The sequence below is a fragment of the Stenella coeruleoalba genome (genome assembly GCF_951394435.1).
Source record: "Stenella coeruleoalba genome assembly, chromosome: 8".
Classification (NCBI taxonomy): Eukaryota; Metazoa; Chordata; class Mammalia; order Artiodactyla; family Delphinidae; genus Stenella; species Stenella coeruleoalba.
The window spans coordinates 16339352-16627709 of NC_137154.1; the positions used below are offsets into that span (position 1 = coordinate 16339352).

The 288358-nt window shown below is 39.7% G+C and overlaps 2 protein-coding genes across 4 annotated transcripts; both read right to left on the reverse strand.

Annotated features, from left to right (window-relative positions):
- Window positions 1-17644: 17644 nt before the first annotated feature.
- TTC17 (tetratricopeptide repeat domain 17) lies at window positions 17645-171814 on the reverse strand. 2 transcript variants are annotated; one of them, XM_079929425.1, is made up of 25 exons: window positions 171560-171814; window positions 144708-144797; window positions 133259-133428; window positions 132025-132136; window positions 131660-131791; window positions 121888-121997; window positions 121166-121310; window positions 120576-120715; window positions 118974-119134; window positions 117160-117272; window positions 112931-113077; window positions 111466-111581; window positions 111144-111309; window positions 109899-109976; window positions 109537-109761; window positions 102210-102396; window positions 78561-78731; window positions 64684-64943; window positions 64049-64202; window positions 59515-59635; window positions 57455-57614; window positions 56452-56535; window positions 22225-22344; window positions 20861-21004; window positions 17645-19258 (listed from the first exon to the last, which is right to left on the reverse strand). In XM_079929425.1, exons 1-25 carry the CDS (start codon window positions 171716-171718, stop codon window positions 19127-19129), a joined length of 3597 nt encoding a protein of 1198 aa, XP_079785551.1. In that variant the 5' UTR covers window positions 171719-171814; the 3' UTR covers window positions 17645-19126. The 2 variants fall into 2 exon arrangements, with proteins under 2 accessions (XP_079785551.1, XP_079785552.1); XM_079929426.1 differs by lacking the exon at window positions 78561-78731.
- An 8068-nt stretch (window positions 171815-179882) lies between these two features.
- On the reverse strand, window positions 179883-216985 carry API5 (apoptosis inhibitor 5). 2 transcript variants are annotated; one of them, XM_079930090.1, is made up of 14 exons: window positions 216771-216985; window positions 202579-202740; window positions 201391-201484; window positions 200829-200894; window positions 200165-200316; window positions 198727-198933; window positions 197687-197791; window positions 196481-196570; window positions 191852-192033; window positions 190475-190568; window positions 189591-189647; window positions 187171-187247; window positions 186510-186646; window positions 179883-182021 (listed from the first exon to the last, which is right to left on the reverse strand). In XM_079930090.1, the coding sequence occupies exons 1-14, from the start codon at window positions 216837-216839 to the stop codon at window positions 181999-182001; spliced, it is 1515 nt and encodes a 504-aa protein (XP_079786216.1). In that variant the 5' UTR covers window positions 216840-216985; the 3' UTR covers window positions 179883-181998. The 2 variants fall into 2 exon arrangements, with proteins under 2 accessions (XP_079786216.1, XP_079786215.1); XM_079930089.1 differs by having other exon boundaries at window positions 179883-182026.
- Between the last annotated feature and the right edge of the window lie 71373 nt (window positions 216986-288358).

Sequence of the window (288358 nt, forward strand, 5' to 3'; positions counted from 1 at the left end):
CAAGACACTAAGATACCCTGCCATTAACTTCCTTGTAATGGCTTCATTTTTAGTCAATAATCAATCTACGTATTGTGCCCAGGGTAGTCAAGATACTGTCAGTGGTGGGGAGAATGTAATCTCTTCTTCACTTAAAAGCAGCGATATTAGAGCCAGCCGGAGCTGAGATTAAATCCTGTCTCTGACACTTAATATTTCGGGCACTTTGGGCCATTTACCTCTTGGAGTAAGAGTTCTCCTTCTGTAAAGTGGTTTTAATAATATTGAAGTGGCCCTGAGTCAGCCCCAGGGAATGTTGTTGAATGAATGAGATAGAGCGAGTGAATGAGTGAATGGATACGGACCACAGCCACCAGCGCAGCCTGGGCGCCAGGACACAGCCTAGCTCCTCTCCTACAGCCCAGGCCCCGCCTGCCGGTGAAACTTCAGAATGGGTGGGAGAAAGCCTCAGCTCCAAGCTGTGCTTCACTGAGCAAAAATACAGCACACTGGGTGAAAAGCAGAGAGCTAGCAGAGTCTCTCCCGCAGTGGACCCTGAGGCCTATGCTGGGCCAGCAGCAGGGGCCCTTGGCAGGTGACCCAAGGACAGACAAACCACTCCCTAGACTGCTGAATGTCCGAAGGCCCCAGCCCCTCCCCTCCCCCCAGGGATGTGGGCAATGTGTTGTTGGCATGGTGACCAGTCAGCCTGTCTCCCCCTCCTCTGCATCCTGCTGTGACAAAGAGGCCCTGAGGGGTAGAATGGGGCCCTGCGGGCTCCACTGGCTCAAGAACGGTAGGGAAAGCCAGGTCCAGGAGCTAGGGGGGCCTGCCTGCTGCCCTCCGGAGGCAGGAACAATGGAGCCGTTGCCCTGGCAACCAGGGGAGGCCTCTCCCTGGGCCTCCAGGCTGAGTCTGGGAGGAGGTGTCCTAAGAAAGGGAGGCTGGGAAGAGGGTGGGTGTGCCTGTTCTCAGAGCTGCCTGTCCCCCAAGGAAGGGCGGCAGGGGCTTCTTTCCAGAGAAGATGATCAGAGTCTCTGTGGACCCATTCTGCAGAGCCTCAGAGGGAGACAGGTGCGAGCAGTTTCCACCACACCAAGGCTGAGCGGGCCACGGACGCGTCACTGCAGTATCTCCTGAGCACCTTTCCCTAATGCCCACCTCTCCTCCTCTGAGGCCTCCTGAGGGCTGGTTTAGGGCAGGGACTGTGCAGTCAGGACAAGACGCTGATGGCCTGAGAGGCCCTCTAACCTTGGGGCTGTACTGCAAACTCTGGGATGTGTGTGATGCTGTGGGTGCAGGTGGGGCTTGGGGAGCTGGGCCACGTTCTCCGAGCCTGAGGGCAGACCCTTGCTGTGAAAGGCCCCAGGGCTTCGTAAAGGCATCAGCTTCTGGAGCGAGACATCCCAGCTCCAGATCTGGGCTCCAGCAGCACTTCACTGGCTGCGTGACCCAGAGGAGGTGATTTCGTCTGAGTCTCAGTTTCCCTAGCTGTAAAGCGGCACTGGTTAGCATGTGCATATAGAATAGAGGAGATGGCTCCTGGGACGGACGTATGGGGTCACAGGGTGGCTCAGCGGGGATTAGCTTCCTTCCCTCCCCGGCCATGTGCTTCTCCCTCCAGGCACCTGTGGCTCGGAACCCTGGGGGTATCACCGGCTCTCCACAGACTGCTGAGTACCCCATCGACAAATGCACCCCCATTCTCCCTGAAAGGCTCCCCTATTCTTGTTACCCTCCTGAGGGTCCCAGGCAGGATGTACCTCTATCATGGTAACCAGGCTTGTCTTTGAGACGGGCTGGTGTCGGGTGTCCTTTGCTTGTCTGAATGTTCTCATTTTCCCCTTTGAGCTTGGGTTGCTTCTGCCATAAAGAAAAGAAAAATTTAAGAGAGGAGGAACCTTATAAAAGGTCTGAGAGCTCAGAGGCATTGGAAGTGGCTGTGTCCATTGCACCCACCTGGGTAGAAGCAGGTCACTGGGGGAGAATCTATCTCAGCCGGTGGCCACCTGCACCCCATGCTCTGTCCTCGCCTGCAGTCAGCACCTAACGCTACCCGGAGCCTGCGTGGGCGTCGGGGGATGAATGTGGGAGTCACGATCCCAGCCAGACGCCTGTCCTTTCAGGACAAATGTCTCCCTCTTGTGGCCACTAGGCCTCATGGCAGGCGTTTCCCGCCCCCGTGCCCTTGGCTGCTCAGAGCACCCTGACAGGTGCCTGAAGGGAGGGGCACCGAGGACACTGAAGCTGGCCTGGCCTGGCCCTTGAGCTCCCAAAGTAAAGCTCATTCCCAGCCTGGACCCCCTGAACCCCTGAGTCTAATTGGAGCAGCAAGGCCCTTTCCTGCTTCTTCCCAAGCAAGAACCTTGTGGAGGCTGAAACAGCCATTCTGAGAAGGCTCACCACGCTCAGACTGCACTGCCGACCTGACAGGCGCTGAGGGGACAAGCTGGCTGCAGGGACCTCGCCCACAAAGATGATCTCAGAGTGAAGAAGGGCGTACCAGTAGTTCACATACTACTTCTGGAGAATCTGTTATGTCCTGGGCCTGGCCTGGGCTCACTGTGAGGTGGGTGGGTAGAAACTAAGAAACGAAGGAGACCGTACTTGTTGCTCTCTGGTGCCTTCACACTAGTTAGTGTGTTCATTCCAAACAGAAGTTCTCACCTGGGATCCTTGGGTTGGCTTCAGGGGGTCCGTGGGCCCCCTGAAATTATATGCATGAAATGGGCGTTTTTCTGGAGAGAAGGTCTGGAGCTTTCGTCAGATTCTCAAAGGATTTAAAAGCATCAGAACCACAGCTAAAGTAAATGAGATGAAAGCTTCTCATCCCATGGTGTATGTGGGCCCCTTCAATATAGTCACCTTGGGAGGAGGCTGACTGCTCAGATGACCGTTTTCTTTTCCACCTGGGGCTCCTGTGGGCTATCCTCAGGGATAGCTTTGAAACGATGGAAAAATCTCAGGCTCATTTCTTCTTGATCACTTCTTTTTTTCCCCCCAGAATGACCCAGATTGATCACCCACCTTTGTCACCAGCTTTGGATCTAAATGACTGTCAGCTGTTTCCAAAAATTCCATCCACCTTAACAAGGCAAAGATTTGTCACCCTCAGGAGTATTCAAGCGAACATGACAGCATTACTGCGGGAGTTCCTGAAACTTCCTTCAGAACTCAGGGTGGGGAAAGAGTATAGAAAAGTATAGTCTTTTGAGGTGACTGATTTGAATGCTCTGTCAGTAAAAAGACAGCCATGTGACGCTGTAACGATGAATTGTAAGCATAAGAGATTAACCAGCAATAACCAGAAAATGAGATAAAGGGTGAAAATAATGTGTAGAGGAAGACAGAGAAGGGAGGGGTCGTGGTGGCCAGGAATGTCCCGTCATTCACTCAGCGTTCAAGGGATGTTTATGGACATCCACTCTGGAACCTAGGTGAATAAGACAGGAGCACCCAGTGTAATAGAGGAGACAGACACACAAAGAACCCGCCAGAGAACCATGTGGGGTGTGTTATAACAGAAGGATAACTGCGGAAGTGACACCCCAAAAGCTCACCCCAAGTGGCACTAAGTTCACCCCCAAAGTGACACATCCTTCCAAGGCTGTGTATCGAACAGAGCACAAAGCAAATATTCTGTTTATCTGGCCCCCTGAAGGCAAAACTTGGAAGAAGACTGTGGTAGGTTGTGTTATGGCCTCAATTCTTCACTCCTTGTATCCGTGTGACTTTGAGGGCAAGTTATAATTCCCTGCCCATGGACAGTGGATATTAGCAGACATGACACAAGCAGGGTATTTAAATGTGCTTGCATGACTGGGTTTGTTCTCTGGTGCTTCTGCCATTGCCATGAGAATATTCTGGGCTAGCTCGCTGGTCCCAGGAAGAGGATGAGAGACGTGTGGAGCAGAGTTGCCCCAATGAAGGTGCCCAGCCAAGCCCAGCCTAGAGAACTACCCGCAAACCAACCTCTAGATACAGAAGTGACCCCAGTGAAGTCAGCAGACCCCTGAGCCCCATTTGAGCCCAGCCTTGATCAGCCTACTCTTAGTCAACCCAAAGACAGATAAGGTATGATAATAAGTAACTGTTGTTTCAGGCCACTGGGTTAGGGGTGGTTTGTTATGCAGTGATAGCTGACTGATACAAAGGCCCCTTTATCAGAGATTTCTGTAGATTTCCCCTTGCCTAGTTTCCCCTTTCCCCCAGTCCCTGGCAGCCTCTATCTTCCTTTCTGCCTCTATGAATCAAACTATTCTAGGTATCTCACATAGGCGGACTCATATGATATTTTTCCTTTTGTGTCTGGCTTATTTCGCTTAGCATAACAACTTCAAGATTCATCCATGTTGTAGCAGGTATCAGAGTTCCATTCCTTTTTTTTTTTTGGGATAATTATATATATATATATATATATACACACATATATATATTTTTTTTTTGTGGTACGTGGACCTCTCACTGTTGTGGCCTCTCCCGTTGCGGAGCACAGGCTCCGGATGCGCAGGCTCGGCGTCCATGGCTCATGGACGCAGCCGCTCTATGGCATGTGGGATCTTCCCAGACCGGGGCACGAACCCTTGTCCCCTGCATCAGCAGGCGGACTCTCAACCACCGTGCCACCAGGGAAGCCCCAATAATATATATATTTTTAATTGAAGTATAGTTGATTTACAATGTCATGTTAGTTTCAGGTGTACAGCACAGTGATTCAGTTATATATAAATATATTTATTCTTTTTCAAATTGTTTTCCCGTATAGGTTATTACAAAATATTGAGTGTGGTTCCCTGTGCTATACAGTAGGTCCTTGTTGGTTATCTATTTTATATATAGTAGTGTGTATATTTTAATCCCAAACTCCTAATTTATCCCTCCTCCTCCCCCTTTGTTGACCATAAGTTTATTTTCTATTTTCATTCCTTTTTTAAGGTTGAGTAATATTCCATTCTTTGTGTGTACTATATTTTATCATCCATTCATTTTTCAATGGACACCTGGGTTGTTTGCACCTCTTGGCTATTGTGAATAGTGCTGCTATGAACATGGATGTACAGCTGCTGCTTTGAATTCTTTTGGAAATTTAGTTCTAGAAGTGGAATTGCTGGATCGAATGGTAATTCTCTGTTTAGTTTTTGAAGCTCTGACCCACCTCATTGCAGATGAGGCCATCAGAGGTTAAAGGCTGGCATTGAGAAGCATCCCATCAGCACTTTCCCATTGCTAGTCCCACTCCCGTCCGTTATGGGGCACGAGCTTTCCCGGTGCCCAGATGCCCTTTAAAAAGAGAGACAAGAGGAGGGGAATATGATGACACCCTGAATTACTGAGTATTTTTGTTAAAACTGCAGTCAAACTCTGAACTGCACAGTGATTGAGATAATATTTAAATTTATCTGAAAAACGCCTACTAAATTGGACCAACTGGGAGCACATTAGAACAGGGCCTTGAGAGCAAAGATGAATTCAATTAAAAGTTCAGCTGTGGGAAATCAAGTTGATTTTTCCTTTTGACATCAGGGTTGAAATGTACAAATTTAAAACTCGGCTACAGACACAGTGAAGATCATCGTAGCTGGTGGTTAGTGCCATAGATACCAAGGAGCTGGACAAGGTACTGGGGTGGAGAGGACAGAGGGGCCTGTTTTAAATCACATCATGGCCACAGGGAGTGCTTGGAGGAGGAGGTGACACTTGGGCTGAACATTGATGGACAAGTCCACCCGGCGGAGGACAGCCATTGTGAGAGGGTTCCAGTCAGGAGGAAGTGCATGGAGGCCTGGAGGTAGGAAATAGCTCTGTATGTTTGAGAAACAAAAGAAATTCCAGAGCGAATACAGCGTAATGATTAAGGAGAGAGCGTGACCTTTCATTCTTGATCATAACCCCCCACTCCTTCAAATTCTTTAACGATGCCTCATATGTTCCAAGGTCAAGTTTAAATTCTGTAGCCCTGAGCTCAGGCGCCTCGTAGATCTGGCTTCTCTGGCCTCCCCTTCCATCACTGCAGTGCGTCCACCTCCCATCAGCCACGTTCTTTTCTCCACTCGGCCTTTCCTTCTGCCTGGGACACCGGCCTCCCTCTTCTCTACCCGTCTAATTCCCTTCCTGTGTTTAAAAAACCCAGCTCCTGCCACCTCCTCCAAGAACCTTCCCCAGTCGAGGGGATCACCCCCTCCTTTGCGCCTCCACTGTTGTGTGATGATTGTTTGTGTGCCTTTCTGTCTAAGTGACTGCGTGATCCTCGGGGGCAGGAACCCAGTCTAATTATTCATGTTTGTGTTCCCTGGGTTTACCTGGTAGGCACCTGTATCTACGCTGATGTCTCCCAAACGTTTTCTGCATCCCGGTCCTCTCTCTTGGGCTTTACACCCGTACATCTACCTGCCTACTAGGTAAGTTCATGCAATTGGCCTCGAGCAGTGGCTCTGGGCCCACAGGTGTACCTCAGAACCCCCTGGAGCCAGTTCATACTGCCTGGGGGTGACAACTGCTGCATCTCTTCCCAGCTCTGTGTGGAGTGATGTCAGACAGGTGGCTTGAAATCGGCCATGGTGGGATTATTTCCACCGTTAGAATTGGCGAGTACTAAAATCAGGAATTCCTTCTCCCCAGGAGGGAGTTGTTAAACATTTCTCAGTCACCACTACTTGGAGGGCTAGAGGGTTTATTAAAGCCCAGATTGCTGGGCCCACCCGCCGAGTCCCTGATTTAGTAGGTCTGGGGTAGGGCCTGAGAAATTGCATTTCTAAAAGTTCCAGGGATGCTGAGGCTACTGGTCTCAGAGAATCAGAGGCCTACAGGCACCTCAGAGTCATGTCCAAAACAAAAGTCATCATCTTTCCCTCAAACCCACGCCTCCTGTGTTGTTTGTAGGGAATGGCAGCAGTACCACTGAGTTTCCTCAGCCAGGAACCTGGGATCATCTCCCTGGGCTTCCGGGGCTCAGTTATCACCAGGTCCCGGCAACCCTCCTTCATCAGCTCTCCTCTGACCCTTCACCTTCCGCCTGGGGCCTGGGCCCTGCCTGATTCACACCCCGTCTCTCCTTGTCTGTTCCCACACCAGTCTCCAGGGTGGGCACCCTGCTTCCATCCTCATCCGCTCTGTCCTTTCTCCACATCACCTTCAGCGTGATGAGATGTCAATCCCATCACATGATTCCCAGCGTGAAAGGTGTCAATGGTTCCCCATTCACGTCTTCAGGAGCGCTTCTGTCTGGAGTCTTCCTCCCTCCCTCGGCCTTCAGCACTCACCTTAACTCCCCCCACCCCATCCAGGCTGGGCGGCTGTCTCTCCCCAGGGAATCCCTGCCCCGTCTCCGGGCCCCATCACAGTGCTGTTCACGCCACCATCTCCCAATTGCCTCTTCACCCACCGGCTTCACCCGTGTCACTGCAAGCTTACGAGGAAGGAACTGAATTTATCAAATCTCTTTTCCTCTGTGCTTACTGCTGAGTCTGGCACACGGTAGGCCCTGGTCTCGGCTTGCCTTGCGGGAAGGAGACTCTGAGAATTTTAGTGCAAGCCGTTTATTTGGGAAGTGATCTGAGGAAGCACCAGTAGGGAGTGAGGGGCAGGATGGGGTGTCGGAAAGCCAGTAAAAGGCGTCTCTTCAGGCCAGTTGCCCCTGGGGACCCCACTGAAGCTCAGTCCTCTGGGGATTCTGGGAGCAAGTGTAGAAAAGGCCTCAGAGTCATCTTACTCAAGGGGTATCTATCCACCAACACCCCATCTGTTGGGGCATTAACTCTCCAGCACTGCCTGCCCGTGCAAGGGCCAAATGGCTCCCATAGCCAGGACAGTCCCCAGGCAGTAGCTGTGGGCACGTTGAAGCAGTGCTGAGGGCATATGGGCGGATACCGACAGCCCCGGCACAGTGCTCACTGTTTGGTACATAGACGTGAAGAAGAGAGCATCCCAGCCTCCCGGGGAGAGGTAACAGCATGTTCAAAGGCACTGAGGCCTGAAGGAGCCTAAACCATCCCAGCTTAAGGAGAAATAATTATTTCCCAAGAAGAAAGGAGGGGGGAGCTGGATGAAGATGGTCAAAAGGTACAAACTTCCAGCTTTAAGATAAGAATGTACTGAGGATGTAACGTACCACACAGTGGCTATAGCTAGCACTGCCGTATGGTGCATCTGAAACTTGTTGAGAGAGTAGATCCTAAGAGGTCTCATCACAGGAAAAAACACGCTTTTTCTTTTTGTATCTATATGAGGTGATGGATATTCACTAAACTTATTGTGGTAATTAACTCACAATATATGTAAGTCAAGTTGTTAAGCTGTACACTTTAGACATATAGTGCTGTATGCCAATTGTATCTCGATAAAACTGGAAAGGGATAAAAGAAGGAGGTGAGGAGGGGTCTGTGTTAAGGGACCCACTCTGGGGCCTTCTGAGTGGACGTTCTCTGGGGGTGATGCAGACTTGGCTGGTGTCTGGGTGTTACACACTTGGGGTGGGCTGGAGCTCACCGGCTGGGGCAGCGCTCCCCCTGGGACTCTGCTGATGGAGATGTTTCGTATCTGTGCTGTCCAATACAGAAGACCCATGTGGCTGCTGAGCATTTGAAAATGCGGCTGGTGCAACCGAGGCATTGCATCTTTAATTTGATCCCATGGTGATGAATTTAAATGTCAGTGTCAGTGGGCGGGTTGGTTACTGGCTACCGTCGTGGACAGTGCAGGTCCTCCACCACCCTGTTGCCTCTCCATCCTCTGCAGCTAGGACTCCGAGCTGCCCTGATCAAGAGCATCCCTGCGCCTGGAGTGCCACGTGGTCCCCCCTTCGTTTGGTCCTCAGATCCTCAGCCTTGTGTCCGGCTGCCACCTGCAGGATTCGGAGAGCAATGGGCAGGAGCTGGCCTGGTCCCTTATCCCTGGGTCCCCTGATTTTCACTAGCCTCACCCCAAGGCATGTGACTATAGAGAGAAGGCTTGGTGAGAATGACTCTGGACACATTCTCAGAACTCTTGGAGAGGCCTTAGTGGAGAAGCTCCAGGTTCCCGTCTGCCATCTTTATGAAGTTAGCATGTGGTAAGGGTCTGGCTGGGCCTTACTTTCACTACTGGTCTGGGCTTGTTTTCAAATTATAAAAGGTACCTCCCTAATGCAGCTGGGCATTTTCAGAGAGGGTGGGCTTTCCGTGATAGGCCCTTGCAGAGATTTTGGGGTTGGAGGGCATGGAGGAGGTGAACTCTAGACAAAATGGGAGTCTGCTCTGAAGCCAGCGTGTCTGCATGCCCTTTCTATTTCATCCTGTATGAAGGATAAAATTCATGTCTTTCTGTAGCAATGCCTCTCACACAGGGATTCGTGTGCCCCAGGGGAAGGTTCCAGGTTTCTTGGAGGTAAGGTCATATGTAGTGTAGAGCTGGCCTCTCCAAACGTCCAGCCATGTTGGCCTATGGAACACACAGACTGGAATCCTGCACCTCCAACTCCAGCACATACAAAGGCACGATATGATATTTTAGAATATTGAGCAAACTCAAAATCAAGAAATTACCAGGTGTCGATGATGGAGTGGGAACTGGCACTGAGAATTCCTACAGGCCTGAAGAACTGTGGTCTTGGGTCTGCTGCAGGGACAGGGATAAGCCCTCATGGACAGTTGATTGATGGAACTGGGCTCTGTCTAAGGCCAGGAGCAGGGACAAGACCCAGCTCAGACAGCCCCTGCCCACCAGGTAAAACTATTAGGACCTTGAGCCTCCTACCTGTGGGAAGGTGGGGTCCTAACTCACACTCTCCATACAGTGTGGAAACCCCAACTTCAGAAGCTAACAAACGTGTTGACCTTATGGGGTTTCCAGTAGAGGCCACTTCAAAAACTTCTGCGGAGGGAGGCGTCTTCAATCCCAGGTACTTGTGGGATTACCTCGAATGTTAACTCCTGCTAAATAAGGACAAAAAATATAAAATATATGAGGAAGTCTAGCATCACTCACTCGTTCATCCATCCATCCATCCATTCATTCAGCAGTTTCCTCTGGACACCTACTCTGTACCAGGGGCTAGAGACACATCAGGGTACAAAACAGAGACAAGGGCTTCCCTGGTGGCGCAGTGGTTGGGAGTCCGCCTGCCGATGTAGGGGACATGGGTTCGTGCCCCGGTCCGGGAAGATCCCACGTGCCGCGAAGTGGCTAGGCCCATGAGCCATGGCCGCTGAGCCTGCGTGTCCGGAGCCTGTGCTCCGCAACGGGAGAGGCCACAACAGTGAGAGGCCCACGTACAGAAAAAAAAAAAAAAAAAAACAGAGACAAATCTTGCATCGTTAGGACATATGTGTGGGAGTGACAGACAACAAATAACTTACACAGTAGACTCAATAATGGTAAGAGTTACTGGGAAAAGTAAAGCAGGAAAGGGGATTAGGAAATCGTGGAGGTAGATGTCACAATTTAAAATATCACGATTAGAGGAGCCTCCCAGGGAAGGTGCTGAGCCAAGTGGATATTTGGGGGAATTCAAGGTATGAAATTTCCATCACCCCGAAAGACTCCCTCACTCTGCCCCTTCGTAGTCAAACACCACCCTTAACCCTTAACTGTTAATCTGTTCTCCCTATGGTTTTTCCTTTTCCATAATGTCATGTAAACGGAATTATACAGTCTATAGCTTTTTGAATCTGACTGCTTTCATTTACCATAGTGAACTTGAAATTCATCCGTGTTGTTGCATGAATCTGTCGTCTGTTACTCTTTTTTTTCAAGTTTTTATTTTATATTGGAGTATAGTTGATTTACAATGTGTGTTAGTTTCAGGTGTACAGCAAAGCGATTCAGTTATATGTATACATGTATCAATTCTTTTTCAGATTCTTTTCCCATAAAGGTTATTATAGAATATTGAGTAGAGTTTCCTGTGCAATACAGTATGTCCTTGTTGACTATCTATTTTATATACAGTAGTTTGAAACTGCTAATCCCAACCTCCTAATTTATCCTCCCCCGACCTTTCCTCTTTGGTAACCATAGTTTGTTTTCTATGTCCGTGAGTCTGTTTCTGTTTTGTAAATATGTTCATTTATATCTTTTTTTTTTAGATTCCACATATAAGTGATTATCATATGATATTTGTCTTTCTCTATCCAACTTACTTCACTTAGTATGGTAATCTCTAGGTCCATCCATGTTGCTGTAAATGGCATTATTTCATTCTTTTTTTTACGGCTGAGTAATATTCTGTTGTATAAATATACCATATCTTCTTTGTTCATTCATGTGTCGATGGGCATTTAGGTTGCTTCCATGTCTTGGCTATTGTAAATAGTGCTGCGGTGAACATTGGGGTGCATGTATCTTTTGGAATTGTGGATTTCTCTGGATATACGCCCTGGAGTGGGATTGCTGGATCATATGGAAACTAGTGTTTTAAGGAACCTCCATACTGTTCTCCATAGTGGCTGTACCAATTTACATTCCCATAATCCATTACTCTTTATTGCTGAGTAGTATTTCATCATTTACTCACCTGTTGGAGGACATTGGGATGTTTCTAGCTTTTGGAGATTATAAGTAAAGCTGCAATAGACATTCACATATTGATTTTTGTGTGCAGATAGGTTTTAATTTCTCTTGTGAAAATAATTCAGCCGTTGTTTTCCTGTTGTAAATGTATGTGTTGAGTTCTTGCTATGTTCCAAGATTATTCTAAAAGTTTCCCACTGGATAAAACTCATTGGAGCCTCACATCAACCCCACAGTGTAGGAGCTGTTATTCTGATTTTAAGAATGGGAAAACCATAACTGAGATTAAGTAACTTGCCCAAGACGACAGCAGGGAAGCGTTGGAGTTGAGATCTGAGCCCAAGTAGCCTCGTTCTAGAGCCAGCACTCCCAAACACCATGCTATGTACATCCATTATCCCATTTAATCCTCCCAGCTACAAAATGAGATAGATGATGTTATCCCCATTTTACAGATAAGAGAACCAAGGCTCACAGGTGAAGCAACCGGTTCATAATCACACATATGTGGTGGAGTTCAGATTCAAACCAAGCTCAGATTTACCTAAATTAATGCACCAAGTGAGTGCTCTTAGCTGCTCTCCTACACTTCTTCCACATACAAATTATTTCTAGTAAGTACTTCATTCTTAACTGTTCTCTAGTTGCTTTCAGGTGTGTTGATCTTGTCTCTTCCATATGTGTTCTCCTTTGTGTGTCACATGTCTGTGCCTCCTAGCACTGAATGCAGCACCCAGTATGTAGTAAATACTTAGTAAATGCTGAATGAATGACAAAACAGTGCAATTGATGTGTTCCTCTCTTTCCTGCTGTTGGAGTTTGGAGGGCTTTCCACCCATATCTCATGGCTTTTTAGGAAACCAATCTGAGGGAAACAAAATATCTTGCTTCTCTGCAATGGAACTTGCAACACACACACACACACACACACACACACACACACACACACACACACACGCCTCAGACTCCCTAGTCTCAATCTGGCTACTAGGCTGATAGAGGAAACCCAGTCTATTTCACTGCCCAAGAACCCTGCACCACTAGTTAAGGAGAATGGGGCCAGTCTGGTGGGGCCAGCTTTGTGTGGATAATTCCCCTTTCCTGGATCCAGCGACTCTACTCAAGTCTATGCCTGTTGTTATCTTTCAAGCAGTGGATGAGCCAGCAGCAGGGGAGACTGGCTTCTAACTTCAGCTTTTGTGGTTCTCCTAACGGTCAGATCTAATCCCATGTTTTCCTTTTCTGTGGAGATGCAAACAGGCAAGTCCAGCTTTACCGACGAACATTTAATTCAGCACCTATTGATGTTCAACACTGTAAACGAGACATTATACATGGCTTCTTCCCTCAAGGAGTCACAGTCTAGTTAGAGATAAGACTGAGAGAATTAGGGGACACAAAGTCTACTCCTGAATGTTGAAGACCCAGAAACAGAGGTTTCTGATGGATTCACTGTCCGAGTCCCCTAGGGTGGTGTAGCCTCTTCCAGGTGTACAAACCTTGGTTTGGACACTCCAAGCAGAGGCCCCCTGCCTGTCTTTCCATACTTTTCTTCTGCAACTCATTTTATATTCCACAAACATGTACTGAATACTTCCTATGTGCCAGGCACCGTGCTGGCCACTGCAGGTGATCCCATATGGTGGGAGGATAGAGTGCGGGTGGGGAAGGTGGTGAGAGATGAGGCAAGGTCCAGATCGTGAAAGTCATCATAAGCAGAGCCACGAACTTTGGGCTTTTTCCTGGTGGAAATGGAGAGCCACTCCCCAGCTTGCACTTGAAGCTACAACTTAGTGTTTCCCACATGCACAAAACTTCCCCATTTCCATGTCTGGGATTATGCTGCTGCCACTACCTGGATGCCAACTCCTCCCACTTCTCCCCCTTTTTTTCACTTAATTCCACTGGTTTTCAGAGGCATTGTCCATGTGTCACAGGATGCCACGTACCTACAGCACCTGTGATAACCCCTTTGGTGACACTCATCGCCTGTAGGGAAATGAGCTGACCATGTTTCTTTTTAAAAAAATTGAAGTAGGGGCTTCCCTGGTGGCGCAGTGGTTGAGAGTCTGCCTGCTGATGCAGGGGACACGCGTTCGTGCCCCGGTCCGGGAAGATCCCACATGCCGCGGAGTGGCTGGGCCCATGAGCCACGGCCACTGAGCCTGCGCATCCGGCACCTGTGCTCCACGACAGAAGAGGCCACAACAGTGAGAGGCCCGCGTATCGCAAAAAAAAAAAAAAAAAAAAAAAAATTGAAGTAGAGTTGATTTACAATGTATTATTTCTGGCATACAGCAGAGTGATATATACATACATATATGTATTCTTTTTCAGGTTCTTTTCCATTATAGGTATTATAAGATATTGAATATAGTTCCCTGTGCTACACAGTAGGACGTTGTTGTTTATCTGTTTTAAAAATAGTGGTTCATATCTGCTAATCCCAAGCTCCTAATTTATCCCTCCCCTCCTCTTTCCCCTTTGGTTACCATAAGTTTGTTTTCTATGTCTGTGAGTCTGTTTCTGTTTTGTAAATAAGTTCATTTGTGTCACTTTTTAGATTCCACATATAAGAGATATGATATTCGTCTGACTTCACTTAGTATGGTAATCTCTAGGTCCATCCATGTTGTTGCAAATGGCATTATTTCATTCTTTTTTATGGCTGAGTAATATTCCATTGTATATATGTACCACATCTTCTTTATCCATTCATCTGTCAATGGACATTTAGGCTACTCCATGTCTTGGCTACTGTAAATAGTGCTGCAATGAACATTGGGGTGCATGTATCTTTTTGAATTATGGTTTTCTCCAGATATATGCCCAGCAGTGGGATTGCTGGATCACATGGTAACTCTAGTTTTAGTTTTTTAAGGAACCTCCATACTATTTTCCATAGTGGCTGCACCAATTTACATTCCCACCAACAGTGTAGGAGGGTTCCCTTTTCTCCACACCCTCTCCTTTATCATTTGTAAACTTTTTAATGATGGCCATTCTGACCAGTGTAAGGTGATACCCCATTGTAGTTTTGATTTGCATTTCTCTAATAATTAGTGATTTTGAGCAACGTTTCACGTGCCTATTGGCCCTCTGTATGTCTTCTTTGGAGAAATGTCTATTTAGGTCTTCTGCCATTTTTTGATTTTTAAATTTTTTTTGAGTTCTATGAGCTGATTGTATATCTTGGATATTAAGCCCTTGTTGATTGCATCATTTGCAAATACTTTCTCCCAGTCCCTAGGTTGTCTTTTTGTTTTGTTTATGGTTTCCTTTGCTGTGCAAAAGCTTATAAGTTTGAGTAAGTCCCATTTATTTTTGCTTTTATTTCTGTTGCCTTGGGCGACTGACGTAAGAAAACATTGCTACAATTTATGTCAGAGAATGTTTTGCCTATGTTCTCTTCTAGTTTCATGGTGTCATGTCTTATATTTAAGTATTTAAGCCATTTTGTGTTCTTTTTGTGCATATGGTGTGAGGGTGTGTTCTATCTTTGTTGATTTACGTGTAGCTAGCTGTCCAGCTTTCCCAACACCATTTGCTAAAGAGACTACCCTTTCTCCTTTCTCCATTGTGTATTCTTGCCTCCTTTGTCGAAGATTAATTGACCATAGGTGTGTGGGTTTATTTCTGGGCTCTCTACTCTGTTCCATTGATCCATATGTCTGTTTTTGTGCCAATACCATACTGTTTTGATTGCTGTAGCTTTGTAGTATTGTCTGAAGTTTGGAAAGGTTATGTCTCCAGCTTTGTTCTTTTTTCTTAGGATTGCTACGGCAATTCTCGGTCTGCTGACCACGTATCTTGTCTCCAATCAGATGCTTAGCTCCACGTCTAATAAATGTCTATATCCCCTGCTCTTTCAACATATGGACCTGGTGCAAAACAGTTGCTTGATTAAAAAAAAAAAGTTACTGAACTATTGAATTAATAATGGTGGACAGACCCAGCAATACCCTAAAGCTATAGAAGCATCAGGGAGAAGAGACTGGAAATTGAAAGAGAGAGGGAAGACTAAATCAGGGACAGCTCCAGAGGACATGTGAAGCTGTTCTCACTTAATCTACAGAGGTACAGTCTGGTCTCTCAGCTCTGCCCAAGTCACCCATTGCTCCTGATCCATGTAAAACACTTTGAACAGGGACAGGCACACACCATGCAACCGATAGATGTTAGTTCTTCTTATTAGCAGAGGTCTTCAATCCTGCCACCAACTCTTTTCCCAGTTCTAGAAATAAATCAAGAGTTGTATTCTGTTTCTGGACCCTGATTCAAAAGCTTGACTGCTTAAGAAAGTGAGTTCTAGCCTGGAAAGTGAGGAGTTTGCCCTATGAGAGCATTTAATACAAATATTTGAGGAAAAGTTTGTCCTTCTGTTTTTGCTTTGGTGGATTTCTTTCATTCTATCTTACAAGTCACTAACTCTCTCTTCAGCTGTGTCTAGTCTGTTTAACCTATCCATTGAGATTTTTATTTCAACAATATTTTTCACTTGTAGGAGTCCTATGTGGTTCTTTTTCACATCTACCTGCTTGTGTTTCTTTCTTTCTTTTGGCTGCCTTGGGTCTTCATTGTTGCGCGTGGGCTTTCTCTAGTTGCGGCGAGTGGGGGCTACTCTTTGTTGTGGTGCGTGGACTTCTCATTGCAGTGGCTTCTCTTGTTGTGGAGCACGGGCTCTAGGCATGCAGGCTTCAGTAGTTGCAGCACGTGGGCTCAGTAGTTGCAGCATGCAGGCCCTAGAGCATGCGGGCTTCAGTAGTTGTGTCTCGTAGGCTCTAGAGTACAGGCTCAATAGTTGGGGCGCACGGGCTTAGTTGCTCAGCGGCATGTGGGATCTTCCTGGACCAGGGATTGAACCCGTGTCCCCTGCACTGGCAGGTGGATTCTTAACCACTGTGGCCCCAGGGAAGTCCCTAACCTGCTCATGTTCCATAATCTCTGTTATGTGGATGATAGTCTTTTAACTACTTGAACATTTTCAGCATTCTTACTTTTCAAATTGCTCTATTAGTTCTTGTACATTAGGAATGAATTCTGTTGTTGGGCATGTGAACTCTTTGACCCCATAACACTGGAATTCCCCAGTTCTGTCTTTAAATCTGTGCTCTTGTCTATATTCTCTCATGTCCTTAGTGATCTCATCCAGTCTCATGGGTTCAAATACTATCCCCATGCCTGTGACATCCAAATTTATATCTCCAGCATAGATATCCTCTATTAACCCTAATTTATCCAACTGTCTACCAAATATCTTCACATAGTCTGTACAAAACTGAATTCCTTAATCTTCCCCACAAAACTCTTATCTAACTTTGGTCTTCCCATCTGAGTTAATAGCAACTCCCTCCTAATTGCTCAGGTCAAAAAATCTTGTAATCTTGACTCCTGTTAGAACAGGTCAGATCATGTTATTTCTCTGCTTAAAACCAGTGACTTGCAGTGACATATAAAGCCCCACAACAAAAATAAACAAAACAAACACCCAAAAAGCTACACAATCTGGTTCACCTCTCTGGCTTCATCTCCTATTATTCTTCCTCTTGCTTACACCTCTTCAGCCAAAGTGGCCTCCTGTGTTTTGTAACTTTCAGTATGCTTCTGCCTTAGGGCATCTACCTTTGCTGTTCCATAATGCCATGTAAATAGAACCATATAGTACATAGCCTTTGGAGTCTGACTTCTGGGGGAAAAGGAAAAGCTATAGAAAGAACAGATCAGAGGTGGCCAAGGGTTAAGGGTGGTGTTTGACTACAAAGGGGCAGAGTGAGGGAGTCTTTTGGGGGTGATGAAAGTTTTGTACCTTGATTGTTGTGGTGGCTGTAAGACTATGCATTTGTCAACATTCACAGAACTGTACACTGAAGAATGAATTTCACTGTATGTAAATTTAAAAAAAAGCAAAACAAAATCACAAACAACGGTTGCAAGTTTCAGGAAAAACTAAATGCAACATTGTGGAGAGGTTGGGGAAGCAGGAAATACAATCAGACACACACAGGATTCTCAGTGAAAAGAGGTTCACTTTATCCAGCAATGAATGAGCTGCTTCTCAAAATACATCTATCTGATATGAAACTGTTTGAAATTAGCTGGACTCTAGCTGAATAAAAGACAGAAGGAGAGTTGACAGGCATGTCTGATTGCTCACCTGCTTCTAAGAAATTACAGTCTCTGCTAGAACCAAATGCTCCAGGTTTAGTGACCCAGTATTTGAGATGATTGGTGTCTGATAATGTTCTAGGAAACCCTGTGTTCAGTGGAGTCCTGTCCCAAAGGGAATGCTCAGTTTCACACTGGTACAACTCTCCCCAAAGTTCCACGAAGCTTACTTCGACGAACTTTAGGATCAGGGCTCACCGGAGGGCTGCCTTTGTGGTTTAGATTATTCTTCCTTTCCCAGGAAGGTCAGTTATCAACTCTGAACATCTGCTGACTGTGCATCTTTCCTGGTCAAATGTATTGTGTTAATGAAGTTCATCAACCATAAAACCTAGTGATGGATTGTTTCTCCCCACACCTTGCTGTGGTGGAAAGAAAGAAAGATAAAGACAACCTAGGACTGGAGAAAATCTGACCCAGAGTTAGAGTTAGGCTTCAGAGCTGTCCAAATGAGCCTGGTTCCATAAAGAAGAACCACACCACAGACCTATTCTCATAAACAACTTTTATTTTTGTCCTCAGTATGTGCCCTTGAAGACTCCCAAATGCCTGGAGTTTCTGACTCTCCTTGGACCAGAGGCATAAGCATTGTACGGAACACTCAACCTTGGCTCACCACTCTCCTGAGGGGCTAAGTCTGAAGGCCTCAGAGAGAGGGAGCTGACACTCATGCCTCATTCCAAGATGGGTAACACAGTGAACAAAGAATTAGTAAAACATAGACTCAGTCTGTAGAGGGCTTCAAATATACATATTCTATATATATAAACCTGTTATATAGGAGTTCAACTTATTGGTTTCCTTGTGATTTGTAATTAAAGTACAAATGATATCGATGTTGTACACTGCTGATTTCCCCTTCTCAGCCCCCCTCCCTCCCCAACATAAATAACATCACAAAGGTCAGGTGATCCTAAGAGTTTTTGTTGTAAATATTTTGTTTTTAAAATCATTTCCCCTTCCTCCCCCGCAAACTACCTGTGAGAGTTTGGATCAGAGCAGCATGGAACGGACAAGGCTGGGGGCAGCATGGAGATCTAGTGGGGAGAGCGTGGAACATTGCTTCTCACTGACTGGCACCAGATGGGCTTCTGCATTTCCACTGACAACAGAGGCTACGACGGGAAGCAGAGAATGTGCGATGCGGTTTCGCCCTCCTCCGAATCGGAGGAGGTTGGCTGGACCACTGAGAAAAGCCCTAAAGGCATCGAGGTTTTGGAGACAGAGCACAGCTCCAGAAATGTCTTGGCTCAGTATTTACACAATATCTTTAGGCTGCATTTTCCTTTTAAGAAATTTATGTTTCAGGTTGGCTGGGGGAAAGAAGGAACTTAAAAACCAAAACAAACCAATTCCCACATATGTAAAAGTCCTGTTATATGTCTTACTCAGTTACTGTCATACACATCATTAGAAGTAGATACTGACAATGATTGGTTTCTTATTCCTTTTCTGAAGAGCATGAGAAAAGAGAGACAGGAGAGAAGGGAGGAGTGAGCTAAGGAGAGCGCCGGCCCTTCTTCAGGATTAAGTGACACTGGATGGTCTGGATTCGGTTCTTGGCCGGGACAAACTCGGGCTGCAGCTTCAGTGTAGATTCGTACCACACCAGTGCCTTTTCAAACTCTTCCTGTGAGGGGCAGAGGGACAAAAGTGAGAGGGGTACTACCACCAGACTAAATATATATGGTGACTTCTTTTTCTGTGAAAAGCACATCTGTGGTAGTGACAGTCCTGCAGTATTTTCTCAGCGGATCTAAATCTCTGAGGAAAACTCTAAGGTCTGGAGGAAACAACTACCTCCATCCCCAAGGTATGAAATAACAAAGAAAATTACGGCAGAGCCCAAGAACCAGAGGGAAAGGGGATATCAAGTTTATAGAGGTTTGGCCCAACAATAGGAGTAACTGTGGTGGCAACAGTAAGAACCAACATTACTGAGTACCTGCTGTGTGCCAGGCACAGTGCTAGGTGCTTTATGGAATCCCTTCCTTTAATCCTCACAGAAACCTCTAGAACTATGTCTGGCAAAAGCTTATTGTGCATCTGTCTGAATTTTCTACTGTTAACTGGAAAGATGGAAGTCATGTCAGGTATCTCAATTAGACTTGGAAATTCTGAAACAGTTTCTTCTTCTCCCTAACACTTGAAAATACGAACACGGTTTGGAAATGATCACTGCCATAGTGAAGGCGTTAATCTTTTACTTAGACTAATACTCTCAAAGAAGAGCGCAAATCTACTGCTTAAATGGCTCCTTCTGGCCAAACGAGAGGCAGAATTCCTCATTCACAGCAGCAAATTTTGCATTTACTGGGGATGAAAATAGATTCTTCAATTTTAAGAAGCAGAGAGGGAAATCTGCACATTCAGCAAGACCTACCTGGCCAAAATTATATTTCCTGCCTTTGAAGTCACGGGTAACAACACATAAAACTTAGAGCCTGAAGCTGCTCATTCTATTAACCTTTACTGAGAGTACCGTGGGAAGAGCCCCATGTGGGACCCCAAGCTTTGGATGAAAGTGCATGGCACAATTCCTGTTAAATTCGGCTATGACAGATTCTGGGGGACCCCTGGGACTTTAAGTTCTGAAATCGGTCCTCGTTCTGAACAAGATGGCTTTGCCATTTTATCTGTAAGTGGTATCCCATGAAACTAGTGGCATTCCATCATTCATCAAAGCTTTGGTGAGCACCTACTATATGCCAAACCCTGTGAAGTGCTAGGAACAGGGAGATGAAGAGGAGTCTCTTTCTAAGGAGCTCCTGGTCTAGGGGGAGAGACTAATACTTGAAACAAAAATTATAAAACAAGGTGAAAGTACAAGAGAAATCTGCACAGGGCATCATGAGTGCAACCGTAGCGACCTAGCCCAACCTTGCAGTAAGAAAGCACGAGAGTGTGTCCGTCCACGTGGAGGGTTAGGTAAGGTTTTCTGGAACAGGTGACGTCTCTAGAAAACTGCAGGTAAATCTGACTCTATTACTGTTAAAAACTTAAGGTGCGGAACTACATAGTTGCAAATACGTGGATGAATTTCCTGTATTGCTTTAAAAACTCACAAACCCCTTACCTATAAAATATACCTTTGGTGGAGAGCTAACAATTTTAGACGCAAAACTTACAGGAAACTGGAGGACACTGACACAGTCAAAGAGGGTTTGAAATCAAAGATGTGCCCGAGAGAAGGTGGCAGAGCTGGTGTGCTCCGCTCACAGGCCAACCTCACCATCGCCACGTAGACGTTGCCCAGTGTGAAGTGGTTCACAGCAAAGTGTGGCGCGATCTCCACTGCCATGGTGGCCACGATGACGGCGTCGTTCCAGAGCTTGGCGTTGTGCAGGATGTTGGCTAGGCTAATGAGGGGCACGTCCTGTGGGAGGAAGGAGAAGGCGAGAAGGGGAGAGCTTTCATTCTCGGCTCTGGTGATCGTAAGTAATGTGGTCAGCGTTTCCTGGTGAATGGCAGGGTCGTGCAACTCAGCGCGGGAGGCTGCTGTTTGCTACGGGTCTGTGATAGGGAAGGAGCACGCACCAGCCTATCCATGCAGTACTTCTTTCACTGAGTGAGACTTGCCTCAACAAACAAACAAACATGTCAGCTGCGTAAAAACCTGCTGAGTGCGGTTGTTGGCTTCCATCCTGGTGCAAGCTCCTAGTTGCGCTGCAGCTTGGTAAGGGAAGTCGGTGGCCCGATGCTCTGCACAGCCCACGCTCTGGGACATGCCGTCACAGAGCCAACGGGTTTTCTGCAAGGACCGCCGCACTGCCTGAGGCAGGGGCTGGCAAGCTGTGGCCCACAGGCCAGTCCAGCCTGCTGCCTGCTTTTGTAACTTTTTATTGGACCACACCATTCCCATTCCCTTAGGTATTTCTGTGGCTGTTTTCACGCTATCATGGCAGAACTGAGTGGCTGCAACAGAGCCTGTCTGGCCTCAGACCCTAAATTTGTACCACCTGGCCCTTTACAGAAAAAGTTCCCTGACCCCCTGATCCAGAGTCTTCGCCCTTCCCTATCGCCTAGCAGTACAGAGCACAGAATGATGGGTTGATCAAGTAGCAGTATTATTATCACAAATATTTATTAATATCACAAATATTTATTCCCTTTAAATGTGTTACCTGAGCAACTGCTATCTATATTGCATTGTTCTGCATCACTGGGTTCTTCTATAGGAGATACAGAAGAAACAGAAGAAATGACCCATCTTTGTCCTTGCTGGACACCCACAGAGTGCATGTCATTAATAGGGTCACAGAGGTTTAAGAATTTGCCTAAGATCACAAACCCAGTGAGAGGCAGAGCTGCATTTAGAACTCGGCAATGCCTGCGCCTGATAGAATGTTTTACGGTGATCTTGAAGCCCCTCCCTGACGTTCCATCTTGCTGAGGTAGGGAAGGCACAACAGTGGGTGTAATTCACAGGCTTGTGGTGGCACAAGTGGGGTCATAAGTTTTTCCGTCCTATCTTAGCCTTTTGCCATTTTCTTATAGGCTGAGCATGAGGAAGGTTGTTGAAACCTTAGAAATAAACCACTGTGGGCAAAGGAAAGGACTGAGGGATGGAAATTCACACCTCTGAGTTCCACTCACCTTCATCTGGTGTGGAGCATAGTGCAGGGCTTGGCGTAGGCAGTCAATCGCCTTCTTTCCTTGGCCTTTCACTCTCCAGTAGAGGGCTGCCATGCTGGAAAGGACCCAGGACGTCTGGTTCTACAAAGGAATGGTCAGCTAAGGCTGATGCTTCTTAAGTAACACACTAATTTACCACCAAGATTAAGAACAGTAACACAAGTAACACAAGTTAATGACCAATTAACTGAGTACTTACCTGGTCCCGGCGGTCTGCTATACACTCATGTTCATCCTCTTATTAATCCTAATAGCAACCCTATAAGCTTGATTCTACTATTACAGTCTTTGTATAGATGAGAAAACTATGATCCAGAGAGGTTAAATATCTTGTCCAAATCCACTCAATTACTAAGTAGCAGAACTATATTTCATGCCCATGTTCTTTTATATTTAAATTTACTTAGCTTTTTGAACAGGTAATTCATTCACGTTTCAAAAACCAGAAATTATATAGTTATACAATGAAAAACGTCCCTGCCATCCTTGTCACTATTATATACAAGTAAACACTATTTTTAGTTTCTTATGTGACCTTCTAGGATTTCTTTATGCTTTATCTAAGCAAATACGAATACAGACTTATCTCTCCTGCTTTATAAGCCTATTACTTATATAAGAGATAACATTCATCTGCACCTTGCTTTTTTCACTAAACAGTACACCTTAGAGATCTTTCTACATCAGTGTGTAGAAAGCCTCTTCATTCCTTTGTTATCAGCTGCATAGTATTTCATTGTTTGGAAGTACCATTATTTATTTAAGTAGGTCCTTATTAATGAATATTCCTCTCTCCTCCAATTCTTCACTATTAAAAACAATGCTGCAAACATGACTTTGTATAGGTGTAATTTTGTGTCTGTGCAGCGCATCTGTAGGATACATTTCCAGTGTGGACATGCTATATCAAGGGGATACACGTTAGTTTGATAGAAATCATCACACTGCCTTCCATAGGACTGTAGCAATTTAATATCCCACCAGAAATATACATATGTCCCTGTTTCTTTATTGCCTCACCAAGGAGTCTGTTATTAAACTCTGGGATCTTTGATAGGTGAAAATGCGGTTTAAATCTACATTTCCCTTCTTATGAATGGAGCTGACCATCCTTTCATGTTTGACAGCCTTCTGATTTCTTTTCTGTGAATGACCTGTTCTTATACTGTTAATTTTTCTGTGAGGTCTTTAGCTTATCTATATGAGAAAGCTCTTTAGGTATAAGGGAGATTAGTCCCTTGCCTGTATATGAATTACAGATACATTCCCCCAGGCTTCTCAAGTCTGCCTTTGGACTTATGGTGCTTTGTGTGATATAAAGGTTTTAATTTCTGCGTAGTTCAGTTCATTAATCTATTTCTGATGGCTTCTGGATTTTCAGTTAGGAAGGTCTTGTTTACTCCAAGGCTATTAAGAATTTTTACCATGTTTTTTTCCCCAGAACATTTGTAGTTTCATTTTTCACATTTTAACCTTTGATCCACTTAAAATTTAACTTGCTGTAAAGATACGGCTCCAATTTAATTTTTCTCCAGATGGCTACTAAGTTGTCTCGATAATAGTTAATGAGTTAATTCCTCTCTCCCCCACTGTGATGCTACCTTTATCATATACAAAACTTTAGTACTTAATTTAAGTCGAATATTGGGTTAATTTAGGTTTAATTTTGCATTTTCCTGTCTATTTCATTCTGATGGGTGGTCTCTAACTCCCAGCCATTACAGATGAGGCAATCAGAAAACTTACCCTGCTTCCTATCTTCTTTCTGTCTTCCAATCTATTTTTTGGGTAATTTTATCATTTTTCATTGTCAGGGCACATAGCATTTATATTCTGTTCTATCATCCAGTTTCCTGCCTTTGTTTTTGTATTGGTTCTACAGTTAAATATAGTCCTTGATCACTGACATTACTTTTGTGCGGCTTCCCTAGTCACCTCCTGGTTGGCTGAAGTTTATCTTCTAGTACTTTTCTTAAGAAGGGCTGATGGGAAAATTATTCTGAGATTGTTGTTATGGGCTGAACTGTGTCTCCCCAAATTCATATGTTGAAGTCTCAAATCTCTAGTTCCTCAGAATGTAACTATTTAGAAATAAAGTATTTAAAGAGCTGATTAAGTTAAAATGAGGCCATTATTGTGGGGCCCTAATTTAATATAACTGGATTTATATGAAGGATTTACAGAAGAGGAAGAGATACATCAGGGTCATGTGTGCAGAGGGATGACGGCGAGAGGTGCCAACAGGGTGGCCAACTGCAAACCTAGGAGAGAGGCCTCAGAGGAAAACAACCCTGCCGGCACCTGGATCCCCGACTTGTAGCCTCCAGAACTGTGAGAAAATAAATTTCTCTTGTTTAAGCCACGCCGTCTATAGTATTTTGTTATGGCACCCCTAGCAAACAAGTACAATCATGTAAGTTCAAAACTTTCTGTCTCTAGCCTTTATGCCTGAAGCACAGCTGGCTGGATATAAAACCATGGCTCATTCTTTCTTTCCTTGAACAATTTGCTGGTATTGCTCCATTGCCTCTTGGTTTGAATGGGGGCTGCACAGAAATCTGAAGCTAGCCTGATGTGTTCCTCCTTCTTTATGACTTGATTCTTCTGACTGGCTTCCCACAAGGATCCTTTTTTTAAGAAAATAAAATTACCTTTCTTTAATGCCAATATCTGACACATACTGAAGAACATATTTATATATATACACATACAACAAATATGTAATTATATAAAATATACATGTATGCTGTAAAGCATAAAATAATGAATATTCCAGAAACTGCTACCCTACTAAAGAATGAACCTGCTTCTCCTGTATGTTCTTGACACTATGCCAGCCTCTTGTCTTTTCTCCAGAGGCACACGCTATCCCAAGTGTTGTGTTTATTATTCCATTGCTTTTTTTTTTTTTTTTTTTTGCGGTACGCGGGCCTCTCACTGTTGTGGCCTCTCCCACTGCGGAGCACAGGCTCCGGACACGCAGGCTCAGTGGCCATGGCTCACGGGCCCAGCCGCTCCGCAGCATGTGGGATCCTCCCGGACCGAGGCACGAACCCGCATCCCCTGCATCGGCAGGCGGACTCTCAACCACTGTGCCACCAGGGAAGCCCTCCGTTGCTCTTTTTAAACACCGTTCTATCACTTACACACACATATTTGCTCCAACAATACAATACTTAGTTTACTTCTTCCTGTGCATTATAAACATGGTGTAAGCAGTCTTCTGGGACTTGGTGTTTTTATTCGGCCCTCTAAGATTCATCCATGTTGCTATATGTCGTTTCAGTTCATTAAATTTCCTTGCTGCACAATTAAATGTCCATTAAGTGAATATACTATAACATATTTATACATTTTCTGTAAATGGGAGGGTTTGAGTTATTTCTTGTTTTTAAGTTAGCTTCCCGTTGCCAATAGATGTACAAAGAGGTTCTCTAGTCTAGATACCTAGGAGTGGAACTGCTGGGTCAGAGGATGCGCAAATGTCCAACATAACAAGAGAAAGCCAAATTGCTTCCTAAAGGTGTTATGACAGTTTCAGTGCTATCAGAAATGTTTAAATGTGCCTCTTGCTCTATATCCTTTCTAACTCTTGTTATTATCAGTGGGGATAAAACAGCATCTTACTGTAGCCTTTATTTGCATTTCCTGATTATTAGTGAGATTGAGAATTGTTTCTTGTGTTTATTGGTCATACATATCTTTTTTCTGTGAAATGTCTGTTAATATCTTTTATACATTTTTCTATTTTATTATTTATCTTTCTCATCACTTTATTTACATGCTCTGCATATTAATCCTTGTAGGTTAAATGTGTTAAATGAATTTTCTCTCACTCTGGCTACTTTCACTTAAAAAATGTCTTTAATTAAAAACTTTTAACCTTTAATATAGTTGAACTTAATAACGTTCTCTTCTCTAGCTTATGCTTGTATATCTTCTTTACGAAATCTTTTTGTACTTCAAGGCCAGAGAGATCATCTCCCACAGTTTATTTTAATTTTTAAAGTTTTGTTTTTGATACTTGAGTCCTTAATTCAGGACTTCCTTAATGGAGTTCATTTTTTGTGTATGATGTGAGGTGAGGATTGAAATTAACTAATTGCCCCAGCAAGCTTTCTGAATAGTCCCCCGTCTCCCCATTGATCTTCCACAGCTCTGTGTACACTAGAGACTTTCTGGGCTTCCTATTTAGTCCCCCTCATTACTTTTGCTTATTCCTTGAGCAAATGGCATAATGTCTTATAATTTTTCATAAAAGTAAGGCAGTTCTCACAACCTATTCTTCTTTTCAAGAGTGTTATGTCTGTTCTTTACCCTTCCATATTAATGTAAAGATCTGCTTTTTAAGTGCCATTAAAAAAAAAACCCTGTTGTTATTTTGATTACAATAGGATTGACTCTATAAATCTAATTGGGGAAAACTGACATGTTTATGGTGTGTTTCTTATCCATGAACATTACATATCTTTGTTTATTTAGGTCTTTTAAAATGTCTTTCAATAAAGTTTTATCACTTTCTGCACCTAAGTCTCACAACTTTTTTGTTAGATTTAGTACTGGGAACTTTATATTTTTGTAACAAAGTAAATACATGTTAAAAATTATGTTTTCTAATATTTACTGCTGCTGTATAGAAATGTAACTTATTTTTATTTATTGACTTTACAGGCAGCCACCTTGATAGAAACATTGTTTTATTTCTAAATATTTGTCTGTAGATTCTTTCAGGTTTGCTATGTAGATAATCACATCATTTCTGAATAACATTTTTTTTCTTCCTAATACTTATGCCATTACTTTCTTTTTCTTGATTTACTATACTTGTTAGGACTTTTAGTACAATGCTGAAAAGAAGTGGTAGTGGTGGGCATTCTTTTTCCTGATTTCAAAGAATTATTTTAAATATTTCCCCCATTAACAATTATCTTTGATGAAGATGTTTTGTTGATTCTTCTCATCAGATTAAGGAAATACTTTTCTATTCTTAATTTGCATTAGGTTTATATCATGAATGTACTGAATTTTATCAGATGCAATCTACTAAAATGATTTCATAATTTTTTTCCTTTAATTTGGCTGATGGAATTTAAGATTTCCCTAAAGTTAGACTGTTTACATTTGTATTTCTGGGATAAACCCAACTGGTCAAGGTGCATCTTTTATATATATATATATATATATATATATACACATATATATATATATATATATATATATATAAGATATAAAAAATTCAAAATTACAGCTGTAGATTTCAACATACCTCTCAATAATTGATAGAAGTAGACAAAAAAATTGGTAAATATGAAGAATATATAGAGAGTAGAGTATTATCAACCAACTTGACTTAAATGACGTTTCTAGAACAGTCTAACAACAGCAGAAGATGCATTCTTTTATGGTGCTTATGGAACATTTATCAAGACAGATCATATTCTGGGGCATAAAACAAGTCTGAATAAGTTTAAAATAATTCAAATCATACAAAGTATACTGATTTACCACAGTGTAATTAAATTAGAAATCAATTAAAGCAAGACATCTGGAAAATACCCAATAGTTTGAAACCACATAACACACTTCTAAATAATTTATGCGTCAAAGAGGAGATTAGAAGGAAAATTATAAGTCATTTTAAACTGAATGAAAATGAAAATATGACAAATAAAACATGTGATATGCAGCTGACACAGAATTTAGAGGGAACTTTTAGCACTAAACCCCTACATTAGAAAAGCAAGGGATCAAATTAGTAACCTAAACTTCCATACTGAGAAACTAAAAACAAAACAAACAAAAAACTTGTCAAATTAAATCCTAAGCAAGCAGAATACAGGAGGTAACAAAGATAAGGGCAGATACCAATGAAAGAGAAAATAGGAAAACAATAGAGAAAAATCCATGGATCCAAAAACTCATTCTTTGGGAAGCTCAATAAAAACTGATAAACTTTTATTAGTCAATGTGACCGGGGGGGGGGGGGGGGGGGGGGGGAGGGGGAAGATACAAAGTCCCAAGATAAGAATTGAGAAGGTACATTACTACAAATCCTACAGATATTAATGGAATGATAAGGAACTATTATGAACAACTTTATGCCAATAAATTCAATGACTTAGATAAACTAGACAAATTAAAGACACAACTAACAAAGGTCACTCAAGAAGAAAGGGCTTCCCTGGTGGTGCAGTGGTTGAGAGTTCGCCTGCCGATGCAGGGGACACGGGTTTGTGCCCCGGTCCGGGAAGATCCCACATGCCACGGAGCGGCTGGGCCCGTGAGCCATGGCCGCTGAGCCTGTGAGTCCGGAGCCTGCGCTCCGCAACAGGAGAGGCCACAACAGTGAGACGCCCGCGTACCGCAAAAAAAAAAAAAAAAAGAAGAAGAAGAAAGACAATTTGAATACTCTCATTAAAGAAATTGAGTTTATAGTTAAAAATCTCTCACAAAGAAAACTCCCTGTTCAGATGGCCTCTAAGGTGAATTTTCTATCAAACATTTAAGGAAGATATAATACCAATCCTCTACAATCTTTTCCAGAAAAATAAGGGTAGGGAACACTTCCCAACACATTACACACAGTCATTATTATCCTGATACCAAAACTAGACAAAATATTACAAGAAAATCAGACTAATATACTTATGAACATAAATTCAGACTGAATGGCTTATCAGCGGTAGAGAAAGGTGTGTGTGTTGGTTTGTCAATTTCTCATTAAATCAATCATTTTCTGCTTTATATATTTTGAGGTTATTTTTATAGCATATGTATAAGGTTAGAAGCAGTATATATTGGTGAATTAAAGCTTTATCATTATGTGCTCATTCTCTCTGACCCTAATAATTTTTTCTGCTTTGAAATATATATTTCCAGGTAATTAATATAACTATAGCTACTTCCTTTTGATAGTATATTCCTTTTTGATTAGTATTTTCCCATTAACATTTCTACTATGCTTTAGGTATGACTTAAAAACATGTAGCTCCTTTAAAAAGTTTCCAATTTGACATTATTGTGACTGTTATATTACAGATTTGTTTAAAGACTGTTTATCATATTTCTTGGTTTCTTTTTATCCTGATTCTTGAATACATTATTTCCTCTTTTTTTTTTTTGTGCCATTTCTTGGATTGATTTCTTTTTTCTTTTTTGGATTGCTTTTTTTTTTTGGTCCTCCTGTTCTTACTTCATTATTTTACCCTCCGAGGTTTGGGAGTTGCACATTTTTTTTAAAGGTTACCCTTAAATCTCTACTTAATATTTAACTTAACAAAGTCCAAGTAATATATTAACTCACTCCTCCTGAACATTAAAAGAGCATTTGAATACCTTAACTATGATCATCGCACTCTCAAATGTACATTTCTCCAGTATTTCGGTTTAGCCACTCCTGAGACTGAACCAGAAAAAGATAGAAAACATAAACAGACCAATCTCAAGCACTGAAATTAAGACTGTGATTAAAACTCTTCCAACAAACAAAAGCCTAGGACCAGATGTCTTCACAGGCAAATTCTATCAAACACTTAGAGAAGAGCTAACACCTATCCTTCTCAAACTCTTTCAAAATATAGCAGAGGGAGGAACACTCCCAAACTCATTCTACGAGGCCACCATCACCCTGATACCAAAAGCAGACAAAGATATCACAAAGAAAGAAAACTACAGGCCAATATCACTGATGAACACAGATGGAAAAATCCTCAACAAAATACTAGCAAACAGAATCCAGCAGCACATTAAAAGGATCATACACCATGATCAAGTGGGATTCATCCCAGGGATGCAAGGATTCTTCAATGTATGCAAATCAATCAATGTGATACACCATATTAACAAACTGAAGAATAAAAACCATATGATCATCTCAATAGATGCAGAAAAAGCTTTTGACAAAATTCAACACCCATTTATGATAAAAACTCTCCAGAATGTAGGCATAGAGGGAACTTACCTCAACATAATAAAGCCCATATATGACAAGCCCACAGCCAACAAGGTTCTCAATGGTGAAAAACGGAAACCATTTCCTCTAAGATCAGGAAAAACACAAGGTTGTCCACTCTCACCACTATTATTCAACACAATTTTGGAAGTTTTAGCCACAGCAATGAGAGAAGAAAAAGAAATAAAAGGAATCCAAATTGGAAAAGAAGTAAAAGTGTCACTGTTTGCAGATGACATGATACTATACATAGAGAATCCTAAAGATGCTACCAGAAAACTACTAGAGATAATCAATGAATTTGGTAAAGTAGCAGGATAGAAAATTAACGCACAGAAATCTCTTGCATTCCTATACTCTAATGATGAAAAATCTGAAAGAGAAATTAAGGAAACACTCCCATTTACCACTGCAGCAAGAAGAATAAAATACCTAGGAATAAACCTACCTAAGGAGACAAAAGACCTGTATGCAGAAAACTGTAAGACACTGATGAAAGAAATTAAAGATGATACAAACAGATGGAGAGATATACCATGTTCTTGGATTGGAAGAATCAACACTGTGAAAATGACTCTACTACCCAAAGCAATCTACAGATTCAGTGCAATCCTATCAAACTTTCAATGGCATTTTTCCCAGAACTAAAACAACAAATTTCACAATTGTAAGGAAACACTAAAGACCCTGAATAACCAAAGCAATCTTGAGAAAGAAAAACGGAGCTGGAGGAATCAGGCTCCTGGACTTCAGACTATACTACAAAGCTACAGTAGTCAAGACAGTATGGTACTGGCACAAAACCAGAAATATAGATAAATGGAACAGTACAGAAAGCCCAGAGATAATCTCACGCACATATGGTCACCTTATATTAGATAAAGGAGGCAAGAATATACAATGGAGAAAAGACAGCCTCTTCAATAAGTGGTGCTGGGAAAACCGGACAGCTACATGTAAAAAAATGAAATTAGAACACTTCCTAACACCACACACAAAAATAAACTCAAAATGGATTGAAGACCTAAATGTAAGGCCAGACACTAGAGGAAAACATAGGCAGAACACTCTGTGACATACATCACAGCAAGATCTTTTTTGACGCACCTCCTAGAGAAATGGAAATAAGAACAAAAATAAACAAATGGGACCTAATGAAGCTTAAAAGCTTTTGCACAGAAAAGGAAACCATAAGACAAAAAGACAACCCTCAGAATGGGAGAAAATATTTGCAAATGAAGTAACAAAGGATTAATCTCCAAAATTTACAAGCAGCTCATACAGTTCAATATCAAACAGAAAAACAACCCAATCCAAAAGTGGGCAGAAGACCTAAACAGACATTTCTCCAAAGAAGATATACAGATTGACAACAAGCAAATGAAAGGATGCTCAACATCACTAATCATTAGAGAAATGCAAGTCAAAACTACAATGAGGCATCATCTCACACCAGTCAGAATGGCCATCATCAAAAAACCTACAAACAATAATGCTGAAGAGGATGTGGAGAAAAGAGAATCCTCTTGCACTGTTGGTTGGAATGTAAATTGATACAGCCACTATGGAGAACAGTATGGAGGTTCCTTAAGAACTAAAAATAGAACTACCATACGACCCAGCAATCCCACTACTGGGCATATACCCTGAGAAAACCATAATTCAAGAAGAGTCATGTACCACAATGTTCATTGCAGCTCTATTTACAACAGCCAGGACATGGAAGCAACCTAAGTGTCCATCGACAGATGAATGGATAAAGAAGATGTGGCACATATATACAATGGAATATAACTCAGGCATAAAAGGAAACGAAATTGAGTTATGTGTAGTGAGGTGGATGGACCTAGAGTCTTTCATACAGAGTGAAGTAAGTCAGAAAGAGAAAAACAAATACCGTATGCTAACACATATATATGGAATCTAAAAAAAATAAAAGGTTCTGAAGAACCTAGGGACAGGACAGGAATAAAGCCACAGACATATAGAACGGACTGGAGGACACGGGGAGGGGGAAGTGTAAGCTGGGACAAAGTGAGAAAGTGGCATGGACATATATACACTACCAAATGTAAAATAGATAGCTAGTGGGAAGCAGCCACATAGCACAGGGAGATCAGCTCGGTGCTTTGTGACCACCTAGGGGGGTGGGATAGGGAGGGTGGGAGGGAGACGCAAGAGGGAAGAGATATGGGGATATATGTATATGTATAGCTGATACACTTTGTTATAAAGCAGAGACTAACACACCATTGTAAAGCAATTATACTCCAATGAAGATGTTAAAAAAATAAAACATTAACAATAAATAAATTTAAAAAACCCACAAATTGTTTTCTACAGACAGTGTTTGTTTGGGTTTGTATACCTGTATAATTTTATTTGCTTAGTGAATCTTCCTTTGTCTCAGACAATCCTTCTCTAGCTGTCATATAGAAAAGTTCCTTTAGGATGGGGCTCTTGGTAAACTTTTTCCAGTTCTTTAAGTGCCTTTATTCTTCCCTCCTTGTAGGGTGCAGAATTCTAGTGGGCCCAGTATACTTCCAAAACTGTCATCTGGCTTAGATAGCTGCTATGAAAAACAGGCTGTCATTTGAGTCATCTCTTCTCTATAGGTGATCTGTCCTTTCTGTCCCCATGAGGGCAGAGATCTAGGTCTAAAGTTTTCTTCACTGATTGATGCCAAGCACCTGAAAAGTATTTGGCACAATACTTTGCTACATATTTGTTGAATGAATGAATAAATGAATGAAAGGCTGCTGTCATATTTCTTAAGCTATTTTCTCTCAGATGCAAATTCAAAATTCTATAATCTGCTTTGTGATACTGTGGCTGGAACTCTGCAAACCACATTTCTCCTTTGCTAGCTGGCTTCTTGTTAGGTTCTGCAAACATATGTGCTAGGGGATTGGAAGGTAAGAGGGAAAGGGACTTTTTCTGCCCATTTGCATGCTGCTCCTGTCACTGTCATTGTGGCAACAGCACTTTGTGGGCAGCACTCTGGTCTCCAGCTTCTTCCAGCACTCCCAGACCCAGCAGCCAGCCCATGCTCCCTCCTCAGAAGCAGGAAGTCTAGCTCGCTCAGAGCTCTCGCCTGTGGACTCTAGATTTTGAAAATCTCAAATGCTTACCTTCTCATTCCCTACAATTAATATCTCTGGTTTACCTGTTTCCTTTTTCTTTTTCAGCCCTCCACCACAAGGTACTGTCATGCCTCAGAGATACTGCGGTTTCAGTTACAGACTACCACAATAAAGGGAATATTGCAATAAAGCGAGTCACACCAACTTTTTGGTTTCCCAGTGCATATAAAAGTTATGTTTACACGATACTGTAGTCTGTCAAGTGTGCAACAGCATTATGTCTAAAAAACAATGTACATATCTTAATTAAAAATACTTTCTTGCTAAAAAATGCTAACAATCACCTGAGTCTTCAGTGAGTGGCAGTAGTAACGTCAAAGATCACTGGCTACAGAATCACCGTAACACAAATGATAATAATGAAAAAGTTCGAAATATTGTGAGAATTACCAAAATGTGACACAAAGAGACGAAGTGGGCAAATACTACTGGAAAAATGGCGCCAACAGACGTGCTCAAGACAGGGTTGCTGCAAGCCTTCAATGTGCAAAAAATGCAGCATCTGCCAAGCGCAATAAGGCGAAGCACAATAAACTAGGTACGCCTGTACTCGGTTCTCTAAATTCAGTGTGCTCTTCTGAAATACCTAGTGTTGTTTCTGTTTTCCTGACAGTACCTTGACTGAAACAGATGCTTTTAAGATGTTTTGTCTTTGTTACAATGTATCTTGGCGTGGATTTCTTTTTATTTACCCAGCTTGGGATACATGGTACTTCCTGAATCTGTTGATTCCTTTACCTCCTTGTCTCTATAATACTCCAGGTAATTTTTTACACAAAGCTTGCAATTCACTAATTATTTAACTGTGTCTGAATCTATCTAACTCATCCACGGGGTATCTGACTTAATTACTTAAAGAAATATATTTTTAGTTTAAGACATATCAATTAAAAAAATTTACCTACTCATTTTCTATGTCATTTCTTTGCTCACTTTTGTGATTACATCTCTGAGGTATTTTATAATGAAAAATTTCAAATACATATACAAATAAAGGGAACAGTATAATGAACTCCATGTGCTCATCACCTAGATTCAACATTTATCAACAACTCATGGCCAATCCTATTTCATCTAAACCCTCATCCATGCTAATCTGAAGCAAATCCCAGACTCTATATAATTTCACAAGTAAGTTTTTCAGTGTTACCTCTAAAAGATACAACCTCATGTTTAAAAGATAAACTTGAAAAACTTTGGCCTAAAATATTGAAAATTATTCTCTAATACCATCAAGTATTCATCTGGTGTCCCTATTTCCCCCAACTGTCTTATAAAACTTTGCTTTCCTTTTACAGTTTTCATCATAATCTAACTAAAGTTCATACATTGCAAATGGCTAATGTATTCCTTAAGTCTCTTTTGATCTCTAGAGTCCGCCACCTAATTTTTAAAATTTATTTCTGTACTAGAAATACAGGGTATTTATCCTGTAGTTTCACACTGACTGGACTCTGCTTACTGCATCCTCATGGAACCATCTGACATGTTCCTCTGTCCCCTGTATTTCCCGTAAGTTGGTAGTTAGGGGCTTGACTGGATTCAGGATTGACTTTTTTGGGGAGGAGTGGGGGCAAAACTATTTCATAGGTGGTAGTGAGAACTTCCAAGAGTACACACATACTGTCTCTCTATTTGTGATGGTAGCAGCCAGTGGTAATCACTGCCATAACTTAATTAGGGGCTGCAATGATCATTCCTAGTTTATTAGTTGGAATACTCCTATAAAGAGACTTTTCTCATCAATTATTTATTTATCCTAAAGTACTGTTCATTTAGAAAGGAAGGATACATGTTTATTACCATCTTCGTCTTTCCTAGAAGGATCTAGAAGGTCATTTTTAAAAATTGTAGTATAGAGGTCAACCTTTCAACCCTTTACTCTGTGGTAAACTGCACAAAGGTTTTGGCAAGGATATATGAGATCAAGATCCATTCCATATGGGAACAGAGTCAAGGAAAGACACTCGAATTAAATAAATAAATCAAGCCTAAAGCCTGGAAAGGAGGCAGAGTCAAGACGGCGGACTAGGAGGATGAGGAATTTGTGTCTCCGCACAACTAGGGCACCTACCAGGCACTGGTGGGGGACCATGGACACCTAAAGGGACGGGAGGAACCCCCAGCGACCGGGTAGAAAGTGGGGTGTGGGGGAGGGAGGGGGGAGAAGAACTGGAGGCGGGACAGGACTGGCGCCCCTGAGGGGTGGCTGGGGGAGGGAAAGTGATCCTACACCCGAAGGGGGAAACTGGGGGACAACTGGGAGGACAGAGAACCAGAAGGGAGAGCGGCCAGGTTTCCCCTGCCCACGTGGGCACCCGGGAGCCTGCTGAGATCCGGGCCTGATCCTCTGCCCACCGAGGCCCCCTCCAGCCATGCGGGTCCTGAGGGAGTGGGAGGGAGGGAAGGGGGAGCAAAAGTAAAGGCTGGATCTATGGGTCCGGCCTCCCTGAGGGGCGGCTGGGGTAGGGGAGGACTTCCTACACCCAGCGGGACCCACCCACGGTTAGGGGTCCAGTGGGGATGGGGGAGACCCTGGGGGAGACGGCGGGGGGCAGGGCAGAGAGAAATGGAGAGGAACGCAGCCAGCACTTTCCCTGTCCACTTAAACACCAGAGAGCCTACTGGGCTCTGGGGCCTAATCCTCTGCCCTTGGAGTCTCCCTCCTGCCACACAGAGCCCAAGCCCCACCCCTACACCCAGGGCCCTACCTCTATAGTGGGAGACCACCTCCAACCGTGCTGGGCGAAAACCCCACCCATACACCCTCACCCAGGGACTTACCTCCAAACTCTGGAACTCCATACTCCAGAGGCACCCCTTTGGACGTGCTGCCTCTCTGCTTCTGGGCAGGTCCTAAGCAGAGGCTCCGCCCCACACTTGAATGTCGACTCCCCCCCCCCCCCCCCACACTTAGGGCCTGCCCCCAAGGCCTTTTCTGCCTGCGAGGGTCCTGAACCAGGTGCGGGTCCTGAACCAGGCCCTGTTCCATGCTCAAACATCACCTGCACCCCCACCCCCCTGCATAGGTCTCGCCCCACCCTAAACCTGGCCTCTGCGTAAGTCCACCTCCACCTAAACTCTCGCCACCACAGACAAGGCTTTTCTGTTTTCCTCTTGGGGTTCTGTTTTACCTTGGTGTTGAGTGGCAGGACAAATTTAAAATGATGAAAGGGAAAAAGCTACAATCAAGATTACTCTACCCTACAAGGATATCATTCAGATTCGATGGAGAAATCAAAAGCTTTACAGACAAGCAAAAGCTACAAGAATTCAACACCACCAGACCAGCTTTACAACAAATGCAAAAGGAACTTCTCTAAGTGGGAAACACAAGAAAAAGACCCATAAAAACAAACTCAATTAAGAAAATGATAATAGGAACATACATATCAATAATCACCTTGAAGGTAAATAGATTAAATGCTCCAACCAAAAGACAAAGACTGGCTGAATGGATACAAAAACAAGACCCATATATATGCTGTCTATAAGAAACCCACTTCAGATCTAGGGACATATACAGACTGAAAGTGAGGGGATGGAAATAAATATTCCGTGCAAATGGAAATCACAAGAAAGCTGGAGTAGCAATTCTCATATTAGATAAAATAGACTTTAAAATAAAGACAGTTACAAAAGAAAAGGAAGGACACTACATAATGATCAAGGGATCAATCCAAGAAGAAAACATAACTATCATAAATATTTATGCACCCAACATAGGAGCACCTCAATACATAAGACAAATGCTAACAGCTATGAAAGGAGAAATCAACAGTAACACAATAATAGTGGGGGACTTTAACAGCCCACTTACACCAATAGATAATCCAGAGACAAAATAAATAAGGAAACATAAGCTTTAAATGACACAATAGACCAAATCAACTTAATTGATATTTTTAGGACATTCCACCCCAAAGCAGAAGAATACACTTTCTTCTCAAGTGCACATGGAACATTCTCCAGAACAGATCACATCTTGGGTCACAAATCAAGCCTTGGAGGACTTCTCTGGTGGCACAGTGGTTAAGAATCTGCCTGCCAATGCAGGGGACACGGGTTCCAGCCCTGGTCCAGGAAGATCCCACATGCTGCAGAGCAACTAAGCCCGTGCACCACAACTACTGAGCCTGTGATCTTGAGCCTGAGAGTCACAACTACTGAACCTGCATGCCACAATTACTGAAGCCCACGTGCCTAGAGACCCATGCTCTGCAACAACAGAAGCCACTGCAGTGAGAAGCCCGCGCACCGCAACAAAGAGTAGCCCCTGCTCGCTGCAACTAGAGAAAGCCCACGCACAGCAACAAAGACCCAACGCAGCCAAAAATAAATATAAATAAAATAATAAATGTATATAAAAAAACAAATCAAGCCTTGGAAAATTTAAGAAAACTGAAATCGTATCAAGCATCTTCTGACCACAATGCTATGAGATTAGAAATCAGTTACAGGAAAAAACAGTAAAAAACACAAACACATGGAGGCTAAACAGTGCACTGCTAAATAACCAAGAGATCACTGAAGAAATCAAAGAGGAAATAAAAAAATACCTAGAAACAAATGACAACGAAAATACCAGGATCCAAAACCTGTGGGATGCAGCAAATCAGTTCTAAGAGGGAAGTTTATAGCAATACAATCCTACCTCAAGAAACAAGACAAACCTCAAATAAACAATCTAACCTTACACTTAAACTAGAAAAAGAAGAAGAAAGAAAACCCAAAGTTAGTAGAAGGAAAGAAATCATAAAGATCAGAGCAGAAATAAATGAAATAGAAACAAAGAAAGATGTTAAAAAAAAGATGTTAAAAATCTTCCAAAAAATAAAAGTCCAGGACCAGATGGCTTCACAGGCGAATTCTATCAAACATTTAGAGAAGAGTTAACATCTATCCTTCTTAAACTCCTCCAAAATTGGAGAGGGAGGAACACACCCAAACTTGTTCTACGAGGCCACCATCACCCTGACACTAAACCGGACAAAGATATCACAAAAAAAGAAAATTATAGACCAATATCACTAATGAACATAGATGTAAAAATCTTCAGCAAAATACTAGCAAACAGAATCCAACAATGCATTAAAAGGATCATACACCATGATCAAGTGGGATTTATCCCAGGGATGCTGGGATTCTTCAATATACGTAAAACAATCAATGTGATACACCATATTAACAAACTGAAAAATAAAAAACATATGATCATCTCAATAGGTGCGGAAAAAGCTTTTGACAAAATTCAACACCCATTTATGATAAAAACTCTCCAGAAAGTGGGCACCGAGGGAAACTACCTCAACATAATAAAAGCCATATATGACCAACCCACAGCAAACACCACTCTCAATGGTGAAAAACTGAATGCATTTCCTCTAAGATCAGGAACAAGATAAGGATGTCCGCTCTCGTCACTATTACTCAACAGAGTATTGGAAGTCCTAGCCACATCAATCAGAGAAGAAAAAGAAATAAAAGGAATACAAATTGGGAAAGAAGAAGTAAAAGTGTCACTGTTTGCAGATGACATGATACTATACATAGAGAATCCTAAAGATGCCACCAGAAAACTACTGGAACTAATCAACGAATTTGGTAAGGTTGCAGGATACAAAATTAATGCACTGAAATCTCTTGCATTCCTATACACTAACAACGAAAGATCAGAAAGAGAAGTTAAGGAAACAATCCCATTTACCATCACAACAAAAAGAATAAAATACCTAGGAATAAACCTACCTAAAGAGGCAAAAGACCTGTACTCAGAAAACTATAAAACACTGATGAAATAAATCAAAGATAACATAAACAGATGGAGAGATATACCATGCTCCTGGATTAGAAGAATCAATATTGTGTAAATGACTATACTACCCAAAGCAATCTACAGGTTCAATGCAATCCCTATCTAATTACCAATGGCATTTTTCACAGAACTAGAACAAGAAATTTTACAATTTGTATGGAGACAGAAAAGACCCCAAATAGCCAATCTTAGGAAATGAAAACAGAGCTGGAGGAATCATGCTCCCTGATTTCAGACTATACTACAAAGCTACAGTTATCAAGGCAGTATGGCACTGGCACAAAAATAGAAATGTAGATCAATGGAACAGGATAAAAAGTCCAGAGATAAACCCACGCACATATGGTCACCTTATCTTTAACAAAGGAGGCAAAAATATACAACAGAGAAAAGATAGTCTCTTCAATAAGTGGTGCTGGGAAAACTGGAGAGCTACATGTAAAAGAATGAAATTAGAACACACCCTACCACCATATACAAAAATGAAGTAAATGGATTAAAGATCTAAATGTAAGGTCAGACACCATAAAACTCTTAGAGGAAAACACAGGCAGAACACTCTATGACATACATTACAGCAAGATCCTTTTTGACCCACCTCCTAGAGTAACGGAAATAAAAAACAAAAATAAACAAATGGGACTTAATGAAACTTAAAAGCTTTTGCACAGCAAAGGAACCCATAAATAAGATGAAAAGACAACCCTCAGAATGGGAGAAAATATTTGCAAACAAAGCAAATGACAAAGGATTAATCTCCAAAATATACAAGCAGCTCATGCAATTCAATACCACAAAAACAAACAACCCAATCCAAAAAGGGGCGCAAGACCTAAATAGACATTTCTCCAAAGAAGATATACAGATGGCCAACAAATACATGAAAGGATGCTCAACATCACTAATCATTAGAGAAATGCAAGTCAAAACTACAATGAGGCATCATCTCACACCAGTCAGAGTGGTCATCATCAAAAAATCTACAAACAATAATGCTGGAGAGGGTGTGGAGAAAAGAGAATCCTCTTGCACTGTTGGTGGGAATGTCAATTGATACAGCCACTATGGAGAACAGTATGGAGGTTCCTTAAAAAACTAAAAATAGAACTATCATACGACCCAGCAATCCCACTACTGGGCATATACCCTGAGAGAACCGTAATTCAAAAAGAGTCATGTACCACAATGTTCATTGCAGCACCATTTACAATAGCCAGGACATGGAAGCAACCTAAATGTCCATCAACAGATGAATGGATAAAGAAGATGTGGCACATATATACAATGGAATATTACTCAGCCATAGAAAGGAACGAAATTGAGTTATGTGTAGTGAGGTGGATGGACCTAGAATCTGTCATACAGAGTAAAGTAAGTTAGAAAGAGAAAAACAAATACTGTATGCTAATGCATACATATAGATTTTAAAAAGCGGTACTGATGAACCTAGTGGCAGGGCAGGAATAAAGACGCAGACGTAGAGAATGGACTTGAGGGCATGCTGGGGAAGGGGAAGCTGGGATGAAGTGAGAGTGTAGCACTGACATATATACACTACCAAATGTAAAATGGATGGCTAGTGGGAAGCTGCTGCAGAGCACAGGGAGATCAGTTCAGTGCTTTGTGATGAGCTACAGGGATGGGATAGGGAGGGTGGGAGGGAGGCGATATAGGGATATATGTATATGTATAGCTGATTCACTCTGTTGTACAGTAGAAACTAACACAACTTTGTAAAGCATTTATACTCCAATAAAGATGTGAATAAAAAACACTACAGAAAAAAGCTGACAGCTTTTAATAGAGCTGTTATGGTCATATTCCATGGGTTTCCTCATGGTTCAACTTGCTGCAATGTAGTAAAAATCAGTTAAGACATAAAATTAAAGCATTATTTCCCAGAAAAAGAAAAAAAAATTGAAGTACAGTTGATTTACAATGTTATATTAGTTTCAGATATACAACATAGTGATTAGATGTTTTTACACATCACACTCTATTTAAAGTTATTGGGGGACTTCCCTGGTGGTGCAGTGGTTAAGAATTCGCCTGCCAATGCAGGGGACATGGGTTTGAGCCCTGGTCCAGGAAGATGCCACAGAGCAACTAAGCCCGTGCGCCACAACTACTGAGGCTGAGCTCCAGAGCCCACGAGCCACAACTACTGAGCTCGTGTGCCACAACTACTGAAGCCTGCGTGCCTAGAGCCTGTGCTCCGTAACGAGAAGCCACCAGTGAGAAGCCTGCGCACTGCAATGAAGAGCAGCTCTCACTTGCCGCAACTAGAGAAAGCCCGCACAGCAACGAAGACCCAACACAGCCATAAATAAATAAATAAACAAACATAAAAAGAAATAGTTATTCAGTTGTGGCCAAAATATTTGTTCAGTTTTTTCCGTAAGATGGCTTTAGCAGCACTTAGTTGCCTTTAACCTCATTCGAAACAATTTTGTTAGATTGTATTGTGACAGCTGTCATATCAGCGTGCATTTTTAAAAAAACTTATCAAAATTGGTGAATTTTTGTGTAGCCATTTTAATACTGAAGATGGAAGAAAAAGCAACATTTTTGGCCTATTATGCTTTTTTAAAAATAAATTTATTTATTTATTTACTTATTTATTTTTGGCTGCGTTGTGTCTTTGTTGCTGCGTGTGGGCTTTTCTCTAGTTGTGGCAAGCAGGGGCTACTCTTCCTTGCGATGCGTGGGCTTCTCATTGCGGTGGCTTCTCTTGTTGTGCGGCACGGGCCCTAGTGTGCATGGGCTTCAGTAGTTGTGGCACGCGGGCTCTGCAGTGGTGGCTCGCAGGCCCTAGAGCGCAGGCTCAGTAGTTGTGGCGCACAGGCTTAGTTGCACCACGGCATGTGGGATCTTCCCAGACCAGGGTTCGAACCCGTGTCCCCTGCATTGGCAGGTGGATTCTTAACCACTGCACCACCAGGAAAGTCCCAATTATGCTTTATTATTTCCAGAAAGGTAAAAATGCAACTGAAATGCAAAAAAAGATTTGTGCAGTGTACGGAGAAGGTGCCGTGACTGATTGAACATGTCAAAAGTGGTTTGCGAAGTTTTGTGCTGGAGATTTTTCGCTGGACGATGCTCCACTGTTGTGTAGACCAGTTGAAGTTATAGCAATCAAATTGAGACATTAATTGAGAAAAATCAAAGTTATCATAGAGGAGATAGCCGACATACTCAAAATATCCAAATCAAGTGCTGAAAATCATTTGCACCAGCTTGGTTATTTAATCGCTTTGATGTTTGGGTTCCACGTAAGTTAAGCGCAAAAAACCTTCTTGACCATGCAATTCTCTACTTAAACGTAACAAAAACATTCTGTTTTTAAAACAAATTGTGACGGGCGATGAAAAGTGGATACTGTACAATAATGTAGAATGGAAGAGATCGTGGGGCAAATGAAATGTACCACCACCAACCACACCAAAGGCTGGTCTTCATCCAAAGAAGGTGATGTTGTGTATATGGTGGGATGGGAAGGGAGTCCTTTATTATGAGCTCCTTCCGGAAAACCATATGATTAATTCCAACAAGTACTGATCCCAACTAGACCAACTGAAAGCAGCACCTGATGAAAAGCGACCAAAATTAGTCAACAGAAAATGCATAATCTCCCATCAGGATACCGCAAGACCGTATGTTTCCTTGATGACCAGGCAAAAACTGTTACAGCTTGGCTGGGAAGTTCTGATTCATCCACTGTATTCACCAGACATTGCACATTTGGACTCCCATTTATTTTGGTCTTTACAAAATTCTCTTAGTGGAAGAAATTTCAATTCCCTGGAAGACTGTAAAAGGCACCTGGAACAGTTCTTTGCCCAAAAAGATGAAAAGTTTTGGGAAGATGGAATTATGAAGTTGCCTGAAAAATGGCAGAAGGTAGTGGAACAAAAGGGTGAATATGTTGTTCAACAAAGTTCTTGGTGAAAATGAAAAATGTGTCTTTTATTTTTACTTAAAAAACAAAGGAACTTTTTGGCCAACCCAATATTATAAAATATTGGCTATATTCCTTGTGCTGTACATTAAAATGTCGTATCTTATTTATTTTATACCTAGTAGTTTGTACCTCTTAATCCCCTTCCTCGTGCTGCCCCTCTGCCCACCCCTCACCTCCCTGGTAACCACTAGTTGGTTCTTTGTATCTATGCAACTGCTTCTGTTTTGTTATATTCATTCACTTATTTTTTTAGATTCCACATATAAGTGAAAACATGCAGTATTTGTCTTTCTCTGATTTATGACACTAAGTATAATACCCTCCAAGTCCATCCATGTTGTTGCAAATGGCAAAATTTCATTCTTTTTTATGACTGAGTAATATTCCATCGTGTGTGTGTGTGTGTGTGTGTGTGTGTGTGTGTGTGTGTGTCTTCTTTAACCATTCATCTGTTGATAGACACTTAGGTTGCTTCCATATCTTGAATTAGTGTTTCCATTTTCTTTGGATATATACCCAGGAGTAGAATTGCTGGATCATATGGTAGTTCTATTTCTAATTTTTTGAGGAACCTCTATAATGTTTTCTATGACAGCTGTGCCAATTTACATTCCCACCAACAGTGAACTAGGGTTTCCCCTTTCTCCACATCCTTGCCAACACTTATTTGTTAACTTTTTGTAGAGAGCCAGGTGTGAGGTGATAGCTCATTGTGGTTCTGATTTGCATTTCCCTGATGATTAATGATGTTGAGCATCTTTACATATGCCTGTTGGCCATTTGTATGTCTTCTTTGGAAAAATGCCTATTCAGATCTTCTGCCCATTTTTAAATAAGGTTATTTGTTTTTCTAATATTGAGTTGAATGAGCTTTTTATAAATTTTGGATATTAACCCCTTATCAGACATATCATTTGCAAATACATTTTCCCATTCAGTAGGTTGCCTTTTTGTTTTGTTGACGGTTTCCTTTGTTGTGCAAAAGTTTTAAAGTTTATTTAGGCCTCATTTGTTTAGTTTTGCTTTTGTTTTCCTTGCCTGAGAAGACAGATCCAAAAATATATTGCTAAGAATTATGTCATAGAATATACTGCCTGTGTTTTCTTCTAGGAGTTTTATGGTTTCCAATTTTCCATTTAGATCTTTAATCCATTGAGTTATTTTTATATATGATGTGATAATATGTTCTAATTTCATTCTTTTCATGTAGCTGTCCAGTTTTCCCAACACCACTTACTGAAGAGACTGTCTTTTCTCCATTGTATATATCTGCCTCCTTTGTCATAAATTGACAATATGTGTGTGGGTTTATTTCCAGGCTCTCTATTCTATTCCATTGATCTATGTGTCTGTTTTTGTGCCAGTACCATACTGTTTTGATGACTATAGCTTTGTAGTATAGTCTGAAGTCAGGGAACATGATCCCTCCAGCTTTGCTCTTTTTTCTCAAGATTGCTTTGGCAATTTGGGGTCTTTTGTGGTTCCATACAAAATTTAGAACTATTTGTTCTAATTCTGTGAAAAATGTCATCGATATTTTGATAAGGGTTACACTAAATCTCTAGATTGCTTTAAGTAGTATAGACATTTTAACAATATTAATTCTTCCAAACCATGAACATGGGATATCTTTCCATTTATTTGTATCATCTTCAATTTTGTTCATCAGCATCTTACAGTTTTCAGAGTATAGGTCTTTCATTTCCTTGGTTAAAATTATTAAGTATTTTATTATTTTTGATGCAACTGTTTCCTTGCTTCCTCTTTCTGATAGTTACTAGTGTATAGAAAAGCAACAGATTTCTGTATATTAATCTTGTATCCTGCAAATTTACTGAATTCATTTGTTAGTTCTAATAGTTTTTTGGTGGAGACTTCAGGGTTTTCTAATGTAGTATCATGTCATCTGCACATAGTGACCATTTTACTTCATCCTTTCCAATTTGGATGCCTTTTCTGTTTCTTGTCTGATTGCTATGGCCAGGTCTCCTAATACTATGTTAAATAGAAATGGTGAGAGTGGACATCCTTGTCTTATTCCAATTTTAAATGAAAAGCTTTCAGTTTTTCACCACTGAGTATGATGTTAGCTGGGTTTGTCATAAATGGCCTTTATTATGTTGAGATCTGTTCCCTCTATACCAACTTTGTTGAGAATATTTATCATGAATGGGTGTTGAATTTTGTTAAATGCATTTTCTGCATCTATTGAGATGATTGTGTGATTTTTATCCTTTGTTTTATTAATGTGGTGTATCACATTGATTGATTTGCAGATACTGAACGATTCTTACATCTCTGGAATAAATCTCACTTGATCACAGTGTATGACCTTTTTGTATATTGTTGAATCTGACTTGCTAATATATATATATATATATATATATATATATATATATATTTTTTTTTTTAAATATTTATTTAGGCTGTGCCACATCTTTTTTTTTAAATTAACATCTTTATTGGAGTATAATTGCTTTACAATGGTGTGTTAGTTTCTGGACTTGCTAATATTTCATTGAGGTTCTTTGCATTTGTATTCATCACAGATATTAGCCTGTAATTTTCTTTTTCTTTGTAGTATCTTTGTCTGATTTGGGTATCAGGATAATGATGGTCCCACAGAATGAATTTGGGAGTACTGCCTTCTCTTCAAGTTTTTGTCATAGTTTGAGAGGGGTAAGTATTAACTTTTCTTTATATGTTTGGTAGAATTCCCCCATGAAGCCATCCGGTCCTGGACTTCTGTTCGTTGGGCGTTTTTTTTTATTATTGATTTAATTTTAATAAAAGTATCTTGTCTGTTCAGATTATCTATTTCTTCCTGATTCAGTCTTAGAAGATTGTATGTTTCTGGAAATTTATCCATTTCTTGTAGTTTGTCCAATTTGTTGGCATATAACTGTTCATGGTATTCTCTTATGACTGTATTTCTGTGATATGTTTTAATTTCTCCTCTTTCATTTCTTTTTTTAAAAAATATTTATTTATTTATTTGGCTGTGCCAGGTCTTTAGTTGTGGCATGCGGGATCTTTATTTACAGCATGCAGAATCTTTAGTTGCAGCATGCAAACTCTTAGTCACGGCATATGGGATCTAGTTCCCCGACCAGGGATCGCATCCAGGCCCCCTAAACTGGGAGTGTGGAGTCTTAGCCACTGGACCACCAGAGACGTCCCTTTCCTCTTTCATTTCTTATTTTATTTGGGTCCTCTCTCTTTCATTCTTAATGAGCCTGACTAAAGTCTTATCAATTCTGTTTATCTTTTCAAAAAACCAGCTCTTGGTTTCACTGATCTTTTCTACTGTTTTGTTTTGTCTTGTTTGGTCTCTATTTTACTTCCTTTCATATCTTTACTATTTCCTAACTTCTTCTAATTTTAAGCTTTATTTTTCTTTTTCTAATTCCTTTAGGGGGTAGGTTAGGTTATTTGAGATTTTTCTTGTTACTTGAGGTATGCCTGAATTGCTACCAACTTCCCTCTTAGAACTGTTTTTGCTGTGCCCTATAGATTTTGGGAAGTTTTCTGTTTTCATTTGTCTCAAGGTATTTTCTGATTTCGTCTTTGACTTTTTCATTGACGCATTGGTTTTTAAGCATCATGTTGTTTAGTCTCCACGTGTTTGTGTTCTTCCCATTTTTCTTTTGTAACTGATCTCTAGTTTCATACTGTTGTGGTCGGAAAAGATGCTTGATGTAATTTCTGTCCTCTTAAATTTATTGGGAGTTGTTTTGTGGCCTAGCATGTGATCTGTCTGAAAAGAATGTGTATTCTGCTGTTTTTGGATGGAACGTCCTGTAGACATCTATTAAGGCCAAGTGGTCTAACATGTCATTTAAGACCACTGTTTCCTTATTGATTTTCTGTCTGGATGATTTGTCCACTGATGTAACTGGGGTATTAAAGTCCCCTACTATTATTGTATTACTGTCAACCTTTAGGTCTTTTAATATTTGCTTTATATATTTAAGTGCTCCTGTATTAGGTGCATATATGTTTATTAATGCTATATCCTCTTCTTGTGTTGATCCTTTTATCATTATATAATGCCCTTCTTTGTCTTTTATTACAGACTTTGTTTTAAAGTGGAAAACAGTATCTAAAGATCACAATCTGGGTACTAAGGGTGCCTACTAATAGTGGGCTAGTCATAGATTCTAGTCTTTTCAGTAAAATAAAGCTAGGAGATGTGTAAATATATCAATAAAATAGTTCAAGAATTCTTACTAATACTTCCAATTCAAGACTAGAGATGTTTACTTATCATCATTCTCACATCTCTATGTCCTTTCACCCATACTCAAAATTCCAGTTTTCAACATCACCAACAAAATTACTCATTTATTTTGCAATACATACACCTACAATCTCAAAAGAATAACATCAATATTATTAATACAATAGTATTACTAAAAACAGTATAAGGTTTTCTTTTGTTCTTAGGGTAAATTCCATTAGGGATGTACAGCCAAATAACTGTGTTTTAAAGTCACTTGGAATTCTTCCTCTTGATGTGGTTATACTACCAATGGAATGCAAAGTTAGGCTCATTTAATTTTACTTTTAATTAGGAATTCTCTTATTTAAAAATTCTTTGTAATTATGCAAAATATTTATTTGGTTCCAAAGTCAAACAACAACAACAACAACAAAAAACCAATGTAGATTCAAGGAAATCTAGCTTCATTCCGTGCCTTTTCTATCCTATTTCTGTCTTCCTTCCATGGGACACCATTTAAATTTTTTTTTTCAAATTTAGTCTTTCATTTTAAAATATCTATTTCTCTCTACATATAATTCCCCTCCCCACAAGTTGCTATTTTAAAGAGATAAAGAGTAACCTAAGACATAATATTTTTCTACTGTTCTTTTTTTTATTTGCTATATCCTGGAGATTACTCCATATAAGTTTATAGAGATGGTCCTCATTCATTTTGACAGCTTCAGAAGTCTCCATTGTGTGGATGTTCACACACAATGAGCAGCCACATGGGACTTTTTATTCAATCAACCCCCTACTACTGGGCATTTGGATTGTTTTAGTTTACTATTACAAATCAGGCTATAATCAACAGCCTTATTCACAGGTATTTTTGTCAGGTAATTTTTTTTGCCATTGTATTTACAGGAAAGATTCCTAAAAGCAGGATTGCTGGCTGGATGGGTAAATGAATGTATAATTTTGCTAGATATTGTCAATTTTCTCTCCATAGAGATTATTCCATTTTGCATTTCTACCAGCAGTGTATGACACTGCCAGTTTTCCCATGGTCTCACCAAGGGTATCCTATTCTATCAAACTTCTAAATTTTTGCCAATGATATGGGCAGGAAATATCTCAGTGTAATTTTGTTCTTTTTTTTAGCTTTTTGAGGTAGAAGCACAGATCACTATGTTTCAGTCATTTTTCTTTTAAACTAACATATCCATTTAGGGCTATAAACTTCCCTCAAGCATTGCTTTAGGTGCATCCCATAAGTTTTGATATGCCAAATCTTTATTGTCATTCATTTCAAAATATTTTCTAATTTTGCTTTCTTCACTGAACCCTGAGTCATTCAGAGGTGTAGTATAATCTCATCAAAATCATTGGGAATTTTCTATCCTTTTTTTTCTGATTTTTTTTTTAGGTTAATTCCACCATCGTCAGAAAGTAAACTCTAAATTGCTTCAGTGGTTTAATATTTAATTGAGGTTTAATTTATGATTCAGCTTATGATCAATATGGTAAATGTTCCATATGCATTTTAAAAATAAGAATATCCTCACAGTTGAATGTGGCATTATATAAATATCAGTTATGTCAAGTTTATTAGTAAGATCTTCTATATCTTAATTTTTTGTCTGCTTAGTTCTATCACCTATTAAGAGGTATGTTAAAGTCTATTTTGGTTGTGGATTCATCTATTTCTCCTTTTACATGTCAATGTTTAATGCTTGTCTATATAATGTGAAACTATGGCATTGGTTCCATATAGATTTACAACTTTCAATATCCTGGTGGACTGACCACTTTATCATTATGAATTGTCTTTATCTGTAGTAATGCTTCTTGTTTTAAATTCCACATTGTCTGATATTAGTATAGTTACACCAGGTTCTTTTGATTAATGTTTGTATGATGTATCTTTTTTCCATCAGTTTAATTTCGACTGTTTTGTATCTTATATTAAGATGTGTTACTTTAAACAGCACATAATTGGGTTCAAGATTTTAACCTAGTCTGATAATGTTAGCACTCTAATTGGGGTACCTAGTCCTTTTATATTTATTGTGATTACTGATATATTGGGTTTATCACTATCATCTTACCATTTGTATTCTATTTCACCCACCTGTTTTATAATCCTTTGTCTTCCTTGCCTCCTTTATGAATTAATCAAATGTTTTTTATTATTCCATTTTCCCTTAATTATACTTTAACTGTTCTTTTAGTGGTTAGCCTAAAAGTATAACATGCATCTTTGAATTATTACAGACAAAAAATATAAATTATTAATTTTATTACTTTCCTGAAATGTTAAAGCCTAACACTTTGTCTATGTGTATTCCTGGGAAATTAATCTTATGTTAACTTTTCAGCTAAGTTGCCCTGGAAACATAATAAAGGTAGAATGTCACCCACATTACTAGGCAACATTGTTTATGGTAAAGATGACCTGACTGTAAACTGCTAGTGGACTGTGATGATCTGGTAGGAAGCCACAGCTCTGAGCTTTCCCCAGTGTGATGTTTCTTGTCCCTTGTTGGAACTCTTGGGCTCTAGGCCCATAGGACTGGTAAAGAGGCACTGGTTCTTACATGGAACTTGAGACTTCCAGGCCAGGGTGGTTCCCACACTCATCCATGTGGTCTTGATCCTTTATCCTTGAGCTATCAATTGGATGGTTGGAGCAGAGAACAGTCCCCAAGACTGCTGCCAGAGAGCTATGGGGACTCCTGGAGAAATACATGAAAAGCTTCCCTGCTGGCCTGCTGTATGTCCTGTTCTATATCCTCCTGAGTGAAGGCAAGAAAGGTGCCCTACTGAGGTGTGCAAGTATGAAATATCTATCGAGCTGGTCTTAAAACCACAAACAGTGGGCACTGCAGAGCAGCAGTAGCAATGAAACAGACTTTCATATCCTTGGTTCAATATGGCCAAGGCACCAGGACACAAAGGGAATGGAGAGGAAGATGCTGATAAGACTGAAGCCTCAGTGGGGGCCAACTTTCCCACAGTCTGATGGCAGAAGCTTGACACTGTGTGACAGGGGATAAAGCTCCCCCTTGTAGGAATGGATGAAAGCTGGAGACAAACTTATGCCGAGAGAAAATGCCCCACTGTCCATGAAATGGAGCTGACCAGAAACCTAGTTACAAATGGGCTTACTGGCAAGAATGATATTGCCTTAGTGTAGTTGATGCATTTGAGCCAAAGTAGGCATTGATGCCTGACAGGGGGCGGGGAGGAGACAAGCACATGAGCTTAAGACTCCATGTTTGTAACTAGGTCTGGATCAGAAAAGGAGGTGGAGCAGCTTGGTTCTGACCCAAGTTGGGTTGGCTGTAGATCTAACCAGCACAAAGTAGTGCCCACAAGCCACCACCTGAAGACCTGGGGAGACAAAAATGGGAGGACTATTTCTGCACTAGCCCACAAGGTCAAACAGGACAACGTGGCAACCGGGCATACAAACCAGCTGCGGGGTCAATGGTGGCAGCATGGTGTGCATCTGGGGCCAGAGGTGACAATGGTGGCAGCACAGTGTGCATCTGGGGCCAGAGGTGAGACCTCTGCAGAGGCTACCATGTGTGGAGAGTAACCTCAGCTGCAACCTGGGCAGCTTTCTGAGGGTTCTGATAGTGCATAATGATTTCACCCTAAAATGGAGTCTGACCAATGTCATCTGCTGACACTTAGTGATGATTATGGTAATGCAAACTAAAAACTCCCTAAAGAGACAACTACAGATGGGCTCTTCAAGAAATAATAAAGGATAACGACTGAGTATTTTAAAAGTTGGAGCAGAGTGGATACGGAGATCCTTTTCTTTTCTGAAAGGTAAATGGGAAGGGCTGCTTCTGCTTTGTTATCACTGCCGTTTTCTAAGTGTGGTCCTCAGATCAGCAGCATCGCTCAGCATCAGCAGTGAACTTACTAGAAATGCAAATTCTCAAGCCCGGCCCTAGACCTACTAAATCAGTAAGTCCTGTCATAGAAGCCTAGCAATCTGTTTTAACAAGTCCTCCAGGTGATTGTGGTGTACCCTAAAGTCTGAGAACTACTGTACTAAAGTTAATAACTCAAGGTCATGGAGGTCAGTCTGTGAGCCCACAATGGAAACTGATGTTGGATTACCTTCTAGCCCTATTTCCCTGAAGACCTAATAAAGGGGGAATGTTAGCTGTCACTAGGCAAGACAACTTACAGTAAAAATGGCTTGGTTGGTAAACTGTATCTGGACTGATAAGACTGGGAAAAAACTATAAACACCAGGTAGGAAGCTTGGAGCCTCTAAGTGCCATGGTTCTTGTAGCTAGCCATGTCCCTTTCTAGCACTCTATGCCCATGTGGCTATTACAAAAGATACTGGTTCTCATATGGAACTTGGAGCATCTAAGCCAGGGTAGTTCCCACACTTAATCATCTGATTTGTTCCCAAGCATGTGAACAGTCACTTGGCAGGAAAGAAGGGTGGGCAGAGAATGGTCCCTGGCCTAAGTGAGTGCTCTTTCTGGAGGTATATGACTGATGCTGCTGTGGTGTCCTAGCCCCTTATCCTTCTGGGTGAAGCCACTCTAAGTGAGGCCAATTACATGAGTGTGAAATGTCTAATTGGACCTGAGACCATCTACAGTGATCAGTGCAATTCCTTTCTGCCTTTTGTGTTGCTGTTGTCATGACCTGTAACCTCAGAAGACACTACTTATTATTTTGTACTGTCATACTCATTTACACATACTCTAATATTTTCTCTTTCTGTTGCTCTTCACTCTTTCTTGTATTTCTGAGTTTCTACCTGGAATAGTTTTCCTTCTGCCTGAAAAAATCCCTTTAGTGATTTTTAATGCAAGTCTGTTGATAACATATATCTTTCAGTTTCTTGTGGTCTAAAACCGTTATCTAAACTTCATTTTAAAAAAATCAAGGTATAATTTAAATACAGAGAAACGCTCAGACCTTAGGTATAACATTCCGTTTTGACTATTGCTTAAAGACACAGAAAACTTCCAACACTCCAGAAAGTCCTTTCAAGTTGCTTCCCAGTCAACCGCTTCCCCCCACAAAGCAATCACTGTTCTGATTTCTATCACCATAGGTTAGTTTTGCCTGTTCTAGAATTTCATATAGTTGAGATCATACACTATACACTTTGTGTCCAACGACTTTTATTAGCAATAATATTTTTGAGATTCATCAATATGGATATAGGGTCCTTCTTGCAGAATAGTATTCAGTGTATAAATATAACACTGTTTATCCCTTCTTCTACTGATGGGCATCTTACTGTTTCCAGATTTTTGGATGTTACGAATAAATCTGCTGTGAACATTTTTTTTTTTTTTTTTTTTGCTGTACACGGGCCTCTCAGTGTTGTGGCCTCTCCCGTTGCGGAGCACAGGCTCCGGACGCGCAGGCTCAGCAGCCATGGCTCACGGGCCCAGCCGCTCCGCGGCATGTGGGATCTTCCCGGATCGGGGCACGAACCCACATCCCCTGCATCGGCAGGCGGACTCTCAACCACTGTGCCACCAGGGAAGCCCCTACTGTGAACATTTTTTAACAAGTATTTTGTGGACATAGTTTTCATGTCTCTTTGATAAATACCTAGCAGTAAAATTACTGGGTCATATATGCTTAACTTTTTAATAGACTACCAGACTGTCTTCCAAAATGACTGTACCATTTTATACACTCGCCAGCAATGTATCAGAGTTCTGGTTTCTCCATATCATCTTGAACATCTGTATCATCAATCTTTTTCATTTTAGCCCTTCTAACTCTCATAATGTTCCTTGCTTCAAAGTTGTTTTTTTTTTTAAAAAGAGTGTAGCCATATCTGCCTTTTTTATTGTTTGCATGGTATATTATTTTCCATCTTTGTACTTTCAACCCTTCTGTATCCTAATATTTGAAGAATTTCTCTTATAAGCAGCATATAGTTGGATTTAAAAAAAATCCATTCTATACAAAATGCTTAAATTATAAATCTTTTTTGTAGTTAACTACTGATATACTGTATTCACTATTTTACTATTTGTGTTCTATTTTTATGTGACTCTACCTTTCTCGATTTTCTTTGGATTAATCAAATGTTTCACATTACTCCATTTTCTTTCCACTGAATTATATTGTAAAACCATTTTTAGTAGTTAGCCTAGAGCTTAAAACATACATTCTTACTTATTACAGTCCAATGCAAATTATTTCTTTTACTACTTGGCTGATACCAATTAAACCTTAGAACTTTTAAACTCCATTTATTTCCCTCCCATCGTTTATGTTACTGTTACCATGAATTTTAGGTATATATAAAGGTGAAGCTCCTCAGGGCAGTACAGTTATCATTTTGTACAATTAGTCTTCATTTATATTTTCTTTCCAGTGTTCTTCTTTCCCTCTGGCATGTCCATATTTCTATCTGGGATCGTTTTTCTGAAGAACTCCCTTTAATTTTTATTTCAGTGCAGGCCTACTGATGCCTAAGTCTCTGAATTTTATTGGTTTAAACACATCTTTACTTCACCTTAATTTTTGAACAGTATTTTTGCTGGTATAGAATTTTAGGCTTGCAGTTTTCTTCTTTAGTACTTTAAAGATGTCATTACATTGGCTTCTAGTTTCCATCATTTCCACTGAGAAGCTGTCAGTTTTATTGTTGCTCCTTTTAAAGGCACTGCGGTAGATAAAAGATAGGCCATAGTCTTTGCACTGTCAGCAGGCGGAGGATACTTCCCCTGCCCTGGGACTTTGCTTTGACAGATAGAAGGGGTGAAAGTGGTGCTGTTCCACCTCTGTGCATGGACTCTAAGCTTCTGCTTTCACCGTCTTGGAGCCCTGAGCCACCAGGTAAAAAGGTCCAGCTTCTCTGCTAGAGAGACTACTTGGAGAGAGACGATATCCAACTGTGTCCCACTATTCCAATTGCTCCAGCCTTCTTTGGCGGCCAGCCCCACTTAGGTCTCCCCATGTCTATAGTTGCATGAATGATTCCAAGTCAGATCAGAAGATGGTCCAGCTCAGGTTGTAGAATCTTGAGCAAATAATAGTTTTGTTTTAAGCCAGTAAATCCTGGCATGATTTATTAGGCAAAAAGATAACTGGAAATAGTATTTGGCATCAAGAATGGAGTGTGGCCGCAACAGAAACTTAAAGCATGTGACATAAGTCTGGGGAACGGGTTGAGGACACTTGACGAAGGAGCAGCAACGAGACCATTAATGAAGGTTGGAAGAGCACTGGGGATACTGCTACTGGACCCTGGAGAAGCGGCATTATAATCTATTGGCAGAACAAATAGAGAGGCTGTATCTTGGAATATAGGAAAATACCTAACAAAGCTGTGGATCTGGCCAGGAAGACCTCTAGGAAGAGCGCTAAAAGTGACAAATAGTTTTTAAAAAATCACCTATAATTTTTTTAGGTATTAAAAGAGAGAGGAGACCTAAACAAGGAACTATGCAGTTTTCAAGCAAAATTTAGAGAAAATGCTTCCAACCTGGGACTTGCAGGGTTAGAAAATGAAACTTTCTCAATTCCCAGCTTCTCTAGTCAGCACAAGGTTTTGACAAAAAGTCAAATCCAGGTGCTACCAGTAAAACTATGGCCTCAGGATTAAGATCAAATCAAAAGCACGGCAGTAAGACACTTTTTTACTACCACCTCAGAAAGATCTGAGTCTAGATTTAAGCCTCAGAGACTCTCCGTTAGACCAAAGGTGTCTAAGAATCTTAAAGGTATTGCCCTGGATTCATGTTCAAAGCAGACAGGGGCCTTCTTGAAGAGATCTGTGGGTGTGGCTTTTGTCTGATGGGATGGCTTATAATTTGAAAGTCCACAAAGTTTTTCCAAGAAGTTGTGCCAAGGATAGACACAGGCAGCAAGCTGAGTAAGCTATTCAGCTACAAATACAGGACACTCCTAAGGAAAAGGAAAGACAGCTCAGAGAGAAGAGCTGAAAGCTGAGAAACAGATTAGGAAACCAACCCCAGGGAACCAAAACAGGCCCTATTCAAGGAATATATCCTTGGGCTTCCCTGGTGGCGCAGTGGTTAAGAATCTGCCTGCCAATGCAGGGGACACAGGTTAGAGCCCTGGTCTGGGAAGATCCCACATGCCGCGGAGCTACTAAGCCCGTGTGCCATAACTACTGAGCCTGCGCTCTAGAGCCCGCGAGTCACAACTACTGAAGGCTGTGTGCCTAGAGCCCGTGTTCTGCAACAAGAGAAGTCACCACAATGAGAAGCCCGCGCACTGCAATGAAGAGTAGCCCCCGCTTGCCGCAACTAGAGAAAACCTCTCACAGCAACGAAGACCCAATGCAGCAATAAATAAATAAATTAATTAATTAATTAAAAAGGAATATATCTTACCCTGGAATTGGGGGAACCGGTGACATATGGCCAGATGAATTTCAGAATTCTCATGGAATAGTGATTGCCGAGTGCCTTCCACTTCCTCTCTTTTAAACTGATGCGATTATCCTATCCCTACCTACTAGAAGTGGAGTCGACCCTTTTAATCACTATTTTATGTTACCTCTTCAATATCATTATAATAATAAAGTGGAGAGATTCTTAACCATAAAATAGTTAAATTAAAATTTAAAAACTTCCTCTTTATACAAATATCACAGAGGCAGATGAACAGTCTTAGAGACTCTTAATTATATTTTCTGTAGGCTGTATGAAAATATAGTTTTGCAAATATTTTTAATGATTTCAAAGAAAAAAAGATATTTCAAGATGTGATTCCCACCCACCATCCAAAATACCAAATATTCTTTATCACCAAAAAAGGAACACCTGACTTATTTCCCATACCTAGATTCCATAGTTCACAGTGGCATTACCTGAATATATCCACGCTGGACTATAAAAGAGAAAACTGACCATGTAAAGTTTAAGCACAGAAGGTCAACAAAGCAGCAAAAAAGAATACTAACCAATTGATGGAAAAAGTAATGGAAAAGTGATTGAAACATTTCGCGTCATCCCTTCGGTACCAAGTATTAAGTAACTAACAGAACAGGTCAGAGCCACAGAGTGGCAAATAATCAGGAAAAGTTAGAAAGTGGGCAATAGTTTAGAGCTTTTCTACAGAGTGACTTACCTTTTCCAAAACTTTGGCAATTCGGGTGCCAATTTGTTCAAGTGACTGTTGTGGATATTGGTCTTTGCCAAGATTTTGCAATACCTGGTATAGGGAGAAAGATGGTAGATTAGAGGAATGAAAATGAGGTGAGGGCTGGTGACACTGCTGACGCTGAGTTGGGCACTGTACCACAGGTGCAGACTGCTTCTCTGGGGTACCTGCTGTGGTCCTGTTGGTAAAGCATTTTGTGGAAGATACACTGAAGGCCATTTTACCATCCCCTCAGCCTTCTCTCACTTAACAAAAATTATGGACATGTAAAACACATTCATTACAGTATTACAGAATATAGAGTAAGTAAAATAAAAAGCACTTGTAATCCTGTCACCCAGACACAACCACTGTTGATATCTCTTATGTATCTTTCAGATATTTTTCTACATACACATCTATTATTTCTCTCACAGACTGTATACCATGGGATCGCACTGTAAACTATTACCTACATTTTCACATAATATATTCTAAAAGTTTCTTCATGCCAATATGTATATTTCTACTACATCTTTCTTAATGGCTCCTATTGTATACTATCTCACATCTATACCAAAACTTATTTAACAAATCCTCTACTTATTTAACATGCCTCTACTGTGGCATGTTTTCCAGTTATTCTTCTGTGTATATGCTGGGTCTGTCCTCTTTCCCTTCCTTCTTAAGAATGTCAATAGGAGGATTAACTGCCCCAAATATTTCTCACGAAGAGATTCTGTCTGATGGCAAGCAGAATGCTACCCACCTCAAGGAATAAATCAGAATTAAAATTTCCTGGTCATAAAAAAAAGCATAAGCTCAGTCACAGGGCCTGAAAGAAATCAGGCTTTGCCTAAGCCACCTAGATGGCAGCCATCTGAAAACCGGCAAAAAAATACGGCCTGGCTGCTTGTGCTTTCTGCTATCAGTTGCATCATGACTGTGGGACTAAAAACCACGGAGAGGCTGAATGAAGCCGAGCACTCACCTCTGTTAACTGGCTCTCGCCCGTGTAATGGAGGCTGGCTCGGTTGGAAACCCCCTGCAAGTGGTCCAGGGTGTGCATGCTCGTGGGGAGATTGCCATTGCAAACAGGTTCCATAGCTGGCTGCTGTATTGGAGTGGCAAAGTCTATGTGTTCTGTGATGCTGAAAAATGGAGAGGACCACCTTAGCCGTGGAAAAACTGAGTGGGTGGGGAGAAAGAGTATTAATAATCAGCTGACCATAACTTCAACATATGCTTAGAAGTGTCTGGAACCACAGAATCTCACAATGGAAGAGACTTCAGAAGTTATTTAGCCTGATCTCTCATTTTACAGGCACAAGGACTCCAGTGCCTCGTAATGACCATCTGTTGAATGTATGAATAGACATCGTACCCTGGGTCAAAGCAGCAGTGTTGGGATCTGAGTCTTGAACTCAGTATTTTCTCAGTCTCCTCAAGCTGCCTCCTTTCTATGCACCGTGATGTCTGATTTCCTTACTGCTGCTTGGCCACCACTTTTTCTCACCGGGGAGGTTTTAAACCAGGTGGGTTTTCTTCTAGGACTTCTTCTTCCAGGGTACAGATGGTGATAAATACCCACAAGTGGTTCTTATCTTTTACTTTCCCTCTATGCACAGAAGTACACTTGTCCCCACAGAAAAGTTACCTAAAGTTTAGACAGTAAATGTTATACAGATCCAGCTAGTCACTGTATGTATAAGATATAAGTACTTCCCTTCATGGTTCCAAAGGGGTCATTTTCCTGCTATAGACAGGCTAAATGTTATACCCTATCATATATATGTCATATACACTGATGTGGCAAATTGGCACTACCAAATTTTGTTATAGCTACTTAAAAAGTTTAACACATATTATGCAAACATTCATTCATTCATTATTTATTCACAGCCTATTACATGTCAGATATCAGGGTTATAATAATTAACAAAACATACCCAGTTCCCACAGTTATGATGCTCACAGTCTTGTGATAGTCGGTTATTACAGGCGTGATGAATTGTAAAAGATAAAAATACAGTGCAATGTCAGTTTACTACAGGAGGGTATATATTTCCTCCATGCTGATGGAGGAAGGAGGTGGTTAATGAAGGACTTCCTGCGGAAGAGGTTTAAGTGGAGACCAGAAGGAGGAGTATGAATTAACCAGGAAGGGAGAAGGTGCTGAGAACACCAGCACAGGCAAAGGAGATACTACATGTGAAAGGAGGGAGGGGGGAGGGCAGAGCTGAAGATGGAAAGACACTCAGGGAGCAAATCATGAAGGGCTCTGTGGGCCACTGTGAACAGCGATATTTATAAGTTACTAGAGTATTTTAAGAATTATTTGACTTATATTTGAGGAATAATGCTGAGTACTGTGGACAGCATGGACTGAAGAGATGCAAGAATGAATAAACCAAGAGGACCAGCTAGGAGGCCACTGAATGAATCTAAGTGGAGATGACGGTACTCTGGTTTAAGGAGGCCGCAATGGGGATGAAGAAAAGCAGGTGGTTTTGAAAAATATTCAAAAGTTCTGGGAGTAGAGCAGTCTGACTAGGAGTGATTGTAAAATAAGAAGGCTTAGTGGTCAATCTTGGGGAACTCCAATGCTTAAAAGGTAGAAAAGGGGCCAACAAAAGAGACTGAGCATCCAGGCAGGAAAAAGCAGCTATAAGAGAGGCAACCTTGCTCGCCTGGGTCCCGGGAGGTGCTTGTAAATCTGGATTTGCTCTGGCTCCCTTTGTAAGCACACCATGTCAGGGAGGTTTTGTGCTTTGATTGAGAGAGAGCCAGTCTTTAATTCAAACTAAGTAAGTTAGCCGTGACTTCTAGATAGTTTAGAAAGTATGGGTGAAGGCACTGAGAAGGGGGCACATCGACTGTTTCAGTACAATGGGCTGAGTCCAACTGTGGTATCCTCTGAACCACCAACCCTAGAGAGGACGACTCTTCTAGTAGCTGTTGACAAAGAAGGGCAGCCATGAGGTCAGCTGGGGCCCAGTGGGGTCACTGGTCACAAATGCCATGAAGGAGGGAGAGGTTTAAGATACTCACTCAATGTTTTTTGAAGAAACTGCAAGCCAGGTACTCACGATGGCCGTCAGCTCTACCCAGCGGAGTTTGAGGCACTCGTCTGGGCTGGGCCATCCCAGACTCTGGTAGTCACGCTTTTTTCCTGGAAGGAAAGTATGTCATCAATCGACACGACTGCAAAGGAACAGAACATACAGTGTCTTATGCCCTGGTGATTACTTCATCCAGATTGGTGTATTGGAGGTGCCAGTCATTCTTCTAGTCTAGAATTTCTACCACCTAGAGAACTAACTAAAATCTTGTCATTCACAGCTATGGGAATAACAATCATCTTTGAGTAAAGCCTTGTTTTCAAAGACAGATGATGAAGTAAAAATAAATGTGCCCTTTATGGATTTAAGACTGAGATAAGGGTCAAAATACTGTTCAATGTTAACATTTTACCAACCTTAATTTTTACCTTTCTATTGCTTTCTATTCAAAATCAATACATTTTGATTTTATAGAGACAACTCTTAAGTCAGGAGAAACATATATCTCTAAAGCAGGGTTTCTTAAGCTGCTGCTACTGACGCTGTGAGAGCTGTCCTGCGCACTGGAGGATGTCTGGCAGCATCCCTGGCCTCTACCCAACAGATGTCAGCAGCACCCTCCCTGACATAGGACAACAAAAATGCCTCCAGATACTGTCAAATGTTCCCTGCGAGGGCGACGTCACTCCTGGTAGAGAACCCCTGCTGTAAAGAAAAGCAGTAGGTTAGAGAATAATGATGATAATGAAAGGTTATCATTTATTTCCAGAGCACTTACCATGTGTTCAGGTCCTGTGCTAAGGGCTTTATATCTGTATCCTCATGAGGCAGATTTTAATCCTCATTTCTCAGATGAGAAAACAGAGGCTCAGAGAAATCAACTGACTTGCCCAGGGTCACCTGCCTACTAGGTGGCAGAAATGGGATTCAGATCCAGGTCTGTTTGACTCTAACGTGCACATTCCCAATCATGCTATTTAAGGCTTTACTGGGCTTTGAAAGCTCTGTTTATGGTACCCTTCAAAGGTACTACCTTTTGGGTGTAGGCCCTTTACTTAAATCAAGTCCCCAAGAAAACAGCAGAATTAAGTCCTATCTAGGAAGGATTCTTCTGAAGAAATTCGACTGGAATGGACAGGAAGGAGAACGTTGGTTCTGTATAGCTCTTTTTATACTGTAGGAATTTACCAATGATAGAAAACTGTTTAAGACACAGGCAGGGCTTTAGATTTAGATTTTAATAGAATAGAAAAAAAACTGTTTGGAAGAGTTTCAAATGAACCCTGTTTAAATGAATAAGTTAAAGAGTTGAACCATAGGTTTCACAATAAGGATTATTTTTCTTTTATGTTTAAGGAATTCACTTGAAAAATGTTTATTGAGCATCTGTTATAAGAGACTGGGAAATGTGTTAAGACACTAGGGATACAGAGAGGAATAATAAAAGGGCCTGCCCTTGAGCTCACAGTCTACTGAGGAAGGTAAACAAACAAATTATTAGAACACAATAGGGTTAAGTGCTAGAGTGAAGGTACAGAACAGCTGCATAGAGGAGACAGCAACTAATGCTGCCTGAAGGTACCAAGGAAGAGACGGCATTGGAGTCTGAAGTGTAAACACGAGTGACATTTTACACCGCTGAGGTGGCAGAAGGGCATTCCAGGCAGAGGGAACAGCATGTGCAAAGACAAGGAGGTAAAACAAGAGCAGGGTTGGTTCAGAGAATGGTACTGAAGGGGAGAGAAAGGCTGGGCTGTAAACAGTCTTGTGCACCACACCAGAAAGTTTGGCCTTTGTGCTGCAGGCACTGGGGAGCCTTTGAGCGCACCACTCTCCACCTTGTTCACAAGGATATCATAAGACACTCTGTTAAATGCTTGGCTTTAATCTAGTTACGTTATGTCTATGACACTTTCCTGGCCTTCCAGTCTACTAGCCCTCACCAAAGTAGGAAATGAAATTAGTTAGGCATTATTAATTTTATTAATTCTTAGAAAATCTACAATGGCCCTTAATGATCCCTACTCTTCCCCCATGGGCTCACAAAGTACTGGTTTAATAATTTGCTTTAGAACTTTGTCAGAATTTATCACAAACTCCTTATCATTTGGTAGTGGACAGAATCCATACTTATTTGAAAATTGGGATACTGAACCTCTCCAGTCTTCTCTTGCTTTAGAACTTTTCACTTTAGTGACAGTGACACTTTAGTTCCATGATCTCATTTGCAAGTATATTCAGTGCCCTACCCAGGCCCACCTCCTTGAATCCATTCAAAATTGTCTAAGTGCTCTCCTATCATCTCAACCACCCTGAGCTTTAATTTTCACTTTTACAAGAAATTTTTAGTTTTTGTTTGTTAAAGTAATATAGGCTTATTACAAAATATTTAGAAAATGGAAAAGAATGTAGAAGAAAACAGAAAATCACCTGCAGCCCTATGAGCACCCAGAGATGATAATTTATGACATTTTAGTGTATTCTCTCCTACACTCGTTTCTATGTGCTTGTTTATTTTAGCATATTTCATCAAATCTAAGATGTCATCAACTGTAAGGTACACATTACTTTACATGATTTAAGAAAGAAAAATGTTGCCAATTATTAGTTAAGATACTGTCAATTGTAAGATGATCTCAATTTCAGAGATACTGAAATGTGAAAAAAAATGTAGTCAAAATATAGTATATTTACTATTTTACAAAAATTGAAGTATTCTCTATATATGCTATTCTATAAACTGTGTTTGTTCACCTACTAAATTATAAACATCTTGGCTGCACAGTACATGGCAAGAACATGCTGTCATTTATTTAGGCAACTATCATCATTTAGGCATTTTTCAAATTTTTATTATGATAAGCAGCACGATGATCAATCTCTGTACTTCTGTCTTTCACACTTGTAAGATAATTTATTTAGGGTAAATTACTAGAAGTAGAACTGTTGGCATTTTTAAAAATTTTCTGATACATCTAGTCAAACTATCCCAAAATTCACTTCATTAACTCTCACTGTGTATTACACAAATAATTTGACAAGCAAAACTGGCAGATCACATTTTATGTTTGCACTTCCTTGACTGCTAGTGAGGCTGAACATTTTATCACGTTTAGTGGCTGTGTGTGTGTGTGTGTGTGTGTGTGTGAGTGTGTATGTGGTGAATTGCCTATGTACTTTGTACATATTTTATTGAAATGCTGTATTTTTTTCTATCAATTTGTAGGCGTTCTTTAAATGATGTTTATATCCTTTGCTTATCATATATTCTGTAAATATATATAAACATTCTGCAAAAATACTGTTTCAATCCTTTGTCTTTCTATTTTGTAGTGTTTTCTGATGCCAGAATTATTTTTCTTTTTCTCTCTGCTTTAGAAAGTCCTTTTTCACCTTAAAAGTATATAAATATCCATTTGAATTTTCCTCTTTTATGTTTTTATTACATTTACTACTTAATCCATTGAAAGTTTCATTGCTATAATCATGTTCTATAGTTTGAATATCTTTTTCCTTGCTACTGCAGATGGACCTACTAGAGGAAGTGTTGCTTTCTTTCCATAACATGTTAGCACATGCTCTTTTTCTTCAACAGTAAAGCTACTTCATACTTTCAACTCTAGTCATGACAAAGTATCCTTTTTGGTGTCCTTAGTACTTTTCTCAAATCACAGATCATTCTGGGATTTAGCCAAGTTGACCTCATTCTTTACATTTTATTATGTGTCCTTTGCTTTCAGCTTTGGTAAATGCAACTTAAATAAGACACATTTTCATGAACTTACCTTGAATTTTCGAAGTCTAAGACAGTGAAAATATCCTTTTAAAAAAGGAGACTTCTTTTAAAAAAAGAAATTCTATCACCACTATTTCATTGTTGGAAAAGAAAGTCAACTGGACTCATGGCAATGGCCCGGAACCTGGAGTCCAAAGATAGACTTCGGGACAACTATGAACCCTGAAAGTACATGCCAAATTTTGATGTAAATGCATTTTTTTTTCCTGGGGAGTAGTTCCAAAGCATTTATCCAATACTTAAAGAGACATCTGACAAACAAAATGTTACTAAATAGTTAATACTTATCGAGTCCTATGTGCCCAGTTCATTTAAAGCACTTTACATGTATAAACTCATATAATACTCACAACCACCCTATAAGACAGATGCAATCATCGCCATTTTATAGATAAGGAAAATGAGGCACAGAGAACTAAATGGCAAAACTGGTGTGTGAAGCCAGGGAGTCTGTCTCAAACTTACAGTTTTACATATTAAACTAGACTGTTAGGAATTAATAGGATATTTAAGTTCAAGATGGTAAGATTGTAAGTCAAATGGCCAATGGTAAAAAAAAATCAAGTATATGTCAAACAAAACTTTTTATATCGATGACTGATTTCTTGCTCACTTGGTTCAATTACGTTCACATCTGATTTACTTCAAGCTGCAAACACACCCTTTGTGAGAACTGAGACAGTGAAATCTGAAAGAAGAAACTGGCATATTAAATATTCAAATTTACCTTGTGGCCCAGGAGATGCCACCTTTGGGCCAGTGATCTCCAGGTTTGCTTGGTTACGATGTACATTTTCTGCCTGATTCAATTCTACCTTTTTCCCAGGAGTTTTCTTATGATCTCCTTTGGGTTTCTTTACACGTTTGACTTGGAATGTGATCTGGGAAACGAAAACATGTTAGGGACAAATGAGACCAGTTATCACTTCTGTCCATGGCTGTGGGTATTGGTGGCTTTAAGAATAATCAGCCTTGTGCTAGGGTTAAGTTCTTTCCTTCAGTTTAATTCTTAAAGATCTAGATGAAAAATGTTTAGTGAAATAAATAAAATAACCTAGCCTTGAAGGGTATAGAGGAAACTGAAAAGTAAGATGTCTGAACTGGGCTGTTCCCAAGTCTGCAGGCTTTGAGTGTCGTTCCACACCCATCCCACTTCCTTTGCCTCCTGGAAGAGCCAGCGATACCTAAGTAACATGAAATGCTTCTGGCAGTACAATTCCCATGTGAAGGCTGACTGGAACGTGGAGTGAAGTAGAGCCACGCACCCAACAGAACCCTTACACTTTGCAAGCTAGAAGCACCTCCCATACCCGCAAAGACCTGGGCTACAATTTGATAAGAATTGAGTTAGCAAACACTTACCCACTCTGTTGCTTCATCATCTTCACTTCTGCAGTCTCCATAGCAAGAGCTTCTGGCCACTCCATCCTGGGGACCCTTCTTCAGTACTCGTATCCCCTGTAAGTCCAGACGCCGTCCTTTCATCTCTAGTGCTCCCCCAAAGCCTTCCAGAGGCCATGCCTGTTGAAATTCATCCACCAAAGCTAAAATCTCTTCTGACATTTTTGTTTCATCTGAATTCTCCATCTCATCAGAACCATTGCTTTCCTCAACCACTGTACCTGCAATTCAAGTGCCAGCATGTTATTAAAAATTACAATCATTCAAGTACTTGAGGGACTCCAACCATGCTTTCTGAGAAAAGTTCTGGCTCTGTTCAGAGGCACTTCTATAGTCCATCTTCATAAAAATACCATTCAACATCCTCAAAATTCATAATATAATATTATCTTTGTCATCTAGCTTTTGTAAAAAACCTGGCTGAGCACAATGGCAGCAGCTAGATGGCAGGAGGTCATAGATTATGTCACTAGTGAGCATGAAGATGGCCATTTTTTTAAAAATTATTTTTAAAATAAATTTATTTATTTGGGCTGTGTTGGGTCTTCATTGCTGCACACAGGCTTTCTCTAGTTGCAGCGAGCGGGGGCTACTCTTCGTTGTGGTGCGCGGGCTTCTCATTGAGGTGGCTTCCCTTGTTGCAGAGCACAGGCTCTAGGTGTGCGGCCTTCAGTAGTTGTGGCACATGGGCTCAGTAGTTGTGGCTCGTGGGCTCTAGAGCGCAGGCTCAGTAGTTGTGGCGCATGGGCTTAGCTGCTCCGCAGCATGTGGGGTCTTCCCGGACCAGGGCTCGCACCCGTGTCCCCTGCGTTGGCAGGCAGATTCTTAACCAATGCGCCACCAGGGAAGTCCTGAAGATGGTTATTTTATATGTGTATTTTTTGGGGAAAAAAACCCAACTTGCTCTAGACATGAGACAAAGATGGCAAAGATGAAGTTTATTATGAAATATTATTTACTTAATATATATATAGGATTCTTCAAGCTTTATTCAAATAGCATATGAAATATCATAGCTGTTCAGACCATACAGTCTGCCTCAACTGAACAATGATTTGTTTAGTGGAAAATTATCCTAATTCCACATGAAGGCTCCCATTTTCACTAATGGCTAATATAAGAAATAGCAATATACTAGTGTAATTTTTTTCTAAAATGGTTATCAAGATATTTATTACATTGCTCATGCTTCTTATATAAAGACTCTCATGGATGTTTCTCAGTGCAATGGCCTAGTAAAAATTCTCTCTTGAGAAGTCAATATGTTTCCATTATTATACACTGCAGGTTACACAACCTTACAAGCCCCTCTCTATGCCTACCTAGAAAGCTTAAGGCAAAATTAGTCTAAGTTTCTTAATAGAATGCCTTCCTTTCTTAAAAAAATTCTTTACTATTTAACTTTTGCTATTTTGAATTAATGGCTCAATCTTATATTGTGTGTTCTGTGAAAGTTATCTCCAATCCTTTTTGGAAGTGTACAGGGTATAAAAACAAACAACAAAATGGCATGCCTCCTCCTGTAATATGTACCCACTGGACAACCTGAGAGCTTGGGGTTGATTGTTCACAAAATGCCAGTCTACGTTATCCCAAAGTCTTCAACTGGGAATTCTGGCTCGTTCAGTGATTTAGAACACGGCATTAATAAGGCCAACGTCAGCAATCTCATAACCATATCACCAGACCTATAGCCATAGTGAGTAACCCATTTTAGAAATGCGTAGTTTTAGTTTCTGAGGAGGCTTGGGGTAAGAAAGATGGCTGATTACCATGGCTAAAAACAAAGCTTTGAGCCCCTCTCACAGAAGGTCTGCAGCGTCACCCTTAGCTCTCTGGTGGCATCTCTTATCTCCTATCCCACTTTCTATTCCAGAATGTGGGAAGGTCATTGCCAGGCTGAGAGTCCTGCAAGAAATCTCTTGTCATTCTTGAAAAAGCTATAGGGCTCTTCCGTTTGTTAACAGGTGACACAAAATGTACTGCTGCCCTTTCAAGTAAGTTTCTTTTAGGTTTTCTGAGCCAATCTGCTAGATTCTATTGCTTAACATTGTCATTAATGTTCTGAAACAAGAATAAAGTAAAATAGGGGTGTGTAAAGTCTTTTTCTTTAGGGTATTTAGATAAAAATGGTTGGTTACTTGCCAAAATTATGTGGCCAGTAGTATAAGTAGGCTGGACAAAGAGTTTTTATCTTTAGTTTCTATCTTGTTTGCTACTATATTCCAAATGTCCAACATTGCACCTGGCACACAGCAGGCACAAATAGCTGTAGAATCAATTAATGGGAACTCAGGAATACTTTGCTTTGTGAGATCCTTGAGGATCTGCTGTTCCTCTTTCTGCCCTGTCCTGCTGGAAATTCAAGACTTTTTAAACTCTAAAAAGTGTCATCTGTTAAAGTACTGTCAACCCAGATGAAAGGTAAGCAAACAGAAAGGCAGGCACCATGTTTTCAGCATAGTGTCTGGCATACTACGTGACTTACAAACGTCTCAGTAGCTAATCCTGGAAAGCAGCTGAAAAGGATTGCTACAGGGATCCCAAACAGGAACTTAATTAGAATTGCCTGGCAACTGAGCTGTCTCTAAGTACTCCTCATGTTATTTTAGCTTCTTCTCCTTCTTTCTCCTATGGCCATGGGGTTCCTTGCACCTGCTCCTGAGACAGAAGAGGATTTTTGATAGATTTGGCCATAGCCAAGAATACGGGTTTAAAGAAAAGTGGCTTTTGGTCAAAGGTAGACAGCAGGTAACTAATTCCCCAGTGTATAGTTAGAGCTGCATAGGGATGGTGTGTGTGGAAGCCTTATTTCCATTCAGTAACTACTACTATCTAGAAAGCATTCATGTTTTTTAGTTGCAGAGAGGTCCCAAAGGTTGATACTTCCCCGTGCCCTTACCATATGGTAACAGATATCATTATCAAGAAGTTCTTAGAGAAGCGGCCTTTCATTGATGAAAATCAGCATTCAATTGAGAGACTATGGAACTTGCTGCAGTCTGGTGCGGCTGGCAGCCATTCGGCCTTTTCCAAGGCTGCTGGGGTCGGGGTGATAGCAATTCTTAGAGAACACCACCAAATAAAGGTGAGGAATGGGGAGATCATAAAAGTGCTACGAGTGAGGAAACATAAACGAATCTTTATTTATTTAGACCCTATTACATGCCCATCTCCATGCTGGGAGCAAAAGGAATCTGGTCCCAAGGAGTTAAAGCTAATCAAGCTGGAGACACAAAACTATACATCAATACATTAAACAATGAGAGAACAATTACATTAGATTTTTTTTTTCTAAAGGAAAAACACAATTGAATGTGGTCACAAAATGCTTCTTACAGGAGAGTAGACTACCTGAGGCAGGATTCAGACAGAATAGAGGTTCAGGGAGGGCACTCCCCGAGTGATGAAACTAAAAAAGCAGGTATGTATATACTCACATACCCATATACACCCATATAGATACAGGCATAAGGAAGGTATATGTGAAGGCACTACTAATTTTAAATTAACTAGAACAAAAAACATATACAGAGTATATCAGCAAATAAGATATTTGGGGAAGGTGGGTGACACTGAGAGTATCTGGGAAAGTCAGGAAGAAGATTCATTGTAAAGGGAGCCTCTAGTATGTTAAGCAAAGAATAACAAGATGAGAGCCACAATATTTATAATGGTTAGATTAGTAAATCAGCTGGTGATTTAGGAGTTAGGGAGTGGAGGACAGAAGGAAGACAGAACACAGGACAATTATAAAGGTGCTTCAACAATCTCTATAGGAGTTATATAAAGAGAAGGTGACAGGCTGGGGGTAAATGGGAGATTTTAGAAAGGGAGGGAAAGAGGTATGAAGAAATTTCAATGAAGAAAAATTAAAAGAATTTGGTAATTATACGGATATAATGGCAAACAGAATAAATCCAAAGATGATGTCAAGATTTTTTTACTATGTGAAATTTTAGCATCTGTGAATATGAAAACATAATGTTATTTACAAAGATGATGGAACTGGTAGAGGACAATAGGATAGTGTTGGGATTTCAGAAGCTTATTCATTCATTCATTCATTTAAACACCTGTTGTTATGTGCTTAAGAATATGCTGAGGGCTCAGGATATAACGACCCATGGAGCTATGGTCTAGGCTAGAATGGATGGAGGAACATATCTCCAGACATTGTCCAATAAGCAGATGGAAATACAGAAGTCAGGTCTGGAGAAAGGTCCGGACTAGAGGGGGATCTCAGAAGATTTTAAGTTATACTTGAAGTAGGAAGAAAAAGTAAATATTAGACTGCTGCTTGCAGGGCAGATGCTATGATGAAAACTGGAAACAGAGAGACTGAGACCCATATCTTTATTTTTTCTTTATCTTCTTCAACATGTACCATTTTCAAACTGGAAAAAGGAGAATAAATATTGTGAAGTGAAGAGACTGAGCACTCGCAGTGAGGCTTGTATGAGTTCATGTTTTTTCACTTTGATGAATCTTATCTCAGGGTACTGGGAAAACTCACAGCTGAGTCTGTGAGGTAATCTGGCAAGAATCACAGGGACAAGGAGAAGTGTTGAGAGATGGAGAGAAGCGTATGTAGTTCTGATTAGAAAAAGAAAACAACAAACAAAAAACAGAAAGAAAAAAGAAAAAAAAAAAAAGGAAGAAAAAAAGAAGCCCAGGGCTTCCCTGGTGGCGCAGTGGTTGAGAGTCCGCCTGCCGATGCAGGGGACATGGGTTCGTGCCCCGGTCCGGGAAAATCCCACATGCCGCGGAGTGGCTGGGCCCGTGAGCCATGGCCACTGAGCCTGCGCGTCCAGAGCCTGTGCTCCGCAATGGGAGAGGCCACAACAGTGAGAGGCCCGCGTACTGCAAAAAAAAAAAAGAAGTCCACTATAACTTTGCAACATTCCAGACACACCTGGAAATTCATGGTCTGGGTACCACAGTTTAAGAGATTTTCAAAGTGGACCATATTCATAGAAAAGTGACTTGGTGAAAGTACTCAAAACCATGTTAAATGAAGAAGGACTGAAGAAATCAAGGGTGATCCCGTAGTAGGAAGAGTAGCTGATATACCGCGCGCATGTGTGTGCGCGCAGCGCGCGCGCGCGCACACACACACACACACACACACACACAATCAGACTTGAAAAATATTTTGCTAGAAAGATTAAAAAAAAAATTCCAGAGTGAGTACTTCAAGGATGCTGAAGGGACTAAAAACTATAATAAAGAGAAATTATTGAAGAAAGTGTGGACATTTAGCTAAAAGAAACAAAAACATGGCGGGTGGGTAGACAGGAACAATACTCATCTTCAAATATAAGGAAATGTGACATTAGTGAGAGGCAAGACTTTGTTAGCCTCAGAGGGCAGGACTAGAAACGAGAAGTCATATTTTAGCTCAATATTAGGAAAGACTTATGAATGGTCAGAACTGGAATGGGCTACCCAGGGAGAGCCTGAGCTGCCCATGCCTGGAGGAGAAGCAGAAGCCAGACTATGCTGGGAACACTACTGAGAGGGAGAGGACCCTCAGAAGGTGATTAAAAAAGGTGACTGTGTTTGATAAGAAGCAGTATTAATAATCTCGGAAGAGAGGTTTCAAAAAGAGTTTTAGGGAGTAGAGTCTGAAAAGATAAGTGCTACGTTCAAAATGAAATAGATCGAGAATAAACAGAGATAAAGGTCACACCTTCAAAGAAATGACCAGCAAGACAAAATCCTTCCTTCAAAGTTTGGACTCAAAACATCTCCTCCAGAAAGTCTTACATGATTAATATCCATTTACTATTAGACTGTGGTTTCTGAAGGCAAGCAGGCACATTCTACCTTTAAGGATACGTTCCTTTGTCTCACAAAATAGAAAGTATACTATGGAATTAGACAAAGTTGGTTTCAAATTAGGACTCCACCACCATAGGACCTTGGGCAATTCTGCCTGGAGTTCTAGTGCCTTCTCTGCAGCAACATGGATAGACGTGGAGGGCATTATGCTAAGTGAAATAAGTCAGACAGAAAAGGCAAATATTGTATATCAGTTATATATGGAATCTAAAAAATATAACGAACTAGTGAATATAACAAAAAAGAAGCAGACTCACAGATATAGAGAACATACTAGAGGTTACCAGTGGGGAGAGGGAAGGAGGGAGGGGCAATATAGGAGTAGGGGATTAAGAGGTACAAACTATTAAGTATAAAATAAGCTACAGGGATATATTGTACAACACGGAGAATGGCCAATATTTTATAACAACTATAAATGGAGGATAACCTTTAAGAATCACTATATCGTACATCTGTAACATATAACATTGTACAGCAACTATACTTCAATTTAAAAAAAGGCAATGATCTCTTCTTTGAAGTCAGAGTATAAACCTGTGGACTGAAGACGTAATGCATAAACAATGGCATAAAATTTCAAGCCAGTAATCAGAAGGCACAAAAGGCTTAGATTAAATTAGTCAGACTAAGGTAGGCAGGGAAATGATTCACTTCTGAGAAGAAAACAACAATCATGAGTTTTCATTTGCACCAGTGGTGCTCTTCCTTCTTTTATCTGGGTTAGGATAGTTAAGAGAAGACTGAGAATTTGGAGAAAATAACCTAGAAAAGCAAATAGGGAATTGTTCCTGTAATAACTCTTGAGCAAAAATGTCAGGGCCCCCTTTACTGACGTTCATTGAGCAGCTACTGTGTGTATGTATTTGTGAGGACTTTAGCTCACAAGCAGCCTCTAGGTCGGGAAGCAGCAGAGTCACACCTGTGTTTGCATTGATAGAAATGAACATTTCCTGAGTTCCATCTGTGTGCTAGTCCATCTCTGTACTGGTAGAAATGTTTCCCTAAGTTATTTCATTTAAATATTCAAGAGCACTCTGAGGCTTTTTTTTTTTTTTTGAGATAAGGAAGGCTCAGCTTGCCCAAGATTTAACAACTAAGTAGGTGGCGGAGCCAGGACATGATAACAATATCTCTGACTACAAAACCTACGCTCCACAGATCAGGTTTCTGGGGCAGAAATTCTGGAGTATATGATGAGCTATTAAAGCAGTGGTTTTTAAAATGTTAATCAGCTACACGATTTTCACCAATCCTTAGCAAAGTGAGAAGCAAAACAAGAACATATATCTAAAGTTATAATACACACACACAACTTATGTCCATCCAGATACACACTTGTTGGTGTAAAGTTGCCAACTGTCCATTTTTGAGAAAGACTGACCTTTATTCTAAGATTGCCTTTATACTTTTTTGATATTAAATTGTTGTTTTATAAAATAATGGTAATAGCAGATGCTGGTTTTCTTTAAAAATTACCTTACAAATTAAAAACTAAAGTTCTCATCTATCAAACCCCTATTTCTTTTTTTAAAAAATTTTACTTTATTTTTTTATACAGCAGGTTCTCATTAGTTATCCATTTTACACATATTAGTGTGTTTATGTCAATCCCAATCATCCACTTCATCACACCACCACAACCAACCCCCGCCAATTTCCCCTCTTAGTGTCCATACGTTTGTTCTCTACATCTGTGTCTCTATTTCTGCCCTGCAAACTGGTTCATCTGTACCATTTTTCTAGGTTCCACATATATACATTAGAGACGATATTTGTTTTTCTCTTTCTGACTTACTTCTTCACTCTGTATGACAGTCTCTAGATCCATCCATATCTCTGCAAATGACCCAATTTCGTTCCTTTTTGTGACTGAGTAATATTCCATTGTATATATGTACCACATCTTCTTTATCCATTCGTCTGTCAATGGGCATTCAGGTTGCTTCCATGACCTGGCTATTGAAAATAGTGCTGCAATGAACAATGTGGTGCATGTGTCTTTTTGAATTATGGTTTTCTCAGGGTATATGCCCAGTAGTGGGACTGCTGTGTCATATGGTAAATCTATTTTTAGTTTTTTAAGGGATCTCCACACTGTTCTACATAGTCGCTGTATCAATTTACATTTCCACCAACAGTGCAAGTGGGTTCCCTTTTCTTCACACCCTCTCCAGAATTTGTTGTTTGTAGATTTTCTGATGCCCATTCTAACTGGTGTGAGGTGATACCTCATTGTAGTTTTGATTTCTATTTCTCTAATAATTAGTGATGCTGAGCAGTTCTTCATGTGCTTCTCGGCCATCTGTACGTCTTCTTTGGAGAAACGTCTATTTACGTCTTCTGCCCATTTTTTGATTGGGTTGTTTGTTTTTTTAATATTGAGCTGCATGAGCTGTTTATATATTTTGGAGATTAATCCTTTGTCCGTTGCTTCATTTGCAAATATATTCTCCCATTCTGAGAGCTGTCTTTTTGTCTTGTTTGTAGTTTCCTTTGCTTTGCAAAAGCTTTTAAGTATCATTAGGTCCCATTTGTTTATTTTTATTTCCATTACTCTAGGAGGTGGATCAAAAAAGATCTTGCTGTGATTTATGTCAAAGCGTGTTCTTCCTATGTTTACCTCTAAGAGTTTTATAGTGTCCGGTCTTACATTTAGGTCTCTAATCCATTTTGAGTTTATTTTTGTGTATGGTGTTAGGGAGTGTTCTAATTTTATTCTTTTACATGCAGCTGTCCAGTTTTCCCAGAACCACTTATTGAGACTCTTTTCTCCACTGTATATCCTTGCCTCCTTTGTCATAGATTAGTTGATCATAGGTGCGTGGACTTATCTCTGGGCTTTCTATCCTGTTCCATTGATCTATATTTCTGCTTTTGTGCCAGTACCATATTGTCTTGATTACTTTAGTTTTGTAGTATATAGTCTGAAGTCCGGGAGTCTGATTCCTCCCACTCCAGTGTTCTCCCTCAAGACTGCTTTGGCTATTCGGGGTCTCTTGTGTCTCCCTCTAGTTCTGTAAAAAATGCCATTGGTAATTTGATAGGGATTGCATTGAATCTGTAGCTTGCTTTGGGTAGTATAGTCATTTTCACAATGTTGATTCTTCCAATCCAAGAACATGGTATATCTCTCCATCTGTTTGTATCATCTTTAATTTCTTTCATCAGTGTCTTATAGTTTTTTGCATACAGGTCTTTTGTCTCCCTAAGTAGGTTTATTCCTAGGTATTTTATACTTTCTGTTGCAATGGTAAATGGGAGTGTTTCCTTAATTTATGTTTCAGATTTTTCATCATTAGTGTATAGGAATGCAAGAGATTTCTGTGCATTAATTTTGTATCCTGCAACTTTACGAAATTCATTTATTAGCTCTAGTAGTTTTCTGGTAGCATCTTTAGGATTCTCTATGTATAGTATCATGTCATCTGCAAACAGTGACAATTTGTATTCCTCTTATTTCTGTTTCTTCTCTGATTGCCGTGGCTAGGACTTCCAAAACTATATTGAATAATAGTGGCGAGAGTGGACATCCTTGTCTTGTCCCTGATCTAGACGAAATGGTTTTACTTTTTCACCAATGAGAATGATGTTGCCTTTGGGTTTGTCATATATGGCCTTTATTATCTTGAGGTAGGTTCCCTTTATGCCCACTTTCTGGAGAGTTTTTATCATAAATGGGTGTTGAATTTTGTCTAAAGCCTTTTCTGCATCTATTGAGATGATCATATGGTTTTTATTCTTCAATTTGTTAATATGGTGTATCACATTGATTGATTTGCATATATTGAAGAATCCTTGCATCCCTGGAGTAAACCCCACCTGATCATGGTGTATGATCCTTTTAATGTGCTGTTGAATTTTGTTTGCTAGTATTTTGTTGAGTGATATTGGTCTGTAATTTTCTTTTTTTGTAGTATCTTTGTCTGGTTTTGGTATCAGGGTGATGGTGGCCTCATAGAATGAGTTTGGGAGTGTTCCTTCCTCTGCAATTTTTTGGAAGAGTTTGAGAAGGATGGGTGTTAGCTCTTCTCTAAATGTTTGATAGAATTCACCTGTGAAGCCATCTGGTCCTGGACTTTTGTTTGTTGGAAGATTTTTAATCACAGTTTCAATTTCATTACTTGTGACTGGTCTCTTCATATTTTCTATTTCTTCCTGTTTCAGTCTTGGAAAGTTATATCTTTCTAAGAATTTTTCCATTTCTTCCAGGTTGTCAATTTTATTGGCATAGAGCTGCTTGTAGCAGTAGTCTCTTAGGATGGTTTGTATTTCTGTGGTGTCTGTTGTAACTTCTCCTTTTTCTTTTCTAATTTTATTGATTTGAGTCCTCTCCCTGTTTCTTGATGAGTCTGGCTAATGGCTTATCAATTTTGTTTATCTTCTCAAAGAACCAGCTTTTAGTTTTATTGATCTTTGCTATTGTTTTCTTTGTTTCTATTTTATTTGTTTCTGCTCCGATCTTTATGATTTCTTTCCTTCTACTAGTTTTTGGTTTTGTTTGTTCTTCTTTCTCTAGTTCCTTTAGGTGTAAGGTTAGATTCTTTGAGATTTTTCTTGTTTCTTGAGGTAGGCTTGTATTGCTATAAACTTCCCTCTTAGAACTGCTTTTGCTGCATCCCATAGGTCAAACCCCTATTTCTGAGAACCACAGGCAAATGACACACAGTGTACGGAAGCTGAAGGCCTGAGGATGAGTTTTAGTTATACGTCACCTACTGAAGATGTGAGGCAAGGTACCTAACTACTCTGAGTCTCAATTTTCTCAGCTACAAGATGGGGTTAATATCTATTTCACAAGGTTAATACACAATTCATAACTTTGTAAGGTATAAAGTACCACAAAAGGTAGTGATTATCATAATAATTTACGGTTACTGGAGCGGGCTTAACTATTTGTATTTCTTTAAAATTTCCTACAAAAATAGAGTTTTTAAAAATTCTTTAATGTCTATGCTTGACTTTTATTATACCATACTCTTTATATTAAAAAACAGAGTCTTTCTGACTCCTAACCACATACCATGACTGTGGTCCCTGTGGACTTGTCAGTATCCCAGAATTTACACACAGTAAAAAAAAAAAAAAAAAGTTAGTAGCTAAGAGTAAAACTAGTAAGAGTCATCATTATACTATAATTAAATTAGCAATGTGAAAAGGAATGCACCCTAAGAGACAATTTGCATAATGTTGAAGGAACTTGGCAAACACCTAGCCCTAGCCAGGGCAACCATTCAGTGTTCCCAGTATGGGGATGGAATGGAACTACGTGGGAAACATGAAACTAAAGAAACTTAAACACTAGGTTATCTGCCTCAAGCAATGATGTATTTGGAAAATGAAGAGACAAAGAATAAGATTTTGGTTGGGTTTTATTCTGAATTGTCATAGGAAAAGACTCTAATATGGTAGCCATGAGTATTCCACTCATTAAGGAGTTGTATTGGAATAGGAAGTTTCTGTAAACTGAAAAAAATACCCCAGGACTTCCCTGGTGGTTCAGTGGTTAAGACTCCATGCTTCCACTGCAGGGGCCATGGGTCTGATCCCTGGTCGAGGAGCTAAGATCCCACATGCCCCGTGGCGTGGCCAAAAAAAAAAAAAAACCAAACCAAAAAACCCCAAAACCCCTTAACATTACTCAGTATCAGCATCCCTTATGATGTTCATTTGGTTGTGTGGGTACCTGATGTCAGTAAGAGACATGAGGCTGCCAGGCACTAGAGAGGAGTAGACCCACTGTGAATGAACAAAGTGGCCATCTGGTTTAAAAGTCAATTTCTTTTGAGTTGGTAAATGGAAAATTAATTTCCTTAAAGCCCAATGATTTCTGGTAGAACTGATGAAACTAATTCCCTAAACCTGCAAAAGTGAAGGTCACAACTTCCTCCTTTGAGGTCTAGCTTGCTTCTCTTAGACATTGTTTTTCATACACAATACCACTTAGAAGGAAACACAAAATTTTGTAATTGCTAAATATGTTAATCCAATCTACACAGGAGGGCAAAGGACACATTTCATTACTCTAACAAATATTTACTATACACAGGAATATAACGTTATAAAGGACACAATATATAAGAAGCTCACAGTCTGATGCAACATAAGACATACAAGCAATTAATATTGTATAAAATATGCCTTGACAAAAAGTAGGAACAAGACAGCAAATGGAGCAACTAAATGCTTGGCGACCTTTGTGAATGCTTCACAGAGGAGATGACATTTGAGCTGGATCTTGGAGATGCATGGGAGTTGTCTATAAAAAGCACAGAACATGCAGGGGTCCTTCTCAGCCTACGCAAAGACACGGAGGCTCAAAGCAGCATGGCACGTGAGGGAAATAGTGAAAGGTCTGTACTTCCGGCTATGCAGAGTACTAGTAGATGGTACAGTTCAGCTGGAGACAGAATCAAGGGCTAAATTGCCTCATATCCCACATTAAGACATTTGGACTCTTCCGATAGGTAACAGCTACTGAAAACTTCAAACGTAGGCAACTTACCAGATCAGGTCTGATTTCAGAAACAACTCTTTGGACACACAAGAAAGTGGTAACAGGGGTTGTTTCTGCTTTTTAAATTGTATACCAATTTCTATGTATTATCTCTCTTTTTCTCCCCTACACACATACACAACCCCTGCCTCTCTCGCACTCTCCATACATAGACTGAAGTAAAGGACTAGATATAGGGAAGCCAATCGTGAACCTACTACAACAGCCCTGGCAGAAATGAAGAAAGTCTAAATTCAGGCAGTGCCACAAAGAATAGATTAGATGAAGAGATGATATATTTAACAGGTCTTAGGGATTGATTGGACATAGTGATGACTGGATGAGTTGTGCCATTAACAGGTAGCAGGAATATAGGAACTAGAAACAGTTCAGGAAGTAGGGCAAAAGGAAGACAAGTTCAATTTTAGATATGTTAAGTTTGAAATGGCTGTGGCACGTCCAGATAAAGAGACCACTAAAAAGGTAGAAATAAGATCTGGAGTCACAAAGAATGTCTTAGCTGAAAATACAGATTTAGAGTCATTGGTATACTCCAAAGTATCTGAAACACCAAGAGATAACACATGGAGGACTAAGAAAAGAAGACCAAGGTTAAGATCCTGGGTAAAAAAAATAAAGGGCAAAGTAAAGAATAAGTGAATGAAATTGAAAAAAGATATTCTGAGGACAAGGAAAAGAACCAAGAACAAGTGATATCCCAGAAGCCAAGAGGAGAAGGAGAAAGCGAGGAGAAAGCGAGGAGTCGTGCACAGTTCCAAAGGCAGAAAAGAGGTTAAGCAGGATGAGTACTTAAAAGAAGTCACTGGGCTTCCCTGGTGGCGCAGTGGTTGAGAGTCCACCTGCCGATGCAGGGGACACGGGTTCGTGCCCCGGTCCGGGAAGATCCCACATGCCGGCTAGGCCCGTGAGCCATGGCTGCTGAGCCTGCGCATCTGGAGCCTGTGCTCCGCAATGGGAGAGGCCATGACAGTGAGAGGCCCGTGTACCGCAAACAAACAAACAAACAAAAAATAGAAGTCACTCATTTTGGCAATTATAAATTGATAATCTTAAAACTTTTTAGAACAGCATAGCTCAAAATGTGGTCATAAAATGGAATTTTAGGAAAGGGCCTGGTAGGCATGCCCGTTATTTCAAATCTTTAAATTTTATTGGGTTAGTATAAATACAACTTGCTTTTTTTTTCAATGACTTACTCAATAGACTAATGACATTAAGAAGAAAGACTAGTACATAAATAAAATTTGTTCTAGCAAATGAAGATGTTGAGGTGGAGAAAACAGAAAGAAGTGTGCAGAGCATTTTCACTTTATAGCTTGCCTTCTGCCTCCCAATCTTGAGGGTCACCTTCATGATCTACAATATAGTAAGTGACTGTTAAAAGAAAGAACAAACGCTTGAGAGTAGAGAAAGCCTAAGCTTCAAGTCTGAGAGTTGATTTTACTCCAGAAGCACAGCTCAGGTCAAATCAACTTACTTTCAAGTCTAAGGACATCTGAGTCCCTCCCTGAATTCTCAACAGAGAGCACAGGGTCTTCCTCTGTTCCTGTCTCAGAGGGCTCTTCTTCAGCAGCATCCAGTGACTGTGAGTTGTCAAAATATTTCTGTTTGTCATGGCTGTTGTCCAGGGTTTTCGCATGACAATTACCTCAATGACAAGAGACACAGATAGAGCACATTAGAAACCTCTCTTGTGTAGTCCCATAGCTCAAGGTCCCCAACTATCAAGAAGAGCAAAAAGGTGACTGTCGGTTTTTCTCCAGCAGAACATGCACAAATCAGTGAGGTGGAGTGCCCAAAGGCAGACCATAATTGTGATTCAAGATTTTGCACTGAAGTTCAAGTTTCACCTGTTAGGCTATTTTAAGTATTGGGGGAAAAAACTATAACAACAAAGTTCAAATCCCAAGATCTCCTTCCATTCATAATGAATGATTGTGAAACACTTCTCTGAAAGTCAGAAACATCATAAAAAAGTGGTTTTCCTTCTATTTGCCTTTTGAAGGTGAGAAATGACAGATTAGTACCTGAATAAGTCTGGAGATAGATGAATTATAGCTGAAAAATATACCATTCTTGCATCATGGTTTAAAATGAAAGATATACCAAAAGGTAAAGGATTATAAATTAAAAACCAAGGACTTAGAGGGGGATAGTGGAGGCAGAGAATCCACATTTAAGACTGTCAGATCACACAGGTGCCTATTTTTTTCTTTTGAAAAACAAGTTCTGATCATGTAATAAAGATTTACCTAAGCATAAAATGTCACATCTTGAATGTAATCATAGCACTCTGTGATACCTTCTGATACGTAGAGTGAGCATGACCTTTTGCTACAGTTTTGCCCAGGAGTTGAAAAGCTTCGACCTTATTAGGGATTGTATGTTAACAGGGATAAAGAGCCACTATCCAGCTCCACCTGATGGACATTCTCTGGGTAGGAGAATGTGTCACTAGGCTGTTGTGTATGCTGTAGTGGGAATCTGGCTGGCTGAACACGTCTCCTCATGTTCCACGTGCGTTGCTACTGAAGGTGCATGTTCAGTGGAAGCCTACATTCATATTATAGGACAATTCTTTGAGTAAGAGTGTAAAAGTAACTTTCCTCCTTTATCAGAACATCCAAACATTCTCTACAAGTTTTTTTTTATTTTTTAAGAGAATGTTGCCCCAAAGAGATGTATGTACCCAATCAGGCTGTCTCTGTGGCAATGGAAATACAAGAAGTCTCTTTCTGGATCTGATGACTCCCTTTCAGATTCCATAATTTTGGAAAGCATTTCTCAGGCCATTTTCCTTATTGTGCCAAGAAAACATAATGGACTCAAAACCTTTCCCAACTTCCTAGGTGAGAGAAAGGGGACTGCCTACTTAGGGATTCACTTCCCATTTTCCAGTTCTATACTACCACACATCTGAGGCTACCATTTTCCAGTTCTACACTATCACACATCTGAGGCTACCATTTTCAACAAGGCTATGTCAGAAGCTTTAGCTCTCAAGAAGCTTACAAGACAATGAACGCAAGACAACAAACAATAATGAGGTAGTCTACTGTGCCAAGTGCTTCAGAGAATAAGTTTTGAGTAGGTAGAACTTGAATTTTGAAGAATACGTAGGATTTAAAAACACAGAACTTCAAAAGGGGGAATTACAAGGAAGGGAATCAATATTTATTGAGTACTTCTGTATTTTTTCTTCCACTTACTCCTCAAAAACACCTTGTGTATATATGTCCATGCCTCTTTATCGCTTTGTCACCGTTTACCCTTCCCCCTCCCCATAGCCTCAAGTCCATTCTCTAGTAAGTCTGTGTCTTTATTCCTGTTTCACCCCTAGGTTTTTCATGACATTTTTTTTTCTTAAATTCCATATATATGTGTTAGCATACGGTACCAAACGTAAGGTAGATAGCTAGTGGGAAGCAGCCGCATAGCACAGGGAGACCAGCTCGGTGCTTGGTGACCGCCTGGAGGGGTGGGATAGGGAGGGTGGGAGGGAGGGAGATGCAAGCGGGAAGAGATATGGGAATATATGTATATATATAACTGATTCATTTTGTTGTGAAGCTGAAACTAACATACCATTGTAAAGCAATTATACTCCAATAAAGATGTTAAAAAAAAAACACCTTGTGAAATATTATTAATTTCACAGATAGGGAAACTGGTTATCAGTGAAACTAAGTAACTTGCCTATGGTCAAACAATAAGTAAGTGGTAGATCTGGGATTTGAATTAATTCTATTTTACCACAAAGCTTCTTGGCTTTCCCCTAGTCAATACTACCTCTTTAGCAGAAAAAGTAGAGAAGGTGGCATTCTAGGCAGGGAGGAATAATGTGCTGAGCAAAGCAATAGGAACAGGAATTCTCATTTGTGTTTGGGAGACAACGAGAAGTACGATTTGACAGAGACGGAAGGTGTGGAGTGTGTGGGCCCTGGAGGGCTAAGAAAAGAAGCCATGAACAATGGTAGTTGCTTTCTTTCTCCAGATTCTCCTGAGAGGACAGACAGAGGTTGCCGATTTGCCTCTAATTCTGTCTTCACCACCTAGTACGTGCAATTAAGTACGGGGAAACCAAGCATAAGAGCATTAAAATAACAGAGCAATGACAACAACTACTCTACACACCCGACCGACTAAAATTCACTATGAAGAACAGCATGCTTTTCAGAGGCAATTCTGAATTGGGAAATAAATAAGCATGACTATTAAAAGCAGAGAGGAAAAAAAGATGACAATGACACTGATAATTTTAAACATGTTTTCCTAGTGAATATCCTCTCTGCCTTCAGCTTTGGTGAATTTGCCTCTAAAGCATTTTTTATCTTGACACAGGTCAAGTAAAGCAAAAAGATAAACCTTTAACACTGGAACCCAGTGAAATTCTAGCTGTGTTTCCTGCAGTTGATTTCCTCCTCCAACCTTTGCCATCTCTTATTTTTCTCTCCCACCCTCTTTCTATTATAAAAATTTAATTGGTTTCATCTTTTAAAATGTCTGCAATATTTTAAAATGCTTCATAGGTAACTTATAAGATACAATGTGCATAAGATCTGGAAGCTAAAATTAGTCCTCTTGCATGACCTCAAGCCCAGACACCCTCTTGAAGCAAGCCTTCTGCATTCTAAGAATGTCTTGCCCTCCAACTCAGGAAATTGGGGCCAATACCTCTGAGGGAGAGGGCAGGAAAGGGGATCAGGGAGAACTGGGGGAATTAAAGGAAGCATAAGAAGTTTATGTTAGGATATTTCTTGGAAATAGACAGGGTCAAAATGATCATGTAAAAACTACATGCTTTAAAATGAGAACTATTAATATGAATTTTCTTAGGCTGACAGTTAAAAAGAGACTGGTTTAGCATTCTGGTGTGATTTCCATGATTATCTAGGCTAATCATAGAAAGTCATACTGCCTAATTTTTGAATTACTCCTTCCAGTTGCCTGAGGGAGAACTGAAGAATTTCAGAAAAAATAAGTTTCTATTCTTTGGACTATAGTACAGGTCCAGGGCTTCCCTGGTGGCGCAGTGGTTGAGAGTCCGCCTGCCGATGCAGGGGACACGGGTTCGCGCCCCGGCCCGGGAAGATCCCACATGCCGCGGAGCGGCTGGGCCCGTGAGCCATGGCCGCTGAGCCTGCACGTTGGAGCCTGTGCTCCGCAACGGGAGAGGCCACAACAGTGAGAGGCGCGCGTACCGCAAAAAAAAAAAAAAAAAGCACGTATAGTATAGGTCTACTCTAGCTCAAAGGGGAACTAAAAAAAAGTTGCCTATGTAGAAAAATATTGCTTGTCTTCCCAGCAAAGGCAGAGATGATGTTCTTATTAAAGAAACACAAGAAAATGGAGAAGGAACAATGGAAAGACACCTAAAAAGTAAAAAGTCATCTTCCGTGCATAAGGCTATTATTTTTTGTTAATGCAAAAATGAGGAGATTCTATGGCTTGGACTAACCTTGAGAGGTATGTTGTTGTTGTTGTTGTTGTTTTGGGAACTACATGATTTAAATGAACTGCTTTAGACAACAAGGTTCCAGGTGAAAATGGAAACACTTTTCTCTGCTTAATGCTCTATACTTGCTTGCAAAGCATTTAGCAATTCAAATCTTGGCAGTCTGATTTTTCTTAGAAGTAAGAGACTACAAGGCAAAACCAACTGAGCATGAAACTCCAAAGAGGGTATTTCTGATTCTGGAACTGCTATGAGATCTTAGACATATCAACATCCTTTTCTGTGGTTAGAGTATTGACTGCATAAGTCAATACTTATGCACCTCCCCTACAAGGGTGTTCTGGAAAACAACTAAATATTTAATACACCTTGTCAAAGCATAAGTCTCCTAAGGGAGAAAGGCACAATTATTCTGTGGCTAAACAGATTTTCAGAGTAAACTAAGTTCTCAGGAACTCCTACCATGACTAAGGTTAAAGAAATCTCCTATCTTCTCATATAAATCCTGTTTACAAAGGTCCTAGAAGAATATTTATTTTCTAACTGGAGTTGGGTAACCACTTACTTGTTAAAAAGAATTATTCTCTTCTTTTTTTAAGAATTCTTCTCTTCTGAATCTCATAAGTTGGTAGGAAATTCCTGGTTGGGTTAGGAATCCTTTAGGGTTAGTTATAAGAAAGGAATGCCACAAAATTGAGAGGACTCAGAACTTTGTAAGAGCCAAGCAACTAATTTCATATTTATTTCTCTAGTAGGATATGTATCTTTTAGGAAAAATAGTAATATAAATTGTGAAGTGAATAAAAGTGTATCTTTCAGTTGTGCACCATTGTTATGCAAGATTGCTTTAAATTATTACCAGGAAACTTTAACTGTGGGTGGCATGTGGGGCCTGGTACTACACAGAGAAATAGGTATACGTGAAGCAGTAAGAAACCTCACTGGGAAAAGATTCCTTTATGATTTCCACCTCCACGGGCTGTGACAAAGTCTTGTAGACCTGTTCTAAGAGGAGTTAAATTCTATCCTGGGTAACACTCTCTTCACACATGGTGGGGGAATGTGATTTGCCCAAGAGTTCAGAGGTGCATTGGTTTCTATAGACCTGTACTCCCGGCCTTCTCTTAGAGAAGAAAAAAGAGAACCACCAATAAATCTGGCCTCTTTGTCTTGCCACGTGGCCATCACTTAAGTGACTAAAGCACAGGGAGCGAAGTCAGCACCAGTTGAGACACAGACACCATGACATGGAGACTGTGGAAGACATGACTCCAGTGATGGAATTCAAGCTCTCCACAGCTGTAACTTCCTCCAGAAATGTGAAAGATCAGGCTAGATGTCTAAACAAGGGAATTTAAACATTTACTGGAAGTTTTACTAGGAAAGATTTTCCCATGTAGAAACAATATTGAGAAAGAAAGAAAATTAACTGCCATAGCTGCTGTTGAATATTTTGTTATTATTGTTATTGTTATTGTTAAATTTAAATCTCTTACTTCAGCCTAGGGAAATTTGTTTCAAGCAAGAATGTTGGGGAAACAAATCCAATAGAACCTCACACTTACTGATTTACCCATAAATGTCAGTTTTTCAATGAGGGTCAACAAGGACATTTGTAACCTTCATTAAAAACAGAGCAGACAGGAGAAAATACAGGCTATCTATTAGATGTGTCATCTTCTAGTGGACACAAATGAGATAATTCCTTTTCTATTCCCCCTCCTATTGTGCGGGAGCTGCAGACCTCAAAAGAAGATCTATATCTATATATGTATGTTGAGTGGGGGTCTGGTATAAAGCATTCTGGATAAACAGTGGGTGGGTATGAGTTAATTACCCTCTATTACTAGGTATTTTCAGTAGTTCAAACCTGAAATGCCATTAGCTAATTTGCAGTTTAAGTACATTCTATGGGCTAAATATTGGGAGGATGGTGTGGAATGCATAGTGGGCCATGGTATGAAGACGAAAAAAAGGATTGGTCCCTGCTCTCAATGAGCTAGAGAAGTCCTGTAGGAGTAGTGTCTTATACACAAGTAACTGTAATGGCAAGTCACAGGAGCTGAAGGAGAGGCGCAGGTGGCATGACTGGTTATGCATTACTTATAATTAAGGGATCAGTAAGGCATATAGCAGAAGTGGGCCTTGAAGGATGGGCAAGATTAGAATTTTTGTGTGGGGGGAGGGCAGGAGGGAGGGTTATGGGGAAGAGCTACTGAAAACAATATAAGCCGACACAAGGAACCAGGAAAGCAGGGTGTATGTGGTAAAGAAAACAAGTATTCCACAATAGCATCATCATATGTCATGGTTTGGTATAATTTCCATTGACTTTGCAAAAGACAGAATGATATTAAAGTCCTTATGTGGTCAGTGAGCTTAAATTAAGCATGTCTATTCACATCAACCACATATTCTTGCAGTGAGTTGGCTTCATTCAATTCTTAATACCTAAAATAAGCCTATAAACAGAGGGTTGGGATGAGGCAACAGGGGAGGGCTTAGATTTCCTAGCTACTCACAACCTCTGGAGTTTATATTTACCTCTCCTTTCTCTTGCTGCAAGTGATTGGTCACCTGCTGATGTCAAGGAAAAAAATCTGGTAGAAAAATCAATAGATTTAACTCTGCTCCCCCTCCTCAAACTATAAATGGAGGCCCAGAGATATGCATAATGGGGAAGGGACCTTCCATCAGAAGCATTTACTGCCATTAGGCTTGCGCTTTTTCCTAAATGCAATTTCCTAATGCAAGGCCAAGGCTAATAAAACGTCAAAGGCTACTTGGTCTTTTTTACTCCTCAGACTAAGTGGATTATAAGAACAGTATCTTTAAATGAGAACACAAGAGCCTAGTTATTCCATGATTTTTAAGGACTTGAGCCCAGTAATATCTCATAGGACTTAGACATGAGGACAAAGAGGGTTAGGCATTGTCCTTTACACTGGTTTGGGTAATAAGTATGATATTTAAACAAAGGTTAACAAAAAAGGCCACTGAAGTCCCTCTACCACAGAACGTTTTGAGCAAGGCCTTGTGGCTTTCAGTAAGAAAGTTCCCTAGCTGCCTGATATCAGACCCACTTTAGGGGTCTGGGATTAAGACAGGAACTTTGATTTGAGTATATCTACCTAAATCTAAGTACATATTATCAGTGCACTAAATCAAGTGAAAAGCATAGAAAAATAAATGATAGTATCATACTGTTTCCTTTTGCTTTATATCACCAAAGTTGCCTGGAGGCATTCACCTCAGTGGCCACTTTTCACGTAATAAATAACATGGTTTCTTGCTCTCTCCCAGTTTTTAACATTTATGGTACTTAGGCAGTGTACGGTGAGGGAGGTGGTGAATTGTTTTGTTCACGTTAGGTTTTCCTCTAGCTGTATTTCACATCATCAAGGGAAATTGGCTATATGACTACAGGTATACCAGGACTCAGAAGACTTGATCAACCCCACATACCCTATCAGCTGCTACTGACCTCTAGTTCCTTCTCCTGAAATTTGATATGCTTGTTTTATTATTTTTTAAAATAATTATCATTTTAGATATTTGTGATTTGACTGGGTTATTAAGTAATGCCTGACAGCTAAAGCAGTTTAAACTGCTTTCAGAGTGGCAAATTTTGAATGGCAAATTTAGATTTGTTGTTATATCAATAAAAATAAACTAAATGAGAAGAGAAATCCGAAGCTGTGTTCATTTCAACAGCTATGAAATATGATTTAAATTTCTCCTGTATTTTCAAGATCCTAACTAAATAAACTTTGGTGGTTAAGAAAAAGTAACAGACTACTGAGATTTTCTTGGTCAAAGATCACAATAGTTTAGTATGAAATAAATCCGACTATTGAAACAACCAACACTGAAAGAAAAAAGGGGGGGAACCCAAAACCAGCATATACACGGACACACAGATACATGCCAGGTATCCTCAGTCATATGTATTTTAAATCTCACCAATGCTCTTTTCTACTGATTATCAGGCTCAACTGCTTTATTTCCATCAGCCCATGGAACTGAGTTAAAAAAAAAAATCATTCAATGATTAAATTTGTGAAGGGGTTGAAATACTTGGTGCTCACTGTTTTTTGTTTTTCTTTAATAAATGTATTTATTTTACTTATTTATTTTTGGCTAAGTTGGGTCTTCATTGCTGCGTGCGGGCTTTTAGTTGCGGCGAGCAGGGGCTACTCTTTCGTTGAGGTGCGCGGGCTTCTCACCGCGGTGGCTTCTCTTGTTGCAGAGCATGGGCTCTAGGGGTGTGGGCTTCAGTAATTGTGGCACACGGGCTCAGTAGTTGTGGATCACTGGCTCTAGAGCGCAGGCTCAGTAGTTGTGGTGCATAGGCTTATTTGCTCTGGGGCATGTGGGATCGTCCTGGACCTGGGATCGAACCCGTGTCCCCTGCATTGGCAGGCGGATTCTTAACCACTGCACCACCAGGGAAGCCCCTATTTTTTTGGTTTGTTTTCTGTTTATTTTGGCTGCACCTTGCAGCTTGTGGGATTTTAGATCCCTGACCAGGGACTGAAGCTGGGCCCACGGCAGTGAAAGCACCGCGTTCTAACCACTGGACTGCCAGGGAACTGCTGGTACTCACTGTTTCAAACAAGAACTCCAAAACTGGGAATTCATTTCAACTAGTTGGTTTGCAGTGCACGTAAAGAATTTTCTGAGGCATAGGTCACTTAAAAAAGAGCCCACTCTAATGTAGCATGGATTTGTGTGTGTGTGTGTGTGTGTGTGTGTGTGTGAGAGAGAGAGAGAGAAAGAGACCGAGAGAGAGGGAGAGAGAGAGAGAGAGAGGGAGGGAGGGAGGGAGAGTTCTGCCAATTAGAATAATCTTTTTGAATGGGAAGGAGTCATGCAAATGCTTGCTATATGAGATAGCAAAGCTTAACATCACAAACTGAAATATCTCCAAAAACATCTGCAACAATGAATGGAAACTGAAGATGTAAAAAGATAGCATCCAATGAACTTGCCTAACTTACTACACACAAAGTATTTATAACTAGAAGTTAGCCCCCTTCAGTTCCTATCAGGAGACAGGTACTACTGCAGTGACAAACCATATTAAAAATATCTTGCTCAATAATTAGTGGGGGCTAGATAAAACAGACCCCATCTTGCTCATCCTTCATTTTTCTTGCTGGTGTGTACAATCACTGTGACCTCAGTGATGTGAATGCAGGAAACCACAGTAAGTTCCTGACACAGAATGGCGCCTATACACAAAGAAAGATGTCTCAGTATAACTTTCCAACCCTATCTGTAGGTAAGCGTTCACAAAATATGATTAACGATGCCTTCCAGTGGGTGTCCCCGCACTACATACAGAGCATAAAGGAAGCAGAACCATGATCTTAATTTACAAACTCAAAAGTGTAACTCACTTCTTACTGGAGACTCAAGATAGTAACCCTAACACTGGCAAAGACCATTCGCACACCTGAAGTGTTAAGCTCTGTAACTCAGATTATAAATTTGCAACTTCTTCTTTTTAAGGTAATGAACAAAAGAATTCCATAACTGAGTAACAAGCTGCAGTGCTAACCTCCTAGCTGACTTCAAGAAGTGCTACTCAAATATCTAGAGTGACTGCTTAGTTGCTGCCCTTGGACACAGTCCTCTTGGAACATCACAACCAAGCTGCAGTGACTCAGTTCCAAGAGTCCCAGAGACAGAATAAAACCACTTGCTCTGTGTGTATTACATGCTGGGCCTAATAAATGCCCTCCTTCTTCACTCAGCTGCCAAAGTTTTCTACTATTTTATTCCAAACACAAATTACTTTTTCATGTTTCTAATAAGTGAATTTTTTTGAAGTCTTCCTTATTTGTGTCCTATTATATATGATCTAAAGAATGATTCCTGGTATCATTAACTATTTGCTTTAAGGTTATTTTAGTTACACAGTGACAGGATGAAACAAAAGTTATATAGTTTAGAATCTATGCCAGTAACTCTAAAAGTAATTCAACTATACATAGAGAGCTCACTTTAATATTTCTATTTTCCTAAAATTTATTCTTGTTTTAGTATAGATATTTCCCCATTTCACACAAAATACTTTTGATAAAATGAGGTCACCAAATGATTTTCTAAACTGTTAAACCCAGAGCTTCCCACACTATTCATTCGTCCACTACTGTCGTGATTTTCCCATAGGTACCAGTACCATTATTTATGCAATGTTTTTCTTTAAATGGAGTCACTGTTTAATCTTACATTAATTTATGTTAAAAGGGAAAATCAGTACCACTTTTCATGAATTACAGGTTTGATGTGCTGGTTATTTATTTCTCCTAATGCCCATTAGAATAAGCCACAAATACTAAAATCAAAAAATGTTACTCTAAGTACCACCTAAAAGCTTGTGTGCCTCTGGTGATATTTGTACCCTACTTTAGGAACCAATATAGGACACGCTACTGTTGATTTCTTTTTCCTTCTCAAACTCTCTGTTCTTCTGACCTTCAAGACCCAGCTCCCTCTTGGTTCTCCCAATACCTCTCTTTACTCACTTTCACTGCCTCTGCTCCTTAAACGCTAGTATTTTCTAAGATTCCATTCTAGGACTTTTCTTCTCACCCTGAACAATCTGAGGGAACCAGTGGCATCTCTGTATGAACATGTCTATCACTGAACTTATTTTCCAGCCACACATGAAGGCATAGGTAATTTCTTTTCCATATTCCTTCTCTAAATTAATGACATTGACATGATCCAGTTATCAAAATTAGAAACCTCTCTATTCAATTCACCTTCTGAGTCCATTGTTTTCAGCCCTTCCTCTCTCATTGTATTTCTAACCTCCTCTGCCCCTCTTCACACTCATCTGACAACTGGCCTCTTACTTCACTGAGAAGTAATCAAAAGTCGCACCAACATACCTACATCTATACCTATAAATTGTACCTTCTCCTATTCAAGGACAACCTCTACACTACACTTGTGCCTTGGAGCCCATCCCCTTCTGTTTATTCAAGAGTTTTGCTTCTACAATTTTTTCTGCATCCTCAATTTCTTCCTCTTTACTGGATATTTCCTATAGGAACACACTGCAATACCTCTTATTTTTAGAACAATAAAGCCAAAACCAAATATCTTCGATCCCACATTCCCCCACAACTACAATCCCATTTTTCTGCTCCTCACTACAGCAAAACTCCTTGAAAGAGCTGCTGGCCATCTCCACTTCACCTACTTCACAAGCCATTTAATACAAACTTTTAGAAGACTGCCAACAACCTCCATGTTCAGAAATCCGATGCTTTAGTCTCTGTCCTCATCCAACTCAAGCTTAGGATATATCCACGTAGCATAAGAATAACGATATAACTGACCACTCCTTGGAACACTTTCTTCGCTTGGCTTCTGGGACAGAACACTTGCCTGGTTTCCCTACTGTCTTACTGGCTACTCCTGTAATGTTCTTCCTCTTCCCAATCACTAAATGTTGGTTGGAATGCCCTAGTAATTAATCGCTGACCTCTTTTCTTTTTATACTAATCACTGAGGTAAGTTCATCCAATTTTGTGATTTTAAAAGACAATTCGTATGTCCATGTTCACAAATTTTCATCTCTAGCCTGGGGCTCTTCCTTGACCATAATGACATTCATATATACCCAACTGCCTACCCAATACCATCACTTAAACATTTAGAAGGCAACTGAAACTTGTTTAAAACCAAACTTGTTTTTCTCCCTAAATCTGTTCCTTCCTCAGACTTTATCTCATTAAATAGCACCACTGGTTATTAAAAATCTCATTAAATAGCACCTAGTTGATTAGGTCCCATATTTAGGAGTCACCCTGACCCCTGCTTCTTTCATTTCCCATACTTCCTCTGGTAGTGTCTTATTGGTTCAAAAATATACCCCAAATATGATGATCACTTCTCACCTTCTCCCCTCTCACCCCACTGGTCCAAGGCAACATCATCCTTCACCTACATTTTTTTTGTGTGTGTGTGTGTGTTATGCGGGCCTCTCACTGTTGTGGCCTCTCCCGTTGCGGAGCACAGGCTCCGGACGCACAGGCCCAGCGGCCATGGCTCACGGGCCCAGCTGCTCCGCGGCATGTGGGATCTTCCCAGACCGGGGCACGAACCCGTGTCCCCTGCCTCGGCAGGCGGACTCTCAACCACTGCGCCACCAGGGAAGCCCCACCTACATTTTTGCAACAGCACCCTAACTGGTCTTCCTGCTTGTGCCATTACCTGACTACAATCTATCTTCAACAGAGCAGCCAGAAGAATCCCGTTAAAACGTAAATCAGATAATTTTCCTCTAATGCTCAAAACCTTCCAAATCATACATCTTTCTCTTAGAATAAAAGCCCAAATTATTAGAATGGTCTGTAAGGCAGTAAAGATGTGGTTCTACCCTCCTCCCGTTCGTCTCTGCTTTCATTTCCTCCAACACCACCAAACCACAGAAAAGCTCTCCTTGCATAAGCTTTTGCAACAACTATTTTCTCTGCCTGAAATGCTCTTATGCTGTATGCCTGCATGGTCCAACCCTTTACCTCCTTCAAATCTTTGCTCAAGTGTCACTTTCTCAATGGGGCCTCCCTTAACAATCCAATTTAAGTATCACACCAACCCTCCTGCTCTATTTATTTTTCCCCAGAGCACTTATTTGCTAACGTACTAAATAACTTCTTTCGTATGTTTATCATCTGCTCTGTTTCTCTTTACTAGAATGGAGCTCCGTAAGACTTGGAGTTTTTTGCTTGCTTGTTTGGTTTCTAGTTCCTAGAATAGTAGACATTAGTTGAATAAATGAATGAATAAATAAGCCATACTCAGGTCCCTTTGCTTGAAAGAAAACAAATACTCTATTGCTTTAGAAGGTTATATCCACTATCAAATTTCATTTTTCTTAAATATTATTTGGCCAGGTTAACAATCTATAATGACTGGAGGACAACTGTAGAAAGATCTTAAGCAGGGGCCAACAGGCTCATTCCTCAAAAGAAAACAATTTTTTTTGCATGCTGGACAAAAAATTCATGTTAAAAACCAAGAAGTATTTATATACATATTAAATGTCCTTCGGAGGCTGAAGTGTAAAACCACTGGTTAACAAAACCTGCCTAAATGTCTTAACTTCTTATGAAAACAAAAGGTAACCATTTTGCTCATGAAACCAAAATGCTGGGAATCCCAAAAGACAAATATTACCTACTGAGTGAATATTACAAGTACGGCTACCAGATCTTCTGTGTACAATCCAATGCATTACAGCAATCTAATGATGCAAAATACAGAAGAGAGCAAAGTGACACGCTAAACTGAAACGGACCATTTTAGATGTGCTTTTAGGGTTTATTATGACTGTCCCCCATAATATAGTTCAGAGGCATGTTTTATATAGGGATGTATGTATCTCTTTTGAGGGATGATATACGAAGTGCAGTGATTATGCTACTTTCATAAAATGACTCAAGAATCTACAAATATGAATTCTTTCCGTCTTGGCAGTGGAATAGTTTATGGCTTGAGAATAAAAGAATTACGCATGAGAGCCACACTGGCCTTACAAGACAGAGGACTCAGATTTCAGTCTCTGTGCTACCAATGACTGACTCTGTGACTTGAGTAAATCATAACTTTTGCTTCTAGATTCATAAAAAAGGCACTTTCTTATTCCTTCTCTCACCGTCATATAGATGCTTATCAAAGGATTGTTTGTTAACCAAATAATTAAAGCCCTTTAAGTAAAGAAGTATAAAAATTTATACATATTACATATAGAGAGGTACATCTAGCTTTGTTGCAGGATGCACCTGCACCTACAGGATTCTGAGCCTGTAAAAAGTTAACCAGTTTTCATTCTTCCAACAAAAATAAATGGAGGTAAGCTAACTAGTAGCATATTAAAAATGCTATAAAAACTGTGTCTTTCAGACTGTATTTTCTTTCTTTCTTTTTTTTTTGCGGTACGTGGGCCTCTCACTATTGTGGCCTCTCCCGCTGCGGAGCACAGGTTCCAGATGCGCAGGCTCAGCGGCCATGGCTCACGGGACCAGCCGCTCCGCAGCACGTGGGATCCTCCCAGACCAGGGCACAAACCCGCGTCCCCTGCATTGGCAGGCGGACTCTCAACCACTGCGCCACCAGGGAAGCCCTCTTTCTTTTTTTGTAAAGCAGATATCTTCACTAATTCTCATCAAGAATGTGATAAAGCAGGTCCTTAACTGCAGGTAGAATGTGTTGGATAGTCCACAGGAGGGCAGCAAAATGCAGGATTTCTTTTCCTTCAAAATCTGAACTCCATGTAAAATTGCTTTAAGCTACAAGTTATAAATCTACAGAAATTTGGGTGGAAGAACACAGACTAAAACCACAGGCAAGAAACAAGTTATAAAACGAGATAAGATTTAGGTAAATAGTACGTAGATGCTATAAATACAGAAACATTATAAAGACAACACAGGGGCTTCCCTGGTGGTGCAGTGGTTGAGAGTCCGCCTGCCGATGCAGGGGACACGGGTTCATGCTCCGGTCCGGGAGGATCCCACATGCCGCGGAGCAGCTGGGCCCGTGAGACATGGCCGCTGGGCCTGCGCGTCCGGAGCCTGTGCTCCGCAACGAGAGAGGCCACAGCAGTGAGAGGCCCGCGTACCGCAAAAAACAACAACAAAAACAAAAAACAAACAAAAAAAAGACAACACAGGATAATTCTTCTGCACATTGGAACAGATATTAAAGCTCATGTATGTGATTTGGAAATTCTATTTTTTTCTATGGTGGTGAAAGCTCTGAAATACACTTTATAGAGAAATGTATATAAAATTCTAACCATACCTAGTCATTAAAGTCTGAGTTCTGTATAACATTTATTCATAATTTCTAAAGACCTGGGCCAATAATTTTAAGTGGGTAGGTGTCTCAGCGGATTAAGAAAAGACCAGTGTTCAGCGATTGTGGGGCTGATGCTTAATTATACTCAGTTAATAACAATGCCATTGTTAGCAGCATACCTATACGCATGCAATGAAGTCTAACAAATATAACCTTCCGTTGGTCTTATCTTTTCTAATGTAAGAAAAGTAATACTGAGTGAAGAATACTAAAATTATGCATATCAGAGACATAATAATAGAACAATGTATATTGCTTAAGTAGTAGAAAGCATCTTTTTTAGATGTAACTTTTTAATTTTCAAATCAGTGAAACTGAAGAATGAAAGTATGTAGAAAATACTCTTAAGTAATAAACACTTGGAAAATCCACTATCATGAATATTACAGATTTAATATCCACGTTTTGCTTATTATAAATTATTTTCCATTTTTCATCATTAGAGAATATAATCATTATTGCTTCATGAAATCCCATTTTCTGTGACACCTTGTTATTTTCAATTTTTAAAAAGTTCTTTTTTAGTGTTGAGCACTCAAGAGACCTTACTTATACTCAAAAGCATTGTAAGTTTATTTAACAGGTTCCATTTTACTTTAAAAAAGGCCAAGTATGTTGTTATTGAAAAATGAGTTTGTTCAAGTGGCCAATTCAGTTCTATTTAAGTTGAATTGTAAAATAACAAGCCAATAAATGTGGACAAAAAGTATGTATTTAAAAACTGCCAAAATAAAATGTTTAATCAAAACTGGAAGCACTAGCTTCTCTTTCACAGTCAACTTGAGAGCTGGCAATTAAAAAATCTATTATGTTTTCCTTCCCAGCATCCTTGAAACTGTAATGCTGATATAAAAATACCTATAAAAGAAAAGAATTTATTAAGTACTATTCAAAGGAGAGAGAGAGATGATGATAAGCAGTTTCTATAAGAACAAATGCAACTAATAAATGGCAGTAAATAAGAGGATTATCTATATTAATCAAAGTTTGGGAAAACTGTCAGATAAATGATTCTGCACTAATTGACACGTTTTTAGCTATAAAGTCTTTCAAGTAAGAAAAGTTTGTGAGCATAATGATTATGTACTTCTAAGCTGAATGAATCAGTATTCAAAGCTAAATACATTACCTGTGCATATACTCCAAGAAACATAAACTAAAAAGCTGTGTGAAAAATTTCCAAGATTATATATGAAAAGCAATACTTACTGATGTTAAAAAACTACTGATAATTTTACCATTCAGTTCATACTATACAAGACATTACACTATATTACAGTTGCTATAAAAACAGTGTCTAATGTGGATCTTTAAAGAAAATAATTTAGGGAAGATTAACAACAGTGGTCAGAAAAGTTGTTTTTAAAATGTTTTCCAAGAGTATTTAACTATTTTTGATCTTGAAAAGCTCACCTGAAAAGCTTTTAAATTGGTAGCTTCTCAAACAGGCTTTCATAAGAGAATTTTTTAGGTTGGAAAAAGGGTGTATAACGGCAGCTTAAATCTTGTCCAAAAAAACCCAATTACAATATTAATTCCTTAAAATATCACTCAGCCATAAAAAAGGAACAAAATTGGGTCATTTGTAGAGATGTGGATGGACCTAGAGACTGTCATACAGAGTGAAGTAAGTCAGAAAGAGAAAAACAAATATCGCATATTAATGTATATATGGTGGAATCTGAAAAAATTGGTATAGACAATCTTATTTACAAAGCAGAAATAGAGACACAGACATAGAGAACAAATGTATGGATACCAAGGGGAAAAGGGGCACTGGGATGAACTGGGAGATTGGGACTGACATATATACACTATTGATACTGTGTACAAAATAGATAACTAATGAGAACCTACTGTATAGCATAGGGAACTCAACTCAATGCTCTGTGGTGACCTAAATGTGAAGGAAATCCAAAAAAGAAGGCACATATGTATATGTATAGCTCATTCACTTTGCTGTACAGCAGAAACTAACACAACACTGTAAAGCAATTATACTCCAATAAAAATTTAAAAAAGACCCTCTGGACACCAAAGGCTGGGGTGTGCTCCCTTGGTTGGCAATACTCCACGTGTACTGTCACACATCATAGCTGGGAGGAGGTAATGTTGTCCATGACTCCATGGGAAGAGGACAACCGGAGGTTCTGTATTTGTACCCCTCAAGGACTCTGCCTTGGCTGATTTTAACTAGTATCTTTTCCCTGTAATAAACTGTAACTATGAGTATTACAAAACAAATATGAATTCCTTGATTATTGGAAACAGAATCACAAGCCTTGCTTCTTGAAACCTTTCTAAAGTCATAATAAAAACTTTAGAAAGATATGTCAAACAAGATAACTTATGAAGCTTCTTTCAATATTGCAAAAATGAAAAAGTGAAGGGCAGACAGAATCATCTGAAGGTACAGAAATGCTAATCATTACTCAGAGGTTTTGTCTCCTTTTTCATCAACCGTTTAGTAGAGCTCAGAGATAACTGGAGTAAATGCAACTGTTAGGTTTTAAAATGTAAGAAGTTCATGGTTTTGACAGAGGCGTCTGCTTCTTTCAAGTTTCAGCTTTTCAAAGCTGGAACTCAGCAAAACAACCGTCAATAAATAGGATTATTGTGGAAACAAGTAATGCAAAAACACTGTTAAAGAAAAATTTAATACTGAAATTAGTTCAGTATTATCCATGAGTTTTTAAACCTAGAAAATGCATATATTTCCATTAAGGGTAACTATTTATTTAGGAGTTAGCAGACATTAGATTCTTTTCTAAACTAATTAATTACAATGTGAAAAGGGATAATGTTTTTTGTTTTTTTATACTGCAGGTTCTTATTAGTCATCAATTTTATACACATCAGTGTATACATGTCAATCCCAATCACCCAATTCAGCACACCACCATCACCACCCCACCACACTTTTCCCCCCTTGGTGTCCATATGTCTGTTCTCTACATCTATGTCTCAACTTCTGCCCTGCAAACTGGCTCATCTGTACCATTTGATACCTCAATGATACCTCATTATACCTCATTGTACCATTTGATACCTCATTGATACCTCAATGATACCTCATTATAGTTGTGATTTGCATTTCTCTAATAATTAGTGATGTTGAAGAGCTTTTCATGTGCTTCTTGGCCATCTGTCTTCTTTGGAGAAATGTCTACTTAGGTCTTCTGCCCATTTTTGGATTGGGTTGTTTGTTTCTTTAATATTGAGCTGCATGAGCTGTTTATATATTTTGGAGATTAATCCTTTATCTGTTGATTTGTTTGCAAATATTTTGTCCTATTCTGAGTGTTCTCTTTTCGTCTTGTTTAAAGTTTCCTTTGCTGTGCAAAAGCTCTGAAGTTTCATTAGGTCCCATTTGTTTATTTTTGTTTTTATTTCCATTACTCTAGGAGGTGGATCAAAAAGATCTTGCTGTGATTTATGTCAAGAGTGTTCTTCCTATGTTTCCTCTAAGAGTTTTATAGTGTCCGGTCTTACATTTAGGTCTCAAATCCATTTTGAGTTTATTTTTGTGTATGGTGTTAGGGAGTATTCTAATTTCATTCCTTTACATGTAGCTGTCCAGTTTTCCCAGCACCACTTACTGAAGAGACTGTCTTTTCTCCATTGTATATCTTCACTTCCTTTGTCATAGATTAGTTGACCATAGGTGCGTGGGTTTATCTCTGGGCTTTCTATCTTGTTCCATTGATCTATGTTTCTGTTTTTGTGCCAACACCATATTGTCTTGATTACTGTAGCTTTGTAGTATAGTCTGAAGTCAGGGAGTCTGATTTCTCCAGCTCCGTTTTTTCCCCTCAAGACTGCTTTGGCTTTTTGGGGTCTTTTGTGTCTCCATACAAATTTTAAGATGATTTGTTCTAGTTCCATAAAATATGCCACTGGTAATTTGATAGGGATTGCACTGAATCTGTAGATTGCTTTGGGTAGTAGAGTCATTTTCACAGTATTGATTCTTCCAATCCAAAAACATGGTATATCTCTCCATCTGTTGGTATCATCTTTAATTTCTTTCATCAGTGTCTTATAGTTTTCTGCATACAGGTCTTTTGTCTCCCTCGGTAGGTTTATTCCTAAGTATTTTATTCTTTTTGTTGCAATGGTAAATGGGAGTGTTTCCATAATTTCTTTTCAGATTTTCATCATTAGTGTATAGGAATGCAAGAGATTTCTGTGCATTAATTTTGTATCCTGCAACTTTACCAAATTCATTGATTAGCTCTAGTAGTTTTCTGGTGGCATTCTTAGGATTCTCTATGTATAGTATTATATCATCTGCAAACAGTGACACTTTTACTTCTTCTTTTCCAATTTGTATTCCTTTTATTTCTTTTTCTTCTCTGATTGCCGTGGCTAGGACTTTCAAAACTATGTTGAATAATAGTGGTGAGAGTGGACATCCTTGTCTCGTTCCTGATCTTAGAGGAAATGCTATCAGTTTTCATCATTGAGAACGATGTTTGCTGTGGGTTTGTCGTGTATGGCCTTTATTATGTTGAGGTAGGTCCCCTCTATGCCCACTTTCTGGAGAGTTTTTATCATAAATGGGTGTTGAATTTTGTCAAAAGCTTTTTCTGCATCTGTTGAATGATCATATGGTTTTTATTCTTCAATTTGTTAATATGGTGTATCACATTGATTGATTTGCATATATTGAAGAATCCTTGCTCCCTGGGATAAATCCCACTTGATCATGGTGTATGATCCTTTTAATGTGTTGTTGGATTTTGTTTGCTAGTATTTTGTTGAGGATTTTTGCCTCTATATTCATCAGTGATTTGGTCTGTAATTTCCTTTTTTTGTAGTATCTTTGTCTGGTTTTGGTATCAGGGTGATGGTAGCCTCATTGAATGAGTTTGGGAGTGTTCCTTCCTCTGCAGTTTTTTGTAAGAGTTTGAGAAGGATGGGTGTTAGGTCTTCTCTAAATGTTTGATAGAATTTACCTGTGAAGCCATCTGATCCTGAACTTTTGTTTCTTGGAAGATATTTAATCACAGTTTCAGTTTCAATGCTTGTGACTGGTCTGTTCATATTTTCTGTTTCTTCCTGGTTCAGTCTTGGAAGGTTGTGCTTTTCTAAGAATTTGTCCATTTCTTCCAGGTTGTCCATTTTATTGGCATAGAGTTGCTTGTATTAATCTCTCATGACTCTTTGTATTTCTGCAGTATCAGTTGTTACTTCTCCTTTTTCATATCTAATTCTATTGATCTGAGTCTTCTCCCTTCTTTTCTTGATGAGTCTGGCTAATGGTTTATCAATTTTGTTTATCTTCTCAAAGAACCAGCTTTTAGTTTTATTGTTCTTTGCTATTGTTTTCTTTGTTTCTATTTCATTTATTTCTGCTCTGATCTTTATGATTTCTTTCCTTGTGCTAACTTTGGGTTTTGTTTGTTCTTCTTCCTCTAGTTGCTTTAGGTGTAATGTTAGATTGTTTATTTGAGATTTTTCTTGTTTCTTGAGGTAGGCTTGTATTGCTATAAACTTCCCTCTTAGAACTGCTTTTGCTGTATCCCATAGGTTTTGGATTGTCATGTTTTCATTGTCATTTGTCTCTAGGTATTTTTAAATTTCCTCTTTGATTTCTTTAGTGATCTCTTGGTTATTTAGTAACATATTGTTTAGCTTCCATGTGTTTGTGTTTTTTACGTTTTTTTCCCTGTAATTCATTTCTAATCTCATAGCGTTATGGTCCGAAAAGATGCTTGATAAGATTTCAATATTCTTAAATTTACTGACGTTGGATTCTTTTCTAAGCTAATTAATTACAATGTAAAAAGGGCTAATGTTTTTTCATTAAAAAAAATTTTTTTTAAATGAGCTCTCTGAAAGAACCAAAAATGGTATTCCCTCTTCCCAAGTCAAATTATTTTCTTTTATAGTTATTGTATCAGATTCAATAATATTCTTGGGGACTTCCTTGGTGGCGCAGTGGTTAAGAGTCTGCCTGCCAATGCAGGGGACACGGGTTCTAGCCCTGGTCTGGGAAGATCCCACATGCCACAGAGCAACTAAGCATGCGAGCCACAACTACTGAAGCCCGCGTGCCTAGAGCCCGTGCTGTGCAACAAGAGAAGCCACCGTAATGAGAAGCCCACACTCTGCAACAAAGGGTAGCCCCCGCTCGCCGCAACTAGAGAAAGCCTGTGCACAGCAATGAAGACCCAATGCGGCCAAAAATTTAAAAATTATTAAAAAAAAAAAAAGAAGTGAGCAGGAAAAAAAAAATAGCAATTAAAAAAATATTCTTGGAATAACCTGGACTATCAGATACTACAATTTTGAGAAAGATCTGTTTCAAGTTAATAGTTCCCTGGGCTAGTTGAGATTATGTTCCAGGGGAAAAAGAGCTTAAGACAACTGAATTTCCTCTCTCAACATCAGTGAAATAAAATAACAATAAATTTCAAGGAACTAAAATACTAAGCAAAAGCATGTAAAACAAATACAAGAGAAAAGGCTTTTAGAAAAGGATCACTATATACATACAAAACCCTTCTTCCCAATAACAGAAAAGAAGAGAAGTGAGGGAGATGATAGTCAGTAAAGAAAATAAGAAATTCTATTAATATAAACAGCTCATTGAAAAAAAGTGAAATCCTGTTTATAAGGCTGTCCTTAGATATAACCTACAAAACTTTAAAGACCACAACATATTTTCTAGTATTATGTAAGAAGATAAAGATCCTTAACCTTTAGAGTCATATTCTGTATTCATTATGAATTTCTAATGGCTTACTTTTACATAACACCTACTCTGTGACAATAATCTCATTTAATCCTCCCAAAAAGTATATGAACTTTTACTGTCTTTCATTTTATAGATTAGGACACAAATTACTTTAATGGGAACAGAAAGATAGTAATGGCAAAGCCAGGGCTCAAACATGAATCTGTATGACTCTAGAACTAGCCACCCCACTATACTGCCTTGCTAAAAAAACACTGTTAGGCCTTCAGCATTCATGTACGAATTCTAGTTTAGATGCTGCTCAACAATGATCTACAACTGAGCTATAGAGTCTGAGAGATTTTTCGTTTCTTCACTAAAAAAAGGGCTCTGATATTTAAAATGACTTCCTGCCTTCCATTAAAATCCTAAGGCAGTCTGGTATAGTGAATCAGTTTGGGTGCCAAATCTAGTAATTACTGATGTCTTTTAGACAAGTCACTTAATGAAGTGTGTATCACTTTTTTTCTTCTTCTAAATACCTGAAGTGAAGGAGCTGAGCTAGTCTTCTGGTTGAATATTATAATCTAATTTGAACATTAAACACAGCATCTACTGTGTGCTCTACAAAAGCAAGGTACTGAGGATTCACATGTATATAAACTGAACCACTTATAATCCAAGTTAAACTCATTTTTTTTCTTCCAGTGAAGGTTAAATAATAATCAAATATCGTGGAACTACTATATTCAATATCCTATGATAAACCATAAATAAAAAAATATAAAAAAAGAATGTATTCCTTATATTCAATGTGCTCATACAATGTGTTCCTTTAAAAGCTAAAAATAAAATTACCATATGACCCAGCAATCCCACTACTGGGCATATACCCAGAGAAAACCATAATTCAAAAAGACACATGCACCCCAATGCTCACTGCAGCACTATTTACAATAGCCAGGTCATGGAAGCAACCTAAATGCCCATCAACAGATGAATGGATAAAGAAGATGTGGAATATATATAAAATGGAATATTACTCAGCCATAAAAAGGAACGAAATTGGGTCATTTGTAGAGACATGGATGGATCTAGAGACTGTCATACAGAGTGAAGTAAGTCAGAAAGAGAAAAACAAATATCGTATATTAACTCATATATGTGGCATCTAGAAAAATGGTACATATGAACCAGTTTGCAGGGCAGAAATTGAGCCACAGATGTAGAGAACAAACGTATGGACACCAAGGGGGGAAAGTGACAGGGGGTGGGGTGGGGGTGAGGATGTGATGAATTGGGTGATTGGGATTGACATGTATACACTGATGTGTATAAAATTGATGACTAACAAGACCCTGCTGTATAAAAAAATAAAAATTCAAAGAAAAAGAATGTATAAATATGTATAACTGAATCACTTTGCTGTACAGCAGAAATTAATACAATATTGTAAATCAACTATACGTCAATAAAAAAATATTGAAGAAAAAATATCATGGAACTCTTAGAAATTTACAATAGTTGAGACATTAACTCAAGTAGCTCTGACCCAGGTGGACACACTGCTGCACACGTGTGTATGTATACACATATGTACACATGCGTGGTGCCTGTGGGAGGAAGCGGAAGAATGCAAAGTAGATAGCCGCTTCACGTCGGACGACTGCCTGAAAGGTGCGGTGAAGGTCCACACCACCTCCACTCAAAGACAAGGGGCTGTACTTCGGTGAATGAGGATAGAAACACTGCTTCAAATCTCATTACACCGTTTGAATTTGTGGCAGAAAAAAAAGTCTTTTACCATAAATATCAGTTGTTGTAGAACATCAGAGATTTGGGGGAGAGAAAAAAATCTCACAGTTTATCAATCCCAGTCGAATATACTTTGATCAGCCTTTCTCAAACTAGGGTTCTGGGAGAGAATTAAGCCTAATGCTCCAAGGCATGTACACAGCAAGTTATTAATTAATTTCTTTCCTATGTATCTAGAATTACACTGGTTATGTAAAAACCTTGGAAAAATAAAATCATTTTCTGTGTTCTGTTGATCAAAACAGGAATCCTGATTGAACTCATTATTTTGCCAGCATTTAACAGCTGCTTACCACTGCAAACAGAAGAGGTGATGTTGTACAGAAAAGGATAAAACTGCATACAGCGAATCAACTTCAGGCTGTTTTCACACTCTGGGCATTTGGTAGTTAATTTCAAAGCCTGTCTAAAGGCCTCAAGTGCCCCACTGATATTCTTCAGAGCAAGGTAAGCATTTCCCAGGCTCAAAAAGGTCAGGGGCTGAAAAGAAAGAAAAAAAAAAATCAGAAAATGTTAATGAATTAATATTTTCTGAGAGTTACAAAACCTTTACAGTATATGTCTTTTGGCTTTTTTTAGGTTACCTCATAAAAGTTACCCCAACTGTCCATTTTATTTACATCAGCTAAACTGTTTAATATAAATTTATTTTTTACCTTTTTACTAAGATAAAAAATACATAAAGTATGTAACATGCACTAGTCTTAAGCGTACAGCTCAATGAGTTTTTATATACGTATATACCCCTGTAACCACCACTCATCTAAAGATACAAAACATTTGGAACATTTCTGGTGCCCCAAGAGGTTCCCCTGGGCAACCCAACCCCAACCCCAGAGGTAACCACTTGATGTGATGTTGTGACTATCACCATAGATCAGCTCTGCCTTGCCTGTTCTTGAACTCCATATAAATGAATCAAACAGCATGTTCTCTTACGTGTATAATATGTACCCTTTTGTACCTGCTTTCACTCAACACAACATCTAATATTCAAGAAACCAGATGTTTTTTGTGTACTATTTGTTCATTCTTCTTAAAAAAAATTGATGTGTAATGTTTCATCATGTGAATACACCACAATTTATTCATCCATTCTCCTACTGATAGGGAGTTTTTGGATTGTTTGCAGTTTTGGGTTACTATAAATAAAGCTACTATGAACAGTCATGTAAATGTCTTTTGATAGACATATGCACTCATTTTCCTTGGGTATACACTTAGTAGTGGTTCTTAAGGTAGGCATACATTTAGTTTTATGAGATACAACGAAACCATTTCCCATTGGACATACAGACTTGCACTCCTACCAACAACTGTGAGAATGCACTGACTTGTTATTGTCAGTTTTTTAAATTTAGCTGTTTTAGTGAGATGCTTAAGCGGCATCTCACTGTGATTTTAATGTGCATTTCCTTGATTAGTAATAATGTTGAATATTTTTTCATGTGCTTACTGGCCCTTTGGGTACCCTTATTGCTGAAGTGCTGCTGTTTTCCCCATTAAAAAAAAATTGGGTTGCCTTTTTCTTATTGATTTGAAGGAGTTCTTTATATATACACTAGACATGAGACCTTTGCTGGAAATATTTATTGCAAATATCTTCTCCAAGTCTGTTGTTTGCCTTTTTATTCTCTTAATGGTATCTTCTGATAAACAGAAATTCTTAATTTTAATGAAGTTCAGTTATATATTTTTTTCTTTTATAGTTAGTGCTTTTTGAAATCTTTGCCAGCTATGAGGTAACAAAGACTTCCTCCTATGTTTTCATCAAGAAGCTTTATTGTTTTATCTTTCACATTTTGGTACATGATCCACCTCAAATTAATCTTGTGTATGACATGGAGTAGGAGTCAGGGTTCATTTCTTTTTCCATAGGGGATATCCAAGTAGTCCATTACTACCTACTGAAAAACCAAAAGCTCCCACACACACTGAACTAGTGTGCCTTTGTCATAAATCAGGTGACCATATATGCAGGGGCCTATTTTTAATTTCTCTATTGTGTTCCATTGATATATTTGAGTATCTTTGTGCCAGTACCATACTGATTTAACTACAGTTAAGTCTTGAAATCTGGTAATATAAACCTTCCAACTCTGTTTTTTTCTTCCCCTCACACCCCAATTTTTGAGCTATTCTAGATCCATTTTTATGTAGATTTTTGACTCTCCTTATCAATTTACACACACATATACATGCAATTGCTGGGAGTCTGGGATCACATTGAATCTATAAATCAATCTGAAGAGAACTTACATCTTAACAATATTGAATCTTTCAATCCATGAACATGATGTATATCACCATTTATTTAGGTTTTCTTTCTCTTAGCAATGTTTTGTAATCATGATAGAAATCTTGTGCATCTTCCTTTAGATTTACTTCTAGATATCTGATTTTTTGGATGCTATTGTAAATAGTCTTAAAATTCTATTTTCCAATTGTTTGTTGAGACTTTGTTTTTATACGTAGCCCGAAGTATTCCGTTTAGGTCATTTTAGCAGAAATATACCTATGCTTAGTATTTGCTGCATACAAACCATTTATTCTACAAACCATCTATTTACTTTATCATTAAAAATATTTTAAAAGATCTAAGAATGTTTTATTCTCAAATTGCACAGTATATCCCCGTGAAAAACAATTATCCCCTATAATTTATCAGCTACTTGCTTTTGATTCAGGCTGTTAGGTCATCAGAAATATCTCACTATAACCAAACCAAGGTGTACAAAATATTCCAGATTAAAGAGGCCTAATCTAGGTAGCGCTCAGGTTACATTTAAAGTATTACTTAGTGGTTCACACTAAGATATACAATTAAATTCCATACATAGATTTCAAAAATGTCCTTATATTTTCCATAAGGAAATGAAGTATCGTAATTATCCTTACAACTAGAATGAAGGAAACGAAGTATCATGATTATCCCTATGACCAGAATGATAGTTGTGCAAATATCCTGTATTCAGACGAACTGGTTAGCATTTTGGAAAAAAAGAGTAATTTTCGTGAATTCATTCTGAAAATAATTACTGAGTGTTTACCATGTTTCAAATACTGTTTTTGACACTGGGGATACAGCAGAAAAAAAGATAAATCCTTGCCTTAGTGGATCTTATAGTCTCATGTCACACAATTGTGAGTAAAATGTGATGAAGGACAGCAGGGAAGAGACATAAATAGTACTAACCATAGGGAAGAGAGTGCCATTACAGAGTAGTAAGGGAAAGACTCCCTGAGAAGCTAGTATTTGTAAAAGATTTTAAGGAGATGAGGAGCAAGCTATGAAGAATCTTAGTGGGATGAAGCATTCCAAGCAGAGAGAATAGAAAATGCAAAGGTCCTGAGGAGGGAGCACAGCTAGCATGTTCAAGGAACTGCAAGGCGGCCAAGTGAGGCTAGAATAGAATGACCAAAGGAACGATCTCATGGAGATACGGTCAGAAAAGTAACAAGGTCATGTAGGACCTTCTACATCATTATAAATTCTTGTTTCTTACTGTGAGTTACATGGAGACTCACCGCAGAGATTTGAACAAATAACAACATCTGACATTGAAAAAAAAATTACTAACTTTGTTCCTTGTATTTTTTCAAAGTAGAAGGTAATTTTTCAACTCTGGCTATGGGATGGAGAGAATTTAGGTGAAAGGAGAGGGGAAGCGGCTCCCTTTAAGCAATACTCTACAGCTTCCTAAAGCTAAGGAACAGCATATAAGTTTAGCATATGTTGAGCACTACTGGCATTGTATTTATTCATAATGCAATTTCTTTCTTTCTTTTTTTTTTTGGCTGCGCTGCGTGGCACATGGGATCTTAGTTCCCTAACCAGGGATTGAACCCGTGCCCCTGCAGTGGAAGTGTGGAGTCTTAACCACTGGACCAACAGGGAAGTCCCTGACAACATCTGACTTTTAATAAGAATTTCACTGACTGCTGTACTGTGAATAGAGTGTAGGGTGACAAAGGCAGAAAGCCAAGAAGCTAGTTAGTAGGCTACTGAAATAATCTAGATAAAAGACAATGATGGTGTGGATAAGATAGCAGTGGACATGATGGTAAATAGTGAAATTCTGGGTATATTTTAAAAACAGAATCAGCGAGATTACTTAATAGATTGAATCTGCCCTAAGAGAAGGAGAAAGGTACGAAGGATGGCTCTAAGTTTTTGTCCTGAGATACTGGCTTTACTGTTTCCTGAAATGGGAAAGACTGAGAACAAATTAGAACAATATTAAGGAGCTTAGTTTTGGCCTGTAGTTTTAGACCGTGTTTTAGACATTCAAGTGGAGGTGTCATGTTAGCTGTTGGATAAAGGAGTCTGGAGTTCAGAGCAAAGGTGATAAGTGACTCAATAAGGAAAGTGTAATGTTCTTGAGATATGGTCCTGGAACAATCAGATATCCATTTGGATATGAACTTTGATGAATGAACTTTGATCCCTACCTCACACTGCAAAGAAAATTTAACTTGAAATGGATCATAGGCCTAAATGTGAAACCTGAAACTGTAAAACATCTAGAAGACAACATAGGAAAAGACCTTTGTATATCTGAGAGTCAACTATTTAAAGACAAACCAGAGAAAACAAAATAGAACTATTTTTTTTTCAGACTTCTTATGAGGACACCTTAAATCTAACAATAGAAATCAAAAGGGAAAAGATGGAAAATTAAGGTAAGTTTTAAAAGCTAAGATAAAAAGGCAAAGAGAGAAAATATTTTTAACATATGATAGATGGAGTTAAAGACTTTATTGTATAAAGAGTTCATGTAAAATTAAAAAAAAAACAAATTCTAACAAAATGAGCAAAATGCCTACATAAACTTTTACTTTAAAAATACAATAAAATAGGGGACTTTCCTGGTGGCACAGTTGTTAAGAATCCACCTGCCAATGCAGGGGACATGGGTTTGAGCCCTGGCCTGGGAAGATCCCACATGCCATGGAGCAACTAAGCCCGTGCACCACAACTACTGAGCCTGCGCTCCAGAGCCTGCGAGCCGCAACTACTGAGCCCACACGCTGCAACTACTGAAGCCCATGTGCCTAGAGCCTGTGCTCCGCAACAAGAGAAGCCACTACAATGAGAAGCCCGCGCACAGCAACGAAAACCCAACGCAGCCAGAAACACAAACAAACAAACAATAAACAATAAAACAGGGACTTCCCTGGTGGTCCAGTGGTTAAGGCTTTGAGCTCCCAATGCAGAAAGCCCGGGTTCAATCCCTGGTCAGGGAAATAGATCCTACATGCCGCAACTAAGAGCCTGCATGCCGCAACTACAGATCCCACATGCCCCACCTAAAAAGTAAAAAATAAAAAGATCCCGCACGCTGCAACTAAAAAAAAAAAGATCCCACATGCTGCGAAGATCCTGTGTGCCGCAACTAAGACCCGGCATAGCCAAATAAATAAACATTTTTAAAAAATACAATATCCTTAAAATAAGATTAAGAAATTTATGTTACAACAGAGAATGGAATTTTTTAAAGTAAATCTATTTTACAAACGTTAATACAGAAGCAGTGTGACTTGACTATAAAGGTGTGAACTCTAATGGCCACTCTCCCTGAGTTCAAATCCAAGCTCTATGACTTTCTGTAAACCCCTTTGGCATTCTTTTTCTATCAAATGGGTAAATCTTATCTCATAGGGTTGTTTTGAGGATTAAATGAGTTATTACATGTAAAGTGCTTAGTATGATGCCTGGCTCTAGTAAACAATCAATAAAAGTTAGCAGTTACTTCAACTGATTCTGGTGATAATACAAGCAAAATGAATATTTATAGATCTTGATTATGGCAATATATATTGGCCCAAATCTTTTTGTGGATTGTTTGGTATTTTGTATCAAAGCCATCAAAATATTCATTCTCTTACTGACTTAGTAATTTCACTGCTACTAGCAGTCTTTCCTAAGAAAATTATCTGGAAAACAGAAAAGGTCGTATCCAGAAAATCATTACTGATATTAGCAACCTAAACATCCAGCAACAGAGGAGTCAGTTCTAACATATCAATTCATCAAACCTTTATACAACCACTTAAATTGATGGCTATAAAAACTAGGTAGTAAAAATTTTTTTTTATATAAGTTTTAAAGATCACCAGTACAGTAAAGTTGCAACACTATGAAATATTTACATAGAAGGAAAGCTTATAAGGAAATATTTCCAAATGTTGACAGCTGGGGGTAGGGTCTGATTAAGGTGTATTTTGGGGTATCTACCCTGATTCACTGATTTGTATTTTTATTCTTGTTGCAGTACTACAGTATTTAGCTAAAATTTTAGTATAATTTTCAAATATGAAAAGGCAGGGCTTCCCCGGTGGCGCAGTGGTTGACAGTCCGCCTGCCGATGCAGGGGACCTGGGTTTGTGCCCCGGTCCGGGAAGATCCCACATGCCGCGGAGCAGCTACGCCCGTGAGCCATGGCCATTGAGCCTGCGCATCCGGAGCCTGTGCTCCACAACGGGAGAGGCCACAACAGTGAGAGGCCAGCGTACTGCAAAAAAAAAAATGAAAAGGCAGCTAATCTCTAAAGGAGCTTTTTTTTTTTTTTTTTTTCCAGAAGAAAACTGCCTAATTGCCTTGGCTGGTGGCAGAAAAAAGTGAACCATGAGAAGTATCAAGGGAATGCAGCTGTGCTGAACCTTCCATTTGGGTGTTCATTTTATCACATCTCATATAGACCATCTGTTCTACTATAGCCACACCTGGCACACAGTAAACATTTGATTAATATTTGATGTACTTCTCTGGCAACTTGGCCTGTTGTATAACAGTGATTATAAAGTTTTACTTAAAATCCAGTTGTGAATTGGTGTATTTCAAAGGAAACTCTTAACAGGCAACATTCTCTTCTAGTACCGAAAAAATCAGTTTCGGGACACCTCGAATAAACCTAGGCCATTCATGCACACTTCTTCTAAAAGTTTCTTTGCATATAAAACTCAGAAACATTTAGACGCTAAGTATAAAAGCAATTTAACTGTACATTTATTATAACTGCATTCATCAAACGTAAGATGTCATCAATTATAACATGCATCCTTATTTCAGAGATGTTAAAATATGAAAAAAAAAAGTAAGTGGTACTTTAGAAACAATGAAATAAAGTATTTAACTACAAAGCAGTGACACAACTCCATGGATTGCATATGGGAGGTTCAGGGCATGAATATCAACCTACTTATCTATCCTTATCAAAACAACCTTTAAACTGTGCTCTGGCTTGCTTGGTATAAAGGTATCTATAAATTAACGCTGTAAAACAGTATAACATTATGCAATGTGCACGCTGTAATGAGCAGGATAAAGTGAGAAGCAGATGTTTCAGACATAAAGATGTGGCAGTATATTTTTAGCAGCTATGTCATTCTTATGTAAATGTAAGTTTCTAAAAAATAACTGTATAATTTATAAACTTCATTCATTTAAAATAGATGAACACATCAAAAATAAAACAAAGCCGTCTTACAATATGCAAATTCTACTAAAAAATAAAACGAGTTTTTTTTTATGCCCTTTCTATAAAAATACATATTATACTCTGAATTTGAGTTATCACTACTTAGTATATATTGCTACAAAGAAACATAAAACCTCACCTCAGAGCTATTGATGGCCAAAGCTTGAAGCAGCAGTTTAGTGGCATCAAGATGAAGGCCATAGTGAATCAAAAGGTTGGCCAAGTTCACAAGAGGAACATCCTGGTATTGAAGCGGAGCCAAATTCAAAGCCCTCTGAAGACAAGCAATAGCAAAGGTGCTATTTCCTACTGCTCTCCAGTAGAGTCCAGCTTCATTGAGTATCAGCCAGACAGGAGCATTTGGCTGAAAAACCCCAAATACTTCAGTTAATACAAGAATACAGTACTCATTCTAAAAAGGATTTTTTAATACATGCATTTTAACTTTTAATTACAATTACTAAGCATTTAAATTTCAGATATCTGAGGTAGGCAACTCACCTTGTTAATAGCATGAAATAAGAAAGACCCAATTTCTTCTTCTGGGATAGTATAGTTATTAATACGGGAAAGCAAAATCTGAAAACATCAAAAGGAAGATTGAATCAATTGAAAATAACAGGGAAGACATTTGAAAAGAATTTCTATAGACAACAGTGTTGAGCTCCTCAGGAACAGCTAACTTGAAGAGATATTTATAATTATATACATAACATGCAGTCATTGACATTACAACAGGTGTTACCCTGCTCATGTATGCCTTAGTTTCCTTTAATTAAAAAAAGTTAAAAACATATACACCACATACATATTAAGGTGATCTATCATTCCCCCGTTCAAGTCAACCTAAGTGTCCAGAACCAAATGAGAAATTATTCAGAGAGCAAAGCATGCAACACCTGATGCAATGAAAATCTGCTACCCTTCCTAGCTGGAAAAGCACCAGATCCTCAATTAGTCTACTTTATATTCTTGCAGCATTTATATAACTGTGAGCAACTCTAAGTTAGGGATCATGGTCTATTTTTCTTTGTATTCCTAGCACTCCAAACTGTGCCTGGAACATAATGTTTTTTGCCTCAGTAAATGCTGAATGTAAGTAGTAACTGCTCATAGTTTTAAAATTAAGTTAAAAAAAGGTCATGGTGATGGTCTGTTTTCTCTGTAAAAAGTAAATTTTTTCATTTGTACCTACGGAATGGTAACTAATATAGGATTTATATTCAGTAATAAAACATTCCTAGTTATACATAGCTAATAGGAACTAAAGAAAACAGCGTAACAGAACATATTTATAATGTTTGCAAAATAGTTATCAAATTCATACAAATTCCTAAGGACCTCATATGAGCGCAAAACAGGGTTGATAAGGCCAAGGAAAGAGAATCTTCAAGCTTTCAATTTATACAAACTTCTGGAAGCTTGGAGAATGTAAAGCTAAACTGCAGTGGTCAGAATGGCCTCCACTAGGTAAACAGAGTTCTGTGTTACTCATCTTTGCAGCCCTCTTAGAGGAACACTGCTTGGGTGGTCTATGTATATAGCAACCCAGGGGAACACTTTACTGGCATTCCTTCAATAGCATGACTGACTTCTTAATTATTTCACCAAATCTTTAACTCTATGTTTCAGTTTCATAAACTTAAAGCTCAACAACTGCCTTCTATCAAATTTTTGCTCCACCTATGAGGCTTGCGAAGTCAACCAGAATGGACGGCAATAAACACCAGCCTAAGTGAGCCTTACTTTTCGTGCATGGTCATCTGGCATTTTGGCTTTCAGATCCATGCGGACCTCTAATTCTTTGACTAAGTAGGACAGAGTCTGGCTTTTTCTGATGTCAGTTATGGAACAGTCAGGGGTTTGGGCCTCTTCTTCTGAAGCATAATCATCACTGTTGAGTTCGTGGATCCTGGCACAAGAAAAAGGAACAAAATTCATATTTTCAAAGTTTGGGTGACTTCAAAATAAAGACTTAACCTTTCAAGTCCAAGGCTGGTGCTCTCAAAGAACCGCCAGATGATAATCATGCAGAATCAAGTGCTTTGCCAAATCCATCAGCACTTGCCTGAGTCCTTTGTTTTCCGGAGGCAGAAAATACGTTGGCAATTCCCCGCCAACAGGGACTCTAGGATAGCTTTCTGCACAATCTGCTCTTTTAGGCCACAGAATATGCTGTTTGTCCTAATAAAAAAGAAAATTTCTCATAAATTTCTTCAGATTCAATGCTTCAATATGCTAAATGAACTTTTAAAAGAACATAAATATACTAGGATAACCTAAAAACAGTTTAGTATTTTAAGATATAGACATTGTGGTAGACTCTATAATATTCCTTCTACTGCAGATTATTAGTCTAAGTCAGTAATTCTACCTGCTTTACCACAGACTGGTTCAGGGTTGGGCAGGCCTAACTCAGCTGAGCCAGTAAGACACAAGGAGAGGTCTGCCTGGGGCTTCCAAGAAAGAAAAGCCAGTCTTAGTCTCTTATGCCCCAAAGGAGCAAAAACCATGTTGCTCCAGCTACTGCTGGCTGTCGCCTCAGTACCATGAGGAAGACAGGCTTTAGGATGGAACCAATACAGTGGATGGCAAATTAAAGAAACGGAAAGGAATGGGTCACTGGGCCACTGAATCAACCAAAGCCAAAGTTTGCTCTATCTTTGGATTTCCCATAATATGAGGTGAATTTTCTTTCGTTTAAGTCAATTTGAGGTGGAGTTTGTGACTTTTACCTAGAAGCATACATGCACTTAAAAAACTGGAACAGAAAACTGTTTTTCCTTTAACTAAGACTTTTCTTTGCCAATGCTGAAGTTTAACAATTATTATTTTATTTGTAAAATTTCATCTTTCTAAATATAAATAACACGTACCAGAGGCTTACTAAACTTATAGCCTGAAGCTTTCAAACTTGGGAATTTATATTAGACATAATTAAATAATAAGTGGCCGTATTAATTTTGTTAGAATAAAAACACAATTAAATTCTGAAAATTTAATGTTGAATAAAAAATACATGGTTTCTGTCTTCATATGTTGGTATCCCCATTGGCTAACACACAATTATTTCTTAGGTAGGTTAGAAATACATATTTATTTACTTGTTTATTATCTGTATCTTCTGCTAGAATGTGAGCTCCAGCAGAGCAAGGAACTTGTGTACTATATTCATAGTATCAGCCTGGTATACAGTTGGAAGCTCAATAAAAGAATGCTGATTAAATAAGTGAAGTACATACAAGCACGCACTTAGGTCAAGTTTAGAAACTCATGAGGGTTGGTGATTATACTCAGAGCTTTGAACTGAAATCAGGGTGTCCATCTGCCCCACCTGACTGCCAAGAACTCAAGACAGACCCTGTGTCTTACCACCTAGCAGAATGCCTTCCATTTAATGTAAGCTTAACAAATGCTTGCTGAACTAAGCTGAACAGTGACTGGGGCCATATTAATCAGTGGGGTTGAGGGCCACTGCTTTAAGAAATCTTGTCTGTTAGAGAAAACTCCTTAATCATCCTCTACTAACTTACCCTATATGCATCAGAGTCCCTGCCCCAGATCCAGAGAACAGAATGGGCTATGGGAGAAGACTTGACCAAATCACTGATATCACTCTGATTTGCTTGAACATCAAAGTTCACAGACATCATACTGGAGGTTGATGAATCCTCACCAAACTAGAAAATGAAAAGAAAAGTTCAATCAAATTGAAAGCAGAAAAGGAGTTGTAAATAAGATTTAACTCAACCCAAAAATGTTAATGAATACTCAAAATTAGAAGAAAATCACAAAGTAGGTCAGTTAAAAGGCAATCAGATCTTTAATTTTCAGAACTATGCCCCAACAGTATTCTCTCACAGATAACGCACAGCTAGCAACTTTCAATCAACTATGCCATTGATGTGTGAGAAAACTAGTGTGGGTTGTTTTCCTGTCCCACTACTTCCTTTCTATGATTTAGTCTCTTATAAGTTTAGTGATTAGCTGATTTAGATGTTTGATTCATTATTCCTCTCCCCTACCTAGACTAAAATGATCACTATTCTATAAAATTAGTGTGCTTAAGGGTTCTTAAGCGTTTAATATAGCTATCATTTAGGCATTAAAAACCACTGGACAGTCAATTTCAAATATGTATAGCCTTCAATGGTGAAAAATTAAAACGATTTCCTCTAAGATGAGGAACAAGACAAGGTTTCCCACTCTCACCACTCTTATTCAACATAGTTTTGGAAGTTTTAGCCACAGCAATCACAGAAGAGAAAGAAATAAAAGGAATACAAATTGGAAAAGAAGTAAAACTGTCACTGTTTGCAGATGACATGATACTATACATACAGAATCCTAAAGATGCCACCAGAAAACTACTAGAGCTAATCAATGAATTTGGTAAAGTAGCAGGATACAAAATTAATGCACAGAAATCTCTTGCATTCCTATACACTAACAATGAAAAATCTGAGAGAGAAATTAAGGAGACACTCTCATTTACCATTACAACAAAAAAGAATAAAATACCTAGGAATAAATCTACCTAAGGAGACAAAAGACCTGTATGCAGAAAACTGTAAGACACTGATGAAAGAAATTAAAGACAATACAAACAGATGAAGAAATATACCATGTTCTTGGATTGGAAGAATCAACACTGTGAAAATGACTATACTACCCAAAGCAATCTACAGAGTAAATGCAATACCTATCCAACTACCAATGGCATTTTTCACAGAATTAGAACAGAAAATTTTACAATTTCTATGGAAACACAAAAGACCCAGAATAGCCAAAGAAATCTTAAGAAAGAAACACGGAGCTGGAGGAATCAGGCTCCCTGACTAGACCATAATACAAAGCTACAGTAATCAAGATAGTATGGTACTGGCCCCAAAACAGAACTATAGGTCATGGAACAGGATAGAAAGCCCAGAAATAAACCACACACATATCGTCACCTTATCTTTGATAAAGGAGGCAAGAATATACGATGGAGAAAAGACAGCCTCTTCAGTAAATGGTGCTGGAAAAACTGGACAGCTACATGTAAAAGAATGAAATTAGAACACTTCCTAACACATACACAAAAATAAACTCAAAATGGATTAAATATCTAAATGTAAGGCCAGACACTATAAAACTCTTAGAGGAAAACATAGGCAGAACACTCTGTGACATAAATCCTAGAAAGATCCTTTTTGACCCACCTCCTAGAGAAATGGAAATAAAAATGAAAATAAACAAATGGGACCTAATGGAACTTAAAAAGTTTTTGCACAGCAAAGGAAACCATAAACAAAATGAAAAGGCAACCCTCAGAATGGGAGAAAATATTTGCAAATGAAGCAAATGACAAAGGATTAATCTCCAAAATTTACAAGCAGCTCATGTACCTGAATATCAAAAAAACAAACAACCTAATCCAAAAATGGGTAGAAGACCTAAATAGACATTTCTCCAAAGAAGACATACAGATTGCCAACAAACACGTGAAAGGATGCTCCACATCACTAATCATTAGAGCAATGCAAATCAAAACCACAATGAGGTATCACTTCACACCAGTCAGAATGGCCATCATCAAAAATCTACAAACAATAAATGCTGGAGAGGGTATGGAGAAAAGGAAACCCTCTTGCACTGTTGGTGGGAATGTAAATTGGTACAGCCACTATGGAGAACAGTATGGAGGTTCCTTAGAAAACTAAAAATAGAACTACCATATGACCCAGCAATCCCACTACTGGGCATATACCCCGAGAAATCCATAATTCAAAAAGGGTCATGTACCACAATGTTCACTGCAGCACTACCTATAATAGCCAGGACATGGAAGCAACCTAAGTGTCTATCAACAGATGAATGGATAAAGAAGATGTGGCTCATATATTCAATGGAATATTACTCAGCCATAAAAAATGAAATTGATTTATTTGTAGTGAGGTAAATGGATTTAGAGTCTGTCATACAGCGTGAAGTAAGTCAGAAAGATAAAAACAAATACTGTATGCTAACACATATATATGGAATCTAAAAAAAAAAAAAAAAGGTTCTGATGAACCTAGGGGCAGGACAGGAATAAAGACGTAAACAAAGAGAATGGACTTGAGGACACGGGGTGGGGGGAAGGGTAAGCTGGGACAAAGTGAGAGAGTAGCACAGACATATATACACTACCAAATGTAAAACAGAGATAGCTAGTGGGAAGCAGCTGCATTGCACAGGAAGATCAGCTCAGTGCTTTGTGACCACCTGCGGGGGGGACAGGCAGGGTGGGAGGGAGATGTAAGAGGGAGGGGATATGGGGACATATGTATACATATAGCTGATTCACTTTGTTATACAGCAGAAACTAACACAACATTGTAAAGCAATTATACTCCAATAAAGATGTTAAAAAATATATATGTATAGCCTACCTCCAAACCAAGGTACAACAATATTTGATATTCTCACAAGATACCATATAGTTCCTGTGTATTTCTGAAACCTTGTTAGATAAGAGAATGGGACTAGGATGGGATGGAGTAGGAAAGAGATGAGAAAAAGGAATGAATATGATGAATTTGTAGCTCTATGCCTTTAATAACAGGAACAGATTCTTTCACTATATAGCAGTGATGAAATTTATGGATATATAATGTTGGAAGCTACACTCACACATGGCAGTCTTCCAAATGGTCTGTCTTGAGACCATTATGATATCTGAAAGTTACACTGGGTTTTGGTATATTTCATTTCTAAATATTCCCTTTTTCCCCTTAAAATGCTTGGATTTAAGCCAGGGAGCTAGAGTCCCAGAGGATGTAAGTCTGTTCTTCCTTTACTACTCTTGAAAACCAGACATGGGATATTGCTAGGAGCTGGCTCACAAAAATCATAGGAAGCTTTGGTCTCTATTACTACTTCTCCTCCTAAATGGCCTCTTAATTTTTATTTCTTACTCTTTCCCTATGTAATCTGGGTTTTTCTAAATTAAAGAGTTCTAATTTTCCATGGTTTGTCTTCCTATAGAAGTTTTCCTGATCTCTTATTTTAACTGCTTATTGCTAGAAATTTCTGTATCTATGATTAAGGAACATGATGGGTTTTCTATGGGATAGGATAAATGTTATTTTATTTCCAGTATCCTTTTGGATGAAAATTGGACTCTGATTGTGTTTACTGTCTATATCAGCATCAGTTACATGCTATCTGGTATCATTATATTTATGCATTATTTCTTCCCAACTAGATAGGCTAGGATTTTATGTATGTGTATGACTGTGTGTATATGTGTATGTACCTGTGTGGACATATACAGAGACAGAAAGAAAGAAAAAACATGCACACAGCAATGTGCTTAATAAACGTTTTTTTGTAGATGATCATTTTGATGACGTTTTTGGTTGAAGCAACATAACTGGACTGATGACTTCAGGAAAGAGCATGGCTACTCTTTCCCAAATTTTAAATTATAGGTCTTACTAAAGTAAATTAAAAGGGGAGGTTAAGGCTTTTATTGTAGCTCTCTTGGTAAAGAAGAAAAGAATTAAACACATATGAAAAGAAAATACAGCCAGTACTTTGGGAAACAAAAATGTCATTCATGGAGTAACTGAGTACTCTCTATAAAATATGACTTCATAAACATAACAGATACTCAACACCTTAAATGATGGTCACACATTTTAGAGATCAATTATATAAGGAATTAAGGGGGGGAGTGATATTACTCTTAGATATGTGCAAGTTTATAACAACTAGAAGAGACTAAGAAAAAGACCTGAACATAGTCCACATTTTCAAAGATATCACCACGATGGTAGCGCACAGGTTGGTCCCACTGGCAATGTAAACTATGCTGCTGGTTGACCAGACGGCATATCTGATGATTTCCTGGAATAAGAAAGGAAATTTAAATTGATGAAAAAGATCAGCAATGACAACATGATTTTCTTAGTCTAAGTCATGTACTATCAACCCTGTACTCTTCAGAGCCTGGCAGAGTACTTACAGAGGGGATACTTATCCAGGGGAAATCTCATTAACGGTTAATTAAATTAAATCATTCTAAAGAAGCCTGTTTCTCCACCTATAAAACAAATGGGCTCCACTAAATAATCACTGACGTTCCTTCTGGCAATTGCATTCTACGACTGTAAAATCTATTGATTAAATTGTTTTAAGACTTTGCCCATCTCTCTGGAGAGAATTTGCTTTATATACTTCATGACTCTTTTTCAAATATATAAATATATATATATAAGCGCTCTGGTTGCACTTCAGTACAGATTGAGCAGCAAATAATCCCAAGGACTGAACATACTCTTTACACTCAAAATAGCAAAGAAGGGCTTCCCTGGTGGCGCAGTGGTTGAGAGTCCACCTGCCGATGCACAGGATATGGGTTCGTGCCCTGGTCTGGGAAGATCCCAAATGCCGCGGAGCAGCTAGGCCCGTGACCCATGGCTGCTGAGCCTGCGCGTCTGGAGCCTGTGCTCCGCAACAGGAGAGGCCACAAGAGTGAGAGGTCCGCGTACCGCAAAAAAAAAAAAAAAAAAAAGCAAAGAAAACTTGTCAGGTGGATTGTAAAATGGACTGTAAACGTTCACAGCTAAGGGTCAAAGATCAAGAGGCTGTACAGACCAATATATTTACCAAGGGAGAAGGATGTAATATAAGGGATTCTATTCATTTATTCTTTGGTGTCAAGTTGTCGTATCTGCTCCCACAGGGTTTAATCAGAAATGAAACATTCTGAATACAATCAAATCACTGATATCCTGTCAACCCAAGTTCCTTTAGACCAGTGGTTCTACTTTGGGGTCAGAGACTGTAAAAGATTTAATAAGAGCTACATACCATTTTACCAGGAAAAAAAAATGTGCATATACACAATACTGTGTATAATTTTGGGGAGGATTTCAGAACCCCCGAAAGTATTCCATTGATTACTTTCCTATTTGAGACAAAGTCTAGTCTAAAATCTTACTTCTAAAATAAAACATTTGTTTTTAATGGGGCATAAAAAAGAGGAGAACATTTAGCCTTATTGCCACTGTTGGCTGAAAAGTGTGGATGTTTTGATTCGAGGGTGTGTCTAGCTTGCGTTAAATTGGTGTAGGGCCATGTTACAGTGTGTTTTCAGACTAGCAACAACAGGCATCAAATAGGAGCTTGTTAGAATAACAGAATCTCAGGCCCCAACCCAGACCCACTGAATCAGAATCTGCATTTTAACAAGATCTCCATTTTAACAAGAGATTGATACGCATACCAAAGTTAGAGAAGCATCAATGTAGGCCATAGAGGACAAACTGTTAAGACTCTTAGGATACAAAAGATTTGGTTTTTACTTTAAAATTTGGTTTTTAGTTTAAAAATTTGGTTTTTACTTTTTACTAAAAAAAAGTTAGAAGGATCAAACCAGCTCCTCAGGCCTGCTGGTATACCTGTAGTAACGATGTCATTTTAAGACTGAGAGAAGTCATAAGCACAATTTTATACTGCTTTATGGCTACATGAAAGTTATGAAAGTAAAGCACACTAGAAGTGAATTTCCTAACCTGTCTTCAATTACTTGGAATCAGTACTTACCTAATTGTGCCTCTTTTGCCATCTGTGTCTCATGGATGATATTTCTTAAGATTTGCTCTTCCTGAATCAGCTTATGTTTTTCTAGGATCTCTTGCTGTCTCAGGTAGTGGTCATGTTGCTTTTGATATTCTTTCAACTCATTCAGTGTTCGCTGGAGGGATCTTAACATTTTTTAATAACAGGAAAAAGTTACAGAGCTTTAAAATTATGGATTTTTAAACCCACTGAAATACATAGATTTTCTGGTTCTCAGCAAAAATTGCTAGATTTTGACTTTTAACATACAATCACTGTATCACAAGTTCAAGAACAATGGGGCTAAATAAATACGATTGTTTTATTAAAATTTGGGGGGAAAAAGATGGATGTGAAATTCTTCCCATAAACACAACAATTAATGACATTAAAAGGTGTATTAGACGCTTCAGGTGCCAGAAAAGATACATAGCAATAAATACTACTATAAAGCTTTATACATTTAACAAGTCTATTTCCCTCCACAAAGACTGTCAGTTCCATGGACATTCAAAGCCTTTCTAGAATCTTCCTTTTCACCTTTTCCTTTGATTCTACCTAAAGACAAGGTTAAGAGAAGAGGCCACAATGCCTTGCTCTTGCACTGTAGCTTCTTGGTTTACAGATTTTGGGAAAAAAACCACAGAAACTGCTTATAAAGGAATATTCCCTACCACCTGGTATCAATAAATCAGCTGCTTGATTATATTTAGTCACAAAAATCTTATTGCCTATTATACTGTTAACATATGGAGGTTTAATAGCTGCACAGATTGTATAAGAAGAGCATAATATTGGAAGAAACTCAGCCAGGGCAAGTTCTGACCAGGTATAACAAAGCCAGGTATAAACAAGCTGTCATTCTTTCCTTTTTACTACATTAGGCTTTTAAACAGATTGGAAAATAGGCAAAAGTTTAAAGAAATCCAAATCCCCACTTAATTCTATAATAATCAAAGTACACTCAAAACATTAAGGCTAATTCTATAAGAGATGAACAATTCACTTCTGAGTTATGTCAAGTTCCTTTACTGGCCCTATTATTTATAGAATTAAATACAGGATATTTTTTAAGTATACTACAAGGACCAAGTACAACAGAATTCCATTACTGTACAACTTACACAAATCTGATTAAAATGTGGGCCAAATAATCTCTCTCAACATCACTTAACCAACATAACAATAGCCCAACCTTAGAAGTCAAAGGAGAGAAAGCTCAAATGTAGCATGCGCAAGTGATTTTACTGACGGTGTATTCTATGGAAATAAAAATGTAATCAATAGAATTACTGCGCATCTGGCAGCACCCCCTCCTCCATCTGACTTCATACGAGTAATTGACTGTCAATATTGTTAAGATTTAGATGACAGCATTTACTGTAAATATTCTCTAGTTCCTGGAATCCTTTATACAACCACTGACTTGTGCTAAACCTCCTGACTGGAGAAAAAGGACAGGACTAGCATTAGTGAAAAGGTGTTTTTCTTAATTCTAATGAACAAATTAACACTGATATCACCCTACACAAGTCTAACCTAAGGTTCTACAGTGTTGGTGCTTCAGTAATTTTTTCTCCTAGTTACCTATGTTGAGCTTCCAGTTTCTGCTCGAGTTTTTGCTGACACAGGACAGCATGCTTCCTCTTTATAGCTTGCTCAAACCCAGGTTTAGCCTGTAAAGCATGGTCATAACAGAGCACTGAGTGGTTATACTCCCCAAGCATCTGAAGAGACAAAAACAAACACACACACATACACAAACAAAGGGGGGGAAATGGTTAGCCTGGTTGTATCCGTCCAAATCCCCTTATGATTTATGAGATCACACTAAATCTCATACAGTGAAGATTATTTCGATCAGTAGTCAAATCTCCATAACATGCAGCAATGCTATACAGGATGGTTCAATTGGAAGTACTGCTATTTTAAGAAGAGTATGCTAAAGGAAAATAATATTCGTATCAATTCGATTATTTTCTTTTTTGTGAAGAGGCTAAAACACTTATGATTCATTATCGCTATGAAGTTTTTTTCCCTTAATTTCTTCCTTTCTATCCCCTTGTTTGGACCAAAAGAAGGGAAAAGGGTATTTTTTATTGGAAAAAAAGAAAGAAAGAAAGAAAGAAAGAAAACAGCAACTGGATTGGTTCACGTAAAAAAAAAGTTGTATTTACTGCATATATATTTCCTAAAGTGTAATAGCTAGTGAAGAAGTCACTGTCGTCCAGAGCTGCGTGGACCACGACAGCAGCATCAGCAGAGAAGTGTGCTCTGTGCAGAACATTCGCCAAGTTGACCAGGGCAATGTCTTTATTGTGCCTAAAAGAGAAGGGAAGATGTAATTAGATGTCAGGAAAGAAGCATGTGCTCCACAATTGCCTATAACTGCCTGACAAGGGCAAATTACATTCAAAGTTATTGAGCTTAGGAAAATAACTTTGAGTTTACTTACAGATGGGGAAAATAATTTAAGAAAATCCTAATGTTTAATTTTACATAATTGACGGTGCTTACTCAATCTGATAACTACAAATTTTGCCACAAAAATAAGGTCTGGCAGAGATTTTATGCTTTTAAAATGTATTTAGGGCTTATATTTGCTTTGAGAATAATTTAATTTCTGATAGTTCCTCCAACCAATTTCCCTAGTTTCAAGTCTCAAGTGAATCAGAGGGCATCTACATTATATATTTTTCCTTAACAGAAATCAGAAGTATGTTATGCCATCATCACTTTGAACTCTTTGACATCTAACATTTTTGTGATGGGACTAATTGCAACAGGGATGGAGGAGAATGCAAGTACAACACAATGCTTCCTCTTCTTGTTTTTTATGTATTTTAACAGCCCTGAGTTACATGGAAAATCAGGAGGTCCAGAAGAGGAGGAATCCTACCTGGATGAGAAGTGAAGGGCTCGCATAGCACATTCCACTACTTGATACGGCTCATTCTTTATTCTCCAGTAAAATGAAGCCATGTTATATAGCACCCACGAGGAAGAGTTCTAGAAGTTAAACAAATAAAATGACAACCAAATGTAACTCAAGATAGTTTCTTCAACTCAGAATGTTCAAAATGAGCACCTTTACACTCTGTCTGATCTGAAACTGATGAAGAAAATCAAGACTCATTACAGTAGCGACAAAGCAGAGGACAAAGTACAAATAAACTATCCCTGTCAAGACAGCATTCTGATCATTAGTTGATCAGGTGTATTAAGGTGTGATCTAAACACAGGGACAGTCCAACCCCAGACTATCTTCCAAAGGGGAAATAAAGCCGAAAAATCCCACCAAGTGGTCACAACTTGGGCCCTGTTTCAGGACTTTAGAAGTCAGGATCTAACCTACTTAGAAATGCTAGTTGTTCTAACATGAAATTCCTGAAATTAACATATTGCAAAATTTCCTATTTATTTAACATCTGAATGAAGGTATGTATGTAAACAAATGAAAGGCTTATGCTTTTGTGAAAGGTAAACGTTTGTCATTTCCTCGTGTGTGTTCAGAAACTAACTCAGACCTTCACACTGCTAAAAAGTAAGTCTTTAGTATGTAGTAATAAGTGCATTATTTAGTCAAATTAAACAGAAGTTCAGACAGGTTTTCTCCTTTTGTGGCTTGCATTTTTTGTCCCCTAACATATACTAAATTTCAACCACACAGAGGTCATAAGACTAAACTGAATCATGTCAAAAACTCAATGTAAGTGTAAACCCAAGAAAGAAATATCAAATTCAGCATGGAAAAAAAGTCATAAAGTTTAAGATAAAATGGGAAAAACATATGACAGCCAACACTTAATGTGTAGCTACCTCATAAAAAATCTAAACAGAGAAACCAAAAACCAAAAGAACAAGGGCCAAAAACATGGACAATTCAAAAATATGAAACAATGACTACTTAGCAGGCGAAAAACTTAACAACAACAACAAAGGAAATAAAGAGCTACAAGTTTTCCTTTTAAAAATTAGCAAAGATTAGAAAGAATGCCAGTATTCACTATTGGCTACAGTGTATACTAACTTCAGATATTAAGTGTAGAAATATTGGGTTAGTACAGCATCGCTGGGGGACAATTTGACAATATGTATTTGAAAAGGCTTAAAAATGTGATTATCCTTTCATCCCAAAATTTCACTAAAAAAATTTATCCTATGAGAATAAAGTTTTAACTATAAAGATATGTAAAACTCCAAAAATATATAAAACAGCAATTATCTCTGACTTTTTAAATTATAATTTTTAATTTCCTTTTACATTTTTATATAGCTTTTTTTTTTTTTCAAGGACCAATTATTTTATTTTAAAAAGTTATCTTTAAGACTAAAACTAGTATGGGATTCTCTGATAGTGCAGTGGATAAGACGCTGAGGTCCCAACGCAGGGGGCCTGGGTTCGATCCCTGGTCAGGGAACTAGATCCCACATGCATGCCGCAACTAAAACTTTGTATGCCACAATTAAGGAGCCCTGGAGCCACAACTAAGAAGCCCTGGGGCCGCAACTAAGGAGCCCACCTGCTGCAACTAAGACTTGGCACAACCAAATAAATAAATATTAAGAAAAAAAGATTAAAACTAGTATAATTCTTTACTAAGCATCCTTAAGTATTCTATCTTCAAGGAAAAAATATGATTCTTGAGTGCTGCAATGAAAGACTTTAGCACTAAGTGTAGCTGGTTACAGAATACTATATTCTTTCACACTTGACTTATGACTTAGGCTTCAGTTGCCTTTTTAGTAGCCTTTTGAGAAAGTTTTCCTTTAAATCAACAAATGATTTTTAATCTCTTATTTTTAAACCTTATATTGTGAATTGGGACAAAAAGATCAATTAAAAAGTCTACATGATCTCCCTGCCAATGCAGGGGGCATGGGTTTGACCCATGGTCTGGGAAGATCCCACGTGCTTCAGAGCAACAAAGCCCGTGCACCACAACGACTGAGCATGCACTCTAGAGCCTGCAAGCTACAACTACTGAAGCCTGCGTGCCTAGAGCCTGTGTTCCACAACAAAGAGAAGCCACTGCAATAAGAAGCCCAGGCGCTGCATTGAAGAGTAGCTCCCACTCACTGCAACTAGAGAAAGCGCACGCGCAGCAACGAAGACCCAACGCAGCTAAAAATAAATAAATAACTTTACTTTTAAAAATACATATATAAAAATTAAAAATTCTACATGAACTACTAAAGCATCATGATAAGCAGAATACTCTACTCATCATAGTATATTCAAAGAGAAAAATAAATCTTTAAATAAAAATCTATAAGATTTCTTGCCCCTGGACCAGGGATCAAACCTGTGTCCCCTGCCTTAGCAGGTGGATTCTAAAGCACTGCACCACCAGGGAAGTCCCTAGATTAATTTAAAGAGAGGGCAGACAGCAGAAGCAAGAAGAACTACAATTCTGCAGCCTGCGGAAGGAAAACCACATTCATAGAAGGATAGACAGAATGAAAAGACAGAGGACTTTGTACCAGATGAAGGAATAAGATAAAACCATAGGAAAAAAACTAAATGAAGTGGAGATAGGCAACCTTCCAGAAAAAGAATTCAGAATAATGATAGTCAAGATGATCCAGGATCTCAAAAAAGAATGGAGGCAAAGATTGAGAAGATGCAAGAAATGTTTAACGAAGACTACAAGAATTAAAGAAGAAACACCTAGAAGAATTAAAGAACAAACAAACAGAAATGAACAATACAATAACTGAAATGAAAAATACACTAGAAGGAATCAATAGCAGAATAACTGAGGCAGAAGAATGGAGGAGTGACCTGGAAGATAGAATGGTGGAATTCACTGCTACGGAACAGAATAAAGAAAACAGAATGAAAAGAAATGAAGACACCCTAAGAGATCTTGGGGACAATATTAAACGCAACAACATTCGCATTATAGGGGTCTCAGAAGGAGAAGAGAGAAAGGACCGAGAAAATATCTGAAGAGATTATAGTTGAAAACTTCCCTAACATGGGAAAAGAAATAGACACCCAAGTCCAGGAAGCACAGAGAGCCCCAGACAGGTTAAACCCAAGAAGAAACACACCGGGACACACAGTAATCAAACTGACAAAATTTAAAGACAAAGAAAAATTATTGAAAGCCTCAAGGGAAAAATGACAAATAACATACAAAGGAACTCCCGTAAGGTTAACAGCTGATCTCTCAGGAGAAACTCTACAAGCCAGAAGGGAGTGGCATGACTTATTTAAAGTGATGAAAGGGAAGAACCTAAAACCAAGGTTACTCTCCCCAGCAAGGATCTCATTCAGATTCAACGGAGAAATCAAAAGCTCTACAGACAAGTAGAAGCTACGAGAATTCAACACCAACAAACCAGCTCAACAACAAACGCTAAAGGAACTTCTCTAAGTGGGAAACACAACAGAAGAAAAGGACATACAAAAACAAACCCATAACAATTAAGAAAATGGTAACAGGAACAAACATATTGATAATTACCTTAAACGTGAATGGATTAAATGCTCCAATCAAAAGACACAGGCTCACTAAACAGAAACAAAAACAAGACCCATATATATAATGTCTACAAGAGACCCATGTCAGACCTAGGGACACATACAGACTGAAAGTGAGGGGATAGAAATAGATATTCCATGCAAATGGAAATCAAAAGAAAGCTGGAGTAGCAATACTCATATCAGGTAAAATAGACTTTAAAAAAAAAGATTGTCACAAGAGACAAGGAAGGATACTACATAATGATCAAGGGATCAATCCAAGAAGAAGATATAACAATAACAAATATATATGCACCCAACATGGTAGCACCTCAATACATAAGGCAACTGCTAACAGCTATAAAAAAGTAACCCGACAGTAACACAATAATAGTGGGGGATTTTAAAACCTCACTTACACCAATGGACAGATCAACCAAACAAAAAATTAATAAGGAAACACAAGCTTTAAATGACACAATGGAACAGATAGATTTAATTGATATTTATAGGACTTTCCATCCAAAAACAGCAGATTACACTTTCTTCTCAAGTGCATATGGAACATTCTCCAGGATAGATCACATCTTGGGTCACAAATCAAGCCTTGGTAAATTGAAGAAAACTGAAATCATATCAAGCATCGTTTCTGACAACAACGCTATCAAATTAGAAATCAGTTACAGGGGAAAAAAACGTAAAAAACACAAACACATAGAAGCTAAACAATACATTACTAAATAACCAAGAGATCACTGAAGAAATCAAAGAGGAAACCAAAAAATACCTAAAGACAAATGACAATGAAACATGATGATCCAAAATCTACGGGATGCAGTAAAAGCAGTTCTAAGAGGGAAGTTTATAGCAATACAAGCCTACCTCAAGAAACAAGAAAAATCTCAAATAAAGAATCTAACCTTACACCCAAAGGAAATAGAGAAAGAAGAACAAACAAAACCAAAAGCTAGTAGAAGGAAAGAAATCATAAAGATCAGAACAGAAATAAATGAAATAGAAATAAAGCAAACAATAGCAAAGATCAATAAAACTAAAAGTTGGTTCTTTGAGAAGATAAACAAAATTGATAAGCCATTATCCAGACTCATCAAGAAAAATCGAGAGAGAACTCAAATCAATAAAATTAGAAATGAAAAAAGAGAAGTTACAACAGACACCACAGAAATACAAACCATCCTAAGAGACTACTACAAGCAACTCTATGCCAATAAAATGGACAACCTGGAAGAAATGGACAAATTCTTAGAAAGGTGTAACCTTCCAAGACTGAACCAGGAAGAAACAGAAAATATGAAGAGACCAGTCACAAGTAATGAAATTGAAACTGATTAAAAATCTTCCAACAAACAAAAATCCAGGACCAGATGGCTTCACAGTTGAATTCTATCAAACATTTAGAGAAGAACTAACAACCATCCTTCTCAAACTCTTCCAAAAAACTGCAGAGGAAGGAACACTCCCAAACTCATTCTATGAGGCCACCATCACCCTGATACCAAAACCAGACAAAGATACCACAAAAAAAGAAAATTACAGACCAATATCACTGATGAATATAGATGCAAAAATCCACAACAAAATACTAGCAAACAAAATCCAAGAACACAATAAAACGATCATACACCATGATAAAGTGGGATTTATCCCAGGGATGCAAGGATTCTTCAATATACGCAAATCAATGTGATACACCATATTAACAAATTGAAGAATAAGAACCATATGATCATCTTAACAGATGCAGAAAAAGCTTATGACAAAATTCAGCACCCATTTATGATAAAAACTCTCCAGAAAGTGGGCACATAGGGAACCTACCTCAACATAATAAAGGCCATATATGACAAACCCACAGCAAACATCATTCTCAATGGTGAAAAACTGAAAGCATTTCCTCTAAGATCAGGAACAAGACATGGATGTCCACTCTCACCACTATTATTCAACATAGTTTTGGAAGTCCTAGCCATGGCAATCAGAGAAGAAAAAGAAATAAATGGAATACAAATTGGGAATGAAGTAAAACTGTCATTGTTTGCAGATGACATGATACTATATGTAGAGAATCTTAAAGATGCCACCAGAAAACTACTAGAGCTAATCAATGAACTTGGTAAAGTTGCAGGATACATAATTAATGCACAGAAATCTCTTGCATTCCTACACACTAACAACGAAAGATCAGAAAGAGGAATTAAGGAAACAATTCCAATCACCACTGCAAGAAAAAGAATAAAATACCCAGGACTAAACCTACCTAAGGAGGTAAAAGACCTGTACTCAGAAAACTATAAGACACTGATGAAAGAAATCAACGATGACAAAAACAGATGGAGAAATATACCATGTTCTTGAATTGGAAGACTCAATATTGTGAAGATGACTATACTACCCAAAGCAACCTACAGATTCAATGCAATCCCTATCAAATTACCAGTGGTATTTTTTACAGAACTAGAAAAAAAACCCTTAAAATTTGTATGGAGGAACAAAAGACCCTGAATAGCCAAAGCAGTCTTGAGGGAAAAAAACGGAGCTGGAGGAATCAGACTCCCTGACTACAGACAATACTACAAGGCTACAGTAATCAAGATAATATGTTACTGGTACAAAAACAAATACAGATCAATGGAACAGGATAGAATGCCCAGAGATAAACCGATACATCTATGGTCAACTAATCTATGACAAAGGAGGCAAGGATATACAATGGAGAAAAGACACTCTCTTCAGTAAGTGGTGCTGGGAAAACTGGACAGCTACATGTAAAGGAATGAAATTAGAACACTCCCTAACACCATACACAAAGATAAACTCAAAATGGATTAGAGACCTAAATGTAAGACCAGACACTATAAAACTCTTAGAGGAAAACATAGGAAGAACACTCTGACATAAATCACAGCAAGATCTTTTTTGATCCACCTCCTAGAGTAATGGAAATAAAAACAAAAATAAACAAAATGGGACCTAATGAAACTTCAAAGCTTTTGCAAAGCAAAGGAAACTACAAACAAGACGAAAAGACAACCCTCAGAATGGGAGAAAATATTTGCAAACGAATCAATGGACAAAGGATTAATCTCCAAAATATTTAAACAGCTCATGCAGCTCAATATTAAAAAAACAAACAACCCAATGAAAAAGTGGGCAGAAGACCTAAATAGACATTTCTCCAAAGAAGACATACAGATGGCCGAGAAGCACACAAAAAGCTGCTCAACATCACTAATTATTAGAGAAATGCATATCAAAACTACAATGAGGTATCACCTCACACCAGTTAGAATGGGCATCATCAGAAAATCTACAAACAACAAATGCTGGAGAGGGTGTGGAGAAAAGGCAACCCTCTTGCACTGTTGGTGGCAATGTAAATTGATACAGCCACTGTGGAGAACAGTATGGAGGTTCCTTAAAAAACTAAAAATAGAATTACCATATGATCCAGTGATCCCACTACTGGGCATATACCCACAGAAAACTATAATTCAAAAAGACACATGCACCCCAATGTTCCTTGCAGCACTATTTACAATAGGCAGGTCATGGAAGCAACCTGAATGCCCATCAACAGATGAATGGATAAAGAAGATGTGGTACGTATATACAATGGAATATTACTCAGCCAAAAAATGAACGAAATTGGGTCATTTTTAGAGACGTGGATGGATCTAGAGACTGTCATATAGAGTGACGTAAGTCAGAAAGAGAAAAACAAGTATCGTATATTAATTAACGTATATATGTGGCATCTAGAAAAATGGTACACATGAACCAGTTTGCAGGGCACAAAGAGAGACACAGACGTAGAGAACAAACATATGTACACCAAGGGGGAAAGTGGAGGTGGGGGTGGGGGTGTGATGAATTGGGAGATTGGGATTGACGTGTATACACTAATATGTATAAAATAGATAACTAATAAGAACCTGCTGTATAAAAAATAAAATAAAATTCAAAATAAAAAAAAGATTTCTCATAAAATCTACACTCTAATCTATAAATGTTCAAATGTCACTATTAATTATTTTCTCTCTTTTGAACACATTTTTTCCCTTGGCTCTTAGGATATCACATCCTTCTGGACATCCTTTGGATCTTTTCTGCTGGCCCTTCACCCTCTGCTTGACAGATAATGTAGGAGGACCCAGGACTTCTTCTCAAACTTCACTCTTCTCCAGATGACCATATGTAATCCCACGGCTACAGATACTCCCTACTTAACAATTATTCTCTATCTACATACCCAGCTCTGACCTCTACTGGAATTCCAGACTCATATAGGTATTTCAGATTTAACTTGACCAAAACAGAACTCTATCTCATCTTCTCTCACCCCAACCCTGCTCCTCCAAGTTGCTCAAGCCAAAAATTAAGGAATTACCCTTGATTCCTCTTTTTCTCTCATTCCCCATATCTAATTAATCAGCTTCTAAACTTCTAAACATTTCCTGAAATAGTTTAACTTCCTCCATTTCCACTACCAATCCTTCTAGTCCAAACCATCTTCATCTCTCTCGAGTTACTGCACTAGCCTTCTAATGGTCTATTTCGAATTTTGGCCTCCTTTAGTCCTTTCTCCATATAAGTTTGAGAGTGCACCTTAAAAAGTACTAATTAAATTATGTTACTCGTCTGCTCCAGCTTCTCAGCACACTTGTAATAAAATTCAAAGTCCTAACTTTGGCTTTCAGAGCCCCACATAGTCTGGCCCTGGTCTACTTCTTTGGCTTCATTCCCTATCATCCTCCCTTTTCTCACCAAGCTCCAGCCATACTGACCTGAATTTAATTACATAACACTTGTTATATACTGAATGTGTTTCTAACCATTCATATATGGACGCCCTAACCCTCAACGTGACTATATGTGAAGATAGGGCCTCTGAAGAGGTGATAAAGGTTAAAAATCCAATAGGGCCAGTCCCCTTATAAGAGGAAGATTTATCTCTCTATCTCTCCCTCCCTCCCTCCCCATGTACACACTGAGAAGAAGCCATGTGAGGACACAGCCAGAAGGTGAGTCCTCACCAGGAACCAAATCAGCCAGCAACATGATCTTGGACTTTCCAGCCTCCAGACTGTGAGAAATAGATTTCTGTTGTTTAAGCCACACAGTCTGTGGTATTTTGTGATGGCAGCCTGAGCTAACTAATATACTACCAAGCTCATTAAGGCTTCAGGGCCTTTGTTCATTCTTCAGCCTAGAATGTTCTTCCTTGATCTTTGACTTTTGGTTCCTTCTTGTCATTCAAGTATCAGCTTAAATTTCATCTTTCCAGAGAGGATAACCCCAACTGCTCAACCTAAAGAAGCCACTCAATTACCCTCTATTTTAATTTTCTATAGAGCATTTACCACGATGATCTACTTTCAACTAACAATTCTCTGAATGACATCTTAAATCCCAGGCCAGTTTTTCCTTATTACTTATCAATTCTGGGGATGCAATATTTTACATTACCTTCAGAAAAACAATATGAAGAAGGTAACTTAGCTACAAAAATAATCCTATAATATATAATGCATTTGAATAAACATATAAATATATATTTGAGTAAACTGTATATAAATGTTACAATTACACATTTTACTTAGTACCACTATAATAGTGCTTAGAAACTAGCCTGCATTTTACAAATCTCCTTAGGCACAGAGAAGAGCAAAAACTATTTTCTAAATTCCCATATGTTATCCTGAATGATACCTTTAAATTCTTGGGTCCTGTTATATAATTCCCCATTTCATCATTTTAAAGTAGATGTTCCCTTAAAATTACATGAAGATTTTATTGTTAGTGGTGATTCTTTTACCTGTTCAGAGAACAGTGATAATCTATGTATTTCCTGTGTGTAGACATGTATCAAAGACACTAATGTTAATGTTCTTTCACACTCAAAATATATAATCTAGCTTATAAGCCCTGTTGCTTATATTAGTTTATAATTTGTTGTTTTGTGAATTAGTTTAAATAAAACTTTTCAGCATCTTGTCCTGGTAAAGGGGACTGGATTATCAATGCTTCTCTCTAACTTTGAACTATACAGTTTATATTACTGTAATCATGATTTAAAATCACTCTCTAGACAAAAACAAGCTAGGTAGGTATTTTCTGAGAGAAAAATATCTTCTGTTCACACAGGGCCTCCGGGCTCTTTAAGTCATTTACGACTTACCTTCTGTAGGCCTTCATGAATGAGGTGACCTATGTCATCTATACTCCTTCCTAACCGTTTAGATAGATATGTGAAGATTGGATCTTCTTTAGGTAGTAGAGGTGCAGAAAGATTAACTCTCTCTTGTACACCCTGAAGAGAAGAAAAAATAGAAAAAAACAGAAAAAGGAGATTATAAGACAATAGAAATCACAAATAATTTGGTATCTTATGGCATTTAATTTGAAGGAATTTTAAGAAATAGGAGATGTTTGTTAAATTATAAAGCTGTTTGGAAGAAGAGAAGAAAGAAAAAGAGTATGTATAAGCAAGAGATTAAAGAAAAAAATGAAAACAAACAAAACCCCCCAAATTTCTCTACTTACTCGCAAGTGCTGAAAAGCATGTATACTATATGGAAGTTCTAGAATTTTAGTACAATCAGGCTGCTCAGGGTCTGGAGGGACCGGAGATTCTGTGTCTATATAATCTTCAGGGCTAAAATATCAAGAGGCAAGAAGTAATGAATGAATGAAAAGTGAAGATATGTCCAATTTTTCCCTAATTAAATCATATTCTCAAAGCATCTCACTTTACAACCAATATTAGTCAACATGCATACTTTTTTCATAGAGCTGTTGTTAGAGCAAAATTTTCTGAGAGCTCAACTTAAAGGAGATATATCAAGAGTTAGGGAGGGCCCGGGGTTCGATCCCTGGTCAGGGAACAAGATCCCACATGCATGCCGCAACCAGAAGATCCTGCACGCTGCAACAAAGATCCCGCGTGCCACAACTAAGACCCAGAGCAGCCAAATAAATTAAAAAAAAAAATGGTTAGGGAGAAAATAGGTAAGTCACAAACCGTTAAGACTGTGGACTCTGGACTTCCCCGGTGGCACAGTGGTTAAGAATCTGCCTGCCAGTGCAGAGGACATGGGTTCGAGCCCTGGTCCGGGATGCCACGGAGCAACTAAGCCTGTGAGCCACAACTACTGAGCCTGTGCTCTAGAACTCGTGAGCCACAACTACTGAAGCCCGCATGCCTAGAGCCTGTGCTCTGCAAAAAGAAGCCCGCGCACTGCAATGAAGAGTAGCCCCCGCTCGCCACAACTAGAGAAAGCCCACGCACAGCAATGAAGACCCAACGCAGCCAAAAACAAACAAATTAATTAATTAATTTTAAAAAAAGACTGTGGACTTTTCAAAAGCTAATATAACACTGCTTAACTCTTTCTAGAAATGTTAAACCAGTTTACACTTCTATATAGTCTTTCTACATTTTTACCAGTTATTGATTTTTAAACATTTTTTTCAGTTTGAGAGAAGAAAAATACGTCTTAGTATGCATTTATCTGATCATTACTGAGAAATATTTTTTCCACGTGTTTATTGGCCATTTGCTTTTTTTACCATAAATTGTTCAATTTTCTACTGTGGTATTAAATACTTTTAATGGATTTGTAAGAATTCTGTACATACTACACATTTTCAACTTTCAAATTTCAATGAAGTCAACAGTGATTGAAGCTTTTTCTCATTAGAGAAATAATTTCTAATTGATTCGAGAAAGGTCTGTTCAGGAAGACGTACTTTATTTTTGGAAAGAGAATTTCTTTACCTGATATCTTTGCTCTCCAAAGTTATGTATGTGCCATCATACAGATCTAGGTCCCCTAAGGGTACCTTGGCTTTGATGCAGTCTGGATCCTCTTTATTATGTCTCTGTTCCAGTCCTGTATCTCTGTCCTCATTCTCTTCTATATGAATTTTTTGAGCAACTAACTGCTTCTGTTGAGAAGAAAATAAGAACACAAAAGGATTTTTCTAATATTTCAACCTAGATACCATGTAAGAGAAAGGAGAATTTAATGTGTTGAACAAGTCAGAGAAATCAAAATATGCCCTGGGTTATGCTAGTTGACATAAATAAGCTTCTCGAAACAGGTGTCCATATACAGAAAGTAACAGAACATGACATTTATAATACTGGCACGTGAGTGCCTTATGATATGATCTCTGACTATCTATAAAGCTACATCTATCAACTTAACTGGCACAGAATAGCTCAGCAATTAGAAGTACCTTGAATTGTCCAAACACATCATATTTCAGTCCTTGAAGACATCTAGCGCATTGATAGTGCTACCTGAAGTAACTAGTGTTCCAGGGGAATTCCTGCCACTGACATTTTTTCCCCAAACATACAGAGGAATTATTAACAGCCATGTTTCCACCACCCTATCTATCTTAACATTTGGCCATACTCCAGATTTTTCTACAAGAAAAAAAAAATAGTTGAAGCCCCTCTTAACTGCCTTTGAGATCCCTCTCTCACTTCTAAAAGTTACCACTATCCTGGGAATGCCCCTGTGGTCCAGTGGTTAGGACTTGGAGCTTTCACTTCCATGGCCTGGGTTCAATCCCTGGTTGGGGAACTAAGACCCCACAAGCTGTGTGGTGCAGCCAAGAGAATAAATAAATAATTAATTAATTAAAAGAACAAAAGTTACCACTATCCTGAATGTTTTATGCATCATTTTCATGTATATTTTCATAAAATATTACTATATTGCCCTACTTTTCTTAAAATATTACTTTATACATAGATATATTTACAGCTATATCTCCAAAATCAACATACAGCATTGCTTTGCAAATTTTGAAATTTTATATGAATACTACCATACTGTATGTATTATTCTACAACTTTCTTTTTTTTTTAATTTAATATTATGTTTTTGACATTTATCTACATTGGTCGGTAAAGCTCTAAATTTTTCATTCTACCGGATGTATAAAAATGTATTTATTTGGGGCTTCCCTGGTGGCGCAGTGGTTGAGAGTCCACCTGCCGATGCACGGGACACGGGTTCGTGCCCTGGTACGGGAGGATCCCACATGCCGCGGAGCGGCTAGTCCCGTGAGCCATGGCTGCTGAGCCTGCACGTCCGGAGCCTGTGCTCCGCAACAGGAGAGGCCACAACAGTGAGAGGCCCGCGTACCTCAAAAAAAAAAAAAAAAAAGTATTTATTTTGCTGTAAACCATTAGGTTGCTTCTTTTTAAATATTTTTTGGTATTAAATGTGCTACGGTATTCTTATAAAACTGTCATTGTGTAAGAGTTCCAGTAGGAGAAAAATATGGGGCTGTATGGGATACATTTTCAGTTTATTTAGTCACCGTCAATCTGCTCTTCAAAGTGGTTATAAAAACTAGAATTCTACCAACAGATTAGGATAATATCCATCTCCCCATGAACTTACCAACATTTGGTTTTGTCCTACTTTTTAAAAAAAATTTTGAATTTTTTTTATACAGCAAGTTCTTATTAGTCATCAATTTTATACATATCAGTGTATACATGTCAATCCCAATTGCCCAATTCAGCACACCACCACCGCCACCCACCTGCAGTTTTCACCCCTTGGTGTCCATACGTTGTTCTCTACATCTGTGTCTCAACTTCTGCCCTGCAAACTGGTTCATCTGTACCATTTTTCTAGGTTCCACATACATGCGTTAATATACAATATTTTTCTCTTTCTGACTTACTTCACTCTGTATGACAGTCTCTAGATCCATCCACGTCTCAACAAATGACTCAATTCCATTCCTTTTTATGGCTGAGTAATATTCCACTGTATATATGTACCACAACTTCTTTATCCATTAGTCTGTCGATGGGCATTTAGGTTGCTTCCATGACCTGGCTATCATAAACAGTGCTGCAAGGAACACTGGAGTGCATGTGTCTTTTTGAATCATAGTTTTCTCTGGGTATGTGCCCAGTAGTGGGATTGCTGGGTCATATGGTAATTCTATTTTTACTTTTTTAAAGAAGCTCCATACTGTTCTCCATAGTGGCTGTATCAATTTACATTCCCACCAACAGTACAAGAGGGTTCCCTTTTCTCCACACCCTCTCCAGCATTTGTTGTTTGTAGATTTTCTGATGATGCCCGTTCTAACTGGTGTGAGGTGATACCTCCTTGTAGTTTTGATTCACATTTCTCTATTAGTGATGTTGAGCACCTTTTCATGTGCTTCTTGGCCATCTGTATGTCTTCTTTGAAGAAATGTCTATTTAGGTCTTCTGCCCATTTTTGGATTGGGTTGTTTGTTTTTTTAATATTGAGCTGCAGGAGCGGTTTATCTATTTTGGAGATTAATCCTTTGTCCATTGATTCGTTTGCAAATATTTACTCCCATTCTGAGGGTTCTCTTTTCGTCTTGTTTACGGTTTCCTTTCCTGTGCAAAAGCTTTGAAGTTTCATTAGGTCCCATTGGTTTATTTTTGTTTTTATTTCCATTAATCAAGGAGGTGGATCAAAAAAGATCTTGCTGTGATTTATGTCAAAGAGTGTTCTTCCTATGTTTACCTCTAAGAGTTTTATAGTGTCTGGTCTTACACTTAGGTATCGAATGCATTTTTAGTTTCTTTTTTTCTGTGGTGTTAGGGAGTATTCTGATTTCATTCTTTTACTTGTAGCTGTCCAGTTATCCCAAAACCACTTATTGAAGAGACTGTCTTTTCTCCATTGTATGTCTTTGTCTCCTTTGTCATAGATTAGTTGACCATAGGTGCGTGGCTTTATCTCTGGGCTTTCTATCTTGTTCCATTGATCTATGTTTCTGTTTTTTGCCAACACCAAACTGTCTTGATTGCTGTAGCTTTGTAGTATAGTCTGAAGTCAGGGAGTCTGATGCCTCCAGCTCCGTTTTTTTCCCTCAAGACTGCTTTGGCTCTTCGGGGTTTTTTGTGTCTCCATACAAATTTTAAGATGATTTGTTCTAGTTCTGTAAAAAATGCCATTGGTAATTTGATAGGGATTGCATTGAATCTATAGGTTGCTTGGGTAGTATAGTCATTTTCACAGTATTGATTCTTCCAATCCAAGAACATGATATACCTCTCCATCTGTTGGTATCATCTTTAATTTCTTTCATCAGTGTCTTATAGTTTTCTGCATAGAGGTCTTTTGTCTCCCTAGGTAGGTTTATTCCTTGGTATTTTATACTTTCTGTTGCAATGGTAAATGGGAGCATTTCCTTAATTTCTCTTTCAGATTTTTCATCACTAGTGTATAGGAATGCAAGAGATTTCTGTGCATTAATTTTGTATCCTGCAACTTTACCAAATTCATTGATTAGCTCTAGTAGTTTTCTGGTGACATCTTTAGGATTCTCTATGTATAGTATCATGTCATCTGCAAAGAGTGACACTTTTATTTCTTCTTTTCCAATTAGTATTCGTTTTATTTCTTTTTCTTGTCTGATTGCTGTGGCTAGGACTTCCATGACTATGTTGAATAATTGTGGTGAAAATGGACATCCTTGTCTTGTTCCTGAGCTTAGAGGAAATGCTTTCAGTTTTTAACCATTGAGAATGATGTCTGCTGTGGGTTTGTCATATATGGCCTTCATTATGTTGAGGTAGGTTCCCACTATGTCCACTTTCTGGAGAGTTTTTATCATAAATGGGTGCTGAATTTTGTCAAAAGCTTTTTCTGTGTCTATTGAGATGATCATATGGTTCTTATTCTTCAATTTGTTAATATGGTGTATCACATTGATTGATTTGCATATATTGAAGAATCCTTGCATCCCTGGGATAAATCCCACTTGATCATGGTGTATGATCCTTTTAATACGTTTTTGGATTCTGTTTGCTAGTATTTTGTTGAGGATTTTTGCCTCTACATTCATCAGTGATATTGGTCTGTAATTCTCTTTTTTTGTAGTATCTTTGTCTGGTTTTGATATCAGAGTGATGGTGGCCTCATAGAATGTGTTTGGGAGTGTTCCTTCCTCTGCAATTTTTTGGAAGAGTTTTAGAAGGATGGGTGTTAGCTCTTGTCTAAATGTTTAACAGAATTCACCTGTGAAGCCATCTGGTCCTGGATTTTTGTTTGTTGGAAGATTTTTAATCACAGTTTCAATTTCATTACTTGTGATTTCAATATCATTACTTGTGATTACTTTCTGTTTCTTCCTGGTTCAGTCTTGGAAGGTTACACCTTTCTAAGAATTTGTCCATTTCTTCCAGGTTGTCCACTTTATTGGCATAGAGTTGCTTTAGTAGTCTCTTAGGATGGTTTGTATTTCTGTGGTGTCTGTTGTAACTTTTCTTTTTTATCTAATTTTATTGATTTGAGTCCTCTCCCTCTTTTTCTTGATGAGTCTGGCTAATGGTTTATCAATTTTGTTTACCTTCTCAAAGAACCAGCTTTTAGTTTTATTGATCTTTGCTAGTGTTTTGTTTCTATTTCATTTATTTCTGCTCTGATCTATATGATTTCTTTCCTTCTGCTAACTTTGGGTTTTGTTTGTTCCTTTTTCTCTAGTTCCTTTAGGTGTAAGGTTAGATTGTTTACTTGAGATTTTTCTTGTTTCTTGAGGTAGGCTTGTGTAGCTATAAACTTCCCTCTTAGAACTGCTTTTGCTGCATCCTCTAGGTTTTGGATCATCTTGTTTTCATTGCCATTTGTCTCTAGGTATTTTTTGATTTCCTCTTTGATTTCTTCAGTGATCTCTTGGTCATTTAGTAACATATTGTTTAGCCTCTGTGTATTTGTGTGTTTTCTATTTTTTTCCATGTTGATTTCTAATCTCATAGCGTTGTGGTCAGAAAAGATTCGTGATATGATTTCAATTTTCTTAAATTTACTGAGGCTTGATTTGTGCCTGAAGATGTGATCTATCCTGGAGAATGTTCCATGCGTACTCGAGAAGAAAGTATAATCTGCTGTCTTTGGATGGAATGTCCTATAAGTATCAATTAAATCTATCTGGTCTATTGTGTCATTTAAAGCTTCTGTTTCTTTATTTATTTTCATTTTGGATGATCTGTCTGTTGGTGTAAGTGAGGTGTTAAAGTCCTCCACTATTATTGTGTTACTGTCGATTTCCTCTTTTATAGCTTTTAGGAGTTGCCTTATGTATTGAGGTGGTCCTATGTTGGGTGCATATATATTTATAGTTGTAATATCTTCTTAGATTGATCCCTTGATCAGTATGTAGTACCCTTCCTTGTCTCTTGTAACATTATTTTAAAGTCTATTTTACCTGATATGAGTATTGCTACTCCAGCTTTCTTTTGATTTCCATTTGCATAGAATATCTTTTTCCCTCCACTCACTTTCAGTCTGTATGTGTCCCTAGGTCTGAAGTGGGTCTCTTGTAGACAGCATATATATGGGTCTTGTTTTGTATCCATTCAGCAAGCCTGTGCCTTTTGGTTGGAGCATTTAACCATTCACGTTTAAGGTAATTATCGGTATGTTTGTTCCTATGACCATTTTCTTAATTGTTTCGGGTTTGTTTTTGTAGGTCCTTTTCTTCTCTTGTGTTTCCCACTTAGAGAAGTTCCTTTAGCATTTGTTGTAGAGCTGGTTTGGTGGTGCTGAATTTTCTTAGCTTTTGCTTGTCTGTAAACCTTCTGATTTCTCCATCGAATATGAATGAGATCCTCGCTGGGTAGAGTAATCTTGGTTGTAGTTTCTTCCCTTTCATCACTTTAAGTATATTATGCCACTCCCTTCTGGCTGTAAACTTTCTGCTGAGAAATCAGCTGTTAATCTTATGGGAGTTCCCTTGTATGTTATTTGTCGTTTTTGCCTTGCTGCTTTCAATAATTTTTCTTTGTCTTTAATATTTGCCAATTTGATTACTATGTGTCTCGGCATGTTTCTCCTTGGGTTTATCCTGTATGGAATTCGCTGCGCTTCCTGCACTTGGGTGGCTATTTCTCTTCCCATGTTAGGAAAGTTTTCGACTGTAATATCTTCAAATATTTTCTCTGGTCCTTTCTCCCTCTCTTCTCCTTCTGGGACCCCTATAATGCGAATGTTGTTGCATTTAATGTTGTCCCAGAGGTCTTAGTCTGTCTTCATTTCTTTTCATTCTTTTTTCTTTATTCTGTTCCACAGCAGTGAATTCCACCATTCTGTCTTCCAGGTCACTTATCTGTTCTTCTGCCTCAGTTATTCTGCTATTGATTCTTCTAATGTAGTATTCGTTTCAGTTATTGTATTTTTCATCTATGTTTGTTTGTTCTTTAATTCTTCTAGGTCTTTGTTAAACATTTCTTCCATCCTCTCGCTTTGCCTCTATTCTTTTCCCGAGGTCCTGGGTCATCTTCACTATCATTATTCTGAATTCTTTTTCTAGAAGTTTGCCTATCTCCACTTCTTTTAGTTGTTTTTCTGGGGTTTTATCTTGTTCCTTCATCTGGTACACAGCCCTCTGCCTTTTCATCTTGTCCATCTTTTTGTGAATGTGGTTTTTGTTCCACAGGCTGCAGGACTATAGTTCTTCTTGCTTCTGCTGTCTGCCCTCTGTGTCCTTTTTAATTTATGTCAATCTCATGGGTATGAAATGTTATCCTGTTATAATTATTGGGGTAGACTGTATTACTATTAACAAATTTGTGCCCCTCTTTACAAGAGAATTCTACATCACTGTTCTGCTAGACTCCAATGTGACCAATATGACTTCCTTTGGTCAATGTAACATGAGAAGCATCATCTGAGCCTTCTAGAGGGAAGCATTTTTAGAGCCAGTGTATGCTTCACCATGTTCTTTCTTTTCCCTCAGGTACTGAGAATGGCAATATCGAGGCTGTTGTAGGTATATTTCTCATATGTACTATACAGCTAAACTAAATAAGAAATCCAATCTGATATTCCACGTTTTAATCAGTTTGTTTAATCTGTTTATATTTATTGTGATTGATGATCTTATGGATTTATTTTCACCATATTATTTTGCGTTTTCTGTTTATCTTACTTTTTCTTTGCTGCTTTTTTCTCATTTCCTGCCTGATACACTTTTTTTTTTTTTTTTTTTGCAGTACGCGGGCCTCTCACTGTTGTGGCCTCTCCTGTTGCGGAGCACTGGCTCCGGATGTGCAGGCTCAGCGGCCATGGCTCGTGGGCCTAGCCGCTCCGCGGCATGTGGGATCTTCCCAGACCAGGGCACGAACCCGTGTCCCCTGCATCGGCAGGCAGACTCTCAACAACTGTGCCACCAGGGAAGCCCCTGATACAGTTTTGATACACTTTCTACATTCCCTCCCCTCCTCCTGTATCTTCTCTTTGTTTGTAAGGTTTGAAAACTATAGATTGCATTTCCATTATTTTGGTTACTGTCCTCACTCTTTTTTTGGTTAAGTTTTTCATCAGTAAATATTTCAGTATGATTCTGAAAGATTCTCTTTAAAAAAAAATAATACCACAACACCATTATCACATGCAAAAAATAGTAATTCCTTAATATTACATATCCAGTCTGTGTTCATTCCCAACTGTTTCTTCCCTCTTTATTTTAAAATACAATTTGTTTGAGTCAAAATTCAGTAAGGTACACACACACTGCAATTGGTTGAATTGTCTTTTAAGTCTCTTTTAATCTTCCGGTTACCCCTCTATTTCATTTTTTTTAATTCCTGTAATTTATTTGAGAAAGAAATTGGGTCACTTATCCTGTAGAGTTTATTACTCTACAAGATTTTACTGACTGCATCCCACAGGTTTAACATGTTCCTCTGTCCTCTGTATTTCCTGAATACTGACACCAGAATCCAGGGATTCTTAACTTTTTCATGTCATGGACTTCTTTGGCAGTCTGATGAAGCCTACAAACCCTTTCTTAGAATAATCTTTTAAATACACAGAATATATAAAATGACAAAAGAAACCAATTACAGTGAAAAGCAAATTATACTGTGGTTTGATTAGATTTATATTTCTTTTGGCAAGACTTCTGAAAGGTGGCGATATTCTTAAATTTTTAATATGTATACCTATACATTTTCCAACAGGATTTTAATTTATTCAGTTATTTTTGCCTCCTGAATATAACAAAAGAGTTAATATGCTTTAAGTAATCATTGAGCATGCCCCAACCCACCTATAGACTGGTAATTTTATTTAGTTTTACCTTTTAAACACAGAAAATAAATAAATAAATTTAGCAACTTTTTCATCAAGTTTTTACTCACCATTACACATCCTATGCACTTCCACTGGATTTACTTTTCTTCTTGCAGAAGGACTTAATTTTTTTTTTAAGTGAGGGTCTGTGGTTAGTAAACTGTCTGTGTATGTCAGAAAACTGCTTTGTCCTCACTCTTGAATGATGGTTTAAGAGAATATAAAATATTATATTTAAAAGAATACAAAATTCTAGACTTAACACTTTGATGCTATTCCTCCACTGTCTTTTGGTATCTAAGAAGTCATCCAGTTGTCACTACTTTGTAGACAAACTGTATTACCTAGTCTCATGGCTTTATGTCTATGTCAAGGCATAACAAATTTATCCCTCTAGCTCAGACCTTTACCCAGGAGTCCACACTAGAAGAACCAACTCCTCACTCAGTGTCTCCACTTAGATGCCTAATAGGTATCTCAAACTTAATATACCAAAGCTAAACTCCTCCCCAGTCTACACCTCCTTCAGTCTTCTATATCTCAGCTAACACCAACTCCATCCAACATCAGTCGCTCAGGTCAAAAATCTTGGAATCAACCTTCACCCCCTCTCCCTATCTGTCTGTCTCTTCCCAACTACTCCATGATCATCTCCTGTGTCTAACAGTTTTGTAGTTGCTTCCAGGTTCTATCCAGATCCCAAGCCCAAAATCACATCACATAATTTTAGTTTAGAGTTTCTACTCCAAAGTAATATTCTACCCTGAAATGGTGTTCAGTAAATTGAAGATGCAATTATTGAACCACTGGATGGTTTGGTTTGTTTTTTGGTCATTAGGTTTTGTTTTTTCTTCCTGCTTTTTTTTTTTTTCCCCACCAGAGTCTTTTCAAGCTCCATCCTAGTCTTTGAGCAGTAGTGAATTTGGTTATCTTCCTTTATCTTGCACGAAATATTGTCATCTCCTTTATTCCATAGAAATGAACAACCAGACACCAGAGCCTGTTCCTGGCCTTTGAGACCAGCAGGTTTACAGTTTCAGCTACATTCTCAACTTAGTGTTTTGTTCTATTTCTGGTCTATGGAGATATTTATGTTGTGTTTAGGCCTGACTATATTTTATTTTGATTTCTGTTTTGTTTTTTATCTGTCATTGCTATGTATATGGAGCAGAAGTAAAAACTAAGTACTAAGTATAGACTCATTACACTACCTTAACCAAAAATTGGTGGAGTCAATATTTTTCATTTGCATTTTCAATGACTTGGTAAATGGCATTTTCCCCCTACACATACTCTAATTTAAGACTCCTTTCTTTAGATTAAATAATACTCCTGCTTAGAGAGATAACAATAAACATATATAATGGTGTCTATGCATCTGAAAATAAAAACTATTTTCTGCACCACTGCATCTTTCTGAACACTGTGTTTAAGCTTCCAAGCATGAAGCCCAATAAATATATCTATTGTCTTTTTCCTAGTATTCATAAAAATCAACATTTCCAAATTTATAAGTGACAAAACTGGTAGGAACAAGGTGAGATACTATTTAAAAAATGGTGAGGTGTTCAAGTTTTATAAATATTCCTAAAGTGCTACTACCTATACACAGCTGGTTAGTATGCGCTAAAAGCTCCTCCTTCTTAATTTACAGAAATTTAAAAAATATACAATTATAACTACTGCTGTTGATAAATGTACCAGTTTGAATTTATGTGAGTGAAATTCAGAACTTTTACATTAACTAGAAAATGAAAGGCTACCTGGTTTTACCTTTGGTTTAAGTCAAGAGATAAGGCGTTTGCCTCTGGTTCTGCCATAACTTGTTTTGTGAAAATCAGGCAATTCACTGTCTTTAGGTCTAATTGTTTCCTTGCTTCTAAAATGAGGATCACCTTTATGATTCCTTCTAGCGCTCAAAGACTCTGACTCTTATAATTCCCAATAATTTTCTAAATCTTATTTTGCAAATTGGGTTACTTTTTCTGCAACGTAAAGTTTCCTTAAAATTTGGATTCAATTTACACTGTAACTTTTAAGAACAGGTTTTATGAGAGAAAAAAGAAAATATTTTTTAAATAGTTAATACTCTTTGCTACTTTTGTTAATACTGTTTTCAGTTTATGAAAATCAATGATAGAAACAAAAAGGTCAGATGATAGAAACAAAAAGAAACAAAGAAACAAAAAGGTCAATGATAGAAACAAAAAAGTCAGATTTTATTAGCACTAATAAATATCAAGTTTTCAAGGTGTGGGTAAAGAATTTGAAAAAGAACAGCTATATGTATATGTATAACTGAATCACTCTGCTGTACACCTGAAACTAACACAACATTGTTAATCAACTATACTCCAATATAAAATAAAAATGAAAAAAAAAAGTTTTCAAGATGCAAATTGATGAATGCTCTTCACCTCAATCATAAGAACACAAAATACCAAGACCCTAGTTTTTACTACCTGGGAATTAACAAAATTATATTTTTATGAGGTATTCAAACCATTCTTCCTTTTGATATTTTACGCAAATTCTCCTTCCAAGTATATCCTGAGATAATGCCTTTTCATACTTGATGGTAAAATTTATACATGGAAACTTTGTTCAAGGATATAGTGAGTCAAGAACGAGGCATAAAAGAGAAAAACAAATATCGTATATTAACACATACATGTGGAATCTAGAAAAATGGTTCAGATGAACCGGTTTACAAGGAAGAAATAGAGACAGATGTAGAGAACAAACGTATGGACACCAAGGGGGGAAAGTGGGGCGGAGGGGGGTTGGTGGTGGTGGGATGAATTGGGCGATTGGGATTGACATGTATATATTAATATGTATCAAATAGATAACTAATAAGAACCTGCTGTATTAAAAAAATAAACAAAAGGTAATCATAAAAAAATAAAACAAAAACGAGACATAAAACCCAGGCTCTGGTAGTCTGTTTCTCTTACTATTGCTCAAATGGCATTCTGATTTAAAAAAAAAAAAAAAAGCACAATCTACAAGTTGAATATTCCTGTAAAAGTCAGAAGATTTAAGAAATAGCATGCTTTACTTGTTCTTTGAACACAACAGCTCCTGTGAAATGCAACAAGTATCAGCTGCATATGACATGTCCAGTTGCCTCACCTCCAGTTCTTTGAGGTAGTTAACTGTTGTTTCTTGTCTCATTAATATGACTAAGTCATGGGGATGCTTCAAGTTCATAGGTGAATCCACCTGCAAGCAAGCAAATAATAGATAAATAAAGCTCAGATTTCATTAACGTTTCTTTGGATATGCCTTAAATTATTGTTCGATCACCATTATAATCAGTGTTAGGTGCTCAGTAAACTCAAGGGGTATTTATTTCAAAAGTGATGACATGTAAATTTCGGCAAAGAGAATGAGAGGTTCAATAGCTGTCCCTTGAACTCCAACTTGAAAGAGCAAGCTTTCAAAGTGAATATTCAGATTTGACTAGTCATGTAAGAAATATTCAAGAAGAGAAGTATTTGGAAATGAATGATAAAGTAAATTCCTTAAAATATATTTTATATCTATACTAATAAAAATAGATTGCTTTGTCTTGATAGCACATTCCATATCTGAACAGGTCTGGCGGCAATAAAAAGAAAAATACGAAAAGCATCTATTTTTCAGGCTATTTGCAGAAGCCGTAAATCAGAGATAATATAAAATAACCTTGAGACTTACAGTTTACAATTCCTGTTTCTGAATCATAAACAAGCAACTATGTTGTTGAATATGTAGGAAAAATGAACCCTCATATGCTGGTAGCAGGCTTATAAACTTATTATTTGGAGGGTTCTTTGACAACATATATCAAAATTTTTAAAGTACATATCCTCTGACCTAGGAATATAAATTCTAGGAAGCTATCCTATAGGCGTTCTTTAAATGGGCAAAGATATATACAAGGCTGCTCACTGTATTACCTTTAGCTGCAAAAAACAAACAAACAAAAGACCCAACAAACCTAAGTCCAGCAATGAGGGAACAGAGAAAGCCACTGTCCAGTGGAATGGGATACAGAAAAATGAGATCTACTATCATGGAAAGATGTTCACAATGTATAATTAACTAAAAGTAATGAAGAATAATAAGTATGCTATACTTTTTTTAAGAAATTACATTTTTATAGATATAGACATATACATGTCTGTATATGCACAAAACTAAGTTGGTTTACAGTGATTTCTTTGGGGAAGTGGGATTAAGAAGAGAGGCACATTTATATCTTTTACTTTATACACTTGTATTTATTTATTTATTTTGCGGTACACGGGCCTCTCACTGTTGTGGCCTCTCGCATTGTGGAGCACAGGCTCCCGACGCGCAGGCTCAGCGGCCATGGCCCACAGGCCCAGCCGCTCCGCGGCACGTGGGATCCTCCCGGACCGGGGCACGAACCCATGTCCCCTACATTGGCAGGCAGACTCTCAACCACTGCGCCACCAGGGAAGCCCTATAAACTTGTATATTTTAAAATTGTCTATAATACACACATAATATGTTTATAATAAGGAAAAAACAACACACACGGGGTTTTTTGAATTTCAAGAAAATCTAAGACAGTGGCCTTGGAGTCTAAGAGATGAAATGAAGTTCCTGCTATCCCTTAGTGTTAGACTGTCAAATTATAAACTAGCTCTTCAAGAAGTCCTACTTTGAGAAGAAACTACTGGGTTGGCCAAAAAGTTCATTCGGGGTTTTCCATAACATCTCTAAGAATCTTTCTATAATCTCTAAGACCTTGACATCAGCTCAATTAATTTTAGAACTAGCTTTTTAAGTGCAAAAGATAGCCTTGCTTAGACCTTGGTGAATGCAAGTCTATTTAAAAAACAAAAATTTAAAAAGAAGGAATGGGAATTCCCTGATGGTCCAGTGGGTAGGACTTGGTGCTTTCACTTCCAGGGTGCAGGTTCAATCCCTGGTTGGGGAACTAAGATCCTACAAGCTGTGCGGCATGGCCAAGAGAATACATAAATAAATATTTAAAAAGAGGGAATAAAAACAACATGATATAAGTTCAATGGTTGCTTTAATAATATGCACAATAACACTGGGCGATGTTGGGTGACTGCATATAAAACTCATCTGCCTTTCCTCATTCTATCATCTCAGAGATGCCACAAGAAAAAGAGATGCTAGTCTGGACTAACTTCCACTCATACTTTCATTGCAATTGTCTGAACTACATAATCATCATTATGCAGTTATGGATAATTACAATCTCCCGTGGTCTCTCTTTTATGACAAAATCCCTTCAGTGCTTCCCCTGGCCTTCCTACTATACTGGAATTAACATTAAAACTGCAGTCTGAACTTAAAAGGCACTAAAAATATAATAGCAAGGCCTATAGTTGACCACTTGAGCTGTGAATCTCCTCTATCAAACAGTCAAACCTGGCAAAGGTCTACAAGCAAAACGCTAGGTGTTTCTCAATGAGGTGTGGAAGCTTTTGCTTCTCTTTTCATTGTATCTCAGACATCGAGAGGTAGTGATTTAATACATCTCTCTTTATTTATTTATTTATTATTATTTTTTGCGGTACGCGGGCCTCTCACCATTGTGGCCTCTCCCATTGCAGAGCACAGGCTCCTAGCTGCTCCGCAGCATGTGGGATCTACACCAGGGCACGAACCCGTGTCCCCTGCATCGGCAGGTGGACTCTCAACCACTGCGCCACCAGGGAAGCCTCATCTCTCTATACTTAAATGAGGTTTTTAGAACAAAATTGGGGGAGGGAGAAGGAATGTGGGAGTATGACATTCCCATTCCAAAATACCCAACCAGTCTGATTACCTAACATTTGGAGAACTGCAAGAGGAATGACAGAATGAGACAAATGAAGATTTACATTAGATAAATACTTAATCTTAGCTTTAGATTAAAAAGATACTACATAACCAGCATGGGTCTGGCCCATATTCAATTGTGAGAAAGTACTTTTTCATTTCCTTGAAGCATTTAGTTCAACAAAGATACAGTAGCTAGAGAAGGTATAAAGATAAAATTATTAGCAGAAGGAAGGGATTCCACTGACAGTTTAACAGCTGTGTTTCTCTTTTTGACTTGGCAGCAAATGGCATGGATCTCTGCCAGATTAGGGTTGGTTACAGAAGATTTATAGCATTCACATATTTTTATTGAGATACTTTCAAGTTCTTAAATTTCAAGACTTTATGCTAATTATCTTTGGCAAATGCCAATCAGCTTGAATTTCTCTCCTTTCAAATACCTCTCCTCCTTAGAAGATTACGAAAGATGTTTGACATGTCTGCTAAGATGTTTGACAACTCTGTAAATACTACCACATCCATTCAACTAATAAAAATTTATTAAGCCTCTATGAACCAGGCGCACTAGGAGTCCATATCTGGAGTGTATGTACTCCTATTTTATATACAATGTGAGAAGGAATGGTAATATCCCTTCAAAACCGTTAGCATTTAGAAGTGGCTGCTGTAAGTCCAAGGGCAAAGAGTGATAGAAATTACAGAGAGGTAGGTTAAAAATGATATAATGCATACACAAGATCTCAAAGCACTGTATGGCTTTTTCACAAAGGACAAACAAACTTCCATTGCTGCACAGCACAATAAATGGTGCTTATAATGATCTGAATAAAAAAGAAAAAGTGAAATTATTTTCAATTTGCTGTACTTAAGGAGAGAAAGCATGAAATACATTTTAGAGCAAAATTTAAACTGCAGGGAAAAACTGACCATGTATTTGGAAATTAGCTATAATGGAATTCAACTATTCAAAATGATTCATTTTCTTAAGACTTCCAGGTAAACAAAGTTTCACTGTTATCATAGCAATTTATTTTAATAAAGAAAATGGCAAATTATGTAAGACAATTCAATTTTATTTTCCTTTTAATATATTATATAAGCACATGTACCCAATTGTATATAACAGTAAATATCTTACTCATATCAAGTTCATTTTCATATGCTGTCATCTCTAACCAAGATATTGGTAGTTCCTGCACTTCTAATCTGGAGTTCTACCTCTGTGAATTCAGTAAAATCACATGGTAATGGATGGAAATGTCACTATATAAAGGTAATGATTTCACTGCCAAGTTAAACAAAGGCTGAACAAATTAAATTTAAAAAACCAATCTAGGGAATTCCCCAGCAGTCCAGAGGTTAAGACTCTGAGCTTTCATTGCCGAGGGCATGGGTTCGATCCCCGGTCGGGGAACTAACATCCCACAAGCCACACAGTGCGGCCAAAAAACCCACACCAAATATAAAATAATCAATCTAACGAAATACACATTTTTGAGTTCTACAAAATCAATCACTTTCCACTGGTCCTTCATGATAAGAAACTGAACTTTTCTATTGTAACATTAGTTCTACCCTTCATATGCAACTTATTCTTCACATATGATGAATATTTTTATCTGTTATTTTAAAAAAATGGTATCCAAATGAGTACATGAAAGCACTGTTAATGGGGAACTCACTCTATTCCCATCAGCAGTTTGAAACTGACTAATGAAATCTTATATTATGCCATAATCATTAAAAAAGAATTTCCCTTAGGTTAAAAATGTGATGGAATATTTAAATATTTTATTCAGAGTTTTAGTTTATTTAAATATTGAGACAATACGATGGAAAACATAAATAAAAATATTCAAAGCAACCAAGATTTCACCTCTACCTTAAATGACCCCACTTAGTATTTACAGTTTTTCCTATCCAGTATCAGCAATCTCCTTCTTGTGGCAAAATACCTGCTTTGCTTGGCTGGAAGCATCCTTCCCCACATGGGAAGCCTGATCAGTGGATTGCTTCCCCTTGGTATCTTGGTGATTATTTCTGAGAAGGGACATTAACCAAGTAGTTAGCTTATACTAAAGAGTCCCTAATCGAGAACTTTTGTTTGAGCTATTGGGGAATAGCCATCCTGTACCCACAGTGGGCCTGAGAATGGGGTAAAAGAAGTAAACAAATGAAGACAGAGAAAAACCTATCCAGGTTATACTGTTTGAGCCCTGTATCAAGCTGTATCTGTAGCACTTAGAATTTGTCCAGAGGGGAGGAGCAGCGCCTGGACCCTGCGCTCACTGAGTGCCCTCCAAGGAAACCTACACAACCCACTGGACCAACCTTAGCCACTGGGGACAGACACCAAAAACAACGGGAACTACGAACCTGCAGTCTGTAAAAAGGAGACCCCCAAAAAGGTAAGATAAGCAAAATGAAAAGACAGAAAAGCACACAGCAGATGAAGGAGCAAGGTAAAAACCCACCAGACCTAACAAATGAAGAGGAAATAGGCAGTCTACCTGAAAAAGAATTCAGAATAATGACAGTAAAGATGATCCAAAATCTTGGAAATAGAATAGACAAAATGAAAGAAACATTTAACAAGGACCTAGAAGGACTAAGGAGGAAACAAGCAATGACGAACAACACAATAAATGAAATTAAAAATACTCTAAAAGGGATCAATAGCAGAATAACTGAGGCAGAAGAACGGATAAGTGACCTGGAAGATAAAATAGTGGAAATAACTACTGCAGAGCAGAATAAAGAAAAAAGAATGAAAAGAACTGAGGGCAGTCTCAGAGACGACTGGGACAATATTAAACACACCAACATTCGAATTATAGGGGTCCCAGAAGAAGAAGAGAAAAAGACAGGGACAGAGAAAATATTTGAAGAGATTATAGTTGAAAACTTCCCTAATATGGGAAAGGAAATAGTTAATCAAGTCCAGGAAGCACAGAGAGTCCCATACAGGATAAATCCAAGGAGAAACATGCCGAGACACATATTAATCGAACTATCAAAAATTAAATACAAAGAAAACATATTAAAAGCAGCAAGGGAAAAACAACAAATAACACACAAGGGAATCCCCATAAGGTTAACAGCTAATCTTTCAGCAGAAACTCTGCAAGCCAGAAGGGAGTGGAAGGACATATTTAAAGTGATGAAGGAGAAAAACCTACAACCAAGATTACTCTACCCAGCAAGGATCTCATTCAGATTTGATGGAGAAATTAAAACCTTTACAGACAAACAAAAGCTGAGAGAGTTCAGCACCACCAAACCAGCTTTACAACAAATGCTAAAGGAACTTCTCTAGGCAAGAAACACAAGAGAAGGAAAAGATCTACAATAACAAACCCAAAATAATTAAGAAAATGGGAATAGGAACATATATATCAATAATTACCTTAAATGTAAATGGATTAAATGCTCCCACCAAAAAACACAGACTGGCTGGATGGATACAAAAACAAGACCCATACATATGCTGTCTACAAGAGACCCACTTCAGACCTAGGGACACATACAGACTGAAAGTGAGGGGATGGAAAAAGATATTCCATGCAAATGGAAATCAACAGAAAGCTGGAGTAGCACTCCTCATATCAGACAAAATAGACTTTAAAATAAAGACTATTACAAGAGACAAAAAAGGACACTACGTAATGATCAAGGGATCGATCGAAAAAGATATAACAATTGTAAATATTTATGCACCCAACAATAGGAGCACCTCAATACATAAGGCAAATAAATACTAACAGCGATAAGAAATTGACAGTAATAAATCATAGTAGGGGACTTTAACACCACACTTTCACCAATGGACAGATCATCCAAAATGAAAATAAATAAGGAAACACAAGCTTTAAAGGATACATTAAACAAGATGGACTTAATCAATATTTATAAGATATTCCATCCAAAACAACAGAATACACATTTTTCTCAAGTGCTCAGGGAACATACTCCAGGATAGAACATACCTTGGGTCACAAATCTAGCCTTGGTAAATTTAAGAAAATTGAAATCGTATCAAGTATCTTTTCTGACCAGAACGCTATGAGACTAGCTAGATATCAATTACAGGAAAAGATCTGTAAAAAATACAAACACATGGAGGCTAAACAATACACTACTTAATAACGAAGTGATCACTGAAGAAATCAGAGGAAATCAAAAAATACCTAGAAACAAATGACAATGGAGACACGACAAACCAAAACCTACAGGATGCAGCAAAAGCAGTTCTAAGTGGGAAATTTATAGCAATACAATCCTACCTTAAGAAACAGGAAACATTTCAAATAAACAACCTAACCTGCACCTAAAGCAATTAGAGAAAGAAGAACAAAAAAAACCCAAAGTTAGCAGAAGGAAAAATATCGTAAAGATCAGATCAAAAATAAATGAAAAAGAAATGAAGGAAATGATAGCAAAGATCAATAAAACTAAAAGATGGTTGTTTGAGAAGATAAACAAAATTGACAAACCATTAGCCAGACTCATCAAGAAAAAACGGGAGAAGACTCAAATCAATAGTATTAGAAATGAAAAAGGAGAAGTAACAACTGACACTGCAGAAATACAAAGGATCATGAGAGATTAATACAAGCAACTCTATGCCAATAAAATGGACAACCTGGAAGAAATGGACAAATTCTTAGAAATGCACAATCGGCCAAGACTGAACCAGGAAGAAACAGAAAATATGAACATACCAATCACAAGCACTGAAATTGAAACTGTGATTAAAAATCTTCCAACAAACAAAAGTCCAGGACCAGATGGCTCCACAAGCGAATTCTATCAAACCTTTAGAGAAGAGCTAACACCTATGCTTCTCAAACTCTTCCAAAATATAGCAGAGGGAGGAACACTCCCAAACTCATTCTACGAGGCCACCATCACCGTGATATCAAAACCAGACAAAGATGTCACAAAGAAAACTACAGGCCAATATCACTGATGAACATAGATGCAAAACTCCTCAACAAAATACTAGCAAACAGAATCTAACAGGACATTAAAAGGATCATACACCATGATCAAGTGGGGTTTATTCCAGGAATGCAAGGATTCTTCAATATATGCAAATCAATCAACGTGATACACCATATTAACAAATTGAAGGAGAAAAACCATATGATCATCTCAATAGATGCAGAGAAAGCTTTCAACAAAATTCAACACCCATTTATGATAAAAACTCTCCAGAAAGTAGGCATAGAGGGAACTTACCTCAACATAATACAGGCCATATTTGACAAACCCACAGCCAACATCGTCCTCAGTTGTGAAAAACTGAAACCATTTCCACTAAGATCAGGAACAAGACAAGGTTGCCCACTCTCACCACTCTTATTCAACATACTTTTGGAAGTTTTAGCCTTAGCAATCAGAGAAGAAAAAGAAATAAAAGGAATCCAAATCGGAAAAGAAGAAGTAAAGCTGTCACTGTTTGCAGAGACATGATACTATACATAGAGAATCCTAAAGATGCTACCAGAAAACTACTAGAGCTAATCAAAGAATTTGGTAAAGTAACAGGATACAAAATTAATGCACAGAAATCTCTGGCATTCTTAAACACTAATGATGAAAAATCTGAAAGTGAAATTAAGAAAACACTCCCATTTACCACTGCAACAAAAAGAATAAAATATCTAGGAATAAACCTACCTAAGGAGACAAAAGACCTGTATGCAGAAAATTATAAGACATTGATGAAAGAAATTAAAGATGATACAAATAGATGGAGAGATATACCATGTTCTTGGATTGGAAGAATCAACATTGTGAAAATGACTCTACTTCCCAAAGCAATCTACAGATTCAATGCAGTCCCTATCAAACTACCACTGGCATTTTTCACAGAACTAGAACAAAAAATTTCTCAATATGTATGGAAACACAAAAGACCCCGAATAGCCAAAGCAATCTTGACAATGAAAAATGGAGCTGGAGGAATCAGGCTCCCTGACTTCAGACTATACTACAAAGCTACAGTAATCAAGACAGTATGGTACTGGCACAAAAACAGAAATACAGATCAATGGAACAGGATAGAAAGCCCAGAGATAAACCCACACTCTTATGGGCACCTTATCTTTGATAAAGGAGGCAAGAATATCCAGTGGAGAAAAGACAGCCTCTTCAATAAGTGGTGCTGGGAAAACTGGACAGCTACATGTAAAAGTATGAAATTAGAACACTCCCTAACACCATACACAAAAATAAACTCAAAATGGATTAAAGACCTAAATGTAAGGCCAGAAACGATCAAACTCTTAGAGGAAAACATAGGCAGAACACTCTATGACATAAATCACAGCAAGATCCTTTTTGACCCACCTCCTAGAGAAATGGAAATAAAAACAAAAATAAACAAAAGGGACCTAATGAAACTTAAAAGCTTTTGCACAGCAAAGGAATCCATAAACAAGACCAAAAGACAACACTCAGAATGGGAGAAAATAATTGCAAATGAAGCGATTGACAAAGGATTAATCTCCAAAATTTACAAGCAGCTCATGCAGCTCAATAACAAAGAACCCAATCCAAAAATGGGCAGAAGACCTAAACAGACATTTCTCCAAAGAAGATATACAGATTGCCAACAAACACATGAAAGAATGCTCAACATCATTAATCATCAGAGAAATGCGAATCAAAACTACAATGAGATATCATCTCACACCGGTCAGAATGGCCATCACCAAAACATCTAGAAACAATAAATGCTGGAGAAGGTGTGGCGAAAAGGGAACACTCTTGCAGTGTTGGTGGGAATGTAAATTGATACAGCCACTATGGAGAACAGTATGGAGCTTCCTTAAAAAACTACAAACAGAACTACCATACGACCCAGCAATCCCACTACTGGGCATATACCCTGAGAAAACCATAATTCAGAAAGAGTCATGTACCAAAATGTTCATTGCAGCTCTATTTACAATAGCCAGGACATGGAAGCAACCTAAGTATCCTTTGACAGATGAATGGATAAAGAAGATGTGACACATATATACAATGGAATATTACTCAGCCATAAAAAGAAACAAAATTGAGTTTTTTGTAGTTATTTGTAGTGAGTCTGTCATACAGAGTGAAGTTAAGTCACAAAGAGAAAAACAAATACCATATGCTAACACATATATATGGAATCTAAGAAAAAAATAAAAATTAAAAAAAAGGTCATAAAGAACCTAGGGGTAAGATGGGAATAAAGACACAGACCTACTAGAGCATGGAATTGAGGATATGGGGAGGGGGAAGAGTAAGTTGTGAGAAAGTGACAGAGTGGCATGGACATATGTACACTACCAAACATAAAATAGATAGCTAGTGAGAAGTAGCTGCATAGCACAGGGAGATCAGCTAGGTGGTTTGTGACCACCTAGAGGGGTGGGATAGGGAGGGTGGGAGGGAGGGAGACGCAAGAGGGCAGAGATATGGGAACATATGTATATGTATAACTGATTTCACTTTGTTATAAAGCAGAAACTAACACACCATTGTAAAGCAATTATACTCCAATAAAGATGTTAAAAAAAAAAAAGAATTTGTCCAAACATTCCAATGAAAATTTTCAAAACTGAAAGTCTTAATGGTATTGATAAACCTCTGCCTAATTTTTTTGAGGCCCCCTGTCTAGGGTATCTTCTTTTTTTTAATTAATTCATTAATTGAATCATTTATTTTTTGGCTGTGTCGGGTCTCAGTTGTGGCGCGCGGGCTCCAGAGCGTGTGGACTCTGTAGTTGCAGCTCGCGGGCTTAGTTGCCCCATGGCATATGGGATCTTAGTTCCCTGACAAGGATCGAACCCGCATCCCCTGCATTGCAAGATGGATTTTTAACCACTGGACCACCAGGGAAGTCCCTGTTTAGGGTATCTTATCCTTTTGGCTCTTGTATGAGCCTCTGTGCCTTTGCACATGCTAATTCCTCTACTTGGATAGCTTTTCTCTTCTTATGTTTTTGATGAAAGCCAAGTGACTTGGCTCAAATGACATTTCTTTTCTGAAACCATCCTTCTCTTGAGCTCCCATAGTATTTTATACATATTTCAGTATTAGCATTTATTACAGTGTTTAATTATTGTATGGCCATCTTTCCAAAAAAAAAAAATTGGGGGCTTCGCTGGTGGTGCAGTTGTTGAGAGTCCGCCTGCCGATGCAGGGGACACGGGTTCGTGCCCCGGTCTGGGACGATCCCACATGCTGCGGAGCAGCTCTGCCCGTGAGCCATGGTTGCTGAGCCTGCACGTCCAGAGCCTGTGCTCCGCAATGGGAGAGGCCACAACAGTGAGAGCCCCATGTACCGGAAAAAAAAAAAAAATTTTTTTTTTTTGTATTCCTCTTTCTACCCTCAGTACTTAATGTGCTTTCAGGTACAAGTTAGGTACATAAAACATTGATGATTGTTTGATGAAAGTGTCTGATATCACACTGTTAGATTCTCTATCTCCTAAGGCATTATGGCTCACTAATGACTATCTGGAAAGGAGGTAAAGAGGCTAAGCCACCAGGAATCAGGAAAAAATAAGTCCTTGACAGGACTATGACCAGCTGTGTGACCTTAAGCAAATCACCTTCCCTGTCAGGGCTTCTGTTTCCTCATCTATAAACTGAGGGCACCCAACCTAATGACTTCTAAAAATTCCTTATACTTTTCAAATCCTACCTCTATAAAAGATTTAACACTATTATAAAAGTATCACTTTTAACCAGCCTAACCTATGACACTGAAGTAATGTGATATTCAAATGAATGAATTTATCATTCTTTCAATTTGCCCATATAAACTTGTACTCACTTTAGGCAAGGGACTATTTCCAAAGCTACAGTTAAAAGCTTCTTTAAACAATCTGTCAAATTAAACCAAGGCTCCAATTAGCAGTGGCTACTTATTTCTGAGAGTTAAGTTGTTCATTGTATCATAGACAAAGTTAGCCCTCTCTGTCCTTTCATTGCTTAATTCCAAGAAAGTTCAACTTAAAAATAATCTTTTTTTCTGATTTACAAGCTAAATATATGTTACTATAAAAACAAACACATTATAGACAATATAAAGAAGCAAGTTAAATTACTTGAAATCTCACTTTCAGATATATCTGCTGTCATATACATATATCATGTTAGGATAACTTCTCTGTATTTATCAATATATACATATATAGCTATGTAGATAAATATTTTTATAAAAATCAGATAATATATCTACTGTGTTGTATCCTTCCCCTCTCCATTCTTCCCTAAATTTTATCAGCCTTATTTACCAGTAAATACAGATTTACATGATCATATTTAGTAGGTAATATTATATTAAAGTCATTTACCCAGGTTCCTACTAAAATTTATGCTCTCTTTTTAACAATATTGTGATGAATATCCTTACACTTAATTTTTTTGACAGCCGTCAAATTATTTCCTTCCCAGAGCAAGAACTGTTAGGTTAAAGGGACTGAACTTTTTTAAATTTATATTTTTTACTAGCTTTTCTCCAGAATAGTTGAATCAACTGAAATTCCTAACAACAATCACTGAGTTTCTATACACTCTTAGGGAAACAGAAGAGTGTGAATATATTTTAATCTCTTTGTTGGTCATATATATTTCTTCTTTTGTGTACTTTTTTTTTTTTTTTTTGCGGTATGCGGGCCTCTCACTGTTGTGGCCTCTCCCGTTGCGGAGCAAAGGCTCAGCGGCCACGGCTCACGGGCACAGCCGCTCCGTGGCATGTGGGATCTTCCCGGACTGGGGCATGAACCCGTGTCCGCTGCATCAGCAGGCGGACTCTCAACCACTGCGCCACCAAGGAAGCCCTCTTTTGTGTACTTATAAGAAAATCTTTCTCTTTTTAAATCCATCTGACAGTTTATACATCATATTTTACGAATGGTGGTTTCTAGTTGGTGGGACTCCAGATGATTATTCTCTTCTGGTTTGTGTTTTCTGACTTCTTCTGCAGCGAACGTACACTTAAATTTACAAAGTATTTTTTTTAAAGTGCTATGAACAGGTCACCTTGTTAAAATGAAACTTTATAGAGTGCTATGCAACATGCTTTATTGTATTTAAAAACAAATAAACAAACTGACAAGTATAAGCTCAGATCTGAGAAACAATCCTGCAACTTTTCCTTATATACTCATAGAGAAAAAAATTCCTCTCACAGATATGGGTCCAGGCAAACACTCAAAAAGGCAACATCTATTGTATTTTCTTGTTCCTTTCTCACCTCAAATTTTTACCCTTATCGCAAATCTAGTTCACTGCCATTTTCAAATGATTGTCTAAGGAGCCCTTACCTTTGTGACCCCTGTCAGCCTAATACAGTGGCGAGCAAGATGAGTTTTAGAGGAACAGAATGAGAGGGGCAGAAAAGTCTGTGGCCTTGACTTCGCATGCAACTCTCTCTTCAGGATTCAAGTCTAACTATCATGGACTTGCACCTTCTTCCAGGTTTAGAGAAGTGTTAAGTTCACAAAATACCAGTTCAGCCTCAGCTCTTAAGAGGAACTTAGGTTGCTGGCTGTAATAATTGCCAAAACTTTAATATGTAACTTAAACAGACCTTTTACTAGAAAAATTTAATTGTATCAGATCAATAAAACACTATTGTTATGAACTGTCAAGATTTGGAAATATTTTTATTAAAGATGACTTTTTCACTCTTAGAGCACTTGTATAGTATTTTAGTGAAAAGTTAAAAACCAGTCTCAATTTTATAGAATACCAAGTTACCAAACTAAAATTAAACTTTAAATAAACAAAAATGTTGAATCCTGACCATCACATGAATTTTTAATGTCCTTATATATTTTCTAAAGTTATCCTCAATTAGATTTTACTTTCTCATTTTCAGTTCTTGGAAGACATAGTTGTAAATACTTAAACTCACATAAAATAATCCAGGAATCTGAAGTATATTATATAGCTATAATCTAGATTTGAACACGTACAGTGTTGCAGCCAATTTTATTAGAACATTCATGTCAAATAATCACCATTTCCCCAACTGATTAGCAAATAAGTAACCATTTTCAACATGAATAACTAAGGAACAAGTTCTTATAAAAGTGTTATCAGTCTACATTTTATGATTTATGTTGCCAAGAAATATACAAATAACATAATGAATAAAGCAAACAGTTTACAACTTTACAAGGAAAGAAAATGAAACAGGACACCAGAGTCATGAATATTTCTCATTTGTGTACTTATCATATTCTTGTAAACATACACAGAAAAAAATGTAGCTGTACAGTTAGAGTGGATTTATATGTAACTCAGAAGTAATTTTCATCCCAGCAGCAAATACTGAACACAGAACAATGGCCCGACAAAGACGTCTATGTCCTAAACTCCAGAACATGTGAACATGTTAGGTTACATGGCAAAAGGGAATTAGGTAGCTGGAGACTGGACCTTTGGGAAGTAAATAGATTTAGATGAGGTCATGAGGTTGGGGCCCTCCTGATGGGATTGGTGCTCCTGTAAGAGAAGATACCAGAGAGCTTGCTTTCTCTTTTTCTCTACCATGTGAGGACACAGCAAGATGCAGTTGTCTGCAAGCCAAAAAGAGAGCCCTCACTAGAACCCGACCATGCTGGCACTCTGATCTTGTATTTCCAGCCTCCAGAACTGTGAGAAAATAAACATCGGTTCTTTAAATCACCAGTTTACGGCATTTTGTTACGGCAGCCCAAGCTAAGACAGATTTGTCAATCAAATGTTGGAAAAGGAACACTAAAATTAGTGCCAGGAATTAAACCTTAGTAACTTTATCATTATTCAGATGATGGCAAACTCAACAGCCAGTAAATTACTCTGCTATTTCGTACTGGAAATCGCTGCTCTACAAGAGACAACTGAATAAAGTTCAACTTGATTAGTCATCAAAACACTGGTAGTATCAACTGTGGGGGAAAAGAAATCAGCTTGACTAATCTCTTTTATTGCAGTCCCAACAAGTGTGAAATAAATGTTAATGACAAAGGTTTAATTTTTTTCTATGAAGATAAAAAAACTTAACTGAAGCTTCCTTTCTGTTCATATTTCTACTGATAATCACAACACTGTTTAGCTAAGGGCAACTGATGGAACAGAGGTCTTTTACTAGAATTGGATTATGAAAAACTTTTTGCACATTCCAAGCAATGCTGAGCATTTTCAAACACTCCTGATGCAGTCCTTTAGGACAACAATTTAGTAAACCTAAGAAAATTAAATATATGCATTTTTAGAAACAGGAAATTCCAATTCAAAGAATTCATCTTACACTCAATATAGGCACAGAGGCATGCAAAGATGAATGTATTAGCACGTTTACTCTCTGCAACAATGTTTGCGATAGCAAAAACAGAGGAACAATCTAAATGTCTGCCACTAGGGAACTGGTTAAATAAACTACAGAACACCCATACAACCCAATACTATGCAATCTTAAGGGAGAAGAGGGTAGCTTTCTTATTTCCGATATGGACAGATGTCTAAGTTTTATGAAGTGGATAGAAGATAACGGTGAGACAAAATGTTTCCAGTTGTGCGTTTAAAAATAAAGAACTATGGGGGCTTCCCTGATGGCGCAGTGGCTGAGAGTCCGCCTGCCGATGCAGGGGACACGGGTTCGTGCCCCGGTCCGGGAAGATCCCACATGCCGCGGAACGGCTGGGCCTGTGAGCCACGGTCGCTGACCCTGCGCGTCCAGAGCCTGTGCTCCACAACGCGAGAGGCCAAAGCAGTGAGAGGCTCGTGTACCGCAAAAAAAATGAAATAAAGAACTATGTATTTGCAAATGCATAGACACTTTTGGGAAGAATACACAAATAATTCTAGTTGTTTCCAGGAAGAAGGGCTGTGGGTAGTTATGAAACTTTCACTTTTCATTTTATAACATAATAAATAGTGTGAAAATTTTTTTCAACTATTATCATATATTTTATAGTTTAATTCAATTTTAAAATTAAAAAAACATTTTAAAATAAAAATTTTAATTTTTGATTAGTATTTGTTTTACAAATAAAACTACAGAAATATTCTTCTTTATGTTAGTAGCAATGTTTAGCACTGCAGAGAAGAGAACAGGGTTCAGAATCAGACCTCAGCTTGAGTTCACACTCTGCCACTTCCTACTTGCATGGCTTGGGCAAGGAGTTTAACTACATTCTGCCCAAATTTATTTGATAGAAGATCAATACCCACATCTTACTGAGTCTGTATGATGACCAAATGAGATAATGAACATGAAAACACTGGATAAAGTGTTCAGTGAATTACAGACATTAAATTGTTTTTATTACAATAAAAGTTACCTGTTGATATCCTAAATTAGAGTCACTTCCATGTATGACTGTATAAAACACAAACTCTACTAAGGCAGGGACTATATCTCCCTCACAGCTGTATTTCAAGTACCTGACACAGAAAGCATCCAAGTAGGTACTGAAGGAGTGAGCTAAGCTTACCCAATGCAGTAATAGGCACACAAAAAGCACTCAGCAAATACTTGCGCTAATAAAAACGTTCCTGACTCCATTTGACCACTTTTGTCATGTGTTGATACTACTCTCTTGGGTTCTACTAAAGATTAATTACCCATCTCAACTCCCCACCAAGCAATTAGACTGAAGGTGGAAAGGCCTGATCTTTGGAGACAGGACCTCTTGCCAGTCACCTGATTTCAACTGAAATAACCAAGTTCCTCAGAGGGAAAATGAAGACTGAAAACGTTAGTTAAAAATACATAAATGAGTTCTTTTCAAAAGTTAGACTCATGGGACTTCCCTGGTGGCACAGTGGTTAAGAATCCGCCTGCCAATGCAGAGGACACGGGTTCGAGCCTTGGTCCGGGAAGAACCTACATGCCGCGGAGCAACTAAGCCCGTGCGCCACAACTACTGAGCCCGTGCTAGAGCCACAAGCCACAACTACTGAAGCCCGTGCTCCTAGAGCCCGTGCTCCACAACAAGAGAAGCCACCTCAGTGAGAAGCACACGCACCACAACGAAGAGTAGTCCCTGCACGCAGCAACGAAGACCCAACGCAGCCAAAAATAAAATAAATTTATTAAAAAAAAAGTTAGACTCATTACTAACTGACTTTACTACTGACTAAATATATATGGGAAGCACAACAGTGTGAATTCCTAATAGTATGTCTTGAAAGCAAAATATAAAGTGACAACCTAAATTTATACAATATTCAATTAATTTAAATAAGGTCACAATCTCAAACATGAGTTCTTTGAACATACCATAAAAGGTACGCTGTAGAGGTAAAATATCCAAAACAGCCAGTAGGAAAGTAGATTATCTTAGGCACCATTTTACAACTCTGGTTAGAGATACCATGTTCTTAGAAAAGTCTTAGGCTGTCTAGACCTTTTATTGGTAACAGGGAGAATGAATGAATCAGCTTGCCCCCTTTAAAGTAAATGCACCTCCCTCCTGCAGACTATTAAAACAATGGTGGGGGCTTCCCTGGTGGCACAGTGGTTAAGAATCCACCTGCCAATGCAGGAGACACGGGTTCGAGCCCTGGTCCAGGAAGATCCCACATGCTGCGGAGCAACTAAGCCCGTGCGCCACAACTACTGAGCCTGCGCTCTAGAGCCTGCAAGCCACAACTACTGAGCGCACGTGCCACAACTACTGAAGCACCCGCGCCCTAGAGCCCATGCTATGCAGTAAGAGAAGCCACTGCAACGAGAAGCCTGTGCACCGCAATGAAGAGTAGGCCCTGCTCACCGCAACTAGAGAAAGTCCCTGTGCAGCAACGAAGACCCAACGCAGCCAAAAATAAATAAAATAAATTAATTTAAAAAAACAAAGACAAAAACAAAAAAACAACGGTTGGCCCTTCAGTATGCTGATATGAGATACAAGAGCTAATACAGGAGTAATTACTGCTTGCACACACAGACATTCATATACTCTCTCACTTATTCAGTATTTACTGAGTGTGCATCATGTGTCAGGCACTGTTTTAGGCACTAGGGTTACTTCACTGAACAAAACAAAGTTGTTGCCTTCATAAGCTTATGTTCTTATAGAAGGACAGGCAATAAAGTATACCTTACAATACAGTGCCAGTAATAAATAACATGAAGAAAAACAGAGTGAGAAGACAGAGTGATGGAAAGAGATGCTGCTTTAGACAGCTTGGTCAGAAAATGGGTGACATGAGAACAGAGGCCTGAAAGAAGAGAAGGGCTGAGCCATGTTGATGTCTGCAAAAAAGTGCTTCAGGCAGATGAAGGAGCAAAAGCAAAGGTCTTGGTGAACTAAAAACAAGTGAACTTGGTGCTTTAAAAACCACCCGAAGGCCATTATGGCTGAAACACAGCACACAAGAAGGAAAGTAGTATCAGCGCAGAGAGGTGGCCAGGAGCCAGGTCCCAGATCCTGCAGGGCCTTACAGGCCATGGTGAAAACTAGGTTTTATTATTTAAGTGTGATGGGAAACCACTGAAGGTTTTCTGATACTCTTTGCTTCCCTTCCCCCAAGACCCCTCAAGAAGTGGCATGACCAAAACTTATGTTTTTTAAAAGACTGCTTTGGCTAATCTGGGGAGAACAGACCCTGTGGAGCAAACGTAAAAGCAAAGAGACCAGTTAGGGGGCTACTGCATAGGTTCAGGAGAGAGATGAAGATAGTCTGGACCAGGGTTGTAAAAGTACAGGCGGAAAGACATGGCAGGATTCAGAATACATTTTGGAAGTTAAGTTGACAGGTTGCTGAGAGACTGGGTATGAGATGTGAGAGAAGGAAGAGTCAAGGAAGATACCAAGATGTGGGGCCTGAAAAACTTGGTAACAGGTGTGGTGGAGTGGGAAATCAAGAGTCAGTTTAGCACATGATGTACTCCTGGTGTCTATTAGGCAGTTAGGTGGAGAGGTTGAGTAGGCAGTTGGATATATGAATCTAGAGTTCAGGGAGAGACTGCAGATTTATATATTTTATGCCATGAAACTGCATAAGATGGTCTGGTGAGCCACATGTACAGAGGGAAGAAAAGGGGCACATCAATATTTAAGACTCACGAATCAAAAAGGAATTCAGCAGAAGAGAATGAGAGGCAGGGGATTTAGAAGGAAAACCAGGAGTATATGTTCAGGAAGTCATGTAAAAAAATAGTTCAATAGAGTATGAAGACAAATGCTGGGCTGCTAAGAGGTTAAGTAAGATGACTGAGAACTGAGCACTGAATTCAGCAATGTGGAAGGCCCAGGGTATCTTGACAAGAGTTGTGGGTATGCAGGACTGATTGCAATGGGTTTAAAACAGACCTATATGAAGAGAGGAAGGAGAGTCTGTGAGCACAGACAACTGTGCTGAGGTGTCTGGCTATAAAAGAGCCATAGGGTGGAGGAATTCCTTTCACTCTTGCCATCGTGGAGCACAGCTGAGATGCAGGCGCTGCTCACACCCAGCTCCCTACATTTCCGAGTGCAAAGCTGTTCTAATTTTTGACCCGACCTGCTGGCAAGCCCTCTTATTCCTGACTGTCAGAGCGCCTTCTGTTCACTTCCACCAGAGCTGCTTCTAAACTGCAACAACTGCTGAAGCCCACAGCTGATCCTAATCCCTCCTCAACAGTGCAGCTGCCGGCTCCCACCTACCTTGCCTCAGCCCTTTCCGATCCTTTTTCTGTTTCTCTTGTTTATCATTTTCCTGTCTCTTCTCCATACATTTTATGTCTGAGCAAGAGCTGACCTTTAGATATATAATGTCAGCAGCGACACGATGACTTCCCTGGCAGGCACAACCTGATCACAACAGAGAGGCAAGAGTAATCTCTGAAATTATGGCTGTCACCTGTGTACAGCATGGTTTCTGAAGGCCTCAGGGCTGACTCACTGATGGGTTACTCGGAGATCTGAAGATCTCCTGGAAGGTCTGAGGGTTCCTTTAGGCTAGTCCCTGATGACAACCACATTGGTGAGTATCATAAGGCTTCATTCAGACAATGGTAAATTCCTAAAAGGTATCAATAGGAATCATTTCTCATACTTCCTTATATCATCCATTCAACAGATATTACTGTAGCCTATGTGATTAAGCAATGTGAGAGATGTTGGAGTTGCAGAGAAGATGGACACAGCTGCTCCTTTCATAGAGCATAATGTAGTCTAGTAGGGCATTTACATAAGTAAACAGACACAACATGGTATGGCAAATGCTTTCATAAGGGAATGCAGGATGCTCTGAAGGCACATTGAAAGAACAGCTTATTCAAATCTGTGCATCATAGAAGCTTCCCTGAGAAAGTGATGTTTAAGTTATGAAGAGTATGAGTTAGCCAGATTAAGATGTTTTGGGGGAAGAACATGTACAAAGGCCCAGAAATAAGTGCGAACAGAGCATATTTGGGGACACTGACAAAAGTGAAGTATGACTAAGTATATTACGTGTGTATATTCTGAGGTGAGAGTGGGGCACTCAAGAATGAGCAGAGACAGACTAGACAGAAGGAAGGGCCAGATCTCAAGACATGTTAATGAATTTGGACCATATTCTGGGATATGTACCAATCTGTTAAAGGTAGTTTTTCCTGGGGAGTAAGAATGGGTAGAGGTAGGATGACTTCATTTTGTTACTTCAAATACTACCATAGTGTTAGGTATTTATTTTTACAGTGCCACGCATCACTTTTGTAATTCAAATTTTTTAATTAAACAAAAAAACACAGAAGGTTTTAAAAGATTACTCTGCACTGTGGAAAAAATGGACTAGAAGTAGGACAAGACTAGAAGCAGGGAGTGCAGTTAAGAAGCTACGGCAATTAATTAGGTGGTTGGAATTATGAGTAATGGTAGTGGCTACTGAAAGAAGCAAGATATAATTAGAAAGTAAAACTGAAAGCTGTTGGTAAGGAAGAGGGAGAAATTAAAAAGGACAACCAGACTTCTGATGTGGACCAATAAGCAGATGATGTATAGTGGTGTCTTTCATTAAGTTTGGGAAAACAGGGCATGACATAGGTATAGGTGTAAAACTGAGTTTAGATTTGGTCATATTAAGCTTGAAGTACCTAGAGGACATTCACATGGAGTTAAAAGTTAACACGGAAGTCTTGAATTTGTAACTCGTGGAGAAAAAAAACTGAGTTGTAGAAAGAAATGTAGGTATTCCCAGCATACATATGGTAACTTAAGTTTTGGGAAAGGATGACATTTCCCAGGTATACAAAGAGAGTAAGAATAGAAGCCTGCAACAAAGGCTGGAGGAAGAGCAAGATCTAAAACTGAATTTCTCATAATGATCTGTGACCCATCTGCATCACACTCTCCTGAGGAGTTTGATAAAAATGTGGAAACCTTGGCTCCACCATCAACCTACTGAATCACTCTCAGTGACCTGGGAATCTGAATTTTAAGCAGGCATCCCAGATTATTTTTGTGCAAAGTTTGAGAACCACTGATCTAGAAGATAAGCAGAGGTGGAAGAGCCAAAACAAAAGACAAAAAGACCCAGAAGGTTAAGAAGGAGCTGTGCTCTGCTCACCCCTAAAGAAAAATGAGAATTTTGTGTCACAGTAGCCAGTGGAAAAGAACATACCCTTCAAAGCACTGTGGGTTGGTGAAAAGGAAGCCATCAATAGATATGTGTTCAATAAATAATTGGGAAAAGTATTTAAAGTTACAATTTATCTCTGTATATTTCCAAACTCCTATTACTACTCTACCATATAAACAAACTTAATACCTGGGTAATTTATAAGAAGAAAAATAATAGTGGGAAATATCTTAAAAAATGGATTGAATGAGAATCACTTTTGATGTCAACGTCTAGTATGAACTGCAGGTGCCTAGCTACTGAATAACCAATATGACCTCCAGGTCCAAGTAAATCCCTTAAGTGTATAAACATAGAAACATGCTCTATGTCAAAAGATGGGTTCAGTTTTGAAAAGCACCAAAATGAAGCTGTCAGCTTCACAGTACAATACGGAGGCTCTCTCCCAGATTAACCAAATCACTTAACATGAGACCAAAATTAAACCACTCCTTCACTTATAAGCTGTTAAAAATCAACAAATAAAGATTTAGCCAGTTTGTCCAACTAAATATGATAGCTGTTCCCTAGGTCATAGTTGCTGAAATAGTTGCTTATCAAACAGTTTTTGCCAAGTTTGCTAAGCTTCAGAACATTAGTTTTGTCAGAAATCTCATTTGTTCTGAGCAGTTAAACAGATCTGTACTCCGAAGACATCTGCTTGACAGGAGGCAAAATGATTAAGTGACCCCCAAATTAATTCACACCTATTTGGGACCCTCCCCCATCCACCCACCCCCAACTTAAAGTTATCACAAAACATTCTGCAAAAGTAAAGCAAACTGAAAAAGAGAAGACATCTACTTCATTTGGTTTTGTTTTTCTTTCTGTTCCTTCCTTTGTAGGTGTTAAGCAGATAAAAAAACGCACTTCAAACTTAGTATAAAGTGCTGGCTTACACATTACTGCAGATAAATACACTTTTACTTATTGTTACCACTAAATGCCATTCATTAGTTGTGTCTTTGGGTGACCCTCTCTCCTATGAGTCGCACCATATATTCTTTAAGAATTTTTTCCAAATCTAAAATGCCATGGTTCTAAGATTGGAGGAGAGGGAAACAGCAGCAAAGAAAATAAATAATATAATGTTATGAGAGAGTTGATAATCTAAATTTTCAAGTTTTAGACCTAACTAACATTTTTCAAGAGTTCATCTGTTAGCTGGTAAGCTGTAACATGAAGCGTACATTTTTCCAAAGAAATGATGTGACAGATAGGCTCTTAGGCTAATTCACAAAAGTTTATTTAACCTTCAGTGCAAGAAAACTGCTAGGCACTTGTGATTAAAATAGAAAACAGGTGTTGCCACAAGAGTAATTAAGCAAAAACAATGTCAAAATGAAACAAACAAAAATTTATCTTGAAGTCAAACAAAAGATCTAGTTACTGTAGATCTTCCTAGCAACTAGATTATAAAAGCTCATACCTCAAGTCCATGGACTCCAAGTTAAGGACTCTTGCTTAAATAAGGTGAGAGGATCTTACTAGTTTTCAGGTACAGGGACATTAGGGGTTCAGAAGTATGCCAAAGCCCAAAGCTGGGAGAACGGCACAGAGCTGGAGAGGAGAAAGAGAGGAGGGGCTTTTCTTAGACGTCCTCTGACTGCAGTGGGAAATGAACTTAGTGACTGGAGCATTCTCTTCACATCCCAGCTCCAGTATTCCCTGTACAACACTCCTGGGAGTTCAGTGGCAGCTCAGTAAACACAGAGCCTAAAAACATGGATGGCATGCTTCCTAGATGGAGCCGGGACTGTGGAAAGGAACAACTAACTCCCTGAGTCGCCACACCAAGTACTGGACACCTGCTACTGCCAGAAGCAGCTCAGCTTGGACTGCGAGGAGGCTGCCTGGAGCAATGTCTGCTTCCCTGCTCTGACTGAAAGGCCCATTTCAACCCCCCAAAGATCTAAGGCTTCCAATATATATGCGTGTTCACAAGTCTGCAGTCTGTAACTTGTGGGTGCCTATCTTTATCATCTGCTAAGGCTTGAAATAGAAAAGCCAAACGAATGTTCTCTTCTTCTGGGAAGGACTGCTTACTGTACTTAAAACTTTAACTATTATGATGGAAAATGTCCCTATCTAAGTCTGTATTTTGGGCAATTCAGATTTTTAATTCATAAGTACTTACCCACATTCACTCTGGAAAACAATGATCTATTACACTTAATTTGGATAGGTTTAAATATCAAGTGAAGGACGTCCCTGGTGGCGCAGTGGTTAAGAATCCGCCTGCCAATGCAGGGAACACGGGTTCGAGCCCTGGTCCAGGAAGATCCCACATACCACGGAGCAACTAGCCTGTGTGCCATAACTACTGGGCCTACGCTCTAGAGCCCACGAGCCACAACCACTGACCCCACACGCCACAACTACCGAAGCCCAAGTGCCTTGAGTCCATGCTCCGTAACGAGAAGCCACCACAATGAGAAGCCCATGCATCGCAACAAAGAGCAGCCCCCGCTCACCACACTAAAGAAAGCCCGCACACAGCAACGAAGACCCAGCACAGCCAAAAATAAATAAATTAATTAAGATAAAAGTTAAAAAAAATTAAAATAAATATCGAGTGAAGAGTTTCAAAAGCTATTTTCTAAGACCTGCTATTTCAGTTTGCCCTTAACCCTTTCCCTAATATTAGGCAACTTTAAAAATGAAATCGGGGGATTTCCCTAGTGGCGCAGTGGTTAAGAATCTGCCTGCCATTGTAGGGGACACGGGTTTGAGCCCTGGTCTGGGAAGATCCCACATGCCGCGGAGCAACCAAGCCCGTGCGCCACAACTACTGAAGCCCGCGTGTGTAGAGCCCGTGCTCTGCAACAAGAGAAGCCACTGCAATGAGAAGCCCGCACACCCCAACAAAGAGTAGCCCCTGCTCAAAACAACTAGAGAAAGCCCGCGCGCAGCAACGAAGACCCAATTAGCCAAAAATAAATATATAAATAAACGTATAAAATAAAAAAAAATTTTTTTTAAATGAAATCAGGGAGCTCCCTGGTGGCCTAGTGGTTACGATTCCAGGCTCTCATTGCCGTGGCCCAGGTTCAATCCCTGGTCAGGGAACTGAGATCCTGCAAGCCGTGCGGCACAGCCAAAAGAATGAAATACTTCTGTTCTCACTCAGAAGTTATAACTAAAAACAAGGAGCAAGGGATTTGGTACTCCTGGTAAGACACAGTACATATACTAAATTTTACTTTATTTTTTTTGATGTGGACCATTTTTTAAGTCTTTATTGAATTTGTTACAATATTGCTTCTGTTTTATGTTTTGGTTTTTTGGCGGTGAGGCATGTGGGATCTTAGCTCCCTGACCAGGGATCGAACCCGCTCCCCATGCATTGGACAGCAAAGGTCTAACCACTGGACCGCCAGGGAAGTTCCTAAATTTTAATTAGTTATGTTTCTGAAAGCATGAATAGATCTGCAGTACACCCAAATCCACATACTAAAGAGACCTTTCAATTCTTTAATAAGTATACCCAAACGTGATAATTAAGCACAATGTAAATTGAGGTTTGGATTCTGCCTGCAGTCAAATTACTGCCAGGAAGGGCTGCATGGGTAATGTATGCAGAGCTATCAGAGTGGAACTCAGAAGCTGACTGTGAGGTCCAACTCTCTTACTTTATTTACATGCGCTTTTCCCCTCAGATTAAATCCAACTTCCCTCCCCTGGCCTCTTGTTACACTGTAGTCACCAACTTTATTTCTTCTGGTATAAAATTTTGTAGTTGCCTGGACTTAACACTGTAAATGTTATGTAGCAAAGTACTGGAAAATTCACCAAAGAGGATCACTAAAAAGGCATGTAGGAAAGAAATCTTGCTTTCCTAACTACCTACTGTAGGAGTGACTTGGAAGAGATCCAGAAGATTCTGTAGATTTCTCCCTTTCTCAAGCAAGTTTTTAGTAACCCCTACCTTTCCCCCACCAAAACATATGTACCCAATGTGCAAAAAGAAGGAATGTGTTAAAAAACAAAAACCAAATCAGATTCTACTTTCCCTTTGCAATGTTCAGCATATAAAGACACTTCTACCAGCTTTCTACCACTTTTCAGGTGGGCTACTTTCTCAGCTGAGTAGCTGGACATCAAAATGAGAAGAAGTCAACGTCAGGGAATATAAATAGCTGTGACCCAAAACAATACTGCAAAAGAGCCAATAGGAGAAGGGCTCCCCAAAATGCAGCAGGACTTAACGCCACATCTCCCTTCATAAGGGCCTCAGGGAAAACCATCATCTGGAGAGAGAAGAAGGACAGAAGCAACCAGGATTCACACAAGATTTCCAATCTTTTGTTAGAGGTGAATTTGTAAGTGTTGTCTAGGGTTTCTGAAACACACATGTATATTTTAAATCTCAGCTGGTATGGCCATGAAAAGGAAATTTTTTTCTAATGTAACTTAGGTATAGAGAAATGCCACCCCACAGAGTCAGTCTTTTCTCAGATATACACTGAAAACCACTCACCAAAACCAACGCTGACTTTTAAATTGCTTTACTCATTCATTATATTTAAGACAAAATCTGCCATCACGTGGTGAATCTAAATGTGAACCTCACTTTACACAAAGGTAAGCCTAGCATTGTGTTCCTATCACCATTCATTACATACAACCCAGTACTTTCACAGGACAATGGTTAATACATTGCAGATCGGTGGGCTCAATTAAATTGCATGGGGCACACAGATCACTTTCTAAATGTTTGCTGGACTTTATAGGATTGTTCTCAGGTGTTGGAAGTCATTAAGTTTATCAAGTTTCTGTAGCAGAATACACACTCACGCATTCTTTAGGCATCAGCAGCATTCACAAAATACAGGCCATCAGAAAGTTATGTAAGAAAAGCAGCCTCTCCTCTGAGGAATTAATTCAACCTGACAAGAATCCGGGAAATCGCATATCCTCCCTGAGGGGCTGGGTCACAGCAACTAGGTAAAGAAACAATGCAAAGAACACTGGGATACTAGGGCGGTTGACTGCTGAAAAGATGCAAGCAACGCCACCAGAGGCATCCTCAAGCATTCCTTCGCAAAGAGAGTGTGCGTGTTGTGTCTAATGAGCCCCTGCTGATCTGGGTAACGGTACCAGCTGAAACCACCACAGCTTGACACGAACGCCAGCATGTGGAACAGGAGACTGGGGGAAGTAGCATTAGGTGACACACTGCCTAGGGGTGCCGAAGCTGTCACCTCCCTAGGACTCGCGCACACCCGGGCGCTGCCACCTGCTTTCTACTTCCTCGGGGAGGGCTGGTGACGCGTGGGCCAGAGAAGCACCAGAGGAGGGATAATGAATCCGGGTTTTAAAGCTAGGGAGCCAGATAATGTCCCCAGGACCCGAACTCCCGGGGAGAGTCGCCCGGCCCCAGGGGTGGAAGCCTGAGAACTTGCAGGCAGCCGAGGCCAGGTCCAGGACACAAGTGGGAAGGGGACCGGTTGGAGGGCGGAGGTCGCCCACACCGCGACACCGGGACCGTGGGACTGCAGGCTGGGGGCGGGGCCGCGCGGAGCCAAACAGCCAGGGGCCGGGCCGGGCCGGGGAATCCCCCCCGGGCGAGGGCGGGCGCGGGCGGAGAGGGACACCCTGGCCGCTACCTGCTGCTGGATCTTCCCGTCCTCCGTGACGACCCAGTGCGTGGTGGCGAAGGCCCCTCGAGCTGCCACACTCAGCAAGGCGGAAAGGCTGAGGAACCAGCCTGGACTGGAGCACGGCGGCAGCTCGCACCGTCCGCGGACCCCTACTGCCGCCGCCATCTTGCCCCCCCTAGCCCGGGCGCTCACACCGGAAGCGGAAATGGACCCCCGCCGTTCGCCATCTTGGGGAGGTCGACGCTGGAGGAGGAGGAGGAGGAGGAGCCGAGGGGGAGCTGCCCGCTGACTACCGCCTTCCTCGGCCTCGGGCTCGGTTTAGGCGGTGGGGAAGCGCGGCCTCTGACGCTGGCCCAATTTGGCTTCAGGTCGGAGACCGCTTTCTCATTATTGTTTTCCTGTGCGCGATACGATCTCGGAGCGTGGGAACCAGAGGGAGAGAAAAGTAGTGTTCCAGTTGGAGCCTAAGCCAAAATGAGAGGGCTCAGAGTATATACATGCAACTCTTTGGTTTAAAAAAAAATTATTTTTATTTCTGATTGTGTCAAATGGTTGGAAAATAAAAGGTGTGCTTTCGAAACATCTAAGGGAAGGGATAGGTTCTCTTTTATTCTTAAAACCTCACAATAGGGGGAGCTTCAGAATTGGAAGTGTTGTTAGTCTAGGGCAGCGCCGTCCAGTAGAAACGTAACGCGAGCCGTGAACCACACACAAAAAAATGAAATAACATCTTATTTAACCTATTATATACAGTATATTATTAGTTCAGTGTGAAATCTATTAGATTATTATTAACATATCTAATTATTATTAGAAATTACTGAGATATTTATTTTTGTACCAAGTTTTCGAAATCCGTTTGCATTTTACGCTTATAGCTCATCTAAATTCGGACTAGCCAGATTTCAGGGGCTAAATAGCCACGTGTGGCTGGCTAGTGGCTACCTTACTGAACATCACAGGTCTAGATCTGGAGACCAGCAGCATTGGCATCACCTGGGAGCTTATTAAAAAAGCACATTCTTGGGCTTCCCTGGTGGCGCAGTGGTTGAGAATCCGCCTGCCGCCTCTGCAGGGGACACGGGTTCGCGCCCCAGTCCGGGAGGATCCTACATGCTGCGGAGCGGCTGGGCCCGTGAGCCACGGCCGCTGGGCCTGCGTGTCCGGAGCCTGTGCTCCGCAGCGGGAGAGGCCACAACAGTGAGAGGCCCGCGTACCGCAAAAAAAAAAAAAAAAAAAGCACATTCTTGGCTCTTCTGTCTCTTCCCATCAGATTCTACCTTTTAACTAGAGCCTCGGGTGACTGGTATGTCCATTAAAGTTTGAGAAGCACTTCCTTCTAGTGCATCAACACGCAGGCCAAGCGGACTAGCCTGGCTTCTAGGTTCTAGCTAGCTATGTCGTTTTAGGTGCGTCAGGGCTGCCTTCTAGCTATATGTGTCATTTTATGTTTAGATTCATTATGCTTTGGGGTTTTTTCTTTGGGAAAAGGAAGATGAGAATTATGCCTGACCACTTCCCTACTCAGGTGTATTGCAAGGAAACAAATAATTGCCAAGTGTTTAAACATCACTTCATGCTATGGAAGCCGTTACCACAGTACTGGCTTTTTATGTCTTCTTAGAGCAGCTTTTCTTAGGAGTACTGAAGTGATGAGCATTACTTTCATTAAAAATGTATGGCTTACCTGCTTTTTTTGCCTGATACTCTGCTAGACCCTGGGTATGAAAATCTGACCACTGAGCAATCTGGTGGGATATTGGCAAGGTAACAATTTACATATAGGATATTGGGGGTGTGTAAGGGCTCATGTGTAGAAGAGACAGACCAACCAAGTGAAAGTCTTAGAGCAAAGGTGCTGTTTTAGGCAGAATAAGCGCTAAGCATGAAAAGGTGAAATTGGTGGCAAATTGCAAAGGTTTCTTGTATGTTCTCAGCATCTTATTTTTAGGCATAGAAGTAAACCCTACTTGTGTATAAAGCTACTAAATAATGACAGTCACCATCATCTAACATTGGTTGAGTGTTTAATACATACTGGGCACTGTACACACATAGTTCTAATTAATCTTCACTAACTTACCAGGCGTAGGCTAGTTAAGTAATTTGGCCAAGATCATACAGCTAATAAGCAGCAGAACTCAGATTTGCATTCAGGTCTACCTAACTTTAGAGCCTGAGCATGGATGAAGGATGGTGAGGAGTTTGAAAGAAGCTCCGGCATCACCTCTTTTGGCCATCAGCAATTTCTTTGACATGCACAAGTTAACTTGCAAAGGGGTGGAATAGTAACTTCTATAGCTTTAACGTACCACCCACCTTCGTTTTCCTTAAATGATAACCCTTGTCCTTTGGGATCCTGTGTTAGTTTTCTGTTGCTATGTAACAAATTATCACAAAATTTAGCAGCTTAACATAGTTATTATCTCAGTTTCCATGGGTCAAGAGTCTGGCATGGCGTGTGTGGGTTCTCTGCTCAGTGTCTCACATGGCTTATACCAAGGTTGCAATCTCACCTGAGGCTCAGGAGCTTTTCCCAAATGCTTTCAAGTTTTTACAGAATTCAGTTCTTTGCTGTTATAGGACCGAGGTCCCAGTTTTCTTGCTGGCTACTGACTGTCCTCATTCTCAACTCCTAGGTCACCCACCATGCCTTGCCATGTGGCTTTCTCAGCACGGCAGATGTTTCTTCAAGGCAAGCAGGGAAATGTCTCCATCACTTATATCTCTGACTTCTTCCATCTCTGATCTCTAGGCCCAGATTTTAAGCATACATGTGATTAGATAAGGTCTACCTGGATAACCTCTCTTTTGAGTAGCCCCATATGAACTGATTAGTAACCTTAGTGACATCTGCAAAAATTCCCTTTGCCATATAACATAAAACTGAGGAATGATATCATATTCACGCATTTTCCCCACTTTCAAGGGAGAAGATTTTATGAGGGCAAGGATCATTGGGGAGTCATCTTAGAATCCTGCCTGCCACAGATCCTGACTGCCTAGTTCCACACCTCTAGTCTTACTGAACTATGTTTTAAGCATCACACAGTAACACTTACAAGTGCTCTTGCTCATCTTGTTCCTTGCCTAAAATCCCTCTCTTGCTCTTTTAAAATATATTATTTAAGGTATAGTTTAAATCCCAGATTGTAAAAAAAAATCTGTCAACTTCTATTTGCCTCCTCTGAATTCTGTAACACTAATAGGACAATTAATACCATGTTGCTTTGTGATATTACTTTGTACATTTTGAACAGCTAAACTCTTGAGTAGCTCTTTGTTTAACTAGTTAGACTGTTAGCATCTGAGGGCAGGAAGCATTTCCTATACTAATGTATTTTTATCTTCCATAAAGCTTCCATACTTAAGTGGTTAGTTTGTTTAGTATTTTATACCCCCAAAAGGTAGCTTTCCCATTTTATGTGAATAAAACAATGAAAACTTCTAATCCAAATAAAATTGTTGCTACCAATTTTCTACATCCAAATAGATCACCTGTTACCCTTCTTTTATTCTGTTGTTCTAAGACCTGATATTTTTTCCATTTTAAGTACATATTTTCTCTTCATGCTTACATAAAACCTGTAGAAATATAAGATGGTAGTTACCAAAATTGCTGATAATCTCTAAATTGTGATTCAATTCTTAGTTGAACAAATGATAGGAAAACCCATAACTGCATGTAATCTGGTCTTTCAGCATATTTTAGCACATAGGTCCTTTAATTTATCACTATCATTATAGATTTTTTTTGAAGTTGGGAATTGGACAATGATAAAATGATCTTTCTGGATTATTAATTTCCTCTCTTGGGCCACTTTATCTGAATGTTGTGAAGGATTTCTATACTGTTTATTTCTTAGAGAAAATACTTAAGATATAAATATTCCTGAGAGAGTTAACACCCTGGTTTAAATTCTGTTAAATGATTATCTTTTGCTTCATAGTAAACCAACGTAAATCTTTGTGGATTAAATTTTAAGCTTTAAACCATGATTTATTATATATTTTTTGGCTGGACTCAGCTGGTGGTTCTGCCCCTCCTGCTGTTAGCTGGGGTCACTCATAAGGCTTCATACAGCTGGGACCCTGGCTGGGTTTGGAACGTTCCCAAATGGCTTCACTCATGCCTAGTGCTTACCAGGAGTGGCTGAAATGGCTAGGGGTGGCTGGGCCTCTCTCTCTCAGTCCCAGTAGTTAGTTACAGAGGTTTCTTACGTGGTGGCTCAGGGCTCCAAAAGAGTGAAAGTAGAAGCTGTCAGGCTCCTTGAGGGCCAGGCCCAGAAAAGTGTCACTTCTGCATTCTGTTGATCAAAGAAAGTAACAAGGCTGGCCCAGATTTCAGGGGAAATGGAAACACTCATCTTGATAAGTGAAGCAGCATGTTTGATTGGGAATAGAAGGAATTATTGGCAGCCTGCTACATATAGTTAATTCCTTCAGTGATTTTGAACTGGTGGAGGTTGAAAGGGTGGATAGGGAGGGAGGCTGGTTATGGCAGGAGGGGCTATCCAGGTGTATCTCCCCAGAAGCCAGACACAAAGTGAAGAGGGTTTTCAAAGAAGAGACAGGGGATACCTAAATATTAATTTCATTAGAAATTATGAAACGTAGTAATTTCATTTAGAAATTGTTCGCCAGTAGTGTGGCAGTCTGAAGCATGAGGACTACTTTGGATGAGACCAAGTGTCAAATCAGCCCAGGATTCTAACTCACAGTGACACTAGGGCTGCTCTGAGGATGACATGATGGTCAGCCTCAAAAGACTTTTCCTGATACAGACTTACCAGCCATTAATTTATCCAAATCTTTGCAGCTGTTAATACATTTGGGGGCGACAGTTTCTATGGAGTAATTGTATTGTGACTGTTCAGTCTGTAAGTAGCTACAGGTCATACCCGCCCCACCCCCAGCTTTTACTCCCTCACATACACCCAACTTTCAGTATCCTGATTTTATGATTAAATCCAAGTTCATTCTATTCAAACCTTTTAGTGCGTTTGTGCTTTTTGATCTTATCCATCACTTTATAGCATACCAAGTTTTAGTTTTTCCTTCTAGAAATACCATTCCTTCATCTTTTATTTGCTCTTGTTTCCTATTCTTACGTATTTCTTGAAGAATACAGACTGGAACTGTATGTAGTAGTCTGTCTAGGCTTTGTCTCAGATCTTGTTTCTCTTATCAACTCTTTATGATGACCAGAATTTTACTTTCTTATTTGTGGCTATATTAGTTTTAAATGTACAACTTCTAGGAATAAATCTACAGTTTCTTAGGATTTTGATAAATTAGATTTCATTTGTTTTAGTTTCCATCACACTTGCTAGAATTAAATCCCACTTGCTGTTTTCTACCCATCAGAACTGATTTGAGTTCCTCCTATGGTTTCCAAAATGGGGAGGAAGGATAGTGAGCTGAAGGAGCACCCTGTACATGGTCCTGTGCCCAGCATGGGCGGAAAGGCTTCCCAGGGACAGTGAAATCTAGTGTGACCTGAAGAAGGAATGTTAGTCTGATGAATGGGAGAGGGAGAGTCAGGGAACAAAGATTTTCCAGACAGAGGAAACATGCCCCAGGATCAGAAAGAGCATGTCCCCTTTGAGTTACTGAAAGTAGTTCATCGAAGGTGAGTTTAGGAGTTCTGGGGTCGAGATTAGGAACCTAAGCACTTTGAGAACTCATTCTTTAGCACAGCCTGGTATTCTTAAAGCCAAGGGTTCTGCACGTTTTGTTGCCTCCATTTCAAATGCCTTTCCTTGAGATCTTCACTAGGCTGGCTCCAAATCATCATCCAGGATTCAGCTCAAGTGAATTCCTCAGAGACTTTTTCTAACCATTCTGTGAGCTCTTACAAATGATCACCTTAGAATGCTTCAGTGTCCTCATAACACTACTCTCTGAAATCAGCTTATTAATTAGCCTCTGCATAATAGAATGTAAACTCCATGAGAGTTTGCCTATCTTGTTTACCACTATATCCTCAGCATAAAACACTGCCTTCTACTTATTATTTATTGAAAGCTTACTATGTACTAAGCATTGTTTTAGATGTATGGGATTATCAATGAATAAAATGCAAAAATCCTTACCTTTGTGGCATTTTAGCCATGTTACATTCTACCAGGGGGAAACACTAAAAATATGGTAAATTATTGGGTTGGCCAAAAGGCTCGTCCATTTTTTTCCGTAAGATGGCTCTAGTAGCACTTGTCTTTAACTTCATTCGAAACAATTTTGTTAGATTGTATGTGACAGCTGTCATGTCAGCATTTAAAAAAAGACTTATCAAAATTGGTGAATTTTTGTGTAGCCATTTTAATATTGAAGTTGGAAGAAAAAAAGCAACATTTTTGGCATATCATGCTTTATTATGTCAATAAAGGAAAAAATGCAACCGAAACGCAAACAAAGATTCGTGCAGTGTATGGAGAAGGTGCTGTGACTGATTGAACGTGTCAAAAGTGGTTTGCGACGTTTCGTGCTGGAGATTTCTCGCTGGACGATGCTCCATGGTTAGGTAGACCAGTTACAGTTGATAGCGATCAAATCGAGACATTAATTGAGAACAATTAACGTTAAACCATGCAGGAGATAGCTGACATACTCAAAAAATCCAAATCAAGTGTTGAAAATCATTTGCACCAGCTTGGTTACGTGAATCGCTTTGATGTTTGGATTCCACATAAGCAAAACCTTCTGGACCGTATTTCCGCATGTGATTCTCTACTGAAACGTAATGAAAATGTTCCGTTTTTAAAACAAACTGTGATGGGCGATGAAAAGTGGATACTGTACAATAATGTGGAACGGAAGAGATCATGGGGCAAGCGAAATAAACCACCACCAACCACACCAAAGGCCGGTCTTCATCCAAAGGTGATGTGTATATGGTGGGATTGGGAGTCCTCTATTATGAGCTCCTTCTGGAAAACCAAGTGATTAATTCCAACAAGTACTGCTCCCAATTAGACCAACTGAAAGCAGCACCTGACAAAAAGCATCCAGAGCTAGTCAACAGAAAACGCATAAACTTCCATCAGGATAACATAAGTCTGCATGTTTCTTTGATGACCAGGCAAAAACTGTTACAGCTTGGCTGGGAAGTTCTGATTCGTCCGCTGTATTCACCAGCCATTGCACGTTCGGCTTTCCACTTATTTCGGTCTTTACAAAATTCTCTTAATGGAAAAAATTTCAATTCCCTGGAAGGCTGTATAAGGCACCTGGAACAATTCTTTGTTTCGAAAAGATAAAAAGTTTTGGGAATATGGAATTATGAAGTTGCCTGAAAAATGGCAGAAGGTAGTGGAATAAAAGGGTGAATACATTGTTCAATAAAGTTCTTGGTGAAAATGAAAAATGCCTTTTGTTTTTACTTAAAAACTGAAAGCAATTTTTGGCTAACCCAATATACAGTATAATTAGGATAGTATGTTAGAAGTTGGCAAATGCTCCAGAGAACATTGAGTAGGGTAAGTGGGTTCTGAAGTCTTGGCAGGGTAGAAAGGGGCATTGCGGTATTAAACAGGATTCTTGAGAAGGTGATCTTTGAGGAATCGAAGGGGTGGAGTCAGACAGGCAGATATGTGGCTAAAAGGAACAGCCAGTGCAGATTCTAAGGTAGGAGTGTGTCTTTGCCTAGCTGCATGAAGCTGACTGACTGGGGCAGAGCAGCAGCTGAGGTCAGAAACTTTTAAGCCATGGCAGTGTTTTTGATTTTTATTCTAAAACGAGGAGTCATTGAACAGCTTCAAGTAGAAGAGTGTATGTTTCTTTGCTGCTGTGTTTAGAACAGGCTATAGTCAAGTGTAATAGCTGGGAGATCAATCAGGAGGCTATTATGAAACTCCAGGCAAGAAAGGATGGACATAGACATTTGGCAGTCCTCAGCATGTAGATGGTATTACAGACATAGGACTGGATGTGATCACCAAGAGAATTTAGGTAACTTTTTCTGATCCATCCTTGGTGCTACTTCAGGAAAACAAATAAAGGCTGGGAGTCAAAATAAGAAGTTGCTTTACATAATAACTTGAGGGAAGAAATTATTTCATAATGATTTGGCAAGTATCTGATGTTTTGCTTTGACAGAAAGAACCAAATCCTTTTTTCAGAAGGGTATTAGCTTCTAAAAATAAATCCAAAAGGTTGAAAATGAAAGATAACTTGTAATACTGAACCCTTGAAAGCAGAGCAGTATTTTTTCCATCTTTATATTTTCATGGTCTAACACACTGTTTGGCACATGAGAAGCAATGAATAAATGTTTAATGAATATCCAGGAATCTGAAGTTATAATCGTAACACAAGACACAAAACAAAATTACAAAAGGAAATTTATTTCAAAAGCATAAGGGAACATTTACATTTGAACAAGGGGATATACAGGTGTCTTGCAAAAGAAAAAAAATTCGTGGCATGAAGTTTTTCGTTCAAAGTTTTGAAGCAGAAATAACCTAAGTTGTGCACTATTGCCTTAGGAAAGGGAAGGGGAACAATGAGGTGGTAAAGGAAGGAACACAGTCAACTTAATATCAAACTTTAGAAAGTAAAGTCACTTCTGCTCAGCTTTGAGTTTACAAATATTAAAAAGAAAAAGAGGAAAAATTACACTTAATGTTCAAATTTATATAACTGTCCCAAAACAGCATCTATACTTGAAATGGCTTTAGGCCACTGGCTGATCTGCCGTTGAGGTCCAGGCTACCTGGTCACAGTTTTCAAATGGAAATTCCATGTTCCTGTGTCTGCTCAGATTCCAAGGGAGCTTAGGTTCAGCTCACTGTCTTTTGGAATGTTTAGAGATTATTGCCACCACTCCATAGTCAAGCTGACCAACTTCTTTTGCTCACTCGTATCATTCTAGTCTTCAAAAAATATTTTCCCCATATACATGTGCAGTAATTCTAACAAAGGGGTTTTGCCTATACCCCCAGTATAGAGGTAACAGTAATGAAGACACCTGTATTGGAATCACAAACTATGCCTCAAAAAAAAGGTCAAACTACTAGAAAATGTCACTCAGGCATTGGATTTGAATAGCAAACTTGGGGAGGGAAGATTAACTGTGGAACAAAAATATATGAAACATTCAAATGCAGAGCAAAGGGCCTATGCTACTAAAAATGCCCATGACATTAAACACTCCACAAACCCCCCATCTGTTGTTTTAACCTAAAGACTCTATTGACTAACTTATACAATAATTTTGATTAATAACCTGAGAAGTTAAAATCTTGAAAGTGGCAAAAGCAAACTGAGAGAGCATCCCTTACTTACTGGTATACCATGTTACCAAGTCACTTTTTCTGGGCTGCCCTGGTTATCAAATCCCCAAATTCTAAATTATTCTATCTCATCCTGTAGAAACCTATATGTACATCAGATTCAATATTCTGGCTGTATTTCTCCAACAGGGATCTCCAAATTTATCTTTGAAAATGCAGCCTTTGTTTATTTTTAGTTTTAAATAACAATAATCATGTAAGTGCAACTGACTCAAAAGCCCTCACTGCTGGAAGGAAAACCTAGATAACAAGTTAATAATGGATTCAGCCTCAAAAGGATAATCACCGTGTCAAAGACTACCCGTTCCTGGAATTTTAAAAAATGACTTATGTTGTGTAGTCAAGTTTCGCAGCATGCATATATATATATATATACACACACACACACATACACAGATATATGCTCATGTATGTATGTATATTATACATACACATTTCTATGCAAATAGTAAGATCCCATATTCAAAAATTTATATCACAACATATGGAGAAGAGTTAAGTAAGCAGTGCAAAGCAACTTACTTCCTCCTAAAAATGTAATGTCATTTCTACATTTTAAGAAAGCTGGTAAGTATTTTGCTTTACTGACAGAAGCCAGGAATGCTGCACCATTGCCTAGCGGCTTTATTAAATAACAATGAAAATAAAATGTTAAGACTGACCATTACTCTTCTCCATATGTTGGCTGGGGGCAAGACAGAGAGGACAGGAAAGTCAGTAACCTTTCAGAACTGATGATCTTTACCAGTTATCAGAACTAGACTGAATTTTATTACATTTTAGATTTGAATAGCTCTCAATAACAAATTATCAAGATGTTTAAAAGATTCACAATATGAAGTCTGAATAATGGTGATATTGCAAAAACAAGTCAAGATTGCAGACAAAGCATCCAAAAATATCGCTGTGGTTTTACCTTGGACACAACCATGGTCTATTACAAAAGTAGATCATACATACAAAGGTATAAAGAACATTAAGTTTTTAGCTGAAGGCAGCAGTCTTTTTAAAGGGACATCCCCGGCAATCCAATGAGTAGAGTAGTAGAATTTAAGTATATTAAGCTCAAGACAATGCTGAAGACTGTGACTTCTCATTCAGTAGAGTCTTCCCCGACTACGATTTCCTCGTGCTCCCCAACCTCGGCCACCTCTACTTCCCCTGAAGGCTCCTCTCTGCTCTACGAAAAAGCGAACAAGGGTTTAGGTCTTGTTCAGGACTTCACGGGACAGCACACACAGAAGTAATGTAGCTCGCAGCTCTGAATGCAGCAGTAGGCTCTATACAAACAGCATCGGTATTCTGCTAGTCCATCTACAAATTCAGTCTTCACATAAAACCAGGGCATCATATACGCCAAAGCACATATCGCAAGGTGCCTACATTCACAGTAGGTACTCAATTAAATGTATCCCATTAATAAAGATATTTCAAGGTGACAATGTTATAACTACATTGTTAGTTCTTTATTTTGGGGTCTATCACTACCAAAGATAATTAACACAACTAGAAAAATTTCTATACTTAATATGGAATTAAAGCCACTGGCCTTCAAAAGTTAGTGCCATATATGTAAAATATCTTAGACTATCAATGATCAATTCTGAAAAATCAGGCTAGAATGAAAAATGTACCTTTCAAATGCAACAAACAGGCAATTTGTTTTGCTCACCATATTTCAAAATAATGTTGATACAAATTCCGACGGCCTTCCTCACTGCTTTTTCAGCTATGTATGAGCTGCTCAGAGTGCTGCCAAAAAGGTGATATGTATATATTACAGTGTTTGGGTTACTGATGTAAATTAAGGATATCTTTTGCTGAAAAATCAAGTTACTTGTGTCATATGGTAGATTGAGTCCTTGATTTATTGGTCAGTCTGTTTTACAGCTCCAGAGAAATATTCCTCAAAGGAGTCTTTCCAGTGAAGAAAACTGATTGACGTTATCAGCAAGGCAGGACTTTTCATCATGTATAAGTTAGTCTCAAACTTCTAATTCTGGAGATAGAATCTCCTCATTGGAACTTTTCAAACTTCCTCATTGCAGCAATCTTGTTAGGAGCAATAAAAAGAATCTGGTGTTGCCATTTTTGATCCATAATACTGGAGGCTTGAAAAATTCCTATCAGGTCAGTGTTGCAATCCATTTTTTGCCATTATGGCTAGAAATATAGTTACTGTATTTGGGTGATGTTTTGATTTCTTCTTTTTTTTTTTTCCCTCCAGAAACTCTTGAGTTAGAAAACTAACTAGACCTTTCCCCAGCTTAGCCAACATTTACCTGTGTAACAGAACAGAATCTGATTCAAAGTCACCTCTCATGTCATGACACATTTTTCTAAGTTGATTGGTATGCAAACTGTTTAAACGAAACCATCGTGAGCCAACACGTTCAGAAAATCAGAGGTCGTCTGTGGGTAAGATACTCCCAGTGATAGATGCAATGACTGTGGTGCATTCTGGGAGCATAGCAACCTTAATACAGCAACTTCTTGATGCTGTAACTCCTGCATTTTTGACTGTTTAAGACTTGGCTTTACCCATGCAGATGTCTGCATATTTTCCCCCTATCATACTCATTATATAACCTTCATTTCTCAGTTTACATCGACACACTTAACAAATCAACACCCCCATAGCTATCATTATTAGCTATAAGCTAACAGACTACTAAAATCTACCCTTTCAATTGTTTTTCAATCAATTTTAATATGAAGAACTCAGTTACCCTCAATTGTTCAGTATATCTAATAAGTATATTAAAAACATAGTATGAAGGTATTATTTGCTGTGATTATCTTTTCTATATTGGCTATTTCTTTCTGATCTGCAACCGAGGCAGCCATTTCTACAGTACAGGGAGTCACCAAAATTTCTTTTTTCTTCATCCTGAGGGACTATTCTGCACTTTAATGATCTTTTCAATGGTTTCAAGCTTACTAACACTGCTTACAGTTAAAATTATACTTTAAAAATTATTTTTATATTCTAAAAAGGTAAAAGTTGAAGGATACAAGTCACAAAACGTAGAATTAGTACTTGTGGGTTACCAGGGAACTCTGTTCCGCATGAAGGAAAACTAAACATGGGTATATGTTTGCAAATAATTTGACTGAAAATGCACCAGGAAGCTGAACTAAGTTATGGGAACAAATGCCATTTGATAAAGCAAATAACAGAGACATTGGTTAGTAAAGTGATAAACTTGGATAAGGAAAGAAGTCTAAGTATGCCTACATGGACTCAAAGAACAATCACAAATTCTGGCTCCTTCTCTGTAGTGAACAAGTTCAGGCCCATGACACTGGCACAATCTATTTTCTTTGCAGTAGACTTGTTCACTGTAATAAGAGCGATATTAGTATTACCTGGTTCCCTATAACACAAAAGGAGTAAATTTCCCAACCCTTCAGTGTGTATGACTCTTCAAAAACAAAACAAAAAACCCCCCATGCAACCAAGTCTTCCTTGGGAAAATAAAATTGAGCTTGGCTGATATAGAGAAGTGGAATTATGATGTTTTTGCCAAATGTGGGTAATAAAATCTATGTATTAAAGACTCAAGAACACAAAACATTTTTTCCCTCCAACTTTGAGACAACTCTGACATCCCAGGAAAAAAAATCCAACAGTTTCTCCTTCTTCCTGACCCACTGTCAGTTCCCTAAGGAAAGGACATAAAAAAGGTAGAAAAAATTTGAGGTAGATTGGTCCACCAATTCTCATCTATAGTACCAAGAACAGTTTTCAACCGAATGGGTGAAAGAAATCCAGGGAAACTCTCTGAATTGTTACTATGAGAATACTTACAATCTGACACATTCAACTCCCCAAAATAAAAGTACTAGCAGAAATTTTGTTCCTACTTTCCAATAAGAACAATCAGAGTTTAGTTTGCTTTGTAATTCAATTTATGACAAGCACTCCAATTACAAGGTTCACCCCTATAGGAATATTAAAGTACAAGAATACCAGACACAAAAGACAACAGTTTTGTCTGTTCTGCCATTCTGTTACTTTGACGACTATGGAACAACTCAGGTTGTGACTCCTGGATTTTTTTTTTTCTTGGCTGCACTGTGCAGCTTGTGGGATCTTAGTTCCCTGACCAGGGATCGAACCCCCCGGCAGTGAAAGTGTGGAATCCTAACCACTGGACTGCCAGGGAATTCCCTGGATATTTGTCCTGAGTAAAACTGCTTATTTTTTTCACATTGATAATTTTTTAAAAATCACATACAACCTAAGGCTTTGCATTTTCCACATCTCTTTTCCACATGCATCACATCATCTGATTCTCCCTATCAGGCAGGTAATGAATTTCACAGGGCAAAATGCTTACGGAAATTCAGAGTAACTGACTTGCTTAAGTGAAAATAAATACAATTTAATTCTCTACGTATTGCCATACCTCTTGATTACTTTCATCTATATCAAATGAAGATAGTATCTGAGAGAACAGTTGATTTTAAGAATGGTTTTGATAAACACCACATTAAATCATACAAATGACAGAGGACAATATTTCGTGCAATGAAGTAACAGCATCGTTTCCATTTAAAAAATGCTTTTGCAAATATTTTTTGAAGTTTTTAAGCTCTATGTTATCCCTTTATTTCAGGTAGGAAAAGAAGCTAAGAGATGCACATTTACTTATTATTATGTAAGTAAAAGAGTTCAGTGATCTTTTCTACACTAAAGTTGCCTCAAAGAGTCTGACTGGAGTAGAAGGGTTCATTTCACAATCTAAAATTGCCTTTCTATAATCTGTTTGCTCAGATATTAGAGGAATTTAGCTATCGTAGGAGGAATTTACTTAACGTCACAATCATCTCACCCTGGAAACAATTATAGAGAGCATATTCTTCAGAATGTACTTTTTTGGGAATAATTACTGCAGAATCAATTCTGCTTGGTAACCAAAACCAATCACAAGTATGTTTGGTTTTGAATATTAAACTTGGTCTTCTTAAGCAAGATTAAGAATCTGAGTCAGTGAAATTTTTGTCCATTTTTGTTTATAAGCCAGTGAGACAAACTTCACTTCTGATTCAACAGTCCTGGGAGAGACTGGACTAGTGGGAAGCTCTCCTTGCACTAATGTCTAAAGTTGAAAGGAGGACTGCACTCTGGGTAGTGGGGGAGACTGCAACAGGACACATCTTCTTTGCTAGATGATGCTTTAACATCTCACTCTACCTTCTAGAACTTCTCCTTTTGAAGTAGTGCAGAAGATGGGAGGACAAGCAGTAGGCTGACTAAGGCCAAGAAGGATCATTAATACCACATCTGCCAAGAATGGAAGCTATATACATTCTTGAGGGAGAATGCACAAAATGTCTTGCCTTGAAGCTAAAACAGGGAAAACCAGGAATAGATGGTTCATGCCATCTTCCTTCCTTTTTTTTTCTGTTGGCTCCTCTGAATACAAGAGGCACATTTTTCAGGTTCTCAGTGTTACATGCTCAATTCAGTGAGCCCACAAGGGTGAGTCAGAAAGGAATGGGTTAAGTTGTTTCCCCAACAGTTCAGGTTCCCCAAACTAACTCGAAAAGTCACCTGAAAGAACTATGATAGTCTATTTAATTAGTAATTAAAATCAAGTACAACACAATTTCTGCCTAATCTCTCATATTGCTTGTACCCAAACGGAAACGCTCACCATAATTAAAGTTGCCCAAATTGCTGCTATATTTCCCACTAGGAGGATTATAAATCTGCCTGGCATCCCTTTTTGGTCCTGCTGAAGATTTCTTGGGTGGTGAGCCTGAAGTTGTATCTTCATTGGCTCTCTTTTGCCTATAATGGTAGGAAGAACAGCAATTAAAAAAAATTCTTTTATACCAGAGGCTATCAATATATTTATTATATCTGTTACAAAAGACATCCAAAAGATGACAGTCACATCAGAAAAAAGGAAATAACATTCTGATGTCATCAAATTAACTGTGCTTTAGTTATGCAGACATTGTCAGAGGGGCATTTACAAGGCTTTACAACAATCTGAAATATGTAGCTTCACAGATTATACACAAGTGACTCATTTTATAAAACTTGTCAGGAAAGTCTTATTAAGTTACAGCAATACGGACAAAAGCTTGAAAATTCCAGAGTTGTATTCTACCAGTTTATTTTATAAATACTAGATTAGATTTTATATTTTAAGGCATGCTTTTAATAATCATAGTTTAACATCTTATTAAGAATCGTTTAACTAATAACGTACCATTTTGTACAGGAAATGTAAAATCTGAATTCAGATTTTTTTCGTATTTGTAAATCAAATATTAGAACACTTTAATCCCTTTAAATATGTTTCTTACCCAATTTCAACCTTCTGTACAGGTTTCCAGGATAATGTTACTGTGCTCTTATAAGAAGGAGGAATGTGGAAGAGATCCTGAAGAGAAAAAATTAGAGATTTCTAATGTGTTTGGTGGTGCGGGGAGTGGTGGTAAGGGTAGGAAACAGGGAGACACATTTTAATTTTTGGACGGGAAACTAATTTATCCTTCTTGCTTTTGTGCTGATGACTAAAATAATAACCTAAAAAATAAACTGCAAGAGAAAAGTAAACAAGGACAATTTTGTTTACAAATTACATCTACTACTTCAATGTTATTTTGCACACATCACTTAAGAAACTGCAGCTAACTTTTTTCAAATGTCATTTCAAGTTATAGGACAAAAATATCAATATTTATCAACTTTAATCAAATCCACAAGTAGTTTCTTTTGCACAGGAGCAGTCACTGACGTGCTTTAAGGAAGATACAATGGTGCACTCTACATTTGCTTTTGCAGGTTTTTAAGTGGTTCAAAACTAGAACAAAACTAAAGGTCTGGCTAATCATGTTTTTCTTCCCCTCAAATATCTATATATTACCAATAAGGAAAAAACCCACAAGATTTAAGTACTAAATTATTAATATAAGGTAATGCAAATATTTGCTGAATTTAAATGTTAACATAATCTAGAACTGAAATAATCTAACCTCATAATACCCTCAAAACTATGAATGAATTTCTAAATATATTTATTCTTGGTATTTTACCTAACATTTCTTACCAGTTTTACTCTAATTTTTATATACAGGCAAAATCTGATAAAAGTAAACTAAGTTTCTTTCACAGTTAAAATGAATATGTGAATAAAAATCACCTCCTACTATATAAAACTTAAGTCCAGGGTACCAGATAAATGCAGGGAATTAGCCAATATAAAGTCCTTTGAAACAAAAATGCTTGAGGTTTCTAGCTGGAGTGATTTAGCATATAATAATGTTATTTATTAAGAAAGTGTCAACAGGAAGAAGAAGGGGGAAGTCTTCAATTTTAAACATGTTAAATCTCAGGTGACAATGGGAAACTGGAGTATAGTTTGTGGATTCACTGAAATAGAAGTGAAGGTAAATTTTGGAATTAGATGCGTCTGGTTAGGTAGGAACTAAAGATGGCAAGCAGATGCCATGGATGGACCAAAGCACACCAGTTTTTCTTGTGATTTCCCTAAAACAAAGAATTATGTCATATTAAAAAAATATTTCAGAATTTTTTGGTCAGGTACCCTACACATTGGTTGCTGACCCTATTCATCATTCTTCCCCATGCAACTTCCTACTGCAGTCATCTTCAAATCACTATGGTTTCCTGAACAGGAAACTGTCTCATCTCCATGTGTTGGGTCATAGTATTTGCTAAGTTTAAAATGTTCTTAACATCATAGTATATCTTCAACTTTGACTTATAGCATCAGTTCAAATAAAGTCAAATCTCACATTTTAATGTATTAATCCACCATTTGAAATTATTTATATTTAAGATTTGAAATAAATGGTGGCTATGATAAAAATTTTCTTTGAGATGTGAGTCAGTATTCTTACCTCTTCTGTTGTTAATGCCTTTTCACTTTTCCTGTTGGCAATGATACTCATCCCTCAATGTCTCACTGTTTTCTCTGAAAAGCTTCCCTTTCTCTTCTGATAAAAAGTAAGTATTCCATGGGATTTTTACCAGATTAGTTTTAAGGCATATCACTAGCCCTGATTTTGTTGCTGTTAAGCTTTGTGCTGTAAGTGTTACAAATATTTCTTTCTCCCATCTGGCTACAATACTATCAACTTATAACAGTACTGTTAACTTACAGTATCAAATGATGGCTACTTTGTTGTGATTCCTTTTTTGTTCTCTCAGGTCATTAGTTTTTTGTTTAGGCTAACAGATACTTGGGGAGGGTAAACAGAACTGAAGGATATTTATGGCTTAATGGTAAGTATAGAAAACTCTCAATTTATTACATAGACAAGTTAACAGAAAAGACCACAGGACAACATTTCATGTGCCACATAAGACTGTTCATTCTTAGTGTAAGCAAAGCAGGGTATTATTGGTCATTCAAAAGGACCCGATAGTATTAAGACTACAAGAACTTAAGTCAGTGAAATTTCTGAGTCTAAATGTATCTGCTCCAATGCTCTGGGTCAGAAAAACTCTGCATGCCTCCCTTTCTTTGCAGTATCTTCTGCAATAACTTTTAAATAAATAAAACAATGTATTATTCTATAATAGCTACAAAAACATCACTCGGTGTTATAAAAGGCATAAAGCTTTAAAAGGCCAAACGTCTGGAATGTAATGGCATCTCTCCTTAACCAGTACCATTGCAGACATAAAGACATACGGAAAACCTCTCGCACTAACTTTCTAGCTGGCTGGGATGACTTGATAAGAAAGGAAGACTTACCTTGATTAAAACATTGATATTATTTGTTATTTTCAATGCAACAACTTTAATCTTGTTCTGCAAAAGGAAAACAAAATTAAATTAAAATGCCAATAACTTTCATGATGTATATTTCATTCCCGTATAGAACTTGAATAATTCCACTTCTCTTTCAGAATCATTTCTACAGTTAGAGAATTCCTTGGTTTATATTTACTGATAATGCTCAATCCTATTTCTTGACTCTAAAACAAGTGTAGAGATGGCAAAGAAAGCAAATAATCTTTATCTTCCCTTGACAGGTTAGAAGTGTTATATCTACAATTTACTTGAAAAACGAGTAGGGGACAGATCATGGGCACATAGCAGTTGTTTTAAAAAAATATCAGTTTATGTTACAGGAAGACACAATGAAAACTTAAAATATTTCATTAGGACCAAAATGAAGATTGATCAAAATAGATGAGATCAGAGAAAACCAAAAATCCCAACATAAACACATATAGTTTGGTATAGAATTGGCAGTTTAATATTTTTTTCTAATGTAAACTAATATTTGGGCTTCAAAAAGGTGAAATTAAAAATATCACAATTGCTAATCAAATATTTAAACAAAATATGCTGCTAATGAGACCCTAGTGAAAGACTGGTATGCATCAACATTTGATAACATTGTTCACAAACACTGGAAACATTCAAGACATTTCAACAATGATAAAGTTATCTATATAACTTAGCATATAACTAAATATGTAGTCTTCTAACATTGTATCTTCAACTTAGAGTTGTATCATCCTTCAAATAAAGTCGAATGTTACATTTCAATATATGAATTCAGTCTGAATTTGTAATAAATGGTGGCTATTATAAAAATTTCCCAACAAGATGTAACTGAGTATTCTTACCTCTTCTGTTTTTAAGGCCTCGCCTGTTTTACCCTGGAGAGCCAAGCGAAGTTGTCTGATATACACCTGCAGGCCCCGTGCAAAGTACTGCAGCCTAAATGAAGAAGTATTTGCTAATTAAGAAATCATCACTTCAACTTTGCTTTTATACCTCAACTGTGTTTTTAAATTCAAAGAATACTATAGCTAAATGGCCTTTACCAATAAAGAGTAAATTTTGAGGGGAACTTTCTTTTAATTATCAATGTATGATCATAAGAGATACACAAATAAGTAAAATAAAAGCAGTTTTTCTTCGTCAAAAATTGGAATAGATCCACACTCAACCTGGCAAGGGAAACACTTCTGGCACTGTGCTAAGGAAGCTTGTTATATTAACCTGCAAGGTATGTGTCTAAATTAGAAACAACCAGGAGCCAGGGACTAGAATCAGGTGGCCTGGGTTCTTCTCTTCCACTAGCCAAATGAAGGTCAAGTGACACAGACAAGTCACTTAATCTCTATGTTTACCTGCTAAGGAGGGACAGTGTTTGACCCATTTGCACCTAAGGGTCCAGTTTAAAAATAAAACAAAACTGCAGATTTTGTGAAGGATGTTGAGTAATCTCTTTTTCAAATTTGTTCCCAGTTAATATGTGAAGAAAGGTGGTACCGTAACTCCATCCTGCCGACTTCTAGGAACTCTACTTAACAACGTGGCATCGCTGTTTTTTTCACTTTCAGAGTAATTTCCTAAGATGCCTGCTTCTGGTCAAACGTTTCACCAAGTATTAAACCTCTGCCTTACCAAAGCATAGAGGACAATAACAGATGATACAGTGGCCAAGCATCTCAAAACTTAAGATGTGAATTTGTTCATGCAATGATTTAATACAAAGTATCTTCAGGAAAATGACTTATATTGATTTCTCCAGTGCTGCTCCTCCAGCTGCACTGTAAGATATTAATAACACTATAAGATAGTAATAGCAGATACAGTTTACTGAATACCCACTATGTGCCAGGCATTGTGCTTAAAGCTTTTCATCCATTGTCTCATTTAATTCTCACAACTCTATAAGGCAGGTACTATTATCAATAAATTTAACAGCTGAGGACAATTTGGGGTGTTAGAGAGGTTAGGGAACCTGCCCAAGATCATGAAGCAAGTAGGGAGAGCCAGAGTCCATTTTTGAGAAAGGTCATCTTCTCCCATGCATTTGCTATGCCACAATAGTTGTATGTTTATATACACTCCTGTTTTGTAGATCTTCCATTCTTTTGCACTGCAGTAAGGCAGGGTGGGGAAAAAGCTCTTATAAAATGAAAACAAAATCTAGGGAGCTTCAAGATAGCTTTCACCTTTGTCAAAGACTGGCCACTTCAACCATACATCACCTTATTTTGAAATCTTTGAGCTTTTCTGCATTCAGCTTGGCTGTTAAGAAATCTGGAAGTTTTCGGCCCAACTGGTGAAAGCTATACAACAAACATTCCACATAACTGAACTGCAGCTTGGGTTCTTCATTACCAGCGTTCTCCCCGTTTTCCGCTTCTTCTGGAGGGAGAGGCATATACTCCTAAGAGATGAAAATAGAGAGATGTATGCAATCTGCTCTAGACACTCTAATTATAAGCATATACTCACGTAATTATAAGGCACGCTTTGAAGACATGAAGCATTAAAAACTGCCAAGATCAGAAATTTAAGTAAGATATCCCTTTTACATATTGGATCAATAACCCAGCCTGTCAACATTCCATATTAACCTATAGTATAGCTGCTACTACTACTACCACTACTAATGACAGTGAAAGTGACTAATATTTATTAGGTACTAGGCAGATGAACAAACTGAAGTTCTGAGAGCTTAGGTAAGTTTCCCAAAGTTAATAAGCTGAAGAGACAGGATTCAACCTGGGTTTGACATCAAAAGCTGATGTTCTTAAAAGAGTATGGAGGTTCCTTAAAAAACTAAAAATAGAGTTACCATATGATCCAACAATCCCACTCCTGGGCATATATCCAAAGAAAAATCTAATTCAAAAACATACATGCACCCCAATGTTCACAGCAGCACTATTTACAATAGCCAAGATATGGAAGCAACCTTAATGTCCATCAACAGATGAATGGGCAAAGATGTGGTATATATATATATGTACACACACACACATACACACAAACACAATGGAATACGACTCAGCCATAAAAATGGATGCAATAATGCCATTTGCAGCAACATGGATGGACCTAGAGATGATCATACCACATGAAGTATGTCAGACAGAAAAACAAATTATCTTATGTCACTTATATGTGGAATCTAAAATATGATACAAATGAACTAGTTACAAAACAGAAACAGACTCACAGGCATAGAAAATAAACTTATGGTTACCAAAGGGGAAAGGAGGGGGAGGGATAAAAAGGAGTTTGGGATTAGCAGATACAAACTACTATATATAAAATTAAGATAAACAGCAAGATCCTACCATATAGCACAGGGAACTATATTCAATATCTTATAATAAACCATAATGGAAAAGAATATGAAAAAGAATATATATAACTGGATCACTCTGCTGTACACCAGAAACTAATACAACATTGTAAATCAACTATACTTAAAACAAAAAAAAAGTTGATGCTCCTAGGAAAAATACTCCTAAAAGTTATATGGAACCAGAAAAGACCCCAAATAGCCAAAGAAATCCTGAGAAAGAACAAAGCAACAGGCATCACACTTCCTGATTTCAAGCTAGGCTATAAAGTTACAGTCATCAAAACAGTATAGTACTGGCATAAAAAAAGAGAAACAGACCAATGGAACAGAATCAAGAGCCCAGAAATACACCCAAGCATAGATGGTCAACTAATATTTGACAAGGGAGCCAAGAATATTCAATGGAGAAAAGACAGTCTCTTCAGTAGATGGTGCTGGGAAACTAGATATGTACATGTAAAAGAATGAAACTGGACCCATATCTTACACCACTCACAAAAATTAACTTGAAATGGATTAAAGACTTAAGTGTAAGACCTGAAACCATGAAATTCCTAGAAGAAAACATAGGAATAAAGCTCCTTGATGTGGGTCATGGTAATGATTTTTTGGATATGACACCTAAATCACAAGCCACAAAATAAAAAAAAACAAATGGGACTACATCAAACTAAAAAGCTTCTATATAGCAAAGTGAAAAGATAACCTGTGAAACAGAAAAATATATTTGCAAACTATGTATCTGACAAAGGGTTAATATCCAAAATATATAAATACACATACAGCCCAACAGCAAAAAACCAAATAATCCAATCAAAAAATGTACAAAAGAACTTTAACAGACATTTCTCCAAAGAGATATACGAAAGGCCAACAAGCACATGAAAAGATGCTCAACATCACTAGTCATTAGGGAAATGCAAATTAAAACCACAATGAGATATTGGCTCATACCTGTTAGCATGGCCATCATCAAAAAGATAAAAGATAGGGGCAGTTTTGGAAGTTTTAGCCAAGGCAATCAGAGAAGGAAAAGAAATAAAAGGGATCCAAATCAGAAAAGAAAAAGTAAAACTTTCACTGTCTGCAGATGACACGATACTGTACATAGAGAATCCTAAAGATGCTACCAGAAAACTATTAGATCTAATCAATGAATTTCATAAAGTAGCAGAATACAAAATTAATGCACAGAAATCTCTTGCATTCCAAACACTAAAAACAAAAAATCTGAAAAAGAAATTAAGGAAACATTCCCATTTACCACTGCAAAAAAAGAATAAAATACCTAGGAATGAATCTACCTAAGGAGACAAAAGACCTGTATGCAGAAAACTATAAGACACTGATGAAAGAAATCAAAGATGATACAAACAGATGGAGAGATATACCATGTTCTTGGATTGGAAGAATCAACATTGTGAAAATGACTCTACTACCCAAAGCAAGCTACAGGTTCAATGCAATCCCTATCAAACTACCAATGGCATTGTTCACAGAACTAGAACAAAAAACTTTACAATTTGTATGGAAATGCAAAAGACACTGAATAGCCAAAGCAATCTTGAGAAAGAAAAATGGAGCTGGAGGAATCAGGCTCCCTGACTTCAGACTAAACTACAAAGCGACAGTAATCAAGACAGTATGGTACTGGCACAAAAACAGAAATATAGATCAACGGAACAGTACAGAAAGCCCAGAGATAAACCCAAACACATATGGTCCCCTTATCTTTGACAAAGGAGGCAAAAATATACAACAGAGAAAAGACAGCCTCTTCAATAAGTGGTGCTGGGAAAACTGGACAGCTACATGTAAAACAATGAAATCAGAACACTTCCTAATACTATACACAAAAATAAACTCAAAATGGATTAAAGACCTAAATGTAAGGCCAGATACTATAAAACTTAGAGGAAAACACAGGCAGAACAGTCTATGACATAAATCACAGCAAGATCCTTTTTGATCCACCTCCTAGAGTAACGGAAATAAAAACGAAAATAAACAAATGGGACCTAATGAAACTTAAAAGCTTTTGCACAGCAAAGGAAAACATAAGATGAAAAGACACCCCTCAGAATGGAAGAAAATATTTGCAAACAAACCAAATGACAAAGGATTAATCTCCAAAATATACAAGCAGCTCATGCAGCTCAACATCAAAAAAACAAACAACCCATCCAAAAATGGGCAGAAGACCTAAACAGACATTTCTCCAAAGACATACAGATTGCCAACAAACACATGAAAGAATGCTCAACGTCACTAATCATTAGAGAAATGCAAATCAAAACCACAATGAGGTATCACCTCACATCTGTCAGAATGGCCATCATCAAAAAAATCTACAAATAATAAATGCTGGAGAGGGTGTGGAGAAAAGGGAACTCTCTTGCACTGCTGGTGGGAATGTAAATTGATACAGCCACTATGGAGAACAGTATGGAGGTTCCTTAAAAAACTAAAAATAGAACTACCATACAACCCAGCAATCCCACTACTGGGCATATACCCTGAGAAAACCATAATTCAAAAAGAGTCATGTACCACAATGTTCACTGCAGCACTATTTACAACAGCCAGGACATGGAAGCAACCTAAGTGTCCATCGACAGATGAATGGATAAAGGTGTGGCACATATATACAATGGAATATTACTCAGCCATAAAAATAAACGAAATTGAGTTACTTGTACTGAGGTGGATGGACCTAGATAGAGTCTGTCATACAAAATGAAGTTAGCCAGAAAGAGAAAAACAAATATCACATACTAACGCATATATGTGGAATCCAGAAAAATGGTACAGATGAACCTATCTGTAGGGCAGGAATAGAGATGAAGAGGTAGAGAACGGACATGTGGACATGGTGGCTAAGGGAAGGGTGGGACGAATTGGGAGATTAGGTTTGACATAAATAACACTACCATGTGTAAAAGAGATAGCTAGTGGGAACCTGCTGTATAGCACAGGGAGCTCAGCTCAGTGCTCTGTGATGACTTAAACAGGTGGGATGGGGGGCGTTGGCAGGAAGGTCCAAGAGTGAGGGGTTTTATGTATACATATAGCTTATTCACTTCATTGCACAGTGGAAACGAACACAACATTGTAAAGCAATTATACTCCAATTAAAAACTAAAAAAGATGGCTTATTTTCTCCACAATTATGATTAATGACTTTATTTCCAGGTTGCTAAAGCCATTTGGCCTTGAGCAGCAACCTTGATGGTGATCTGGTGCAAACATTTAAAATATTTTGATAAAGGAATAGCAGAAAGACTTACTATATAAATCCTGTATTATATTTTCTCTAAAGCATCAACAACAGAAGAAATGCGTAAGATTAAAACAGATTTTATTTTTAAAGTAGACGTGTTGTCTGCGCAGCTAACAACACTACAATTATTATCTAAATCATTTCAAAATCTGGTTCTCTATAATCTAGAAATTAATACTACACTATTAGACTTTGGGGCTCTATACTGACTATGCCATAAGGAAAGAAAAAAGTTCTTACCAATAACTTATCAAACAGTTTCCTTAAATTTGTTTCTAGCTTTTCCATGTCACCACAAAATGAACTCATTTCAGCCAACAGTTTCAATACCTAAAACACACAATTCACTGTTATTAGCATTCTTTTTGAATGAGCAAGGGTTATAAAATAATAATTATTCTACATAACTATTTAATACTGCTTATTTTTCAGTTAGGCTTTTACAGAATCATAACATTTGAACTGGAAAAAAAATTTAGAGATGCAGCCCTATTTTACTGTTGAGGAAACTGAGGGTCAGAGAGATTATGTCACTTGGCAAAGTCACAACGTATGTGAATGGCAGGGCAGACTCTAAAACCCAGATCTCATGACTCTCAATATATCTGTGAGAATTGGTAAGGAAAAGAATATACACTTTCTGCTACAGGTTAACAATGTATAAGAAAGAGACAATGAGCAAGAACTCTTAACAGCAAAGAATTATTTACTAACATTTAGGATGGGCCTCCTTTGCTATCAAACTTAGTCTCTGGATACTAACTCAAAGTATCAGTAATTGCCACTATTCTTTAGGTTCATCTCTGCTTTACTCAATTCCAGTCTGATAAGCCAAACCCAGGACATGTGAAGGAAACCACAGTGTAAGTACACAGTGAGACTCTTCTCTATCCTAAAGACCCATGAAGGAAATGGCACATACATTTCCATATTTCAATTCAATAATCATTACTAGGTGCTCTTCAGAATTCTACATTAGATTCTGAGGATTCAGAGAGGAATAAGGTTAAATTGGGGAGAAAAATGTGAGTATTTTATATGCTGCAAAAAAAATGTATATGTACATCACAGTTGAGATATAAAGGGGATAGAGAGTAGTCAATTCTATTGGAGAACGGATAAAGGACGTTTTGTGTTAATCAGTTAAATCTGGCTCTATCAGTCATAGAGATAGGAACTGTCATAATTGAACAACGTATTTAAAAGTATTAAGGCTACAAAGGCAGAGACTTAGACTATAATGAAAACTATAGGCGGTGCTTTCCTACTGTAGCAAACTCTCAATGAATCCATAAAGCATTCCTATGTAATTAATCCTGGGAGAGGTTACTAGCTAGCCACCACCAGGCCTTAAATCTCTTAGAAATCAGATCAAAGTTAGTGGTTACATTTATGTTGAAATACGGGAATGACTTTTCAGTGCTAAAAGCAGAAATTTTCTCTTACCTCCAACTGTATATCAAGACCCTCCACTGGGGTCGTCAAGGAACTGAGGTTAGGGAGAACTTGCTCACAGAAATAAGTCACAAACCTTGTGGAATGAACATTTTTCTGTAAAAATCCAAAGAACACTGAATTGTCAAAAAAAAAATATAGATATACATACATTATATTCTCCCAAACAGTAGAATGTCAATAGACAAATGCTCAGTACCAAAGCACCAAGTACTGTGGCTAAAATACAACAGAGTGCATACCCCAAAGCACCCCAGGAGTAACCTCAATAGACAATATATACTTTGTTGCAAAGTAATCTGGAGCATTGGGACTTTTATACATCTTTCAACTCTTATTTGATTCTCAGGTCAAATTTCGGGGGAAACTTTAGTGCTGAATTTTAGACTGTACATTCTCCCTTTAGAAGGACAGCTCCTTTATTTATTTATTTAGAAAACATTTATTTATCTATTTGGCTGTGCCGGGTCTTAGTTGCGGCAGACGGGCTCCTTAGTTGCAGCTCACAGGCTCCTTGGTTGTGGTATGCACGTGGGATCTAGTTCCCTGACCAGGGATCGAACCCAGGTCCCCTGCGTTGGGAGTGCTGAGTCTTAACGACTGTACCACCAGGGAAGTACCAGGACAGCTCCTTTAAATTGTGTTTTTCAAACTGTGCTAGGCACATCTCAGAAGATTCATGGCCAGAGGAAGCACAAAGCCAGAGATAAAGAGCAAATACACCTACAACAACAATCCAAAAAATTTAAGGAAAAAAAAATTTAAATTACTAAACTAAGTGTTTTAAAAACTCAGTGAAACTATAAAATATGATGCAAAATCTCAAGACTTTTAAAAAGTCCCTAAGCAAGACTATATAGAAATTTCTTGCTGCTTTGGGCTCTTCACCTAGGCCTCCATAAAATAAATAATAGCTCCATTGGGTTAATACTTTTATACAAAGGTTTGAGAAGAATGCTCAAGTGTGTATCTATAGAATTTTAAGCTAACAGAGTAATCAAAATACCAGGTATATAAAACAAAGAGCTCACAGAGAAGAGGGGTACCGCCTGCCGAGTGCACTGTAAAAGCCTGTCCACACAGTCAGGATCCGAGGGGTTGAAGGTTTGTTCCAGATCAGCCTGTTCAGCCACCAACTCTACCAGTTGTTGCCTTCCACTCACTGTCTGTAAGCTTTTTAACCCAGATAGTATCTTCATAAACAGGACAAATTCCTCACCAGTCACGTCTTCTAGGACCTGGAAAGAGACGATTCAGAACAGTTATTAGTATCTTTATCATTTGAATGGGAAAGAAACATCAATACTGAAACAGCACAGCATATTTGTTTTGCAAAGTCAGTTTGCTGCTAATGTTCCTGAAATACTGAAGAGAGGACAACTTCAGGCTTCAGTCAAGTTAGCTTCAGAATAAGCCACGCATTTTCAATGGTGCGCTACACTGTTTCCAATGGAACAAAATTTGGTTCTTGGAAAATTTTACTCTTCTTTTACATATAAAGCACAGATATACATACAGTACATAAACAGATATACAGTATATCTGTGGTATTAAAGTTTCATGGGATAGTGGCTAAGGGAAAAAATATCTAAAAAGGCTCTTCAGGGGGTGATAGCCAAAAAAAGATGGAGAAAATGTGGCAATAAACTGTTAAATCAGACTCAGTTCCCTATATTTAAAAGCAGCCTCATTCACATTAATATGGTAATTGTATACAAAACAGGAGACCATGCAAATTTTAAGCGCTCCATATCAGTAGGTCTAAGCCTTTCTGTTCACTGACCAAAGGAGCAAGCAATCATGACGTATCCCACCAGACAACTAGCTGGGACATAGGTGAAATATGCTGCTCCTTTCTCTCTCACTAAAGAAATCTTATCAATAAGCAAGTGAGTGGTGCTATTAGAGAAAATTTTGAATTTTCCTCAACACATAAAAATAAATTATTCCCAAACGTTGGCACTGTATGAATGAAAAGTTAATTGTGACGCACCTTTCAAATCTTAGCAACTGTAACTATGCCAGCGCTGGGAGCACAAATAAGCATGGTCTCTAGAGCTTATAGGGTCATGGGATAGGATGAAACAACAGGTCATTTCAAGGTGACTTCAGTTTCATTCTGAAATGATCCAGAATACTATGGGAGAATATCCTAAAATCAGGGAGGAAGGGCGGGAATTAGGTAAAAATTCCTGAAGGAAATGATTCCTTCCTGATGAATGCATAAATTTTAAGGATAACACCACAAAGGATTTAAATGTGATCAAACCCTTTAAATTAACACATTGATTCATCACTACAAGTGACCAAAGTGCAAAGCACAACATAAGAAAATCTTGAAGTTCTACGGTGGTTCTTATGGGATATATCACCTTATACACAAGCTACATACAGCACTGATGAATACGGCTAATTTCAAATATGTTCTTGTGCATTAGAGAAGTTCACTAAAAGATAACCGAAGCTTACCTTCTTGGATTCAGTTAGTATAAGTTCCTCTACTTCCTTTGTTAAGACTTCATCCGGTAAAGTCTTAAGTTTTGTAGAAAGGAATTTAATTGCTCTTTCTCTAACAATGTCCTCTCCTTGAAGAATTTGGCTGAACAAGCCACCTAAAGTCCCTGCAGAACAAAACAGTTGCATGTAGCAAGTCAATTCTATATAGGAATGAAATTTTTCAAGTTAATTTGAATTACAGTATTTCTTTTCAAGTGAATTAATAAACTTCCTGAATATCACTGATACTGGTTAAACTGTCTGAAATTTCTAAAGCCCCAACCATAAGAGTGACCATATGCTTTGTTCACGGATTCAGAATCAGCTTGAGCATGACTTTCCTTTTCTATCACTATTAATAATAAATAAACTCAGGTATTTTGGAAGAATTTCTTTAAAGTGGCAAAGGGAGTTTTTCCAACAGACTTCTAAGGGAAAAGTTTGATCTGTTTTTGCAATTATTTCTGCTGGTTTTTCGAGTCACAAACATCTTGAGCTAAGCTTTTTTTGGAGAGTACTTAGAATTTTTATGAAACAGACATCTGGGTGAATCCCAGACTTTATCCTTAATGAGTACTACCAAACTCCCCAATTTTTTAGGACATCAAACACAATTCAGAACAAGAAGTGGCCTTACCTTTTGCATCCATCTTAAATATACTTAATAGGGCATTGTTCACTAAGTTAAATTCTGCAGAGTCATCTGGATAGAAAAAAAGTGGTACAATGTATGAAATAAATGAAAAATATCATCTGCTTCATTTTCAAACTTAAGACTCAACATAGTTTCTCACAGATTACATTGAGAGGAGACATATAACTAAGCATTTCTCTCAAGTACCAAGAAAATACATCTTTCTTGTAAGGGTAGAGAACCTGATCTAGTGTACCTGTAAAGTTCTTATGTTAAGATGGTACAATTGAGAAACTACACGAAATTAGGGGGCGGGGGGGGGATGGTGGTGAGTAAAAATTCCCCAAAGAATCCAGTCATTATACCTTTATAAACAGAATTCAAAACAAAACCAGAAATTAGATAATCACAAGTCAGTAAGCTTCAAACTACTGAATAAAAAAGAGAATTTAAATTTCTATCAGAGGTAGCACCTTCAGAAAAAAAAAAAAAGCTAAGAAAAACAGAGTCATTATTTCAGAGAGAATTTATATTTAGATAAAAGAGTATTAATAAAATTCCTTACCTGTCTGCAAAAGTTGGGTTAATATATCTGCCACTCGGGGAAGATTTTCTCCAGTGGCAAATTGAGGCAGCTCTTTAATTGCTTGCCGTCGAATCTGAACATAATTTCAAACAAAAAATTAACCAAATACTATCATAAATAAAAACAACCTCAACCTTTAAAGAAAACAAAAACCACAGACAAACCATATAGGGGCATATGAGTCGCAAAAATATGAGATTTTTAGCAGTTTTAGAAATAATTTACTCCAATTTAATATTCAAAGCTTCACAGAATACTAAAACAAAATGTGGTGGAAAGGGACATTAAATACAATTATCTGGAGTAGGCAGATTTGAGATTATAAACAACAGTTTATATGCTGATTATACACAACTGTTGGGTTTTTACTACCTGTGGGTACGTAATACTGTTTCCCTCAAGAATGGCTACAGTGTCAATGTCATATCTAATAACTATTTACTTTAGAACTTTCAGTACTACTTAATACTTAATACATTTGTGAATACATTCTGTGAACTTCATTCCAAATATGCGATCGTGGCTTATCTAGTTTAACATAAAAGTGCAAGGGAGTTAAATCTAACAAATTATGCATGAAATCATGATTCAATGATTTCATTTGAAAAGCCAGGGGCTAATAGTTGAAAATTCTTAGGAACCTGTATCAGCAGCCAGAAATGCTAATGGTTAATTCTGTTCCAAGCAAAAACTATTTCTTTTTAGTCTAGTAATCACATACAATTTTTTCACAGGTAAATTATTTTTCTGCTATGCAAAATATTTAGGGGTGTTAAAACTATATTTTATGCTGCAATACTATTATTATTTTAAATATCCAAGCAAGCATAAATTGACTACAGACTAACACTAGTCTGATTTCATATGCACAATGCGTAATAATCTAAGGAAAAGATGTGAGCCACAACCATTTTCAACAGTGGATAACAAATAAGCAAAACAAAGTATTATGTGATTGTACAGATTTTTCACAGTTGAAAGAACTAATATATTTTCTTACATGTAGGTTTAAGCCTTGGTATGTTGTCACACCAGGCCACACTGCAGTATTTTATTGTTCACTGATATGATTGGTACTTCAGTTATATTAGGTACACGCAGAAAATATCTGAAAATGGCAAAAGCAACGTCTGAAAACTTGTTGAAAAGTGTCAAACGTAAACTTACTGATACGTCTTCATCCTCACAGAGGTCTAACTGTGCATTGATAGCAGAATCAGCCAATTCTGGAAAATGCTTAAAGAATTTTGGAATAAACTGAGCTGCTAATCTTTTTTCCTTGGTACCACCTTTGACACCATCCAATATCACTTGATAAGCATCTTTATGCTGAAAGAAAGAATGAAGTAGAAAAGAAACACAATTTTGAAGGATGGGAAGCTAAACAAACTTCTTTGAGTCTCCTTTAAATTAGTTAAATTTTACATAGGCTAAGAAATGGGCTTATTTTTGGAGTTTTACTGCTTAAATTTGACAGCTACCTTCCTACTATCTGCTCCCTGTCCCCCATGTTATTATTTGTGAGTTGGGAAAGGAGAAGAATGACTCTAATATTAAGTGGAAAAAGCAAGTAAGTTTGTTATGTACCAACACTTCTTTATTCTATTGATTACTGACCCTAGCCTTGTGATTGTATCATGCTTTAAAAATTTGTAATGAATATAATAGAATTCTCAAAGAATTGTGTTACATTTACTTAAATATATTTATGTTTCCAATTACCACCTTGCAGAAGGTAGAGAGAATACACTCTTGAAATTAAGCAATACCAGGAAGGTTAGGAAGCTTTATTTTGCCTCACATTTTAGGATATAAAAACAGTAATTCATTCTATATGGCCAACCAATTTCGATGAAGATAGATGCTAATATCACATATTTAACTTTTCATTAAAATAATACATTCAAAGCTCATTTGTTTCCTTTAAAAAAAATTTCAGAAGTGCTGTCCCTCAGATACTCATAATGTGAAGAATCAACAAGTTCCCAATCCCCCCTACACACTTGCCTCCAAACCAGTCCTTTTATTAAATGGATCAAGCTGGCAAACAAAGTAATAAATATCACAGCTACACAATACTTTTAATTCCTGGAAAACCTTAAACATAATACAAATACCAAATATGTATTTACTCTGTATAAAGAAATTCTCTAAATGCTTTAGATAAGTGAGCTTGCTTTATGCCATCAAGAGCGGAAAACTAAAGAACAGAAAATGGATTAGAGAATTACCACAAATTTAGTTTTGTGATAATTCTTCTCATGGACAATATACTGTGTTAAGTGAAAAAATATATCGCATGATGAAAAGTTATTTAGGTTCAGTGGGATCTCAATTAAGGACATTATTATCATTATTTCTGGCCACCCTACACGGCATGCAAGATCTTAGTTCCCCAACCAGGGATCGAACCCGTGCCCCCTGCAGTGGAAGCTCAAAGCCTTGACCACTGGACCACCAGGGAAGTCCCAAGGACATTATTTTAAAAAAATAATCAGAAATAAAGTGCTCCATGTATCAAAAGGCTATGATCACAATTAGATCTTCTAAAGGTACACATTTTAATATAATCTGCATAATTACTAGATTACTTTAAAAGTTCATATATTGCCAACCTATCTAAAAAAACAAATTCTAAAAATTATTTCTAATAAACAAATTCCATCAAACCGATTAATGACAACTCCTTCTACTATCTTAAACATTAATACCACCCCCTAAATAACAGAAATTTCTGTGAATAAGGTTAGCTTCCTTATGAAATGCAGACACAAAATCAGTCTTCAGGAGTTACTACTTCAAAAGTGTATTATACACTTTTGGGCTTCCCTGGTGGCGCATTGGTTAAGAATCCACCTGCCAATGCAGGGGACATGGGTTCAAGCCCTGGGCCGGGAAGATCCCACATGCCTCGGAGCAACTAAGCCTGTGCGCCACAACTTAGTCTGCGCTCTAGAGCCCACAAGGCACAACTACTGAGCCCACAAGCCACAACTACTGAAGCCCGTGCACGTAGAGCCCATGCTCTGCAACAAGAGAAGCCACGGCAATGAGAAGCCCATGCACCACAACGAAGAGTAGCCCCCACCTGCCGCAACTAGAGAAAGCCCACACGCAGCAATGAAGACACAACGCAGCCAAAAATAAATAAGTTTATATTTTAAAAAGTGTATTATACACTTTTTAGTGCAAAGGTTCAAAAAAATCATGGCTGACTTCTCTACCAATGTACACTCCTGTGGCTTGCTTCATAGCTTCTAGAAGACTTCATAAAACTGAAGTATTGAGCAGTCTGACATCCTTAGTTTTTGCAGAGTATCACAATCCAATTTTCTGTAACTCAAACTTCAGACTTTACTTATAACCCCCTTTGAATTGTCTAAAATTCACTGTCTAAAATTAAATGAAGGATCCCTGCTTAAAACAACCATCCCCCTACCAAGGGAAAAAAATGTGGAATAGAATAAAAAGGGATTATTAGTAACACTTACTGAAAGCCTACATGGAACTGTGGAATGCCTTCTGTACGTGCCTCACAATAATCCTGAATTAGGTGTTACTATGCTTGTTTTTCAGATGAGAAAACCAAGTCTTAGAGAAGTGAAATAATTTGTCCAGAACCACATATAGTTAGTTAAGTAGCAGATCCAGGACCTGAACGTGGTTCTGATAGCCTTTTAAGTCAAGATCTGTGCCTAATACCAAGCTTCTTTAATTGGAATCTTTCAAATTAGTGTCCTGAGATCTTAATTAACAAAGGAGGAGAGAAAGAAAAGCTTGCCAGATGGAGGATTGTCAAAGGTAAAATTTGAGTCCTAAATACAGTCTCCACACAGGCATATAAATTGAAATGTAGTATATTAAACAGCAAGACCTTTGGAAAGTTAAGACATTTTAACATAGTCATAATAGAAATCAAAGTTTTTATCATTAATAGGCATCAGTTCTATCAAATAATTTCACAGACATTACAATAGACTTCAACTAATTATCCTTTATGAAATGCAAAATAAAATTATATTCTTCCTTGCCAGCTTTTTGAATTATGTCCTTTAACTGTAGTACAGGGACAGGACTTTTTAACAGAAATCTCCTTAAAGTAATTACTACTTCTGCTTTTCAAAGTAGGAAACCAGATATAAGTGATATTTGCAGTGATCATAGTGATTTAGTAACAAGTAGGAATGTAACCATAATAAAATGTTTCAAATACTACACAGCACTGTGTATCTTTGCTTTTCCAACAGTTGTATTTATATTTTAGCTGGATAAATTAATGATCCTAATTAGAAGCTTTTTTTGTTGTTTTTCTTTTTTTGTGGTACACGGGCCTCTCACTGTTGTGGCCTCTCCCATTGCGGAGCACAGGCTCCGGATGCACAGGCTCAGTGGCCATGGCTCACGGGCCCAGCCGCTCCGCACCACGTGGGATCTTCCCAGACCGGGGCACGAGCCCATGTCGCCTGCATCAGCAGGCGGACTCTCAACCACTGCGCCACCAGGGAAGCCCAAGAAACTTTAATTGTAAATACTTTTAATGGATTTCTAAAGCTGTGTATTTATGTGTGATTTTAATTTCTAATTAAAGGAGAAAACTCTAGAGCAATCTCTAAGATATTTTCAAGTAAAAAAGTCAGTTACAATTTGATCCACATTCAGCAGACACATTCTAAAAGAAAAACCTTGCAATTATGATTGTCAAATCACAACTGATATGCATAAGTGGTCACTGACGTGCCGGGTAAGCGACGTTTGGGTCCAGGATGCAGCCTTCATGAAATAAAGCAGAAGAAGAGGGGATGAGAAGAAAGAGAAGACAGGATGTAGTTTCAACAAATTTCTCAAGTATGACATAAAAAGAAAATGGGTAAGCTAAGCTATACTACTTCCTTCCTCAGATTCAATTAATAAACTTAGTTTGAATTTAATGTAAGTGTTAAACTGTTAACACTTCTACATTATTTTTGAGTGATTATGAACTTGGTTGGTCTGTGATTTTAGCTTAAGCATACCAAAAAAAAGTACCAAAAGAATGCTATTTCATGAAATATAAGTCAGTAAAGCTTACACTCTTCCACACTTAGGAGCCAATATACTCCTGTATAAGAGAACACAGGAGGAAGGAGGAGCTTCAAGATGGCAGAAGAGTAAGACGTGGAGATCACCTTCCCCCCCCCATAAATACATCAGAAATACATCTACATGTGGAACAACTCCTACAAAACACCTACTGAATGCTGACAGAAGACCTCAGACCTCGAAAAGGCAAGAAACTCCCCACGTACCTGGGTAGGGCAAAAGAAAAAAGGAAAAACAGACCCAAAAGAATAGGGACGGGACCCGCGCCAGTGGGAGGGAGCTGTGAAGGAGGAAAGGTTTCCACACACTAGGAGCCCCTTCGCGGTCGGAGACTGCGGGTGGCGGAGTGGGGGAGCTTCAGAGCCGCGGAGGAGAGCGCAGCCACAGGGGTGTGGAGGGCAAAGTGGAGAGATTCCCGCACAGAGGATCGGTGCCGACCGGCACTCACCAGCCCGAGAGGCTTGTCTGCTCACCCGCCGGGGCGGGCGTGGCTGCGAGCTGAGGCTTGGGCTTCGGTCGGATGCAGGGAGAGGACTGGGGTTGGCGGCGTGATCACAGCCTGAAGGGGGCTAATGCACCACGGCTAGCTGGGAGGGAGTCCGGGGGAAAAGTCTGGAGCTGCCGAAGGGGCAAGAGAGTTTTTCTTGCCTCTTTGTTTCCTGGTGCGCGAGGTGAGGGGATTAAGAGCACAGCTGAACAGAGCTCCAGAGATGGGCGCGCGAGCCGCATCTAACAGCGTGGACCCCAGAGATGGGCATGAGACGCTAAGGCTGCTGCTGCTGCCACCAAGAAGCCTGTGTGCGAGCACAGGTCACTATCCACACCCCTCTTCCGGGAGCCTGTGCAGCCCACCACTGCCAGGGGTCTCGTGATCCAGGGACAACTTCCGTGGGAGAACACATGGCGAACCTAAGACTGATGGAACACACTGGCCTCTGCCGCCGCAGGCTCACCCCGAACTCTGTACCCCTCCCTCCTCCCAGCCCGAGTGAGCCTGAGCCCCCGAATCAGCTGCTCCTTTAACCCCATCCTGTCTGGGCGGGAACAGACACCCTCAGGTGACCTACACGCAGAGGCAGGGGCAAATTCAAAGCTGAACCCCAGGAGCTGTGAAAACAAAGAAGAGAAAGGGAAATGTCTCCCAGCAGCCTCAGGAGCAGCGGATTAAATTTCCACAGTCAACTTGATGTACCCTGCATCTGTGGAATACCTGAATAGACAACGAATCATCCCAAATTGAGGAAGTGGACTTTGGAAGCAACAATATATATATTTTTTTCCCTTTTTCTTTTTTTGTGACTGTGTATGTGTATGCTTCTGTGTGTGATTTTGTCTGTATAGCTTTGCTTTTACCATTTATCCTAGGGTTCTGTCTGTCCATTTTTTGTGCTTTTTTTAGTATACTTTTTAGTGCTTATCATTGCTGAATTTGTTTTTTGGCTTGGTTGCTCTCTTCTTTCTTTCTTTTTTTTTAAAATACTTAAAAAATCTTTTTTAATAATTATTTTATATTTTAATTATTTTATTTTATCTTATCTTCTTCTTTCTTTTTTCTCCCTTTTATTCTGAGCCGTGTGGATGACAGGCTCTTGGTGCTCCAGCCAGGTGTTAGGGCTGTGCCTCTGAGGTGGGACAGCCAAGTTTAGGACATTGGTCCACAAGAGACTCCCCAGCTCCACGTAATATCAAATGGCGAAAATCTCCCAGAGATCTCCATCTCAATGCCAAGACCCAGCTCCACTCAACGACCAGAAAGCTCCAGTGCTGGACATGCTATGCCAAACAACTAGCAAGACAGGAACACAACCCCATCCATTAGCAGAGAGGCTGCCTAAAATAATAAGGCCACAGACAACCCAAAACACACACCAGACGTGGACCAGCCCACCAGAAAAACAAGATCCAGCCTCATGCACCAGAACACAGGCACGAATCCCCTCCACCAGAAAGCACACACAACCCACTGAACCAACCTTAGCCACTGGGGGCAGACACCAAAAACAACGGGAACTATGAACCTGCAGTCTGTGCAAAGGAGACCCCCAAACACAGAAAGTTAAGCAAAATGAGAAGAGAGGAAACACACAGCAGATGAAGGAGCAAGGAAAGAACCCACCAGAACAAACAAATGAAGAGGAAATAGTATGCCTGGAAAAGGATTCAGAATAATGATAGTAAAGGTGATCCAAAACCTTGGAAATAGAATGGGGAAAATACAAGAAGTGTTTAACAGGGAACTAGAAGAACTAAAGAGCAAACAAACAGTGATGAACAACACAATAAATGAAATTAAAAATGCTCTCGAAGGGATCAATAGCAGAATAACTGAGGCAGAAGAACGGATAAGTGACCTGGAAGATAAAATACTGGAAATAACGACTGCAGAGCAGAATAAAGAAAAAAAAATGAAAAGAATTGAGGACAGTCTCAGAGAACTCTGGGAGAACATTAAACGCACCAACATTCGAATTATAGGGGTCCCAGAAGACGAAGACATGAGCAAAGAAACTGAGAAAATATTTGAAGAGATTATAGTTGAAAACTTCCCTAATATAGGAAAGGAAATAGTTAAGGAGTCCAGGAAGCAGAGGAAGCACAGAAAGTCCCATACAGGATAAATCCAAGGAGAAGTCCAGGAAGCACAGAAAGTCCCATACAGGATAAATCCAAGGAGAAACACGCCAAGACACATACTAATCAAACTATCAAAAATTAAATACAAAGAAAAAATATTAAAAGCAGCAAGGGAAAAACAACAAATAACATACAAGGGAATCCCCATAAGGTTAACAGCTGATCTTTCAGCATAAACTCTCCAAGCCAAAAGGAAGTGGCAGGACATATTTAAAGTGATGAAGGGGAAAAACCTACAACCAAGATTACTCTACCCAGCAAGGATCTCATTCAGATTTGACAGAGAAATTAAAACTTCTACAGACAACCAAAAGCTAAGAGAATTCAGCACCACCAAACCAGCTCTACAACAAATGCTAAAGGAATTTCTATAGGCAAGAAACACAAGAGAAGGAAAAGACTTACAATAACAAACCCAAAACAATTAAGAATATGGTAATAGGAACATACATATTGATAATTACCTTAAATGTAAATGGATTAAACGCTCCAACCAAAAGATACAGACTGCCTGAATGGATACAAAAACAAGACCTGTCTATATGCTGTCTACAAGAGACCCACTTCAGACCTAGGGACACACACAGACTGAAAATGAGGGGATGGAAAAAGATATTCCATGCAAATGGAAATCAAAAGAAAGCTGGAGTAGCAATTCTCATATCAGACAAAATAGACTTTAAAACAAAGACTATTACAAGAGACAAAGAAGGACACTATATAATGATCAAAGGATCAATCCAAGAAGAAGATATAACAGTTGTAAATATTTATGCACCCAACACAGAAGCATCTCAATACATAAGGCAAATACTAACAGCCATAAAAGGGGAAATCGACAGTAACACAACAATAGTAGGGGACTTTTACACCCCACTTTCAACAATGGACAGACCCAAAATGAAAATAAATAAGGAAACACAAGCTTCAAATGATGCATTAAACAAGATGGACTTAATTGATACTTATAGGACATTCTATCCAAAAGGAACAGAATACACTTTCTTCTCAAGTGCTCATGGAACATTCTCCAGGATAGATCATATCTTGGGTCAGAAATCAAGCCTTGGTAAATTTAAGAAAATTGAAATCGTATCAAGTATCTTTTCCGACCACAACGCTATGAGACTAGATACATATTACAGGAAAAAACCTGTAAAAAAATACAAACACATGGAGGCTAAACAATACACTAGTTAATAACCAAGAGACCACTGAAGAAATCAAAGAGGAAATAAAAAATACCTAGAAACAAATGACAATGAAAACACAACGACCCAAAACCCATGGGATGCAGCAAAAGCAGTTCTAGAAGGGAAGTTTAGAGCAATACAATCCTACCTCAAGAAACAACAAACATCTCAAATAAACAACTTAACCTTACACCTAAAGCAAGTAAAGAAAGAACAAAAAAGCCCCGAAGTTACCAGAAGAAAAGAAATCATAAAGATCAGATCAGAAATAAATGAAAAAGAAATGAAGGAAACGATAGCAAACATCAATAAAACTAAAAGCTGGTTCTTTGAGAAGATAAACAAAATTGATAAACCGTTAGCCAGACTCATCAAGAAAAAAAGGGAGAAGACTCAAATCAACAGAATTACAAATGAAAAAGGAGAAGTAACAACTGACACTGCAGAAATACAAAGGATCATGAGAGATTAATACAAGCAACTATATGCCAACAAAATGGACAACCTGGATGAAATGGACAAATTCTTAGAAATGCACAACCTTCCGAGACTGAACCAGGAAGAAATAGAAAATATGAACAGACCAATCACAAGCACTAAAATTGAAACTGTGATTAAAAATCTTCCAACAAACAAAAGCCCAGGACCAGATGGCTTCACAGGCAAATTCTATCAAACATTTAGGGAAGAGCTAACACCTGTCCTTCTCAAACACTTCCAAAATATAGCAGAGGGAGGAACACTCCCAAACTCACTCTACGAGGCCAATGTCACCCTGATACCAAAACCAGACAAAGGTGACATGAAGAAAGCAAACTACAGACCAATATCACGGATGAACATAGATGCAAAAATCATCAACAAAATACTGGCAAACAGAATCCAACAGCACATTAAAAGGTTCATACACCATGCTCAAGTGGGGTTTATCCCAGGAATGCAAGGATTCTTCAATATATGCAAATCAATCAATGTGATACAGCATATTAAAAAATTGAAGGAGAAAAATCATATGATCAACTCAATAGATGCAGAGAAAGCTTTCAACAAAATTCAACACCCATTTATGATAAAAACCCTCAAGAAAGTAGGCATAGAGGGAACTTACCTCAACATAATAAAGGCCATATATGACAAACCCACAGCCAACATCGTCCTCAATGGTGAAAAACTGAAACCATCTCCACTAAGATCAGGAACAAGACAAGGTTACCCACTCTCACCACTATTATTCAACATAGTTTTGGAAGTTTTAGCCACAGAAGTCAGAGAAGAAAAAGAAATAAAACGAATCCAAATCGGAAAAGAAGTAGTAAAGCTGTCACTGTTTGCAGATGACATGATACTATACATTAGAGAATCCTAAAGATGCTACCAGAAAACTACTAGATCTAATCAATGAATTTCATAAAGTAGCAGAATACAAAATTAATGCACAGAAATCTCATGCATTCCTATACACTAATGATGAAAAAATCTGAAAGTGAAATTAAGAAAACACTCCCATTTACCACTGCAAGAAAAAGAATAAAATATCTAGAATAAACCTACTTGAGGAGACAAAAGACCTGTATGCAAAAAAAAAAAAATTATAAGACACTGATGAAAGAAATTTAAGATGATACAAACAGATGGAGAGATATACCATGTTCTTGGATTGGAAGAATCAACATTGTGAAAATGACTCTACTACCCAAAGCAATCTACAGATTCAGTGCAATCCGTATCAAACTACCACTGGCATTTTTCACAGAACTAGAACAAAAAATCTCAGAATTTGTATGGAAACACAAAGACCCCGAATAGCCAAATCAATCTTGAGAAAGAAAAACGGAGCTGGAGGAATCAGGCTCCCTGACTTCAGACTATACTACAAAGCTACAGTAATCAAGACAGTATGGTACTGGCACAAAAACAGAAATACAGATCAACGGAACAGGATAGAAAGCCCAGAGATAAACCCACGCACATATGCTCACCTTATCTTTGATAAGGGAGGCAAGAATATCCAGTGGAGAAAAGACAGCCTCTTCAATAAGTGGTGCTGGGAAAACTGGACAGCTACGTGTAAAAATATGAAATTAGAACACTTCCTAACACCATACTCAAAAATAAACTCAAAATGGATTAAATACCTAAATGTAAGGTCAGACACTATCAAACTCTTAGAGGAGGGCTTCCCTGGTGGCACAGTGGTTGAGAATCTGCCTGCCAATGCAGGGGACACGGGTTCGAGCCCTGGTCTGGGAAGATCCCACATGCCACGGAGCAACTAGCCCCGTGAGCCACAATTACTGAGCCTGTGCGTCTGGAGCCTGTGCTCCGCAACAAGAGAGGCCGCGATAATGAGAGGTCTGCACACCGCGATGAAGAGTGGCCCCCACTTGCCGCAGCTAGAGAAAGCCCTCACACAGAAACGGAGAGCCAACACAGCCATAAATAAATAAATAAATAAATAAAATTAAAAAAAAACTCTTAGAGGAAAACATACGCAGAACACTCTATGACATAAATCGCAGCAAGATCTCTTTGACCCACCTCCTAGAGAAATGGAAATAAAAACAAAAATAAACAAATGGGACCTAATGAAACTTAAAAGCTTTTGCATAGCAAAGGAAAACATAAACAAGACGAAAAGACAAGCCTCAGAATGGGAGAAAATATTTGCAAATGAAGCAACTGACAAAGGATTAATCTCCAAAATTTACAAACAGGTCATGCAGCTCAACATCAAAAAAACAAACAACCCCATCCAAAAATGGGCAGAAGACCTAAATAGACATTTCTCCAAAGAAGATATACAGATTGCCAAGGAACACATGAAAGAATGCTCAACATCATTAATCATTAGAGAAATGCAAATCAAAACTACAAAGAGATATCATGTCACACCAGTCAGAATGGCCATCATCAAAAAATCTACGAACAATAAATTCTGGAGAGGGTGTGGAGAAAAGGGAACACTCTTGCACTGTTGGTGGGAATGTAAATTGATACAGCCACTATGGAGAACAGTATGGAGGTTCCTTAAAAAACTACAAACAGAACTACCATACGACCCAGCAATCCCACTACTGGGCATATACCCTGAGAAAATTGATACAGCCACTACGGAGAACAGTACGGAGGTTCCTTAAAAAACTACAAATAGAACTACCATATGACCCAGCAATCCCACTACTGGGCATATACCCTGAGAAAACCATAATTCAAAAAGAGTCATGTACCAAAATGTTCATTGCAGTTCTATTTACAATAGCCAGCACATGGAAACAACCTAAGTGTCCATCATTGGATGAATGGATGAAGAAGATGTGGCACATATATACAATGGAATATTACTCAGCCATAAAAAGAAATGAAATTGAGTTATTTGTAGTGAGGTGGATGGACCTAGAGTCTGTCATACAGAGTGAAGTAAGTCAGAAAGAGAAAAACAAATACCGTATGCTAACACATATATATGGGATCTAAAAAAAAGAAAAAGGTCATGAAGAACTTAGGGGCAAGACGTGAATAAAGACACAGACGTAGTAGAGAATGGACTTGAGGACACAGGGAGGGGGAAGGGTAAGCTGGGACAAAGTGAGAGAGTGGTAGTGTATATATGGACATATATACATTACCAAACGTAAAATAGATAGCTAGTGGGAAGCAGTCGCATAGCACAGGGAGATCAGCTCGGTGCTTTGTAACTGCCTGGAGGGGTGGGATAGGGAAGGTAAGAGGGAGGGAGACGCAAGAGGAAAGAGATGGCTGGCTGGGAACATATGTATATGTATAACTGATTCACTCTGTTATAAAGCAGAAACTAACACACCATTTTAAAGCAATTATACGCCAATAAAAATGTAAAAAAAATGTTCTTCAATAGGCTATATAAAAAAGCAAGCAGATATTCCTAATTAAAAAAATAAAATAAAAGGAGTACTGACAGTAGCAGAGAGGGCACTCCCTTCAGTGGTGGCTCTGTGAGCAGCATCTGTGGTACTCATCTCTTTTAAAAAGGGCGAAAATCAAAATAAAGTTAGAAGTTAAGTTCTAGACTAAGAAACTCAAATATGGTTTCAGAAGTGTCCAGATAGGTACCCGCCAGGAAATTTAAAGTCTTGACTGTAAATCTTAACAAGGTGACATGAAAATCTGGCTGTGCTACACTATGAATGTAAATATTTTTTTCTCTCCTTAAAAAAACGTGAATGGTGTCCCTTCCGTTAAGTTGGCTCTTGCTTTTGTTAATTAAATTCACATGCAGTATCTTGAAGCTTAATACACCTTTTTGGGTGAGCAGTTTTAGGAATTTTCTCTAAAAGGAAAGAAGTATTACACAATAGAGCAGAATTAGTTGGCATTACGGTTTAGTCTAGCTTCAGTTCTCCCAGAATTCACTGTTTGAGACTGAGCAAATCACAACCTTTCATCACCCGAAGATTTTTTTTCCTTATTTAGTTGCTTGACAATTGTCATTACAGTGTCATGAAGGTACTGATCTCCCATCACCTAAGGGAACCGTGCTAAAATTTTATTGCCCAGCACAGTCTGGTACATGGTAGGCACTCAAGAAAACATACTGAATAAATGAAATTGTGGGTCCTCATGAAAGTCTGCATAAAAGGGTCCCTCCTGTTTTTCACAAAATTCTGTCTCCTAAGCACTCTTCCTAAATTAAAAGCAGATTTTTGCCTTGAGAAACACTACTGACCTCTTGAGAGAGAACTCTGAATCTAAACTGGTATTTATAATTAAAGACAATATAAGAGGGAAATGAGAGCAACTCTCCATTATTCATAGAATATAAAAACTCCCATTTGGCTTCTATTTGCTCTAACATACTGTAAGTAGGTGGCTGTCAACCTTTATCCTACTCCAGCAAAAAATGAGGGTGGGGTTATGGGACAGCACTCTGCATACAGTTTCAAAGTTTCCCTAGAAGATTCCTGAATCACCTCTTTGGGAGAGCACCATATACAAACTGACTTGAGAATCACTGTTGTACCTTTTATTCCATCCATCCATCTGCTGATGTGCAACGAAGTCAATTTCAGGGAGAACAATTGGCTACAATCTCCCCCAACTCAGTCATAATGAATGAAACTATCTTCACTACTAGTTCTCTATAGGAACAAGGACAACAAACTCAAACTGAGTGACCATAAGTTTTTCCCACCTTGCCTTAATCGGCAGAAAATGTCTCCTTCACAGCCAACTTAACACACACACCCTACATACATCTACAACAGACTGACTGTCAGTATATATTTCTCATTGATGATGTCAAAATTTTCTACTGAAATGAAAACGTGCAGGGAAGGAAAACCAACTGATATCTGAAAATGGTATATTCACAATTCTAGATTAAGCTAAAATAAGGTCCCAACATCAAATTTTTTTTTTGTTCGGCTCAGAAAGGTTCTTCCTGAATGTCTGGAAAAGGGGATGGGAGAGGTAAAGCCACAGCTTTGCTCATGTTATCATACTCTAGGATCTGCCACTCACTACTCCAAGAGATGGGTAAGCAGAAGAATCACATGACGTTCTAGGTACTGAAAAGATACAGCATGGGATTTCCAACAACAATGGTCAAGATTACCGCGGGGAGAGCCTAGTTCTTTTCCCAAGAAAACACACAACCACTTGTCAATTCCTCAACTTCAAAGGACTCCAGTACTTGAAAATTCACACAGAAGCAATGGCTCGTACAGCCAATTCAACACTTGCCAGACAACTCTATTTAAAACTGCACTCTCCCCCAACCCCCCCTACGGCCCTGTTATATTTTCTTTACGACACTCTTCATTGGGGGAAGGGGGGGGGGAAGCATCTCTCTTTCTTATTTATCACTAGTCTCCCTCACTAAAGGTGCTTTCTGGGAGCGCATGTGTTTTTCTGTCTCGTACCTCCAGCGCCCGGCGCAGAGCCTGGTCCATGACAGGCGCTCAAAAAATGTACTGAATAATGAAATCATAAGCCCTCGTTAAAGTCTGGACGAAAGGGCCTTTCTGTATTTCACAAACTTCTGTCTCCCAAATTCTCTTCGTAAATTAATTGCAGATTTTTGCCTCGAGAAAGACATTTTTGACCTCTCGAGGACTCTCAATCTAATCTTCCAAGGGCCTGAGCGCCACCGAAAAGGAGAAAAACTTCAGTGGAATCTGGAGGACAAGGCTTGGAAAGAGACTGAACGGGGCGGGGACGGGGGGGCTGAAGAGGCTGAGTTGGGAAACGCCACGGTGAGAAAAGGCTAACCAAGGGAGGCAGAGGAGCCTGGAACCCGGGGACCGCGCTCTCCCTGGTGAAGCCCGAGTCTGCACTCCCGGCGAGGGGCCCACCCCGACGATACAGCCGGGGCGGCTGGGAGCCCGCGGGAGGGCGAAGCAGTAGCCCCCGCCGGCCCGGGGAGCGCTTTCGAAAGGCCGCAGAGCGCTGGGCCCCGCAGGCCGCTAGGGAACTCACTTGGCCCACTTGCTCCGTGGCATCGGCTAAGATGCCATAGTTGCGGTAAAGCTCCTCTACGGTCGGCATGGTGAACGACAAGCCCAGGGCCTGTTACTGCTGTCTTCGTCGTCGCTGGTGCCACCGCCGCCTCTGAAGTTCTCCTAGCCTGCGACCCGCACTATTACGGCTCCAGCTGCCGCCAGTGCCGCCGCCAGTCACCTCGCACGGGACAGCTCCTCCCCCAACGTCCACGTAAAGACGTGCGCGTCGGGAGCGGCCTTCTTTGACTGCCAATGCGCCACCTGCTATTTTATTGCCCTCTAGCGGTGGGAGGTGCAAAAAGCGGCAAGGACGATTGAACTAGCTCATGCCTTTTTTTTTTTTTTTGGAAGGACTGTGCCTGGCTAGGAGATCTTGGTGCGGGTTGGAGGAAAATGCAAAGCTAATTGCGTTTCTGCCCTTAAAAGACCTCACGTTGGCCAGAAAAGTGATTTTACGGGGAGAAAAACAGAATGAGGAGTGAGAGTGCAAGCTGTATGGGAAGTCATAAACTCTATTTACAACTGACTCAGGGAAGGTAACACAAATCTGTGGCAATTGGTTCAGTGTTGCTTTTATTATTTTTTATTTTGGGTTTTGTGGTTTTTTTGAGCAAAAATCACTCAGTTGTCATTAAACAAACAAACAAACAAAACTCAACGTCCAAACAAAACAGAAAAACCCAAAAAACAAAAAAAACTTCTGTCCACCAGGCTAAACAGGTCTAGGAGTGAAATTTGCCCTACTGGAAAAGTTTATCTTTGCTGGCTGCCGAAGTAGAGTTTGGGCCACCTGATTGTGTCTAATAACCAAGAGGGTAATAAATAACTGAAACCATATATACTTACTGATAAGAGTCTGCAAGATACAAGTTTAGATGAAAAAAATGGAAGTTGCAAAACAGGTATAAAAAGATTACATTTTTATTATTAAAAAACCCCAAAGCGTACAAAACAAAGTTATGTGCATGTGTGTTCATATTGAAATGTGAAGATTGAAACATCAGCTGTAATAGATGGTAAATTTCAAAGCCAGATTCACTCGTGCAGAATATATGCAGGCAATGGTTACAAACCAGTTCCTTGCGTCTTGTACTTCTCGTTTAGATTAAGGGTATTAAAAAAATTAGGTAGTAGAAGGAGAGGGATTGGTGAGGGTGTTTTTGGAGAGAGATCTTGTGCTTGTGAGCAGCTTGGGGCAACTGTGGCCTCGTTCCCTCAAGCCTGGGACCATACTGAGGAGCCTGAAATGTAATCCCTGTAGTTGGAAGACACGAAGGGCTGGTGCCTGACGTATGCCTGAAAAAGCTTGAGTTACCTGTGGCAGCAGAGTGGAGGTGGCCATGTTGGGATCTACCTGCCATCCCAGATTTTTCCTGGAAACAAGGGGGTCAGAGGGATTCCCTTGTACCAGAGATAGGCTTGTAAAAGACAGAGAGAGGGAGAGATTCTGGATCCATTCCAAGTCCTGCTTCAGGGGGCATCTGTCTGAGCATGAGAAATCCCCCACGACAAGAATCAGTGGCAACAGAAACTGTGTGACGTTTGAGGGCAGCACATGAGCACCTCATGGGGCTCACAGTTGGGGGTCACCTCTGAAGGTCCCACAGAGTGGCCTATGGAAAAGACCTAGTCTCTACCAACCTGAGAAGGCATGTAGTACTGCACATGTACTAACGTATCCTCTCTTCTCACATCCCCCTCTCAAAGCATATGCCCAGGAGGGCTTAGAAACTGCTTACCAGGTGGGGTGGGGAATAGAGAGCAGAAAGGCAGGATGGGAAGCAGGTCCCAGATGGAGCAGAGAAGATATGATTGTAACTCAAGTTTAGAGTTTGGGTTCACCTGTGAGAATGGACATTTTAATTTCTGAATTGAGGACTATTTTTTAACTAAGAGCAAGCAGAAAAGTTATGGATCTGCCAGAATTTCTCTCTAGGATCCGAATGAGATTCCTTTACTTCAATAAATTTTAAAGAGATAGTGAAAGACAAATAACAAAGGCAAAGACAAATAACAAAGGTGTATTTGGATCACATCCGCTAAGTTAGGTATTCAATGAAGTGTTAGGTGTATGTGTAAAAATGGGGAAGTGGGGCTTCCCTGGTGGTGAAGTGGTTGAGAATCTGCCTGCTAATGCAGGGGACACGGGTTCGAGCCCTGGTCTGGGAGGATCCCACATGCCGCGGAGCGACTGGGCCCGTGAGCCACAGCTACTGAGCCTACGCGTCTGGAGCCTGTGCTCTGCAACAAGAGAGGCCGCGATAGTGAGAGGCCCGCGCACCGCGATGAAGAGTGGCCCCCGCTTGCTACAACTAGAGAAAGCCCTCGCACAGAAACGAAGACCCAACACAGCCATAAATAAATAAATTAATTAATTAAAAAAAAATGGGGACGTGATCTGGGGCAGGAAGTGAGGCTCTAGATTTCTTAACTAACTAGGGAGTTTGTAAGACTGAAAGAAATAATTGAGAATGCCTCCCTAAACTAAAGAAAGTCTGTTTCATCTGAAGTATAGCACCTCCTGCAAAAAGCTTTGTATGCACTCTATCCAGTGCAAAAATGTTTCATAAATACAGTCCACCCTTAATCATCAGGATGTTTACAAGTTTGTGAATAACAGCGATAAAGGTGCAGTGGAGGCTGAAGCTGGTCCCACCTTCCCAGCTTGGATTGATTGCCAACCCTTTGGGGTTTCCGTGGGTGGAGAGCCCAGGAGGGAGGGAGGGAGGGAGAGAGCAGCTGAGATGACGTAGCAGTCACGGCTGACGATAATGGTAATGACAGCCACAAAAGTGATAGCTAACATATTGAGCACTTTCTCTCTGCTTTTCCTTGTGGGATCTCCCTCTCTCCCTTCTGGCTTGTGAAGAAAAGGTTTAATTCTGTGTCACATCAGAGAGGTCAGGAGGTTACATACATTTCCCAGAGTTGCTCAGCCAGATTGGTAACAGAAGTGGGATTTGAACCCAGACCCATCTGACTTCAAAACCTGAGCTCTTGGACTCTACAGTTTTATATATCTTTCCCACCATCCTCCACTGCAGCAACCAACGTGAAGAAAAGTCTTCCCTCCATTAGCTTTCCCTTCACGGACAATGAACAGATTCTGTGCTTCTTTATTCCCTCCATGTTCCCCATTCATTAATCAAAACAGGTAGAAATGACTACTGTGTGCAAAGTGATCCAGTTGATATTGGCTTAATTTTGTCCAGAGAAGGAGAAGCAGTGGAAGAGAATGACCCCAGAATTCATTCACAACCTCAAAGGCAAAGAGACGTTTAAAAAAAGTACCAATGGTTTTTATGTCTATTTTTTATTACAAATGTAATAGATGTTCACTGAAGAAAATGGGAACCGCAAAGAAAAGCACAAAGAAGGAAATAAAATTCTCCTACTAGCCTGCCCTGAGAGACAAACTCTGTTAACATTTTGGTATGTTTGCTGAAAAAGAATTTTTTTTCTTATTTATAGGTAAACATACAAATTCTAGTTTATATAAAACACTGGATTTTTTGCTATGTGAAAAGAAAAAAAATAATCATCCTAATTTTTTTAATGTCATTTAATCAGGTCGTTTGTGACTGGCGGCTGAAAGCGTTCTGATTTCCCACCGAACAGATCCAACCACTGTTACCTCAGTTCATGCTCCTCAACATGTTGGTTCATTCATGGCTGCACTAGGCACTGGGGGTGGGGGGGATATAAAACAGTAAACACGGCAAGCGCTGCTCCTGTGGTCCTGGAGCTGACGATCACATAAACCGAGGAAAACAATACAAAAATTAAAAGTATTAGCAACTTGCCATGGATTGTGATAGGTGCTGTGACCTAGCATGACAGAGGTGGATAACAGTGCCTGGGGAGAGTCTCTGTGAAGACAAAATATTTGTGTTAGGACCTGAAGGAGAGGGAACCGGTCATTGGAAGAGGGGTCCACAAGGGGGAGCTGTTTGCATGGCCAACTTAACTCCTCGATGCCTCAGTTCATTCATCTGCAAGATGAAAATAAGAGTACAGAATTTAAAGGTAATATTATGAGGATTTAACGCGCTCATTGTGTAAAGTGCTACATGGTGGTTACTTTGGAAGTGTCAGCTGCTGTTGCAGTGGGGCTGAGGCTGGGGCTGGTGAGGCCTACAAATTCCCATGGGCTTGCAGTTCTCCTTTACGGCGCTCTCTGCCCGCCCCCGATCCTTGCCTGCGGTGGCACGAGCTGTCTCTACTCCTCCCAGTGTCAACCCGTGTCTTGCAATTCAGCCTCTTAAGACCCAGCTTCCACCGAAACAAACAAAATTTTTGAAAAGCCACAAAAACCACAGCAAACAAGTGAACAAGAAACAAAAGCATATTCATAAAGGATCAAAACAATTCCGTTCTCTCTAAGCATTCCTAAACGTTTGAAGTCCACTTTACTGAAGACTTGTAGAGGTCGCAGGAAGAGGAGTCACATTAGCATATGCACATCCCCAGCATCCTGTGGGTTCCCCCTTCCCTTTCTTTTCTGTATATCTCTCTCTGGAGTTTCTTTCCCCATCGGACACATAGATGTTTAGCTTATCTTTTGTTGCTTGAGCGTGTCAGAAAGGCTCCTTCTTTGCACTGAGAGCATGTCAGGGTACTTTACCCAAACAGATGCGGTGCTGTTTCTAAGAAATCTGGTTTTGTTAGGCTGGGTTTTGTTATGCTGCAGTAACAAACATCTCCATAATCTCAGTGGATAAAACAAGAAAGCTTGATTTCTTGCCCATACTAAGTATTTTGTAGGTTTGGGTGACTTTTTAGGGCAGCCATCCTGCATGTGATGCCTCAGGTTGCACTTTTTATCTACATGTGCTGTCAAAAGTGAAGAGCGAGGGCTTCCCTGGTGGCGCAGTGGTTGAGAGTCCGCCTGCCGATGCAGGTGGCATGGGTTTGTGCCCCGGTCCGCGAAGATCCCACATGCCGCGGAGCGGCTGGGCCTGTGAGCCATGGCCGCTGAGCCTGCGCGTCCGGAGCCTGTGCTCCGCAACAGGAGAGGCCACAACACTGAGAGGCCCGCATACTGCAAAAAAACCCCAAAAAGGTAAACGTGAAGAGTGAGGAGTAGTGTTGAGCACTGGCAATTTCATACTTCCACCTGGTCTCTTCTACTCATAGTTCATTGGCCAGAGCGAGTTATACGGCTACACTTAACTACAAGTGGCAGAGAAGTACAAACTTTCCTTGTGCCCCAAAAGAGAGGGAAACAGGATGTTAGCAAAACGTGTGAATAGTGAAAAATTGATCTTGACCTCAGTACATTGACACAAAGTGAGGTACTGGTAGAGCCAGGATGAGAATCTAGAACTCTGGCCCTCGAGTCCAGGACCCTTCCCTCTGGAGGTGGCACTACTATAAGGACAACTAAATGCCTATTAAGAGCTTGAGGTCTGAAGCACGACTGAAATCAACACCACCCATGCTACACATCTGTTAGGAGGATTGAAATGGAAGTAGTCTTGTTTAGGCTTCAGAGGCAATATTAGGCCTCTAACTGACTCGTGACCTTGCCTGGACTATGTGCCTGCTTGTGAGCTGCCGCCAGCAAGACCGGCAGCACTTAAGATGAAGAAGGGAGTGGACTGTGGAATTTCTTGAGCCTTGGGGACCTGGCGAGTTCCCGGGGGCCTAGAAATTCTTATGATACACAAAATGAGATAAATGGCATTGTTGAAGAAACCCAGAGCTGCACGTTTGCACGCAAATGGATGATATCAGTCTGCAGCCTGGTATTATAAGCGGGACTCCCCTAAACTGCAATTTGAAGTCTCACCCGCAGAGCGTACGCACCGCCCAGGACCTTTCCCAATTGGGACTCCAGATTGCTGTTTTCAGGACTTCTCCGCGCTAAGTCTGGCTGTAGGTGTCGGCCCAATCTGAGGGTGTACATGCTTTTACTTTTCTTTCCCTTTTCATTTCTATTTCTTTCTTTTTAATGATTTTCTATTAAAGTTAAGTTGAAATTGTCTACTGGTGTGATGAGTGGTGTCTTTTTGTTAACGAGTCCTTTGAACCTGTAACGAAAGTAAAACTTTCGGCAAAACGGCATCGTGGTAACAAATGGAGAAGCTCCCACTTCTTTCACGTGTTTTCATTTCATAAACTGGACACAATAAAGATACAATTACTTTGGGTTCCTTTTTGGGAGGCATGTCATTCGCATTGAACTGAATGTTCTTAGAATACATTAAAATGTTTACATACTAGGTAAAACATCTAAGCGCAATATGTCTTCACTGCAAGAGAATCAATACAAATTTAGCTTTTGTGAAAAATATATCACCGACTCACTTTCAGATAAATCGTTGGACCAATGCAATCGTTCAGATCAGGCCCGGTGTAGGGTAGGGGCTCATTAAATCTTTGCTGAATGAGTGAATGAATAAACACTACTCTTCAGCCAGACCTATTGCACTTATTTATTCAACCAAAAAATATTGAAAGCCAATGTGGTACATGGTGCCTTGGTGTCTCCTGATGACCCACCCCTTCCAGGGTTCATGATCGCAGTGTTCATACCCTTCCACTTTAACCCTGGGCTTCCTCGGGTGACTTGCTTTGCCCAGTGGAACATCAACAAGCATGACGCAGGCAGAGGCTTGATAAGCACTTGTGTGCTGGGGCTTGTGCCACCACCACGTGGGGGAACTTGGTCTGGTCTCCTTGAGGATGGAGACCCCCGGGAGACCGAGGCTCAGTGTTCCCAGCCGTCTCAGCTGAGCTCCTCTTCCAGCTATCCCTTCAGCTGAATGTGGTTGCCCGAGTGAGATGGGAGAAACCAGCACAGACTGCATTATTGTGAGATACGAAAAATTGTTGTCAGACCAGGGGTCATCCGACTTTTTTCTGGAAAAGGCCAGATAGTAATTATTTTAGGTTTCTTGGGTCATACAGTTTCTATCACAATGACTCAATTCTGCCATTATCGTGTGAAAGCGGCCGTAGATGACAGAGAAACGAATAGGTGTGGCTGTCTTCCAAACAAACTTTATTTTCAAAAACAGGTGGCGAGCTGAATCGGTCCACGCGATGAGGTTTCCTGGCCCTGTTTTAGGCCACTAAGTTTTGGGGACAGTTTGTTTTGTTGCAGTAAATAATGGAAGCGACCTGCCATCGTCTCTTCTGAGTTCCAGGCATCCTCATTCCCGAGAACATTCCACCGTGTGACTTCATTCCCAATGGCTCCCTGAGGTGGAATGCCCTCCTTTCTCAGACCTGGCCCTAGGAAAATTAGAAAGTCATCAGCGTGTGTTTTTAGCTTCTCATCAAAAGGTTCTAGAAGGGCCAGAAAGAAATGGCTGTGGAAGTGCTCCTTTCCCTGGGAGTGAAGGGTGCCTACTCGTAAGTTTCGGGTGAGTGGGGGCCACTCTCTCCTCCTGCCCTGGGACCCTGAGGCTCCGTGGAGTCTGACCAGGACGGCTTCACACTGCGTAAGGGGCAGTGAAGGTGGTAAAATGGAAGACTCCTAGCCTGATAGTCTTATTATATCACTAGAAAGGCTCAGCTGTCCCCATACAACGGTGGCTTCTGACCGACCCATCCACATATTGTTGCCCAGAAGTCTCAGATTTCCTGGGATTTCGACCAGAATTCCTAGAACTCTTAAGTAATGGTCTTCAAAAATCAGAATGATTGCATAAGGGAATTCCCTGGTGGCGCAGTGGTTGAGAATCTGCCTGCCAATGCAGGGGACACGGGTTCGAGCCCTGGTCTGGGAAGATCTCACATACCGTGGAGCAACTAGCCCCGTGAGCCACAATTACTGAGCCTGTGCGTCTGGAGCCTGTGCTCCGCAACAAGAGAGGCCGCGATAGTGAGAGGCCCGCGCACCGCGATGAGGAGTGGCCCCCACTTGCCGCAACTGGAGAAAGCCTCACACAGAAACGAAGAGCCAACACAACCATAAATAAATAAATAAAATTAAAAAAAAAAAGAATCCGCCTGCCAACGCAGGTGGCCTGGGTTTGATCCCTGGTCCGGGAAGATCTCACGTGCCACAGAGCAACTAAGCCCGTGAGTCACAACTAGTGAGCCTGCGCTCTAGAGCCTGCAAGCCACAACTACTGAGCCCACGTGCCACAACTACCGAAGCCTGCGTGCCTAAAGCCTGTGCTCCGCAACTAGAGAAAGCCCGCATGCAGCAATGCAGACCCAACACAGCCAAAAATAAATAAATAAATAAATCTATAGATAAGAAAAAAAGAATGATTGCATAATCATCAAGGAAATAGCCCTGCCCTGTTACCTGGTGGAGAAGGGTGCCGATTCTGGAATCAAGCTGCCGAGAAGCAAATCCTGCCTCCCATCCACTCCCACCATTTGGATGATGCCCTTGGGCAAACCACTTAGTACTCTAAGCCCAAGTTTCCTCAATTATAAAAGGGTGATAATAATAGCATTCACCTTTATGATTTTTGTGACAATTGAATGACAAACCATGTAAAGTATCACAGTGCCTGGCACATACTAAACATTCAGCAAATTGTTGCTATTATTAACTCACTGTCAGTCAATTCTGTAGTTTCTTAATTCCTTCGATTTTTATAGATTATTTATATTTTTACATAAAGTGTTCTCACTTCTATATCTCATTGATGTGCCTAAAAATATATATAGCACAGTAATAATTAATGTCAATTTAAAGGGGAGGAAAGTGAGATTGAGGTGTTAGGTTTTTTGGTTTGTTTTTGTCCCAGTTATCTTTATTCTTGCCCAATGAAGCTGGTAAGAGACAAGTGTACTTGTTCCAGTTTACAGATGGGGAAGAAAGAGGCAGGGAGTTGGGGGACTGTAAGAAAGAACTAACACTGAAGTGTCATGGAGCAATTCCGCAGGAAGCGGACTCTGAGAAGATTTGCATGAAGCAAGTTCATTGGGAAGTGCTTTCTGAATGACAGCTGTGGGGAAGTGTAGGAAGCAGAAATGGGCAGAGGGGGGAGTTGGGGTGTGATTCAGCCGCCTCAGTCATCCCACGGGGAGTTCTGAAGCTGGAATAACCCTGCAGAGTGGACCCAAATGAAGCGAGTGGTTTGGACCTTTTAAACGTCAGTTTAACCCACAAACTAACCATTCGTTGGGTGTGGACCACCCTGGTAAGGGATGTGACCTTGGTCAAGGCTGCTGTCTTCAGTCTAGAACAATTTCCAGAGGGAGACTCAGCTGTGAGCTCTCAGTTATCACCACTCAGTGCTGATGGTTTTGGGGGGATCTGGGTGGCACCCCAGAGCATCCACAACACACAGCATCTACTGTGGACCAGGCACTGTGCGATGAGCTTTCACATACATCTTGCCATTCAAACCTGACAGCAAACCGGCGGAGTAACTAATGAAGAAAGCTATGATATGTTTAGTGGTTTCTATATGCCAGGTGGTTTACAAACTTTCATTCATGCCATTTTCTTAACAGCTCATCAAGGTTGGAGTTATTTGTTGCATCTGGTGGAAGAGAAATCAGGAGTTCAGAAAAGCCAAATTGGTGCTCAAGACATGAACCCAGCTCTCTCACATGGGAGCTGGCGCTCTGCCCACACTGGGCAGTACAGGCAAATTTTACTGATGGGGCAGTTGTGGTTTAATGAAGTTAAATAACTTCCATGAAGTTCAGAGCTAGTGGAGGGGAGAGTTCGGGCTTGAACTCAGGTGTGAGACGATATTTCCCAGGCATCAAGTTGTACACTGGGAGAGATGAGAAAGACCATGACGTCGTGGGGAAGAAAACAGCTCAGATGAAGCTTAACTTCTCGGAGCTCCATTAACTCTGTCCCTAATGCTTCAAGGGCCTTCGAGACATTTCCTGATAGTAGCAGTTTATGGGTTTTGAGCATTTTAGTAGGGCTGGCCGAGAAGGCTTTAGAAAACTACCTGTCTGTTTTGCTTTTTTCCTCCTCTTCTACTCCTACATCAGCCTCTAGAGCCTGGACATGAAGAAGTGGGCAGGAAGAGGCTAGAAGATCTTCTTTCTTGGGAATATTAAATTAGAAATGAAGTCCTGTGCCTTTGACTGTGCTGTTTGCTGTACTTGGCCTTCAGTTGGAGGCCACTAGATGGCGCTCACCCTCCATTCCTGAAACTTCTGTCTGCCAGGGGCTTATCTTCCTCCCTTCCCTCTGCACTTTAGTAACCCTATTGATAGCTAACAGTGTTATTCACGTGCCCAATGCACAGCGAGGCCAAACAGACCGAAATGTCGGAGTCTGGAGCAGAGAAAGGACCATACAAGGAGAGCAGGTGGCTCATCAAAAGACACAAACTCCAATGGGTTTCAGGGAAGAAGATTTTATAGGCAAAACGTATGGGGAGGGCTGCAGGGCTTGTAACTCTCCTGTGATAGGCTGATGGTGAGGTAATAGGGTGGTGCTCCAGGAATTTCCATGTCAGCCTTCTGGTTCCAACCAGTCTGAGGTCTGGGTGCTTGGGCTCAGCCTGAACTTAGCCTCCTCCATCCGGGTGCGGGGCCTTAGCTCCTAAGGAAGAACTCAGAGATAAGTATCAAAATGTTAGAGGAGGAACCAGGCCCAGGCCCCTGTAACTGTTTGAATCTGCCCTTTGCAACTCAGGGAAGGTCTAGGAGACTGAAAGCCTTCTTCCTGCAAACAAGAAACCAGGAGCCGGGAAAGGTTTTTATGCCCTGGAGTTCCCCACAGGATCCTGCCTGGTTTTAACTGTTATTGAGAAGTTACTCTGTGCCTAGCAAGTTACTATGCTAAGCGCTTTACAGAAATTGTCTCATTTCATCCTTACTAGGACTCTAAGGTAGGCGTTGTTATCCTTAACTTACAAATGAGGATACATGACTTGCCCAAGAAACGAAGCTAGTGCTGGCTGGGTCAAGGCAGGATTTAAACTAGGTCAGCTGACTTAGAGCTTTGACCTTGTCGGGGAGGAAAAACACTTCCTCTCCCCGTCTCGGTTCTTCCGGATGGCCTAAGAATTAAATTGACATGAGACAGATTAACAGGAGGGAAAATCAAATTTAATTACATACATACAGGAGTTCCATAAGAATATGGGTCCTAAGAACAAGTTAGTCAATTGAAGCCGGTATGCCATCTGAGGGAAGGAAAGCGGGTAGAGGTTAGGACTGCAAAGGGAAGGAAGGCAAGTTACAGGAAAATGAACAAGAGCAAATGTTTGCTGGGCCATGCGGAGACCATGAGGTGGAGAGGACTTTGATGCCACAGGCCTTGCTAACTTTCCCCCGGAGGACCACACCTGGTTCATATTATGCTTTAGTTACCCACGGTGATACTTCTTTTTCCTGAAACAGGCCCTTTATCTAAATTCTTCTGAACGGTTAAGGGGAGGAGGTAAAAGGGCTTGCTGAGCCTTTGTTTCTTAAAAACTATCAGTCTAAATTAATCCTCAAGCCAAAGAGACACATTTGGGGGTGGCAGGTTTTGTTCCCTTCTAACCTCTACCCATTCCACTGTCTCCCCAGCCATCCCGTAATGATGACGACTGAGTGCTTACTATGGGTTAGACATTGTGGTAAGTTGTTCATAAAGTTTGCTTCATTTGAAACTCATAATGTTCTCACCAAAAAAAAAAAAAAAAAAAGATAAATACATGAGGTGATGAATGTGAAGGAATCCACATTTCAGTGGTGGGAATCCTTATGAAACAGGAGGGAAGGGGGCAGGGCACAACCTTTAAAAGAGTGACACAGACATAGGACATGACAGAAACTGGTTAGAACCAACTAGGTCCAAGATGGTGGAAGCTTAGACTTCCAGCGGACCTTGAGCCTCGTTATACGCTCATTGTAACACATTAGCATATGCTAAATGTCACACCCACAGGCACCACAACAGTTCTGAGGCTAACCATCAAAGGTCAAAAAGTGCGTGGTGGCCCAGTCCCTGGAAATCTCCACCCCTTCCCCAAAATGGTTGGAATAATCCTCCCACCGGTTAGCCTAGGAAATTACCCAGCCCATAAAAACTAACCACGCCATACTTTGGGGTCTCTCACCTTTTTTTTTTTTTTTGCGGTACACGGGCCTCTCACTGTTGTGGCCTCTCCCGTTGCGTAACACAGGCTCCGGACGTGCAGGCTCAGCGGCCATGGCTCACGGGTCCAGCCACTCTGCGGCATGTGGGATCTTCCCAGACCGGGGTATGAACTCGTGTCCCCTGAATCGGCAGGTGGACTCTCAACCACTGCGCCACCAGGGAAGCCCCCTCTCACCTTTTTTTGAGATGGCCCACACTGTGTCTGTGGAGTGTGTTTCTCCCAGGGCCGTTCTTACCTTTTGAGACGGACCCTGCATTCTGTCTATGGAATGTGTATCTCTCTAAATAAATCCACTTCTTACCTATCACTTTGTCTGTCCCTGAATTCCTTCTGCGATGAGACATAAAGAACCTGAGCTTCATTAAGTCCTGGGACCAGGTGTGTGATCTCAGTTAAAAGACTGTGGGTTTGGCACAGTGGTTAAGAATCCGCTTGTCAATGCAGGCTATACGGGTTCAAGCCCTGGCCCAGGAAGACCTCACATGCCTCAGAGTAACTAAGCCCGTGAGCCACAACTACCGAACCTGCGCTCTAGAGCCCGTGTGCCACAACTACTGAAGCCCACACGCCTAGAGCCCATGCTCCACAACAAGAGAAGCCACCACGATGAGAAGCCCGCGCACTGCAACGAAGAGTAGCCCCCCGCTCGCCGCAACTAGAGAAAGCCCATGAGCAGCAACAAAGACCCAACGCAGCCAAAAATAAATAAAAATTAAAAAAAAAAAAAAGACTGTGGGTTCAAGTCCCAAATCTGAGCTATGTGGTTTCCCTTTCACACTATATATGTATACAAATCGTAACACAGTACACTTTAAATATCTTACCGTTTTATTTGTCAATTATCCCTACAACAAAAACCACCTCTTAAGACCCTAGGAGGTAAGTACGATTATTCTCCCTCACTTTAAAAGTGAGAAGATTGAGGGACAGAAAGGCTAAATTATTGCCAAGTTGCAGCTAATAAATAGTGGGAATCAGACTAGAATGCAGATTTCCCAGGCTCTGAATCCCAAGAAGGCTTACCTTCTGAGGGATGACGAAAAATGAGAATATTGGTCCACTCGGATTCAGTGGGGCCCTAGGATTCAGGAGCCACCTGAAGATTCTCTCTGTCGTCACCTTCTGCCTCTTGGAAGAGAGCTCTTCTCGGTGGGCTTACACTGCTGGGAGGCAGCCCAGGCTTTGAGTCAAATCCAGCCTCGACTCCTGGCTCTGTGTGACGTCAACTTCCCTTCGGCATAACTTCTTTCCGCTTCTGCTCCCTCAGCTGTAAAAGTGCAGGTATCACAGTTCCAGTCCTGAAGTGTTGCTCTGAATCCAGAGTCCAGGCGGGAAAGGGGCTTTCAAGAAATGGTGTCCCCTTCCCCTCCCTCTCAGAGCCCCCATGTGTAAGGAGGCCCAGGAGGAGAATTGGGCACGACTTTTCCTAAGTGGGTCAGGGTTAGAGGCCCTTTAAGATTGACACCACCCTTTCTGGAGATGCTGAGAGAAGCAATTCTTGAATCCATTTATTTGTGGATTTGCTCACTGCCTCTCTCTCCTAGACCAGCATCCTCCAGTAGAACATTCTGCAATAATGGCAATGTGCTATACCTGCACTGCCCAATGCAGTGGCCAAGAGTCACAAGTGTCTTTTGAGTACTTGGCTTGTGGCTAGTTAAAGTGAGGAAATACATTTTAACTTTTATTTGGTTTCAGTTACTTTACATAGAAATAGCCACATGTAGCTAGTGGCTACCAGATTGGACAGCAAAGCTCTAGAGAGTGCAGAGTTCACTGCTGCACTGCCCAGAGGCTGGCATAGCATGTGCCCTTAGAAAATATTGGATAAATATCTTTCAAATGAATGAATGCGGATAATTCAGTTTGAATCTTCCTAAACTACACCAGTAGGAAGAAATTCCTGTGCCTGTAGGAAGGCTTGGTGTCTGTGATAGCCAGAGGACTGGTGAACACCATTTTCAGGAAAGACAGAGACGAAGAGGAGACCATCAGATTTGCAGGCATTGGACTTCCCTGGTAACACAGTGGTTAAGAATCCGCCTGCCAATGCAGGGGACACAGGATTGAGCCCTGGTCCAGGAAGATCCCACATGCCACGGAGCAACTAAGCCCATGTGCCACAACTACTGAACCTGCGTGCCACAACTACTGAAGCCCGAGCACCTAGAGCCTGTGCTCCGCAACAAGAGAAGCCACCACAATGAGAAGGCTGCACACATGAAGAGTAGCTCCCACTCGCTGCAACTAGAGAAAGCCCGTGTGCAGCAACGAAGACCCAACACAGCCAAAAATAAATAAATAAATAAATTTATTTAAAAACCCCAAGATTTTCAGGCATCCTCTAAGGGAGAGAGTCTGAAACAACAGACTGTGGTCTATGTCTGGGGGAAGTTGAGGAACACTTATCTCCTCTCCAGTTTGTTGTATTTTACTTCTCCTTCAGAGATTAGGAATCAAGCCCTGAAAGTGGAAAGGAAACTGTGGGCTTGATGGCAGAGACCCCAAGGAAGGAAGGAAGGAACTGGAGAGACTGTATCACTCATCACAGCAACCCTGAGGGAAAGAGACCCCAGGAGGTAGACCAGAAGGCAGGAAGACGACAGGGCCTTTGGGCTTGTGCAGGAAGGAAGGGAACAGAGGTGTCACCCTGGGGAGTTAACAGTCTGGAGACTCATCCAACTCAGTTACCATCATAATCCCTACTTTGAAGTTAAAATCGGAGAACTGAGAATACTGACTCTATTTTCCTGCCTATGGAGTCTCTCTGGCCTAAGGCTCCAGCTGTTTCTCTCTTTCTCTTACAGGCCTAGTGTAAATTCATCATCATCATCAATATTTAGTGAGCAGGTACTGAGACCCATGGTCTCAATGGATTCCATCAGTTAATCCTTCAACAGAGCTCTGAGAGAGATGATCTTAGGTAACATTAGGTAACGCTTATTGGCCATTTATTATGCGCCAAGCTCTGCTCTAACTCTTCAAATGTTCACAACCGCCCTGCTCCCCATGGGTAGGTGTAATTATCATCCTCATCATTCCTCAATTTACAAATTAGGATCCTGTGACCTAGGAGTGTGGAGTAGCTTGCCCAAGACTGTAAAGCTAGTAAGCAACACAGCTGGGACTCAAACCCCAGGCAACTGGGCTTTAGAAATTACATCATACCGCCAGGTTCCGAGAGTTACCTTCTATGTATTAACTCTTTTAATCTTCACAGTAAGCCTATGAGATGGACATAATTATTATCATACCCGTTTTATAGGTGAGGAAACTGACGTTTAACAAAGTTAGGTAGCTTGTCCCAAATTATACAGTTGGTTAGGGCTGGGGCCAGGATTTGAACCTAGGTAGTTGGACTTCAGTGGTCCCTCTCAGCGCCACTAGGGTGGATCCACTGGGTTGAATGATACCCCCCTGCCCCACATCCCCATTCAAGTCCTTCCCAGAACCTCAGAATGTAACCTTATTTAGAAATAGAGTTGTTGCAGATGTAATTGGTTAAGATGAGGTTAAACTGGAGTGGCAGGGGGGCTTAATCCAACATGACTGGTAATCTTATAAGAAGAGAAGAGACACACAGACACCCAGGGGAGACAGTCATGTGATGACGGAGGCAGACATTGGAGTGATGCATCTACTGGGTTGGCCAAAAAGTTCATTCAGGTCTTCCATGGTACTAAAACCCGAACGAACTTTTTGGCCAACCCAATACAAACAAAGGAATGCCAAGGATTTCTGGCAAACACTGGAAGCTAGGACAAGGCAAGGAAGTATCCTCCCCTAGAGCTTTCACAGGGAGCATGGCCCTGCTGATGCCTTGATTTCATACTTCTAGCCTCCAGAACTCTGACAGAATAAAGTTCTAAGTCACTCAGTTTGTGGTACTTTGTTACAGCAGCCCTAGAAAACTAGTGCAGTGGGACATACATTCCAGGATGGAGAAGGTACTATTCTGTAGCTTGCTGACGAAAGAAGCCTCAACTTCGGAGTGTTTCCAAAAACTAAGGTTAAGGATATAATTTGGTGATGATGGGGGAAGAGGTAAGAGAATAAAAGGGGGATCCTGACTCCGCACTTTAGTGACTGTGCTTTCCCCACACAACCAGGAAGGCAGAGAGCCGGTTGGTCTGTGCCTGCCCTTAGTTATCTGTTAGGTTCAGACTTTGGAGCAAATACCTAATGCCTGGTGAACTTAAATTTTTTAACTTCTCTAAGCCTCTGTTTCCTTCTCTGCAAAGGTGGTGATAACAGTATTCTTTAACTTGAGAGATGCTATGAGGATTAAATGAGATAATACAAATTATGTCCCCGGGTACCCATAGTAAGCCCTCAGTGAATTATAGCTGTTATTCTTCCCAGAATTGGCAAAAAGACTGAGGAAAGAGATGGCATCAGGCCTAGCTGGTTTATGTTCTGGGATGAACTCAATGATTGGAGGGTTGAACCTGCAGTCTCCAAGGTTTTTTCTGGTTTTATAATTCCCCTCCTTTTCCTGGCCCTTCTCAGATTTAAGAGCTGGGATCCGTGAAATATTTTACTATACATACCCTTACTCTTCTTTCCTCATCCAGTAGGTGGCGATAAGTCTCCATCATTTTTCTTCATCCAGCATTTACTCCTCAGCCCTGAGGCGGGCTGTGTTGTTCATGGGACCATTGAGAGTGGTGGAAACAATTGAGATTGAGGGGGCTCCCTTGGGAAAAATTCAGCACCCCTCAGGGCACAAATAGGCCTTCATTTCCAGGGGGACTTCTCTAGAGCTCTTCTGAAAGTGTTTATCCCCAACACAGTAAGCACAGATACAAAATTTATAACAAAAGGCCTTCTATTTTGTTCCCAGAACGAGGATACATTATCTCCCTAAATTCCAGAAGGGATGCAGTCCTAAGGGTCAAGATGTGAACCCCATCTGACTGGTAAATCTCATGTCTCAGTGCATTTTGGGCCCACAGTGTGGTTATCAGTTGGGAGCTTCTTAGAAATGCAGAATGTCAGGCTTCATCCCAGACCCGTTGAATCAGAATCTGCAGTTTAACAAGCAACCCAGGTGACACATATACTCCTTAAAATTTGAGAAGTTCTGGCCTATAGATCTCAGAAGGAAACGATTCCTCCTGCCAGCCCCATAATTAGTTCTCTTTAATTCAGTGGAGAGTGAAAAGCTCTCATCGTTATCATGTGTCATATTTACAAAGAGCATTATTATTCCTAGAGTATATTTATACACATATATTATCCTGTTTGATTGCAGCAATACTTTAGCTCAATCCCACTGATAGCTGAGGAAAGGAGGCTCAGAGGTGCAAGGATACCCAGGGGTAGAAATGAGAAGTGAACTCAGGTTTTCCAAAGTCCATAGTGATTGGATTTCAAAGCAGTAATAGAAATAATAGCTCACCTTTAGCGCTCACTATGTACCAGGCTGTATGCTAAATGCTAAGTGCATTATTTCATATAATCCTCCTGGCAATTCTAAGGAGAGGGTACTATTATTATCACCATTTCACGAATGAAAAACTGAAGAGAGGTCAATACACTGGTCCAAGGCCACACAGCTGTTAAAGAAAGAACTGATTTAGAAGCCAGTATGACTCTAAGCCCCAGAGCTTAAACATGCAGTTTATAATCTCCCTGAGGGTTCTGTGAATTCCTCGTATATATGTCATTTTGAAACACTTGCCTATGATTATAATGTACATTTGAGTAAATCATTATTTTGAGCTTAAAATTAATAACTATACTAGAACAGTTTCTTCCCCAATATTTAGTTCCTTCTTTTGGCACCTATATTAGTTTCCTAGGGCAGCCGTAACAAAGTACCATGAACTGGATGGCTTAAAACAACAGAGGTGTATTCTCTCCCAGTTCTGGGGGCTAGAAGTACGCAATTAAGACATCTGCAGCGCCATGCTCCCTCTGAAATCTGTAGGGGAGGGTCCTTCCTCGTTTCTTCCTAGCCTCCAGTGATTTGCCGGTAGTCCTTGGAGTTCTGTGGCTTGCTGCAGCATAATCTCTGCCTCTGTCTTCATGTGGTGTTCTTTCCTCATGTGTCTTTTTTTAAGGACATCAGTCATGTTGGATTAAGAGAACTTCCTACTCTACAATGACCTCATTTTAACTCATTATATCTACAATGACCCTATACCCAAGAAAGGTCACTTTTTGAGGTACTGGGGGCTAGGACTTCAAAATCTTTTTTGGAGGGGACACAATTCAACCTATAACAGTACCTCGTAAAGTAGAACAGTGGCCAGGTGTGTGGGTTCCAGAACCAGAGTGCCAGGGTTCCTAACCTGGCTCTGTCACATAAGCTGGGTGATTGAGAGTAAGTTACTTAGACTATCTGAGCTTCATTTTTCCCCTCTGTAAGTCAGGAGAATCTCATGGGATTGTCGTGAATTAATACACCTAAAGCATCTGCCTAGAAAGGTGTCGTAGTATAAACCACTGGTGCCCCTCCCAGATCCTTCACTAGGTTGTGCACCCGTTCTGATCCGTGGCTAACAACTCCAACCTGTGAACTCCTGTGGAGAATTGTCTGTGGCTGACAGGAACCACCTGGTTGGAGATGCCTGGGAGGTTGACCTCTCTCCCTTCCCCCCTCCCCAGTTTACTGACCAAGCCTAGACTTCATCTGAGACCACATCCTTGCTCAGCTTTTTCCTATTGCCTCACTCCCATACAGGTCCTTCCTCACTCCCATAAAGGTCCTTCCTGAGCACATGGCCTCAACAAGTCACATGCATCTGAGTCCCTGCCTCAGGCTCTGCTTCTAGGGAACCCAACTTGACCCAAGTACCCAGGATGAAAGCATTAGATTGATGTTGTTATTATCGTTTTCAAGGAGCCAGGACTTCACCTCCCAGTCTTCCTGCCTTTTCCATGATTTCGTACTGCGATTATGTCTTATTTTTCCTGCCATTTATCTTGTAATGCCGAGGATGGCAAAACTTTCCACACACACTGACTGATTTCTGGGCTGAGATCGTCCCAGCTACACGCAGGGGAGGCTGCTTCTTCACGGCTCCTGGCCACCTCTGAGAGTGGAGTGCTTCTCTTCACTTTATCTCAATGCTGGATTGCTACGGGCTCTTCTTTACTTCACTATGACAGCCTATTCCTTAGTGCTCACTCCTCCGACGTTTGTATAGAGAACAAAGTCTGTTTTGTAGTGGGATCAGGATTAGTAACTGTTGTTGGTTCAGGCTAACACTGTTCTACCTGTCTGTCCCCAGGTTGGCTGGGTACATGTTAGCCCTGCCCACATTATCATCATCATTATAATCACAGCTACCACTTAGAGAATGACTGTGCCAGTCAGGATATAGTATCCAGTAAGTCCCCTACATACAGACATTCAAGTTGCAAACTTTCAAAGATGTGAACGTGGAGCTTACTAATCAAGACCTGATGGAATTGGAGGCCCAGAGAAAGGACGAAGAGAGACAAGAGGAAGAGGAAGAAGAAATAACCGAAGAACCGAAAAGATTCACAACACAGGAAAGAGCAAGGGGATTTTTCTTTATTTGAGGAGGCACTGATAGTTTTTGAGGCAAAGGACCCGAATGTAGAATGGTACACGAACATTGCAGCTGCTCTTCAGAATGCAATCCAGTGCTACCGTGTCATCTATGATGAGAAAAAAAGAGCTACTACCCAGCTCTCACTGGATCGTTTTTTCAAGATGGTAGAACTGAATCCAGCAAGGAACCAGAACCTGTGCCATCCACGTCAGGCGTGAGTGAAATTGCAGCTTGCCCTCCGTCTCCTATTGCTGACGATCCTTCAGCTCTACCATCTCCCACCTCTTCTCCCTCCTCCAGTCAGTAACTCTTCTTGCCTGTTCACTTGATGCCAGCCCCTGTATGCCAGCTGTTGTACTGGACTACTGTACTTTTCAAGGTACTGTACTGTAAGATTAAAAATGGTTTTTTTTTTGGTTTGTTTGTATTTTATGTATTATTTGTGTGCAAAGTATTATCAACCTATTACAGTACAGTACTATATAGCTGATTGTGTTAGTTGGGTACCTAGGCTAACTTTGTTGGACTCACGAACACGTTGGACTTACATACGCACTCTTGGAACAGAACTCTTCGTATGTAGGGGACTTATTTGTGTATCACAATAACATGGATACTAGTTCTAACCCTCAAAATCTCTTTGGAGAGTGACATCTCGTTTTATTAATGAGGAGCAGAAGGTCAGAGAAGTTAGGTCACTTACCTGTGGTCACACAACGGTTGAGTCAGACTTTGAAGCACAGTCATGTGAGGGAACCAAGTGCAACTCTCAAGTTCCTCGTTGAAACTACATTCGCTATAAGCACTCAAGCCAGGAACCCGCTGCTTTTGTCTGCGAATTGTACCTATTTTTGTTTCTTTTTTTATTCAGATATAGTTGAATTGCACTTTTTTTTTTGCGGTACGTGGGCCTCTCACTGTTGTGGCCTCTGCTGTTGCGGAGCACAGGCTCCGGACGCACAGGCTCAGCGGCCATGGCTCACGGGCCCAGCCGCTCCGTGGCATGTGGGATCTTCCCGGACCGGGGCACGAACCCGTGTCCCCTGCATCGGCAGGCAGACTCTCAACCACTGCGCCACCAGGGAAGCCCTGAATTGCACTTTTAATAGCTGGTGTCCTAGTCCCCTTCCAGCAAGGTGAATTGATATTTTAACTCCTTGGATCTTTCTTTTCCTTTCCTCTCCAGCCTGATCTTGGAGTTTCCTCCAATCTTTTTACTTCTACCTGCCATCTGAAGCTTCTTTAAGCTTATGCACCACCACCACCGCTGCTCCCCCTCCGATTCCTCAAGCCCCAGGAAAATTCACACATATTATTTACCCATTTCCTTTTGTCCCCAAGATTTCAGTTTCTCTAGCATTCCACTTATGTCACTCAAGTTTCATTAATCATAAAATCTGCATTTCAGACCTACATTTCAGTCAAAGCACATGAGGTTCTTGCTTGCCATAGACATTGAAAAGGGGGTTACAGTGGCCATGTCATTTATCGTAGTTTATTTATAATGATGCCTTGGGAAGGCTTCATTAATTAAGTTCCCAAACAAAGCCTCCTTCCTTCTCCTTCCTGGTAGCCCAACCATTCATTAGAATTAGATTATTTTGAAATCACCCCTTGGTAACAACCTGTGGTGGATATCTGAGTTACTTAACAAATCACAGGAATCCTATGAAATCGCACAGGAAAGGTTTTGCAAATGAAAATTCTCACTAATGAACCTGCCAATTACAACAGTTCCCATCAGACAGCCCTTCCAGATCCGCTCTGGTCTCCTTCCTCTTGTATTACCCAATGTCTTTGTGGGTGGGTGTCAGGCTCTTGATGTTTTATGAAGGGTGAATATCTGATAACTGCAAAGCAAATTCAATGTAAGTCGATTGCAAAGTGAAACTGGAAATACCGTAAAAGGTGTAGGATATGGGCTTCCCTCGTGGCGCAGTGGTTGAGAGTCTGCCTGCCGATGCAGGGGACGCGGGTTCGTGCCCCGGTCCGGGAAGATCCCATAGGCCAGGGAGCGGCTGGGCCCGTGAGCCATGGCCGCTGAGCCTGCGCGTCCAGAGCCTGTGCCCCGCAACGGGAGAGGCCACAACAGTGAGAGGCCCGTGTACTGCAAAAAAAAAAAAAAAAAAAAGGTGTAGGATTTGATGAAGTCAGTGGAATTGAGGTTGGAAGGACATCTGAGTTGCATATATGCTGTTTGGCAAAACAAGACTGGGAAGAACCCTTAAAAATTAAAGCAGTCGACAAGGATAAGGACATCTGAGCTTCTGCAATAGACAGTGATTAGAATATCCAGTGCTTAAGAGAGTCCCTCGGGAAAAATGAGGAAGACTTTAAATATTTTTCAAAAATGATTCTCATTTGCTCTTGCTGTGAAAGTTAAATACGAAATCAAGAATGCCCTACTGTGCAGTCATACAATTGTGTGGAAAAATTATGCCAGAGGAATCAGCACACGATTTATTTTTGGTTCTGGAATAATAATGACCTAAATTTTATCAAATATAAGCCAAAATAAATCAATTTTTATAACTTTCGATTTCGGTTTTTAATACAGAGCCTCCGATAAACCTGTTTTTCACTATTTACTCTGACATTTTGTTCTCCTTTAAGTAGAGCCATTCCCTGGAGTCAGTTACCCTAGGAGATCAAGGGCCATCTAGGTACCAGAGTCCCTGCCCACAGGGAGCTTATGGTCTAACTGGCAAGGCTTCCCTAACACACTGGGGACAGGGCGGTGATGAGCGAGAGGGTTCCCTTTGCCACTTCCAGTCGAGATCTGCAGAATCTTTAGCCTTGTCCCGACCCCACCTGCTGCTGTCAGGGACATGCTGACAAGGCTCTTTTGTCGGCTTCCTGAGGGAGCTCGTGAAAAGCACGTTGGGAATTCAGCAAAACACCGGGGCTCTCACTGTTCCTGAATGAGACAGAATTAGAAAATGGCTTCAAACTGAAAACTTAATTTTCAATTAGTGTACATTGGGGAAGGAGCGGGAGGGATTAAGGGATGGCAGCTTGTTTGGTTAACACGCTTTTTAGAAGACATGCTTGTGAGCTATTAGTGGGCTTCCTCTTTCCCTCCCCCCCCGCCGCTCTCGTGCTGCTCCCTCTGTCATTTGGCAGTCCCTGTGGCTGGCCTGCTGCACCTCCGTCCCCGACTGACTCAGATGCAGATGGTAGCAGCAGCAGCCACAGGAAATGGGATGCAGCCTGTCACCTCTGAGGCTGGCTCGTGTGTGGCATCCTCGCTGTGGACCCTGTGAGGCCACAGGTGAGCTTGTCACTTCTAAAGATGGATGGGCTCCTGATGGCTTTAAAAAACACATTCAGGGGAAAAAAATGTGTTTTCTCTCTCTCCAACATGTTGGATCCTGGTATGAGGCTCACCATGGGGCAAATCTACTCAGTGTGGCTTCAAACTGTGTGATGTGGGATGAGAGAGAGGCGCTGAAGGTGGGAAGGGTGAAGTCTGCAAGAGTGGGTGTGAAAAGGGTGGAAGGAGGCATGGGACGAATTGGGAGATTGGGATTGACATATAGACACTACCATGTATAAACTAGATAACTATAGACACTACTATGTATAAACTAGATAACTATAGACACTACTGTGTATAAACTAGATAACTATAGACACTACTATGTATAAACTAGATAATATAGACACTACCATGTATAAACTAGATAATATAGACACTACCATGTATAAACTAGATAACTATAGACACTACTATGTATAAACTAGATAACTAATGAGAACCTGCTGAATAGCACAGGGAACTCCACTCAGTACTCTGTGGGGACCTAAATGGGAAGGAAATCTAAAAAAGAGTGGATATATGTGTATATATATAGCTGAGTCACTTTGCTGTACAGCAGAAACTCACACAACATTGTAAATCAAGTATACGCCAATTAAAAAAAAAAAAGAGTGGGTAGGAAGTTGGGTGGAGGAGATGGCAGAGGCTGCCCATGAAGGACAGGAGTGGCTTTATCTGTCCTCTGGCACCTTCCTTCCCATCTTTAGATACAGTTCTCATCCTCTTCTCTCCCTTTCCCCCTTTTCCTAATGGGAAGCTCTCTTCCAGACTCAGTGTTATGGTACCCACAGCTGGTTCCCTTTGGTTAGCCCTTTCTCTTCCCAACTCTTAGCTACCTGTGACGAGTTAGCCGTGGGGTCAGGGTCTCCACAATGTGGCCTCCGTTAACCTGTGAACACGTAGCACAGTGTGTTTACCAGCACCCTACCTGGAAATCATTAATTCAGCCAGCAGAGCAATAATTTCATTAGGGACTTCCTTCTGTCCTTAGGAGGCTAGAGAAAGTGCGCTGCAGTGATTAAACATACCATTTCCGATGTCGCAGGCAAGGCTGTGATCTGCTTGGCAGGCGCCGTTCATCTTTTCATCTTCGTTCCCAGATACCGCGAAGCTGGCTGCAAGTGTTGGAAGCAAGTGGTTCATTTTTATAAGGCACGTGGCCGCTGGCTCTGCAGATCTGTCACTAGGGTTTTCCTGACTTCTTCCTCGACCTTGGCTCACATCCTGGCCTCAAGCTCCTGGTGACATCTGCTCCCCACAGATGGGCCTGAACAAATTCCAAGTGCCTTTCCTTAAAGCCCTCTGCCTCGCTGAGTGTAACCCTACGCTAATTTCTGCAACCCTCTCTCAAAGGTACCAGCATCCTCAACCACCACAGGTGAAATCCTTCCCAAGGTTAAACTCCTCTCCAGAGAGGCGATCCCCACACGCTGTTTCTTCATTAGTCTTATTTCGCCAATGAGCTGCTCTTGTTAATCCTCTTTCTCCGTCATCCAAGCTGTAGCCTTCCAGCCAGTTTCAGGAAGTGCTGGATTTAACTGAAGAAAGGATGAGTGAGAAAATTAGTGCTCAAATGCTAACACAAGCTTCCAGACTAACCAGAGGAGAATGGGAAGAAGTTTTGAAAAACAACTTCTGCTAGACAGACACCTGTGAATCCTGATACCCCAGAAGCAGTTGACTTAGAGAAGTGAAACTGAAAGTTAGGAGCTTGAAGGAGTCTTAGAAGTCTTGTAATCTAATCCTTTTATTTTATAAATGCGGAAACCCTAACTTAAATAGGCTAAAGGGCCTGCCCATGTTACTAGCTGGAGAACGGTGGAGGTAGTTCTCCAGCCCAAGGCCTGACACTCTTCCTCTTTCCTGCTTTATTCACCGAACCACACAGCCATCTCTTCTTTCCCTCGGTGAAAGCAATTGAGAAAGTTTTTGGTGAAGGTGTCAAAACCCACCTACATATGATTTTTAAAGATGACATTATGCTTCTTCTCAGGATTTAGGAGCAATCTAAAGAGAGCTCGTTTGGTTGCAAGAGATGGAAATAAAACTTATCAGAAAGGAGAATTGATTAGCCCATGAAATCTAAGGGAGGCTGGTTAATCAAATCCTAGAAATATGGGGAATAGAAAAGACTAGAACAAGGGCTGGAGCATCACTAGTCCTCTCTTTGTCACTGTGTCACCTGCATTCTTTCTCACTAGAAACTGCTTCTTTTTCTTTTGTTTCTTTTTTCTTTTTCTTTTTTTACAAAGGGAGGGGAAGCATTGCTGCCAGTGGTTCTAAGTTTTATGTCTTACAGCTCCTACCGCTGGAAACAACTTAATCACACAATCTATGGCTCAATCCTTGGAAAGCGCCTGGTTGGCTGGGGGTGATAGGAGGAGTCAGGTGGCTTCCCCTGAGCCAATCAATTGCAGCCAGGTGGTTAGGATATCATCATGGCTCTGTTTGAGTCTGGGGCCCAATCTAAGACTAATCATTAGTGGTCTTAGGGTTGTGATCTGTAAGAATGTGGCTACTCCCATATAAACCTCATGGTTAGAGTTTGTATGTGGGGAGGGTGGGCAGGGAATGACATTCCCACCAGAAAGCAAAAGCTGGGTAGACAGAATGATAGCCATTCCACTGTAAAGCATAAACCTGTCCCCTCTCATCTAATGAATTCTGTTTCACCTTGATGCTCATCTCTATGGAGATTCTGAGATGTCACAATTTAAGACACAAATTTCTGTGTTTTTAGTATTGCCAAGTACCTTTCCAAATATAAGATAATAGAAGTTGGCAAAAATACAAGGCAAACAAAATGCTCGTTGAAAGCGTTAGTACCACCACGAGGTGGGTGGTATAATCTCCATTTTAGTGAGGAAAAGAAGGCTTAGCTTGGTTACATGATTGCCAAAGTCACAGGGAAATAAAGTGGGCAAGTCAGGATTTGAACCAGGCCTGCCTCACTCTCAGCATAGTGCTTGCTATCATACTTGCTAATAAAATGAATCTGTCAGATGCTTGTTGGTTGTCACCACAGGTTTAATAGGGAAGGAAGGTGGAAAGTCCATGACATTGGGTCCTTGCAGAGATCAAAGTGGGATCCCTTGAAAAATCTGAGGAGATTGGTGTATGAAGTACGAGAAGGGCAGATGTGAAAGGCTGTCCTAGAAAGTTCCAGTTCCCTCATTTTGCTGCCCCGAGAGAAGGGAAATATTTACTTAGCTAATATTTTTGGAAGGCTCTGGCAACTAAGGTGTTAATATTCTGTGTAGTCACAATTATGCTGTAACTATCAATTATGGGAAAACTCATCATTTTACTGTAATGTAATTACAGTAAACAGCACCAGTCATGTCACTGCAAAGACTGGGGCAGCCACTAATTATCTGCTGCATCCAGACACCTCTGCCTGGATTAGAATAATTGGTGTGATGCAGTTTTGCCTTTCAGGGTTGGCCTCAGTTTTCCTCAGGAAAGGGTTTCTTGCTTGATCTTCCCTTGTGTGTGCAATTCAGCTGTGTTTGTGACCTGGAAGCAGATGAGATGTTAACATCCCCAATCTAGGTGTGACTCAGTATTTCCCTAAACAAGAAAGGATTTGGGAGGAACGTTTCTCTTCGTGAGCACTTTGAGGATCAGAAGTGTCTTTATTTGTCTCTCCTGTCACTGTTTCTCGGGACAGAGAATGAGAATAGATAACAAACATTGAGGGTCTCCCATATGCCAGGACTGTGCTAAATATTTTACATATGTTTTGTTATTAATTCCCAAAACAATTCTGTAAAGGAGATATTAAAATCCTCACTTAATAGAAGAGAAAACTATGGATCAGAGAGGTGAAGCAACTTGCCCAAAGCCATAGAAGTAGTAAGTCATAGAGCCCAGGTTCATTCTTTTCCCAAAGCCTGTGTTCTTCCAGGCCTCCCCACTCCTCCCCAGTAGGTGACTAATAAAAATTTATCGAATGAGGTTGGAGGAGGCCACACATTTTTGCATGTGTAGATGATCTTTTACTTTCTAGTCTTTTCCACCAACTTCTTCAGAATTAGATCCCTAGTTTGGTTAATTTCTAAAAAAAATTCTTCTTTCCTTCCTACGTGATAATCCAATACCAATTCTTTCCAGTATTTGGAGAGTGCCTTCCAGGGGCACGTGTGTGTGTGATGAATACATTTTTTTTAAAAGTCAGTCAGTTGTGAAGTTGATCTGAATAAATATCCTTAGGGAAGACCCAGGTCTTAGAAGGAAAAACTGAGCTGCTGTGGGGTGCAGAGGCCCAAAGGGATGAGAAAACTCAAAAAGGTCTTATTTGCTTCTTTCTTTGATGTTTGGATTTGGCAGTGATCTGATTTAAAAATCAGGGGAGTGCAGCAGATGGTATGATTTATAGTCACACATAAAATGCTTTCCCCAAGTGATTTGGAGGCCCTGGTGGGTTTTTAAGTTATAAGAGCTGCGATTATTTTATTGTATTTTATAGACACTTATGTAGTGTTTTGGTCATCCCTGACTGATTTCTTCCCCCCAGAATAGCAGCAGAGGCAAGAATAATAGGCACCTCTATTTAAGAGATGGGGAAACTAGAATGGAAAAAACAGATTCACGGACTTCCTTGGTGACGCAGTGGATAAGAATCCGCCTACCAATGAAGGGGACACGGGTTTGAGCCCTGGTCTGGGAAGATCCCACATGCCGCGGAGCAACTAAGCCCGTGTGCCACAACTACTGAAGCCTGTGCGCCTAGAGCCCGTGCTCTGAAACAAGAGAAGCCACGGCAATGAGAAGCCTGCACACTGCAATGAAGAGTAGCCCCCGCTCACCGCAACTAGAGAAAGCGTGCAGCAATGAAGGCCTAACACAGCCGAAAGAAAGAAAGGAAGACAGAAAGGAAGAAAGAAAGAAAGAAAGAGTACCCAAGCTGCTTTAACAAACTAACAAACAAAAGAAGAGATTCATCTCGGGAGGCATCAGCACAGGTCACCGCATCATGGACTGGGGCTCTGAGAGCCCAGCGTGATGGAATTTAGTTCCCTCTCCACAGAAACAGATATTATTACAGCGGAGGTAAGCACCCGGCATGTACCTGCTGCAGGATTGGGAGCTTCCTGCGGACTGATGGGCTTCACCTTTTCAAATGAATTTTCTTTGCTTATATGAAGTCTCCTCAGAGAGGCATTTTATTGGCCTCTGTGGAGTCAGAGAAGTTAGACTTTTCTGTTTGGACCTTAGGATAGTAAGTGAAGTGGCAACAGGACTCCTTAATTAATATCTAGAAGAGGGTATTGTTACTTTGGAAAATCCCTCAAGCAATTTCATGGAGAGGGTAAATTAGGTAAATGAGGATGCTGTGAAGTACCTACCCTTCTACCAGGAGAGGCTGAGGAGGACGGGCTGAGCTGGAGGCTGGAGGAGAAAGCATTTCGGGAAAATCCAAAACGTAAAGACGACCCCAATGGGAATGTTCTCAGCACTGCTGCGGACCCTGGAGTAACCAGACATCTAGATAACAATGTGAAATTTTCAGAGTGAACAAAATTTTCTCTATATTTTGATCTTAATTCAAAAATTCTTATCTACTTTTTATTCTAACAATAATCAATGCTTATGATAAAATTCAAACAGTCACAGGGGATATAAAATAAAAGTGAGGGCTTCCCTGGTGGCGCAGTGGCTGAGAGTCTGCCTGCCTGAAACTAGCACAGGGGACACCGCTTCATGCCCCGGTCCGGGAAGATCCCACATAAAGCAGAGCGGCTAGGCCTGTGAGCCATGGCCGCTGAGTCTGCGCGTCCGGAGCCTGTGCTCCGCAACAGGAGAGGCCACAACAATGAGAGGCCCGCGTACTGCAAAAAAAAAAAAAAAAAAAAGTGAGAGACTCCCTTCTTACCCCTTGTTCTTCCTTCACACCCTTTAGGACTAACACCTGTAAATAGTTTCTTGTGTTATCCATCTAAGATCATTAAAAAAAAAGCATATATTTATGAGTGTATAAATCATACTCACTTATTTCCACAGCTTGTTTTTTTTAACTTAATGCTATATCTTGGGCATTGTTCTATATCATTAACTATAGATTTACCTTGTTCATTAAAAAATTATTACAAATGATTACTGTGCACGGATGTACCTTGATTTACTTCCGTTCCTTATCAAAGAGCATTTGGGTGATGGTCAGGGTTATTTTTTTTTAAATCATTTTTAAAAACAGTTGTTGTCATTGCAAACAATGTTACCCTGCACGCTTTTTTGTACCGGTCCATTTTAGAAAGAAAAAGAGGAGGAGGTCACATCCATGAGGAGTTTTCAGCGCGTTACGTAGGAGCATCATTTCCCCATGTTTAGAAGCCTTCTTCTGTTTGGACTTCATTTTCTCCTAAATGTATTTTTCTGTGCTATAACTTTATTTTGAGTGCATTTCGATGGAGCCAGTGGTGCAGAAAGGAGAATTCACCTTTCCCCGACTGGGCTCCCACTCACCTCCTCTCACCCATCGCCTGCCACCTGCTCTTCATCCCGTGTGACACATAATGAATCTCAATTGCACCATGTTTCATGTGCTGACTGCATTTACTTTCAAATTATTGTTTATTACTTGTAGAAACTTGCCTTCACTGTTCAACTGATGTATCATTCTATCTGTGCAAATTGGTTATCATTGGTTAGGATGCCGTATGTTCTATTTTTTTCCATTAAAATTAATGAAAATATTGTTTTATTTAATGGTTTTTCACATAGAGGCAGGATTTTCAGGAGTAAATGAGAGTCGTTACGCAGGGGATGAGTGTGCTGGATCGTGGCCTGTTGAGCATGTCAGGGAATATGACTTTCCGTTTTTATATCAGTGGCCCTGTGTGCTAGCATGTAGTAGGCCTTCGGTAAATGTTTGTAGAATGAATAAACACATTCGTTTCACAGAACGGCAGAGGAAATATTTTCAAGTAGACATTGCAGAGGTTGCATGGTACCATCTCTCATCTTCAAAATGGATATGGCTTTGGGCATTTCCTTATTTGAATTGGCCAGAAGCAGTATTATTAAAAATGAACGTTAGAAATGCACATATTGGGGCTTCCCTGGTGGCGCAGTGGTTGAGAGTACGCCTGCCGATGCAGGGGACGCGGGTTTGTGCCCCGGTCCGGGAAGATCCCACATGCCGCGGAGCGGCTGGGCCCGTGAGCCATGGCCGCTGAGCCTGCGCGTCCGGAGCCTGTGCTCCGCAATGGGAGAGGCCACAACAGTGAGAGGCCCCCATACCGCAAAAAAAAAAAAAAAAAGAAAAAAGAAATGCACATATTGGCTTTGCACTGGAATGGTTTAATGTTGCTCTGTGGTTTACTCAGGATTCTTGGGAAAGGAGAAGCATTGGGTGCCTCGATGGGTTGCTCCATGAGGCAGGTGAAAGGAATACTGGAGTGACTGGAGGAGGAGGGCTGGAGGAAGCCTGAGACCCTGGAGAACCGTTGTCAGGAGGGGCTAATCAAGGCTGCAGGGAGCAAGCACTGGAAAGCTGTGGAGCCTGAGAAGGGGAGCAAGGTCGAGGAGCAGGTCGGTGTGGGCCCCAGGAAGCCAGGAGCTGGTTCTGGATTTCTAGGGAGAAGGGAGAGGAGGGGTCAGAAAGGATGAACTTGCGGAGGTGTTGGGGGGCCGATGGAAAGGCGGCTCAGCCCCAACAGGAGGCAAGGTCTGGTCTTCGCTTTTCTTTCTTTCGTTTTTTTTCTGTAATTTTTTTTTTTTTTTTTTTTTTTTTTTGCGGTATGCGGGCCTCTCACTGTTGTGGCCTCTCCCGTTGCGGAGCACAGGCTCCGGACGCGCAGGCTCAGCGGCCATGGCTCACGGGCCCAGCCGCTCTGCGGCATGTGGGATCTTCCCGGGCCGGGGCAGGAACCCGTGTCCCCTGCATCGGCAGGCGTACTCTCAACCACTGCGCCACCAGGGAAGCCTGTAATTTGTTTTTTAATCACTAATAAAATTGAGAATTTTTCTTCTTTTTTCTATATATTTTATTAAAATTTTTTCTTTAATTTTTAGATTTTTTTCAAGGCAAAATATATCTATATCTTTTTTTTTTTCATATTGGAGTATAGCCGATTAACAATGTTGTGCTAGTTTCAGGTACAGCAAAGTGACTCAGCCATACATATACATGTATCCATTCTCTCCCAGACTCCACCCACCCACCCCCCATCCAGGCTTGGGCTTTGCTTTTGTAATGAGAGAGAAAAGTGGACACAGAGGAAATTAGAGACATGTGGAGAGGTAGGGACACAAAGAGGACAGAGAGCAAGAGATGACCAAGAGAGACCAAGAGAGAGAGAAAGAGACAAAAGGAGTGGGGGGAGGGAGGGAGGGAGAGACAGAGAGAGGATGAGAATAAAAGAAAGACAGAAAAAGAAACCAAACACAACAAAGACTGAGACAAAGAGACACAAGGAGTGTCAGAGAGGACGTCGCTTCTCTGATGAGAGCAGGATGTGATGGAACCAGGAAGTGAAGCCTATTAAGAACTTGATTAAACAGTGGGAGCCCCGCCAAACTTCATCTCCTAAAGAGGTTGTGTCCTTGTCCTCTAGCTGCCCGTTGGCCCTCGGATCTCTGCACACCGTGGTTACATGCTGTCATCCTCCAGCTGACTGACTGCGTAGACCCAGGCTAAAGAGCCGCAAGCCAAATAGAGGCACTTGAAAGAGGTGAAGGTGTGAGAAGCCAGGGAGCCGGGACCTTGCTCATAAGAAGGAAACACACAAGCCACCCGTCCACCCAGCCAGCCAACATCTGCTCCTTTGATGAGGTGGCAGGAAGTCCACAGCTGTGAAAATACCTCCAGAGCCCTGTGTGATGTTTCCCTGAATTTCTTTTTAAATTAACACCCACTATTAAGGCAGAGAGTTTCCTTCTTTCTGGGCATAGGTCAGGATGGAGATCTTCCTGTTAGATTTTGGGAGTTCAGATTCTTTCTTCTGCTTCAGCTGCTAACTGGCTGCCCTTTTCGCCACTCAATAAAAATGACAAATCAGAAACGCTCACAGGGAAAATCTAGTGCTTGACTTCATTAAAACGTGGCAGGACCCGGTGGTATGGAAGGCCCTGCTGCTCCCAGGTTCGGTGAGTGGGAAAAACATCCTGCCTCACCTGTCCTGCTGGTGACTCCATGACACTAGCCCAAAGCTCCTTCCATCCCAGCTGGAGACAGAGCTGCCCCGATTCTGGGGACAGTGGCACCAGCCCGCTCTCCAAATGGTTATGAAGAAATGTACCTCCCATCGCTCTGCCTCTCACGTCAGAGGAAGAATGGAGGATATTCGTAGGAATAAGCCATTTGTGGTTTTGTGAAAGTGAGTACTTCAGACGTGCAAGCTTATATTTTTTGGTGTATTCCTAAAAGTGGCTACAAACTGTTGGGTCTCATCTTTGGAGGTCAGCAGAAACCAAAAGGCCACAAAACACAGGCAAACATAAAACAAACATTTGCTTTTTTGGCCTGAAAGTGGTGAAGGCTACTTTGTTTTGCACGGGCCAGAAATCATCTAAGGAAAGAGGCTTCACAGCCATTCACGTTTTTGTATCTTCAATTTCCATTATCAATGAAAAGACAGTAAACTCTTATCCTAAATAGAAGTGCAATTAGATCTAATAATGAAATCATCAAGTACTACTGAGGTGGAACTTGTCAGTAATTAGTTTTTTGATACATAAATACAATTTCCAAATGCAATTTGTCCCTAAGCCCAGGCTGCTGATTCAATTCACCGTGTCTGCTATTACAAGGGAATGTGCAGGGAGTGTATTCCGATTCCTCAGGGCTGTGTCTCTCCAAGGAGAACAGAGAGAGTTGGCTGACATCTGAAATTACTAGTCAGACATGGAGAGGAGGTGTTGTTTGTGTCTTCTGGGGATCAGGGGCATGGAGGTGTTTGCCCCCAGGATCTCATTGACACGCAAATCACTCTATCAGAAGGCAAGCAGATGCTCTCTGCCTGCCTTTTTTCCATGTCTGTCTGTCTCTCTCCCCTTTCTTTCTCTCCCTGATACCACTCCTTCATTCATCTATTTATGTGTTCCTTCATTCAATGATTATTGAGGGTCTACTGTACTGTGTTATGTGCTGGGATACAGCAGTCCACAAAGGAGACACAGTTCTTGGCCTCAAGGGACTGTTAGTCTAGTACTCAACATTAAAGAAATATTTGTTAGTTATAATTGTTGTAGTGCTATGAAGGTTCCTGTGAGAAAGTAAAAGAGGTCTCTATCCTAGTCTGAGGGTTCAAGGAAGATTTCCCTGAGGAACTGACAGCTGTGATCTGAAATATGAATAGGACTTAGGCAGAGAATCTAGAGAAAGCCATCCAGGAAGAGAGAAGTCCTAAAGGAAACTGAGTGCAGTAGAGAGACAGGGAGGATGCCAGGGAGGGAGGAGCAAGGAAAGGAGCAAACAAGTGGGCAGAGAGATGACCAGATCATTCAGGGCCTTGTAGCCCTTGTTCAAGGTTTTAAACTAGGAGTTCTTTGAATATTTTAAAAAGAGAGGAGCAAAATGATTCTCCTTTTTAGTTGCCAGTCTCCTTTAAAGTTCAGTAATGACATCCCTCTTAATTTGCAAGATCTCTTTGATCACTCTTCAAGTCAGTTTCCACCATCCCTCAGCATTTTCAGAGATTCCAGCTGGGAGGGAAGTATAGTGAGTGACAGACGTTCCATCAGTGCCTTGTGACATCAGAATTTCAACGTGCAGGTGCTTTGCAGCCCTAGCAGTCATAATCCAAAGTACTTCAGGCAAAGGTTAAAGATTCATGATGTGGATTCATCAGATAAGAAGAGTAGCAGCTTCTCGATGAATGAATATGTTTACAAAGTATAGGCAGAGAATGATACTTCCCCTCCCCACATTACTCTCTTCCTAACCCAAATCTACTCAGTAAAGAGTACTCAGATCATTGCTTTTTCTTCACTCTTAATAGAATATAATTGCTAGGTCAGTGGTTCTCAACAGGGGCAATTTTGCCCTGCAGGAGACATTTAGCAATGTCTGGAGATGTTTTTGGTTAGAGCTGGGGGAGATGTTACTGGCTCTAGTGGGTAGAGGGCAAGGATGCTGCTTAACATTCTCCAATGCATAGGAAAGTTCTCCACAACAAAGAATTATTCGACCCAAATATCACTAGTGCTAAGGTTGAGAATGCTGGCTTAGGTCAAGGTGATATTGGGGGTCTCTGAGGAATGAAGAAAAAGCGCTATGAGAGAAAGCCAGCTTTAAACATGTGCTGGGCTCAGAGAGCACAGAACCACCTGAGATGCATGCCAGTCACGCAGGAACATTCTTAGCCCCTTAACATCTCCTAACCGCCCTGCTCCACCGAGCAGAAATATCTTGAGATCTACTTGACAATTTATGCAGAGCATTATAAAAGGATAGAGGGGTGAAAAATAAAATAAAGTTGCTGATTACATTCCCTGGGCCCTGCTTGTTTTATATACCCGTTACCTTAACAGTTACTGAATAGCCACTGTAAAAGCTGGGGCTGTCCTAAATGTTATCTTATTTAATCAACAGAATTGAATAAAGCACATGTTTTTCTCCTAGTATTTGAAGTTGCATGATTCTTCTTACTTTACAGAGAGGAAACCAGGGCTTAGAGACGTGAAGTAACTTGACCAGATTGCATATCAAGGAAGGGCTGGGTGGTGGTATTGGTGATGGGGACAGAGCAGGAGGTGGTTTCAGTGATATCCATCTTGTTGAAACAGATTCATTTTCAGAACCCTGGAATCCTACAGAGAGAGTGCAGAGATCCCCAAAGTTAGACATCACAGTGTATTATTACATCTTCATGTCAGTGTGGTCAGCTAAGAGGGAGAGAACAAGAGTTTTTAATACGCTTCACGTCAACTGGCTCCAATAAATCATGTAGAGCCAATATTTTCAAGGTATGAGAATGTGGAGAGAGGAGTTAAGAGCTGAGCCTTAATCCAAACCGGTCCCTCTGTGGCTGATTAAGTCAGACAGACGTATGTCCTTTCTCCTTGCAGGCCCACTGAAAGGCTTCTTCATGGCACTTTTTATAAACCTGCATTACAGCCTGTGTCACCTTGTTTTATAATAATTATTTTTCATGTTTTTTTCCTTGCCAGGTAGGTAAGCTCTTCAGACTGAGGCTTTTGCTTTATTTATTTTCATATCTGGTAGCACCTAATACCAGTAATTAGGTAGCACCTAATAGATATTGGAATAAATAATTTATTGATCTAAAATCCCTGCCTTTAAAGAACTTACCATGTACATTGGGGAAACAGAAAAAAAGATAGTAGAAGTGGTATAATTTCTGTTTAAAGGTATGTACAAATCAGTCCATGGACCAAAAATAGTATCCGAAGAACTCTGCAGCAAGTGGTCACCTTTGTGAGGTCAGATTATGGGGGACTTTTTCTTTCTATGTAATGTATTTCTAGAAGATGTTGTAGAAAGCAGAAGTATTTTAGTCATTTAGTGCTTTAGTGTTCAGTCGGGGAAAATATTAGGTTATGAATAAGAGGACTGAAATTGTGTGTATAATGCAAAGTGTGTGTCATTAGGTTTAAAAATGAGTACAGCATGCAGCAAGGTAATAGGTGTTCAGAGGGAAATTCAGACCATGGACTGGGGTGGTCAGGGAAGCCTCCAGGAAAAGAACTTTGAATCTTACTCATTATTCTGGGCTTTGAAGTAGATTTCCAAAAAGCATCCAAATCCTGATCTTCCCGTTTGATCTCAGGATCTTGTTGCTTTTAGAAAAGCCAATGCCGTCTGTTTTTGGAAGATGACACCCATATCCAGCTGCTAGTTGGTACTTCTAAACCATTTTAAAAATTGATGGCTTTATAAAGGTTTGCAACTCCCTCTTAAGAGTTTAATATCATGTTTATAGACTCAGTCCATGTTGAGTTCCAGCACATGGCAAATAATTTACAGTGTTGTCCTGCTCAGAGCTTAAATAATGTGGCTCCACAGCTGTGCAGATAACTTTTCCTATCGGTGGATGATAAAACTATAGTTGGCCCCATTTGCATGTGGGGAAATAGTCCAGATTTTAAAAGCTGCACTGGTGCAGCTGGGAGGGAACTTCTACAGCAATGGATTCTCTTACCTGGAAATTATCTCAATAGTAATAAGTACAGCCGGCCTCTGTGCTGCTAGTTATTATACCTAGGATGAGTGGGCTGGTCATGAAGTTTATGGCCCTTTGGTCTGACTGCACGAACACTTCCCTGAGCAGTTGCTAAATAGTTTGGAAAGTGGGTCAGCCAGCCCAGGGATCCTGAGGCAAGATCTGGAATGGCCAAATAGTTGGACTAAGGTTTGGGTCTGGGTCAGTTGCTCCATGAGGATAATTTGCCTAATGGGTATGTCTACATCTTTCACTTGTGCCTCAACATCTTAGTGATTTCTCAGTGTATTTTAGGATCCTGCAAACTAGCTCTGCTCTTCCCAACAAACCAAGTGTGAGGTTCTTGCCTTTAGGGTCATGAGTCCTGCACAAGACTACTTGCATCTTGAGAGCCCTAGTTATTGATACACTGACTCCATTGACAGCCTTTTGGATGAAGTACCAAGGGTGTTTGATGCTAAATTTAAATTGCAAACCTAGTTGAAAATTTGTTTTTAAATTTTTAAAAAATTAATTAATTAGTTAATTAATTTATTTTTGGCTGCATTGGGTCTTTGTTGCTGCTCACGGGCTTTCTCTAGTTGCAGCACGCAGGGGTTACTCTTTGTTGCAGTGCACAGGCTTCTCATTGTGATGGCTTCTCTTGTTGCGGAGCATGGGCTCTAGGAGCGTGGGCTTCAGTAGTTGTGGCACACGGGCTCAGTAGTTGTGGCTCGCAGGTTCTAGCGCACAGGCTCAGTAGTTGTGGTGCATGGGCTTAGTTGCTTCACGGCATGTGGAATCTTCATTGAACGGGGCTCAAACCCTTGTCTCCTGCATTGGCAAGCAGATTCTTATCCACTGAGCCACCAGGGAAATCCCCCTAACTGAACATTTTAGACACTGTTCTGTTCAGCCAGGGAGTCTGTGGTTGTTTTTTTATGGCGGTACGCGGGCCTCTCACTGTTGTGGCCTCTCCTGTTGCGGAGCACAGGCTCCAAACGCGCAGGCTCAGCGGCCATGGCTCACGGGCCCAGCCGCTCCGCGGCATGTGGGATCTTCCCAGACCGGGGCATGAACCCGTGTCCCCTGCATTGGCAGGTGGACTCTCAACCACTGCTCCACCAGGGAAGCCCAGGAGTCTGTGTTTTCACTATGATTTTTATTTGTTTTTGTCAAACATTGATTAATGAGTACCCACAATGTACTAAGGATGGTACTTGGTGTTAGGAATAAAATGTAAAAACAACAACAATAACTGTCTTTGTTTATCCTGTTCTCTCAGCCTAGAATTCCCTCCCCACTCATGAAACTGGTACTTTGATATTGTATCCAGGACAAATCTAAGCACTGCTTTTATTTTTAAATTGTGTCCTGCAAGGTCCTGGTTTCTGATGAAGCATCTCAGGAAACACCATAGAAGGCAGGAGAGAGAAACCAGGTATCTAGAGAAGATTCTGGGCTGGCTTGTCCCAACCATCAACCAGGGCAGCTATAGCTCCTATTTTATATTTGGAGACTGATAGATTAGATTTTTGGGGAGCAAATATTCATTCCCTTACCACCTCTGCTTCTTGGGAGAAGAAGATTTACCCACACATTGATGTTGAGCCTGTCTCTATGACATGCATTGGCCAATGAAATGTGAGTAGAAGTGACAAGATACCTTTTCTGAACCTAAGCCTTAAAGAGGCATTGCTCTTTCTACTCACCCCTCCTGAGAGCTTTCAAATTCAGCTACAAGAAGAATATGCTCCAGGAAGCTGCAGCTCCTCCAGCCTGATGCCCAGAATGAGAGGCGTGAGGTATAGCCAGACACATGTTAATAAGAAACACATATTATTGTGTGACCCTGATATGTTTATGGTTATTTATAATGCAGTAGCAACTGACTGATACACACATCTAGCTAAGATCTCATTTGGAGTAAGGATTTATTCATTCATTTATTTATTCATTCATTCATTCATTTAAATATACACTGAGTACCCTATATGTACCACGCAGAACACCACTGGAATAGGTGGATTTTAAAATCTGTTGGCTTTGCTTATCTTCTTGACTTCTACTCTTTACATTTGATGTAAAGGGGTTTATGGTCATATATATAAATATATATATATATTTATATATATAGAATATAAGAAATAAAATCAAGACACAATCTCATAGGAAAAATAGTACCAAAAGATCAATTTGAGAAGTGACAAAGAACTGGCAACAAATAAATGTCAATTATGTCCCCCCAAAAAGGAAACCCTATGCAAATACAGGTAGCTCAATACTATCTGTGGCAGAAGAGCTTCCCCAGGATGAGAAAACTGGCCACCAGGATCTACATTTCCAGTTCTTGCTCTGGGAATTGTGTGCCAAAGGAGTCCCTGACAGCCTTAGAGGCAAAGGGAGGCTCATATCAGAAAGCTAGCTTTCTTCTGCCCTGTGTGATGAGAGCCTATCTTTAAGGCCTGGGGAAAGTACCAGAGCTGGTCTGAATGTATTTAGAATGAATCTTCTTAATGATCTGTCAAGTTCAGTGAAATTGCCAGACCTGGGCTTTAATAACTTCCTTGTTTTTAGTACCTGAGCCTATAAAGATGATATACAGGCCACAGAGGATGGAGAGTGGCCAGGGTTTGGTGAAAAGGCAGGGTCAGGGGAGTTGGAGCTGCTATCAGAATATGTGGCACGTGTAAACTTATCCATCTGGGTCTCTTGGTTGCACACCTGTTTTTGCAGAGGGAGACAAGGGGATGGGGAGGGGAGAGGTGAAGCAACTAGGGACTTAATTAGGAAATATGGAAGCCCTCTGGCCTGCCTTTTTACAAAGCTTCCTGAATCCTGCCTTCTCTTGTTTCCATACTCACTCCATTCTCATCCTCCTTCCAATCTATCCTACTTTCTTCTCTCAAAGGCACTGGTCTATCAGTTGTCTTATAAGTCACAGTATCTTAGGACTCAGTGGTGTTTCAGAGTTATAAGGACCAGCAGTCCAGACCCTTCATTTTATAGATAGGGAATCTGAGACCCCAAAATGGACTGACTTCAATTACATTGCCCAGCTGGTCACAGACCCAGGACTGGGTCTCTTGACCTCAGATGATGCTCTTTCCAGTACTCGAGTGGGAATTAATCTCTGTTAAAGACTTGAGACATTATCATCACCCTGAGACTCTTGAAGAAAAAAACATAATAATAGAGGTGCATCCTAGAGAAATGGAAATAAAAACAAAAATAAACAAATGGGACCTAATGAAACTTAAAAGCTTTTGCGCAGCAAAGGAAACCATAAACAAGACCAAAAGACAACCCTCGGAATGGGAGAAAATATTTGCAAATGAAGCAAATGACAAAGGATTAATCTCCAAAATTTATAAGCAGCTCATGCAGCTTAATAACAAAAAAACAAACAACCCAATCCAAAAATGGGCAGAAGACCTAAATAGACATTTCTCCAAAGAAGATATACAGACTGCCAACAAACACATGAAAGAATGCTCAACATCACTAATCATTAGAGAAATGCAAATCAAAACTACAATGAGATATCATCTCACACCAGTCAGAATGGCCATCATCAAAAAATATAGAAACAATAAATGCTGGAGAGGGTGTGGAGAAAAGGGAACCCTCTTACACTGTTGGTGGGAATGTAAATTGATACAGCCACTGTGGAGAACGGTATGGAGGTTCCTTAAAAAACTACAAATAGAACTACCATATGACCCAGCAATCCCACTACTGGGCATATACCCTGAGAAAACCATAATTCAAAAAGAGTCATGTACCAAAATGTTCATTGCAGCTCTATTTATAATAGCCCAGAGATGGAAACAACCTAAGCGCCCATCATCGGATGAATGGATAAAGAAGATGTGGCACATATATACAATGAAATATTACTCAGCCATAAAAAGAAACGAAATTGAGCTATTTGTAATGAGGTGGATAGACCTAGAGTCTGTCATACAGAGTGAAGTAAGTCAGAGAGAGACAAATACCGTATGCTAACACATATATATGGAATTTAAGGAAAAAAAATGTCATGAAAAACCTAGGGGTGAAACAGGAATAAAGACACAGACTTACTAGAGAATGGACTTGAGGCTATGGGGAGGGGGAAGGGTAAACGGTGACAAAGCGAGAAAGAGGCATGGACATATATACACTACCAAACGTAAGGTAGATAGCTAGTGGGAAGCAGCCGCATAGCACAGGAAGGTCAGCTCGGTGCTTTGTGACCGCCTGGAGGGGTGGGAGGGAGGGAGACGCAAGCGGGAAGAGATATGGGAACATATGTATATATATAACTGATTCATTTTGTTGTGAAGCTGAAGCTAACATACCATTGTAAAGCAATTATACTCCAATAAAGATGTTAAAATGAAAAAAAAAACTGGCAATCATGTTCTGAGCTTCTTTCCAGATGAATTATATGTTAAGCTCTATTTCAATATTGATTTGTAATATACTTTAAAGCATGTTGATCTTCCTCTGGTCTCTTCTTACAGTTCTGAGCTACATGAATGCTAGAGTTCCTAAAGTTTGTGATTTTCTGAATGGCCATCTCTACTATGTCCACCAACCCAACAATAGTCACTGCTTGTTGCTAGACAGAAAAAAAAAAATTAATAAATTTACAAGTGAAAAAAAAATAATAGAGGTGCAAAAGGATGAAAGTATAATCAAGAAATTTCAGGTTCCAAATATAGACAAGCAGAGAAGACATTTATGGAGTGAGGAGACCTCCAATCTCTCTCAAATTAAGCTCTGTCCACTCTCTCCTATTCTGCCTGGAGAAGAGGGGATCTCTTTAAATGAGAGAGCACCCAAATCTGCCTGTTGTGAAAGAGGGGCCATCTTTTCAGAAGTTCAATATGCACCAATACTTTGAGGGTTCTAGGCCATTATAGAAGTCCCATACTGGCAAATTCTACCATAGCAAATATGATTTGGGGAAATCATATATTCAAAACTATTTTGAAATGTTAAGGGAGATTTCCCCCTTCATCTCTTATTCCTTATATTCCTAGTCACCCCCATCCTCCCATTCATTCAGATAAGGCATTTCATGCTTGTTGCTTTAGTGAACGGCGAACCCATCAGAATTCAGTTAAAACAAGGAGTCTAGGTCTTAGGGGCCTAAATAATGAGTGAGGGCAAAATATCTAGCCACAGCCTGGACAAGACCTTTTAGAACAGGAGAGAGGAAGACAGTTGGAGAGAAGAGAGGAAAATTTAGAAAATAACATTTCTTTGAGCTCTGCACCTTGTTCACACTTTACTGAGCTCTGGGGGCAAAAAAGTCCTATAGATAAGTTTGGAGTTCTGCCCAGAGAGATGAACTATAGTGTTATATTGGTTAACTAATGTTGCATAACAAAGTACCCCAAACTATGAGCATTTACTTAACTCAGGCATCCGTGGGTTGGCTGGGAACTGGATGAAGCTGATTTGTCTTAGCTTGGTGGTTCTGCTGATCTCAGCTGGGCATGTTTCCTCACATGTCTGGGTGTTGGCTGGGGATCAGATGATCTAAGCTGGACTCAGTGGAGAAGCTTGGCTCTGCCCCATACGTTTCTCATCCTCCTCAGGCCAGTGGTCTAGCCTGGGTATATTCTTCTCAGAGTGTAAGAGAGTGAGTGGAAACATGCACAGCCTCTTCAAGCCTATGCTTGGAACTGACACACTGTCCTTTTTATCTCATTCAATTCAAGGAAAGTCATGGGACCAAATCACAAATAAAGTACAGAGAAATATGATTGACTAAAGGAACTGCAAAGTCACTTGGCAAAAGATGTGACTACTGGGAGATATGAAGAATTGGGTCAGTCATGCAGCTTGACAGTATTCCCCTTTTGTGAGTAGAACCCAAAGAGAGGGCAAGACCTCAGCATGTCACGGGAGCAAGTAGTTGTATTATTTGTCTAGAAGATGGATAGGCTTTAAATAGTTTTACAATTTACTCATACCCCATAGGAATATTTTCTGTGATTTTGGCCATAGCATGGATGTGACACAGAGAGACTATTCAGTGGCTATAACCTTGTAATGACTCACTGAATTAAGGGATGAGGACCTCATGGAATGAGGATAGTCACAATATGTGCCCATATGATTGTATGACAACCAAAGACTTGTTGCCCTCTTGCTCCACAGCCTTGGCACTATGACAACTTTCTGGAACTCAGATGTACTCTCTAGAAAAGAGGATGTGTACATGTGCATGTGCGTGTGGTTAGCTAGGGGGCTGGGGAGGCACGGATCCCAAACTGGCTAAAATTAAATTTTTTTAAACTTTGACATATACTAGAACATCTCACGATTCACCAGTTTTTAAGGCTCACTGAATAATTCGTTTGAGCGCTACAGCAACAAAGTCTTCCCAATAATATAGACCAGCACTATCCAGCAGAAATATAATGTGAGCCACATGTGTAATTTTAAGTTTTCCAGCAGCCACATTAAAAATGTAAAAAGAGACAGGTGAAATTAATTTTAATAGTATTTTTTAACTCAATATATCCACAATATTGTTTTTACCATTAATTGGAATTGGAGATTGAAATAGAAATTAAATTTAAAATCACATATCTAGCGTACCTGAGTTTCTGGTTTGCAATTGATCCCAGCTTTCTCTGCTCTTTAATTTATCCACAAGTTCTGTTTTCTGATGAAGTCATTGCTTTCTTAGATCTCTTTGTTTACAGCATCAGCACTAGTAGTTGGCTTTCTTGTTACTAGGCAGTATTTTTCTTTTCTAACTCCGTGAGAGTTACTGAATACAGAGCAGAAGCGGTGGCCTTGAGAGGCTGAGCTAGATGATCCATTAGGCTCACCCACTAAATGACTTGAGCCAGAACACCAGCTTTGTGACCCATGATTCAAATTCCGGCTGAATGGCCCTAAGAGTTATTCTACATTCTGGACCTTCTGGATTGCCCTCAAATATTAAATCCAGAAAATTCCAGAGTCTAATGTGCCATTTTTCTCCTTTGAGCCATCTCCCAAACCTCTACACTTCCCCCATCCCCTTCACAATGAAGAAATTCAAGGGTAGGTTGGGAAGATTTCAATGAGTATTGAAATATTGTTCCTTTTTTCCCTGCTTAAGGATGTTCTCAGTGCTAACATCGCACAGTTTCTAATGTGTTAATGCTAATATATCCTAATAAAGGAATCAAAAAATGGAATAAAACATTTCTTTGGACATTCTTTGTTTTCACGTTTGTGAACAAGCTATCCTGTTTCACTCCTGGGACCACCAGGGTTGCCTTTTCTCCAACTCAAAAAGAAAAAGATATGCGTTTAGTAATAGATGGCATCACTTACTATCAGGGGGTAGGTCTGCTGAATTTAGTAGTTTCCTTGGTCATGGCAAAACTCAGGGTAGGTAATGTACAGATAAAGGAAGAAGATGTGAACAATCAAACAGATCTTGTCTCTTTGTCCACTAGCTTATTCAAATCTTAAAAAGACCCTTTTAAGAGGGTCTTTAGGAGGAGGTCTTAAAAAGACACTTTTAAGGTGATGGGAATCCCCTGGCAGTCCAGTGGTTGGGACTCCGTGCTTCCACTGCTGGGGGCCCAGGTTCGATCCCTGGTCAGGGAACTAGGATCCTGCAGGCCATGCAGTGTGGCCAAAAAACAACACAACAACAACAAACACAGCAAAAAGGTGAAGGGACGTAATTCTCTTTTGACAGCAACATTTACTAACCATTCTCACACCCGGGCGAGTTTCCTTCTAACAGAATTGGCTGCATTAAAACTTTGTAGGGAGACACCTACCTGCACAGGCTACGTGGACACCTGAGTAAGTCCTTGTGGAAATAGTCATCCATCATTCCTGTTGGGAGGTCACCAGGCAAGGCTGCTACGGGGGGAACGGTTTTCCCCTTTCTTAGAGACTGGCTTTGATGGCAAGACTCATATGCCTACTATGAGTTCTCTGTTGAGTAAAAGTGGGCCAGTTGCCTGGCAAAGACTTTAGTCCAACATGGCCACTGGGCTCTCAGACCACACTCCTTGCATGTATATTGGGATGGGTAGTGGGGATGGAAGAGAGGCTTTCTGGAAAACTCTCCAGTATCAGACCAAACCACAGCAAACCACTCCAGATTGAGCGTGTTCCATTTCTCGCCTCCCTCCAAGTCCTCACGGTGCCCCAAAAGGAAAAACACACACATTCTCTCTCTCTTGCAATTTCACGCACAATTGTGAACATCCCAAATCATTAGCACCTGGGGGAAAACCCCTCAATCTTAAAAACAAAATAAAAACTAAACTAACCTAAGACCATTCTCTTCTCTCCTAGAAGAAAAATATTTATTTCCTTCTGGAGGGAATAAATAGGGAGCAGTTAGGGAGAGAGCAGATTGCTCTTTTCTCATGACTAGGTTGTGCCACTATGAATGAAACAAAAATAAAGGAAGGAAAGTTCCCAAAGTTGGGTTTTCATAGTGAAACACTTTGGGTGGTCGTATCCTGCTGTGTTCCTTTTATGGAACTAAAATTGGAGTTCTCTGGTTCCTTGTTTACCCGAGATCCCACAGGGAGTAAGTAGGAAAATGTGGATTAAAAATTGGGGATTTTCTGTTACTAACAGTCATGATATTTCCATTGTACCAGAGCATATAGCTTTCAGGTCTGGCTCTAACTAATAAGTACAAATTGTGAGCAAAAGAGAAAAAAGGCCATTTAAATTTAACGCTGAGACTCGCTCGATACAGACATGGAGTGTGCCGTGCAGGAAGAAATAAACCTAAATGCCCTCTTTGTTCCTTACTCATGCCCCCTCCTCCCACATGAATGCTCACCCAGAGGTAAGGCCGTGGTTGGATTTGGGAGGGTTAAGGGGTGTTAACAAAAATGCTCAAGAAAAGATGGATTCCAATTTCATTAGCACTCAGCCTGAAAACACTTTCCTTCCTTTGTGGGAAGCAAAGATCAAGTGAAAGACAGTTGCAGGACACTTCACTTGTTTTCCTGGAAGCTAATGGACCACGACAGGAAGGATGTTCACATAACTCTAGACGCAGCCAAAGAAGGTGCTCTTATCTGCTGCTTGACGATTACAAATGTCTTTCTTTTATTATTTTATTTTATTTTAGGTTGTGCCGCATGGCATGTGGGATCTTAGTTCCCTGAACAGGGATCGAACCCGTGCCCTCTGCAGTGGAAGCAGGGAGTCCTAACCATTGGACCACTAGGAAAGTCCCGAAATGTCTTTCTTTTAAAACACACTTTGTCTGTGTGACCAAGTCAGGAATTTCAGAAGCCGGTTCCCTCCTTTTCTTCCAGCCTCCAGCTTTAGGCATGGGATTGATTGATTAATGGATTCATTTAATGGACAATAATTTATTAGCTCAGGAAGGAATTTCAGAAGTCAGTATGAGACCCTCCATCTCCCAGCTTGGTTCTTATTAGAGTCAGGCTCAGGGCTGATTGACTGATATACTCATACATTTATTCACTTGTTTTACAAATTGGCAAGTTTGTGTCCTTGGCATTGTACTAGGTTAATGCTTCCAAATATGTGGTTTGTATAACTCTTTTTTTAACATAGCACTAAGCTGAACATTATTTACTAACAGGGTATTAACTGTGTTAGAAAATTGTAGAACTATCACATCAAATTTAGAATTTCACGATTGTCATTTCTTAGAAGGTAGCAAAAATAGATAACTAAAAGAGGGTAAATTTAAAGAAAAAATTGAACAGTAATAGAGATGAGAGTACATGTCTGCCCATCAAATTGTGAGCCTTCACCATGTCTGTATTCTCCACGGTACCTAGCGTGGTGCCTTGCATACAATAGGTGCTCAATAAATGTTTCTTGAATAGACTGAGTTCCTATGCCTGGCAAACATACCACTGAGCTGGAGGGTCTCTTTGTTTAGTAGATCTGACTTTCCTCTCTGGCTTGTCACTGATCTCAAATTTGGAGCTGGGAACATTAGCTTATATTTTCTTGTAAGAAGCATCAGAAGTTTAAAAGCTAACAAAAATAATAGTGGTGGTGATGATGATAATGAGATTTATTGAATGCTTCCTATTTTCTAGGCATCGTTTTAGGTGAGAACACATATCTCTTAATTTCTCATCTTCACTATGACTCTGTGATATGGGTTTCTGTTTACAGATGGGAAAATAGAGACTTGTTGGGGGGGAGGTGTTTAATATCACCCAGCTGCGTGTGCCAGAGCATGAAAAGGAATCCTGTGCGTCTGACAGCAAAGAATTTGATTCTTCTGTGCAACACTGTCCATTGAGACTTTTTTCTCAAATGTGGCTAACAAAGCCGTCCAAATGCTAATTTGTGCATCACTTATCTGATTACAGATCAGGACCGACTGCATCAGAATGGCAGTTCAAAATGGCTGAATTACCCCCTGCTATAGTTGGGAAGACAGGAAATTGTGCTCATGCAGACATCAAGCCTTTCAATTATATTTTTTCACTTCATTCCACAAAAAAAAAGAAAAAAAAAAATCCAGTCAGCCTTGAGCTCTCTTGAAAAATCTTTGAACTGTGGATTTTACATTAAAGCTACATCTTGTAACTGAAGGGTGGGGCAATGGGAGAGGAAGGAGTGAGGGAAGATGCAGAGGTTTGTTAAAATGGGATCATGTGACCATCTGTTTGCCTGCAAGATAAGAAAAAAGGTGATCTAGAACGCTGTCCTTCTCCAAATTGTAATGACTTTGTGCTTGCATTTCTTTGTTATCCCAAGAGAGGGATAGTAAAGGTTGTGATCTTTCAGTAGGGCTCTGTAGGACATCCCTTGTCTACTAACCACTTCAAATCATCTCAAGCCTTTTATTCCAGCCATTGTGTGACAACCTGTTCTGCAGGCTGAGACCTGCTTCATGTAAGGGCAACCCAAGTGCTCCCCTCTCGTACTTCTTGCCATGGACCCCTCTGACTTAATGATGTCAGCCTCCTAGGGAAGGATGCAACCCTCAAATGCAAAGGAGTCAATGTTCCCATGGTGCCCCTCATGATGAATTCGAGACAGAAACTGATAAATAAAATACTCCTCCTTTACTTTCCCGGAGGATGGTTCTGATAGGCACTTTGGTATGTGTCCAGGAAGGTTCTGGGGAAGCTAGTAACCAGTAGCGCATCGTGGTGGCCAACTCAAAACACATCTTTGTGTTGGTCTTCCCTTTTTTCCTATTATTTCACTTCCCCTGTCCCTTACTTCTTCCTGCTCTTAGGGATAATGTTTCCAAATAAACTATACACAGGTAATAAAACTTTGCTTTAGGCTCTTTCATGGGGCAACTCACACAAAGAAAGGTTCTAAGAGTAATAATAACGAATAACTCAAATTTGCATAGCATTTTACAATCCACTAAGCTTTTCCACACAATACCCCTTGTAGCTGCACAGCAACGAATTATACATACATATGCATACATGTGTGGGATGTAGGACATGGATTATTATGGTTCTCATGTCCTAGTGTGGGACTCGAGGGACATTGTTCCAGCTAATGATTAAGAACTCTCCAGACAATAGGGGCTTCTTAGACAATGGGTGAATTTCCAGGATGTCCGGCCCCCTTCCGAGAAGGAGGGAGATAAACAAAATGTAAAAAAGGTATCTGTCAAAGACCAATCAGGAAGCTGGGGACAAGTTCCCTCTCTGGTCCGAGCCTAAGCCGGGACCAATCAGCAGGAAAACACAACCAAATCTATAATTTACATACGGGGAAGTGGGAACCTATAAAACTGACACATTCGCGCCCAAAAGGGGTTCCTTCTTCGACCTCCTGCGTGAGGACCAAGGAACCCCGGTGCACCGGCCTTTAATAAACCTCTTGCGTTTTGCATCGACTTCCGACTCTTGTTGTTTCCTGGGCGAGTCGAAACTCCTAGGAGACCGCGCAGGTCTAACACTAGATGAGACAACTGAGATTACAAGAGGTGAAGCACTTTACTCAAGGCCATCCAAAAGGCAACGGTAGAGCTAGAACCAGAATCTTGTCTCTGGAGCTCTCAGTCCAGTGTTCTTTCTAATTTGACCTCATTCAGAGTCCTGGAACCACGTGTCTAGGATTTTGCAAACTGGAGCAGTATTGCAGAATTTTACTTTACTAGATTTCAATTGCCAGTATATTAAAGTTCACAGTATGTATCAATGAAATTAATCACCCAAATGATTAAACATGCCCACTTAAATGCAGTGATATATTTCCTGAAAGTTTTCTTGAGCAAGTGCTCAGTTCTTTCCCTTCCATAGGCTCTGGTTTGAGGCCAGCCTGTTGCATAAGCAGCCTCCCTCCTCAGAAAAACAGTAGGAGGAAGGTATGATTCTAAATATAGCTACCATTTATTGAGAGCCAGCCAGGCTCTGAATGCTTTCTGTGGTTATCCTAATTGATTCTTAAAGATCCTGTGAGGCTGGTGTAAGGTCGGATCTTAACAAACGGCACTGCGAAACAGAGGAAAGCTTCAAGTGAGCTTTATTAGGGAGCGCTCCCGGGCGAGGTTCACTGGTGCGAGAGAAAGGGAACAGAGAAGTCGCCCGGGCGAGGGTTTGGGCAGAATTTATAGGGGAAGAAGGGAAAGGGGTGTGGTGAATCCGGGAGGGCGCAGGTTATTCCTTATTTGGTGATCTCTTCGGGTATCGTGGCAATATCCGGTGCCGGTTGCATCAGTCTTGGGACCGTTAGTCCCGCCCCTCGAAAGGCGGGAAGGCTGGGCCGGGTGGAAAGTCCCCAGGTCAGTTCCTGGAACTGCGTGGTCCGGAAAGTCTCCAGGTCAGTTTCTGGAACTGGGTGGTCCGGAAAGTTTCGGTCTGATGCAACCTGTGAGTCTGATTGCGTTTCCCTGCCTCGGGCCAGTTGGCCTTACAGCAGGTACCGTTAATATCTCCATTTTGAGATATGTGCACAGGGAAGTTAACTAATTTACAGGGTCACACAGCTAGTAAGTGGTGTAAGTCAGCGTTTGAACTCAGGCTGTCAGACTCCAGAGCCCGCTCTCTTAAATATTATACTGCCTGGGTGAAAAAGTGTGTTTAGTATTGCTCATTTTGTCATTTTGTATTAAATGATAACCCTACTGGACAGTTCTCCTGAGTCTGGGAGAGGGTCGTGAGAGAATATGTCTTTTGCTAGAATCCACTTCATCGACTCTGTTCTATAAAATATAGAACGTCATAACTAAATTGAAGTTATTCTGTCAAAAACACTAACATTTAACAAAGAACCAAAGAGGAGGGTTAGTTGAGAAATGCTCAAATGTATAGAGTTTCTTATAGGTGATAGTATCTGATTTTATGAGAAAATATAGACATTGTGTTAAGAAATTAGTTCATCTCCTTTGAATCCTCATTAATGTGTATTAGAAGTTATTTCTAAAAAGGCTAATCATTTTTGGCTTTAAAAATTAAGCATCAAACTTCTTACGAACTAAAGTTTAAAAATTAAATGTAATTTTAGATTACACTTGTAATCCAATTTTGGATTAAATTTGTGTTTTTCCATTGCATTACATTGGATACTTCACTGGATTACAATAGATAAGAATTGTGGGATAGAGAAAATAGTAGAAAGTATATATGTATATATATATAGGCATACCTTGGAGATATTATGGATTCAGTTCCAGACCACTGCAATAAAGTGAATATCACAATAAAGTGAGAAGTTTTTGGTTTTCCAGTGCATGTAAAAGTTATGTTTACACTATACTGTAGTATATTAAGTGTGCAATAGCATTATGTCTAAAAAGAATACACATCCCTTAATTAAAAGTAATGCTGTTGGGAAAACGGTGCCGTAGACTTGCTCAGTGCAGGGTTGCCACAGACTTTTAATTTGTACGAAACACAGTATCTGTGAAGGTCAATGAAGCAATATATATATATGCATATATATATATGTATATATATGTACATATGTGTATATATATGTATATATAGGTGTGTATATATATGTGTATATTCTGTATATATTCTGTATATATATCATTCTGTATATTCTGTATATATATCAGTGATTCTCGAACAGAGTTGGGAAAGAGGTAGATCAGAATCACATGGTAGATGGTGGCTCTTCAAGGTGATTATACCAATTTGTAATTTTTTTCAGTCACATGAAGGAGTTCCTACAGCTTCTGTAATGCTGGTGTTACCCAGACTATATAATTTTTCAAATCTGATAAATATGAGATGGTTCTCATCTCCATTCTAATATGGAATGTCTTAAATTAAGGAGTTTGGTTATAAAGTACCCTTTAATCTTGATAGCTTTATTGGTACTCCCACTTCTTTCCTTACATCCTGTCTGTCATTTAGGCTAAGCTGTGAGAGTTGGTGTCACGTGAGAGAAGAGAGGAAGGGCTGCCTGGGCAGCAATGTCCACAAAGTAAGAATGAAGGAAGGTATGATGTACGAGTAATTTCTACCCAATAAGAAGGGGAGGTAGAAGCCTTTCTTGTAGAGATTAGAGGGGACAGAGCAGAGAGGACAGAAACTCCTCTACTCCACTACTTCCTCAATCATTAATGGCATGGGGTCACCTAATATGATGCTACTTAATGTCCAATAAAGGAAAGCAAACTAATTATTTTTTTCTGTACATCTGATTTTCACTGTGTGAAAATGTTGCCCCATATCTCCAGTGCCAACATACCTGATTTCCATCTACTGAACCTCAGTGTCAGGTGCTATGCCAGCAAAGCACTTCATCTCTATTATTTCCTTTAATCATCCAAAACTATCCTATGGGAGGTGGGGCAATGTGATTTTTCCTCTTTTACATGTGAGGAAACTGAGGTTAGTGAGATAAAGGAGCCTGCCCAAAGGTGGAATTGCTATTTTAATCCAGGGGTGACTGATTCCAGACAGGCACACTTGACCACTGAATGGTCGAGACTCCATTTGGAGCACCTGTTGGTAATGACCTCACAGGAGACTGGTGGGCATTAGGAAGATAGGATACATGTGAATTCCGGCTCTGGACTTTGTGATCAGAAGAGCTAATGAGACCTTGAGCAAGATGTACTACCTTTTAGCAAGTGCTCCTATCATGATCTCCTGGATGGCAATAGCTGCTCTTGACAGAGGCAGGCAGTGGACTCAGGAAGCCATTATCCTTGGTGCATATTGAAGCTTGTTCTTCAAACATTTCTTCCTGAGATGGTGTGTCAGTTAGCTTCTGCTATGTAACAAATTACCCCCAATACACAGTGGCTTAAAACAACAACCATTTATTTACCTTATAATTCTATTGGTTGGAAATTTGGGCTGGGCTCATCTAGGTGGCTTTTCTATTCCCCGCTGGTCTCACTCATTTACCTTAACTGCCAGAATGTCCTGTGGCTGCTTAATTAGGATGGCCTCAGTGGGGAGAGCTTATCTCTGCTCCCTGTGGACTGTCATCCCACAGCAGATTAGCCCAGGCTAGCTCACCAGGCCTCTGGGTAAGATTCTGAGAGTTTGGCAGCTGCAAGGATTCTTAAGGTTTAGGCTCTAGAACTTACACAGTCTGTTCTGTGGCATTCTGTTGATCAAAGCAAGTTTCAAGGCCAGCCCTGATTCGAGAGGTGGGGAAATAGAATCTACCTTTTGACAGAAGAATCTACAAAGTCACAATGCAAGGAGTGTGGATACAGAGAGGGGAGTAATTGAGACCATGTTTTTCAAGCAGTATTCCACAGACTGGAGAAGTCTTGGGACAGTTTTTCAAGCCAGTGGAGGCTGGGTCTCTGTGAGCCTGGGAAAAACACTAGACTTCATTTTTTAGAATTTCAAAATATAGCTTTAGAGTTTACCAGTCTCCATGGTACTGAAGGAAGTGCCCATTTTGTCACCAATTACCAATGCAATGCCCAATGCAAGTGCTTTATGGAGCTGTGTTCCCATGGATGTTCTCTTTAGTTCTAATATCATTTCTGTTGCTTCTCTCAACCCACAACCAATACTGTGAAATATTGCCAAGGGACAACACAGCCAAATCTTCATTACCTGTGTTTTGATTACATGTTTTGATTTATCTGTGGTAACTCAAGTGCTTGCTCTGTTGGTATTTCCATATTCGCTCTGTTAAAGAACAAAATTCATCCGAAGATCTAATTGGCTTTATGAATGATTCATGAATCGGGCCGCATCCATATAGCAATTAGTAGGGTACTTGAGGGGTTGACAAAAACGGAAAGGTTTATAGGAAGAAGGGGAGGGCAAGGGAGCTGTTAGCAAAAGGAAAGAAAGGGCTCTTTTAAGGCCAGGACATCTTTTTTGGGAAAGGGAAAGCAAGGGTTTTATCATGCAGATTACCTCTTCTTCCTCTGGGGGATGGAGAAGGCTCAATTGATGTTATCTCATTGGTGCTGGCCAGAAAATTCCAAACTGGTTGATTAAGATTATGTTTCTGGGGAAGTCTGAAACTGCAGTTAGGTTAGGTGTTTTTAACTGTAGGTTTGTTATCCTGGTATTCAGCACAAGTGATCCCATTTTGGGCCTTTTCTCTTTAACAGTTCCATTTGCCCTTATCGTACATACAGATTTTATGCAGGGAATGAAGCTATCTCTATTGTTGGGGAAGTCTGAGTCAGTGAAGCCTGGCTTACACTGCTCTTTTTGAATCAGCTTCATTGAAGATCTGTTTAGTCCTTAGAGATGTAGGGAAATGCCATGGTCAGGCTGATTGTCCTGAGTCAGGATTTCGTATGGAAGACACATTAAAAATCCCTTTCCCCAAACACCACATGCATCTGAATTTACTGCAAATGTCAAGACAAACCTAGATGATTTTTCTAGATTACTCACTCTCTTGGAATGTCCCCATCTACTTTCTTTCCGTACATGAATTTTGAGAGTTGACTGCATAGTTCATGCATGTTGGCATATTTATGGGTTTTGATAGAGCCCCTTGAATTCTTCATTGTGCTTTATGAAACCCTAATCTACTCAGATTATAAATCTTCTCTTCTCATGTTTGGAGGCAGCTTCCTATAAGACTCAAAATGTAGCCAGTATTAAAATGGTAATTCCCTAAAAATATACTGTGGGGCTTAAGAGTTAATCTTCTAATAATAAGAGCCTAGTATGAGACAGGCACTTCCACGGCACTTTGAATACATAAATAAATTTTTCTCACTGTAACCCTTCCATGTAGTTTGATCATTCCTATTTCATATATGAGGAAACTAAGACCCATAGCAGTTAAGTAACTTACTTAGAAGAGCATGGAATCATTATGCCACTAAACCAGACTGGGGACCAAGGTCAGCCTGACTACAGAGCTAGTTCTTTGCATAATACAATGGGATTCTTAATGTGATAATGGCCTTTGACTGCTGAGTCACTGCTACTATCATTTGGAAGGAATGTACTACTTTTTCCTGGAAGCAGTAGGGATATTGATGCCCTCACTTCCCCATCATTATGATTTCATGGCATGGCTACAAGATAGAAGTCATCTTCTAAAAACTCACATGAGTTGGAATGATAGACATTGCATACACTTGGGGGAAAGGCACTGACCAAGTGAGGGATATGAAGTGGGTAGGAAGAATCAGAAAGGCGCTTCTCTGTTAATCTTGGAAGGGTGCAATTTCCCTAGAGGAGGAGGGATTTTGGTCCTTATTTAGCCTTGATTGGAAATGTCATGCCGTCAGCGCCTGATGGTTACTTCTTATTTGCAAGGCTAATTTTATTGTAATGAGAGCATAATGAGCAAAAGGTTACATTAAGATAATGGAGATTCCCTCGTTTTCCCACCTTTCTTTGCCTCCAGGACACTTGTCACCCCAAAATGTGTGGTTCCCTGTCAGTCCGGAGGTTCCTGCTTTTGTCTGCCCAAGGCCCCTCATTGTTTACAAGACATATGGTTTCCTGCCACTTGGCCCATGCCCTCCGCTCTCTGCTCATTTCTAGCTCTCTGCCTGCTCTAACGAAATTAAATACTTGATGATTATGAGCACGTAGTAGCCCCAAGACCTTCTGGCGCCTAAGGATTGACAATGTTAATTGCCTTGTTACCTCAACATCAATCAATGAGAGAATCGTGCATAAGGGGATCACATACCCTGGGGCATCCCTCCTCACCTTCCCTTTAAAAATGAATTGCTGAAACCCTTCAGGGAGTTCAGAGTTTTCTGGGACATCAGTCACCCGTTCTCCTCGCGTGGCCCTGCAGTAAATCTTTCTTTGCTCCAAAGTCCGTCGTTTCTGTTTGTTTGGCCTCACTGTGTGTCAGGCACACTTGTGTTTGGTAACAATATCAGCCCAATGTAGGCAGTCCAGCTTCTCTCTGCCATGCTAATGCTTCTAGGAATGCCTTCACTCGAGAGGCACAAACGTGGCTTCTGTAGTTTAGTTCTCGTTGAAAATCATAGGTTTTGTGTCAAAGCTGTTTGGGTCCGGAACGACATTTCCCAAGGGTGTTCCAGAGCATCATTTCTCAACTGTAGTCCCAAGTCTGGAAAACTCTTGAAAAATAACACCATATTCTAGCTTATGAAGGGCTTGGAAAAATGCTGCACTTCACATACCTGATAAACTGTTTAATACTGGTAAGAAATCCAGAGCTCCATTTTGGACCTGTTACATTTGAATTGCTTAATATATATCTGAGTGGAGATGTCCAGGGAGCAAGTGAATCTGTGAGCCTGGCACTCAGGAGGAAGATGAGATTTAGGGGTAAATAAATATTAGGGAATTAGCAGCATATAGATAACATCTTTTAAAAAAATTATTATGAGGGGGAGGGAGAGATAAATTAAGAGTTTGGGATTAATAGATACACACTACTGTATATAAAAGAGATAAATAGCAAGGTCCTACTGTATAGCATAGGGAACTATATTCAATACCTTGTAATAACCTATAATGGAAAAGAATATGAAGAAGAATATATATATATGTATAACTGAATCACTTTGCTGTACAACCAAAACTAACACAACATTGTAAATCAACTATACTTCAATTAAAAAATTATTATGATAAGAACATCTAACATGGGATCTATTCTTTTAGCAAACTTTAAGTCTACAATCCATTCTTGTTGACTATAGGTACAATGTTGTACAGCAGGTCTCTAGAACTTATTCATCTTAGCTGAAAGTTTATGCCTGTTGATTAATAGCTCCCTATTGCCCCCTCCCCCTCAACTCCTGGTGACCATCATTCCAGCATTTGATTTTAGCATATAAACGTTTTCTAATGCAATGGGTCTCTCCTTCGTGTAAATACAGAGAAGAGGGCTGAGCCTGAATCTGGAACACCTATGGGAAACAGATGGCTCAAAGTTATAATGAAGTCATATTAAATAATAGGGAAATCTTTAAAAAACACACATAAAAGGATTTACTAATTATGATTTAAAAACTTGAAAGTTGACCTAAATAATATTAACTTATATACAACTCTGCAAAATATTAAGTGCTTTTAATTTTGGACTTAATTTCAAAACAGTGACAGCTTTGTTGAAAATAATAATCTTAGATTAATTTTTTTTTATGCTTCTAATAGACCCTCATCTCAACAGTCCATAAGATGGAATACACAGACCTCTTTTATTTATGGGTTCTTCTGTTTGGGCTGTCTGTGGAACCTCCAGAATTTTAGGTCTGGATAGGTGGCTTTGGCTTGAGAGGTTGAAAGGAAGACACAGGGCAGTAGAGGAAAGAAATAAAAATGCAACCTTAAATGCACAAGGGGGCACGTTCATAGTCACACATACAAACGCAGAGGAAGTAGTGAGGAGATACAATAATTAATACATTCATCATTGAAGAAAGCAATGTTAAAATACATTCATTGGGATCCACACTTGATGGGGGACAATTCAATTATAATGGGTCATATCTATTGAAGATAGTCATATCTTTTCCCTGATTTACAAAAACTGTGATTTTTAAGCAGTCCTATACAATGTTGGAAAAAATCTCACAACAAAAGATGTGAGCTGGGCTTTTCAGTTCTCTTCTATTTTTCAAATTCTTTTTCACATTACTTTCCCCAGGTTTCCAGATTCTTAATCTGCCTGATCTTCTCCACTAAAAAAAATCATACTGAATATATCATTCATTAATTTATTATTGGTTGATGATTAATTTATGCATGCAACAAATACTTATTGAATGCTTACTATGTGCCAGGCACAGTTTCAGCTCTGAGAATATAAGTATAACCAAAATATATAAAGATTTATGCCTTCATGGAATTTATATTCAAGTTGGAAGTGGGGAGAAGGAGTTAGAAAAATAATTAAATATAAAAAAAGGTGCACATGTGTCAGATGTTGGTAAGTGCTATGGAAAAATATAAAGCAAGAAAGGGGGGTTGTGGTAGAGTTGAATTTTAAATAGGGTCATCAGGGACAGTATCACTGACATTTGAGCAAAGATCAGGAGGTGAAGAAGAGAGTTGTGCAGATATCTTGGGGAAGGTACTCTATTATCTTTGCTTGAGAACTGGGGAGAAGGAAATCTTCAACTCATAGAAATAAAATGTAAATAATGGCATTTCAGATGTCAGTTAGGAAGATGGTTTTGGTGCAAAGACCTTCTTGGAGTCCTGTGAATCATGCCATGCACATCACTGCCAGAACTGCGAGTGGGAAAGGCCAACCTAGGAGAGGGGTTTTGAGTAGCTCTTCCAAAGGTGAAGGCTATACTACCTGGCAAGTGAGAGCCAATGAATGGATCTGTGGTAAAAAGTTGAAGGCTCCCAGGAACATGGTAGGATGCCAGAAGACATTTAAACATCAAGAAGAGAGAAAAAAAAAATCGACTTTATTTTACAGTCATCTTTCTAACTTTTAACTTGGCTTCAGCAATGTCTCTTTAGACCTTTGAATCTGTGCGGGGTCTGGGCACCATCTGGTTCTCTGTAAGTCTAATAATGATCCTATGTTCCCATGATTCAAACTTAAAAATAAAGGTTAGAAGTGTAACTAAGGAGGTCTCTCTGGGTTGATAGAGGAAGTGAGGAGGAACCATGAGTGGCTTCTAGTATTTCTTATATGATATCCTTACTTCTGGATGTCCAGTCTTTTTTTATAAACTCTTGGTAATTATGTCTCTGACACCAAGGTGAGGGCTGGCATATTTCTTTGAACTATGTAGTGCTTGTAACTCTTAAGCTCTATCTGTCAACACTCATTGTCTGAATGCCCCCACTTGTTTCCCAGAGTGCCATGCCATTTCCTTAGTTCACTCTTTCTTCGTCTAATCTCCAGGACAATTAAATGTCCCCAGTCAGGGGCACCATGTATGCCGTGCAGATTGTACCACACACAAGGAGACCTAACCAAGGGTCAAGTGGGAACTAAACTTCACTCTCTGGTTTCCTTGCCAAGCTATGTTCCCTGTCATCGAGCAGTGTCCATCTGGGGAAAGAGATGTCCTTTTCTAATTTAGCCAGAAACAACTTATGTCAGTCAAGCCATGTTCCCTTGTGGCTGCAATCACCCAAAAGGGGCGCCTTTTCGAATTCACACAATGGAAACTTAGGGGCTAACAGTGGCCCAATTTCAGTTTTCAAGGCATATCTTCAATGAAAACCTCTCTCCCTCTATCTTTCTACATGCACAAGCAGACATACCCAAAAGATCTTGTGCATTTGTGTGGTTACAGGCACATTAAGAAAAATGTCGATCATTAAGAAAAACTCATTTTGTTCCTCAAATTTTGTTTCATCAACGCTGTGGGCTGTAATTATACTGGAAACAAGCCAAGGTTGTTGTCCACCGAAAGCACTTCAGAATGAGTAACTATCAATGAAGTAAAAGCAGGCCTGGTTTACACTCCCATTTTAATGTTGTCCAAATCTTAGGATTATAGGGACGTAGAGAGCCTTGACAGGTTATTCCACCTCTAGGAAGTGCTCTACCTAAATCATTACAAACAGGGTGGATTACTTTGCACAGGGTCAGAAAAAAATGGCTTGGCGTCAGAAACAGCGGTTGAGTCAGAAAGCCAGGCTCTGAGTGGTAGACATGAGGCAGGTTTGTTACAGAAACAGCTGGATTTGCTCCCATGGCAGTGAAGTGGGCTGCCTTCCACTTGTGTGAACTCGGAATTGTACTTAACTCATTGCTTTGCAGTTAAAAGCAAGGGCTTTGGAGCTAGATCTCTAAGATTCGAATTTAAATTCTACCTCTTTTTTTTTTTTTTTTTGGCGGTACGCGGGCCTCTTACTGTTGTGGCCTCTCGCGTTGCGGAGCACAGGCTCCAGACGCGCAGGCTCAGCGGCCGTGGCTCACAGGCCCAGCCGCTCCGTGGCATGCGGGATCCTCCCGGACCGGGGCACGAACCCGTGTCCCCTGCATCGGCAGGCGGACTCTCAACCACTGCGCCACCAGGGACAGGGAAGCCCTAAATTCTACCTCTTACCTGCTGTATTAACTTGACCAATTCCCTTAACCGCTCTGTGATTCCGTTTTCTCATCACCATTGTTGACATCTTCTCCATCATCACCATAATCCTCACCCCCCTCATCACCATCATCTAATTCTTGCCCCTGTTCCTTCAGCAGCTTTCTCCTACAGCTGGACACTAAGCTGCTTTTGTCTGTAGTTCTTTTCCTTTCTATATATCACTGTGCTTGCCAAGTTATTTCCAAGCACCAGATTGGGCTTTCCTCGGTGTCTGGGTTCCTCCTGAGTAGACATCCTGGATATCACCTGGATACAGACTGTTTCAATTCAATTGAATCCAAAGTTAACAGATGGTGTTCCCTACAGGAGGAGAGAGTTGGGGGTTTAAGGTGTTCAGAAAAATAGATTGGATGAAAAGAAAATATTACTCCTAACAATCTTTGTGAACTTATTTGGATTAGATTTAAAGAAAATATATAGGCTCTATGTGCATCATAAAAATGAGAGCTATCATTTTTTTTGAACAGACACTATGCACTAAGTACCAGGCTGGATTTTTAAAAATACAGATATTTTAGCTATCTTGCTGGATAAATATTCTGATGAGGAAATATGAGGAAACTGAAATGCACAGTAATGAGAGACTTATAAAAGCCAGTGCTAGTTCATGCTCTTTCTCTGACACAATTTTCTCCAGTATATTAGTTTGATCTTTTTTTCTGACCTCTGGATGCCCTAAACATGTGTATGAAGCATACCTCAGTCATAGATAATAAAGGAAGCTTTTTTCAGTTGACACATTTAATTATTTCTTACTATGAAAGTAACACATAATCAATATATGAAATTTTGAAACAGCAGATTTGTGACTTGCCTAAGGTCAGGCTGGTCTAATAAGTGGCACAGTCAAGGCTTAACCTTCCCTGAGAATCTGTGCTCTCAGCCACAGTTTTGTCTGAAACCATTTCCCTATGTTGGTCTCCTTTGGCTGACTCACATACAGGGTCAAATTCATTGTTATTTAACATACTGGCACATCTCAGTCCAGGGCATTTGTTTGTTTTGCACAGTTCCATCTGTCTTTAACATAGGTTAACAGTATGGAACTTCTCTTGGCCAAATAGGCAGCCAATAGTAGTAGTATTGGGGGATAGTAGTAACATCTTCATGATAGCAAATGTAACTGGAGAAGCCAGTGAGGCAAATGGAATGATACGTGATAAACTGTCTCCTTTCAGAGACTATCTAGTGATCTGAAAATGTATGTTTAGCTTGATGGCAATGCTGTCATATTATATGCAAATTAGTAAATTTTTGGTATACTGTTTGGCCAGGGGAGGTCCAAGGTCACCACCTCCCTTACTTGTGTTTCCCCAAGCTCTATTTCTGCTGATGGGGGTGTTTGCTTGCTTTGTTGAGAATCATACTTTAAGATGATGCCTGCGTAAATACATCATCACATTAGTTTCCTTGGTAAATATTGGTTTACTTCTCTTTTTAGTTTACAATTAAGTTCAGAGTAAGCCCTATAAAGTGATGGAGAAAATACGTGTCAGGGTCTCAGCCCCTTCATCCATAATATTATGGGTTAGGTTAGATGATAACTGAAGACTTTTCCATCTCTCAGGTTTCTTAAACTTTCCATTAGTCACAACAGTGGAAGAAATTTCAGGACCTGGGATCACATTAACAATTTTTTTTTTTCAGCAAATTTGGGTGTATTCCAGGAAATGTTGCTAGTTCATTTCCTGCCAGCTGCAGAGAGTGGAATTTGTGATTTTCATCAATCGATGAGTGTCAGGTAATATTCATGACAAACTGACATCAGGAGGGAAGCTGACTTTTAGTAAAAACATCAAAATGATAGGAGGTGAGGAACTGGACCCCATTTCTCATGTGTGAAGTGGAATAAAGTGAAATTAAGTTCTCTGCCACAAACATGTTCAGTGAAGTATAAAAAAATCTCCAGTTACAATTCTGGCTTATAAAAATAATATTGCACTCCTTTCCTTTCCTCTCGGAGCCTGAATGGAATGTAGACAGAATAATGACTGTCCAGTTAGGCGCCACAGCGGTTTTGAGGAGCTGTGGTAGGAAATGCACAGGTGGTAGATGCAGAGAGACTTCCTTAGGTTCTTGATTACCCCTCTTACTGGTGTGTGAGCTTAATCATGTTATTTAATTTCTCTGAGCCTACATTTTCTCATCTATAAAATGAAAATAATAAAATGCTCCTCAGAGGTTTTTTGAAAATATTAAATTTTAACATACAGGTGATGGCTACTGCTCAAACAGTCTAGGTCCACAGCTTCATACTCAAAATTTTGCAATCTAAAAGTTGTAAAAATTATTTTCTTGAAACCCCCTTGGTGGCAAAACCTCAACTGTCTGATCTGATTACACTTGGTAGAAATTTTTACCTGATCATGTGAAGCTATTGACAGTCTTTACCTTACTCGGGGTGAATATTCATATACTCTACTGCATAAATATAAGTGTTTGATAATTTGTGCTGTCTCAGACCACTCTAGGGGGTATATAATGTACAATTTAATATCTTTTTAAAATTTAAAATTTGTTGAATTCTGAAATGTACATGGCCCCAAGGATTTCTGATAAGGGATTTTAGGCCTATATTTATTTCCTGCTTTCAGAATGAATGAATATGGAAACATTTTTGTATTGGCTTATTCTAGTTAATATCACATGTGGTCATTTTGGTAAAATAATCTCTAGGATTTTTTCCTATATTGTTTGAAGGAATATTTTCATATTATCTGAACTAAGATTTATGAGTAGAACCACATCAGAGGTCAAATTTGACAAAGACCTTAATACCTAGAACCCAGCGAGTCTTATGATAAGATAAAAAATATTCCACACTTTGGTTTAGTTTGACTAAGTTAACAAGGCATTGTTACCTATAGTAGTTGGTTAATTCACATTACCTATAGTAGTTGGTTAATAAACATTATTGAGAAGAGTTTAAATTCCAAAAAATATGCATGAAACTTATGATACTATGACAGTAGTTGGACGAATGAAATTTAATAGATTCTCAGCTTCTGGGAATATCTTTCAATTGGACATCTTTTCAAGAGAGTATAATTTCTGCAAGGCTTTTACATATTTGGCTCAGCTTTTGGTCTCTCTCTTTTTTTTTTATTTTAGAAAAGCTGCATTTGTTATTAAAAAAGGCAAATCAAGTACTCTCTTGACTCTTAAACTTCTTACTCACACCTAAATATTATTCTTACACTTAGTATTGAGTTTCTGTATTTATTTATTTTTGCGGCACGCGATCTTCCCGGACCGGGGCACGAACCCCTGTCCCCTGCATCGGCAGGCGGACTCTCAACCACTGCACCACCAGGGAAGCCCAAGTTTCTGTATTTATTGCTAGAAGTTGTGGCAGCCTAAGAAAGCTATAGATATGGATATACAACCAAAGGTGGGAGCCAGGTTCTATCCATGGTATTGAAGCAGTCTTGTTCTGTTGCCAAGAGCAGAAGCCACAGGATCAAAACCAAAGGATCAATTGCCTGAAGTGCTCATAACTCATTTAAGACAAATTCCAGGTTTAAATGAGCCTGTATCAAATAGATTTTCCTGTATTAAGAGGATGTTTTTGTAGTTTAAGATGTGAAAGAGAGAAGACTATCAGTAATACTCCATATACACGGTGAACAGACCAGTATAATTCACAAGATACTAAAGAGAAATTATTTGTAGGCTACATAGTCACTGGGTAAAATGAAAGTAATGTATTTAATTATCCTTTGGAGGGCTCTTCACATTATTTTTATGAATGCAGTAGAAACATTGAAAAGCTGAAGAAAAAATAAGAAATTAACTTACACGAAAGTTGGCTTATTAATTGTCCTTTCATGTAGAAATGTGTTTTATTGTGTTTAGAACAATGTAATTTCAGAAGTAGTGAAAGTGTCTTAACTCATAAAAGGAAGCAAACAGAAATGGGATCGGAGAAAACATATTTTGAACCTTAGAAGAGATGAGAGTTTTGGCATGTCAAGGTGCTTGCTTTTTGTTCTCAGACCACTTTTGGTGCCATTCTCTTCTAAGACAGAGAAATGTACATGGTTAAAGGCACCAGGGTGAGAAGTGTGTTTTAATACCTCTACTTTAGTCACCTTTTTTCTCCAATAGTGGAGAAAACCATCCTCAATTCTCTTCTCTCCCCTTTATGAAGCCAGCCCGCCCAGGTATGTTTTGAATTTGAAAGATTCCCTTGAATTATGGAATTAAAGACCTTTTTGTGTTTAACACGATTGCAGAAACTACAGATTAGGGGTTTTCTGAGCAAGAGGATTATCTTGGTGCCCATGAAGTCATTCAGTTGACTTGCTAAGAGCATCTCAGTTATGATATGGAAATTTTTGAGCTAATCTTTAGAAAATCTAGTAATGGCTGGAGTCTGCACCCCCTCTTGCCTTCCCAACACTCTATGTTACAGTGAGCCAGAGGAAGCTTTTAAAAATACAATTCATACTTAATTCTCTCACCTAGTTAAAACTGTTCAATGCTTTCTTTTACTCTCAGGAAAAACACAGAGGGTGGTAATATGGCTTACAAGGCTCTGTAATAACGTAGCCTCTGTGTACTACTCTCTAAACTCTGCAGTCCAGAAACACTGGCCTTGTTTTAGTTTTTTGGAAATTCCAGGATGGTAGAGATTATGTTTCATTTATTTATTTATATTTTTTACATCTTTATTGGAGTATAATTTCTTTACAGTGGTGTGTTAGTTTCTGCTTCATAACAAAGTGAATCAGTTATACATATACATATGTTCCCATATCTCTTCCCTCTTACGTCTCCCTCCCTTCCACCCTCCCTATCCCACCCCTCCAGGTGGTCACAAAGCACCCAGCTGATCTCCCTGTGCTATGTGGCTGCTTCCCACTAGCTATCTACCTTATGTTTGGTAGTGTATATACGTCCATGCCTTTATCTCGCTTTCTCACAGCTTACCCTTCCCCCTCCCCATATCCTCAAGTCCATTCTCTAGTAGGTCTGTGTCTTTATTCCTGTCTTACCCCTAGGTTCTTCATAACACTTTTTTCCCTTAAATTCCATATCTATGTGTTAGCATACAGTATTGTCTTTCTCTTTCTGACTTACTTCACTCTGTATGACAGACTCTAGGTCTATCTACCTCATTACAAATAGCTCAATTTCATTTCCTTTTATGGCTGAGTAATATTCCACTGTATATATGTGCCACATCTTCTTTATCCATTAATCTGATGATGGACACTTAGGTTGTTTCCATTTCCGGGCTATTGTAAATAGAGCTGCAATGAACATTTTGGTACATGACTTTTTTTGAATTTTGGTTTTCTCAGGGTATATACCCAGTAGTGGGATTGCTGGGTCATATGGTAGTTCTATTTGTAGTTTTTTAAGGAACCTGCATACTGTTCTCCATAGTGGCTGTACCAATTCACATTCCCACCAGCAGTGCAAGAGTGCTCCCTTTTCTCCACACCCTCTCCAGCATTTATTGTTTCTAGATTTTTTGATAATGGCCATTCTGACTGGTGTGAGATGATATCTCATTGTAGTTTTGATTTGCATTTCTCTAATGATTAATGATGTTGAGCATCCTTTCATGTGTTTATTGGCAATCTGTATATCTTCTTTGGAGAAATGTCTATTTAGGTCTTCTGCCCATTTTTGGATTGGGTTGTTTGTATTTTTGTTATTGAGCTGCATGAGCTGCTTGTAAATTTTGGAGATTAATCCTTTGTCAGTTGCTTCATTTGCAAATATTTTCTCCCATTCTGAGGGTTGTCTTTTGGCCTTGTTTATGGTTTCCTTTGCCGTGCAAAAGCTTTTAAGTTTCATTAGGCCCCATTTGTTTATTTTTGTTTTTATATCCATTTCTGTAGAAGGTGGGTCAAAAAGGATCTTGCTGTGATTTATGTCTTAGAGTGTTCTGCCTATGTTTTCCTCTAAGAGTTTGACAGTTTCTGGCCTTATATTTAGGTCTTTAATCCATTTTGAGCTTATTTTTGTGTATGGTGTTAGGCAGTGATCTAATCTCATACTTTTACATGTACCTGTCCAGTTATCCCAGCACCACTTATTGAAGAGGCTGTCCTTTCTCCACTGTACATTCCTGCCTCCTTTACCAAAGTTAAGGTGACCATATGTATGGGGGTTTATTTCTGGGCTTTCTATCCTCTTCAATTGATCTATCTTTCTGTTTTTGTGCTAGTACCATACTGTCTTGATTACTGTAGCTTTGTAGTATTGTCTGAAGTCAGGGAGCCTGATTCCTCCAGCTCCATTTATTGTTCTCAAGATTGCTTTGGCTATTCGGGGTCTTTTGTGTTTCCATACAAATTGTGAATTTTTTGTTCTAGTTCTGTGAAAAATACCAGTGGTAGTTTGATAGGGATTGCACTGAATCTGTAGATTGCTTTGGGTAGTAGAGTCATTTTCACAATGTTGATTCTTCCAATCCAAGAACATGGTATATCTCTCCATCTATTTGTATCATCTTTAATTTCTTTCATCAGTGTCTTATAACTTTCTGCATACAGGTTTTTTGTCTCCTTAGGTAGGTTTATTCCTAGGAACTTTATTCTTTTTGTTGCAATGGTAAATGGGAGTGTTTCCTCAATTTCTCTTTCGATTTTTCATCATTAGTGTATAGGAATGCAAGAGATTTCTGTGCATTAATTTTGTATCCTGCTACTTTACCAAACTCATTGATTAGCTCTAGTAGTTTTCTCGTAGCATCTTTAGGATTTTCTATGTATAGTATCATGTCATCTGCAAACAGTGACAGCTTTACTTCTTCTTTTCTGATTTGGATTCCTTTTATTTCTTTTTCTTCTCTGATTACTGTGGCTAAAACTTCCAAAACTATGTTGAATAAGAGTGGTGAGAGTGGGCAACCTTGTCTTGTTCCTGATCTTAGTGGAAATGCTTTCAGTTTTTCACCATTGAGGATGATGTTGGCTGTGGGTTTGTCATATATGGCCTTTATTATGTTGAGGAAAGTTCCCTCTATGCCTACTTTCTGCAGTGTTTTTATCATAAATGGGTGTTGAATTTTGTCAAAAGCTCTCTCTGCATCTATTGAGATGATCATATGGTTTTTCTCCTTCAATTTGTTCATACGGTTTATCACATTGATTGATTTGTGTATATTGAAGAATCCTTGCATTCCTGGAATAAACCCCACTTGATCATGGTGTATGATCCTTTTAATGTGCTGTTGGATTCTGTTTCCTAGTAATTTGTTGAGGATTTTTGCATCTATGTTCATCAGTGATATTGGCCTGTAGTTTTCTTTCTTTGTGACATCCTTGTCTGGTTTTGGTATCAAGGTGATGGTGGCCTCGTAGAATGAATTTGGGAGTGTTCCTTCCTCTGCTATATTTTGGAAGAGTTTGACAAGGATAGGTGTTAGCTCTTCTCTAAATGTTTGATAGAATTCGCCTGTGAAGCCATCTGGTCCTGGGCTTTTGTTTGTTGTAAGATTTTTAATCACAGTTTCAATTTCAGTGCTTGTGATTGGTATGTTCATATTTTCTATTTCTTCCTGATTCAGTCTTGGCAGGTTGTGCCTTTCTAAGAATTTGTCCATTTCTTCCAGGTTGTCCATTTTATTGGCATAGAGTTGCTTGTAGTAATCTCTCATGATCTTTTGTATTTCTGCAGTGTCAGTTGTTACTTCTCCTTTTTCATTTCTAATTCTATAGATTTGAGTCTTCTCCCTTTTTCTCTTGATGAGTCTGGCTAATGGTTTATCTATTTTGTTTATCTTCTCAAAGAACCAGCTTTTAGTTTTATTGATCTTTGCTATCGTTTCCTTCATTTCTTTTTCATTTATTTCTGATCTGATTTTTATGATTTCTTTCCTTCTGCTAACTTTGGGGTTTTTTTCTTCTTCTTTCTCTAATTGCTTTAGGGGCAAGGTTAGGTTGTTTATTCAAGATGTTTCCTGTTTCTTAAGGTGGGCTTGTATTGCTATAAACTTCCCTCTTAGAACTGCTTTTGCTGCATCCCATAGGTTTTGGGTCATCGTGTCTCCATTGTCATTTGCTTCTAGGTATTTTTTTTATTTCCTCTTTGATTTCTTCAGTGATCACTTCGTTATTAAGTTGTGTATTATTTAGCCTCCATGTGTTTGTATTTTTTACAGCTCTTTTCCTGTAATTGATATCTAGTCTCATGGCGTTGTGGTCGGAAAAGATACTTGATACAATTTCAATTTTCTTAAATTTACCAAGGCTTCATTTGTGACCCAAGATATGATCTATCCTGGAGAATGTTCCATGAGCACTGGAGAAAAATGTGTATTCTGTTGTTTTTGGATGGAGTGTCCTATAAATATCAATTAAGTCCATCTTGTTTAATGTATCATTTAAAGCTTGTGTTTCCTTATTTATTTCATTTTGGATGATCTGTCCATTGGTGAAAGTGGGGTGTTAAAGTCCCCTACTATGAATGTGTTACTGTCGATTTCCCCTTTTATGGCTGTTAGTATTTGCCTTATGTATTAAGGTGCTCCTATGTTGGGTGCATAAATATTTACAATTGTTATATCTTCTTCTTGGATCGATCCCTTGATCATTATGTAGTGTCCTTCTTTGTCTCTTTTAATAGTCTTTATTTTCAAGTCTATTTTGTCTGATATGAGAATTGCTATTTCAGCTTTCTTTTCGTTTCTTTTTGCAAGGCATATCTTTTTCCATCCCCTTACTTTCAGTCTGTATGTGTCTCTAGGTCTGAAGTGGGTCTCTTGTAGACAGCATATATATGGGTCTTGTTTTTGTATCCATTCAGCCAATCTGTGTCTTTTGGTGGGAGCATTTAGTCCATTTACTTTTAAGGTAATTATCGATATGTATGTTCCTATTCCCATTTTCTAAATTGTTTTGGGTTCATTATTGTAGGTCTTTTCCTTCTCTTGTGTTTGCTGCCTGGAGAAGTTCCTTTAGCATTTGTTGTAAAGCCGGTTTGGTGGTGCTGAACTCTCTCAGCTTTTGCTTTTCTGTAAAGGTTTTAATTTCTCCATCAAATCTGAATGAGATATTTGCTGGGTAGAGTAATCTTGGTTGCAGGTTTTTCTCCTTCATCACTTTCAGTATGCCACTCCCTTCTGGCTTGCAGAATTTCTGCTGAGAGATCAGCTGCTAACCTTATGGGGATTCCCTTGTGTGTTATTTGTTGTTTTTTCCTTGCTGCTTTTAATATGCTTTCTTTGTATTTAATTTTTGACAGTTTGATTAATATGTGTCTTGGCGTATTTCTCCTTGGATTTATCCTGTATGGGACTCTCTGTGCTTCCTGGACTTGATTAACTATTTCCTTTCCCATATTAGGGAAGTTTTCAACTATAATCTCTTCAAATATTTTCTCAGTCCCTTTCTTGTTCTCTTCTTCTTCTGGGATCCTTATAATTCGAATGTTGGTGCATTTAATGTTGTCCCAGAGGTCTCTGAGACTGTCCTCAGTTCTTTTCATTCTTTTTCCTTTATTCTGCTCTGCAGTAGTTATTTCCACTATGTTATCTTCCAGGTCACTTATCTGTTCTTCTGCCTCAGTTACTCTGCTATTGATCCCATCTAGAGTATTTTTAATTTCATTTATTGTGTTGTTTGTCATTGCTTGTTTCATCTTTAGTTCTTCTAGGTCCTTGTTAAATGTTTCTTGCATTTTGTCTATTCTATTTCCAAGATTTTGGATCATCTTTACTATCATTACTCTGAATTATTTTTCAGGTAGACTGCCTATTTCCTCTTCATTTGTTAGGTCTGGTGGGTTTTTATCTTGCTCCTTCATCTGCTGTGTGTTTTTCTGTTTTCTCATTTTGCTTATCTTACTGTGTTTGGGGTCTCCTTTTCGCAGGCTGCAGGTTCGTAGTTCCCTTTGTTTTTGGTGTCTGTCCCCAGTGGCTAAGGTTGGTTCAGTGGGCTGTGTAGGCTTCCTGGTGGAGGGGACTAGTGCCTGTATTCTGGTGGATGAGGCTGGATCTTTTCTTTCTGGTGGGCAGGTCCACGTCTGGTGGTGTGTTTTGGGGTGTCTGTGGACTTTTTATGATTTTAGGCAGCCTCTCTGCTAATGGGTGGGGTTGTGTTCCTGTCTTGCTAGTTGTTTGGCATAGGGTGTTCAGCACTGTAGCTTGCTGGCCGTTGAGTGAAGCTGGGTGCTGGTGTTGAGATGGAGATCTCTGGGAGATTTTCGCCATTTGATATTATGTGGAGCTGGGATGTCTCTTGTGGACCAGTGTCCTGAAGTTTGCTCTCCCACCTCAGAGACACAGCACTGACTCCTGGCTGCAGCACCAAGAGCCTTTCATCCACACGGGTCAGAATAAAAGGGAGAAAAAGTAGAAAGAAAGAATTAGTAGAAGTAGAAAGAAAGAAAGAAAGAAAGGAGGGAAGGAGGGAGGGAGGAAGGACGGAAGGAAGGAAAAAAAGAATGAAAGAAAGAAGATAAAGTAAAATAAAATAAGGTAAGATAAAATAAAATAATTAAAATAAAAAATAATTATTACGAAAAAAAATTTTTTTAAAAAAAGGACGGATAGAACCCTAGGACAAATGGTGGAAGCAAAGCTATAAAGACAAAATCTCACACAGAAGCATACACATACACACTCACAAAAAGTGGAAAAGGGGAAAAAATCATAAATCTTGCTCTCAAAGTCCACCTCCTCTATGTGGGATGATTCGTTGTTTATTCATGTATTCCACAGATGCAGGGTACATCAAGTTGATTGTGGAGGTTTAATCCGCTGCTTCTGAGGCGGCTGGGAGAGATTTCCCTTTCTCTTCTTTGTTCTCACAGCTCCCGGGGCTCAGCTCTGGATTTGGCCCCGCCTCTGCGTGTAGGTTGCTGGAGGGCGTCTGTTGTTTGCTCACACAGGACGGAGTTAAAGGAGCCGCTGATTCCCGGACTCTGGCTCACTCGGGTGGGGGGGGGTGGGGGGGGTGGGGGGGCGGGGGGGAGGGAGGGGCATGGAGTGCGGGGCGGGCCTGCGGCGGCAGAGGCCGGCATGACGTTGCACCAGCCCGAGGCGCGCCGTGCGTGCTCCCGGGGAACTTGTCCCTAGATCCCGGGACCCTGACAGTGGCGGGCTGCACAGGTTCCCCAGAAGGGGGGTGTGGAGAGTGACCTGTGCTCGCACACAGGCTTCTTGGTGGTGGCAGCAGCAGCCTTAGCATCTCATGCCCGTCTCTGGGGTCCGCGCTTTTAGTCGCGGCTCGCGCTCGTCTCTGGAGCTCCTTTAAGCGGCGCTCTTAGTCCCCTTTCCTCGCGCACCAGGAAACAAAGAGGGAAGAAAATGTCTCTTGCCTCTTCGGCAGGTCCAGACTTTCCCCCGGACTTCCTCCCGGCCAGCCGTGGCGCACTAACCCCCTGCAGGCTGTGTTCACGCCGCCAACCCCAGTCCTCTTCCTGGGATCCGACGGAAGCCCCAGTCTCAGCTCCCAGCCCCGCCCTACCCGGAGAGTGAGCAGACAAGCCTCTCCAGCTGGTGAGTGCCGGTCGCTCTGTGCGGGAGTCTCTCGCTTTGCCCTCCGCACCCCTGCTGCTGTGCTCTCCTCCGTGGCTCCGAAGCTCCCCCCCTCCGCCACCCGCAGTCACCGCCCACGAAGGAGCTTCCTAGGGTGTGGGAAGCCTTTCCTCCTTCACATCTCCTTCCCACTGGTGCAGGCCCCGTCCCTATTCTTTTGTCTCTGTTTATTCTTTTTTCTTTTGCCCTACCCAGGTACGTGGGGAGTTTCTTGCCTTTTGGGAGGTCTGAGGTCTTCTGCCAGCGTTCAGTACGTGTTCTGTAGGAGTTGTTCCACGTGTAGATGTACTTCTGTTGTATCTGTGGGGAGAAAGGTGATCTCCGCCTCTTACTCTTCCGCCATCTTCCCGTCATCCTCTGTGTTTTCTTTACTGTTGTATTTCTAGTGCCTAGCACTGTGCCATGATTGACAAATATTTCTTAAATGAATGAATGAAAGAAGGAATGAGTGAAAATGTTGGTGCCATTCTAGTTAGTTTTGGTGAAACTTCCCCATATCTGCTATTGTCCCTTATTACACAAAAATATAGTGAGTACTTACTATGTGCCAGACACTGAGCTAGGCACTGCTAAACGACACTTACAATGTACAATAACCGAGCTGTTGAGAATTAAGGATGGCCTCAGAGTAGGTTACAGTTTCAGATATATTTGGAGATCTAATATGCAGAACGGTGGAAAGTATAACTGTAAAACTCTACCTTTTGCTGCTTTTAGACTAGACACAAGATTTAATTTCCAGGGAGGCAGAGATGCTTTATTATGTTTTAAAATTAATTAATTAGTTAATTTTGTCTGTGTTGAGTCTTCGTTGCAATGTGCTGGCTTCTCATTGCGTTGGCTTCTCTTGTTGCGGAGCACGGGCTCTAGGCGCTTGGGCTTCAGTAGTTGCAGCACGTGGGCTCGTAGTTGCAGCACGTGGGCCCTAGAGGGCATGGACTTCAGTAGCTGTGGTTTGCGGGCTCTAGAGAGCAGACTCAGTAGTTGTGGTGCACAGGCTTAGTTGCTCCGCGGCATGTGGGATCTTCCAGGACCAGGGATCGAACCCGTGTCCTCTGCATTGGCAGTTGGGTTCTTAACCACTGTGCCCCCAGGGAAGTCCTAGAGATGATTTTAAAACAAAGGTGAAGCACAATGTTTACTAATGTCTGCCATATTCATGCTTGAAGAGTAGCATATGAAGAGATAACAGATGTCTGTGCTACCTTGAGGCTCTTAAGTGAAGAGACCTGAGACTACCCTCACTCATTTCCTGACCCCTAATTTTTTTATCTTGGGCATAAGAGGAATGAAACCATGGACTGTTATGAAAGCCTGTTCTAGGTCTGAAGGACTTTAGATGCTTCACTGTGTCATTTTATAAACGAAGTGCTCAAGTGTTCAAAGCTTCTTTGGCAAATAGTGGCAGAATTACCATCTCTTCTAGAGGGACCTGGTGTAGTAGAACAGAGGGGTATCTGGAAGAAGCTAAATTAGAACTGACCTATTCTGCAGAGGGATTATCACTGAAGAACAATTTACTGTTTCTTTTGTATCTGTTACATGATTTGATCCAAATTGGCTTTTGGGGAAAGTTTTTTATTCCCTCTTTTTTTTTTTCTTGTATTGACAGCATGTACATGAAACAGATAAATGTTTAGTAAATATATATATATTTACTGTTTGATTTGCTTCTTTATTTTTTTC

Bases quoted from the DNA above. Each gene is read 5' to 3' on its own strand.
- TTC17 (XM_079929425.1), bottom strand. From the start codon at position 171,718: ATGGCGGCGGCAGTAGGGGTCCGCGGACGGTGCGAGCTGCCGCCGTGC. The intron at 132,137-133,258 runs GTAAAGAAATTC...TTGATATTTTAG, and splicing joins TTGGAGAGCAAAGATATCAG to CCCTGAAGATTATATAGACA. The intron at 64,203-64,683 runs GTAAGTGTTTGC...TTCGTTTCCCAG, and splicing joins ATGATGAAGCAACAGAGTGG to ATCACATTCCAAGTCAAACG.
- API5 (XM_079930089.1), bottom strand. From the start codon at position 216,839: ATGCCGACCGTAGAGGAGCTTTACCGCAACTATGGCATCTTAGCCGAT. The intron at 200,317-200,828 runs GTAAGGCCACTT...TTTGTTCTGCAG, and splicing joins ATTTAAGATGGATGCAAAAG to GGACTTTAGGTGGCTTGTTC. The intron at 187,248-189,590 runs GTAAGTCTTCCT...TTTTCTCTTCAG, and splicing joins ATATCAATGTTTTAATCAAG to GATCTCTTCCACATTCCTCC.